Source organism: Anastrepha obliqua, chromosome 2 (assembly GCF_027943255.1).
Source record: "Anastrepha obliqua isolate idAnaObli1 chromosome 2, idAnaObli1_1.0, whole genome shotgun sequence".
Classification (NCBI taxonomy): domain Eukaryota; kingdom Metazoa; phylum Arthropoda; class Insecta; order Diptera; family Tephritidae; genus Anastrepha; species Anastrepha obliqua.
Genome location: NC_072893.1, coordinates 50101941 through 50390298, shown reverse-complemented (window position 1 = coordinate 50390298; position 288358 = coordinate 50101941). Strand labels below are relative to the sequence as shown.

At 36.6% G+C, this 288358-nt stretch overlaps 1 long non-coding RNA gene across 1 annotated transcript; it reads left to right on the top strand.

Annotated features, from left to right (window-relative positions):
* Window positions 1–65815: 65815 nt before the first annotated feature.
* Window positions 65816–220288, top strand: LOC129236894 (uncharacterized). The gene is made up of 3 exons (XR_008581725.1): window positions 65816–66369; window positions 120590–121936; window positions 220210–220288. It is a non-coding gene; the product is annotated as an uncharacterized LOC129236894 (long non-coding RNA).
* The last annotated feature ends 68070 nt before the right edge of the window (window positions 220289–288358 follow it).

The following is a 288358-nucleotide window of genomic DNA, read 5'->3' as shown; positions in this document are numbered from 1 at the left end:
GTGCAAATAAAACACTTAATAATAGAAAACGCACACAAATTGAGTACCACTCAATCGATCATAATTTTTTGATAAAAAAAGCAATGAATACTAAATCAAAATCAAACAAACCGAGCATTGAATTATTTGCCAGCAGTGAGGCCATGCATCACCTATGCCTTGAATGCTGTATTTATATTTTCTTTTATTACATTGCTGTTGTGCATTTACACATACATGCAGACGGAGGCTGGCACGTGCCGCCGACCGGGTTGAGTGCTGACCTTGATGGGTACTCATTGCTGCTGCTTGCTTTGGACAGGGTTCAAGCACTCGACCTGGCATAACTGCCGCAAAGGTATACAAAATGTTTGCTTGTATGTATAAGTAGTTATTACATGCACGCATACAAACGCAGATGCACGCATTTTTCATAGCCAAAACACCGTCGTCGAAAGGCATACGACGACACATCTCCAAACCGAAAACCCGTAATTGTTGTCTTGCAAATATGCAAACACTGCCTTGTCCTTGCCCTTTTCTGTGCTACTCCTCTCACATTCAGCTAGGAACCTTTCTCATGCTTTCCTGGCCTCTTCTATCATTTTAGTATTCTTTCCCTTTTCATTTCATTGCATTTTACTTTTACTCTTATATAACGCAGCACTTTCATGCCACTGATGGTTTGTTTATATGCAGTCGTCGACGAGTGTCCTTTTTGCCCGCGGCGTTACTTTAGTGGCCTTTAAAGTATCATAAATTTACACAGCCTGCCATGGCCGCATTGCTCTGAGTACTCATTTGCTGGCCTAGTCGCTAAAGGTCCCAGCCGGCGAACGATTGCGAACCACAGCTATTGTGGGAGTTGTAAACGAGAAGGAATAGCAAAAGAAATGTGGCGCGTCCGAGGCTGTGTAAGTGGCAGAAACAGTTCCTTTTGTGTGCTTCATGGCCATAATATGCCTTATTTTTTTTCAACCCTGCAAGTAAAGTGTGAATGTATGACCGCTTTTATGTTTATAGCCGCCGTTTATATGGCATGCGAATTTGTGTGACAGTCGCGTTTACAGCGACAGCCAGTACTTTACTGGTTTGCCCGAAATGCTGTAAATGCTCCGACGGTTCTTCGGGGGTTTAAAGCGTCCCAGGCCGTTAATGCGTTGCAGCAACAACAATATCGTCAGAGAAATATGGGCAGAAAATGAAAAAATATTACAACAACGAAAATTTTGCTCTCAGCGTATTATGTAAGTAAGAGCCCCTAAAAGCACACTACATGTGTAAAAAGCGCCGCCGTTCACTTTGCGCCAAGCAGAAGTCAACTAGGGAATCTCTGCCATCGCCACACGTCTATTATACCTTAAAGCTACACACTCTACCCCTTCCGCCCCCTTTCGGGAGCTGCTCTCATGTGCGGCCGGAGCGGCTGTACATTTTGTAGTATTATCATAATCATAATTGTGCATAATACAATATGAAAATATGATTTATTGGTTATAATAAAAAGGTAAAAGGTGTAGGGAAAAAAATTCTATGAACAGCAACAGCTAAAGACCCAACCGCAGAAACCAGCAACGCCACCACTACACACCACATACAAACACTTCAAGTAGCGGCAAGCGTTGTAGCCACAATGTCTACGCTTTAGTAAGGAAATGCCATATCAATGACGAAAGCCGAAAGCCAAAAAGGAACAGGAAAAATGCATGAATGAAAATAAAATTTCCTATTTCCGTGCGAAGTAGGTATGGAATTTCCCAAAGGATATCAAATTTGCTTGTTGCAAGCAACGGAAAGCTCGATTGCCACTCCACTAATATGGAAGTGTGTATGTGTATGTATGCATGCGTGTTATGTATGTATTGTGTGTTATGTATTGTGTGTGCGTATGTTTCTGCACCTCAATATATTTTAGTTTATGCCAGTTCTTTGTCGAACAAAAGTAAATATTGGATATTCTATAGATGTGGCTGTAGTGGGGCGATGTGCAGTGCTAACTGTCTGGCGGCGGTAAATACCGTTCGCCTGTTTGGTTATTCCGAGAAAATATGAAGGTGGTGCGAAAAGGTGAAACGACCGAAAAGGTTTTTATTTTTAGTCATAAACATAAGCCCAACCCATACTTTTTTCCACATTTATGTGTGAAATTTCTATATTTCATTTGCAAACCAAAAGACAGCTGCAATTTAGAGCGATGATAAAGTGCGCAAAATAGTGAGGTACGCACAGATTAGAGATGCCATTCCCGTGATAGCGGTATTCTTAGGGTCACAGAAATTCCAGAAATACCCCGTATTGATTTCGGCGTCCCGAAATTTTCTAGATAAAAAATTCAGAGTGGGAAAAACTTGTTTATTACAAAATTTAAAAAAATTTAACACAAAAAAATATTTTAATTAATAAATAAAAATAAAAATAAATTTTAAAAAACTTACAATACACAAAAAGAGAAATTTATTTGTAGGAAATTAATTTGCAATGAGAATTAATATTAATGAGGGAAAAAAGAAATCCATTTTTTCTCCGTAGATGGTTCGATATCTCGTAAAGTAGTCGATCACACAAAATAAAGTTTGTGCTCGTTTTCAAGGTTACATTTCACACTAAAAAATTCTTTTGATGTTTATTGTTTTTTCCATTCAGTTTTGAGCAAGTCGAATCTATTAAAGGTGATATCGGTAAATCAGCTGATTTGTTTTTTTTTTTTCTTTCACTGTGTCCATGCGGCTGTCAGCCCAGAATGAAACAAGCCGAATTTATTTTCTTCTTTGCCACTACTTTGCTTTGAGTAACAAAACATTGTTGTTGGTCTAGTGACACAACCTTTAATGAATGCGACTTGGTTGTGAGTTACTGGGTGTTAACAATGGAAGTCAACAGAGTGAAATTTCAATAAGTCTTACGGTTTTTCTTTGGTAAAGGCGAAAAGGCGAATATTCAAGCCAGACCGCTGAAATTGTAAATGGTGTTTGTGGTTTCGGACAGCCAGGCGCCATCAAATCAATAGAGGCAGTTCTACTAAGATCAAAGGTTGCAGAGGAGTGTCCGGCAGCTCTGAATGATATTAGGACCGTCTTTAAGGTCAGCCTTATATGGGTTTCGGGACATAGAGATATTGAAGGAAATTGGAAGGCTGATGAACTAACCAGAAAGGGTACTAATATTCCACTGCTTGAAAACAGAGTCAATAATGGAATTCCTATAGCAACTTGCAAATTAACGATGGAAAAGAGGTTCTTCAGGAGGCCAATAGGTCATGGAGAGAAGAAAATAATTGTCTCTCCACCAGGCTAATTTGGACGCAAATATATAAGAAAAGATCTGGAGAATAGCTTGACATCTCAAGAGAGAACGTCTCGAAGGCCGTGGCTTATGTCACCGCTCATTTGAAAGTTAGGTAGGCACTCTTCTAGGCTACGAATATTTTCGCATGAATACTGCAGAAGTTATAGAGACGAGGAAGAAGAAGAAACAGTAGAATATTTCCACTGTAATTGTCAAGCCTTAGCAAGGAGCAGAGCAAGGCTGTTAGGAAAATACCGTTCTGGCTCTCTTACGTAACTATCTGGTGTTGGGAAAAAACCTATCCTGTTCTTCATAAGAGAGTCTAACTGGTTCCATGAAAAAAAAATGAACAATAAGGTTCCCGGGTTACATAGTGGTACTATAACGGTCCCACATAGTCTAAGTGAGTTGGCAACTCTAAGCCGACTGCCTCAAAAACATAAGCAAAACATGTTGCCGATACTGTAACAACAGCACTTTTGATGTTGAAGAAAATGTCGGTAATGTCGATAAAATCGGAAAAATAATCGAAGTTGTCGGACCATTTAGTTGTCGTAGCATCGCTCAGGAGCTAAGAATCGATCACTAAACCGTTTTAAATCGTTTGCGAGAAACTGAATTCAAAAAGAAGCTCGGTGTTTGGGTGCCAGACCAATTTAAACCAAAATATATTTTGGATCGAATTTCCATCTACGAAGCCTTGGCCACACGGAATGCAAGCGACCAAGTCTTTAAGCGATTGGTGATTGTAATGAGAAATTCATCACCAACGTCAATATTGTGCAAACATGATCGTGGTCAAGGCGCGATGAAGCAGCTCAAGCGGTGGGTAAACCAGGACTAACTTTGAGGAAGATACAACTGTGTATTTGGTGTGACGTGAAAGGAATCAGATCTCTACTATAAACAACTGCACAACATTTGAAGCTAGCAATCGACCAGGAATGGCCAGAATTGGCCAACAGTAGAGGTCTTGTGTTCCATCAGGACAACGCAAGGCCACACACGTCTTTAGTGGCTCGCCAAAAACTCCAGGAGCTTGGTTTGGAAGTTTTAATACATCCACCATTTGGTCTGGACCTCACACCAAGCGACTACCACCCTTTTCTCTCATTGCAAGACTTGCTGAGTGATAAGGAATTGGTATCAAGAAAAGATTGTGAAAATCGATATCTAAAGTTTCTCGCCAATATGGACCAAGACTTCTATGAGAGTGGAATTATGAAGCTACGTTTAAAATGATAACAACAACGATGCATATTTGAATCAAATCAGACAATCCGAAATAATATTTACAAATACATTAACTTTTACTTCTTGATTGGCGCGATAACCGCTTACGCGATTTTGGTAGTTATTTCTTGCTCGTGTGAACCGGACACATCAAGTGAAGCCAAGTCCCACCTGATCTTTGTAATGTAGTAGAGGCCTTCCTCTTCCTCTGCCGCCACCAGGGTAGCAGGCAGTGCCTGAGTGATTAAGTTCTGCGGCTCGGGCAATCTTTTCCAACATCAGGTTTAAGAAGTCACACGACAGCGAGTCGCCCTGAAACCTCGTTTGGTATCAGACGGCTCGGAGAGGCTCTTCTCTATTCTGATGGCGCTGCTGGTATTGAGCAACGTCATTTTTTTTTTTTTTTATTTTTTATTTTATTAAATTTACATAACAAAACTAATTTTATTACATAAATATCAAAACGCAGCACTGGCTACGAGGCCTTCAGCCGCCACTTTAATTAAAGTTACATATGAGTAAAAACTATTTGCTAAGTGTTAGTATCTTAAATATATTTTAACAAGTCATTGTTTTTCAAGAAGTTATATATTGCCATTATATTTTCATCCGAGGGTGTTTTAAGCAGTTTTATAATATCAACGTTGTCATAGCTGACTGATGAATTGTGCAGGATCGGGCAGAGAGTAAGTAAATGTTTGATAGTGACGGTGTGGTTACAAAAAGGACATTTGGAAGGACTATCACCTGACAGTAAGTGGGCATGTGTTATGATAGTGTGTCCAATTCTTAATCTGGTAAAAGCCCTCATGGCACTTGTGGGTAAAGATGATGTATAAGTAATTCGCTTTTTGTCTTCATTAATTTCTGTGTAATGGTGTTTGTATGTCTTCCAATCGCTTGCATCTTCTTGGTACCTTATATGTTTGACTAGGTTGAGTATGTCGGATTTGGTTACAATGTCGTAGACTAAAGTAGGTGTCCTTATAACATTTTTTGCAGCAGCATCTGCATAGTCGTTTCCTTTTATTCCAGCGTGACCCGGAATCCAAGTAAGCTTAATCTTTCGAGGAGCGCCGATGACCATGTCTCTAATTGATTCAATTATTGGATTGTGGTTGGACGGAGACGTTATTGCTGACATACAAGATTTACTATCCGTGCATATTAGAAACTTTCCTTTAGTTTTCCTAGCGTAGTGGACTGCATTTAGAATTGCAGACGCTTCAGCGGTAAAGATAGAACACATTGTAGGAAGAAGCCAGTTACAGATTAATTCGCCAGTGTCAGTAACAACAGCAAACGAGGTAGATTCTGCAGACTTGGAGCCGTCCGTGAACAGTAACTTCCAGCCATTACTTAGGTATTTGGATTTTATTTCAGTAAAGGTTTGTTGAAAAACTTCGTTTGGTGTGTTTTGTTTGGATAACATCAACAGTTTGTTGGGAGGAAGTATGTCATTGATCTTCCAAGGTGGATGGCTTTTTATAGTCTTCAACTTTATGTTGGATAAAATATTGTTTTTTGTAGCAAAATCTAAGCACCTCATAATAGCTGAATTTATTCTAGGTATTTTCGTTTTGCGTATGGCACGTTTGAAAGTTTTGTGAAGTAGTGGATTAGTGTTGTCTACCGCTTTCGCAAACAGTTGGCGCGTGAGATCAATAATTCTATTTGGAATGCTGGGTAGTCCTGATTCAGCAAGAATGGTGTTGGTAGGTGAGGTTGGAAATGCCCTGAGACTTCGTCGTATTGCGCAATGGTATGGTGCATTCAACATTTTGATATTCGATTTTGAGCAGTTTCCATAAATAGGGAGCCCGTAATCAATTTTCGAAAGAAGCAGAGCTCTGACAACATTGATGAGTGTATTCGGATGAATATGTGATTGCTTAGATGAAATATATTTTACAATGCTTAGCCTAGTCATTAAAGAACTTCTAATGTATTTACAATGTGAGTTGAAATTGTACTTAGAGTCAAAGATTAAACCTAGTATTTTTAACTGTGTTTCACATTTGATGTTAGTGTTGTTATGTGTTAGAGTTATCCCAGTGCATTTGTGTTTCCTACAAATATGAAGCACATGGGTTTTTTCTAAAGAAAGTGAGGCACCAGACTCCAGCGACCATGTATCAATATCGGCAAGAATATTTGAAAATAGAGATTGAACTAAAGGAACGTCGGAAACTTTCGAGTACATTAAAACATCATCTGCATAGATCTGGTGCTCAATTCCTTTATATTTTTCTATTATTCGACTGATATCATCAAAGGCGATAATAAACAAAAGTGCGGAGAGAGGTGAGCCTTGCGGCGTACCATTGTATAGTGGAAGTGTTGGTGAAAGAAAGCCGTTTACGTTAACTTTGAGTTTGCGATTTGTGAGAAAGTTTGCGACGAAACGTAGCACTTTTGGACCTATTTTCCATTTCATAAGCTGCCGTACTATAATATGAGCTCCTATTCTGTCGAAAGCTCTGTGAAAATCAAGGGATAGTACGGATATGTGATTTTTGCTCGATAGAGCGTTGCATATAAAATCATCGAGATTAATTAAAGCGTCTGTTGTACTTTGTCCTTTTTTATAGGCAACTTGGTTCGATGATATGTATTTGTTTCTCTGAGCGTACCACATTAGACGATTGGCAATAATCTTTTCCAATATTTTGCCCATACATGGGAGAAGAGAAATCGGTCTATAGTTAGCAACTTCATCGGATGACTTGTTTGGTTTAAGAAGAGGTATGACACAAGAAGTTTTCCAAAATTGGGGGTAGACACCTGTATCGAATATTTTGTTATACAGATTAACCAATCGTAGCTTGAGACTTTTGGGCATATTTCTGATCATTGGGTAAGAAATTTTGTCTAAACCCGGTGATTTTCCTTTAACAGTGGACGCAACAAACTCAAGTTCAGTGTAAGATATACATGATTCTATTTGTTTAGCAGAAGAAGTAAGATAATGAGAAGGATGGTCGTGGTTTGACAAGATTTGGGTTTTAGCAGTTTGAAATTGTAAACTAAAGGAATCGTCTGAACTGGTTACAGAGTAGTATCTTGCGAATAACTCAGCAATTTCTTTTGGGTCGATAATGGAACCTGTTGCCCCCTTCATACAACGGATGGTTTGGTTTCTAGGTGTTCCAGAAAGTTTATTTAAAGCATTCCAAATTATTTTTGGACTAGAGGATGGATTAATATTGCTTGTGAAATCCTCAAAGCACTTACGTTTTGACTGTTTTGCACTTCGTCGGAAGAGAGCATTTGCTTTTTTGAAGGAGATAAGGTTGGCTAGTGACCGTGAACGTTTGTATTGATACCAAGCTACTTGTTTTCTTTCCCGAAGCTTAGCAATTTCTTTATTCCACCAGGGAACAATCTTTGTGTTTCTTACTGGCTTTGTTTTTGGTATGCTCGCGTTAGCTGAAGCTCGAATAATTTTTGTTAAACGTGCATTTTCTTGGTTTGGGTTATCAGCGATTGCGCTACAGTTATTATTTGTTTCGCATAGAGACTGAAACTTCTGCCAATCGGCATGATCAGTTATGAATTTCATATTAAATTTAACATTTTTGGAAATTGTACCAAAAGACAGTTTTAAAATAATTGGAAAATGATCACTGCCATGAAGATGGTTGAGTACGTTCCATTCGCATTTTGTAGCAAGTGAATCAGTACACATTGTGAGGTCTATATGTGAAAAGGAGGAATGGGTTGAGAAGTGTGTTTCGGCACCATTATTTAAACATATTAAGTTTGAAGATAGTAAAGCATCTTCGATACTTTTTCCCCTAGCGTTGGCTTTTGGGGAGCCCCAGAGTGGACTCCATGCATTAAAGTCTCCGCCAAGAATTATTGGAGGATGGACTTGGTGAATAATATGCAATATATCTGAGCTAGTGAATTGTTGATCAGGTGAAAGGTACGTGCAAATAATATTTATTTTTCCTACTAGGTTAATTTCAATAGAGAGAATCGGTAAGCTGGATTGAATGGAGTTTATTTTGTAAGGAATGCCTCTTCTTATGAGTATCCCAATACCTTTTTTGCTTGTATTTATGTGTGGTAGATTGTGAAAAAGACCAGTGTATTGTTTTGGAGTGAAAACCGAAGCGTTGTAAGGGAGATGAGTTTCATTGAGAAGTATTATAGTTGGTGTGTGTTCGTGTATTAATAGTTGGAGCTCATTGTAGTTATTAGAGTAACCGTTTAGATTCCATTGCAAAATTGAGATCATATGAAATGAGATTGAGAGAAAGTAAAATGGAGAGATAGAAAGTTAGAGAATCAACTTGTGTGAGCAGTCAGTTGAGCTGAGTGTCACCAGTTGAGAACTATGTTAAAGGAGAATGAGAGTAAGCTGTGGTTTTAGAGGAAAGTTGATTTGTGGTAAATTTGGCATCATTTTCGTTAAGCTTAGTAGAATTATATGCGATATTAGAGCTTGGGGAGTAAGAAGGGAACTTGTATTCATTAGTATTTATTGCTGAGGGAACATTTATGAGTGATGAGGGATTTGTTGTTGGGGAGTTTGCAAAGTTAGTACGATCAGTAAGAGAGGAAATGTTAGAAGAGTTATTGGAATTTTCAGAGGTTTTTGAAGAGTTATTGGAATTTTCAGTTGTTTTTGCTAAGTTATTGGATGTATTGTATGTAGTAAGTAAGTTATTAGATGTGTCATTGTTATTGTTATTTTGAGTTAGAGTGAAGGCAGCATTATTGCCGTTATTTGAAACCGTTGATATTGTATTTTTATTGCTTTCATTTGAATTGAAAGCTATGGCAGCGTATGAGCTGTTAGGAGAATTTATAGGGGTTTGCTGTTGTTTATGAAGTTTGATGGCTTCGCGCATTGAACATTTATTTATAGTTTTAATTTTTACGATTTCTTTAGCCTGTAAGAATTTAGTACATTCTTTGAAGGAAGAGGGATGTTCTTGGGAGCAATTAGCACAAAAAATGCGACTACAATCAGATGGTGAATGGGGGGGAAGGGCGCAATTATCGCAAAGGGGGGTACGATTACAGTGTTTCGTTGTGTGCCCTAAAAGTTGGCACGATTTGCAGCGCATGGGGAGTGGAATATATTGCCGGACTAACACCTTGCACCAAGCAACGTCAATTTTAGTGGGCAAATTATATAAATTGAAAGTTAGCAATAGAACTCCGGAGGGCCGAAAATTTCCGTCTATTTTTTTTTGAAATTTATAGGCTGCTACAACTCCTTGAGAGCTAAGTTCACTAACAATTTCCTCTTCCGGGACGTTATTTAGAAATGGAGCGAATATTGTGCCTTTGGTTTCGGGAAGAAAAGGGAAATCTGTTAACGGCACACTTATAGAAGGCTTACGTCTCTTTTTTTTCTGGGTCCGGTATCGAGTAGTGCGAAGCGGTTAGCCTCGAAGTTTACTGGCCTCGGGGCCATGGTTCACTTTTGCGTTTACGAAAACTAAAACTTTGCTTCAACACGAACACGCGAGAAGAAAGAGAAAAAACAACAAAACTCGAAAGGCGAAGTGAGAATACTAAAATTATCAAGCGAAACTCCGTATGCGAAAAACAAACGTCTTATCGGCGCGAGAGTTAGTCGATGACTGCAACGTCATTTTACATAGCTGTATTAGCTGCATACAGGCAACTCCCTTTCGTACTGTCCAATGCAGCGTTGAAATGGGTATTTTCCAAGACTTGGCGTGCCATTGTCTGTTTAAATGCCTTCAGTCATTGAATTTTTACTCAAATTAATAAGAAAAATCATGGTACAAAGTGAATCCCGTGACGAATCCCAAAATATCGAGATTATTTAAAAAATATACCGAAATATCGAGACTACTTACTTACCGCTAATATTGCCATTCTTAGTACAAATAGGTGCGATGGCGAGTGTGTGTGTTACGCTATAAGAGGATTGGCTGAAAGGTAAATGGATTTGTGAACATATTCTTCTCCTTGATTGGTGTAGTGACTGCCTAGGCGTTGTAGCCGCGTACTAGTTTGCACAAAGTTGAGATGCCAATGCAGCGCTGGCTTTCCCATCCAAACGGAATTTTCACTTCTATAGAGTTTTATATTTTGGCGAAGCTGCATAAACAGCTTGAGCAACAGCCTCTAAATGTACTCATTGTACAAAAAAGCCATTTAAATAGGAAATTTAAACACTAAAATCTTTCTTTCTTTCTTACCAAAACCCGCTTACTTCTGTTTTTTTGGCGTATTTTTGCCGAGCTTAACAAAGCGCGCCAGTCGTTTCTTTCTCGTGATAACCGGCACCAGTTGGACAAGCGAAGGCCCTGTGTTCAGAACTGAAAATGTGTAAGAGTTAAATTCACTAATTTGCTTGATAAAAAGTCCATGTGGCGTAGTACACATAACAGAAGTGAAACTTTCAAGGCAGACAAAGAAAGAGGAAGAGACCCGAGAGAGAATGAAAGAGAGAGAGAGAGAGAGAGAAATAATATATATATATTTAAATAACTTCACAACATTTGCAGAGAATACAAATAAACAAAATTTACAAAAAACGGAGAAGGATCGACCGGTGCAGGTACACGCCGGACACAAACCGTGGCAACAACGCGCACTGCTCCGAGCGTTTATCACTCGCACAAATGTAGCGATTTCAGGACCGCAGCAACTGCTCAAATTATCGCAATACCAATACATCCGACACCGGAATGGATAGCACTTTATAGTTAGTACGCACAAGCACTAGCCAGGAAATGGAAATAAGTGCCAAAAAGAAGGCTACAAAAAAACGCCAAAAAATTGGGGGGAAAAAACGCCCCAAACAGTAGGCACCAATGCATATAACTCAAAAAGTAGGCACCAAAAATATATTTCCAGCAAGTTTGCCCCAAAAAACAAGCGCCAAAAAGTAGGCAGTGTTATTTCTCACTAGAAATTAGCAACCACAAGGAAAAACTCAGGAAAAATAGCTTAAAGTGTATCCAAGATATATATAAGGTATAGCTCTCTCTCCTTTTCCTCTACTTTATATCTTTTTTCTCTCTCGCGGAACGAAAATATCCAAAACGTTGCATGGCCTTGAAATTTTACTCTCCATTCTCGCTCGTCCATCGACGCCTAAGAAGTTTCACGTCAAAAATTCAATATATTAAGTTTCCGCACACATTTTCCTTTTTGACTTGTTTCTGGCATTCACGTTCAATTTTGAACTTTGGTGTATTAAGAGACTTACAGTAGAATTTGACGACAAATATTTTTGTAGTAAGTTTTGACCCACAATGTCTCCGTGTTATAAGTATTTTCGGCCCATTTCCATGAAACAGAAAAAAGACCCGGCAATTGGAGGACTTAAAGGTTTTAAACTTTCGACAAAAATTGTCCACGTTGTCGATTTTGTTTTTTGTTTTTTTTTTTTTTACATAGAACTGCTGAACACATCATATATCGAAAATGTAAGCATCAAATTATTTCCCTTACCGATTTACAATAAGAATATCCAAAAGGTGAAACCTTCTTTTTGGCAGAAAAATACCGACTAATTCTTTTAAGTGTTCCGAAAGCAAAGGTCCGCTAGAGCAGGAATAAAAAAGGTAAGCTCAGCTGCTACAAGCGGGATCACAGGCAGCCAGGTGGAGAAGCAGTGATAAAGAATACTGAGCAGTCGTGACCTTGGATGTGAAAAATGCCTACAACTCGGCAGACTGGGTTCATCTCCTTAGTACAATTAAAAAGCTATTTGTTCCAGCTTATTTGCATTTACAATATTGTCAGAAGCTATCTGAGCAATCGAGTTTTAGAATATGACATATCAGATGGAAGAAAAAAGTACGAGGTTACAGCTATGCTTGCAGACATGACACCCGGACACATAGATATATTGGCAGAAGAACGAGCGAGGGTGCACGGGAAAAAAGAGCAGCGCCACACTAACATATCAGGGATAGATGAAGTGAAGGCTGTATCCTTACTAAAATGGCTATGGTCGGGAAAACTTTGCGAAAGAGGTGGGCCTATACGCTAATCTCAAATATCGGAAGATGATTAAGTCGAAGCTATGGTGAGCTTAACTTCCAGCTAGTACAATTCCTGACAGGTCATGGTTGCTACCAGAAGCTCCTAAATCGTCTTAGTCCAGTATGTCATGAAGAGGAAGATGCGAAGCATGAGTTTTTTGTATATCCTCGATTTGCGCCTAGCAGACAGGATTTAGCCACCAGAATGAGCAGTTCTCATACGAGGCTTTGTTTTGGATTTTTACGTGGCGGGTCCCAAACCCAGCTCACAACCAGATATCCCCACTTTGATTCGCCGTCTCACATTAGCTCGCTCTCAAACGGACGTTCGTGAGCTACCCGGACGATATTTGGGAAGTTGTGAGCTGCTTGGACCGCATGAAAAGGAATCGTTCTGGCCATTGTCAAGTGAATGGCAATCAGGTAGTTTCCCCACTTGCGTGGTCTTCTACAAACGAAACCATTATACACGAAACGATGACAGCATTCGATGATGCGTGCCTTGGAGTGTTTGAAAGAAAGATTCTGCGGAAGATTTTTGGTCATTTTCACGTTAGCAGCGCCGAGTAATGCAGGCGATAGAACGATAAGCTGTATGAGCTCTACGACAACATATCTGGTATGGGAATAAGTTTCCGCTGTCGCTGCTGCTACTTTTTTTGTGTTCGCTTTAGTAACTACGGGTGATTTGAAGGTGTATGTATATGTGAGGTCTCGATCGCAATAGTTGACATTCGTTTGAAGCGTAAAGATCCTCTTTTATCTGACGTCAAAAAGAGAGAAATCAAGCTTCATTATTACTTTTTAAAGCAAAGTGCTGCTGAAACCTGTCGACGCTCACAAAGAGGCAATTTCGACGTGAGTGATAAAGGTCGCGAAGGGGCAGCGAAAACATTCGGAGATACTCAACTACAACAATTATTGGATGAAGACGATTGATGATATGTCTAGAGAGTTGGATGTTGACAGATCGACCGTCGGTAAATGCTTGCATGCGACGGGAATGGTCCAGAAAGCAGGTAACTGGGTGACACATCAATTGAAGGAGAGGAATATCGAGAGACATTTGCTGACGTGTGAGATGCGTCTTGGACGGCAAAAAAGAAAAGGTTTTCTGCATCATATCTTCACTGGCGATGAAAAATGGATCTGTTATGATAACTCTATGCGTCGAAAACGTTGGAGCCTGCCAGGTGAGCCAGATTCTTCGACAGCGAAAAAAATATTCTTGCTTCAAAGGTTATGTTGTGCATCTGGTGGGATCAGAAGGGTTTCATCTATTATGCACTTCTTTAACCATCTGAAACCATTACTGGCCATCATTGCCGACAGCAGCTAATGCGTTTGAATCGAGGCCTTAAAGAAAAGCGGCCGGAATAGGACGGTAGACATGACAAACTAATTTTGCTGCATGACAACGCCAGGCCACACGTTGCTAAATCGGTCCAGAAATATTTAGAGGAACTAAATTAGGATGTCTTGCCTCATATTGGTATTGGACCTTCGGATTACCATCTGTTCCGATCAATGCAGTCAGCCCTTATTGGAGAGCGGTTCACTTCCTACGAGAGCATCGCAAACTGGTTCAGTGAATGTATGAAGTCAAAAGAACTCGTATTTTTCGTCCGCAAAATCCGTATGCTGCCTGAAAGATGGAGTAAAATAGTAGCTTCCAATGGTATTCATGGTATTGTTCAAATATTATTTAATTATTTAAATAATTCGTAACTTTGGTTAAGAAAGGACGCAAACTTATTCCCATACCCAATACATAGTGCAGCGGCTTTACAGACTGGGTCATATCGTCCGAATGGTTACAAAAGCTCCGTCTCTGAAATTATTCGATGCAGTACAAGCTGGGGGAAGCAGAGGAAGAGGAAGGCCTCCTCTGCGTTGAAAAACTCAGGTGGAGAAGGCCTTGACTTCACTTAGTGTTTCCAACTGGCGCCGGTTAGCGCCAGAAAGAAACGACTGGCGCGCTTTGTTAAACTCGGCCAAACTGGTGCATGCGGCTATTGCGCCAATCAAGAAGGAGAAGGGACGTGATTTAGCCGCATTATTAAAAGTCATACATGCACCTTTTGGTGAACTGCATGAGAATAGTAACTATCGTAGAGTCTGGTGTTCATCCGCTTTCTGATGATTTACTTAACGGTGGTATCAGAAGGGGATCGGTACATTGACGGTAGGAGGTTAAGTTCGGGTTGAAATTCCACACTGACGGGGTACAGGTTTTCGTAAGCAAGCAAAAAAATAATAAAAGAAATAAATTGAAAAAGGTTCTTTCACAATGAGTTGATATATAGGAATTTTTTTTTCGCTAGTAGTTTCTAGGCAACCCACTTAAATATGGCAAAAAATAAGTCTGGTGCTTGAAATATTTGATGAATATTAACAACAAACTGCAATAAGTTCAACTGCTTATTGCCTACCCTCGAAGCGTCATTATTGAACAGCCTGGGTCACATCCAATTCAGGAAAATTTTAGAAAACCGGGTGGTGTTTTTGTACCATAAACAAATCAAAAAAAAAATTTTAATTAATTTAAAATTATATCAAATTGTCCAATCAATATTGCTCCATTCCATTTTTTTGAATTTTAAAATGTTTTCATTATTTCTTACCGTAGAAGCATAAATTCATCCATTTCTTAAATCGGGGATATGGTATTGAGTGTCTGCCACTTCTATGAGCGAGAAATAGTTTTGAGTGTCAAAATAATATGCAATATGTGACAAAGAAATTAGAGGAACCGCATCAGCTAACATGACCGATGACTGATGAGTGATGGGTGATGAGTGCTGAGTGATGAGGATGAGTGATGAGTGATGAATGATGAGTGATGAGTGATGAGTGATGAGTGATGAGTGATGAGTGATGAGTGATGAGTTATGAGTGATGAGTGATGAGGGATGAGTGAAGAGTGATAAGCGATGAGTGATGAGTGATGAGCTACTTACATGACCAACAAACCTATATCTTTAATAGATAAATAACATGGCCCAGGGACTTATCGACAACTTATTTACTACTTATTACATACAAACATTTTAATTTTTATTTTATTATTTTGTTACAGTTTTTAATTTTCGTTTTTGCTATTTTATTATACAATATTTTTCAATTATTATTTTATTATATTTTTTAATTATTATTATTTTTTTTTTTTATTATTTTTTTCATTATTTTATATTACTATTTTTTTATTATTTTATTATATTTTTTAATTATTATTTTTGTCATATTTTTTAATTATTATTTTTATTATTTTATTAAATTTTTTATTATGTATTACATTTTTGAATTTTATTATATTTTTTGTTTGGTTTTTTGGTTCATTTTGCTTCATAAATTATATAAATTCATTTTGCTTTCAATTAAAAAAAGCATAGCAAATTTTCATAAAAAATTTCAAAATTCTTAATCAGAACCATGGAAAAACTATAGTATTATAGATCATTGAATTTCGATTGCACGTTTGAGGTGACGCAAAAATCACGCCCTTTTTTGATTTTTTTTTTTGCTAGCGTCCTTAACAAGGCATGTAATGAATGCCATTTTGCCCATATAATGAATGCTCAACATTTTTCGTACGTGAAAGGGAACCCCCAACATGTATGCATGTGCCCAGACTGCGCCTGAAAGCCTCTTTTCAGCAATACTTAAAATTTAATATGGCTACCACAGTTAACATAACATTTGCTGTTAGGCTGGATGAACTTCATTCTGAAAGAGATTTTACAAACGCTGATATAATAAAAATTGCATGGGATATTGGGAATTTAAATTAGTTATATGTGTTATATGAGGTAATACTCGGCTTTATATCAATAAATTGATATAATTTATATAGCGCCACCACCAGATCCCTTGAAAATTGAGTCAGCACTCCTCAAACCATCTAGAAATCAATGTACATGCATAAAGCACACAAAATCTATAGTCAATATATGATTTAGAAGAAATTTTAAAAGCAAAAAAGTGTAATTTTTATACCATCTAATATGCGCGCTGTTGCTATTTCTCCTGCGTGCGGCGATAGACACCTATCACATTGCACCTGAAATGTCTTTTCGTGCATTTCACACAATCAGCTGGAAGTGCACAACACTCGCGCAACGCCTTTGAGACTATGCGACAGCAGCAACAACAAAAATAGTTTTAGTAATAGTGGCAATGACAGCAGCGGCATCAACGCCAGCATTAGAGCAACAGATATAACAGAAATAACAGAACCTACGCCCTCAAGCCCACCCAGCGGCATGTTGGCGCCACCACATCGCAACGCACCACATTTTGGCCACCGTTCGACTTGTAACTATTTGCGCTATTGTCACACATTTTTTGGTTGGCAGTTTTGTTGTTGCTAGCGCACCTATGTATGTGTTGCGCACAGTTGCCGCGGGAAGGGGTGTGAGCGCGGTCACACGAATTTCCATCTAAATGCAAATTTGTGCAAGTGCTACCCATGAAATAGCTTCCTCGAATTCATCTAGCCCTCCACATATTCTAATCCGTATTGTTTTTACTATTTTCCTATTTATTTTACCTTCACAATTCGCTTATTTTGTCACTTCCGCAGAGGAATCCAACATTTTTTGCCCCAACTAACTACTCCGCCGTAAATAACCGAATGCAATGGGTACGTGCAATAGATATGCACTTGAATAGTTTTTGGTGAATTTACACGATAAAGAGAACACAACTTGGAGCATTACACAAACACACACGAGTGTGTGTTTCGTGGAGAGGCGGTGTGTGTGTGTGTGTGTATGAATGCACATTTCTGTAGGTTTTTGGTTGTCAGGTGAATGTAATGGTGGTGACATAAATGGATCACGTATGACACGACGTCTGAGTTGGCAGATCATCCACTCTTACACATACCAACGCACATATGCACTCGCATTGGGCAAAGTGTTTGCATATTTTCTCAATGTCTGTTGCTGTTTGTGTGCCACTTTGTCTATTTTCCCCTGCAAGTGGAAATGCATATTGCATTTGTTTTTTTTTTTTGCTGTTGTTAAAATTTGTTCGGGTTTGTTGTTTTTGCAGTTTCTTATATGTTTTCGATTACAATTTACATAAACACATTTTGTTTTTTTTTGTCGGTTCTATTTACTTTGAAAATCTTTTTATTTTCATATTTAACAGGAGGCGGTGCTTTGGTACTTTCCTTCGTGTCTGAAGTTGCATATATTATATTATTCTATTTTTTTGGAGATAGAATAAAAGCGTACTTTTTACTTTTAAGTTATACACTTTCTTGGTAAAAAAAGTATTGGGTAAAATGTATAAAAAGGCAGTGCTTTATTGTGAATGATTTATTTAAAAATTTTAATGGGTAAAAACTATTAGATATTGAAATATTGTCAAAAATTTATAAAATTTATGTAGAGCGATTTATAAATTCTAAAAAAAATTACAACATTTTAATGGGTAAAGCTATTAAATGGTACTCATACATTGTTGCAAATGGCCATTGTTATCGAAAATGTTCTCTTGTATATGACAGCAAGAAGCGCATATTAATGTGATTCTTCTGCCCCAGGCACTTATTAACACCTACTTTTTCGAAAATATGCCACATTTGATGCGCTCGTTGATTTTTCATGCTTAGTAGTCTTGTTTTTTTAGACATAGGAATGAAAAAGTATAAAATTTCGCCTATTGAAGAGAAAAAACTTCGTAATTTTCCGCAACATAGCTCTGGCTGCGGTGTATGTGAAAGAATTAAGAAGAGACCGTTCAAATACATAGTTCTCTTCTATAAAGAAAATTAAGTCAATGTAAGCCGCCGTAAATTATGCCAATAACATTCGTTCCCACGACAATCCGTTTTGCGTAACCGGAACGGCCCGTACTTATATCCGGCCAAGGACTGTCACTTCAGCAGCATTCCCCTTGTACGTATGGGGAAAGTTTGTGCTGCTACAACAGCAACAACTTTAAATAAGCAGTGCGGCTATTAAATAGCAATACTGCTGTTGTTATAGAATAGATCTGCCTGCGTCTACATCCGTAAGCTGCTTCGAATCCAATATCTCTCTCTCTCTTCCAAACACATTTGCCAGCCATAGCTTTTGAGCGAAGTAGAATAGAGTTTTTTTTATTCCTCTGGAAAAATGTTATTGATACAAAAATGTTTGTAGTGGGTTGTCAAATAAAATTAAAAACGAACATAGCTTACGGAAATGATAAAAACCTCTATGACATAGTAGTTTTTAGTAAAGATCCTGAGGTTGAGATCCATTGCTTTGAAAATAACAAAAATAACAGAAGTAGCATCAGTCTTAGCACAATAACTCACGAACTAATGAATAGAATATCATGAAATCTTAACAGGTGTCTTTTCAAGGTTAGTAATAACTGAAAAAGAGGTGAGTGCAATAAAACTAGTCCCAAATCTATGTGTTAGGCTCGGGACTTTTCAGCCAATGTATATATTAGTGCTTTGAGCGATCTAAAAGCTTTTCGAAAGAGTGTTTCAGGTCGTTGACCGGAATGTTCTTCAGGATGACGGGACAAGCCTTTTAGATGGCACCTATGGACGAAAAACGTTTTCCTTTCATGGCTAAATGCAATTTTCCGAATAGGTAGAAGTCACGGGGAGCCATATCAGGCGAATACGGTGAGCGATTGCTGGTTAAAATGCGATGTCAAAAAATCAGTCACAAGAGTGGATCGATGAGATGGTGCATTTTCGTGCAATAAGCACCAGCTTCCTCCTTCGCGATATTCAGGGCGAATTTGACGAATGCGATGCAACAAATGCTTCAAAACGCCAAGATAGAAAATTGCATGGACGGTTTGGCCCATTGGCATGAACTCCTTGTGGACAATTCCCTTCGAATCGTAAAAACAAGTGAGTATCGATTTGATTTCTCCAAACGCGATTTTTGGGTGGTGGCTCGTCTGGGGCCTTCCATTCGGCACTTTGACGCTTAGTTTCAGGTTTATTGTTAGAAACATCATCTTTCATCACCAGTTACAATTTTGTAAAGGAAGTTCTCGTCTTTTCTCGCCCCTTTAATGAGGTCTTTCGAATGTTGAATTCTGAGCAATTTTTGGTCCTCAGTTAGGTTGTGTGGAATGAAACGTGCACAGACCTTTCGTAAGCCCAAATGATCAGGTGAAATGCGATAAACCGATGTTTTGGAGATATTCCACTCCGTTTCAATGAATTTCAACGATGATTTCGGTTCATTTTTGATAAATTTACGAACAATTTCGATGGAGTTTTCGGTGATTACTGATTTTAGGCGGCCCGTATGTTCATTGACATTTATGTCCTCACAACCATCTCTGAAACGTGTAAACCACTCATGAACTCTGCCACGAGATATGTAGACAATCATCGCCATAAATTTTTTTCATCAATTCAAATGCTTCGGTACACTTCCACTGAACCGATTGTCACCAAGCATTCAGTGGAAGTCAGTTAGGGATGTAACTTCCTACGCACTAAGTTATTAAAAAGATGGTGCCATCACCTTGTAAGTAGAATAGTCCGAATCACCTATATTCTACTTGTTTCGAAATAGGGAATCTTTCTAGGAAGTGTGCTATGTTTTCTTATTTGTTTAAATTTTAAAGAGAGTAGTTCAAATTTTTGTGGCCCCCGAAGTAGATACTTGTATGCTCGCATCTGGCCGTCAAAATCCAAGAGAACTTTTCGTTTCGCTTAAACAGCTTTTATCAATAGAACCTGGATCATTCTTGTATATCCGGATACTTTTCACAGCTCTTTTCCACAATCTCTGTTTGTGCGTCGAGTTCACAGTTGAAAGACGTACACCTATGTTGGTATTCCCTGCCTCAAATCGGATATCTCGTAAGTAAGATTTAGATTTATTTTTCTTGCTAAGTTCTGAACTACTTTTGCTCAAAAAATGTCTCTTTCAAGCATAATTTTTGAGAACCTGAGTGACAGTCCATTAGCGTCAGGGTATAAATAAGGTCTTATAAATGTATCTTAGTGAAGTTGTAATCTATGCAAATTACAATTTTGAAAGCTAGTTTCTGAAAGAACACAATAAGATGGTGTATTTGTAGGCAAATGCAAAATTCTTTTTGAAAAATACAACAGAGTTTTATTTACTTCATCAAACAAGACAAAACCTCAAATTTGAGCGGCGTAACTTTGTACTGCTCCTTCCGCCTGGAGGAGATAAAATCTCTTGAGTGTGCAGGTAACATTTCTCTGATCTGGGTTCCAGGACATGGGAACAGAGATGGTAATGAAATTGCTAATGCGCTTGCCAAGAAGGGTACTGAATTGATCTGAGGACCTCTTACCCTGTCAGTAGCATCCTCCTGACTATTGTTAAAGGGGAACTGCGCAACTTATTTCTCAGGAAAGCGCAGATAAGATGGAGCTCTATTTCTTCATGTGCTATTCCGAAAACCCTGTGGCCACAGTACAAAACACGGCGAACTCAGAAAGTCCTGGGAACTCCACGCCATTCAATTTCCAAATTTGTACAGGCTGGGCCATATAGCGTTTGCTTTTTGGACCACCTATTTTTTGAGAATGGTAGCACAAATGACATGTCAAAAGTGTTCATAATTTACTTAAAGATTTGACATTTACGAAATGGGACGCTATACGCTTGAACAAAATTGGAAAATATTGAAAACCTATTTCCGAAATGGAGAGTCTTCTTCTTCTTTTCTGATTTTCACATCGGTGGCTATGTCAATAAACAAAATTGTCGCATTTGGGGCTCAGAAAATCCACACGTTACTGTAGAGAAGCAAATGCATCCACAACGAGTCACTGTTTGGTGCGGTTTTTGGTCTGGGGGCATCATCGGGCCATTTTTTTTCGAAAATGAGCGAGGAGCCGCGGTTACAGTAAATGGCGATCGTTACCGTGACATGCTCAACGAGTTGTTTCCAAAAATTGAAAAGGATGACATGGACGACATTTGGTTTCAACAGGACGGTGCAACTTGTCACACTGCCAAAGTTCCACTCGAACTTTTGGCTCCCGTTTTTGAAAACCGAATAATCAGCCGAAATTCTTATATCAATTGGCCGCCTCGGAGCTGTGATTTAAGCCCGTTGGACTATTTTTTGTGGGAAGCCGTTAAGGACAAATGCTATGCGAACCATCCAGAGATGATTGATGCTTTAAAACACGAAATCGAAGTTGCCATTCATGAAATTGGAGCCCAAACAATCGAAAATGTGCTTAAAAATTGGGTTGATCGAATGACCTACTGTAAAGCCAGTCATGGCTGTCATTTGAACGATATTATTTTTCATTCATAAATGACAATGTTCCATCTTTAAAATAAAAAAAAAGTTTGAAAAAATATTGATTAGTTTTTTTTTATAGCCGATTCAAAAAGCATGGTTAAACACATATTGATTAAACGGCGTTACAATTTTTTTTCTATTGCTCTGCATTGCTCGCCTTTAAATTCTACCTTTGAGTTTTTTTTTCTCTTAAAAAAATTTAAGCTAAAATTTTACGCATTTTTCACTTCCTGTTTCACGTACATTTGACAATTTAAGCTTAACAGCTTTGAAGTGGAGACAAAAAAATTCATTTAATAAAAAATGAATCCCGTTATGCCAAAAATATTAAAAAACTATATGTTCAACAAAAATCAATTTGCAGCGCCCTGTGTTTTTTTTTTTACAATTTATTTATCAAAAAATGCTTCATCAGCATCCCCACGGACAAGTATTTGGAGTCATTATTCATCCAAAATTTTGTACAAAAGCGTTTGACCTACAGAAATTGTCTTCTACTTTCAATTCAAATACTTAATTAAAAATGCTAAACAATCAATCATTTTTGTGTATGTAGATATGCGTGCATACATAAATAAAAACGAAGTTTATTTATATTATATTTTTCCTATCGCATGCATATAGCAGTTTGGCCCCCTGTCAAGTGACCAATTCATTAATTATTAAATTCAAAATAGAATAAAGCTGCCTGCTAATTAATTATCTAGAAACTCAAAAGTTAGCAAGTGAATCACTTCCTACTCACTTCATGCATCAGCTATCGAGGGACGAGAGAAACTAATGAAATTTAAAAAAAATTCTGTACTACTAAATTGCATTTTATCAAACTGCTTAGAATCATGCAAGGTCATGCAGAAAATAACTCGATTCATTTTCAATAAATGAATTATATTTACTTTACAATATCAAAGAAATAAATTTCACTCAAATTTGCGTTAAGATGCTCTTAACATGCATAGACAGCATAAACAGCGTACGATTAGCTGTTTATGAAATTACACCAACAGAAGTATTAACAGCTACAGAACTAAATATTAACAGCAACAGCAAGCTGTTACAGCGAAATAAACACCAACGAAAAAACTATTCAACTGTTAAACATGTTGCTCCTAACGAGAGAGAGAGGTAGAGAAATGTTGCGCAACATTTAAAAAGTGTTGCTTTAGCTGCAATGTTGCGTGATATTTTATAGGAAAGTGGAGCCACAAAGAGCAACGTTCAACAAAGCTGAAGAGAGCGCTATTGCATCGGAGACTAATTGCATTGCCTCCACGCTCTTTACTTTGCTCACTAGCATGCAGCGTATAGCTGCTGATAACATTTGCCTGATATGCTCACCCACCCACTGTAACTTTCGGAATTTTTTGTTTGTTTGTTTGTTTACAGTGGTTTACTATGGTTTTTGTTTTCTCTTGCTTAATTTACATTACAAACTTGTTTCGCTTCACTGCGCATGTCTGATGTGGGCACTACTACCAGAGAACATTGATTTTATAGAGAACAAGTTTCAGTTGACTTACCATTTTGGAGAAGCGGCGGCTTTGCAGGTCCAAAATGTAATGTCAAAAAGCGCTGCCAAGCAAAGTGTCAAAAACGTGATTTGACAGTTAAATCGAGCAAACAGCTGAGTGAAGCGGCGTATTTACCACACAAAAGTTGCCTTTCTATTTTGAGTAAATAAAAGTGAAAGAAGTTAGTTTTAGTGAAATAATTACTGTTATTAAGCCCAAGTGCTGATGGCAACGTAAATTCCTAATTCGGTTGTGTAAAAGTGGAAGTTCTTTCGTGAATTATTGACGGCCAAAGCTTGGAAAAGTTGTGTGTTGTTCCTATAAAATCGTATACGTAAAAGTTATTTAGATAAGCGAGCGAATTTTTAAAAGCCATTTAGAAAGTAATTATGAAAAGTGATTTGTGCAGTTCTTCTTACCTTTTTGCTATTTGGTTTGATTGTGATGCGTCATAAACAAAAAAATCAATGCAAAGTCAACAACCATTAATAACATTTCCCGCTATTCATAAGCGCCAGCAATCTGCAGCATTTGCTGTACAGTGTGCGTGGATGGAATTCGTGTGCTTTAAAATTTATTCACACCTGGGTATTTGATTAAGGTTGGACATTTTGAAAAATATATTTATAACTTACAATTTTAAATATAATAAATAACTTTTTTTCAATTTTTTAATTAATTTGTTAATTTTAGGGTATTTTCAGGCCTTTTTTTTAATAAAAAAATGAAAAAATGATATTTAGTTTTTTTACGGTTTGATGTTTAATTTTAATAATTCTAAAAATGGCGCTGAAGTTGGACCTCCCGAAAAATTGAACCTGTACGGTGTTGTCCATTTTGGCTCTTCTATTTATCTGAAATACAAAAACCAAAAAAAATATTAATCAGTATGACTGTAGCTATGTCGCGTACTGGAATAAAGAAAAATTGACAAAATTGCGCGGTTTTGAATTTGAAACGATCACTAAAAATCGGGGTTTTTCAGGTTTTTAATAAAAAAAAAGAAATAATTGTTGTTGTGAATAACATATTAAAATTTCAGCCGATTCGGTTGAATAGTTTTTTTTTTTTTGTGACTGCACCAGGCAGAGATAAATGAGTTTAAAATTTGAGGTACAGGAGCGCGCGGACCGCTCTCTACCTAGTTAATGGGCTATAGAGCTATAATATTGGGAATTTCCGCATGAAAATTTCTCACCATGCTCTTAGGATACTATATTTTCTGGCAGTGCAAAAGTGTCTTTGGGAAAACGTGGCGTCTTTCTTCAAGCAAGGTCCCATGGATCTACACGGCTATGATAAGACCTATTATCACCTATGCATTAGTGGTCTGGATGAGTAGACTTTCTCTCGTGGGAGTCAGGAGAATCTTATCGAGACTACAACGCACTGTGACCATTTGTTGCACCGCAGCTTTTCCGACTACTTCAGGCCAGGCATTAGATGTTCTGATTGGTTTACACCGCTTGATGCTTTCATCCAAGGAGAGCCCTTAAAGGTCATCTGGAGACTGAAATACAATGGGAACTGGTATAACCCCTGTCCGACATTGGAAAACAGAGAAGGCATGGATTTCAATCCAACGATTCTCTCCATGCCGTACTTGAAAAGAGATACAGTGTAGTGCTGTCAGAGGCTCAGATGTGGTCAAACTCTGAAAATGAGCCCGGCAAACACTGTTTTCGCATTTTCACGGATGGCTCCAGAACCGAGCATGGCTCCGGCTCTGGGGTCTACGTGGAATCCAGCAGGAAAAAACTGCACTTTGCTCTTGGAATGCGATGAACTTTGTTATGGAAAACCGATGGAGAGGCAGATCTATATGTGCCTTAACAACCGCGCTGTTAGTTCTACCTTCTCCAAACTGGATAAAGAGCCAAAGCGAATGGGTTTGGTGGTGAACGAGTACAAAACGAAGTACCTCCTGTCATGAAACAAACAGTCGGCGCATTCGCGAATCGGCACCCAAGTCACTGTTGACAGTTACAATTTCGAGATTGTAAAGAACTTCGTGTATTTAGGAACCAGCATTAACACCGATAACAATGTCAGCCTTGAAATCCAACGTAGAATCTCTCTTGCCAACAAGTGCTACTTTGGACTAAGTAGGCAACTGAGCAGTAAAGTCCTCTCTCGACGAACAAAACTAACACTCTACAAGACTCTCATCATGCCCGTCCTAACGTATGGAGCAGAAGCTTGGACGATGACAACATTCAATGAAGCGACGCTTGGAGTGTTTGAGAGAAAGATTCTGCGTAAGATGTTTGGGCCTTTGCACGTTGGCAACGGCGAATATCGCAGCCGCAACGATGAACTGTATGAGCTTTACGATGACATAGACATAGCGCAGCGAATAAAGATCCAGTGGCTATGTTGGCTGGGTCATGTCGCCCGAAGGGATACAAACGCTCCGGCTCTGAAAGTATTTGATGCGGTACCAGCTGGTGGTAGCTGAGGAAGAAGAAGGCCTCCTCTTCCTCTCCTTAAGAAGAAGAAGAATTTATTATGGGACAAGTTGTGTGGAATAACGATTTTTAAAGCCTCTATGAGGGCTAAACGTTTTGAGAAACTTTTAAGACGGGTAAAGATGGGAATCAAAGGGCTGTTGGTCTTGCCAAAAAGTTGTTGAGGAGCTATGCGAACCTTACCATGGTACTAACCGTAATGTAACTATGGACAATTACGTCACAAGTAAAGAATTAGCTGGGGGTCTATTGAGTAAAGCCTTAACATTGGTGGGGACGATAAGAAAAAACAAAACATGTATTCCTCCAGAATTTTTGCCGAACAAGAGATATTAACTGAACAATCTTGGGGTTTCAAAAACATATAACTATTACTTCTCATGTTCTCAAAGCAAGAAAATCAGTTATTTTCATGTCAACTATGCAATATGATGATAACATCTTTGAAGAAAAAAGAAAACAAATTTCAGAGTTCAATACATTTTATAATAAAACCAAAGGGGGCGTAGACACCAACTAATTTACGAATTTCTGATCAAGCGCAAGTGCAATAGATGGCCTCTTGCTTTTTTTATAAATTTAATTAATGCTGCTGGTATTGCTTCTTACATTATTTGAATAAAAACTCATCGTGAGTGGCACGACTAAAAGAAAAACAAAAGATATTGGTTTTTGCGGGAATGAGAAGAAAGCCTTGTGGAGTCACAAACACAGAAAAGACAGTCTGCATATATTTTGCGAACAGAAACACAATCAGCTAAAAAAAGCAGTATTACTACCATCTGTTGATTCGCAACCCTGTACTTCTGCCACCCTGAAACGAAAACGCCATCATCTTTGTCCGACGAAAATATCTAAAATGCAGAAGCAAATTTGTAACAAATTTGCAAAAAAAAAAAATATCTGTAACCAGCATTCTAAAACTAAGAAAATGTCTGAAAAATGTACTGAATAATTTGTCCTTAATTACTTTATAAACAAAAATTTTTTAATGCTATGTATTTAAAAAAACAAAATGAAATAAATATGACTGGAAACGTTTTGGAATTCGTTAATATAAAATAAATTACCAAAATTATGTTTTTCAGCACTTTTCTCTACATGAGCTTCGGAGTCTCACTTTAGGATCAGTGTAACTTTTTAAAATTAGGATATTAGGGTTAATTTGTTTCACTGTGGTTTAGTTTTTTTTCATTTATTATCTTCCCATAAATTCCATATATTTGAAAAAAACCAAAAAAAATATATATATTACATTTATATATTTTTGTAATTTGTTCCACTGTGCTTCAGTTGCGCGGCTACTAGGCTTCCTGCTTAACGCAGATAAACTGGTTTGTTCACCGATTTCCAATACTCTAAGCACTTTTTGGCCAATTTTTTTGGTTATTTCTTATTTCTTTGTTTGTTCCTCATCAAATCGGCGAATATCGTACAAGCAGCTAAAGATAGGTGGACAAACAAACATACGCATAAAAGTGCGATTTAGAAGTGGTTTGAAATGTTAATGAAATCGAAAGTAAAACCGCCTAACTGCTGACTCGGTTTAAATTATAGCATTTCCTTAAATCAAAAAAAAACTCGAATTCATAAATAAATGCAAATCGAAATCATAAAAATATCTGGTCTTCAATTCGATCAAACTGAAAAGCATAAAATTGAATAAAAGAAAATTAAAGCAAAAAGTTCGGCAGTGAAGCCACTGCAAAAAATTTCCATTTTGCCCAAAATTCGTTAAGTGCTCTCAGCCAGCAGATATTATATATTTTTAACTGTTATAAGTAAAATGTAAATTTTCGTATGTGAGTGTGTGTGTGTGTGTGTGTATTACGAACAATATATGTAGTAAATACACGCGTATGTGTGTATATTCAATATGCAAATGTATTTATATATATTCAAATGTGGCCGTCGCCGTCGCCGTAGCCGTTTCAGTCAAACAGGTTTCCTTATTGCTGCTGACGTAAAAGGCCATGCCAAATTGGTAGCGCCAAAGCGATTGCCGGTAAGTCACGTTTCTGGCATGTATAAACGTACACAGGTCTATCTATGTGTCTGTGTATGTGTGTGTGTGTAGGTGGACTTGAGGGCGTGTGTGCCTTATAATATATTTTTGGCAATACTCACCACATGTTGGATATTCGCTAAGTGGCCCGTGTGGCCGGCCGTCTGTTTGGCGGCGACAATTGCACACAACAACAGCTGACAGTGCAACTGGAATTAACGCATTTTCTGCGTTTTTGCATCCTCTGCTGCTTGTTTACTTACTTTTATTTTTATTTTTGCTTTTGCTGCCGTTTGAGAAAAGCTGAGAATGTGTATTTAACCCTCTGGTGTGGCGGCGACAAGAGGCCCAGCTGACCTCCATGGCCATGCATATTTCATGCTATTTACACTCGGCTCTGTTTACGTTCATGCGTCCGAGAATAGCAAAGAAATCAACAAACAAACAAACAAACCAAAAAAACTCCATAAATATGTTTATATGTGCGCGTGTATGTGCACCTTATAAAAACTCGCATTGCAGAAAAATTACGACTTATTGACTTAACGTTTCGCTTCGTTTCGTTTGTTTTTGCACTTGTTCTTGTGGTTTGCACATTTGGCTTTTGGCCAAATATTGCCGCATGACTTGTGTGCCGTTTATGTACCCACACAAAAGGACATGCAGAAAACCAAAAAAAAGAAGATTTTTTTCCTGAGCACTACAAACGCGCACAGGTCATGGCTGGTGCGTGTCAGGTAGACAGTGCGGTTTTTGGACTCCTTTAACTTTATGTAACGAAGCTGGAAATCGTAATTCCATGTGCAGAATTCGCGAGTAGGCTCCTTTAAAGACTTGGCTTATTGAAATATTTACCATATAATAATAATCCGTTCTTTTCGAAAGAAGCTCTATCAATGATTTTCAAGGTTAGACAATTCTAAGTTAACAAATATGAGCTTAAAAGCTAAGAGTGAGTGTCAAAATGCAAATAGTTGTTGTTGTTATGTAACAAAGAGAAAGAGATTGGTTCAGATAATGACATTAAAGAAACGATCAGTTAGTAAGGGAGCAAATAAAGAAACGCGAAGAAGAGATCTGAGAATATAAGTAGAAGAGGTAAGGATAGAATGAGTAAGGAAGTGTCTGTTGTTGGTAGTGGGAGTATGGGTATTAGGGCGGGTCGATTTAAAAGTCGCTCATTGCTCTGTGAAAATCGTATTCTCGGGATCAAAATAAGAAACTTTGCCGAACCATACTTCTAAAACGAATTCTGATGTCCCTCAATTTGGGTCGAACGACCCACTTTGACCCATTTAGAGTGCTCCAATCGAATCCAAATGTATGACCGACCCCCACTAACTTTGGACGGCCGATCCACCCATGCCAGTGGCACACCCCCTGGAACTCCCCTGGAGGGTTCCCCATACAATCATTTCAAAATACCACCATTTTTGTCCTTTACATGAGAAAAGAAACTAAAAAGTTCGACCCAAATTGGGGAACATCAGAATTCGTTTTAGAGGTATGGTTCCTTCGGCAAAGTTTCTTATTTTGATCCCTAGAATAGGATTTTTACAGAGCAATGGGCGATTTTTTCGCCTCCCCACAAATCGACCCGGCCTAATGGGTATGCTACTAAAGGGTGGTTAAATGTCAAGGGCCGATATTGAATGTGAACCACACCTAAACGTCAAGTTCTTTTTTCCGCATTTCATTTGACATTTTTCAATTTCAGACTAACTCAATCTAAACCATGGAAAGACATACAATCGGGCAACGCGTTAAAGTTATTCAGGCTTATTATGAAAACGGGCGTTCAAATCAAAATGCATATCGCGCACTTCGTGATATTTCGGTCAATTTAATCGTCCAAATGTGCGTACAATCGGAAAAGTTGCGCAAGAGTTTAAGCAAACCGGGTCTGTAGGAGATGTGAAAACACCAGTGCATGCTCGTACAGGTCGTCCTGCAGAAAATATTGCTGCTGTTTGCGATAGTGTGGTTGAAGAGCCGTCCACCTCAACTCGTCGTCGTGCCCAACAATTGGACCTCTCACGCTCGTCGTTGATGAACATTATGCATAAAGACTTGCATTTACACGCTTACAAGGTGCAATTGACTCAAGAACTAAAGCCTCTTGACCATTTCAAGCGTCGTCAATAGTCCGGATGGTAGCAGGAAATGGTAACAGTTAATTACCAATTTTCGATGAATTTCGAAGAAAATCATCTTCAGTGATGAAGCACATTTTCACCTCAGTGGATTCGTCAATAAGCAGGATTGCCTCATTTGGGCGAATGATAATCCAAGGGTGATTGCCGAAAAACGAATGCACCCACACAGAGTGACTGTTTGGTGCGGTTTATGGGCCGGCGGCATCATTGGGCCGTATTTTTTCCAAAATGAGGCCGGCCAGGCAGTTACTGTGAATAGTGTTCGCTATCGTGAGATGATAAAGAACTTTTTGTGGCCCGAATTGGAAGATATGGACGTGGACGATATGTGGTTTCAACAGGACGGTGCCACTTGTCACACAGCTAACGTAGCAATGGCTCTTTTGATGGCCGAATAATCTCACGTCGCGGCGATGTCAATTGGCCGCCAAGATCATGTGATTGGACACCATTGGACTTCATTCTCTGGAGTTATTTGAAAGAAAAGGTGTACGTCGGTGAGCCAGCAACAATTTAAGAGCTAAAGGATATGATAATTCGGCACATTAACGGCATAGTACCTCAATTATGCCTCAGCGTTATCGAAAATTTGGACCATCGGATGGAGGTGTGCCGCCGAGGCCGCGGCGGCCATTTGGCCGAAATTTGGTTCCATACGTAATTCAGCCATACCATAATAAAGAGAAATGACAATAGTCTCCTAAAAAATTGTATTTTATTCAAAATCAACACCGGCCCTTTAAACTTACCCACCCTTCATATACCAAGAATGATAGACACAAGATTGCAGCCATCAGAGAGTGAGTGAAGTCACACCACCTGAGTTGTGCAGTGTGGCCCACTCTTTGCTCTTCGCAACAAATTTAGTACTTTTTTATACCAAAAATGGGAATATTTTGCTTGTTTCTTTCTTTAATTTGAAGCTACCGAAACTGTAAGTTAAAAAGAAGGTTAAACAAAGTGTACTCTGAGAAGATTTTAGTGCTAATGCAAATTTGTTGATTCTTATAAAATTTGCTATTTTGAAAGTGCAAATTTAATTTTTTTCTTCCTTTGAGGTTATGCAAGAATATTAAATTTCTTCTCTCAATTCTTTTTAACATTGAAACCCTTTTTACACATTTTAAAAAGCGTTTGAATTTACTGAATGTGAATTGAAACCAAAGAGGTGTAGTCGTTTCTTCCGGTTCTCAATCTATAGTGGGATATCGGGCAGCAAGAGGTGTATTCATAGTAAAATTAACAAAAAGATACCAGAAAATACTGAAGAAACCATAAAGATATTCTTACAAAAATGAGTACCTTATCTTGTTGCATAGCCTCAAATATAGCAAAGAAGTCGTTCACTTAACAAAAGAGTTTCTCTTAACAAAAACTCGTAAATTAAATTGTACATAACCATAAAAAATTTATTTATAAACCACGCATATTTTAAAGACAATTTGTCGCGCATACAAAGTTCTTCAAGTAATTCAATAAAAATTTTCTATTTTACTTTCTTTGAATGGGTATTTTAGTGCGTTTTTATATCCAAAGCTAGGCAGCACTGCGGTAGCGAGAGAGAGATTTGACTGCTGGAAGGAGAAGAACATAAACAACAACTGCAGTCGCGGGCAATGTGACCAGATGTTAAAAAACGTAAAGCAAAATAAAACTGAGTAAATTTTTTAACTAATTATTAAAAAATGTATATTTTACAAAATTATAAACATTACATTTCAATTAGAACAGGCTACAAAAATTTCATGAAGAAAGAACTAAAGCTAAGAGACTAAATAACAAAAAAAAAAAACAAAATGATAAATCAATAAACGAAAATGGTAATCTGGCCATACTGGTCACCAATTGAGCTCATATGACGTCACTCATTGTCAAATTCGTTGGGAGCAAAGTAACAAATCCTCTTTAATCCACTCACATTCCTCTCTCTCACTCTCCCGTGTAGCTTGGCCTTTTACTCTCTCTAGGCTGCCAAAAAACTCTCTGACAACTGTGACAACATGTGACTATGCACGAGGTGTGTTAAAAAAATAACGTGAATTTTCATTTTTCTCAAAAAATATTTATTTATACATCAATTTCTATTCTATCTCCTTCCCGTCAGATAGAATACACTTGTGCCAGCGTTCTTTCCAATCCTCGAAGCAGCTCTGATATGCACTTTTTAGTATGCCCTTGAGCTCTCTCAGCGATTCGGTTTTTATCTCCTCAATCGTCGCAAAACGCAGCCCTTTCATGGGTTTTTTCAATCTTGGGAACAGAAAAAAGTCGCAAGGGGCCAAACCTGGTGTATACGGTGGCTGGGGCAAGAAAAGGGAGTTGTTTTTCGCCAAATAATCTCTCACAAGCAAAGATAAGTGAGCATGTGCATTATCATGATGCAAAAGCCATGCATTTTTTCAACAATTCCGGGGTTTTTCTCGTATTGCCTCACGCATAACTTCAAGGTAATACTCCTTATTTACCGTACGACTTTGTGGTAAGGCGTTCTGATGTTTTACGTCACGGTAATCGATAAAAACAGTGAGCAAAACCTTAACATTTGATCGAACTTGGCGTGCTTTTTTTGGTCTTGGCTCTCCTGGACTCTTTCATTAGGACGACTGGGCTTTGGTTTCGTTGTCATAACCAAATAGCAATGATTCGTCACCAGTTTTGACCCTTTTAAGCAAATCTGGATCATCGTTGGCGCCATCCCACAATTCTTGAGCGTTACGTTGTTTCTGGTCAAAATTCAGCAATTTCGGAACGAACTTCGCTGCCACACGCTTCATGCCCAAAATTTCCGAAAAGATTGCATGGCATGAGCCAACCGATATGCCGACATCATCAGCAATTTCACTAATTGTGAATCGACGATTCTTCATAACAATTTTCTTCACTTTCTTCACATTTTCATCGGTTGTTGATGTGCTGGGCCGTTCAGAGCGAGCGTCGTCATTGACATCTTCTCGACTTTCTGTGAAAATCGTGTACCACTTGTCAAAATTTTTTGACTCAAAGTACTTCCATCGTATGCCACTGCCAATATTTCAAGTTTTTTTGAGCACTTAATTCCAGTTTTTAAACAAAATTTGATGCAACTTCTTTGATCCTTTTCTTTTCGATAGCAGAAAATCGCCGAGCATGCAAAACACTTCTCTTATTTATGCCTCTCACAAACATACTAAAAATCTTCGAGACGAGTGTACCAATTTAAAAAAAGGTAATAATGGAAATCGAATATACTTAGCCCGCACAATTTAAAAATTCACTTTATTTTTTTAACACACCTCGTATACTTTCTGGATACTCAGATTGTGTGAAATGATTAATTCATTTTCCAACGACTTTAGGAACTAAATAAATAAAACGGTTTCACTGGAAAAAAATTGGGTTCAATAGAACTTTTCACTCTAATTAAAACGGTCGTGAAGCGGAGGAGATATTGTGGGTCAAAGGCAAATTTTATATAAATTTTTAATTTAGAATTTGGCCACGCCAGATACCTATGAAATGAGACTTTCAGCTATTTGTCCATAGATGTCGCTAGGAGTATTTTTAAACCTTTCCAAATGTCTTGTTTTTTTTCGTCTATCATCTGTCAACAATATTCAGTTCATTGTTTGTTACGTTTCATACAACAATGCATTTTTGTCGCTCTTAAAAATGTCGAATTTCGTACCTTCAAACTACGATTTGCGAACATCGTTGATTTTCTGTTATCAATTGAGGAAAAACGCTGCTCAAGCTCATCAAATGCTTATAGAAGCTTATGGTGGGCATGCTCTTAGTAGAGCACAGTGCTTCAGGTGGTTTGAAAAATTCCGAAGTGGCGATTTTAGCATGGAGAACGAGGACCGTGGGCGGCCACCGAAAAAGTTTGAGGACGCCGAATTGCAAGCATTGTTGGATGAAGATGATGGTTCAACGCAAGAAATGATGGCAGAACAGTTGGGAGTGACCCAAAAAACCATTTCCAAACTTTTGAAAGACATAGGCATGATTGTAAAGGTCGGCCGCATGAACTGACAATGTGACAATCCGCCGCCACATCGAACAAGAGCGACCCGGGCATTGGTGGAGACGTACGAATGGGAACCGCTGGTGCATCCGGCTTACTCACCAGACTTGGCGCCTTCCGATTAGCATTTGTTTGCATCGAAGAAGACAAAAAGTGGCTCGATGATTGGTTTGCGGCCAAAGACGGCATCCACAAATTGCCTGAGAGATGGGAAAAATGTGTCGCTAGCGATGACTATTATTTTGTAGATTAAATGTTTAACCATTTTTTGTTAATAAACGTTTTAAATTGAAAAAAGTATCATTTCATAGGTATCTACCTGGAAAAGTTTTTCAGGGATACCTCTTCTCCTCAACGCAGCCCAGGTGGTATCCCGCTCGACATAGTCAATAAACAGTAGATGTAGGTTAGACTTAAATTCACCACGTTACTCGATGACAACTCTGTGGGTATCTATTTGGTCGACATAGGAGGAGCCACTGCAAAAACGGGCTTGGCAGGAGCTAATAGTTGCTTCCAGGTAGTGTTTTAGCTGGTTGAGAATTATACGTGCAATAAGTTTAGCTACTGGGAGAAGCACGCAAATGCCCCTCCAATTGTTGCAGTTTTTAAGGTCGCCTATTTTTGCTAGCTTTACCATAATTCCCTCTTTCCATTCCCACGTAAAATAATCTTGTTCCCAGAAGGGAAGATGAAATGGGAGATAGAATTTCTGCGTAGAAGGTGATCTCATTTTTGTAGAGTTCACCATCAGTTCGGCCATCTATGCCAACAGTCTTTCTATGCGGCCGAAAACTTATAATTACTTAAAAAACCAAAAAAGCCGTCTATTTCTAAATCAGAGGCAGGCACTTAAATATTGTATTCATTACGTTTATATGTAAAGATTAATGCAGCTACTTCATCATCAGTATCATTTAAGTGTGGCAACATATTCTTAACCTTTCTCTATATGTAGCAATCTTTACTTCTTAGCATACGAAGCTTTTCCTCTAACCAAGTCTTTCATACTCTACTCGTGCGCGTATTACATAACACAGCTCGTTTTCCTCTAACTGTATTAAAGCAAAATTGTACTACAACTCGGAGTTTTGTCAATGCCCTCCATATCAGTTTGTATCAACCTCATCAAATCGATGGCGCTTAAATCCATGAACCCCAAATTGATTTGTTGCTCAGTAACCGGCTTTAAAACTTGAAATTGAAACGCCTGCCGAGACATAAGTAAGGATAATCCTAAATTCAATCCACTACAACAAAACAACGCCTTTTCAAATATTTAAACACAAATACAGCAAAAAAGTTACATTCAAAGACATACATATGCATGTGTGTATGTATTTGTGTACATTTTATTTAAATGCTGATTGTTGCACTGGTATAACAAATAATCCGGATACAAACTAAAGTACTCTGTACCACTTAAACGGCTCGAATTTCAACGAATACCTGCCATACTCGGACGACGAGAGGCTAACAATGGGCGGTCTTTACATAAAGCGTTTTTCAATAGGTGCGCTTCAACTTTTTTCCGATAGGGAGGGCGAACGACGCAATATTTTTTATGTTTCGCTTGTCATTTGTAAACTTCATTAGTATACATTTCATCATGGAACGCTACACACTTGAGCAACGATTGCAAATCGTGCAAATTTTTTATGAAAATAATCGTTCTGTTGCTGTTGCTGTTTTTCCAAAAAATCATCTTCAGTGATGAAGCACACTTTTGGCTCAATGGCTTTGTCAACAAGCAAAATATGCATTACTGGGCAGAAAGCAATCCACACGTGATTCATGAGGCACCGTTGCATCCCGAAAAAATCACTGTTTGGTGCGGTTTACATGCCGGTGGCGTAATTGGCCCATATTTTTTCGTTTTCGAGAACGATCGCCACATTACTGTGAATGGAAATCGATACCGCGACATGATAAACGATTATTTTTGGTCGCAATTGAATGGTATGGACTTAGACGACATGTGGTTTCAACAGGACGGGGCCACAAGCCACACAGCACACGCTACAATTGATTTGTTGAAGAGTAAGTTCATTGAGCGCATTATTTCTAGAAATTGACCGGTCGAATGGCCGCCGCGTTCGTGTGATTTGACGCCTCTAGACTATTTTCTTTGGGGTTATGTGAAGTCATTGGTCTACAGTAACAAGCCGGCGACGATTTGTGAGCTCAGAGCCAATATTGAACGCGAAATTGCTGGAATTTCGGCCGATTTATGCAAAAGAGTGGTTGAAAATTGGGTTCAACGATTGGACTTCGTAAAACGTGCACGCGGCGGTCATGCAAAAGAAATCGAATTACATACTTAAATGTATATGTTCAAACTCGATAATAAAAAAGAAACTAGTTAAAAAAGTCAAACCATTTGTGTTTTATTCAAAAAAAAGTTGAAGCGCTCTTACTGAAAAACGCTTTACATACATATGCTGATAAACACTAGGCGACTAAACGCGAAATAAAGGGTGGGGAAAACGGCATCTGGAAGAGTTCGCAGACAAATTAAAAAAAATGCATCATATGTTAAAAAAAAATTAGAAAAAATTTCACGCACATTTTTAATTTAAAAACATTACCAACCTAAATTCAAGGGTGCAGTTTTATAGGTCCGGTTAAATGGTTGTCTATGCGAAGGTTAATTTCGTCGAGAAATCCAAATTTCAGCTTCCTGATTTTGTCCACTGTGCAGTATTTCGTGTTACTCAGAGGGAACTTTCTTTATAATTGTCGAGTAAGAGCAATCGGTTCTGGCAAAGGGATTCCCTTGTATATCAATAACCGACGGCAGGTACCCGATAATTGCATTCTTTTGGCGAGAGTTTTTTAATTGACAATCCCTGCAAATCGCCGATTGTCTGCCGGTATTCTGTCCTGCATATATACGACTTATTTGTATTTCGACTTTCTAAATAAGGTAAGAGCACAGGACCACTCAATCTAGCAAATCACAAGAATGACATGACAGAAACATGACAAAAATATGACAAAGACATGACAGCAATACTTTCGCCTCTTAGTTTAACCAAATGGCTCCGGATGTATCTAGGAGGAGGCCAAGTCTTTGGCAAGTGCCTGCTCGGGCGGTGCGACATTATAGATAGTCTTGCATTAGCTTACATCGCAGCAGTGTGGAGAAGAGTGGAAATGGTGTTCATACCAAAAATTGGAAAAACAGACTACTCACTAGCCACGTCCTTCATACCGATTAGTCTTACCTCCCTGGTATTGAAGGCATTGGAGACGATTATTGACCATGGAAACAGTCCAAACTGTCCACTCTGCGAGCAGCAGCTCTCCATTCAAATCAAAATGCATGCAGAGCAGGAAGATCTACGAACACGGCGATGCATCAGTTGTTTTCTTGTTTTTGACTACGCGGAAACAGTACTCTGTGCCTTCCTCGACATCGAGATAGCTTTCGACAAAATTTTTTACCCGAAAGTAGGTCGACTAGAGAAAAGGCGCAAATACCTAAGTGAAAAAGATGGATTGCCTACTAAAGGCAAGAATAGCTGAAACCTCAGTGTTGCACAGTACGATCCAGCTTCAAGCAAGTAGGGGATGGTCGCAGGGGGAATGGAAGGTCGTATCAACGCAGCGGCAGCGCTAGTTGAGAGAGAGGAATACGCACGAGCCCTATAGCTACTATGGAGCTGATGCTCGAGCTAGCACCGCTTCACATAGTTATTGGCAAACAGCCAAGCGCACCCTGTTGAATATAACTAAAGAAAGTCTTGGTAAAGAAAAGTGAAAAGACTGACCCTGCAACTCTCACTTGTCTGGCTACCCAGGGATGATGTCACTAATGCAATTAAATTTGAAAAGAAATACGGGATCGATTGGATGATAAAGTACACTGAAGTACACCTGCGCTGGAAAGGAAACGCCAAGAGTGCATCGTAGACTAGTTTACAGATACAGCAGGAGAATACCTGAAGGCATATGCGCTGGAATATATATCCCAAGATGAAGCATTCTATCCCAATGGGTAGTTTTATCACCATCTTTCAAGCGGAAGTGTCTATCCGTCTATGTGCAGGGGCCAACTTAGATAGACACCTCCGGAATAGTCCAAAGAGATTCAGGTAACTCATGACCCTCTTTGAGGGAAAACTGAAAATGCTACCGGACATTTCCACTGGTCAGTAGCAAGTACAACACTCAGACAACAGTAAGTCCACCGTACTGCACTCGGATTTCCTTTTAATTTTTTTTAAATCTACCCGACCTCCGAAGAAATGTGAGTAGATCTTGTGGTGCCAAGGAGCCAAGGTGGTCGCTTCTCAACACAGCAGTGCCAAAGACCTCAAGCCTGATTTGAGCGAAGACGGGACAGACGCACAGGAAGTGGTCCGCCGTCTGATCCTCCTCTTCACAAGCTGGGCAGAGTACACTGTCTGAGATGCCTACCTTTTCCATGTGCCTCGCCCACAGAAAGTGGCCCGTCATTAGACCAACCAGCGGCCTGCAATTCGTTCTGCGTAATGACAGGAGGACTTGCGACAGTCAATCGGGCATGACAGGTAACATCAGTTTAGTCCATGTGCAGCCTCTCTCAGCCTGCCAAGCTCGCTTGTGTAACCTATTTGCTAACCTTGGATTTGAGGGCTGTAGAAGGTAGTGGCAGAATGGATTCCGGGCCTCCACTGACTCCTGTTGTTGCTTTGACTAGTCCCGCAGACTGCAGCTTACTTTCTTGTCTAAGTTAATGCTATAGCACAAAGAAGTTTAAGATATCTCTGCGCCGTATACAGCCGGAAGAAAGGCGCATATGATCAGCAACACGCAGCTCTTTCTTAGCTGGGCTCTTTCTTAAGATAAATGGGCTGGGATGAGCAACGGCTATGAGTAGAGGGCACAAAAGGCCGTGAAGTCGAAGTGCAAACCTCAATGCCATTCATACATTCAGTCCTTCATTAATTCATTCATTCATTTATTCATTTATTCACCAATCGAACGAGATAGGGAATAAATTTACCCGGAGAGACAGCAGCTTCTAACCTAATAGGACTTGTGCCCTTCTTAGCTGCAGGCTGCGAAGCTGTCAAACGCGGGATATGATCTAACGACCAAAGCATCTGCTGCTCGAATGCGAAACCATCTTGAGAAGAAGAAAACTTTTAGGTCTGATATGGTTGAAATACACACACACACACACACACACACATCCAGCTCAACTCGCTATCCTATCCTCTAAGATTTCCTAAGATAATAGGTGTTGGATGAAGAAAAGTGAAGAAAGAAAGCAATGCCTCGGCTGCCTGCCCTTCCTATTTACCTCGCCTTATCTGAACGTAGAGTTCTAATGAGCATCATTTTTTATCTCTCAGCGTGAGCCAAACTGCTATCCTTCAGGAAAAAGACCGATAATGAAATGTAAGATTGTATTTCACCCTAAAAAAGCCTGCCCTGAGCTTCAGCGTATTTTTCTTAATATGATTTCATTGTAAAATACATTTTACTGCCAAATAATTCCACCAGTCTGACACTGAATATTTCAGGAAATATATTTTTGAGTTACATAATTTCTGCACTTGAGTGTAACTAAATGCCTGCCTTGACTTTGTTTTCTTCAATACAATAAAATATCAAATGTCTAAGTGCAATTTTTTTTAAACACAACCAACTTTCGTTTCTCACTGCCTCGGGAGCCTATTTAAATTTCTTTTCAAAAGGTAACACTTGCGCCCGATGTTAATACTTGGGCTTGCACCAGCCGACACGCTTAATCATAACTCAAGTGTTGTTGCGTATGGATGTATGTATGTATGTGTGTGTATGTGTATGATTTGAGCCCTGCTTTTCTTTCACAGAACAATGCAGGAGTTACATGGTATGTTTATTTATTTTATTTCCATTTTGTCTACTCAGTTTGATACTTTGTTGCAATAAATTTTAAATCTGCTGCCCTACTTCTTCCTGCTTTCACGCATTCGGCACACAGTTACCTGCATATTTTCCTATTTACTATACGAGTATGAACCCTGTAGGAAAAATTGGAAGTAGAGAAAGTGATTGCTGATAAAGAACGAGTACGATTACCCCATCAGCATTACGCCGATCATAAGATGTTAACCACGTTGTTGTTGTTGTTTTAGCAGCGAAATGTACGGGAAGTGCTGCTGGGGCGACAGTCTTTGCCTGGATATATAGTAAATTCAGGTCATTCGGTAGAACCGACTGTCGGAGGAACAAGGTTAACCAGGTCGCCACCTTCGCCCCAAACAGTGGCATCTGTAGCTTAGGAGCGTGGCACTGTAAGAATGCCAAGTGCAAAAAAAATGAACTACTACATAAATATCGTCAAAAAGTTTAGTAAAATTACACCAAACTGCTTAATTAAGCAGAAAGCTTTGCTGGACAATGTGAAATCAAATTCAATAAATTGCGAGATCTCATTGAATTCATGAAGAGAGCGAGCAATAGGAGTTTTTCAAACAAAATTTATTCTGAACCTATTCAAATGGAATGGATTTTTTATTACGTGAAGTCCTGGTAGAGACAGAAAAATCTTAAATTAGTCCTTTCTAAAAGAGACGAACAAAACATTTCACCCCAGATTAGTCTATCTTCGACTTTCTACTTGTTTAAAATTAATTGAAAGTAAGCGAAATTTATAGGATGGGACAGAGTCAAAGAAATTCAAGAAAAAGAGAGCACACTTAAGGAAAATTGTGTTCGATTAGGTTAGGTTGACCTGGCTAGCTGAAAGCCATCACATAGACCTATTGGTCCTTAGTGATACGAGATGAAGCTTACGTTTACCCACACGTTTCCTTGTAGTAGGCTTCTTGTACGAGTAATATGCCTGCGTCTTTTGTGAATCTAAATTAGCTCTGAAGCTCTAACCCTGACAGACATTCTAAGCTCTCATATTGTAGAGCTCCTAAATATTTCATTCGGGTTCGAACTAATGCAGGGCAAGAACAAGGTGTTCAAGAGTTTCCCTCTCTTTTAGTTCATTGCAAAATCTGCAGCTATTGCTGTTTGCAATTCCCATCTTGCATGCGTGTGCGGCTAACAAATTGTGACCTCTCAGTATACCTACGATAGTTCTGCTTTCTTTTCCTACTCGGGGCTAGTACGAATCTGGCGCATTTGTCGGCATTGTCAGAAAACAGATTTTGTGTACTCGTTCAATTCAGTCAATAGAGGCATGGCTTATGTGCCGTGCAGATCAATAGTAACAATAACAAAAGGAGTAAAAAGCAACTCAGGAGAGTAAAGGTCTGCAGAGGAAGGCAACAGTCTCCTTATATGGATGAAGGGTCACTATGGGCAAAAGTTGGCGCCTCCCGTCTAAAGTTACTTTTTGGCTACATAACACATATATAAAGCCAATTTTGTTGTACGAAGCACTTGTCTTGTGGACATCGCTTGAAAGGACGACATCAATTAAGAAGCTGCATAGGGTCCAAAGATCTGCACTCACTGGATACAGCGGGATGTTTCGGACCACACCTACTCTAGCGCTTAACGCTACGCCACAGGTACCACGTGGGCAACGCAGGGAACACTGCCGCTGCATGCGCCGCAATCAGTTTGCAGTGTTCAGGCCTCAAGCTAGACATACTAGACATTCTGGTATTCTTAAAAACTTTGAATGGGTTCGAGCGGTACTTTTTCCATTCTTATTACCTCATGGAAGGAGTGGGCGGTGTGCCACATTTGGAAAAGGGGAATTGACAATATTATATGTTTACGAATAGCTCGAAGTTGGACGGAAGAGTTGATTGAGGAGTATTCTGCGTGGAGCTCACCATCAAGCTCAAATTTAGGCTTCTGAAACACTGTAGTATTTTCCAAGCAGAGGTAGCCGTAATTAAGGAAGCAGTAGATTGGTTGCTTACTTCTGTAATAACTGTAAAAGACATGAATATCTTCTCTGACAGCCAAGCGGCTATTACGGCCTTGGGGTCGTTGTTAGTGCTTGTTCCAACTTTGTCGGGGAATGCCTGAATTCTCTCTCGATTGCATCCGAATACTTCAATATTAGGCTCAAAGCGGCATAGAAAGTAATTGCTGGGCTGATGAGCTGGCTGAAGCGGGGACCCTAGAGATGTTTTCATCGCAAAACGGGAGGACTTAGATTCCCTTGAAAACCTGTAGTCTACTCTTGGGCCTAGCGTCAACTCAGCGAGTGTTAGGCTCTGCGCAAACGTGCAAAGTCGCAACATTCTTTTGGCCACGGGTAGATCGGGTGCATTCGAACACACCCGGAGCGTCTGAGGCTAACAAAGCCGCATCTCTCAAATTTGGTAGGGAGCCTTACCGGACATTGTCTGTTGGGTGTCCATGCAGTGAGAGCTGGTATTGCTTCAAGTCCTTTCTGCAGAAGCTGTCTGGAGGATGTGCTGGAATCATCTCAAAACCTCCTTCTCGTCAGGTAAAGGTTTGGACATCTGAGCTCTCACTTTTTCGCTAAACAGGCGGATATTGCGGGTTTAATTATCACACATCTGGCGAAATTCATCAGGAGCTGGAAGCGGTTAATACGAACGCAATTAGCCACTGCTGGTTCTCATCCTCTAACCCAAATCCCCTTTTCCACCTGTTTGGCTCTTTTCATGCCTATGGAAGCTTTTAGGATTTTTTAGAAATGTGTTTATTTTGAGGATAGCTTTGGGTTGAAGTGAGAATGTTGTTGTTGTAGCAGCATAAATATTCCCCATACACCTGCGGGGAATGCTGCTGAAGTGACATTCCTTGGCCGGTTATAAATCCGGAACGTTCCGCTAACGTAGAATCGACTGTCGTGGGATACATTTAGTTGTCGCTGATACATTTAGGGGTTTTTCTTTTGAAGTCGAGCTGGACGGTAATTCTGTTTGCCAAATAATAGTAATATTTTCCACGTATGTATATAAAAAGAAATCCGAATTCAGCACTCGTTGGAAATAAAAAATATAAAATGTCAATGCAGATCATCTATTCAATTTAGTACCAGTTCGGAGTCCGCCGTTTATAACTACCGCGAAACTCGGTCATACGATGCTGAAACGATCCGTATCTATGCACATATGGCCAAGGACCGTCACTTAACACTATTACAACAACAACAGGGGGAAAAAACAATACTTCACAGTCTTGACACTAATTTCATCGGATATGAACCAGTTCTGTACTAGTGGATTTTCCTGCAGGGTTCATTCATATACTCATACATGCATACAAAGATATCTTTAACGCCTTCATCTTTAAATCCACAACAAAAACAATCATACCGTCAACCCACATCATACTCAAAGGTATCAATGACGCCGCAACAACAACAGCAGAAGTGTTGTAAATTGGGAAGAGCAAGGCAATAACACACAATATTGTTATCGTCATCGATATCTTTTATAATCCAATTACTGTTGTGCGTATATGCAAATTAGATGTGGAACTATGGGGTAATGTGCAATAGAGACAAATAGGGAAGTAGGCGGCGAGTGTGTAGGGGGAAATGTAGGGAAGTGAGGCAAATTGTGGAAGCGTATAATATGGCAGAGGTGCGCTTGCCTTTGCTAGGTGCTCCAATGATTACTCCGTAGTTTGATTTGGAGGGAAAATTGGTTAGTGGCTAGGAAGTGGTAATGAAAATTGATAGGATTTCAGTCATACACTTTCATATGTTGCGAGTGTATTTGTTCCGGTTCAGAATAGATTCACCACTGGTTACTTTAGCTACGCTGTATTATTACCTATATGTAGACCAAGTCGAATTGAATACTGAAGGTGGCGTTTTCCCAAATGAGTTACTTTATTTCTCGCGATTTTGACAAGTCTGACGTCAGGTTCATTTCGAATACAAAACAAACAACAGGAACAAAAATTACCAGTTCAGTGAATGACTTGATAATATTGTGATTTGTGAGATTTAAACTAAACAAACTAATGAAACAAACTAAACGAAGCGCCATATGTTAAATTGTGAAAGCATAAATGCATATAAAGTCTCCAAATCCAGTTTTTTTTCGTTCTTATGCGGAAAACGCCGTAGCAAGAATGTGCGTGTGTGTATATGTAGTTTTTGTCTTTGGTTGTTGTTGTAGTAGCTTACTAAACCCTGTCAGTGCGATGTAGTAACCAATCATGCTCGTCTAACTCATCTAACGGTTGGCCCAGAAAACGTGCTGCTTCGACAAGGTTGGGTTCAAAGAGAGAGGGTTGTTCGGTGAGTATGTTTGTTGGGGCATTAAAAAATGTGGTTAGTACCGTTCGATGTGTCCTCACACGGTGAACATATGTTGGGTACGTCGGTGTCGATTCTGGATAGATAGAAGTTTAGTCTGCTACTGAAGCTGAAGCTCTTCATCTGCAATATGTGGTGTTTGAACGCCGATGACGGCATTCAGAGGTCGGGAGTTTAGGAAGGTGGTAAGTGTCTCCTGATGCATGTCATTTAGCGTGTCAAGTAGTTGTAAGCTCATTTTGTCCTGAATTCCGTCAGAATAGTTAAAGAGTTGTTGTTCCTGACGTGCCTGGGAGGCGGCTCAGGTCCTAGCAAGGGTCTGCATGGATGAAATCTTCGCTAGCACTCAAGCACAAACTGCTTGCTGAGCATTTTATTGTACTGACTCTGATGAATCATTGTGTAGGTGTGTTGTAGGGGGGACATCAGGAGGTCTACCGTGGCTGTCCTGATTGCAGTACAGGGTTGCCCATATTTGACGAACCCAACGGCTTTCGATGACTCTTTGGGCCCATTCCAATCGACGAGGCAAGCAACAATCTTTGCGTCAATTGAATCTTATACGGGAATAAATGTAAATCAATGAGGATAATTCGTTGTAAAAATTTTCGACCACTCTTTTGCATAAATCGGCCGAAATTCCAGCAATTTCGCGTTCAATATTGGCTCTGAGCTCACAAATCGTCGGATAACCCCAAATAAAATAGTCTAGAGGAGCAAATCACACGAGCGCGGCGGCCATTCGACCGGTCCATTTCTGGAAATAATGCGCTCATCGAACTTACTCTTCAACAAATCAATTGTAGCGTGTGCTGTGTGGCTTATGGCCCCGTCCTGTTGAAACCACATGTCGTCTAAGTCCATACCATTCAATTGCGGCCAAAAATTATCGTTTATCATGTCGCGGTATTGATTTCCATTCACAGTAACGTGGCGATCGTTCTCGTCAACGAAAAAATATGGGCCAATTACGCCGCCGGCATGTAAACCGCACCAAACAGTGATTTTTTCGGGATGCAACGGTGCCTCATTAATCACGTGTGGATTGCTTTCTGCCCAGTAACGTATATTTTGCTTGTTGACAAAGCCATTGAGCCAAAAGTGAGCTTCATCACTGAAGATGATTTTTTGGAAAAAATCTAGATTTAAGAAGCAGCAGCAGAACGATTATTTTCATAAAAAATTTGCACAATTTGCAATCGTTGCTCAAGTGTGTGGCGTTCCATGATGAAATGTATACTAATGAAGTTTACAAATGACAAGCGAAAAATAAAAAATATTGCGTCGTTCGCCCTCCCTATCGGAAAAAAGTTGAAGCGCACCTATTGAAAAACGCTTTAAATTAGAATTGAATAAAGAAAAAATCCCGAAAAATTTTAGAACAATTGGTCGATAACTTTTTAAGCTAGAATGCCCACCAGTTGAAAAAAAGTAGTTTCGAGAAAAACGTCGTTCTAACTAACTCGCGCTACGGTGCGGAACCGAAGGGCAGTAACTTAAGTTCTCATAGAATCGGGAATAATGCGAATTTTGCTTTAAAATTTTTACCATATATTCTTGAGTAGTTATACTAACGATTTATGCAATAAAAAAATCGATTTTTTGATCGATCTAAGTCGGTTTACCCCCTTAAATCGACTCGCATTAGAAATTGAAGTTGTCATCGATATTTCATTCTTGAATTCTAAAGGATCACAATACTGTAGCGCGGAAAAATGTGCATGTGGCGAGGTTTTTTTTCACGCAAGCCCTTTCTGACAGCGGAACACAAGTAGCCAAAGAAATCTCTTTACTATCTTCGCTGCGCCAACTCAATCTCCACCCGCAACCAAGAGCAGACAACAGGTAGTCAAACTAATTCCGACATTACTTTTGCACAGATAAATCGGCCCCAAGGCTTCCCTGGCTAGCAGGGCTCATCAGCCATACATTTTATTGCAATGCACCCCTGTGATCTGGTACCAATATAAGCTGAAGAGCGAAGTATTCAGATGCAACTGCAAGAAAAGGCAGTCAAACACAAAAAATTGCCAAGGATTTCGCTTTTTTATGTTGCATCATAAACATATCTTCATTTTTCGTGCTATTCTTTATGAAAGAGAGAAAACTCATTTTCTTACACATTTTTAATCGAGTTCCCAAATAAGTGCGAATAAATATGAATGTGCAAAAATCTGCTTCTCAACACACAAAAGGGAGAGTTGTAACTCTCCGGCAGCAGATTGTAAATACAAATAACTCCTCATATGCTCCAGTAAAGAGTAACATCTACTCTCTGGTTCAGGCAAGGTCACTCCCTCTCGTTCTCATACAAATTTGACATTTCCGACGCATGCGCCGATACACAGCGCCACACACTGCCCAACAATGTCATATGCGAATCAACAGTGATGCACAACACCCACTTTACGTGTAACTGTTAAGAACACAACAAACCGATTTGACAAACCCATAACAGAGTGTTAAAAGTCAATCCGTGAAGAGAGCAATGAATTGCGTAGGAGGTGAAAAATATGAAATCAAGCGAATGCAAAAATTAAAAAAAGAACAAAACCAAACAAATGAAAATGCAGAGGCGCATGCAAAATGTAGAAGCAGTTGGGAGGTACGGGAACATAAAGAGAACTAAAAGTAAAAGCAAATGTAATAATAACAGAAAATACTCAATGCATTTTCGCTGTCAAGGATGCAGCTGATATGTGGGTATTTGGGTGTAAATCAAATAAGGAAAGGTTTATGTAAATGAATGTTTTTATGTATGTGCATAAGTAGTAGCGGGTGGGCAGACATAAAATATGCGTAGCGTAAAATTTTTGCAATTTTAGTTGAAATTCGTCATGGCATTTGATGCCGCATACATTTGCCAATTTATATATGCACTCATGCGTGTATGTATGTAAGTATGTACGTATGCACTTATTAACACCTTCATAAGGCGAACAGTCGAAAGTAAATGACGCAAATAAAATATGGGGCGACACTTGAATTGTGATTTTACGCTTGTTGGGGGGGAAAAACATGAGAGTAGATTGGTAGATTGGAGTAGAGAAATGAGGGGAGAGGTAGAGAGTGGTTAAGTTTCAAGGGCCGGTGCTGATTTTGAACAAAACACAATTTTTTAAGAGATTATTGTCCTTTCTCTTTATTATGACAATATTCGTATGGCCCAATTACGTATGGAACAAAATATCGGCCAAATGACCGCCGCGGCCTCGGCGACACACCTCCATCCGATGGTCCAAATTTTCGATGACGCTGAGTCATAATTGAGGTTCTATGCCGTTAAAGTGCCGAATTATCTCATCCTTTAGTTCTTGAATTGTTGCTGGCTTATCGACGTACACCTCTTCTTTCAAATAACCTCAAAGAAAGAAATCCAACGGTGTCAAATCACATGATCTTGGCGGCCAATTGACATCGCCGCGACGTGAGATTATTCGGCCATCAAATTTTTCGCGCAAAAGCGCCATTGTTTCGTTAGCTGTGTGACAAGTGGCACCGTCCTGTTGAAACCACATATCGTTCACATCCATATCTTCCAATTCGGGCCATAAAAAGTGTGTTATCATCTCACGATAGCGAACACCATTCCCAGGAACTGCCTGACCGGCCTCATTTTGGGAAAAATACGGCCCAATGATGCCGCCGGCCCATAAACCGCACCAAACAGTCACTCTTTGTGAGTGCATTGGTTTTTCGGCAATCACTTTGGATCTTGGATTATCATTCGCCCAAATGCGGGTATTCTGCTTATTGACGAATCCACTGAGGTGAAAAAGTGGTTCATCACTGATGATGATTTTCTTCGAAAATTGGTCATTCACTCTTGCCATTTCTTGCCACCGTTCTCACCATTGACGACGCTCGAAATGGTCAAGAGGCTTTAGTTTAGAAAGCCTGAATGAGATAAGACAAATAGAAGCGAACCAAGATCAAAAAATCTGGAGATGATGTACTAGATGAGCTGACCTCAAGTGAAATGGGATATTAGCAAAGCGAAGTAGCCGGCACCAGTGGGTGGTTATCAACCAGTATTTCAGGTGGAGGTCCAGGGTATAGAAATTTGCGGTAAAGAATGCCTACGAAGAGGTACTACTTCACAGCACACCTGTATTTTGTGCGATAGCTAGGCAACGTTAGTTCCCCTAAGGTGGAGGGAAGTCTCGGTGGTTTTCATACCAAAGGCTGGTAGGAGCTCGCATACGGAACCTAACGACTTCAGACCTATTAGCCTCTCCTCATGTCTATTAAAGACGTTAGAGTGATTAATAGACGCCTTTATAAGGGAAAACTTGACACCGTCGCTACTCGCGAGATCACAACAGGCATACTCTAAAGGTAGATCCACAGAGACAGCATTAAATTCACTAGTTTCGGAGATAGAGAAATCCATAGAGAATAAAGAGTATTCTCTGGTAGCCATCCTAGACATAGAGGGCGCTTTCAACAACATCCTACCGGAGGCCATAACAAGCGCACTGACTGATTCGGGTATACCCGAGCGCCTTGTGAAACTTACAGAACAGTTGCTACTGGGCAGGTTCGTAACTTCGACGTTGGGCACCTCGACGATACACAGATCCGTCAAGAGGAGCACCCCTCAGGGCGGTGTACTTTCTCCCCTGCTGTGAATTTCGGCAATGAGTCAGTTGTTGAAGAATCTAGAGGAAAGGAGGATACACGCAGTGACCTACGCAGACGATGTTGCGATATTAATAAGAGGGAAATTCCCAGATACCCTGTGCAACATAATGCAAAATGCCTTGAACGATGTAAGCCGGTGGGCTGCATCGAGTGGTCTTGGGATAAGCCCCAACCAAACAGAACTATTCATATTCACCAGAAAATACAGGATACCCGTTCTAAACCCCCCTACCCTTGAGGGAATCACACTGTCAATTAGAGAAGCTAGCTACCTAGGACTAGTATTAGATAGGAAGCTCTCATGGAAAGATACGATTAATGATAGAGTAAAAAAAGCAGCCACAGCACTCTATACATGCAAAAGAATTCTGGGGGAAAAAATGAAGCCTAACCCCAAAACTAGTACACTGGCTATATACAGCAGTGGTACGGCCTATCATGACATACGGTGTCTTAGTCTGGTGGCCAACACTCGAAAAAAGAACAACAGTAAAATGCCTAGAAAGTATTCAAAGGGGTGCTAGTCTCGGCATAAGCGGGACACTATTAACTAGGCAGACTACGGCAGTGATGAATGTCATGCTGCACTTATCACCGATTGAGGCCTACAGAAACCAGTTGGCGGTAATCGGCGCTTAGGTTAAGAGAATCTTCTAACTTAGCCACTAACAGAAGAGGTCACGCAAGAATACTAGACGAATACCCTTTCCTACATCAAACGACAGACTTCTGTAGCTCAGTGGAGTTGCATTTAAACACATCCTTTACCACAACTTTCCCAACGAGAGAAGATTGGGACAATGGGGTAATGGACAATAGAAGCGGAATCAGCATCTATACTGATAGTTCCAAGCTAAATGATCAAGTAGGCGGAGGCCTTCATTCTGAAGGAATGAATGCCAACATCTCATTCCGGTTAGCGGATCACTGCAGTGTATTTTAAGCTGAAATATTGGCTATCAGGGAAGGCCTGCTAGCCCTAAATAAAGGTGTTCTCGCAACAAGAGACATAAACATATATTCAGATAGTCAATCGGCCCTGAAAGCTTTAAAATCGCCTAATATCACATTAACTCGAAGAGAGTCAAAAAATGTGTCGACGTTTTGACAGAACTATCACAGTACTTTGTAATAAATTTGCTCTGGTTGCCGGGTCATAGAGACATAGAAGGCAACTGCAAAGCGAATGAACTGGCGAGATTGGGTACCACATTACCGATCCGACCAGACAAAGCGAACATACCTATACCTTTAGCAACTTGCAAGATGCTTATAGATAAACACACTATCAGTGTGGTCAACAGGCTATGGTATCAGTCCCTGACCTGTGCAACTAGTAGAATGACGGGGCCGGAGTGGGCCGCACATGGGCAGCACAAACCGACTGTTGAAACTAAGCAGGAAAAACATGAGAAATCTTCTCGGGGTCCTGACAGGGCATTGTCTAATTGGAAAGCATGCCAGCAGACTGACATCGGCCAAGAGCTGGGCATGAGTCATCAAGCCGTTATAAACCATTTGAAGAAGCTTGGATTCAAAAAGAAGCTCGATGTATGGGTGCCACACGACTTGACGCAAAAAAACATTTTTGCCCTTATGGATGCATGCGAATCGCTTCTGAATCGCAACAAAATCGACCCGTTTTTGAAGCGGATGGTGACTGGCGATGAAAAGTGGGTCCCTTACGACAACGTGAAGCGCAAACGGTCGTGGTCGAAAAGCGGTGAAGCTGCCCAGACGGTGGCCAAGCCTGGATTGACGGCCAGGAAGGTTCTTCTGTGTGTTTGGTGGGATTGGCAGGGAATCGTCCGCTATGAGCTGCTCCCCTATGGCCAAACGCTCAATTCGGACCTGTACTGCCAACAACTGGACCGCTTGAATGCAGCAGTCATGCAGAAGAGGCCATCTTTGATCAACAGAGGCCGAATTGTCTTCCATCAGGACAACGCCAGGCCACACACATCTTTGGTGACGCGCCAGAAGCTCCGAGAACTCGGATGGGAGGTTATTTTGCATCCACCGTATAGTCCGGATCTCGCACCAAGTGATTACCACCTATTTCTGTCCATGGCGAACGAGCTTGGTAGTCGGAAGTTATCCACAAGAAAGTCCTGTGAAAATTGGATCTCCGAGTTTTTTGACAATAGGGAAGCGAGCTTCTATAAGAGGGGCATTATGAAGTTGGCATCTTGTTAGGAACTCGTCATCGAACAAAACGGCGCATATTTGACTTAAATCGCATTATTATAACCAATTTTATGAACAATTGAAAATTCAATAAAAATACCGCAAGACTTTTTTGACAACCTTATATTTAAATGAAAAAATTTGAGAAGACTGTTGAATTATATAACAATAAAACCAGAAAGTTTCGTTTCAATCCAATATTTCTTTCCTTCCCAAAAAAATCCACGAAAAAATCGATTTTTTGAAGCCTCTAAAGCAGCCTCCCCCCTTAACAATCACGATGAATTTGTGTATTTGTGATATAATAACGGGTATTTTAGATGGTTCTGAGGCTTTTTGACTTGAATCTTTGAAGTATTTCGATGGTTGAGTTAGTGCCCCAGAGTTGGATGCCCATGCCCATATAGGTTTCAAGATAGCTGAGTAAAGTGAGAGCTTACTTTCGACAGAAACATGAAAATATCGTTGTAGTAACCAATATAGGCTTCTGAGTTTTATTCCTAGAGCCTTTCGTTTGGTGAAAATATGGGTTTTCCATGTAAGTTTGATATCAAAATGCATGCCGAGATATTTTTTGACGTTCATTTGGGGGACGATTTTATTAAAGATTTTGTCTCATTTGTCTTAATGCGCCACCCTTTCAACCAGTGAGTTTTTTTAACAAGTCCCTGCTGTAGTTTTTGGGAGGCCACATGAAGGTGAGAGCCAATTGCGGGTACGGCAGCGTCATCCGCATATAAAAATGACCAATGCTTCAGTTTTGTAGCCATTACTTCATATTCACATTCGCTTTGGAAGGTACTCCTTGTGCAATTCGAGACAGATAATCGTTATTCTGGCTCTAAAAAAAAAACGTCCAATCACCCCAGTCATCCTGTTAAGCTACATTTTTGAGAAATTCTGTAGAAGCTGGTGCATTAAAAACCACTCATTGTACACATATCAAAAGGCTTAATCGGCTGCCATCAACATTTTTACAAGCCTTTCCCTTCTCAGCTACTGACCGGTGACCGATCATTAGGCACAACTGCCTTTGACATGCTGTGGTCACATAATTGCATCAAGCTGAATATTTATAAATGATGTAACTAAATTATGACCAAGTAACGCACACACACACACTTGCACACATACACAAATACACCAATTCCTGAAATACCATTGACCCGAATATCAAATGGCGAATCTCGTCAGAAATGTGTACTTGCCAGTGCTGAAAAGCTGGAGGGGGCAAATAAAAGCTTCCACAACTTTGTACATCAGCACAGCACAGCAAAGCTCGAGAATGGAAATTAAAGCGCTGCACTAAAGTAAATATTCCGAGTGATGAAAAAAGTGAGCACATTTTTATCATCGAGTAAGTTTTCTGAATGAGTGGGCGAGTGCATGAAAATGTTCAGTTTGCATGGGTTGAATTGCTGGTAATGCAAGCACAAAAACGAAAAAAAAAAAAATGGCTTTGTGTCTGATGTACGAGTGCGTGAAGTTCGTAGTTTTATCCGCTATGCTTCATATGGACCGAAGACAAGTGCATAATGCCATTATCAGGCTGCCTGCGTTCAACCAACTTCAAGCGAAAATAATAATGAGGAACGACAGGTCGTATGAGTAATGGCTGGGTATGGCGGCATATGTTGGTTGCGTGGTGAATTTTCGCTGCAGCAGGTGGCCGACAATGTACTGCTGTGTGTGTATTTCTATATCCATCTGCCAGCTAACGTTCAACAAGATGTCATATTGTAGCTGATTTTTATTTTGCATTATTTTCGTGCTTCTCTGCTTGGCGCTGAGAAGATCCGTCAATTTTTACTATAGCATAGTTAGATTTTGTTGGCTTGTGGGTGAAATTTCGAATGCAGTGATATTGCGTAAACACACATACTCACATACATTTACCGTTTAGCAGCTATTCTGCAGCTTGATTTAAACCGAAAGTGATGCAAATTTGACCCAATTTCAGATGATTTGCAAGTGCGAGTGCGAAGTTCTTTATGCTTTGGCTGCTGCATACATATGCAATAATCACACGTATATTTTTCAATTTTATGCATGTACAGGGTGGTCCATATAGTGTCTTATTTTCTTATCATATTAGGCACTTTATTTCGGCACCAACAGCTCTTTTCCACTGCAAATCTTGACAGAAATTTAGTATCATGCGAAATGAAATAAGTCGCTTTTTACAGAGTTGAGAAATATTGCACACTTATTTCGAAACTAAAGGCAGTTTATCATAGAGAGAGAGCAATTATCGCAAAGAACTAAAAATCATCTTTTGTAACAAATCACATTTTTGTGATGCATCGGGTATGTTAATAAAACTGCCGCATCTTCTTCTTCTTCTTTCATAGCGTTACAACGTGGGGTGCGTCAAAACTTCCTTCAAAATGCTCCTCCAAAGCGGTCTATCTTGAGCTTTTGCTTCGTAGTTACGTATTCCCAGCTTCTTAAGATCGTGTTCCTCTGCGTCTATCCAACGGTTCCTCGGTCTGCCTTTTGCCTTCACGCCTATTAGCTGTCCTGCCCAGGCTTTCTTCACGGTACAGTCAACTGGCATACGGATCACATGACCTAGCCATCTTATGCGCTGCGCTTTAACAAAACGCACAGCTGTCTCGTTCTGAGTTAGATCGTTCAGTTCAGAGTTCAATCGGATACTATTCGGCCAAAGAACTTTCTTACAATTTTTCTTTCCATGCGAGCAACCGGAGCACAATCATCAACCTTAAGAGTCCATAACTCACAACCATATGTTAGGATTGGTCGAATAAGGGTCTTGTAGCTTTAGACAAAAGTCGGGACTTGAACAAGTTCGTAATATGCTTTGTTTGCGGCGTTCATGCGATCCCCGACGGGGGAAGTTGAATCACCGCTAAATGCGAACATAACTCCTAGGTACTTAAAATGCTGCACTGCTTCAAAAGTATAGGCTCCCACATGGAAATTTGGCATCTGTGCAGGCCGCCTCGATTTCAACAGATATTTGGTTTTGCCCTCGTTTACAAAAAGGCCAATATCGTTCGCATTTTTGTTAATTTTTAAGAAAATTTCTGCCGCATCTGGGCATCAGAAAGCCCGCATGTGATCCACAAAGAGCTACTGTTTGAGACAGATTTTCGAACTGTGGCATCTTTGACCCATTTTTCTTTGAAAATTCTACCAGTAACTTTATTTCAGTCAACGGTGAATGCTACAGCGGCATGACAAAAATGAAAATTGAAGACATCGACAAGGAAAGATCCTTGGTTTCATTAGGATGGCATGCCATGCCACACAGTTGAAGAACCGAACAAACCATTATCGATTCATTTCTTGAAGGTTATTATCGCATAAGCCAATCGTGAGAGAGAACCAGAAACATTCGTCAAGGTCTTGGAACACTAGGCTAACTGGATGTGCACTGCGAAGTTAGCCGAGGCAGCCACAGCGATGAAATAGTCTTCAATAAATAATGGAAATGTTTGCGCTTTAAGCAACAAAAAAAAATAAATAAAATAAAAAATTTATTTTTGTTAATTTTTCGCATATTTATAAATAAATCACTATATGAACCAGCCTGTCTCTACGCTTAATACCAGTCACGCTGACTTGTGTGTGCGTGCATGTTTTTCTATTTCAGTTCCCAGTTCTCACTTCTCGCTTCAATTTCCATTCCGTTTGTTTCCATTACACCTACGGGTCCATCGGCTACTCCCTCTTGCACCCAAGGATGGCTGCCATCAACGCCGCCTGCAGTCATTCTTCTGTGCAAGTATGTACTTAGTATATTCATACGTATGTATGCGTGTATTTGTGCAAACGTCAGCTTTACTGTTGCTGGCTGGCCTTTGGCGTTGATGGATGGAGCCAGTGTCCACCTTCCGACTGGCCATTGCTCTTGCAACTCAGCTTGTTGTTGGCATTGGCGAGACTACACAGCACCTTCGGCCTGCTCTTATTACAGTTACTATGGGTTGGTGTTATTGTAGTTTTGTAGTTGTTGCTGTTTTTTGTTTTTTGTTTTTTTTTTTATCTTTGTTTTGTCTTTGCCGTGGTGTTGACGTTAGTCTTAGTAGTTTTAGCTGCCACTCACACACTCTTTGCTTTTCTCTCCTCTCTTTTCTTTTTATAAGCTCAAAAGTGTGTAAACATTCGTTATTTAACGGCTGGTTGTTATTACCAACGCATCCTTCGACGGCTGCCCGTATGTTTGCGTGTATGTGCACATGCATTCATGTTGTTGTAGTTGGACACATTGCATGCATGTAGGGTCTGGAGAAATTCAAAAATCTTCTTTTTTAATTTAACCTTCACATAATATTTGTTTTGCGACAAAAGGGGGGCAGAAGCCGTACTAATCGGCATCCAGTGGTTAACAAAGCAAGCAGTATTCATGTGATGTCTTTCGTATCAAGTGCATATACGAGGGTGGTATATATATCTGAGAGTGGTATACAGGGTTTGATTGAAAAGTAATGAGCAAAAAGAGGTAACCTGATATCTCTAGAAACATCAAATTCGAAACGGATTTCATAATTGAACTGTACGTCAAGGCAAATTGGAGTACACCTGCGTTTGAAAGTAAACTCCGGGAGTGTACCCTGTACCTGTACACAGATGGCTTGAATACAGGACCAGGAGCTTGAAGGAGCAGATAATAACTTGGAAATAAACTTCCGGAATGAACGAGTTGACATTCTTAGAAACAGTGAGGGGACACTCAAAGCTTTGTCATCCTGTGAGAAACTGAATATAGTAGGTACGCCCCATCGAATCCGGTGGTCATAGTGACATTGCAGGAAACTGCGAAGCAGACGAGCTGACCAGACAAGGGACTTGTCAGGTAGTTTCCCTACGAAAGGAGACGATCGGGATTCCCTTGAAAACCTCCGCTCTAATCCTAGAATAATAAGCCTCGTCTAAACTCAGCGTTGGGGTAGTACACAAACTTGTAAGGTCGCGAAATCTTTCTGGTCGCGTGTAGTTTCGAGGCGATCGACGGAGATTCTGAGGATGACAAAACCTCAGCTCTCAAACTTCCTATGACACTTGAAATTACTTAGATCCCTGTATGGAGGATGAGGGGGAATACTCTCAGCATTTTCTTTTTAGCTGTCCCGCTCACACGAGGCTAAGATTTAAGCATCTTGGTTCTCACTTCTTTCCTACGCCTGTTGATTAGCAGGCCTTGATATCAAAACTTCATTAACAGCATAAAGCGGCTGACATAACCGGAAATTAGTCACCGTTCGTAATCCACAAATACTCATTCCTTTCTCTTCATGAACTCTTTTTTTCTTCGCGCAGTTACGAGGATGGCTTCTGTTTTTGTGCGGCCAACTTTAGCCCCGCTGCAGAAAGCCATAGTTGGACCCTAGCTGCTGCATCATTACACCTTTCCTGCAGGTGGTCTAGCTTCTAGAGCCCTATACATATTTACAGCTAACCGACTCCCTTTTGCAGTTCGAAAAAAAAATTTGTAGGTAAGATCCTCGCAAAAAGTATGTGCGCGAGAGCAAGTATTTGCAGACGCCCACACAGTCATCAACACTTAAGTAGTGTTGGTGTCCACGTAAATACGCACATGCATACATTCATTCATACATACATACATACACACATTTATTCATACATACATACAACCAAATATAAATTTCACCAAAGCCTATTAACATTGGTTACAGTGCTTTCCTGCTGCTACCTCGTCCCAAGCACTAATTGTGGATTAAATCAGCAAAAACATCTTCTCGCTCAAACATGCACTTATATCTACATATGTACATAGATGAGCACATACTTACATAGTTATTATCGAACATCTTCCTGCTTGCTGCAGCAGCCACATATCCCATCATTCTTGCGTTTGCGTCCAGTCGGTGTACAGCATCATTTATGAGCTGATTGCTAGCGAGTTGTTGAAGCATTCATCAGCTGTGCAAAACTACTTGCAATTACACATACGCACACATGCGGATATGCATGAACACACACATATACACACACTTAAGCGCAGCTCATATTAGATACTTGTAATACTTACACTTTTAACGCCACTTTTTTGCACACCGTAACCTCCTTTCAAGTCTTCTCTCCTTTCGGGTCCTTTTCTCCTCTTCTCCTTCGATACCTTATTTTTCATTCTCCTTCATTTGCTGCATTTATGTACCACTATGTTGCAACAGCTGCCTAAGCAGCATCGCCAATCGGAATAGCAACATCAGCTAGCACAGTTTTCTGTGGCGGGAGTCGAGGCACGGCAGGTTAGGAAGCATCGTCAGTGACAGCCGGGCGTTTGTAATCTATTAGCGCAAAGGATTTGTTAGAGCGTCGCCAACTGACGCTTTTTACAATAAATTGGGTCATTGTCGCATAGGCAAACATGAAAGTGTGTGCTTGTGTGTGTACGTGTGCATGTATACGTGTGTATGTGCGTGTATTTATAGCCAGCTTGTGTGTTGGTTTTTGAGCTTTCGATGCTTTTGGAATTTTGCACACTTTCACAAATTGTTCTAAATTTTTAAAGCTATCAAAAGGTTGTTGATAAGCATTTGGCAGGAATGAAGAAAATTATGAAAAGGAAAAATAGCCACTGAGCGATGTACAAAAGAGGAAAACTTACTGCTGCCATTTATTTATGTCCAGACATTAGAGAAATATTTGGGACTATTTTTTTGCATGTGTATGTGTGCTGTGCTGCAGGCGCATATTTCTACTATATACACACACACATTACTATATATATATTTACACATACAACCATACATGCGCTCATAAATGTTTCAGGAAAAATAATAATAAAAAGGCGTGCTAAAGAAGTATGCATTTGTGTGAGTGAAAGAATGCGGGCATAATTTATATCAACTTTCAGGCAAATTTCATCGAAAGGGTTTTCTATTAGCTAATATTTTGTTTCGGTATGCGGCGCAAAATGTTATTATTGGGTGTCTTTAGTTACTTCGGTTAATTTGCTGATCTTACTTGGCAAAGGTGGCTCAATAAGGCACTGGCTGTCTTCGCCTTGGGACTAAATCAATTTCCTTTCCAATCCCTAAGCGCTGAGCTAGGAATGCAGTTGGCATAAGAATTTATTTATTTGTTGTGATCCAGAAGATACAAATTTTCCTACAGGCTTGCATTTAAAATCAGATTTAGTAAAATGGAATTCAGCAGCTGAAATAAAGGGTGGTTAAGTTTAAAGGGCCGGTGTTCATTTTGAATAAAATACAATTTTTTTAAGAACTTATTGTCATTTCTCTTTATTATGATAATACTGGTATGACTTAATTACGTATAGAACAAAATATTGGCCAAATGGCCGCCTCGGTGGCACACCTCCATCCTTAAGTCCAAATTCTCGATAACGCTGAGGCATAATTGAGATTCTATGCCATTAATGTGCCGAATTATCTCATCCTTTTGCTCTTGAATTGTTGTTGGCTTATCGACGTACACCTTTTCTTTCAAATAACCCCAAAGAAAGAAGTCCAACGGTGTCGTTGACGTTTAGGTGTGGTTCACATTCAACATCGGCCCTTGAAATTTAACCACCCTTTATTTGAAAGATTTCAAAGCCCCGTGAATTCTTTCAAGGTTATGGCTATACTTAGGAGCTTTGAAATGAAAGGAGGGGAAGGGGAAGAGTCCACTTCTTAGCAGTTTTACAAAAATATTTACTTTAAGTGCACACAAATTTATTCTCTACGCTTCTGTGCGGAATATTGAAGCCAATGCTGTCGAAGCTTTAAATATTTGAAAAAATTATTTTACTAATCGGAATGATTATGCATATGAATGTACCTATATGTTTTTTAATTAAAAAGCGAATAGTTACTTCTCAATGCAAATTGTTTGCAATTTTATTTTGAATGAAAACATTTACAGTTTTAATCAAAACCTAAAAAGAAGTAAAAAATTCATAAATAAACTAAATGATTATTAAATTCTTTCGTAACCAAGCAATGAAAGATAATGAAAAAATTATAATTTACTTATTGAAAAATTGATTATGGAAATTATCAAACGACTATATATTTTTTGAAGTGACACTTCTTAGGTGTCGATGGACGAGCGAGAATAGAGAGTAAAATTTCAAGGCCATGCAACGTTTTGGATATTTTCGTTCCGCGAGAGAGAAAAAAGATGTAACGTAGAGGAAAATGAGAGAGAGAACAATACCCTATATATATCTTAGATACACATTTGGCTATTTTTCCTGAGTTTTTCCTTGTGGTTGCTAATTTCTAGTGAGAAATAACACTGACTCCTTTTTGGCGCTTGTTTGTTGGTGCAAACTTGAAGGAAATATATTTTTGGTGCCTACTTTTTGGCGTTATATTTCCTTGGTGCCTATTGTTTGGGGCGTTTTTGGTCCCAATTTTTTTGGCTATTTATTTATTTTTTTTTACTTTTGTATATGAAATTATTAAAGATACTCAAAAACCAAAAAAATTAAAAATTAATTAATAAATGGTATGATTATTAGTCATTATCATAATAAAAAATAATAATTTAGTTATTGAACAAATATGGAAATAACCAAAAAAAAATTTTTTTTCAACTTTTTTGTGAATCCATTAAAGATAATAAAAAAACTATAAAAGAAAACTATAAAAAAATAAACAAATTATATGATTATTAATTATTATCATAATCAAGTAATGAAACATGATCTGAAGATACAACAGGAAGCAACAAAAGGAATGGGTAGACTCTATAAACGCAGCAGTATCCACTGTTTTCGGCACCTAAAGACGGCCTGATACCCACAGTTTCATTTGTAAGGAAATTTGATGTCAGATTTTCATTGCGTGAGTAACGGAGCAACCCAGAATGCATGCAGGAAGGTTTGACGGATAATTTCTTTACCGATGGGTCCAAGAATGAAATAGGGTCTGGAGCCGGATGGTACTTAAACGATAGTAATAAGTATCACTATGCTATGGGGGAAATGGCAACTGTTTTCCCAACGGAAGTTTTTGCCATCCTGAAAGTAGCTGAATGGATAATCGGGAGGAGATGAAGCGGGAAACAGGTTGGAGTTTTCAGTGACAGTGAAGGCCATGGAGAACGCTAAGCAAACCCCAAAGATTGTTCAAGAATGTGAGAAGAAGCTTAATTCTGTCTCAAGACAAAACAGGCTTGTACTTATATGGGTTCCAGGACACTCCGGTGTTCAAGGAAACGAAATTGCCGACGAACTGGCCAACCGTGGATCAGCGGTGCCCCCACAGGGGCCAGAGCTAATAATCGGAATCAGTCCTGCAGGAATCATGAATTGGATCAGCGATTATGTATGCAATCTACACTAAGAGCGATGGTCCGGTCTAGAACGCTGCACAACTGCAAAGTCTTTTATGACAAGCCCGAACAGAAAACTGTCAAACTTTCTACTAAAACTTAGAAACGTGTGTTTCCCCCCATCTATGTAAATATACCCAATGCGCAAATATTTGCTTAGACCCTTCACGTTTTTCGCCTTCGGTGGCCACTATGTAGTATAATCGTAAGATTAAAATCTCTGTAGAACAATTTTACTCAGCACCAGATACCTATAAAATGAGACTTTTTTCAATTTCAAACAAAAACTGGTTACAAATTTAATCTTCAAAATAATAGCCATCGCTAGCGACACATTATTCCCATCTCTCAGGCAATTTGTGGATGCCGTGCCAAAAAAATTGGCCATCTTTGGCCGCAAACCAGTCATCGAGCCATTTTTTGGCTTCTTCGTGAGAATTGAAGCGCAGCTCGGAAAGTGCGTGGCCCATCGATGCAAACAAATGATAATCGGAAGGCGCCAAGTCTGCTGGCCGCATGCACCAGCGGTTCCCAATCGTCGCACAGTGCGGCCGATTCGCAAAAAGCTGGCCAAAAGTCGAAAAAAAAAGTTTCTAGATAGAGTTTTTTTGTCTTTGGGTTGGCTACAGTAATGCCTTGAGTAGTGAAAACCGTTCATAGCAACGTCCTGTACTCTAAGTATCCTCTGTATTTTCAGTCGCAACGTGACCTTCGTTTGAGCATCGTATTACTGTCGATGAATAGTGAAAGTTGTACACATTTGAAAGATTTTGCAATGGAGTAAATTGAACAAAACCAAATGGAATCATCTTCGGAAGGTTAGTAAAATACGAGAAATCTTTAGTACATATCAATACCTCGACACAAAATTTTTAGCTGCAGCAATACGTAGATACATTTTTTGCAATTTTTTTTATAAAATTTGAGTTTTCAAACTGTAAAGTAATACAACGCCGTCATATGCTGCTTTGAAACCTATTAAAGGTTACTCAAAAAAGTAATGGTTACTGAATAAAACAAGATTCAGCTGCTACCACTTGCTACCTTGCGACCCCGAAAACATATAATTTTACATGCATCTTGATTATGTTCTTGAATATACGCTATTTCACGTGAGGGGGTGGCCAATAGGGGTGGAAGGGGGTGGATTTTCAAAATTTTAAGATCAAATTCGTGATCAGCGACCCTGAAAACATAAATTAACATGCATCTTGATTATGTTTTAGAATATACGCTATTTCACGTGAGGGGGTGGCCAATAGGGGTGGAGGGGGTGGATTTTCAAAATTTTAAGATCAAATTCGTAATCAGCGACCCCGCTGAATCAATTACTTAATTTTTTGAGTTTTGGCCAGCTTTTCGGGAATCGGCCGCACTGTGCGTCGTCTCCACCAATTCCCGAGTGGCTTTTGTTCGATGTGGCGGTGCATTGCCATAAAGAAAAATTAGTTTGTGACGCCGATCGGCATATTCTGGGCATTTTCGGTGTATAGCGCTGTTCAAATCGACCAATTGTCGTTGGTAGCATGCACCGTCAACTCTTTCACCTGGTTTTAATAACTCGTACCAAATCATATCTATCACGCTAATCCCAGAAAACACACAGCATTGCCTTGCGGCCGAAGCGTTTTGGTTTGGCCGTTGCTTGTGGCTTGTGGCCGGACGGACCATATGATCGTTTACGCTTGGGATTGGAGAAATACACCCATTTTTTATCATCCGTAACGATTCGATGCAAATAAGACATCCTTTTTAACCGGAAGAGCAGCATTTCACAAGTAGTTTTTCGGTTCTCTTGCTGCCTTTCAGTCAGTTCATGCGGCACCCATCTTTCGACCTTTAAAATCATGCCTATGTCTTTCAAACATTTGTAAATGGGTCACTCCCAACTGCTCTGCCATCATTTCTTGCGTTTGACCATCATCTTCCTCCAACAATGCTTGCAATTCGGCGTCCTGGCCGGCCACTGTCCTCGTTTTCCACGCTAAACTCTCCACCTCGGAATTTTTCAAACCGCCTGAAGCGCTGTGCTCTACTTAGAGCATATCCACCATAAGCTTCTATAAGTATTTGATGAGCTTGAGAAGCGTTTTTCTTCAATTGATAATAGAAAATCAACGATGTCCGCAAATCGTAGTTTGAAGGCACGAAATTCGACATTTTTAAGAGCGACAAAAATGCATTGTTGTATGAAACGTAACAAACAATGAACTGAATATTGTTGACAGATGACAGACGAAAAAAACCAGACACTTGGGAAGGTCTAAAAATACACCTAGCGACATCTATGGACTAATAGCTGAAAGTCTCATTTCATAGGTATCTGTAATGTGTTTTTTTTTTAACTTGTACCATTACTGTTCTGAGAAAGGATCAAAAATGCGCATTTAGGTAGAAGGTGGAGGGTTAGAGAAATGGAGAAATGAAAAAAATGCTTCATAAAATCTTTAACTTAAATCGGAACTTTTTAACGTTTTTCAACTTATTTCGATTATTTATTTGTAAGTTCAATTTTATGCTTAGATTTATTGTCAACTGGAACGCACCTTGTTTTTAAAGAGGGACTTTCTTCCTAACTGTAAATATATGGACAGCTTTTTTTAAGCAGTACTAAACACTACTGCGTACGCAGGAGTGGCTGCTATTAGAAAAAAAAAGTTTTCACCAGTTTGATAGCTCATGTCTGCTGTTCGCTTCCTCCGGGGCCCTGGGTGTCAGTTCCGGTCATAGAGGGGTGTGCGGTTCGGGCCTGCACATCCGATGCCCAAGCCCTCGATTGCTCGACGAGAGGATTTCCCGAAAGTGGGTTACCGCGTGCAAAACCATCCATCGTTGACCTCTACATTGTACAAAAATGCATTTTATACCTCCTGCCAGGTTGTCGGTACGGTACTCTCCACATAGTACTTGGGTGGCCGGGTCGATTTGTGGGGAGGCAAAAAAGTCGCCCATTGCTCTGTGAAAATCGTATTCCAGGGATCAAAATAAGAAACTTTGCCGAAGAAACCATACCTCTAAAACGAATTCTGATGTCCCCCAATTTGGGTCGAACTTTTTAGTTTCTTTTCTCATGGAAAGGCCAAAAATGGTGATATTTTGAAATGATTGTATGGGGAACCCCCCAGGCGAGTTCCAAGGGTGTACCACTGGCATGGGTGGATCGGCCGTCCAAAGTTAGTGGAGGTCGGTCATACATTTGGACTCGATGGGAGCACTTTAAATGGATCAAAGTGGGATTTTTCGTTCGACCCAAATTGGGGGACATCAGAATTCGTTTTAGAGGTATAGTTCCTTCGGCAAAGTTTCTTATTTTGATCCCTGGAATACGATTTTCACAGAACAATGAGCGATTTTTAAATCGACCCGCCCTAGTGGATACCCAATTCCTATATGGAGCTGCCCTCTTATTTCGTGGTAAGTTAATCTCCATAGCATGGGGTTAAATCACCACTTAAGCCTCATCCCCGCGGCAAGGAGACGGACATGACAAGGCGAGTAACTCTCAGCTTATTTGAATCTTCTAACTACTTAGTTTTCCACGCTAGAGACTTTTCTCTCAAATATTTAAATATTTTCGTTTAATTTTTATTATTATTATTTACATGAGAACTAATTATAAATAATCAATCCACTGAAGTTAAGCGCTGGCTACTAGAGTCTTCCTTAAAACAAAGTTTCATTAACAGAATACATTTGGATGTACGCATACTAACACATATTCAAATAAAGCAATCGATTTTATTTATACTTCAAAAACTCGATATATTTCTGCAAACAAATATTTCCCACCATTCAATTTCACCTCGTCAAATGACTCAATCTCTTTGAAGGCAAATTACTTAACCTTTCTTAACATTTTCCATCACGTACAGCGAAAAAAAAAATGTTGTTTTTTTTTGCAGCATAAATGCTTGTTGCATCTATTCAACAAACTTTTTTTTCAATTCAAAATTATTTCATGCACCTCTCTATTGCTTAGTCACCTACTCTTCTCTTAACAAAAGAGAGTCGAGAGTGCGAACATTTCGTTTACCAATTATTCCAGTTTCACATTGATATCACATTCACACAACAACAACAACAACCTAGTGCCATAGTTCATAAACGTTAGTCGCAGCAATACATGAAAACATAAAGCCGGAAGTGTTAACTTTTCTTTCCGGCATCAAAACGTGTTTAGCAACATTTGTTGCAGCGTGAGCATCAGCAACGTAACAGCGGAAGTAAAAGTGGTGTGAGTGTTACAGGTTAACAGCGAGTTTGCATGCGAATGAAATGCTGTTGAAAATTCGGCTCTAACGCGACGAAGACGTTAGTTAAGAGTTAAGTTATGGAGGCAGATGTGCTCCGTTATTGCTAAAATGTTGCTATAATTTTGTGAAGTGCATGAACACAGCAGCTAAAACTTCTCGGGTGCTTAACAGTGTACGTCAATAGTGAGCACATTAGCAGACCTGTTGGAGTGATAATAGAGTTGTGTTTTGCACTTAACTTCAAACACTCGCTGTTAACACTGTTGAATGCTGTTAAATGTTGTCAATACATCGGCGGTAATTTCGAGGGCTCGATTTTTCACTATATTGGTACTAAAAGCGAAATTGTTACTGTTAGCTTTCGGTTGGTGAGAGCAGTCATCGCTGCAAGAAATTGTTGTTTACTAATGCAAACTATAGCATATTTAATACTGTTATATTCGGCGACAGCGGAACAGCGAGATGAGAGTCATTTGTTGGTGATTTTACAATTTGTTTTCTTGTTTTTAGTGTTTTTATTCAATTTTTTGTATATTCTGTGGTATCTGGAAATTTCGAATGCAAAGCGAAGTAAGAAATCTCAATTTAAATTGTTTTGCAATTTTGTGCCTTAAAAGCTATTTTTAATGCAAAGCGAAGGGTAGAAATCTCAATTTAAATTGTTTTGCAATTTTGTGCCTGAAAAGCTATTTTCAATGCAAAGCGAAGTGTGAAATCTCAATTTACATGGCGTTACAATTTTGTACCTGAAAAGCTATCATTTAACGTCTTCTAGCTCTCACAATATTTGCTAGGCTCATCAATATTACAACTCAAATCTCAACCAAACTTATTAGCACCTACATTTGTACATATGTATATCGATATGCATATGCAGAACCAACGGCTTGCATGCATGCATAGCGTACGACAGCAATCGTCGTGCACTCATCATCTGCCTTGTATAGTATTTCATATTTCGCTGCTCATTGTTGCTTTTTTACTTCACAAATCTCGTACAACACCGGCCACACACATAACATTACCGACAAAGTCACGAATGTTAGTCGCTGCACAGATGTGTCGGTGTGTTTGTGTGCACTACCATTTCAACAACGTTGGAGCCGGCGAGGTCGTCGTGACTTTGCTAATACACAAATCTTCGTCGTCGCGCCGTTAGCGCTGCGTTGATTGCTGTTACCGACTATGACTTCGGCGTCTCGCGTTGTTACTCACCACCACTCACTCTGCAACCATTCGCGTGAGCATCGTTGATTGTATGTTGGTGAAAATGTGCCGTATCGTCGTAGCTATTGGAGCAGTTGATAGTTGATGGAGCGCTCGCTACCCAAGTTATTGGAGTCATTCGTTGGTCTGTTCAGTTTCAGTTGGAGCGTGTTTACGAACGGTTCGTTTGTTGACGATTTCGCGTGTAGTCCGTGTTGTCGTCCATACGCATTCGCAAGTCGCACGCTAACCTCGCCTTCGGTGTGTTCGGCGGTATTCGTTACGTACAGAGTTACGAAAATTACAAATATTTGCTAGTAATTAAAAATAAAAAATAAAAAAGTGTTTGCAAAATAAGTAATTTGTGGAAAAAAGTGTAAAAGTTAAATACTTAGTGCGCGTTTATTTCGCCATTTGAAACCTTAATCGGTGCAGAGCAGTCGGATTTTTGGTGACTTCGTCTTTTAACGTAACGAAAAGTTTTTGTTTCTATATTTTTTTTTTGTTGCACATTTCGTGGCGGTCCACAGTCAACGCAAATCCATTTGTAAGCCATCATTCGCCAAACCGAGCGTAGTGTAGTTTGCAAATTTCTCGTATCCGTCTACTCTGATTGCATCGGCATCGTCATTTGGTCGTATCGTCATTTCGTCACTTGAACGCTGTCGTTTTCGTTTCTGCCCAAATTTTTTCGTGTGCTAGTGCGTGCCAATAATTGTGTTTGTGTATGTATTACAGTTACCAAAGTATATAAGAAACCTGGTATATGCTTTAAAAAGAATTTAATTATATATTCAGTATTAACAAACAACCGACCAACCTACCCACTTTACTACCTATCCCAACACGACCGAAAGTCAGCTTAAAAATTTAAGTATTTACCAGCGATTTGATGATGCTCCCCCTTGCAAGGTTACACGCAGAAAGAAATTGACGAATCAGTTTTTTTTTGCAGGAAACTTTTCTATATATTCCATGTTATATGTGCTCACATGTATGTATGTATGTATTAAATAACAAAGTTATCGTCATTAAAATCGTGGAATTTACGTGAAACCAGAAATTAAGTAACCCAATACAAGTAACCACATTTTAACATCAATTTGAGTCGCAACTCTGCTCCGCTTTATGTCTGTCCCTCGCATCATAACTTTCGATTAAGTTAATTTTGTGCGAAAATGGAGCAAAAAGCAAATGCGAAAGGAGAATTAAAAATATGTATATAAAAACTAATAGCGAAAGCAAAAAAAAAAATGTATTCAAACAAAAAATTTGTTGGTGTGTTATTTATAGCGAAAATATCATAAATATGTATACCGAATTGAAGTGCAAATTCTGCAGTAAGCCACCAAACTTTGCTTGGGTTTCTAACGAAAAAGGCAGCTTTGTGTTGCCCCAACAAGCGATCCACGAAAAATGTTAGCAAAGAAGCAAACGTAGAAATAATCAACGCCACAGAGCTCAATACTTGCGTAATTTTTTAACCAAACCAATTAAATTAAAGTACATACATACATACATACAGGAATACCTATGTATGTATGTAAGTATGTGCACATGGGCAAGAGCTCAGCGAGCCGCAACGAACGAACGGATTCGAAGTTTTCTTTTCATCTAACAAAATTTATTACAAATTTATTGTTAAACTATAAAATATGCATTTCGAAACAATTATTCTCCTCTTCTGTTTGTTTATGTTGGCTCTCCAATTTATCTACACTGTGGGATTTTTTGGAGTTAACGGATTTTTGCAACTACGATTTATGACTGTGGGTAAGGCCAGCAGTCAATAGGTTAGGTTAGGTTAGGTTTGGCAGCCGCATCGCACATAGAGACAACGATGCCACTTAGACCACGAAATGGGTCCGTTGTGAGCCGCGGAGGCTGGGCTACATTTCCCTTTCCATATTGAACCATCCTGAGCTTTTGACAAAGCGTAAAAGGTTGTTGATACCCAAAGTGTATAGATTATATATATTCTTTAAGAAGTAGGATTTTAAATATCGGTTCCTGCTTCTGGCTAGAGCCGGGCATGTGCAAAAAAGGTGTGGAATTGTTTCCAACTCCTCCTCATTTCTGCAGCTACGACAGAAATCATGCATGTAAACGCCTAATCTCTTTGCATGATTTCCTATGACAGACAATGTCTTGTGAGGGCCCCTACTAAGGTCCTGAATTGAAGTCTACTCAATTTTATAATGCTCTTGGACAGACGTAAGTTTAGCCTTGGCCATGTTTGCCTAGCAATTTCGCAGGTGTTAGCGCTAATCCATCTTTGATTTGCAGAATTGATTAGTGCATCCTTAATGAGAAGCTTACAAGTTGCGAGAAGAATCTCCCTAAAATTACTTATGTTTGACATACAGGTACCTTCCCTTGCAAGTTGGTTTGCCCTACAGTTCCCTGGTATATCTCTGTGGCCTGGAACCCAGTATAAGATTATACGATATTGTTTGGCCATCTCATTTAGAGATTATCGACAACGTAAAACACTCCTTGATGTTGTTTGGAATGCATCCAGGGCTCGTAGGGCAGTCAATAGGTTAGTTAGCTCTGAATTTGCTATGCACTTACAGCTGAACCATTCACATTTCCACATGCAATCAATAACGCAGCTTGAGAAAGGTTATGTGTTGCATTTTCTAATGAAATAAATGCATTTTTGTGCATGGAAATATAGAGGAAATGTGAAAAAGTTTAAAGGTAAACACTTCGAAAAAGCGCAGCTTATCGCTTCTTACAAATATATGTTTGTTTTCCTTCACTAACCCTAAAGTAATGAGGATGTGGCAACAAAATGGTGCGGTAGCGCTATTTGGATTCTGGACGAATCACCACTTAAACCAACCCACCAACCCTAAAGCTCCTACTCATTAAAGTATTGCAATATCTTTGTTTTTTTTTTTTTTGCTCGCCAGCCGTTAAGTTTTGCTCGAGCTGAAATTACGTTTGTCAATTTTTTTCATATTCAAAATAGAATTTTCTTTCCTCGCTTTGCTAAATATTTGCATATATTTATAAATACACTCATATAAAATTTCAAAAGAACTCGAGACGTTTCGTCTTCAAGTTGAACAGTGAAAAATAAGTGCGTGCTAAAAATTGATTCGATTGAGTACTGAAAATCCAAATAGGATTTTCAAAACAATCAATGCAAATGCAAATATTTCGTAGAATACCATCCCGCGTGTTGTTGAAAGATGTAGCAAATGTCTGACTGTCAAAAGCGAAAGCGATGAAATGGCAAAGCAAAAGGTGTTAAAAACGCTCCGGAAGAAGATCAAGGCGCTTTTTAGGAAAAATTCTGATTTATTGAGTAGAACGATAGCTGAAAATTTAAAATGCTCTAAAAGAAAGGGCTTAAATTATACAAAGTTTAGGCAGCTACAGACAAAAATTAAAAAAAAAAAAAACAAAAACAAAAAAAAAAAAAACAACATGGCAAAAGACTGAATCAACCAATTCATCCGGAGTTAAATATTTAAGAGTTTTAACTGCTGAATTATGGATGGTGATCAATTATTAGTATTGGGACTTTTCTCAACGCTCACAACGGACCCATTTCGTAATCGAAGTAGCATCGTTGTTCCTATGTGCGAAGCGGCTGCCAAACCTTTCTCAACTTCCAAGTGTGAATTTTTATGTTACAGATAGAAGAAATGTAGCAGAGGAAATGTCCAAACGAAGTTTAAAATCCTTAGTAAGTTTTTAGCTTGGCAAGTAATTTCTGACTGTGGTAAAAAAACAGCCCAATTAATGTTGAACTAACGATCCTGTAAATCCATGCTTAACTATGTCGGTAGTCATAATATTAGGTGCGCAACTAAGTTATCGCTGTTTGCCAATAGATGTTGCCAGCAGTGTGTGCTAGTCGATTCTAACATAACCTAAACGTCATAAACCAAGCTTAGACATATGGTAAACAAACTGCTTCGCCACATTAGTGATTTTGTTTTGGTATCAAATACTTTTGGTTTTGTGAAAATGTCTGATTTTGTGCCGAATAATCGTCATTTGCGGGAAGTGTTGATTCCTCTTTTATTCGAAATAAACGGCGACGTTATACGAGATCTACCAGAAAGATGGGAAAAAGTAGTAGCCAGCGATGGACAATACTTTTAATGATTCCCTTGTAACCATTGTTTCAGAATAAAGTTGTTTTTTCATCAAAAAAACAGCGAAAACTTAGTTGCGCACCTAATAGCCTGATGCTAACATGAGTCCCGGGACACGTGGGTGTCGTGGGTAACGAGACCTCTGACACCTTAGCTAGGATGAGCTTTGAGACCAATTTCTTTGCCTGGAGCCCGTTCTGCCACTCTTCCCTTCTGCAGCCATCAAAGCCACGGTTAGCAAATGGGTTACTACAGCCCACAAGCGAGCTTGGCAGACTGAGAGAGGCTGCTGATGGACTAAACTGATGTTAACTGTCACGTCCGATCGACTGTCGCAAATCCTTCTGTCATTAACCAGATATGACTGCAGGCAGCTGATTGGACTGAGGACGGGCCACTTTCTGTGGGGGCGAAGCATATGAAGAAGGTCGGCATCTCGGACAGTGTACTTTGCCCAGCTTCTGAAGAGGAGAATCAGACGCCGGACCACTTTTTGTGCGTCTGCCTAGTCTTCGTTCGAATTAGGTTTGAGGTCTGTGGCACTGATGTGTTACCTTGGCTCCTTGGCACCACAAGATCTACTCAGATTTCTTGAGAGAGAGAAAATTAAAAGGCAATCCGAGTGTTTGAGTGCTGTACTTGCTAGTTGTTCCAACAGAAAAAAGTTGAGCTAAATATCCGACTTTCTCAGGCGTACAACTTTGTTACAGCTTTACCGTTCCTTAGAGTCCCGGGTTCGCAACCCACTACAAGCAATGAAATACCAGATGATAGTAACGTTTTTTCTAAAGTTGCCATCCCCTTTTAATCAGGCATTTTTGATGTTAAAGAATATGTCGGCTATGTGGAGAATGTGGATAACAACGCATAGATAATCGAAGTTGACCGGCATTTTAGTTATCGTAGCATCGCCGAGAAGCTAAAGATCGACCATAAAAAAGTTTTAAATCATTTGCGCAAAAATTTCACGCAGAAGTAATGGATTTCCTTTCCGCCAATCTAATATTTCTACCGCGGCCGCCGTAGCCGAATGCGTTGGTGCATGACTACCATTCGGAGTACGTAGGTTCGAGTCTATGTGCATGAATTCCCAAAAATGAAGAAACAGTTTTTTCTAACAGCGTCGCTCCTCGGCAAGCAGTGGCAAGCCATTGAGTGTATTTATGTATTTCTACCACGAGAAAGCCGCTCACTAAAAACCATCTGTTGTTCAGAGGTGGCATTGAACAGTAAGTCCCTCCATTTATGGAACAACATCAATAAGCAACCAATTGAGGTCGACGGTTTTTATAATAACTTGGCTGTTTTTATGTGTGTCTTTTTTGTATTTCCTCCACTAGGAATAAAAGAAAAATTACAAAGATGCCTAAAAATGACTTCTGGCTGTGCATATAATTGCATTACTGAGCGCCGTCTTCTACAGCCTTTTGCTGCTATTCTCAGCACGATGAAGATTTTTATTTTTTCTATACGATATTGACAACCACATCCAATTTACAGAAACAAAAGTGTTTTTTCACCTCTCTGTTTTTTTCTTTTTTGTGAAATAGCATTTTAATCTGCTTGAAATATGAAAATATTTTACTCGTATATGTTTACCGTAAGTTAATTAATTGCACTTGAACCGAGAATCTCAATTCTGAAATTGATTGCGATTACCATAAATACTGTTTTAATCATAATCAAATGCATATGCAAGCAAAAATGTTTTCTACCCAAAGTGCGGTCATTCAATTCTGATTAAAATTGCGAGAAAGAAATAAAAAAACAAACTTGTAAACATTTCCATGGAACTGCAAAGTGATGAAACACAATTAAAACTTTTTATTTATTTATAAAAAACAAATTAAAAGTAAAAATAATACGAGCAAAATAATAAAATGTCTACAAATTGACACGACATGAAGCTGAAATAATTCAACGCTAAAATGTATGACACAACTGCCAATAATACTGGCACGAAATCCAGTTCAAACTTTGTATTTAAAAAAATTTCATACGTTTTTAACAACACCAAAATTGGTGATCCTTTAGTGGCTGTGGAAAGCTTATGCATTGCCATACCCACCCTTCCGTACCACAGCTGAAATTAGAGCCGCCTTTGCACCAAAATTACATGAATATTTAGTTGATGGCTTTGATGTTTGTGCTGCTGATGTTTTGGTCTTGGCCAACTCGGTTGGCTGCGGAGGCTGGCATCCGAGCAAAAAAGAAAGTTTTGGTTTTAAAATAGAATGCCGCACAGCCTCCACCTTTGGAGAGTTATGGGCAGAGTTAAAGACTTTAAATGTTGTTCATTAGACGCATGAGGAAAAAGTTATTAGGTTCGCCGTCAACCTGAAAGTGCTTAAGGGGTCGGGTTGGTCTAGAGCTCGAAAATGTAGGGTATTTTCAGGAACCTTTTTTATAATAAAAGAAATGAAAAAGAATATTTAAATTTTTTAGGGTTTTCATTTAACTTGTTTAACATACAAAAATTGAAATTTTTTTTTTTTAATTTTAATAATTTAAAAAATGACGCTGATGTTGACCTCCTGAAGAATTGAACCTGGACGTCGTTGTCCATTTTGGCTCTTCAATTTAACTGAAACACAAAAGCCAAAAAAATGATTAATCAGTATGACTGTTACTATGTCCCGTACTAAAATAAAACAAAAAAAAAAGTGTTTCACAAAATGACGCCGTTTTGAATTTGACACTTTAAAAATCAGTTTTTTTTTAGTTTTTTATTCAAAAAAATACGAAATAATTTAAATAATAATATGATTCTAGTATGGAAGATATCCCCAATAGCCATTGTGAACAACATATTAGAATTTTAGAGGATTCGGTTGAAAAGTTGTGTTTTTTTTAACAACACCAGGCCGAAAAAAGTAGTTTCGAGTTTTATATTTGACCCTTTATTCCTTTATGGAACAAAGGGCCTCAACAAACAGTTTCCACTGGTCCCGATTTTGCGCCAGTAATTTATTTCGTTCCATGTTTTATTCGTCTTCGCCATATCCATCTCCATGTGTTTGACGGTCTTTCTCTGCGGCGACTGCCCTGCGGGTTCCACTCAATTGAATGTCTGGTGATGTCGTTGTTTAAGTCTTTGACGTAATTGAATTTAAAGGTTTGATAGTGCACACGTGAAAAATATGACTCTATCTGCTAAAACGGCTGTAAAATCGAAAATACTTTGAATATCCTTCCAGAAATTTGACAGTATATGCTTAAAAGCCTGTACTTTCGAAATGTAATAAAAAATTAAATGAATGTTTTGAAAATTCTAGTCCACCGGTACCCCTTAAAACGCAATTATTCCAACATTCGCTGTGTCGCTCTGTTTTCCGTGAAGCTCCCGCGAAGTTTGTATTCTTAAATGCTCATGTCGTGTGGCCTCCGGGTCATTCTGGTATACCGATTAAGGAAGAGGCAAATTAAATTGCAAAAGAAGTAGCAGATAATACTGTCTTCGTCTTCTTCAAATTCACCGGGAGAAATCCATTGTTTCGATTGTTGCTTAGTTTCTGGTATGTAATGATGAATGTAGGTTTCATCAACGGTGACAATCTCGTTTGAATTGCTCTAAGCATTGCTTCGAGGTTAAAAGCCGCATCCGCTTGTTGTCCACAAATGACAATTTTTTCATCGTCAAGTTATCAGTTTTGGCCCGAGCGCTTTGCAGACCCTGCAGTTAGTAGTCAGATACCATCTTCTATTGGTTTCCGCGGTTACACCCAAGTGAATCGCATTCTATAGTTCGTTTAGAGGAATGCTTATGGTCTTTACCACTCACTGAAAGTCAAACTCGAAGCCTTTTAGGTAAAAAGTGTACTTTAAATAAAAAGTATCCTTTAGATAAAAAACAATATTAACAGTTAAAGAAATATTTCTTTTTATTTTATTTATTAAATCCTTAAGTTTACTTCGGCTGCCAAAATAATCTATATTTTCCGCTTTCGATATTACTTTAATAATAGGTACTTCAAGATTTATATACAACAAATTTTCAATATAACCACCGAAGTTGATACTAACTTTAAAATTTAACGATGACATTTAAATTACGCCTGGCACAAAGACTGAACATAACTCAGACGTCTCTCTGTAAACTAGTTTTTTATGCTACTTCTTTGAAGGCAACAAATATATGTAGGAACTTTTACTTTTTATACTACAATTATCTGCTAGCTATGTATTCTTCGTTTGCTTTTATGTATTTTCTGCTAACCAGTATTTCTTATCTATGAATCGTCATCATTTCTAGCCACTTCTAGTCAGTAGTTGCCATGAACGGTGGACATCAGACGCAACTGCATGCATACCTTCTTACTATTGTATATTTGTATGTACCACTGCTCATCTGACCAACTACATATATACGTGTATATGTGTATGTATGTATGTATGTATGGATGTGAGACTAACTGACTGACGACTAAATGACAGGCTGATTGCCGTTGCGTTCTTCTTTGCCATCATTACTCTTCGTTAAAGTTGCTGATGCAGCTTCTGCTTTGCAGTTAAACATTTTTTTTTGTGAATATCTTTATCTGTTGGCTTTTATGCATTATTTTTCTTTTTTACTAAAACTGGTATATATTTCTATTTTAATATGGTTTTTTTGTTAATTTATTTCACACTTTCGCTTTGTATTCTGCATTCTTGTCTAGTGTTGCCGGAGCTAATATTTTTGTTTGACCCAAAAAGTTATTCAAATTTTCTACGAATAATAAAATCTATTTAAAAATTAGAAAATTTAGTGCTGAGTTTTGAAATAAGTTTAAGAAGCACTAATATTAATTTCTCTTCTTCGATACCAAAAAGAGATTCCATGGTGAAAACTCCATCTTTTGGTTTGATTTCAATTCAAGAACTCATCGTCTCAGATCAATTTATTTTTACAAGAATAATTTTGAAAGAACAAGTAAGAGTGGCTAAATTCGCTAAGGGCCGAACTTTAAAGTATACCAGCGCATATTTCAGAAAAATTTAATTTGGACTGGCTGTTAATTTTTGACAACAAATAAACTCAAACGCAATGAGAGTTACAGCTTTCAACATCAGAGAATCACGTCGACAATAACCGACCACCAACCTTTGGGAGGCCACGCAAGGAAGATGGGCTGGTCATGCAATCACGAAGAGTCTAAGGCAACAGTCTTTCACTATCTGTGTGAGTGCCCAAATGTGGGTGCGCTACGTCGTAGAATGTTGAGAGAATTCTCGATGGCTAACATGAAAGAAATTGCAGAGAAGAAAATAGACAACATGGGCGGACTCATAGTCAAATTAAGATGGCTCGACTAATAAAAAGCAGTGGTTGCTCAAATGGTGTATCTAAATGGCATATTTTGTGCTAATTGGGACTGGGCTGTGTCACTCAGAAAACACTTCCCCCACCACCTCCACCAGTATCAGAGAAACGGACTGACATTCTTCTTCTTCTTGACCCGATAACCGCTTACGCGATTTTGGCCGAGTATAACAAAGCACACCAGTCGTTCCTTTCTCGTGCTAACCGGCACCAGTTCGGCCCACCAAGTGAAGCTAAGTCCTTCCCCGCCTGGTCCTTCCACCGCAAAGGAGGCTTTTTTTGGGATATCATCATCCAAGCTTCTGCACCATACGTTAGGAGGGGCATGATGAGAGCCTTATAGAGTGTTAGTTTCGTTCGCCGAGAGAGGACTTTACTACTCAGTGGCCCACTAAGGCCAAAGTAGCACTTGTTGCCAAGAGAGAAACTAAACAAAGCTTCGGAGGACATTTAATCTTAACATATAAAAATTGGGAGTGATTTTTGAGTGAGTTTGATAAGCTCTTATCGAATTATACACATTTATATAAAGGTGGGCGAGGCATTTTTCATTTCTCAAAATTCCACCTGCGATGTATTGATTTCCATGGGTTCTTAATTTTTAGCAGATTTTAGTAAATTTACTTCGTTTACAATAGATATATCAGGATTTTTTTGCTGTTTTGGAAATTACCGTTATGTTGCGGGTGTTAGTAAATCAATAAACAAGCAATGAAACTATAGAAGAAAGGCACATAGGCTCAATCCAACCCAGCTCTATCCTGAGTTTAATAAAGCAACTGGGTCTAGATGACGTACTGTGATGAATAATGGGCATAATAGACCATACGGTCGAAGTGCAAACCTCGTAGATAATCTAATCTAATCAGGAAGTATCAGTATTGCGACGAGCGTAGCCTTCAGTGTTTTTATTTTCCAATAACAGATGTTATTTTGGAATGGATTGCGCTCTCGAGAGATGATTAACGATTTTTTATGGCCGGAATTGGGTGGTAGTGATTTGGACAATGTTTATTTTCCACAAGACGGTAAAGTTTCTGAGCTGTGTTATCTCTCGAAGAGGTGATCAGAATTGGCCACCGAGATCTTGTGATGGAATTCGTGAGGCTATGGAGGGCATAGGGCAGCCACTTTGCCAGCCAATTCAAGACTCTCGAACAGGGTTAACATTCTGTTCTTCCATAGGGTAGGGCATTCGCAGAGGAAATGGAAGATTGTTTCCTTCTTCTCCGGTTGTTTGCAACTGTGACAGTATGTGTTGTGAGGAATGCCCATTTCAGCTGCTTGTTCTCCCACAGACCAAAAGCCAGTTCTGACTGCCGTTAGTCTCCAGGCGTCCCATCGTTTCATGTTTATCAATGTTGGTGATTGTTTAAGGTTGTAGGTGAGCCATAACGTTCTGCTAATTTTGCATTTCGTCTGGTCTCTCCACCTACAATCCGCGATTCGGAGGGAAATTGCATTCTTGATTGCACCTGATTGTGTGAATACCGATTCTGCAAGACCGTTATTCATGGCAAATCCCCTTCTTGCCAGTTCATCTGCTTTTCGTTATCTTCAATGTTCCGGTGTCCTGGGACCCAGATTAAGGTAACTTTTTGGTTTTCGCTCAAGGTGGTGAGGCTAGTCCTGCTTTGTTCCTCCTGTTTAGAGGTTGATATCGCCGAATCCAGCTTGGCTATCGCAGCTTGGCTATCCGAAAAATGGCGATATTGCCCTTAAGACACGGCTGGTATTAGGGAGACGCACAGGGAAAAAAATAATTAAACGAGAGTTATGAGCGACCTGAGATTTGCACTTTGCTGTTTTTTTGCCCTTGTTCACTATACTCAGGAGTACAGGGCTTCGACAAGACTTGTCTTGCGTTGGTTTTGTTAATCGATTTGATTTCTACCAGGGTAGGTGATTAGCCTGCCGCTACCAGTCCTAAGTGGTGGAAATGGAAATTACTACCTGTCCTTGTTTAAGAACAACGCCTTCTTACTGCTTGGGGCGCCATCTGTGTTTCACATTTTTCGGGCAGAAGGATCGCACAGATGGTTGAGGACTTTGCTAAATTTGGTAGTGGAAATGAGACACTGCAAATTCTCTTTTGATGTTTCATTCGCGGCTGTACGGGTATAATTGTTTTCGGCAAGATTCGTTGCATTTGACGTTTACTTCTTTAAATTTGACAACACGAATAAGAAGCACAAAGCGTGTCGCCTGTACGGGAAACAAAAATCCCTCTCTTTTTTCCATTCGCCCTTCGCTCACAAATAAAATGCTTCCCTTCCAAATGCTTCCCTGTGTAAATCGGGACTTATACTGAAATTTTATCAACTGTAAACCGTATATCCAGATTTTCTTTTTTAATTTTGATTAAAAATTTTGAAATTTTGTTGAAAGTTTTTCGAGTTTTTATAAATTTTGACAAAGTTTGAGAGTGTTAATATTAAGGCCTTTGTTACACTTAGTTTCAACCATATTTTTATAAAACTAGAATTAAAACTAAAAAATAAATAACTAAGCAGCCAAAACTTGTCAATATGCGGAGCCTTTAAAGCAATTTTCAGAGCTTTAACATTAGCAGTGTTTCGAATATCTAATCACAGGTCAAAGTGCGTGTATAAAAAAAAAAATTTTTTTATTCCTCTTTAGTTTTGTAACATATTTTCTTAGTGTAAAGGAACTTATGAAACGAAAAAAATGCTTGCAATAGTAAGCTCGTGCACTCTGCCCAGCATGTGGAGAGGAAGATGAGACGGTGAACCACTTTTTGTGCGTCTGCCCGGCCTGCGCTCCAATCAGGATTGAGGTCTTTGGCACTGATGTGTTAAGAAGCGACCACCTTGGTTCCTCGGTGCTACAAGACCTACTCAGATTTTAAATTAAAAAGGGAACCTGAGTACAGTACAATGGACTTAATTATGTCTGAGTGCTGTACTTGCTGGTCTGTCCCAAAAAAAAAGGCCGTCGGGTTATCTGTATAGAAGAGTTTTCTTTTACAAGTAAATTATTGACATTCTTACACTACACTAACTTCCTTTCCATCAAATATTTAGCCGAATTGTGCCCAATTCTAACGATTTCTTCATTTTATATAGTTTTACTTTTTCCCTAAAATGCATTTTCCATTTTGCGAAGTTCGTTTTCTTAAACAGGAAAGGGGAAAAAACTTGTCTAGGGACTTTTATTCATAATCGGACCAATGAGGAGAAAAAATTCTCCGTGAATTTGTATTAAGCCAAGAGCTGTCGAATAATTTTGAAGGAACTAATACGAAGTAACTAAAAAATAAAAAATTAATTTCTATTAACACTAATTTTGATACATTTTTGTTAATTAAAATTTTTCAGAAAAAAATAAAACAAAAAAATCCCAAAACACAAAAAATAGCTGCGTGGACGTATAAAAGTCACAATAAAAAAAAAAAAATAAAAAATACAACTACTCGCGCATAACATCATTATAATAATTAGTTAAAGTTATTTAAAAAAATTTGTTCACAGTTAGTATTAAAAAATGGCAACACTATTTTTGCATTCCTTTACTTTATCGTTACAAGCGTTTTTTATTTTTTTATTTGCATTCCCAACGTACTTATGAAATGTTTATTCGTTGTTGCTGCTGTTGATTACGATTATTTGTGCTGTCTTTAATACGAACGCAAGTTTTCTCAGCTCAGTTTGTCTCTTCATTTTCTCCTTCTGCATTTATTCTTCATTTGTAGTGCGGCGTCTGCTCTATTGCGCCGCTCCATGGTCGCCATGGCTTTTGCCATTTACTTCACTTTACATACATCACCCAAAAAACTTTGCTGTTGCTATTATTGCATGCTTAAGTTTGTTGCTATTGTTGTTCTTCTTATTGTGGCTGTAATCAGCAACTACAATATACATATACACACATACATACATATGTACGTGCATAGCAAGCGAGTGGCATAGCAACTCCTTCATGTTTCAATGTAACCAGTTATGCCGGCTGTTTCCTCTTCTAAGAGTTACAACTTCAAGTTGGAGCACTGAGCATCACAATAACTATGATGAGTGCACCCATCTTCCCCTCTGCGTCAACAGCTACTACATACCACTTCCTTTGTGCTAACAACACCAATAATATCACCACTTATGTGCCAAGCACTTTTACTTTCATTTCAATTGGAGCGTCGGTTTGTTGACGAGTTGTGGCGGCGTCATGGAGTTTGTATGTAATTGGGTCTTCTCATTAATATTTACTTATCTATAGCGTATTCCACTCTTTGATTGCACACTTGAATACGTGCATACTTACAGACGCACGTATTTACTTATTTGCATTTCCGTAAATATTAAAATTTGTAAAGCACTAAGTGTTTCAGTTTTGTTCTGTGTGCAAGTAGTGCCCTTGTAATGAAATATTTTTTGCTGTATATATGTAAGTGCTTACATCTATACGTAATATATATGTATATATATATATTTATTTAATATACAGTTTTTTATAATATGCTTCTGTTTGGCCTCATTACTATCATTTGCAAGCAAACATATATACATACGTACATACTAGGGTGGACAAGCTTTTTTTTCTTTTTCCGGAAATACCAGTTAAATTTACGAGTACATGTTAATTTTAATTGTTCCGCGGGGGGCGGCGTAGGGCCACCACAATGCTCCTCCATTTTTTTCTGTCAAGCGCCAACATCTGGATCAGCTATGCCGGTTCAAGTCATGTCTGATTCCAGGCTCCTTCTGCAGGTTTGCGCGGGTCTACCCTTTCGCCTGCGTCCTTGCGAATTCCAATCGATTGCGGCACGAGTAATGTCATTAGCTTTCGATGCGGCTTGTCGGTGAATCCTCTTAAAACGGAGCTCGTCCTATTCAGGAGGAACTATAAAATACCCAGAGCTCAACTCTCCTCTTTAGGGAACACTCCGTTGGTGCTTTCTGACAAGGTGAATTACCAAGACTTAATCCTTGGCAGTAAGCCAACGTGGAAGCCTAATATTGAGGAGTAAGAAATGTAACAATAGCGAAGTATGGATGCAAGGGCGCTATTGGCAAAAGATGGAGCCTCTCGGCTAGAGTTGTATTTTGGCTCAATAATACCATTTGTTTTCCTTGTTCACTCGTCTCGGGGGCATAGATCTTCGACAAGACTCTTCCATCGTACACGGTTCTGTGCTGTTGTTTTTGCAACGTCCCGTGAGATGTCCGCATCTGCTAGTTCGCGCAACATTGACCTTCTTCAACTGTTTTTTGATCGGCCACGACTTCTGCTCCCTTGCGGGTTCCAGTCGAGTGCCATTTTCGTAATGCTTCCATTTAAAAGCCAATTTTGTTATATGGAGTCATTGTCTGGTGGAACTCGCTGGAAGGGACGACATCAATTAAGAAGATGGAGGGGGTCCAAAGGTCTGGAGTTAGTGGGGTGCTTCGAACTACTCCTACTCTAGCACAATCAGGCTGAGAGGTTCGGGCTTCAGGCTCGACCTTACTTAAGACACTCAAGTATCCTTAAAAACTTAGGGTTCATACGCCTGATAATAGGTCAGTGTATATCCTTGCTTAGTCCAAGCGGAACTTTCTTCAGCCATATTCCATAAAGAAAGGAGGGAACTGGGTGCATCACTTGGACGCAGGGCTTGGTGAACCTGTTCACGGATGGCTCGAAGTTGGACAGACTCAGACTCAAATTCAGGTTACCGGATCACTGGAGTTTACTCCTGGTAGATTCGCAATCAAAGAAGCAGTTAATTGACTGTCAAGAGCAGTTAATTGACTGCGTAATAACTGTCAAGAGAGTAAATATTTACTCCGAAAGCCAAGCGGCAATCATGGTGCATTCGAAACTGGTCAGGGAATGCCTGGTGTAACTTTCGATTGCATCAGACCGGGCTGGGTAACCGGTCATAGAGACATTGCGGGAAACTGCGAGGTGGACAAGCTGGCCGGACAAGGGAACTGTGAAGTAGTTTTCGCGCAAAAGGAGAGAATCGGAATCCCTTTGACAATCTGGGATTCGTATCAACTCAGCGCGCGCTGGGGAAGTACACAAGCTTGTGAGGTTGCGAAATCCTTCTGGCTAAGTGTGGATCCGAAGTGTTCGAGGCATATTCTGAAGATAACAAAATTTCAGCTCTCAAACTTTGTGGGGGCCTCACGGGGCACTATTCGCGAGGTATGCATGCCGTAAGCCTTCAAATTACTTAGAGTCCTGTATGGAGGACGAGGTGAAATCAGCTCAGCATCTTCTCTTTAATTGCCTTGCTCTCGGGGCACTAAGATTTAAGCATTTTGGTTGTCACTTCTTTGCTACACAGTAGCCTAAAGCGGCTAACATTACTGCAAATTAGTCACCGTTCATAATCCACAAATACTCAACACCCTCCTCTTTCCCCCATCGTGGCTTTTATGCGTCCACTCAGTTTTTGTACAAAATGCGGCAGCAATGCTGCTGTAAGCTCAATATATTTTGATGGTACACCCATATAAGCCAAAGCATCCCAAATTGACTGATGATGAAGTGTATCGAATGCCTTATGGAAACCGATAAAGGTAAGATAGAGGGGGTAGCGCCATTCTACCATTTGTTGACTCAAAGACTACGAGTTGTAGGACTCCCACAACTGAGATTACGAGTTACAACGCACTTTTAGAAAACCAAAATCGCAAAAAAATGGTTATTTTCTCACGTATGGAGCATTTTGTACGCGCTTGCCAAGGGATCGAACTTTGTTACGAATTTCGCGAATACCGCGACTTTGAACTTACTGAGCTGTCGAGTTATCGCTTTCCAATGTGTATGAAATTTATTTGATATTGTAATGGGAAAAGTGTACTTTTTTTATATGCAAATCAAATTAAAACTTGCAAAAAACCAAACACAAATAAATTTTACAATATTTTCAAAATTTCTTTTTAACATAATTTGTTAGAGCATAGCACCAAATGACTTTTGTCTTATAGTCGCACGATGTCGAAAAAAATCGTTCCACACAAATCGTACCGCCCTAACATATGAATTCATACATATTCATATACATTTTTTGCTACACGCACATCGGCGGTAAGCGCTTGTAAAGATTGCTGCTTCTGCTATTTGCTAACCTAAGCGTGAGAGATCAGCAGTAGCAGCAGCAGCGTTACTGATAACTTTACGATCCCATTTTTATAAGTACTATTATTACTCTTCAGCTGTGTGTGTAGTAACTATGTACAAGTATGTATATGAAGATATGTATATCAAAATGAGGAAATCAGATTTCGTGCTTAAGCTAAAAAATTTCGAATTGCGCTTGATTAGATACTGAAAACTACTGAAAACTTAAGCGCAAATGCAGTGATAACCCCGGGCTCCAGTAGTCACGCATTCGGTCACAACTAATCGCTAATCGCTACACTGACCAATCGGCAAGTCGACTGAATTTCACTTTACGACTATCATCAACTCCGTGAGAAAATGCGGCCTAGAAGAAAATTCCGGGGTTTTGTGATAGTAACTATTAAATAAAGTGCATACAAGCAAAAGAAAAATGGTAATAATTTTTGTGACTTGCGATTGCCAGTACAGTCAAACTCCTATAACTCGAATCACGATTATCCAATAAAAATGTTCGACTTTGAGTTGTAGAATATTATTATTTTTGTAGGAAACTAACGGTATGTAAGCTACAGCTTAAATAATGAACACATTTATTAATTCGAACTGAAGTTCATTCTTTAAAAATATGTAAGAGTTATAACGAATTAAAACAATCACAAATTCGTGACTAAGAAACTGCTGCCTTTTTCGAGTTTTGAGTAAACAGACATTCTAATTTGTTTAAAGGCGTAAAGGTGGCGCAAAATTAATCACCCTATCGAAAGATTTTTTAAATGTCTGCAATGGCCGTCGTACGTCAATCAAATTTGACACTTGGGAATTAGACAGCTGCAGTACACAAACAGGCGAGCAATGCAGAGCGTAAAGCTCAAATTAAATTTCCATCATTCAAAGTCATTTTATTTTTTATTTAGTAAGAAAGTTGGCTACCATTCGAGAGTGCGCAGATGTGAATCTCTGTGCAAATAATAGAACAAAAATTTTCTAATAGCACTCGCCCCTCGGTAGGCAGGCAATGACAAACTTCCGAGAGTATCTCTGCCATCAAAAACCTCCTCATAAAAAATCGTTTGCCATTCGGACTCGGCTTAAAACTGTGGATCGCTCCATTTGTGGAGCACCACAAATAGGAGAAGGAGCTCGGCCAAACACCTGACAGAAGTGTACGCGCCAAAAATTTATTTTTTAAGAAAGTTATGCGAAACTAACTAACTTTTATTAATTCGTAGCTCTACGATTTCGTTTCATATATACCTCGTTGCGAAATTATAAGCACACCACATTTTTTTTTATAAAAACATAGTTTACTGTAGTGTAAAAAATCTATAATGTAAAGTTTTAAATTCGCACATCATTTTTGATTTTTTTTTTAAAAGCGTTCTACTTTTTAACCAGAAGCTCTAGAACCTCTTCCGGGTATGCAGTTTTATAGCCCATTTAATTTTAGTATAACAAAATTCAGCTTTTAAGCGATTGCAAAAGCCGTTGATTTTTGAGAATTTTTTTTGTTGACGGTGCTAAGCTTTTTTTACACACAAAAAATTGGAGCATGAACTTTGTTAGAGGATAGTTGAAAGAATGACTCTAAAAATGTATAAGTTGCATAGTTTATTTATTTATTTATTTATTTAGTCTATGATATTACAATCTTACAGACTAGCGTACAAAATATGGCGACGGTAGGGGCTAAGAAATATTTATTATTGTCAACTGAACCGACTGTTAAAGAAGGCAGGAGTCGCTGTCGCTCATCCAGAACACAACAAGAATCTTCGTTGGGTTTCCGGCCCCACTGGAGTGGAGGTAAATGAAAGAGCGGATAGGTTGTGAGCTGGGCTTTCAGCGAGTGGTAGAGGACATAAGCATTTCTTTCAACGAGCTATAAACTGCGATTGACCTGAGCGTAGTCGCGGAAACCAATGGAAGGTGGTCACTGACTACTAACAGTAGGGTTTCCAAAGCGGTCTGGCTAAAACTGAATCTTAAAAGGGCAAAATATCTGGCAGTAGAACGGTCATACATTGTGTAAGCATCTGGATGGCATCACAAGAGTTGCGTTGGATTAGCATCCCCAATGAAGTCGCAGACGCGGGAGACCAGCCAACACCTGGAGGCGACAGGTGAATGCAGAAGCGAAATTCTATTCGTGGAGAGAAATAAAATTTCTAGCTTCAAATAAATCTAATTGTCTGTTTGTTGAAGGCCTATGTTCCACCTAGGAACTACGGGAACGTATATATATATACTTCCATAGCCAAAAGTGTGTACACAAAAGTATTCACATTGTTTATTAGAAAGCCTTAGCCGCTTATTCTACAACACCCTTAAAACCTTAATCTCACATTGCGTGCACCAAATAAAACAATTAACGAAAATTTTAAAATCTTAAAACAATCTTTATGAATCGCTCCCAGGGCTTGGAAAAAAATGGCATTTTATTTCAGGAATTTGTATACATGGTTCAATTGAAATTGTATAAAATCAACTACTAGCAGTGAGAATTGTTATTGGTCGAATAGCGGACACTATTGTACTAGTATCGTAAGATGGACTGCAAATAAATGCAATAAACAAATTTGCAAGAGTTTTGCAAGACTAAGAAAATACCCCTCATATTTGGCAGCCTGACTCGTACTCATCGTGAAAAGATTTGAAAGATGATCTCTCTATCAGACCATTATTCGGTTCTGAGCGAATTTTACAAAGTCAGGTGATGGACTGTCGTCACTTGAAGTGTGTTTATTAAAAAACTGAGATTGTGTTGGTAACATACGAAAAAAACAGTGCGTGTAGCATAGTACACATAACAGGCGTGAAACTTTCAAAGCAGACAAAGAAAGAAGAAGAGACCCGAGAGAGAATGACAGAGATAGAGAGAGAGAAAGAATATATATCTAAATAAATTCACAACATTTGCAGAGAATACAAATAGACAAAATTTACAAAAAACGGTGAAGGGTCGACCGGTGTAGGTAAACGCCGGACACAAACCAAGGCAACAACGCGCACTACTCCGAGAGTTTATCACCCGCACAAACGCAGCGTTTCCAGGACCGCAACAATGCGACAAAATACCGCAAGGCAATACTAATAAATCTGACGTTGAGGACGGAAATGAGCTTCAAAAAGTAGTCACAAAAAAAAAAAAAAACGCCAAAAAAATTGGGACCAAAAAACGCCCAAAGAGTAGGCACCAAACATATATTTCCTACAAGTTTGCACCAACAAACAAGTGCCAAAAAGTAGTCAGTGTTATTTCTAACTAGAAATTAGTACTACGGGGAAGTCGCTGCTTAAGGTATGAATAGCGAAACGATTTGCAATTGGCAAAATGGCAGCATTTCTTAACCAGATATTTGTTTCACTAGTTCAGGTTTCTGTCACCGGTGCGAGAATATAGTAAGTTGCGCCAAGGAGGACAGATACCAGGTTTGTTCGTTAGGTATGGTGAAAAAGCAAATTTTTTTGGGGGAACTTTTGATTCTACGTCATTCGTTTTGTGTTTCACTATGCTAAAACTAAATTTTGTGAAACACAAAATGAATCACGTCGACATATCTGTCAAATTACTAAGAGCCGAATAACGTTCTGCTGGGTAGTATATGTATATAATTGGCGCGTACACCCTTTCTGGTGGTTTGGCCGAGTTCCTCCTTCTATTTGTGGCGTGCATCTTGATGTTGTTCCACAAATGGAGCGACCTACAGTTTCAAACCGATTCCGATATTCCAGATATCTTTATGAGGAGCTTTTTATATTTTTTTTATATTTTTATGAGGAGCTTTTTCATGGCAGAAATACACTCGGAGGGCAAACATTACCTGCCGAGGGGCGACCGCTATTAGAAAAAACTGTTCCTGCATTTTGGTCTTTCACCGAGATTCGAACCAAGGTTCTCTCTCTGAAATCCGAATGGTAGTCACGCACCAACCCATTTGGCTATGGCGGCTGCTAGGTAGTACATCTCTAAAAATCTTTTCACCATGAGGTTGCCAACATCGCAGCACCGCTACTCGGCTCTCAGTGAACTTGTTGAAGCAGCTGTTGAGCTGGCGTAATTGTAGAATTTTTTTTTTGCAAATAACTTTTTTCTTTCTATTATCTTTCTGTCTACTTTAACTTAACCCAGCTTTTAATTTTTGTTTACAAATGCTGACTTTCTTAGCATTTTTATATTCGTTTTTTCAAACGCCTCACTTACAATTTCGTGATGGCAAAGTTACGCTAATTTTTCCACTTCGATCTAAGCATTCTAGCATTTTATCAAACTTGGACTTCCCCTCTAGTGTCATATGAGGTTTGTGTGTTGTGTGAATGTGAGTGTGCATCTGCTGGAATTGCACAGGGTTCTTTTTTTAATATTATATTTCATGAGATTCTGTATAAAAATGTACATTTATGTATGCGAGTTTTGCGCCGCCAGCTGATTGTGCGCTTGCACTCACAGGCGAGTTGTTATCTTCTGTGCTGTTGTAGTTATTATTCTTGTTGTAAACAAATAGTTGTTCTTGTTGTGGTTTGTTTTCATTGCCGTTGAATTGTGTTTCTACTGAAAATCGGTCTCTCGCAAATATTCATACCATTTTGCCTCTTAGTTGTTGCTATTTATTTTTGTATTTTTGTATTTTTTTAATTTCCATTCGTAATAGAAAAGGTTAGACAATTTTTCTATTTATTTATTTATGGCTTGTATTATTCTAACATCTTTTATGCGCAACATGTATCTCTTGATCTCGTATGCCAAGTTGTACTATTTGGGAAATTTTATACGAAGTTTTTGTTCTCTATATCTGCTCATTTCCTTTTCTTTTAGCTTCCTCGTCATTTTTTTCTTCCCCACTTTTTCACCAACACATTCATATTTATTTTTACTTTGAACTCATTAATCATTTAATTAATCATTATCATTATATTATCATTGCGGTCTCGTTTTTAATTTAATGCGACCCTTTTTTTATCAACCAGCTGTTTATTTTTCCAAAATTTTCCTTCTTGACTCTTTGAAATGTGGCAGCCAGCTTTCTTTCAATGCGTTGGTTGTTGTTTGCGCTGTGTTGTTTGTTGTTGTTATTGTGCGCACTATGTTAATGTTGTTTACAACTGTTTAGTCATTTGGCTGGGGACTTTTGGGTAGTCATTATTTTGTGCTTTTCTTTAACTTGTAATTTTCAGTAGAATTCTGGCATCTGTTTGCTGGTGCTTCCCTCTAATTATAAGGCAGCATAACACGAGTTTTCACTTAGTAACTTGAAGTTAAGGATACTAATAAATAAATCAAACGAAAAAATCAACAAAGAGACTAAGGGAAAAACAAAACGTAGCTTATGACAAAAATCTGAGAAAAAATAATTTGCCTTTTTATGTAGGCAATCGATCAATAATTATTTTCAAAACTTTGCTTTCAATGGCTAAAAATGAAAAGAAGTTGGGAATTATACAGAAAGTTCTTTAAATATGCGCTTGATTTTTTCGTGAAAACTTAATTAGCATTTTTTCAGGTAACTGTACGGGTACGTCAAGAAAAATGCACCAACTATTTAGGGAGATCTGCAGCAGTGGCGAAAGGCCAAAAACTGGTGTTGAAGGAACAAACTTTGAAGCATTGCTTACTGATGATGACAGTAAAGTGATCAATACTAACCGTTATTGGAACGATGAACTGAGAGTTGGGCAGAAGAGTCGAGATGCTGATTTGGCGGCAGAAGAAAAAAAAAACACACTAGCTTACGAATCCGTCAAAGCCTTTTTGGCGACCGAATGCATGGATAAATTGTCTTGTGAGGTTCAGTGAGTGTTCAGGGCTAGTTTACTGGGTCGGCAGCCCTTGGTCGGGAAAAAACCCAAGTCATTCCGGTACGTGCCATGACGAGATCCAGAACAAAAAACGTCTGCAACTACTGGACCGGACAGTACATAGACAGACAGAAAGACGTTTAATGAGTTCCATCAGGAGACTCTTACCACCTGCCTAAATTCCCGATTCGCGAATGCTGTTATCGGGGGCCAACCACCACCAATTGTAGACGAAGAGTTTCAGATGCCTTGCGAGAAACGCGTAACTTTGGCATATGTCCGGCATGCGAAGGCACACTGCACAATACTAACCGCTTATTCATATGCGCTCTAAAACTCACTCACCTAACATGCCTTTGCTTCTGGACCCAACCTGTCGAAACAGCACCCTTCTTTCGCCTACCAATCGTCGTCGTCTAACTTATCTAGGCGATAGTCTACGAATCTGTCTCCTGAAGAGTCTCCTGACGATGGTCTAGATAAGTTAGACGACGACGATCGGTGACTAGGGCTAAGCAAATTGCTCCAACAACAACAACAACATAATTTCTTTTCTGTTCAAGCAAATAGCAAGAAGCCCTGAAGCTTGCAGCAACCTTCTATACCACTGGCCGCCAGGCTTATGTCCACATGAAGGCCCGCACTGCAAAATCTTTGGTTATTATATTGAACCAAAGATAAAGGTAAAAGCTTCAAGACACTATTGATACCTAATAAACGTTGATCAAAATGGTCAAGGATGAACGATGATCCGTACATGCGACGCTTCAGCTTAGGCTATACTAATTTTAAACAATGACTTACATATCAACTCCGATTCTATTAAAATTTGTATAAATATAAATATTTCTGAGTTTTATTTTCAAGCTTAAGACTATGAGTCAACCTCAACAACAACCTACATTTTTTTAATTATCAGATACCCTTAACTCCATTTGACTCCTGGAACACAAAACTTCACCGCAGTTAAACGAGCACTGGAAAACTGGCCCTTAGAAGAACGGCCCAATATTGCACGTTCTTTGCTGAATTTTTTGCATTCAAAAGGGAAGCCAGCGCGTCTACAATTTCTGCTTTAATTATTTGTATTTGTAATTTGATCACTTCAAAAGAGAAGTATAGGACAGCGAACTTGTAGTGCCGATGGGTTCCGCTATCTAAGCTTCTAAGCTTAATAAGCAGATTTCATCACAAAAAAAAATTAAAAATAATAATTTGTCCATAATAGAATTAAAGAACAGCACAAAGGCATTTCAATCGCCGATTAAGATAATCAATCGTTCGCAATGCAATTACTTAACTCTCCTTCACTCTCACCTCTGTCGTAAAACACGAACAAGCAGAAATCAGTTAATGTATACGTACATAAGTAAAAAATCGATCAACAGCAACAATACCTTGTAAGTATTTACTTTGCAAGCAGCAAATACAAAGAGTAAAAAGTACCCGGAACTTGGCTTGGCGCGCTGCGGTGCTTACTGATTTTCAAACAGTGCACTTGTAGGCAATTATACTCGAGTATTTTCATAGGAAACTTTCATCCGGTTAGGATGCGGTCAAATATTCTGCCTTTTTTTTGCATACAATAAAGACACGGAATATGAATAATAGAATGCAAGGTTTGACCATCCGTACACAAGTATTTCTTTCTTCCAAGCAGTTCAAGGATGATAGATTACCAGGTTTGGCCTGCAGCTATGGTGAACAACGGAATTGAGCGACCTTTAACCGGCTCTCAGCAGATTTGAAAGAATCAACTGATTGGTTTACGCATATACTGAGATTGTGTTGGTGACATAGGAAAAAAATTAACACAGTATCCACTCGTGTAACTTCGTTGCCGTCTGCACAGCGACGATTGGAAGAGTGGGTGAATGCGTGTGAAAGGAACGCGCAGGATTCTGCTGCCGAGTACCCGGTGACGTGGCAGCCAAAGTTACTCTAACAATTTTGCTTGGAATGGCCAAACCTGGTAATCTATCATCCTTGGTTTGATAGGGAGTCAGCACTCACACCGATAATAATGGAAGGCTTGAAATCTAACGAACTTATTTGAACTAAGTAGGCAATTTACTAGTAAAGTCATCTCTCGACGAATAAAAATAACACTTTACACCTACACTTGCCATTACAGCGTTTACGACCCTCCTTTTCACTGATTTTCACTGATAGCCATGCGGCGATAAAATCCCTCACAAAACAGTCGACAATCTCCAAGGTACCGCACATCTCTTAACGAGATGGCTCAGCCATTTCACCCAAAGGTAAGATGGGTTCCTGGTCATCGCGACATTGAGGGTAACTGTAGAGCCGATTAACCAATGAGACCAATGAGTACAAAGACAATGACATAGGGTTACCCTTACAAATATGCAAGCCACTTATACTTGAAGAAATCGTAAGAGCAGCGAACGAAAGATTGAGTAATGAAACCACCTGCAAAATCGCCCGTCAACTGTGGCCGACTCTCAATGCTAAACGCACAGAATCTCTGCTAAGCCAAAATAAACACAGTCTTACCACACTGATTTCAGTCATAACGTGGCACTGGCTAATAGGTAGACACGCCCAAAGGATAGGTGCGCAAACACATGACTTCTGTAGAAGTTGTCTAGATGAGCATGAGGAAGAGACAATCTCGCACCTACTGTGCCACTGTCCTGCTCTATCCAGACGTAGGTTTACTATTCTAGGCAAACAATTTTTTAATGAGTTGGAAGATCTCAGTTCTGCAGAAATTCCAAGATATTCCAAGATTTCTGAAAAGCAAACACTGATTTTAGGAGAGATAGGGACAAGCTTCCCACGCGGCACCACAATGGACTATGAGCTTGAGTGTGTCCCACAAGACAACTGCTTCAACCTAACCTAACCTAAGACTCTCACCATGCTGTTCCTTTTGTATGACGCAGAAACTTGGACGATGGAGTGTTCGAGAGAAAAAAAAGCTGCGGAAAACTATCGAGCTTTGCTCGTTGGTAATGACAAAGAAGTCGATAGAATCAGTCGACTGTATGAACTTTGCCGCGAAAAGACATAATGCAGCGAAATATCCAGTGGCTCCGCTGGATAGGTCATATCGTCAGAATAGGTACACCCGTTCTGGTTGTGAAACTATAATAACGTAAATCTATTTCACCAATTTACAGCAGCATTCACCTGTAGAACAAGTTTTTCTATTACTATATTGTCTTAACTTTATTTCATTCTACTTATCGGAGAAAGAAAAAAACATTTGTCACTTTTGGTTCATCATTTCTCTGCTCACTAGAGAATTCCGCTGCTCGCTAGGCGAAATAGATTTGTATGCTAAAGCAACAGCAATTTAGCGATGTTCAAGCGGCAGTGTTTATGGCCGCTAAGCTGTCATGGGAAATGCTTAGGCCAGTGGTTCCAAGTATAAGTATACATATTTTATTTAGTTATATTCTATACTTCCAGGTGGGATGCTTTGAACATCAGTGGAATTACATAACATTTTGAGCGCCATCTGATGAGAAATCGGACGCTTGCCTTTCGACTGTTCAAACTATTTTGCGTACTTTCGCGCGGGATGAAATTAGTGGAATTACATATCAGTTCGGCAAAATGAAAATAATGCAGTGCTGCCAAATCATGTGCAATGTTGGATTCGTTTTGTTTGATTCACTACCCGCTAGATGGTTCATGAATCGGAAGCAGCTCTTTTTTTGTCATGAAACTAACATAGATTCCGAATGTGAACGTATTTTGTATGTACAATATGTCAAGAATGACACCTGTTATTGGAAAACCCTTTACTTACCGTCTTCCCTTGGACCCATTAGAGGTGGAGAAGATGGGCATTTGAATTTAACTGCTTAAATTAATATAAAGATAATTGAAAGTCCGGAAATTTGACGGTAAAAAACTGAATAAGATGAGCAGCTACAAATCAAAAGCTCGTCTAACAACTCCATAAAATGTAAGCATGTAGCGTAAGCAACTCACGTAGCCTCTCTCTCTCTCTCCTCTTTCTCTCTCTCTGTCTCTCTCTATCTTTGTCTCTCTCTGTATCTCTTTATCCGTCTCTCTCTCTTTCTCTCTCTCTATCTGTCTTTCTTTCGCTACCTCGCCATTCTGCATCGTTCACCAGCACGCGCCCAAATTTTACAAATTTACTAGTGAAAATACCCTTCCTGTCCTGTGTTTTGGCGGAAGGGTTTTTACTTTTTGTTTATGTTTATTACCAGTGTTGCTGTGTCAAATTAGAATTTTTATGGTCGCGTTGAAAACAAAGGAGTATCAACAAAAAATACAAAATAATATCTTTACAATAAACCAATTGCAATAACAAATATTTTTAATATATTTCTTATCTATTTAAATGTTTTATCTTTATTGCGAATATATCTAAATTTGACATTTTTCCGACTTTTTGTTACGATTTTCTAAGAAATCGAATCCTTTTTTTAATGCAACTAGAGCGAGTGGAATCAGTGAATCTCAGTTGATGACCAGCTGAGAGTGTTTTTACTTAAAGATCTGTACAGTGGTCGCCCCAAACTAGGCACAAGGCACTAATTGTACTTCATTTCATTCTTCTAAATAAATATAATTGCACAACTTCTGCTTATCTTTAAGTTTCTTAAATTCTCATTTTCAAAAAAAAAATTTTATTTGTATTCGAATGCATGTGAAACAGTTGTATTCTTTGTTAGTTATTTCATTGTCATTCTAATCAGTAGTATGCACATTAACTTTTCCGCTGCACTCAACCACAATCGCTAGGCTAATCTTTAGCGCAATTAACGCTTTAATGGAATATCTTCCAACTCATACTTGCATTGCCGCATGAGTGCTAAAGCGCAGTAATAAATCTTGCATTGTAATAGTTTATCTGCCTTTCGTTCAAGTTGAAAAATACTGCAATGATAAGACAATTTTAGAAACCTAATGAATTTCCGCCGCTTACAGCAGTAGACTATGGCTGCTATTCCATCTATCGGCGAGCGACGTTGTGCAGCTAAAGCAAAATATTTTCATAGTAAATGCCTATAGAGTATTAGCAGAGCCTTAGATGGAATTGACTTCCAGTGTCATCCAATGTGTTCGTAATTTCTGAAATATATTTGGGGACTCAAGAGAATTCTCCTGTTCGGTGAGCGCAAACTTTCTGGAAGCAACAACAATTTAGCAATATTTAAGCGACATTTTATTACGTTTGGCCGCTTAGAATAAAATGTTTACCCCTAAATGTGTGCAATACCCATTCTAAAGGCCCTTATAGACTGCGGTCTACTCTGAGTTCCCCATTGCGTAGTGCCTCAGCTGACTAAAAGCTGATCAGTCGAAAATTAGAATTCTAAAAATTCTTTACTGCTCTTCGATCGGTATATTGCTGAGATATTCTGCTGGAATACCAGTAACAGCAGCTCCTTCACCAAGTGTAACCACAGTTTCGTCCAATAGGCTTTGCAAATACTTGATAGTCCATTATCTATTGCAGAAACGCAGGAAATCGGTGTGCTTCCTTAATATCTTTTGCCTGCGCAAACCATGAGGTAGACACATAAAAAGTTCCATCTTTGGCGCACTGCTTTGAGAAAGGCTTGAGATCACCAATATTTACGCTTCCCGTCTAGGCTACTTAAAGTAAAATTCTTCTAGTTCGCAAATACTAATTGTTCTCATTATTCAGCTCAGCAAAACGAAAACGGGCTTATTGGCGTATTGGCAATAAAGCGGATTTGATTTGTTTATACAGTTAATATAAATCAGGCTTTACAATTTTCCGAATATGCGTTAAATTATGACTTTAGAGTTAAAAGTTCTTTACACAGCAAGACTTTTGATCTCGCATTTGATTATATCTCCAATCGGCGATGCCGTTATTTTTGTTTTTCTGGTAGGCTAAATATTCCCCGTAAGTGTTTGGAAAACGTTGTGGGAGTGACAGTTCTTAGAACCGACTGTCTTCATAATGCATGGTGAAACGTTTTTAAAGGACAGTTATTCGACTCTGAGCGTATTTGACAGAATCAGCTGATAGGCTGATGTCACTTGTGTTAGTGATATCCACATACAAAAAGCAAAGACACGTCGTTGCCGTCTGAACAACGACTGATGGGACGAGTGTGTGAATACTTGTGAAATCATCGTGCAGAATTCAGCTGAATGGTGCAGACACTCACCAACGTAAGCGTAAGCCCGTACGCCCGTATCAGCTGATGCGATGAAACCACGATCTACGATACTACGGTACGAAACGGTGGTCAGAATTCATTTACGTGAGACTCTCATAAGTTTCATCGTGTCAGCTGATACGTTTATGTTGGGGAGTATGAGCCCCAGAATCTCCCGAGTGACGTAGCAGTCGAAGTTCCCCTCACAGTTTTTCGTTCACCATAGTTAAAGAGCAAACCTGTTAAATCTATCATACTTCTTCATAATATTTAGCTACTAATTTAAAACAAAAATATTTGTAACGCAGACAGATCCCTTAATCCGCCTTTAAATTTCATTGTGGTATCCTTTATTTATTTTTTTCTTTTTCCCACTCGAACAGACAGAGCAGTAGCAATAACTTGAGAGCTTTTTAGGACCTGAAAATATATAATATACTTACTTAATACTAATATACTTTAACTGTATCTATTAAAGAAAAATGGAAAAAATATCTGAAAATATGAATTTTTATAAAATATTATTTTGCAAAAAAAAAAATTACTGAATCCAATAAGATTTAACAGTTTACCGTCTTTACTTTAATTTAAGTTAGTTCTCATATATTTTTGATTATTAATGCCAATTAAAGTTCGAGCAGAGTGGACGAAAAACTAGGCTAAACTTTATTTCGACATCTTAAGTACTTACAAATACGTCCATATGCTTGTATGTATATATGTAGGTGCGTACCTCAAATTCAAGCATACACAAAAACGCATCGATTAAATAATTCAATTACTTGAGTAATATAACTAAAAGACAAAAAAACAAAAACAACAAACCAGTTAGAATGAATCTGGACGAACTTGACCAACATCTTTGAAGAGACATTGCACTCATAGATATTAATAAAATAATCTGTGCCGAGTTGAACTTCAACCGCAACAATAGCAACACAGAAAAGAACCAAAAAAAAATCATATAAATAAAGCTCTGACGAACAAACTGGGCCACAAAGCAATAAAGAAAGGTTGTGCAATAAGAATGCCACAGCTCAAGAGTGTCGGTGAGCGAATTTGAAAACTCTAAGCGTATTTTTCTTTACTATCTATGCACTTAAAATAATGGCAGTTTCGTTTTACTCATAGGTAAGTGGCTGAACAGCTACTAGTCGGGTTTCAATTAAATTGTCTTAAATAGTTTACAACTTAGTCTTTAAATTGTGCTGCAAATTGATTCGCTAGCAGGCAATAGAACCGAGATAAATAAAAAAAAATACAAAAAATTCTGTACTACAGTTTGTAGAAACAGTTTATTGACAGTGTCGAAATTGTGTGTTATTTATTTTTGTTGCTTTGGTTGTTATTTTTCCAAAGAATCTCAAGCTAAATTAATTTTTTTTTAATTTCCTTTAAATGCTGTGAATAACTATGAATTGGTAAAGAAAATAAGTCAAAGATAAATAAAGGGTGCTATTTTTTCTATGGAAATCGAAAAATTGAATTTATTTTCAAGGGATATGGAAGACGAATCTCCTACCCGTCTTAAAATTCATAGATTAATAAAGCCAATAAAATAGTAAACCTGATAAACCTTCGGTGTGAAAAAGGATCACGAATCAGTTAACGTTTCTCCTAGGAACCACGAGAAATATATATATAAAGTACAGAGTTTATTTTGTAAAAAAAGTTTTAGACGAGTTTATTTTTTATTTTTGTTTATTTATTTATTCTGCTGAAAAACATCGTAAAATTCACAGGTTTGTGGCGCCACTACAGATCAAGTGTTAATTTTTTTCTCCTTCCAGTGGTGTAGTTCTAATTATTGCCACCTGCAGTTTTTCAACAACGCATCCGCATCTAAAGTCATTTTTGGCGACTGAAATACGGCCTGAAATAAGAGGATAAATGAAGTCAAGTTATATAAATACTCCTTCTGCGCTTTAAGTTGTGTGGTTTTTTTAACAACTCTCGACTTTTATTATTGCCACATTAAACCGCACCTCAATTAGCAATGCAATTAATTTTGCGAACACAGATTTTAATACGATTATATAAACAAACGGAGTATCGCTTCAATTTGGTACATAATTAAAACTGAATCTGAATTAAAATTTAATGTATTATCTCTGTGCGCAAACGGTTATTTTTAATCATCGCATATTGATAAACTTGAGCATTATTTTTAATTTGTTTTCGCCAGACAATTAAAACAAAGTTTACGCATTTTTTAGCATTCAATTCATTCATGCGCTGGACTTTTTTTTTTCTTATTATTATTTTTTATTATTTAAATTTTTTTTTAATTTTTATTCATTTTGTTATTTTTTTTTTACCTTTTTTATACTTTTTTTATTTTGCTCTATTGCCTACTGATCGTCCATCCCGCACCATCGCTCTTAAGGCAAATTTATTGCGACACTTTGCTCAAATTTGATTAACATGCGAAACATTTTCCCTAAATTTCACAGCGAAATTGCCATTTAAGTGAGTCAGTAAACAAATGTCAATGAGCTTACAGCAGTTGCCGGTGGCGGCGCTGACACACACGCACGCACGCACACCTACCCTGTAGTCAATTTTACTGATTGTAAGTTATTCCACAATTTATACGAGTAGTACGAGTCGCAAGCCCAACTAGTCAGGCAACTATCTTTTTTCCATACAAGCAACTGGTGAAATTAACAAGGCGATGTCCTTCGAGAGGTCACTTGTCAGATTTCGATCGCAAATATACCACTCTCGTACTAGCTGAAAGTGGATAAAAAAAGTACTAGTCCAATTATGGACCAAAACCACTAATTTCAGATTAAAATGAATTATTTAATACAAAAAGATTATTTTTAATTAATAAAATAAATTCATGAATACACAATCAACACTTTTTATTTATTAAGTATAATTTAAAATATTACATATTTTTATTTAGCAGCTTTAGATGGGCTAATAATATAAGCTTCACATTTTCAAAGTTGGCGATCCGTGAAGCCTTTTCTATGACTTTTTTATGTGAACGTATTTAAAATACTTGCACTTTCGATGTCCTTTATTTGACATTGAATTGACTAGAATAAATTTAATACAGAAACACAAAGCTAAGACACTTATAATTTATTAGAAACTCGATAATTTCGACGCTAAATTGCGATTACTGAAGCTGCGACGGTGAATTATCGCAGTAATAAGAAGCGTCAACACTAAATATTGATTGAGAAAAATAAAACGAATAAATAAATCGCAATTGGTGCATTTTAAAGGTTAAATAAATGATGTGTTATAAAAAAGGTTTCATGTACAATAAATATTTTTTTTTCTTTTTTAATAATATTTAATACATTTTTGTGGGCCAAGCGTCTATATAATCAATTGCGTTCATAATATACAGATACGGTCATTAAGATAAATGCTGCCGTTATCTATTGATTTCCTTAAAATTCGCATTAAAAAATCGCAATTTTCCGTGGACTCTAAAATATGTACTTTGCGGATAAATCTTGCATTTTAGTGGTGGGGAAAAAAAAACAACTTACACTATTGATAATTTAGTTGGGACTCTAGCCAGAAGCAATTCTTTTTTAAGTCATCACAGGTCAATGCAGTTCAAATCAACTACGTAGTATCAGCGAAAACTATACGGCGACGATTGTACAACATGAACCTACGAGGCAGAACAGCTCGTAAAGTTCCTCTGTTGAAAAAAGGAAAGGTATAGGAAGAGTTTTCACCAAGAGCGCAATTCATGACGTATGCCAGAGGTATGAGAAAATGGTAGAACATACTTTTGAGCGAAGAAACAAAAATAAATTTATTTCGAAATCGTGCTGGGTGAAATCTCAGACGAACTAAGAGAGAAGAGTTCTCTCCGCGGTTCGCAAAAGAAAAACTTTTAAGCACGGAGGTACCAACATAATGATTTGGGGATGGTCATCTTGGTGTGGAGTTAGAACCTATTTACCTCCTTACCACCCCCCAGCGCTGCAGGGATTAGAATATGCCCGAGATAAGGTATGCCTGTCGTAAAAGGCGACTAAAATCTAGGCCCACCAGTGCCTGAGCAGTATGGGTGCTCAACTGGCAGTGTCTTTGGGTACGATGTTTCACCGAAGACCATAACTCGGTACCATGGGGAACAGGAGCCCTCAGAGTTCGCTTTGACCTGTTCTTTGGGAACGGCCCTTCGGGGAGGAGTTCGTGGTGGTTGTGGTTAAGACCTAAAGCGCGGGTAGGTTTTAGGCCGATGTGGAGTTGCATTGCCACCGGGTGCCGGCACCCATAGAACGGCAGTGGTATGAGCAGGCCTCGAGCCCTACCAAGGCGGTTAGTGTGCCAATCCTGATCATTGATTATTGATTTTGATCCGTGTGCCTTTGGGTACCGTAGGTTTAAGCTGTCACCAGCAGGTACTCACGTAAAAAACAGTGGATATTACCTCCTTACCAGTAAAGTGGACCAATTTATTTACAAGGATATACTCAAGAAGTGGACCAATTTATTTACAAAGATATACTCAAGAAGTAACGCTACGATTTTCTGTGGAAAATATGCTTCTTCGGTGGCATTTTATGCATGATAATGACAAAAAGGCTCCTCGATGCTAGTACGTGAATGGATTTTACAAAATAATGTTGAAATTATGGATTGTCCCAGCCAGTTACCCGACCTAAACCCCATCGAAAACCTTTGGGGAGACTTAAAGCAGCGAATCGGAAGGAAACATTCAATAATAAAAAGGATTTATGGCAAAAAATCAAAGAACTATGAGGTTCCACTGCCACAGAAACCTGCCGCAAGGTTACCAATTCTATGCTAAATCGAATACAAAAAGTTATGGACAATCACATTGATTAAACTTCAATATTTTAAACAGCATTTTTAATAAAATCACTAAGTTCTTTTTTTATCGTTTCTATTTCAATTTCGTACGTATTTTAAAGACCACATCAAAATTTCCATTTTGCTCCTTTTGTAATTAGCTTACATTTAAAAAATCTTCGAACTATTATTTATATTTGTTATATTAATCTATGGAATAAAAATAGCATACAATTGAATATCTGTTACTATTAATTTAAAAAGCTTGCATTTTCCGTATGAACGTGCAACCTTTTTAATGACCATATATGTATCATTGAATATGTATTCGTTTTATAAAAGTTGTTTAAAAGGCTGAAACCAATTAAAATAGGCATAAATAAATCGTTTTGTAACCGGTACACATTTCATCTTTTTTGGACTAGTCCGATTTCATTCAGAAAGTTCTAGTTGCAAACTAGTATTTTTGAGACTAGTTTGACATTTCACTGCATTGCAATTTAGTTCAATAAATAAATAAATAAAATTTTCGGACTAATTGAATTTCAGTCGGCAAATACTAGGTGCAAACTAGTACTTTTCGGATCAGTTTGTCGTTTCTCTGCAGTCTTCTTACTTTCCGCCAGCAATTGTGTGTTGGTGGCTGTGTTCATCATTTGAGTGTGTTTGTGTGTGCGTGCTCGCCAATCGATGTGCATTTATTTTGATGGCTATCAGCACTTTTTGCTCTTTCAAATTATTGTTGCTGCTCATTTTGGCATACTTACATACATACGCACACTTTCGAGTGTTTCAAGAAATTTTTTGTGCGTGTGTACATAAGCACGTTTTTGTGTGTTGTTTGTTTGTTTGTGTATTTGTGCGCGTGTATATGTATGCTTGTTTTGGAGTAAATGCTTGGAGCTTTTATTGCCGCGAGCGTCTGTTGCCAATAATCATTGCTAATTTTTATGCAATCAACGCTATAATCAAATCATTTCATTATGAATATATTTCTGGTTGATTTTACTTGAATCCGAGTTGAATTTATTTTTGATTATTATATTCTTTTTTTTCATTCTTTTCACAAATGAATATTCCTTTCTCCATTAGTGATATTTTTGGCCTCAAGTAAAAGTTAATTTTGTGCATTTGCTGTAGTTTTTATTAAATGTTGAAGTATACCGAAATAATCAGCCGTCAGACGTCTGAGTCCGCATTCAAGCTAAAATCTCGCTTGCAATTCATACATGGTAAAATTTCGATCATTTTCGGGAACTGATGAGTGTTAACCATCAAAATATATGCCTTGCATAAGAGCTGATTGCCCTCATATGAGATTTATTGGGTTTTATCATTCATTCTGTCGTTCTGAGAAATTAGTTCTTCGCCTTTCGATACAGTTTTTTACATAACTTTTGTAATTTTAATATTCTTAATAAAGATGAAAGAGCTGCGACTAACTACTTATAATCTCGTTACGCGCCAGTAGTGCCATCTCTCCGACTTTGCACGGACTTTTCAAACGAACCTCATATTAACACTTCCGTGATTTTTTTTGTTGTTAGCGTTAACGACTACATTTTTTACGCGCCCACGACAGTCGGTTCTACGTTATCGGCACGACCCGTATTTATATCCGGTCAAGAACTGTCAGCTGTTATAATACGTTTATGTTGCTACAACAACAACAACCACAACTACCTTTGTTAAGTTTTTCCGCATTAAGCGAAGTGACTCTCTATTTTCTTCAACTTTGTGCGCAAGGTCAATTAAATAATTTTCTTATAGTTTTTCTTAGCTAGTATTCTGCCCAGTCTACAGTCAAAATTTAACTGCAACTTTTTTATTGGTTTCTACTAACTGCCTGTGCTACCTTGGGGCTTGTACCCAGACTGCTGATTTTGCCCAATACGGTATTGCATTGCTGTAGCTAAATGTGTTTGCTTACTTTTTTGTTTTTTTAGTTTTTTTTATGTTTTTTTGATTCTTTATTTTTTATTTTTGACTAAAATGTAATCGCAGTTATCATGGCCAGTTACGCGACATGTGTTTCGCCCATAGAAATGAACCTATAATTTCTTCAGTGGTGATTCTCATACTGAAAAGCTCCGAAAATCCTCTACAATCGATTTGAAATCAGTAAACTGAGACAATCAATATAAAGTCCGGTTCATTTTTTCGACCAAACACAAAGAATGCTTAAAACACCGATCCCTTTTCACAGCTTTAAGGCGCAAAATATTGTAGCCAAACTGAGTGTCTCTTTTCAAGTGAACCAAGAAATCAAGCACAGTATTACAGTTGTTGAAGTGTTGCTGCAACGAAATACTATTGAATGAAATAATATTTTACTGCAAAGTACAGTCTCCGCTTGTATTACTAGAAACCATTGTGCTATTTGATCAAATACGGTTGCTTTAATAATCATTTTCTTCCATAAAAAGGATTGCCTCTAAACAATTTAATCGGACTCTCAGCCTTCACTCTACTTTAGATAAATATTTGCTATATAAGTAAAAAAAACCCAATTTTTAGTATTCTACTATATTTTGAATCTATAAAATTTTACTTTAGTTCTAAGGAAGGTATAATATAAGTATAATATATAACAGAGGGGCAAACTTGCGGTTTGCGAGCCACATGCGGCCCTTAGATGGATTACTTGTGGCTCCCGATAAATGTGCCCGTGTTCCCTTTTCATTCGCTCTTGTTTTTTCTCAACCCATTTGAAATTTACATAATTCAAAGTGAGTTTTAAATTTCTAATATTGTATAATCATGACCCAAAAAGCAACTGGAGAATTAGAACTAATAGAGATGCAAGAAGATCGAGCTCTAAAATTAAAATATAAGTGAATTTTGAAAATTCGTACCAAAATCGAAGTATCCTGAATTGAAAAAGTGTGCTTGTCGAATTATTTCAGTATTCGAAGCAAATTATGTATGTAAATTATTTTATTCCACTTTACAATTCGTGAAATGCAAACACCGATTAACTAACCATCATCTCAAAGAATAACTGAGAGGTGCTGCCACCAATCATGCACCAAATTTTAAGGAGTTCTCAAGAGAAGTAAAAAAAATATGTTTAGTTTTTAATATCCGAACTCAATGCTATCTATTTTATTATTGATTCTTTACTTTCTTAGTATTAATCTTTAATGGTGCGTTAAAAGAAAACAATAGTCACACTTATACATACATACGCACACATATTAAAGTTTAATTTTATAGTAGACACGCAATAAATGTTAATTATTTTGCAAATAACATACATATGTATGTACACTTATGTTCGAAATATATTAAAAGCAACGTGACTTACTGCAAAGTTGTGACTATTTATGTTTTATTACATTTTTTTGTAAAATTTGTTTATAATTTTTTTTTATAAAATTTTTTTATAAATTTTTTTATAGATTTTTTTTTAACATTTTTTTATAAAATTTTTTTATTAAATTTTTTAATAATTTTTTTTTTACTTATTTTTTTTGTTTTTTATAAAAACATAGTTTTAGCAGAACAAAACCCACACAACTTAAAGTTTCAGACTTGGCGCATACTCGTAAACAACGCAAAACTTTTTATTAAGAATTTTTAGAAAAATTTGGGAATGTAGTTTTATAGTCCATTGAATTTTGGGATAATAAAGTGCAAGTCCGCAGTTGTAAAATTTGGTAGGTACCCTTACCGGACATTGTCCGTTAGGTGTCCATACGGTAAGACCTGGGATTGCTTCAAGTCCTTTTTACCATTTTTATATATTTTTAGGACAAATAATACTTTTTAAAAATAGTTTTTAGAAAAAAAAAATTTCAGGTCAAATATCTTCAGTCCCTTTTAAGATTTTCATATAGTTTTTTATATTTTTTAGGATAAATAATACTTTTTAAAAATATTTTTTAGAAAAAAAAAGTTTAGGTCAAATATCTTCAGTCCTTCTTAACATTTTTATACATTTTTTTAAATTTTTTAGGATAAATAATACTTTTTAAAAAATATTTTTTAGAAAAAAAAATTTCAGGTCAAATATCTTCAGTCCCTTTCAACATTTTTATGCATTTTTTGTATTTTTTAGGATAAATAATACTTTTTAAAAAATATATTTTAGAAAAAACAAATTTCATTCCAAATATCTTCAGTCCCTTTTAATATTTTCATACATTTTTTTATATTGTTTAGGACAAATAATACTTTTTAAAAATAGTTTTTAGAAAAAAAAAAATTTCAGGTCAAATATCTTCAGCCCCTTTTAAGATTTTTATATATTTTTTAGGATAAATAATACTTTTTAAAAATATTTTTTAGAAAACAAAAAGTTCAGGTCAAATATCTTCAGTCCTTCTTAACATTTTTATACATTTTTTTATATTTTTTAGGATAAATAATACTTTTTAAAAAATATAAAACAAAAAAATTCAGGTCAAATATCTTCAGTCCCTTTTAACATGTATATTATTTATATTTTTTAGGTAAATAACACTTTAGCTTTATTGAAAAAAACTTTTAAGTCAAATATTTTTTACATTTTTATACTTCGGTAAGTAGTACCTTCAAAAAAATATATTTTAATGGTTTTTTGCTAAAATTTTTTTAGAACAAAATGAGTCTGTCATTTGACAAAATTTCGCAATAAATGAATAAAACTCAAAACTATTAAATTTTTTCTTAATAATTCTCATACAGAAACTCTTTATTTGAAACAGAGGCTCTAACACTAAAACCCTTTATTGCTTTGCTATTTAGTAAGCCTTTTATTTCACATTCATTTAATTGTTATTACTATTGTCTGGAGGATGAGGTGGAATCATCTCAGCACCTTCTTCTCAGCTGCCCTTCTCTCGTCGGTCAAAAATTTTGATGTCTGGGCTGTCACTGTTTCGCTATAGGTACATGCGGATATTGCGGGTTTAATTATCACACATCTGGTGAAATTCATCAGTCGCTTAAAGCAGTTGATAGGAACGTAATTAGCCACTGTTGGTCGTCATTCTCTAATCCAAAGCCCCATTTTCCTTTTTTACACCTGTCTGGTTCTTTTCCTTCTTCTTTCCCTCCCTCCCCCTGTATGGTATCACAACGGACGAATTTTGAATATTTGCCCGAGTGGACCCTTCGCAAGGGCAGCGATTTATCCTAGCTTAACCTAATGAAAAGTGCAAGTTTCAGGTGGGTCAGAAATCTTGTGGATTTTTGTTAATTTGTTTTTTGCTAGAAGTCTTGAGCATTTCCTCTATAACTCTAACCAAAAAATGTCGAGCATTTGTTATGTGGAAGAAATGTTATTCATCCACAAAAAATATTCTCAAATATCAATGCAAATTTTGCGCTACTTTAAACCCACACAATATTATTGCAATATTGAATAAGCTACAAAACTACATACACAGAATTTTTCTATTATTGTGCACGCTAGTGTAGGTACGTATGAATTGCCATGTAGGCTTAGTACTCGTATCAACTTCAACGAATTCAACGAATTTCAGCTTTTGAATAATTTATATTATATTAAAAGAGTTCTATGTCAATGAAATGCATAAAAGTCTTGTGTTTAAAATTAAATGGGCGTTTTAAATGCGCTTTGAAAGGATTTTTCAAACTTTTCTTCGAATTCATTAGTGCCATTTGAAATTGTAAAGAATATCTTAAGAAAAGAATTAATCAATTAAAAGACAAAAACTAAAAGAGGATTATAAATATATTCGTCTGCATGTTGCAAATGTATACAAAAAGGATAGTAACAACAATTTAATGAATGTGAAATAAAAGGCTTACTAAATAGCAAAGAAATAAAGGGTTTTAGTGTTAGAGCCTCTGTTTCAAATAAAGAGTTTCTGCATGAGAATTATTAAGAAAAAATTTAATAGTTTTGAGTTTTATTCATTTATCGTGTAATTTTCTCAAATGGCAAAGACTCATTTTTTTCTAAAATGTATTTTTTGAGGAAATATTTTTAAAAAAAGTATAAAAATTTTAAAAATATTTGACTTAAAGTTTTTTTCATATTTAAAAAGTTTTATTTATCCTAAATGTATAAGAATATGAAAATTTTTTTTTCTATAAAATATTTTTTTTAAGTATAATTTACCCTAACAAATATAAAAAATGTATAAAAGTGCTAAAAAGATCTGAAGATATTTGATATGAAATTTTTTTTTAAATTATTACATATTCTAAAATATATAAAAAAAGTATAAAAGTGTTAAACGGGACCGAAGATATTTGACTTCAAAAGTTTTTTTCCTCAAAAAGATTTTTTATAAAGTGTTATTTATCCTAAAAAATATATAAAAATCTTAAAAGGGACCGAAGATATCTCACTTCAGAAATTTTGTTTCTAAAAAATATTTTTTTAAAAGGTATTATTTAATCTAAAAAGTATAAAAAAATATGAAAATGATGAAAAGGACCGAAGATATTCGACGTGAAATTTTTTTTTCTAAAAAATATTTTTTAAAAAGGTTTATTTATCCTAAAAAATATAAAAAAATGTACAGGGTTGGCCATATTAAACTGACCCATGTGATTATTAAAAAAATATGGAAAAAGAAACATTTTTTTGTGTTTCATTGTGAAAAACATTTAATTTAGTTCAAGGAGATTCGTTTACATCACTTTTTGAATATGATATCGCGCAAGTGGTCGCCCTTAGCACGTATTTGGATATGTATGTATAAAAAATGTTAAAAGGGACTGAAGATATTTGAACAGAATTTTTTTTTTCTAAAAGATATTTTTTAAAATTATTATTTATCCTAAAAAATATAAAAAAATATATAAAAATCTTAAAAGGGACTGAAGATATTTGACCCGAAATTTTGTTTTCTACAAAATATTTTTTAAAAAGTATTATTTATCCTAAAGAATATAAAAAATGTATAAAAATGTTTTTTTTTTTAATTTTTAACTAAAGTTTTTAGTATTTTTTCAAAAATATATAAAAATTTTAAACTTGAAAAAAAATTATTTATTTATTTAAAAAATATTAAATTATTTTCTTATAAATAAAAATTTTAATATTTTTTTTCAAAAATAAATAAAAATTTTAATAATATTGTTAAAAAAACTTAAATAAAAGTAACAAAAAATTTTATTATAATTTTAAATTGAAAGAAATTAAAAATTTTAATAAAATTTTTTACTTATTCTATTAAAAGTTGAATAAGATTTTTTATATATTTTTGTTTTAAATTTTTTAATATTTTAAATAAATGTTTTTAACAAATTGAAATAAAATTTTTTAACAAAATTTTTTTAATCGTAAAGTGTGGAACAAATCCTATGGAAAATTATGAAAAAAATTTTAATATTTTTTAAAAAATAAATAAAAGTTTTAACAAGGATATTAAAAAAATTTAAAACAAAAATGAATAAAAAATTTTCTAAGCACTTGAGATTGAAATAAAAAAAAGTTATTAAATGTTTAATAAACATTTTTTTCATAATTTTCGGGATTTTTTCCGCACTTTACGATTAAAAAAAATGTTTGTTAAAAAAGTTTTGTTAAAAAATTTTATTTAAATTTGTTAACAATATTTATTTAAAATATTCAAAACTTTAAAACAAAAATAAATAAAAAATCTTATTAAACTTTTAATAAAATTTTTTATTTATTTAAATTTAAAATTTTAATAAAGTTATTTATTTATTTTTGGTTTAATTTTCTTTAATATTTTTGTTAAAATTTTTATTTATTTTTGAAAAAAATATTAAAAACTTAAGTTAAAATTTTTTGAAATATTTTTTTAGATTTTGTTTTTGAAATTGTTGTAATTTCGTCATAGTATTTATCTAAATTTAAATAAAAATTTTTAACAAAAATTTTTTTATTCGTATTGTTCAGAAAAGATCATATGCAAGACAATTATTTTATTTTCTCTTAGACCGACAATTATTTCACTTACAATTTAAAAAAATATTAGAACAAAAACAAAAAAAAAATCCCATGTACACATCTTCGACTATAGAACTGAAGCTGAATGGAGCATAAATTATTATTTTTGTTACTTACAAATTAATTGCAACAGCCACAAACTTAGCTCACGTTAATCGCTCTGCTCATAGTTAATGAACTGCTGAAATTCAAGAAATCTGCTATGTTTCCTATACCGCTCGCTGCTTACATAAGTTTGGCCTATCTCTTCGTTCTTCTGCCATCATATTTCATGTCTTGTGCCTCGGTATTTATTCTTTCGAAGAGTTACTAGGCAGCTACTTATACAACAATTTTTAGATTAATGACTCAAGTCACTTAAATTTTCCTTGCTTTCACACTTTACCGATGATAATTGCTTCAAGCGAAAAATTATCATCTTCATTTATTTTCTATTAAAACCTTACTTATTATAAAATATTTTTCTAAAAAAAAAAACGTTAAAAACATTTACTTTGCCTGAAGTAGAAATTTTATTAGCGTTTGCTCAGCTATTAGCAAAGGTATTTTAATTGAGTGAGAAGTAAAAATAAATATGCATCACCGTATATGTAAATAAATATGTATGTATGTATGCATGTAGGCACGACTACATATTATGGAAACCAATATTAGCAGATTTTAAATTTAATGATATAATTTTAAAGTAATCCCCGGACTCTGGGATTCACCTTGAAACATAGCTTTGTTTTTAAATGAGTAAAACTCTCAATAAAACCATAAAGTAAAACCATTTCGAGTTTAAACAAATCGCCATAAACCGCATTTACGATTGGACAAAGAAATGGCAAATTCGACTTTATGATACAAAGACTGTATATGTAAACTTTACATACAACAAAATACAATACCTTCCCATATATAAGTACATAGTAAAGGGACACAAATTCCGTGCTCAAATACAGCAAAGTACACTTAGGCACGACATTGAAAGAAAACAAAACGAAGGGATTGAACTTAAATATAGAAATATAAGCATTCACGACTATTTACCCGAAAGAAGATGTTTTAGTACAAGCAAATACTAAAACCTGTGTGGATTTATATCGCTCAGATATGGAGTTGTTCCAGCCAAGTCAATGTTGAACTAATTCAAAGTATCAGAAGAAAATGCTAAAATGTACCGTGGCGCTCTTTGGTATATCCGTAGCTCTGATCTCGAATGTGAGCTCGCTCTTGACGCAGTTCCAGACATAATGAACAAGATAGACAATTCTCATAAAGAGAAACAGACTGAATAAATAAAAATACTCGTGGGCCTCCAGCTTTGGTGCTAAAAATAAATGAAGAAGAAGGCTTAAGCGCAAAAAGCCACAAGACCTGGTTAATAAAAAAAAAAAACTCGTTCATTAGGAATTGATTATTCTTAAATGGTTCTGAAGAAGGTGTTATATTTTTTTGTTATTTTTCTTAATATTGTTCAAAAAAAAAAAATTAAGCAGTTTAGAAAAATTCAAAAAATTTTCTTATAAATTTTAATTAGTCCCTTTGATCACAGGCCACTGTCTTCTAGATCAGCATGCTCAAAACTTGAATGTACCTCATTTCGATTATTGCAGAAGCTGCAAGAATGAGGAGCAGGAAGAATCTGTCAGACATCTTCTCTGTTACTGTTCTGCGTGACATGCCACTAAGTTTAGGTGCTTAACCTTATCGTTTTTAAATTATCACTGATGACCTTAGAGACATAAGTGTCAGCCAGATCAATGAGTTTGCACTTAAAACTAAATGGTTCAACGGGTATCTGCTGCTCCTCTGGTATCACAATGGATCGACAACGATCTAAGTAAATTGTTTTGAAGACTTCCGATTGCTACTAGGCAGGGCACGACTCCGCTCCTTCGGTACAAACAAAACAAAAAAAGACATGACCACACTAGACAGTGCTAATAAAACGGTGCTGGTCACTAATTAGGAGTATTTCGGTGGAAATATTCAACCACCTCAACAACAACAACAACTGCTACTTCTACCTACCTACCTACCTACCTACCTACCCACCTAAACACCCACCTTTCATATTGCAAGAGCAACTTATAATAACGGGAGTTATTCTTGTTACTTTTTTCTTTGGCAGAGGGTCTTGCGCATTTTTTCCACCAGAAACTAATTTTCATGTGGCATCAAGTGCAAAGAGCCTTTAGACACGAAATTATTAAAAACCCGAGCAATTTTTTAGCTGCATCGAACTTTCATTTGATTCACAAAAATTTTGATTTTCGAATTTTTCGGGATCACGGTATTAATGCAAACTAGTCCAGGGCTTCTCGGGACCTGGAAAACAAATTCCTATTGTTTTACTAAAACTTTGATTTTCGAATTTTCGAGAGCCCGGTATTAATGAAAACTAGTACCGGGATTTTCGGGATCTGAAAAACAAATTTCTATTGTTTTACTAAAACTTTGATTTTCGAATTTTTTGGGATTCTGGTATTAATGACAACTAGTACTGGACTTTTCGGGATCTGAAAAGACACATCCATGCACGTCTAAGCAATGTAGTAGCACCTTAAACTAACATGTGATTTTTAAGTGATAGACATAAACATTCATATTATATATACGGTGGCGCAAAATTAATCATCCGATTTGGTTTTTGAATAACTTTTTTACTAAATAAAAAAAGTTTAATTTTGAGTGCAGAAATTCTCTATTTTGACCTTTACCCGGTCTATTTAAGCAAAGCAAGGGCGGCATTCGGGCGAATGCACACAGTATGGCGGAGTTCGCAAATCTCCAGCTGCACTAAACTACGAATATTCGGCTCATTCGTAAAGGCAGTACTGTTGTAGGGAAGCGAAACATGACTTGTCTCTAACACCATCACGCAGAGGCTATAATCCTTCATCAACAAATGCCTCCGTATCATCTGCAGAATATTCTGGCCAAACACCATCAGTAACAACGAACTGTGGAGATTAACGAACGAGGAACCCATTTTAAGGCAAATCAAAAGCAGAAAGTGGCGATGGATAGGTCACACATTGAGAAAACCACCAGATAGCATCACGAGAACGGCACTGGACAGGAACCCGCAAGAAAGCAAAGAACGCAGTCGACCAAAAAACACTTGGAGAAGGCCGATGTTGCGCGAACTAGCAGATGCCGACATCTCATGGGACAGTGCAAAAATAACAGCACAGAACCGTGTGCGATGGAAAAGTCTTTTCGAGGCCCTATGCTCCCGAGAGAAGTGAACAAGGAAAAAAACCCGGTCTATTATTTCTTGCCTGTTTATATACTGCAGCTGTCCACTTCACAAGGGTCAAAAATGATTGAGGTACGGCGCCATATGCAAAAATTCTACATCTTGCCCTAGAGTGCTTAATTTTGTGCCACCTCATACTACACATTCATTAGACGCTGAAATATTGTGCGTTCAATTAAGACCACATTTCGCTTAACTCACCAACTTTCAAATTCTATTTAAATACTTTTGAAGATTTTTGCAAAAAAACTGCAAATTTTAGACTTCAAGTGAAATTTATTAAGCAGAGCAGAGAGAAATGCCCAAATTCAAGGTCCTTTTTATGTAGAATTTACTTATTTACGTGCATAATTACATATTTGTGCGTATAGACGACGTATATATGTATGCGCGTGTGTGTGTGTGTGTTGAGTTTCTAATAGTTCGTTGTAGAAGTTTTAAAGTGGCTAAGATTTTCAATACAAACGCCAAACTTTTAACATAAAATTTTGGACTAAAGCAGAAAGAAATTCCAATTACAAAAGTTTTTAGTTTAACAGCCAAAAATAACAACAAACAATTTGCCGTAAGTGCGGGAAGGCAAAATACGAAAGCAAAAATGAGGCAGCTCACATAAATAATGTATGTGTGTATGTGTATTACAGATGGGCGGGGGGGAAAGAAGTGACTATGACGTTTTAGTTGCTGCTGCGGTCGAAAAGTAAGTAAAACTAAATGAAATAAGAAAAGTGAAAAAAAGAACGCTTTATATACAACACTACAACAATAGCGATAAAAGCGAAGTGTAGAAAATGCAAAAGCTACAACAATAATCGCTATGAATGCAGTAATGTCTGTGCATGACAATCACGACGACGACAACAACAACAACACCATCATCAGCTACAACAAGTACGATAATGTACAGCAACAGCGCTGGTGATGATGAGGACAACAACAGTGCTGATAGCTGCAACAGACATTTAGACATTGGCGACAGCCAAAGCTGCAGCCAACAAACGCAATAACAACAACAGCAACACAACTAACATTGTTTAGCAAGATTATATTGTTGGCTTGTTGCTGATGTTGCAGCAAGGCAAGAACGCTGTAGCACACACAAAACAACTACTAAATACATTGTCCATGCAAGAAAGTGAAGCAAACAGTTTAGTTATGCGCAAACACACAACTATGTACAATAATATACTCGTGCTGCACAAACACACACTCATTCGCACACATACTTTACATAGTTTACATGTAATTCTCCTTAGCGCCTCTGTTCGGGCTGTCATTGCTTTTCTAGACGCTGTTGCTGCTGCTGCTCCTACGGCTGCTTTGTTGCCACATTAACACACAAAACTACTGCAGCAATCGCTTTAGTATTGGCTGGCTTCTCTTTACTTGTTGTTTGTCGATTACAATGACAACAACACAAACCTGATTACTAAGAGACAATAGTCGTTAAGTTGGCTTGTTGGCTTGTTGCTGCTGCTGTAAATTACCTTTCAATTTCGTTTGCATTTTGTTGCTATGAATAGGTGTTGCAAGACAATGAAAATTTATTAGAACAATAGCTAAAATGGCTGAAGAGAAGTTCGGGGGAGGGGGCATTATTTGAAGGTACGGAGTCTTAAATTGAGTGGAACTGTTATGGTGAATGGCGATCGATGTAGGAGAGGAGTTTTCTACACACATAAAATACAATCAGCAAGCTTTAATTGATATTAATTCAAAGCCACTGGCACCGGCAAGCCTTAATCGATATTGATCGAAAGCCTATTATTACTGGTTCCGATAGACCTTAACTCGCTTGTTTAATTGCTTAGACGGCACTAAGTTTTAATTTTTATTTTTTTATTTTATTTTTTTATTTAAATGTTTGTTTGTTTTTTTTTTTTCTAGTTAACTTTAATTTGCTGTGCTTTATTTTATTAAATCTCATTGAGTTTAATTTGTTTTATTACTTGTTTTTTAATTAATTTAATTTCTTAAATTTAATTTTATAGTTAAATTTCTATTTTTTTATCTTACTTTTTTCTTGTTAATTTTAATTTATTGTGCTTTATTTCATTTAAAATTTATTTCATATATATTCTATTTGATTTTACTTTATTGCCCATTATTTTAGTTTTTAAATTATTAAATAATCTTCTCGCATTTTGCTTAATTTAATTTTTTAATTTTAATTTTTATTTTTAAATTTTTTTCTAGTTAATTTTAATTTGCTGTATTTTATTTTATTACATTTTTTTTTGCATTTGAAGTAATATTCTTTTATTCTGTTTTAATTATTGTATACTATAATTTTTATGTTTACAATTTCGTTTCAATTTTTTTTTTTTAATTTTATAATTCAAATTTCTATTTTTTCATCTTATTTTATTTTCTAGTTAACTTTCATGTATTGCGTTTTTTTCGTTTAAATTTATTTCTTGTCATTTCTATTTAAGTCTACTTTATTGTCCGTTATTTAATTTTTTTATCATTTAATATAATAAAATTTAATATAATTTAATTAATTACATTTTTTTTCAATTAGTAAAATCCATGGTTTTAATTACTCTTAGTATCAATCACATCGCCACGGCGTTTTCTAATTACATTAAGTTAAACGCAGCAGCAGCAAAAACAAAAAAAAATTAAATAATAAATAAAAGAAAATAAGAGTCACTGCGTATTACTCCCTTCTCAGCCTTTTCAGCCTTCCGAGGGCTGGGAACATTGCTTTTCGCACACTCTCACTTATTTCACTTTTCAATTTTATGCTTCAATTATCGCACAACTTTTCCAGTGAACAGCAAATGCGCGAACAGCAACACACACAAGCGAGCAGGCTTCGTATTCGCATTACATAAATTTCGTTAACGGATGACTTAACAAACACATTGCACAAGCGGCAAACAGTCTTCGATTATTTAATTTAAAATGTTTTTACATTTCTTTTTCTGAAAATTTTGTTGTTATGTTTGCCAGCAGCTGCTGCTTTTGACCGTACTAAATTATTTGCTTGCCTCTTTACAGCTTTAAGATGTTCGTACATTAAAATGTACAGTAAAAAACACAACAAAAGCAAAAACTTTTACTCCATCAAATAGTTTACTTTTCAAGTCTGAGCAATGCTTTAAAAATGTTTAATACTTTAGGTCTACTTTGTTAGGTCAAAATGTTGTTTGATTTTCATCAAAACAAAAAAAAAGTGAAAATGCATTAAAGAAAATCAAAGGCAACTGTGGCAAAATAATTGGGAAAGAATGAATGGAAAAAGCAGTGTACGATGTAGATAAAGAAGCAGGAAAAGTCTTAGCTAACAACCGGTTTGCTTGTGTGGCTTTAAAAACTGCTGATGGTATAGCAAACGCTCGAAATGTTTTGTATATCTGTGCACATGTAAACACATACATGCACACATATGTACACACATGACAAGCTATTCAAACGTTCACCATTATGACTTATAACAATCGTATAGTTAAGTTGCTGGGATAGTTCAATTGCTATTTTTTGGCAAGACATTTTTTGTTGTATACCGTATTTAAATGGAGAAACTATCATATAATTCTATAGAAAGGTATAAAAAAAATGAATAATTGGCACGGGATTGGCCGAGCTCCTACTCCTATTTATGGATGATTTACGGTGCTATGCTGCCTCCGAAAGCTAAATGCTTCTTTCTCTTTTCCATGGCAGAAATATACTCGGACGTTTCTCATTGTCTGCCAAGAAACGATCGCTATTAGAAAAAACGTTTTCTATCGTTTAGAGTTTTTATACTAAATGACCGTCACGCACCAACCCATTGGGCTACGGTGAATCGGTTTTGGATCAAAGCTAATTTGGATCCATGATTCGATACCACAACTTGGCCACATAAAATACTTTATATTCGCCTTTAGATATTCGTGGAAGAAAATTGTTTTCCGTTAAGATGCCGTCCTACTATGCAGGCTGCTGCAGAACGCATGGTAATAGGCTCCTGAATGAGTCTGTGTGGAGTAAGTGGCAGTGACCGTTGAAACAATAGTCTAAAAGGCCCTGTGGCTTATAAGTACATACGGGATGTTTCATTTGTCGGGAAAAGTCCAAAATCCGGACTTAGACCTTAGCCTGAGCTTCCTCCTTAGAGGACAAGGGCCTCTTACTGCGTTTTTACATGAGAGGCAGCTGTCTGAAAGTGAGGAATGTGCTTGTGGGTCGACAAGAGACGACTGGGTGCATGCCTTCTGCGAATGCCCGATGTACTCAGATATTAGGGATCTTACGGGTGTGGGAATTAGTCCGATGGACGGTATGCTGTGAGTGGTGTAATCTCCACTCGTCGGAATATCGAATTGTTAAGTCAGTATGCGCGTCGAGTATTTAAAAGGTGAAGTATTTTTTAGGCGTTCAGTTGATTAGTTTTAGCTTCTGTGTGCTGTTGTGGGATTTGGGGTGTGGCCACCAGTCCAAAGCTGTATGGAAGCTCAACTGGCAGTAATATTGACTACGAAGTCAGACCGGAGACTTAAATCTGGTAGCAGGGTGCTGGTTGTGCTTTAACATCCTAGAACCTCTTTGGTTCGATGTGGGAGGTTTAGATAGGCTTCGAACTCCACCAAGATTGTTAGCGTGTCCTGTGTTAAATGGTTTTGCGTTTTTGGGGCGCTGACCAACGCATCGCATTGGGCCCCGTGGTATCCAGGCTAATGTTTTACGATTGTGTTCCAGCTCTAAGCGCGACTTTACTTCCGTTAATCTCCGAGATCGGTAGTCTGCCTTATTAATTCTGACAGAGACCGATTTTCGTATAAACTTTCCAAACATTTTATAGCCCCAGTGTAGGCTAAAAAGACAAACCAGATTTTTGAATAATTTAGTGAATAGTTTCTATACAAGAATTATTGTTTTTAACCCTTTACGGCAAATGAGGCATGAAGTGCGAGTGCTTCATTAAATAAAAAAGATAGTAGATTAAAGCTTTTTACGTTCTTGATAAACAAATGCATTTTCACGGAGTCGATAAAGTCGTCTTACTCGCCGGATAATAATTTTTCCGTTTTTCAACTGTTTTCTTTATTTTCAACTAGTGTTTGTGGCGCGTACACCCTTTTTGGGTGTTTGGCCGAGCTCCTCCTCTTATTTGTGCTGTGCGCCTTGATGCTGTTCCGCAAATGGAGGGACCTACAGTTTCAATCCGTCTCCAAACGGCAGATATTTTTTTATGAGGAGCTTTTTCATGGCAGAAATACACTCGGACGTTTGCCATTGCCTGCTGAGGGGCGACGGCTATTAGAAAAAACGTTTTCTTTATTTTGGTGTTTCACCGAGATTTCAACCTACATTCTCTCAGAATTCCGAATGGTAGTGACGCCCCAACTTATTCGGCTACGGCGAAAAAAAAGAAGATATATATATATAACATTTTTCATTATTTTTCTTTAATTATGTCTTATTGATAATTAAATAAAATTATTTCCACCGTGAAATCATTGTTTTTCAATGTTTTATTAATTCATGCAGTAAAGGGTTAATGATGTGATGAGGGAAACACTGAGTGAAAAAGTGTAAGTTGACGGCCCAGAAAAACTTGGGCCTTGAAATAATATTAAAAAAAAGGACGAACAAAAAAATATTTTTTTTTGTTAAATAATCTTTAAAATCCAAACGGTCATGTCGTATAACCAACTGAATCATAAACGAGGTAAAAAATAATGTCTTTAAGCATCAAGGACGACTTTTGCGCCAACCCTGTAACTTTTCCTTGCTATAAATGCTAATACTTTCCCTACTTTGCTCACACATGAAAATGAAAGTCAAAATGACTCAATTATTTGCCCATTTAAGTCCTGACGTCGTAGCAATGAACGGCCAATTGTGTGCCCTAAGCCTAGACTAATTCACACATACATACATATTCTCGTATCTAACTTTTTATTTAGTAATCGTAAAGCGAATTACGATTTCAACGCAATTCTCCTAAGATTAGTAATCGCAATTGCGTGCAATAAATTATTGAAGTTCTTTAAAATTCCAGCAGAAAAATGCGCTTTATTATGACAAAAGTTTCCTCACAAAAAAAAAAAAAATTCAAACAATAGCAAAAAAACAATCAAAAATTCAGTCAGTCTAGACTTTGAAGTTGGCTTTTGATTTGTGGTGGACAATTTTTGTCTTCAAGGTCAATTTTACAAAAGTCGAGTGTGCCTGTGGGCGGCCTCGCGGTTGAGTGTGTTTGCGCGTGACATATTGGTTGTCTGGTTCGAAAACCTCTGGCTAAACGTTAATTGCAACGAATGAATATAAATAAAATGGAAACAAGAGACGATTAATATTGTTAAGAAAAAAGGAAAGAAAAACGTCATTTTGAGCTTTGCGCTTTTTGCGGCGGGATAAGGCCTGTCATATCGCTTATAAGGTTTCTGGCGCCTATCAGCGTGAGTTCAGATCTGTCATGCCCAACAAAACATTAAATCTTGAGAAGGGCTCTTCACAACTAATCAAGATGTGCCACTTGCCTAAATTTGGTATTCCTGGCGAAACACCTTGGAAACCCTGGAATGACGTCGAGTAGGAGCCACGGCTGAAAACCAAATTTTGTATAAAGTTATAGATTTTTGGGTCAATATTCTAATTAGTTCTTAGAAAGAGTATAAAGTTCACCAAATATTATCGCCTGGCCACCAGATGCTTTCTGCAAAATACTTTGGGCCAGTGGTGAACCAGAACAAACCAACGCCCTAGCAATTCTAAAAGAGTTTCAGCGTAGTAGAATCCACATCCAGAGCTAAACAACTCCGAAAATTTCAGTTTTGATATAAAAATGCAGAGACCTTCTGGGCTTGGTCATGCCCTACGTCTGCATTATGCAACTTCGGGGGAAAGGTCGCTTAATTCCGCGACCATAGGTGGGCAAAGAAAGACAGAATGCAACCGAATTGAATGGTTCTGAAAGTTCTGTCTGCACCAAACAACCTCGCTACGGAAAGAGACATATAAGGTGGCGCAAAATTAATCACCCTATGGGAAGGTATACATAATTTTTGAAAATAGCATCGGTCACCATATCTCAAAAGGGTTGAAAACATACTTAGAAATACTCAAATGGAAGGTCCTATCTATCTGAAGGCAAACTCACTGAAGGTCTCCATCGCTAGAGCAACAACAACATTTACAGGTATTTTACTTTCGCAATTTGATGATTTGATTGTTTGGCATACTCGCCAGACGTTGTTCTTCCGATTGTTATTTATTTCGGTTGATGGCAGATGTTCTGGTCGATATGAAGAAGTCCAAAATTTATCGCTTTATGGATCGCTTAGAAAGACAAAGATATCGAGCGATGAGGCTTGCATGCGCTATCTGAAAGGTGGTACAAAGTATGTGCCGTTGTTCGAAATCTGAAAATATTGTTGCGAGCAATGAAACTTCGTGAACCGATTGGGAGCGAGTGAGATGCCGAAACAAAACACGAATTCGCCGTGATGGTGACAGCAGATAGCGAGAGGTGCATGCACCTAGGGCATTCAGTCGTAAGTTAAGAGCGTGAACGAGTGAATAAAAAGTAATGAGTAATTCAGTATCCTCAAGCAGTTAAGTGGTAGAAATAAAGAAAAGCAAGTTGTGTTGCTATTAATTTCTGACTTTCATTTGACAATCTAGCCAATCTAGCGAACTCTGATAAATTATTGTGAGAGATTTATTTGGACTTTAACCTAATGAAATTCGTATGAATATATATAGTAATTTTTTTAGATCTCACAGGTCCGTTGTGATACTACTATGCGACACGGGAACCTTGTTTATTTACTTTTATGAAACCATTTTGAGGCTCTTATGAAGCGCAGGATTGGTCTAATCCACGCGCCAGATAGTTCTGTAAGAGAATTGAAAAGGTGTTTACATAGACAACCTGCTCTGATTTTAGCTAAGGCTGGACAATTGCAAAGGAAGTGCTCTACTGTTTCTCCTCCTCCTCATCTCTACAGCTTCTGGAATATTTATGAGAAAATACTCCTAGTCCCAAAGAATGCCTTCCATATAGCCAGTGGCCGCTGACACAAGTACGACCTTCGAGATATCTTCTCTTGAGAGGCTAAGCAATTCCTTTGTCCTGTCAAATGTCTGTGTAGTTCTTCATTATATTTTTTTCCGAATTGGTGGTGCGTGACTTCAACTCAGAATTACACAGGTGCGAATCTCCGTGCATGAAATACTAAATTATAGAAAAAGTTGTTTCTAATAGCAGTCGTTCCTCGGCAGGCAATAGCAAATATCTGAGTGTATTTGGGAAGAGCAGCTCGGTGCCAATAAAGGGTGCAAGCGTTAATTATATTACTTAGTCCTGACAAAAGTTCTGTTACCAGTTAAATCCATTATATTTTATTTAAATATAAAAAAAATTAAAATTTTCGTTTCAAATGGTCCAATGTCCATGGACATTGATGACGCTGCTCGAACCTAAGATTGCGTGAGACTATCCAAATTTCTGTGAGGTGTTCGATAGGCCATGTTCTCCAATTCTGACCATACATTCTCACAAATGGATTCAAATCTGAACTTTCGGACGGCCAGTCTTCTATGGCTAGGAGCCCAGTAATCTTGTTTTTAGCCTTTTTTAGATGGGTGGTTTTTGCTTTGAGCTAGAAAGGAATTTCGCTGGAAGATCTAACGATCTCCATTGAAGAGACTACTGCTTTTCCACGCCTTCTAAGACATCCTCCTGGTACACTTTCGCTCACGTCTTAACCCATTTTTTGCAGAAATACAGAGATGTAACCCCTTTACAAGACACTCCCCACCAAACCATTACAAAGACGGGATAGTTGCTACGCTGAACCCTTGGAGCCCTTGGAATAACATTTTTCTCGTCTTTAGAAGTTTTAGCATAAATTTTGTCGTTTTGCTTATTAAAAACTTCTTCAACAGTGAAAGTGTTCTCATCTGTGAAAAGAATATTTTCATGGCTGCTTGCGTCTGGAGGGTCTAATTTTCTTCAAGCGCGTTGTCAAAAGACGACCAGTTGAGCGGCGAAAGGCTGTCATGTGGAGTCATCTCCATTTAGTCTTGACATGGATCTGTTGGATACATTCATTTCCCTGGACATGATTTTCTGCTTTCTAAGAGGATTTCTGCGAATTCTTTCTCGAACGGCTTTTATGGCTACACTGGTTCGAACCATGCAAGGGTGACCACTTCTTTTTGTGTCTGCCACTTCAGACGTGTGGGCAAAACGATTCATCGTGCAGTAAGCAAACATTCTCAAAATATTAAGTTTTTTCAGTAATTCATATAAAGTGTACATACCTACTAAATTTCTCTCCTTGGTGCTCACCTTGGGTAAATATCCTGACCTTTTATCCCTTACATATCATACAACAACTCTTTTTTATCAGTTAACATTAAGGGGGCTCAAAAAATAGTTTTACGTGATGCTTCCACCTAAATTTGTTGTAGGTATAACAAGAAAAATGAGGGAATTTTTTTTTGTTTCTTGTGAGCTAAAATTTTTGTTTTTTATATTTGATTTTTTTTAAATTTTTTTTTTTTTTTTTTTTTGTTAGTTTTGTGTTTTTTTTTTTTGTTTTTTTTTTTTTATTGTGTATGAATAAAATTTACCCGTCCCGCCAACACTTTAATAATCTTTGAACTAAAAAAAAAAACGTGAGGCAATTTTTTTTTTTGATTCTTGGTTTTCCTAAAATTTTTGTGTTTTATTTTTGAATTTTTTTTTATTTTTTTTTTGTTAGTTTTGTGTTTTTTTTTTGAGGTTTTTTTGTTTTTTTTTGTTAGTTTTGTGTTTTTTTTTTGTTTATTGTGTACGAATAAAATTTACTCCTCCCGCCAAACTTTAATAATCTTTGAATTCGCACAAAAAAACGAGGCAATTTTTTTTGTTTCCTGTTTGCTAAATTTGTTTTTATTTATTTATTTTTTTTAATTTTTTGTTTTTTTGTTAGTTTTGTGTTTTTTATTTTTTTTTTTGCTTATTGTGTATGAACAAAATTTACCCGTCCCGCCAACGCTTTAATAATCTTTGAACTTGATAAAAAAAAATGAGGCATTTTTTTTTGTTTCTTGTTTACTAAATTTTTTTTATTTATTTATTTTTTTTAATATTTTTTGTTGTTAGTTTTGTGTTTGTTTTTTTTTTTTTGTTTATTGTGTATGAATAAAATTTACCCGTCCCGCCAACACTTTAATAAACTTTGAATTTGCACAGGAAAAAAGATTTCTGGTAAATTTGGTACAAAATATTTACAGGTCGTTATTATTTAATCTCCTCTTTCAACTTCGTTTCACAAACGTGCAAAATATGGCATCCTATGCTTTACCAAAAAAATAAAAAAAGTAAAAAAAATAAAAAAAATAAAAAAATAAAAATTAAAAATAAAAAATAAAAAAAATTAAAAAATACAAAAAAGAAATATTTAACTATTTTTATAGTGCTTCTGAAACCACCTCAAAATTTAAAAAAATAAAAAATAAACAGAAAACTATTTATCCGTTTTTTTTTTTTATTTATGGAAAACAATTGCCATTTGTACCATCCTAGTCAATTTTTTTTTATTAAAATATTTTTATTTTATTTAAATACATGCAAATCTGTCACCATCTGTAAATAATTTATTTTATATTTTTCTTTGCAGAATTTCAATATCAACATCCGCATAAGCGCTACCAGAAAACGAACTTCTGCTTTCAAATGCATTAAGTAATCGAGTCTCGAGGCATCGTAATCGAACAATTGCTTTTGTAAGAAGAAAGCAAAACAAGCCCAAAAATATAAATTAAACAAACAGCAAACCAAAATTCTCAGTGTTCAAAAACAAAAAGTTTCAAAAGTAAATAAATAAATAAACAGCAAAGAAAATTTCCACACACAAAACTTTTGTCGCCTGTCAATCGTATAAGAAAAATACTAATGAAACAAACAACAAAGTGAGAAAGTAAAAAAATAAAAAAAAAAGCAGCTGCACAAGCAAGCAAAAACACAAACCTCAGGCCTTGTGCAGAACAGAAGTTTGATAACAACAACAATTGCCGGTAATAGTGTACGAGTACATGCAGAAATTGCAAGACAATAAGTGAAAAAGCGGAAGTAAACTCCGCAGCTCAATCAATTTTTTTCGTGGCTTTTTTGTTTATTTCTTTTTTTGTTTTCGTATTTTATTGGCTGCTGCCATTTCGCTGCCAATCAGCCTACTTGCGTAGAGACACCCATATATCCACACAAAGAAGCCAGCGTGTGACTCCTGCGTGCGCCTAAACTTCAATTGTGTGCCAACTGCAGCGGACTCAATAAAATCAACAACGTGACTTCAAAAGTGAAAAAAAATTAGATCGAAATATGTTCGCGAAATGTCAAAGTATGAAACTTGCGCGATAATAGAGAAATAAATAAGCGTCGCAAAACAAACACACAAATTTTCTGCGATTTGCTGTGCTATATATTTTAACAACAACAACAAAGCGCGTTGAATTCAATATTTGTGCTTGATTAGCGTCAAATCGGCTGGGCATAGAACAAAAAGAAAAAAACAGCAAAAGCAAGCGTAAAATAAGCAAAAGCAAAACCAAATGCGAAAAGGCAAAAGCAAGCAAAGAAAAATTGTAAAAAATCATTAAAAAGTGTTTTAGAAAGCGCTTTCACGTGCTCGTGCCCTACCATTGCACGTGCACCGGCACCTGCAACTACTCTAAATCGGTCGTTCGCTAGTTTTTTTTCTCAAAAATTGTATTTTTTTGCTTTCTGCGTCCGTTCACCACCGCTCTTGTGCTCCAACAACAACAACAGCTAGCCAAAATTCGCTACACCTTTTACGCATAAATTGTTGTCGCTGTTTTTTTTTGCATTTTTTCTACTCTGCATTGCTAATAAACTTTTCCTGCATCGAATTGGCTTTTGCATGCCACATACATACTAAATACCTATTTGCTGCAGCAGTGAGTGAGACAGCTCAGCTACGCGCTTGAACATTTCAACATTTAACCAGGTAAGTGGTCACTTCGCTCGCTATACTACATACAACCACTTTAACTGTGCCATCCTGCCACTACTCCGCTACTCCGCTGCTCCTCTGCTCAGCTCCGCTGTCGCCATGGGTTTAGTCAGTTGTGTAAACGTTTTAAGTTCACAACTTTTTAATTACATTTCCATCGAGACTTTCTCAACGCTCATCTGCCACTCACCCGCAATCTCCCCCGCCGCTCTCCATCGCAGCTCTGCTCTTCCTTTAATTACGTGATTATTCATTGCATAATTGAAAGCAATCAGCTTTGCTTGTACTTTCGTCTCTCCCACTTACTTACGCGTATATACATGTATGTGTGTGTGTGTAGGTGTGTAAGTGTATATAGATTTTTAATTTTTTCTTCCTTCATTTTCTTCAGCACTGCTGTGGTTGATTTGGCGCATACACTTAGTGGCGGTTGCCTGCCGCGAGCATTCACTGCGTGCGCTATTACCATTTGACTGCATAGTGTTTTTAATTAATGCTTCGTGTGAATTGAGCAAATTTGGTATTTTCGCAATGTAGTATAGAGTTGTAAAGGGAAATTGAACTAATTATATAGCGCTAGTTTTGCAAATGTATGTATATGTGTGTGTGTAAGTAAATATTACCGTAGGGAGTTCACAAAATATTTAGGGCTGCTTTCTCAACGTTGTAGCTCGGACATTTTAGTTTTATCAAAAGTCTATTAAGCTTTTAACGGTTCTGAAGATTACAACGCTTTTTTTTTGTTTATTTTTATATAAAACTAGCCGGGTAGCGTTGCTACGCGAACAACTAAAATAAATTTAAGAAAAGTGACTTAAAAAAAAAATCAGTACACAAATATTCAATTCATTCTAAACCATTTCATTGATTTGGTTTATTTCGAAAAAATTGTGACATTACAAAGTTTAATTTGAATTCGATGTTTATTGAAGGGTTGTGGGATACAAAATATTACTCTGCAGCGCCACCTGGCGGCAAGTGGTATCAATGTGCATATTCTAGAAACCTTCTCCGTGAAAAAATACATATATATACAAATTTTTATAATAATTGGTCCAGAAGTTTTTTAGTTCATCGATGTCATACAGACAAACATTCATTTTTATATATAAGATTACAGCGCCGGACCCTGTACAACAATATCCAAAAACGATAAGCTTCAAACTTTGCACCAAATTGAACAAAAGAAAAATTGAATTTTAATGAAATTTAAAAAAATTTCACCAGAATTTTCTTAAAAATTCTATGTAAGCAGTTTCGTAACCCATTTTATTTTGCCCATTTGAAGTGCAAGTTTGAAGTAACACAGAAATCGCGTTCATTTTTGACAATTTTTTTATGGTTGACGGTCTTCTATATTTTTGCCATATAAAAAAAAAATATTGTAAATTCGAGCATTCGTTTTATGGAAGAACCTGCATAACAACGACAGTGAAAAAATTATCAAAAATCAACGCAAACTTTGGGCAACTTTAAGTTGGCCCAAAATTATGCTCAAAGTGAAAGAACTGCACGCCCAGAATTGTCCTAAAGAGTTTGAAATTTTTGACGAGTATTTGTTGATTTTTTAGTTTGTGCAAGGTATGGAACTTTGTGCTATATGTTTCAAAATTCATTTATAATCTGAGATAATTCTAACGTCTTTTCAGCAAAATCCTTTAAACAAAAATGTTTATAAATTGTGCAGATGCCCATGACGTGTTGGATGTTTTTAGGGACACCCCAGTTACAAAATATACATGCGGTCATACATTTTTTTCCCATTAATGACCTTTGTCTATTAATTTACCTCCAGATCCATGAGGTGTCTTTTTCTACTTTTCATCTTAATAGCCATAATTTTCTCATTATTTTCTTTCTTTTCTTTCTTTCAAAAATTTCGTTGCTCGAAATTGACTTTAGTGCTAAGCTTCAATGGACTTTTTTCTTAGAATTTCATGTAGTTTTCCAATCTGCGAGGAACGTTGTCGAAAAAATTCGTTCCACACAAATTGACTCGCCCTAACGCGCATACAATTATTTGTCTTAGGGGCCTTATTGTTTTTCTCACAAGCACTCTGCAATTTCTGTTTACATTCCTTATGACCTTTTTTTCATTTCCAAATCATATTTAATAGTCATTTAATATATGTCGTAATTCAATGGAGCATTCAGCGAAATTTCTGCTACCTTGGCAACTTTTCTGCAGCAGGCACAGCTCGCAAAATAATACGCTTAGCATATGTATGTAGAATTTTTTAATCTAATATTATGACATTTATGACTTTTTCGCAATTTTATTGTTTCCTTATTTTGCTACATTTTTTATCTCTGGACCATTCACTACTTAGAGGGTTCAGAAAAAGTATTTTCAGATGTGTTTTATTGCCCGTTGGCAGTTGGCAAACGAATTAAGTATTAATATTTTTTCATTTGTACCCACAGAAAAAGCAGCATCAACGATTTTTCAATTAAATCATATTTGTAAATCAGCAAAATGGAAATTTAGTGCTTGTTCACAGATGGTTGGAAATAAGTTAATTACGAAAAATGAATGAAGGCAAAACAAAAGAAAATAAATGAAATTCGTGCAATAAATTGCATATTGACTATTGAAAATAAAACCATTAAAGCAGTACCGCCATAAGTAAGGCATTATAGTCCAGAAAATAGCAATGGGTCACAATGAAACAATGACATTAGTGGGCTTATGTGGTCGCCAAAACTGGATTGAGTTGAACATAGAAATTATGCTGACGGCTGTTTTCTAGTGGGACGCATTAAAAATTTGAGAGCTGTCAGAATCAGTGACCACTTATGCGATCAGAAAACCTTCAATTACCTTCAAACGCTTGCGCTATGTGTAGTAAAGGTTGATAACTTCACCTAATTTCTCAAATAAAAAAAAAAGTTTTGCTTATGTTTGATCAGCCCAGCTAACTTAACTTAACCTTATCTCTGAAACTAAAATCAAAAATTTGCTTATGTTGTTCAGTTCAGCTAACCTAATTTCAAATTTGTTTTCTTCTATTTCTTTATGAACTTTTTATGAAGATTATCCAAGATCAAAATTACAAATTAAGGCGGAACCTACCTTTATTATAGTGAGCTTTTAGGAGTAAAACTATTAATTACAGGCCTTTCAAAAACAAAAAAAGAGATAATTTAGAAGTAAAAAACTTTAAATAAAATACACTGAATAGCTTTAAAAACCCCACCTTTTCCTATTCTTATGGTAGGTAGGCAGGTAAAATGGCAAGAGTGCCCCACGCATACTTCAAGTAGCATTTACGTGCCGTTTTTATACCATAATGTGGACCACTACCTGTGTAAAGAAAAATACGATACGAATTTCTTCAAGTCACCCCCAAAGAGCACGCTAAGGAATCTAAAGCTCCTAGCCGCCAGAGCCGGACATTTGCAGAGAAAATGTTCAACAGTCTCTTTCCCTGTTGGATCCCCACAGCTTCTGCAATAGGGGTTGTACGGAATTCCAAGCTTCTCCGCATGAGTATCGATAACCCAGTGACCAGTGAACACCGCAATGAGTTTTGAAGTTTAATGGCGGCGGATTCCCATCACTTTAAGCGTTCTGTTTCTATCGCATTGAGGCCATAGAGTTTAAGAAATAGCACACGATGAGACAGACCTCCATGTGTCTTGCGCTTTTCTTAGAAAGAAATTGTGTAGTTTCCCTTTAACAACGGAGAAAGGGATACCGATGTTTGAGAAGGGGACAGCTGAAATCGGTTCTCTCGACCCCTTCCTGGCAAGCTCAGCAGCAATTTCATTTCCCTCTATATTCCTGTACCCAGGAACCCAGATAAGGGAAATGCTTCCTGCACGTTCGAGGCGCTTGAGTTCCTCCTTACAGAAGTTCACCAGAAGAGAGCTGCAGTACGGCGACGACAGTGCCTTGATCGCAGCTTGGCTATCGGAAAAAATATTAATGTCTCCCTCCCAATAGCGGTCCCGAAGCATTTTGCATGCCTGCACGATCGCGAAGACCTCTGCTTGAAAATCGCTGCTCGTTTAAAGGAGACAGAAATGCTGGCTGATTTAGAGAAAGCCCCGCTCCCACTCCAGATTCCATCTTGGATCCGTCAGTGAAAACAGAGGTACCTATATCCGTACCGACTCTCCCCTCCTTCCAGTCTTGCCTGCTCGGAAAGATAGCCCTAGAACAACCCTCAAAACCCAATTTGCGAAGAACAGATAAGGAAGGGGAGACCTGCTTCAGGATGCTACTATGTCCTACAGGAAATTGTCTCCAATTCTTATAATTCAAAATATTCAAACGTTAATAATCTAGTAGTGTGTGCCAAAGTCCTAATTCTTCTAAAAGCTCCCCATAAATTAATCGACATATTTAAAAAAAAAAAAATAAAAAAAAGATCTTTAGACTCCAAAAAAAATGTTAAAACGAAACAATAAACCTAAAACTTAAATTAAAAAAGTTAATATCTAAAATTAGAAAAAAAAGTTCTGAAATATTGGTGTAACTTCTAAATTTTTTGCAACATATTTTACTAAAAATCAAAACACAATTTTTGAAAAATTGCGAACAAACCTGACAAAATTTTTTGAAATTTGATACATTTTTTTATTTTAATGAAATTTGAATTTTTTTAATTTTATCCAAGGAATTGTATGGAGTGCATAGAGAGATTAAATTTTGTAGCGGCTCGCAGAGACTAAAGCTTCATCCACTCTAAAGTGTGGCGCCTTTTTAAAATTATGAGCCTGTTGAGCGACCGCGACCTGCATTCCATAAAACATAGTACTAACATACCAAGCCACGTTTTCCTCATGTATCGCTTTTGCCGGTAGCAATTAGTATATGACAAATCGCTTGTCTGTATGTGTAAGTAAAACTTTACATCTACCGTTTAATTAAATTACACAAAACGTATCAACCTGGACAAGTTGTAAAAATTTCCATTCATTCGCATCGATATTCTGCTGAAACAAGTTTTACAACTCGCTGTGTGTGACAGCAACAACAAGAAGGAATGTAAAACTTCACACGAGATGTTTTAATGATGACACTTTGAAAAATATTTTTGTAATACCTTAACCTCCCCACCTTGTATTATTACTGAATATTCACCTTCTACTCCTAGCTTCTTCCGACGACTTTCTCACGCTCTCTGGCTGGTTTGTGGCTTGCGGGTTGCCTTTAATGTTTATTTGTCTTATTTTCTAATTACAGAATGGCATAATTTGAATTATAGCAGCAGCTAGAGGAAGCATAAAAAAGCAACAATAAAACTCCAATAAAATGACAGAAAAGTCAGCCACAAACACAAATATGATTTTTGAGTTGTAAAACACGTGAACTTTCGTGCCCTCCGTCATCTCTAACACAGTGCAAAGGAAGGCTGTTGGTTTGACGTAACAACAAAAGATACCGTTAAAGTACGAAATTTAAAAGTCCACAAAAACGAACATAAACCACAGTGCGCTGACGATAGTCGCGCGATTAAATGCAGGCTGTGACCGCGAATTATGGACTTTGCGAAATATTAAATTACTACGCGGACATTAGAATACATTTTCTTGAGCGAAAAGTTAAAAAAAATACTTTATATATTACTTTATATGCAATATAATTCTTCCTCTTCTCTTCTGGATTGGCGCAATAACCACTTAAGCGATTTTGGCTCAGCTTAACAAAGCGCGCCAGCTGGACAATCCAAGTGAAGCCTAGTCCTTCACCACCTGATCTTTCCAATGCAGAGGATTCCTTCCATAATTCTGGGATATATATTTTGCGTGACTGCCTCACCTCTTAGTATTCTTCTTTTCATACATTTTGTAAAATTTTCTTTCAATAAAACTCGGCTCAGAAGGTAGGCATCCCACTATCTTCTGTTAAGTTCCTACTTAAATCGATCGCCAATTTCGAAAAGCATCTGAATTTTGTCAGATAGCCAGGTAGTTTTATGTGCACCGCAGTTAACAAGGCTTTTAACATCTAAACTCGTTGGAGGAATACTTCACATAAAGGACATGACGACAACAAATATGCAGACTGGTTAAAGAAATAAGGCACTGCATCAAAATTCCATGAACTAAACCCCTTTTGCAGGCTTAGCAAAGCCCGCCTAAAGCAAGATATTAATCAGTGGAAGTCACAGCACTCATACAACACCGGCTGAAGCCTTCAGGACAGAGACAAAAAAAAACAGTTTATACCTCCATCTAGAAGATCATCAAAGCAAAGACCAAAAAGCTAACCTGTAAAGGGAGAACTTACGCACTTTCATTGAATACCCCAATGGAAATTGTAGTCCTCGTTATCATTTAAGGAGCTGGCATTTGTAGAAACAAACGTCTGCCACTTTTGCGAGCTGGATGATGCACGACAAAGCAAATCCTCTGTGATGCTGTAGCGCTCGCAAAATGAAGGCTCGCTTATAGAGTGGTATGACTCTAAGTCTATTGTTAATATAGAACAAAAGTTTGAGAAAGTTCTTAAATATATCAGAAGTCTCCAATTTTAGGATCGTGGGGCCCCTTTACCCGATAATAATAATAATAGTCGATAGATTTTTATGCTAGGAGTAAATATCTGATGGTCCATGGAGCTCACCTGTCAGATAACCAAACGAATCTGACTTATGATTGATGAATAAAAGTCTAGGAAGTCATTATAATGTCAACTAAGTAATCGACGACACCATCTGGTGCGTATTCGTACCTCAGAGAAATAAATAATGAAGCAGTGTTTTAAGAAATCAAAATTCGTACTTCCTTTGGTTTTTTGGAATTCTAATGTACAGTAAAAGGGAAGCAAAAGGCAAGGTAATGAGGACAATCTCATAAAAATTTATTTTATTATATTTCCTAAGTGAAACATAAACAAACAATATATCCATGCAAAGCTAATAGTGTAACAAATACTTGTAATGTTTATAAACAAAAAACGAAATTAATAAGTTATGCTGCCCCCATTCTTCGAAATAAATTCATTTAAACGATCGAGCACTGATGAAATGAGCTTTCGGAGATACGTAACTTCAATTTTGTCCCATTCTTCCATAATTGTACTGCCTACACTAAGTACTTGGCTGCCAGTTGTGGTCTCAGAGTCAACTCTGACAAAACGGAGTTGATGCTATTCACCAAAAAATGCAAGCCTCCACCTTTTAAGCTTCCAAAACCAAACAACCAGTGCCGTACACTCTCATCGGAAGTCAAGTATCTTGGTGTAATACACCCCAAGCTCCACTGGAAGCTGCACATAGAAAATCGAGTTAAGAAGGCCAGTATAACCTTCTACGCCTGGAATTCTATGTGCTGCAAAAAATGAGTTCTCAAGCCACGTGTCGTACTTTGGATGTATAACTTACTGGTTCTGCCAATTTTGACATATGGTTGCCTAGTTTGGTGGGTAGCTCTTCAGGGCTTCAGCACCACTAAAGTGGAGAGAGTGCAGAAAACTGCATCTGTAGGCATCACTGGTGCTCGTAGAACATGTCCCACCGCTGCCCTCAACGTCATTCTGCAGTTACTTGCTGTGGATCTGCAGGTTAAATCCATTGCTGCTCAGAACGCTATTAGGTTGAGGGATATTGGGCTTTGGAGACAACTTCCTGTAGGACATGGTAGCATCTTGAATCAGATCTCCCTTTCCTTCTCTGTTCTTCGCACTGATCTCTCCATCCGCAAGCTGGGTTTTGAGGGTTGTGCTAGGGCTATCTTTCCGAGCAGGCAAGACTGGAAGGAGGGGAGAGTCGGCACGGAAATAGGGACCCCTGTTTTCACTGACGGATCCAAAATGGAATTTGGAGTGGGAGCGGGGGTTTTCTCTAAATCAATCAGCATTTCCGTCTCCTTTAAACTGCCGAAAACAAGCAGCGTTTTTCAAGCACAGGTCTTCGCGATCGTGCAGGCATGCAAAATGCTTCGGGACCGCTGTTGGGAGGGAGACATTAATATTTTTTCCGATAGTCAAGCTGCGATCAAGACCCTGTCGTCGCCGTATTGCTGCTCTCTTCTGGTGAACTCCTGTAAGGAGGAACTCAAGCGCCTCGAACGTGCGGGAAACATTTCCCTTATCTGGGTTCCTGGGCACAGGAATATAGAAGGAAATCAAATTGCCAATGAGCTTGAAGGAAGGGGTGGACAGAACCGGTTTCAGCTGTCCCCTTCTCAGACATCGGTGTCCCTTTGTCCGTTGTCAATGGGAAACTGCACAATTTCTTTCTAAGAAAAGCGCAGGACAGATGGAGGTCTGTCTCATCGTGTGCTATTTCGAAACCACTATGGCCTCAATACGATAGAAATAGGACGCTTAAGGTGATGGGAATCCCCCGCCATTAAATTTGCAAACTCATTGCGGTCTTCATTGGTTAGTTTGGTTAATTGGTTAATTTTCTCCCCCAATTCGATTCTCCTAAATTCGAGTAAAACATTCTCAAGAAGCGATGGGAACATTTGCGAGTTCATGCGATTTAAAATGAAACAAATACGTCACTTCCCATGATGCCCAAAAGCTACCCAAACCATCAAGGAGCCGCCGCCAAAACTTCGAGCAGAGCGAGTTGACCTTTCGCGGCGTGTGCCTCTCCAATACTTTATGTTTCCATCTGGCCCGCTCAAGTTGAACTTTTTCTCACCATTAAAAATGACGTTCAGACTTGTAGAATAATAAGTTGAATATCTTGAGATTCCCCCTCACGGCCTTTTTTGTTTTCAATTTAGTTATGCCGATATATAATATTTGTGTGTGTCTATGATTAGATATTTCTAGTTATAACAGTAAAAAATCACAATTAAGATCTACTATCTACTTCTTGTTTGGAAGGTTTTGAAATCAAAGTTTTTGTAATAAGAAAATGAAATGTGCGCCTTTCTCTTAAAACATAAGATACAGTCTGACTAATAGCAGCGTGCTCGCCATAACAAAGAAACTATTTGACTAATTCGATTCTAACAAACTGCATTGTAATTGCTTATAATGTTTATAAAACGCTTTATATTCAATAAAAGCCATAAGCCACGATTGCTTCACATCCTCGAGTCATACTTAGTGTTACTTTCTGCCTAAGTTGTGGAGGTAATCGGCTCCCAATTAGCTCAATTTGCCTTGATGACTGTTTGGCCGTCCATATTTGTTTTCCTTTTAGTTTTTACTTAACTCTTGCCCAAAAATTTTCAATAGGGTTGAGGTCAGGCGACTGTGAAGACCAATCCGACATTTCCATCCCATTTTGCTGTTTCCACTCTATGCATCTTCGGCTTTGATCATTCTAATTGTGGCCTTCTTGTAAAATTCAAGGCTGGTTAGTTATTCAAAACATCTGCCCTGCTGACGGCAATACTCCTTGGTAAATTTTACACATCAAAACTACATTTAAATTGCCGTTAAATTCAAATGAGTGACCAAATCCTTTTTCGGAGAAGCAGCCCGCAGTATGAACCTTAGCTGGAAGCTTAGCAGTTCCTTGAAGTTGTCCATCATCAACAGAATACCAGTACCGGAGTATGCAATTTTTCGTTCAAAAGAAAGATTCACCTATGAATATTGTGTCTGTCCAATTCCGGTCCAAATTCGCCTTAGTTCACGCAAGTCTTTTTTCAATGTGTTACGATGAGACCAGCGGTCTTTTCGTTGAGCTCCAAAGTTCGAGGTCTCCTGCACCTAATCGTCATCGAATCGTGTTTTTGGATACATTAACACCAATTTTCCTTGAAACTGCGTCAGCTTTACGCAACGATAAGTTCGGCTTTGTCATAAACAAACCAATGATCTTTTGATCTTGCTTTGGAGAGGTAGTATCTTTTAGGCCTCATCCGTAGAAGCCATCTACGTTTTCAAGTTCGGCATATCGTTGGTACTATTTATTATGAACCCTGTTCGATTTCTTCAAATATTTTGCTGCATTTTTGGACCTTTAGGGTGCGTACATAGGAACACTTTCTATTAGACGGACGGTATATTTATGAAAACAACGGCGGATAACTGGATGTCGACATGATTCAAATATTTTAAAATTGTTTTAACGGGCCCATTTTACGGGCCCATTAATCCTTTCTTAGCGTGAACCCTCTTTCGATACGATTTTACTATTACTTCAAAATAAGAGCCATCGCTAGCGACACATTTTTCCCATCTCTCAGGCAATTTGTGGATGCCGTGCCAAAAAATTAGCCATCTTTGGCCGCAAACCAGTCATCGAGCCATTTTTTGGCTTCTTCGTGAGAATTGAAGCGCTGCTCGGAAAGTGCGTGGCCCATCGATGCAAACAAATGATAAACGGAGGGCGCCAAATCTGGTGAGTAAGCCGCATGCACCAGCGGTTCCCAATCGTACGTCTCCACCAATTCCCGGGTCGCTCTTGTTCGATGTGGCGGTGCATTGTCATCAAGAAAAATTACTTTGTGACGCCGATCGGCATATTCTGGGCGTTTTCGGTGTATAGCGCTGTTCAAATCGGCCAATTGTCGTTGGTAGCGTGCACTGTCAACTGTTTCACCTGGTTTTAATAACTCGTACCAAATCATATCACGTTGATCCCAGAAAACACACAGCAATGCCTTGCAGCCGGAGCGATTTGGTTTGGCCGTTGTTTTTGGCTTGTGGCCGGGTGGACCATATTTCATCTCCCGTAACGATTCGATGCAAAAAAGAATTCCTTTTGAACCGTTCTCTTGCTGCCTTTCAGTCAGTTCAAGCGGCACCCATCTTCCGACCTTTAAAATCATGCCCATCTCTTTCAAACGTTTTTAAATGGTTTTTTGGGTCACTCCCAACTGCTCTGCCATCATTTCTTGCGTTTGACCATCATCTTCATCCAACAATGCTTGCAATTCGGCGTCCTCAAACTTTTTCGGTCGCCTGCTAAAATCACCACTTCGGAATTTTTAAAACCACCTGAAGCACTGTGCTCTACTTAGAGCATGTCCACCATAAGCTTCTATAAGCATTTCATGAGCTTGAGAAGCGTTTTTCTTCAATTGATAATAGAAAATCAACGATGTCCGCAAATCGTAGTTTGAAGGCACGAAGTTCGACATTTTTAAGAGTGACAAAAATGCATTGTTGTATGAAACGTCACAAACAATGAACTGAATATTGTTGACAGATGACAGACGAAAAAATCAGACATTTGGGAAGGTTTAAAAATACTCCTAGCGACATCTATGGACTAATAGCTGAAAGTCTCATTTCATAGGTATACACCTATCATACTGCTATACTGCTATCAGACTTTATCTAAAATAGAAATGGAAAAATCTTTTTTTATGAATAATATTAATTAAAAGGAAATATTTTTTCAAAGAATTAAGGAATCAGGATTGGAAAAAAAATTTTAATATTTTTCGGAAATGTTGTGGCGGAAGTCTTAGAATATAGTAACTTTTATAATTCCCAAGGAAAACAGCACCTAGGCTTCTTATATGGAGAATGATGTACCCTAATATCATATTTACATGCATACATACACACATACACGCCTACATATGAACATGCCCGCTTATTTAATAGTACAGCGTCATAAAACCGGGGGAACTCCTACGCCGATCTAAAAATATCCCCATATGTACGTAGGTGTGCATGTGAGGAAAACAGTTTGTTTACTCACACTTATCCATTTATAACAGTTAAATTCTATATTTATGTGTACATATGCGCTCCCCAACAAGGCAAATAAAACCGATTGGAAAAGCTAGCAGACAGCAAATACGGAAATAGGAATGCGAAACGAAATACTAAACTTTGTTTTCAATAACTGCCAAAAAAGTAACAACACGCAAGTGAAAAGGATAGTCAGTTGGTGGAAAAGGCGAAATCCGTAGGCGGCACAAAGGCAGCATTAGCAATGAAAGACTGTACAAACAACAACCTGAATGCTTTGTTGGCTGATTTGTGTTATTATTGTTGTTGTTTCTATATTCTTCTTCTTCTTCTTAAGTTATGTAGTATTACCGCGGCGCCCACACGCGTAATGTGAGATTTGTACTATGAAAAGAGATGGAGGAGTTGGAAAGTAGGTGTTCTGAATGTGAATTAGGGATAAGGTAATATTCATTTTCCTTTGATAAGCTTCAGAGGTGGCTGGCTTTTGATGAAAGCTTTGTATTACAAAGCGCGTATGACGTCATATTCTACGAAGACCTCATTTCCACTCTAATTTGTTTATTATTTCCAACCAAATCGCGAAGCAATTTACTAATGAAAAACTAACAAATAAATATCTGTTGCTACTGTTGTTGTTTAGCAGCATAAACATTCCTCCTACATATTTTGGGGATGCTGCTGGAGTGCCAGTACTTGGCCGACTATAACTCAGGGTCGTTCTGGTAACTTAGAACCAACTGGCGTGCGAGCTATTGTTGCGTAGTGAATTAAAGCTTCCAAAAAAACACATCACCATTTTGTTGCGCCATTGAAGCAAGCGTTTTAGGTTAAATACGATTTTTAGCAATATATCGACCACAGCGTCACCTAGGGGATATAAAGGAAAAATTCTCATTTAATTTTCATTCTCAAAAGTATTTTTTGTATTTAATAAAAAGAGTATTAAAAAAATTAAGCTGACACCATAGACTACCCTGATGATTTTGCAATCGTAGACACGTTGTTGTTGTTGTTGTTGAAGTGGTTGAATATTTCCACTGAAATATTCCTAATTAGTGACCAGCACCGTTTTACTACCGCCGTCCTCGTATGATGATGTTTTGTTTTTGTTTTAAGTCAGATCTATTTAGTGAGGTCCAAGTATAGAAGCAAATTCTATATCTCGAAGTCTGAGATCTCACTAATTTGCTGCAAGAAAGGCTTACCAAAGGAGCGGAGTCGTGCCCTAGCTAGCCCTGCACATTCACATAAGTAGTGGGAAAGACTTTCCTTCGCGCCTTTCGCTTGACAGCTTCTGCAGATGGAATTGAAGGGTAGATTAAGTCTAGCTGGTACTTTTCAATGGCCTGTAAGGGTTGCAGTGATGTGAGAGATGTTTGGCCTAGAGCATCCTAAAAGATCATTCGTCCTTTAGATTTCGTACGACGGCCATGTGTTTTTTGTTGTAATACATGTAGTTAGTTGCTTCCATCTTCTTCCGGCTAAAGCATGATAGTGTGAAGCAATGGGTGCTTTTAATGTGTTGAGTGGGGGGAGACTGCCACCGCCTCCGCTAAGTCTAGTGTCGAACCTTCTCTTCCTAGCTCATCCGCTATCTCATAACCCCGTATGTTCCTATGACCGGGAACCCATACCAGAGTGATTTCAATCCAATGGCCAAGCATTTCCAGCTCCTCTCTACACTGTAAGACTAGTTTGGATGAAATGGAGTTGGAGTCTAAGACCTTTATAGCTGCTTGACTGTCTGAGAAGATAGCTACTCTTGCACCAACTTTCTTATAGAGCTTTAGTGATTTGCATGCTTCTCTGATCGCTAAAATTTCTGCCTGGAACAAGCTGGCATAGTCGGGAAGACGAATTGACTGAGATAGGTTGATAGGCTCCGAATGGAAGCCAGCTCCCACACCACAGTTCATCTTAGAACTATCGGTATGGATTTCGGTATCGTGTCTTCCAATCACCTCTCCTTTGCTCCAATCGGCTCTCGGTGGAAAACGTACCGTAAAGCGTTTCTTGAAGTTGAGGTCGGGGATTGTGTAGTTTGATCCGTTTTTGAGCAGCAAGGGGCATTTGAGGGCTTTGTTTATCTATTCTTCCGTAGTGCCAAGTGATAATTTCGAACGAAATTCCGAAATAAAAATCTTTTTTGCCGATGTAAATGCTTTGATTTAAAAATATAAAGAATAAATAAAAAAATAAAGAATAAATACTCTTTCGAAAGAAACAAATTAATTCCAGACACTCCACATAAAAAGGGCAATTTCACTACCACCAGAGCCCTACAAATAATTACCTGTAGTTATGAATAATCAGCGTCTAAGTTCACTTAAGAAATGGCAGAATAAAATTTTGATTGTGGCTGAAGGCCTCGTAGCCAGTGCTGCAGTTTTATAAATTTGTATGAATCAATAAATATTGGGTATGGGAATAAGTTTTGGTCCTCGTAAAAGAGGTGTCACTGCTGATACTATTTTTGTGTTCGCTCTAGTAATATACTGGTGATTGGAAGGTGTATATGTGAGGTCTTAACCGCAGTAGTTGACATTTGTTTGAAGCGTAAAAATCCTTTTTTATCTGACGTCAAAAATCCGAGCGTTTATCGCCAGGAAACGGAAATAACCGCCAAAAAGTAGGCACTGAAAAAAACGCCAAAAAACTTGGGACCAAAAAACGCCCCAAACAATAGGCAACAAGGTAATATAACGCCAAAAAGTAGGCACCAAAAATATATTTCCTACAAGTTCACACCAACAAACAAGAGCCAAAAAGTAGGCATTATTATTTCTCACTAGAAATTAGCAACCACAAGGAAAAACTCAGGAAAAATAGCCTAAAGTCTAAATCTATCTAAGATATATATAAGGTATAGCTCTCTCTCTCCTTTTCCTCTACATTATATCTTTTTTCTCTCTCGCGGAACGAAAATGACCGAAACGTTGCATGGCCTTGATATTTTACTCTCCATTCTCGCTCGTCCATCGACGCCTAAGAAGTTTCATTTGAAAAAACAACAACAAAAAAACCTAAGAAAACAATTCAACAAAAAAGTTCTTATTCGAAAAACATTGTAAATGTTGCACAAAGCAAAAAAAAAATATCATCATGCACTCAGTTGTGCTCGTTACTGTATATAAATATAAATAGTGCTGTTTCGCCAAAGCTTGACTTTCGACTTAGTGGCTTTTTGACCGCGGATATGTAACTCAACCCAATGACCCAAATCCTTATGATTCCCCAAAGCCAAATTTACATTAATATTTAAGAGTTAATGTATGCCATTAAAAAATGCTTAATACGCACCCACACATACATACATACATACATATGTATATTAGCTCTTCCCCGCACAAAGCGGGAACAAATAGAAACTCACGAGAGCCGTTAGGGCCACGAAGGCAGCAAACATGACAAGCGGACACAAACAGATCTCAACCCACGTTTGCGACATAAAACTGAAAATTAAAATTTAAAATTTCAGGCTAACAACAAAAAACAAAAGCGAAGAGTAAAGAACAAATACAAATTGATACTAACACGAAGATGCGCGAATTGAGTGGCAGCATTGAATCGTTTTTCGACTCACAGCCATGTTAAAGTCGGGCGCTTGTAAATGAGGTTTGCTCGAGAGGAGGATACAGTGTGCTTGTAAATACACAAAAACACACACATACATGCACATAAGTAAAATACATGTAAATTTAATTTTGCATCAACAATAGCTAGATAAAAACAGTACAGACATGACGCAAAAAGCCAAAATAAAAAGAGATAATAACAAGCGTAGCCAATGCGTCCTCTACAACGCTGAAGTAAATTTATTTGTAAATAAGCAACAAAGTAGCTAAGATAATGCGCGACTGTGCAAAATGACGACAAGCAGGCGGAAAGACCGCCAAAACGGCAGCGGAGAAATACAAACAAGAATTAACAGCAGGCGTAGCGAGGAGGCGACACGACACGCGACCCACAAGGACAAGCAGACGCGCAGACTAGCAGGCCAAACGCGGTCGCCAAGCGAACATGCTCTGCTGTTGTACTAAAGGATAGATAGTCAGTTGTACAAGTGGAATGAAGGGCAGAACTGTAGCAGGAAGCGGCGTCCACTGATAATGCCCCAGCAGTGCGCTCCGAAATGCTTCGAAAAGCTTTGCTGGGGCTGTACTAAGTTGACGAGAGCGGATAGCGGGAAGTGTGCACAGTATCTGATATGGCTCAACCACATAGCTGACAGTCACATTAAATGTGGCAATCGTAATGCTTAGTGCATGAATAAAACAAGAACGAAAAGAAAAACAAACGAAAAAAAAAGTTGCATGTTGTCAAATTAGGTCGAAATGGTAACAGGAATTAGCAGTAGCCACATTTTGCGCCATCGAATGCATTTTGTATGAAAATTTTTGTAGAAGTTGCTTGCCTTTGGAGTGGTTTAGAACCAATTTGCAACCAAACATAGTAGTTATTTTTCATATCTCTCTCTCTCTCGTCCGCTGTACTCGTATCTGTGAGTCTGCGTGTGTGAGCGTGTGCGCGTGTAGCTCAACCACTGGCTGCGATTATGGCCACCAAGGATGCATGAAAACCACAAAAGCAACAAAATCACCAACTACCAAACGAGTGCAGTTACGTTGAATGTCATACTGCTCGACTGTCGCACAGACTCCTGCTTATGCAAGTGTGTGTGTGTGTGTGAGAATTTTTGGTATACTCTGTTTTGGGCTGGCTGATGGTAAATGGCAGGTTGGCGTTTTACAGAAAATGTTGTGAAAATAAATTAGCGGTTTTCGGGTAGAAAGTTGTGCGACGTAAACATATTTCTAAAAGGCGGTTACAAATCTTTAAATTAAAATCGCCAAAACTGTTGACAGAGCGGAGAAAATGATTTAAAATTAAATCAAAATAACAAAAGCAAAAATTAATTAAATGCCTTCAGATTGTGTCCATATGGAAGGTCAAAACTCTTTTATTGTAGATACTTTCCTCTACCCCACTTCCTTCAATGCCAATTGTTAAAAGGAAGTTCGACCGAGTTTTTTGTTGTTTGGAAAATTATTTAAAATTACCATAATTTAAAAAATAAATATAAAACTAAAAATTATATAAATGGACTTACATTGTGTCCATACGGAACGACTTTTTTATTGTATTCCTCTACTCCACTTCCTTCAATACCAATCCTTAAAAAAATGTTCGACTGAGTTTTTTGGTATTTGGAAAACTATTTAAAATTACAATAATTTAAGAAATAAATATAAAAATAAAAATTATATAAATGGGCTCACATTGTGTCCATATGGAAGGACTTCTTTTATCTAGGTACTTTCCTCTACTCCACTTACTTCAATGCCAATTATTAAAAAAAGTTCGACCGAGTCTTGTGTTTTTATGTATTTCAGATGAAGCAAAGAGTTCTGATCATCTTGTCGCTTAAGTTTGGTGATGAAATTAATAATATTTTATTGTTTTCGCTTAACTCCCGTTCTTGGTCAATGAAATAAACGCCCTCAAGCTAACTCGGCCTCACAATTTCCTTGATTTTATCGCTTCTTTGGACGATTGTCCTATGAAAATGAGGTTCTGCTGTGGTGTTCATAATACCAGATCGCTGATATCACCCCTCTGCTGAAGCATTCGATATGGTAGCGGACCCTTAACCCTAGACAGCACAATTTCGTATAATCAACGAAATAATTTTCGTGGGTTTAAGTTGACCGAAATCTAAAAAAAAAGGTTGGAATTTATTGATATAGTTTATTTAATCTATAAATTAAAAAAATTATTGAAAAACTAAAAAATCAAATAATAAAAATTCGGAATTTATTTTGTTCACAAGCAGTGACCATCAAATTAGAAAAGATGTCATCCATTCACCAAAGTTGAGCTTTGTCGTATAAAAAAAAGAAGTGCCATTTAGAGTTAAGTGGCACATATTTTTTGGATGACTGCTTCCTTTTTTCTTCTCCAGCCATGATGGTACTGAAAAGTGTATACAATTTTTTCCTTTTCACATTCATTTAATAGCGCGGCCCTAACGCACAACTGGCTACTCTAAACACAAACATGTCAAAAAACCATTTTTGATGTGAAAAGTCGTCTTTAATTTGCCACTTATTTAATAATAAATGACTGAAGCAATGCAAACATCGCGAGATATTGGTCACTGGAGATATTTAGGCGAAAAAATTTAATACCTTTTTCAGCACTAATACAACTCATCATAATAACCTAACGTGGTCCCAGATCAAGGCAAAAGCAAATAATCGACAATCTTTTGTGTCGGAACTATGCGCCACTAAACGGCGCGACAGCAACAAATAATAATAATAATAACAAATATTATACTATAATACAACTCCGACCTGCGTTAAGCTGCAGCACTACAAAATCCTCGTTTTGAGTTCATCCTCAGTCGATTGGAGTACTTGAACATCATGAACTCTTATATTTTTTTTTATTTCAAAAGCTTAGAGACGCATTTTCTGTGTATCAGTGTTGGCTCTGGAGGAACGCTTCATTCGATTTGATTTTTCTTTATACTGTGGAGGCTTTGCACTTCCTTTAAAGGCACCAAGTGAAGTGTTTGTATACATCCCGAGAAAAAACCGTACACAGTGTCTCAACATTTTAACCCATTTTGACTATTTTTTTGCATTTCTTTTTTTGAAGGTTCATTATTTTAAAGTATAGCTTATTGTCTAACAAAATCCCCATAAATCCAAATTTCAAACTCTATGCAAAAATTATAAAAACTCATGAAACTCAGAGCAAAACTTTTACGATTTTAAAAAATACTAAGAAAAAATTCGGTACGCAGTTTAATACTCCATTGAATGCACGGCAAATTTTTTATTTGGAGAAAATGCGCAATACCCTCAGGAAAATATTATTATCATACAAAATCAACGAAAATTATGAGCCACGCCAAACGTGCACTTTATTGGAATAGAAATTCATGGTCTCTAAACTTGCGTACCGAATTTAAAAAGTTAAAATTTTGGTTGAAAAGCTTGAAATTTTTGTGAATAGTCACCAAATTTTTATAAATTTTTCCCGAGAATTAATGAAAATTAAAAACAGATATACGAAAAAACTAGTCAAATCTGGTCAAAATATTGAGGTGATGTACCTTTTTCGCCACGGCGTAGATTGGGTGCTAGTGAATTGGATTCGTTCGATGCTGGCCCAAAGAATCGTCTCGGGGCGAGCAGAGGAAGATCTGCTGGTGTCATCTTAATAGAGGTTGCCCCCAAGGCGGTGTGCTATCTCCATTGCTCTGGTGCATGGTGATCGATCCACTGCTCACCACCTGAAACGACTCGGGAGTCTACGCACAAGCATATGCGGACCATGTTGCATGTTTAGTAACAGGCTCTTCGCTTATGAACATCTGCAGGAATGTGCAGAAAACTCTGGATATGACTACCACTTGGTGCTGTGCGAATGGGCTATCGGCAAATCTGACCAAGACTGGTATTGTCCTCTTCACCAGAAGGAGGAAGCTTGATGGACTCATTCTGCCTAAGCTAAAAGGGGTCACAATCCAGCTACACAAAGAAATCAAATATCTTGAAGTAATCCTTGATAGTAAACTGCTTTGGAAGTCACACTTTGAAACAAAGACATCCAAAGCACTAACAGTCTTCTGGCAGTGCAAGGGCGTTTTTGGTGGGGTCTTTCTCCTAGCAAGGTTCGATAGATATACACGGCTATGATAAGACCTATTATCACCTATGCATCAGTGGTGCGGATGAGTAGACTCTCTCACGTGGGAGTCAGGAGGACCTTATCGAGACTACAACGCACTGTGGTCATCTGTTGCGTCGGAGCTTTTCCAACTACTTCAGGCCCGGTAAAAGGTGCTCTGATTAGTCTATCGCCACTCGATTTTTTGACACAATGGAAATTGGTACGGCCCCTGTACGGCTTTGGACATCCGAGTAGGCATGGACTTCGGTCCAACGATCCTTGCCATGCCCCTTAACTCCATGCCATCCAGAGTCGTGCTTGACAAGTGATACAGTGTGGTGCTGCCAGAGGCTCAACTGCGGTCAAACCAAGAAAATGAGCGCGGCAAACACTGTTTTCGTATTTTCACGGATGGCTTCAGATCCGAGCACGGTGGGTTCTAGGTAGAATTCAGCGGTGTTTCAAGCGGAGGTGTATGCTGTTCAAGAAGCGATGAACTTTGTTGTGGAAAACCGACGGAGAGGCAGATCTATATGTGTCTGCTGCGACAACCAAGCTGCGCTCATGGCCTTAGACAGCCCCCAAACCGCTTCAAGGGTGGTCGAGTCCTGCAAATCCAGGCTGAACTATGTCGGTAGACATAACAGCCTGATGCTAACATGGGTCGCGGGATACGTGGGTATCGCGGGTAACGAGATCTCTGACTCCTTAGCCAGAATAGACTCTGTTCTGCCACTGCCTTCTGCAGCCATCAAAGCCACGGTTAGCAAACGGGTTAATCTAACTCACAACTCTAACCCAGTTAGACAAAACTGATATTACCTGCCTTGTTCGACCGACTGTTACTAAGCAGAGGGGACTGTAGGAGACTGGTTGGACTGATGACGGGCCACTTTCTATGGAAAAGGTGGGCATCTCAGACAGTGCACTTTGCTTAGCACGTGGAGAGGAGGATGAGACGGCGGATCACTTTCTCACTTTCTGTGCGTCTGCCCCGCCTTCGCTCGAATCAGGCTTGAGGTCTTTGGCACTGATATGTTAAGAAGCGACCACCTTGGCTCCTTGGCACCACAATATCTACTCAGAGTTCTTCGGAAATCGGAAATCGAGCAGGGAATCTGAGTGCCGTACAATGGACTTCATTGTGTTTGAGTGCTGCACTTGCTTTCGCGGGCAGTATTTCGTACGGCAGCGCTCAGGCAACTTGATGAGAGATCTTTCGTATTTCGATGAGCTTCTAATATCGCAGCTTGTGGCATCTCTGTAGAACCCTTCGTCACTTTAAAGTTTCAAATATGAAGCAAAGCAGTAATGTGTTTTATTGTCTCTGCGAGCAGTACCATTTTGCAGTCTAAGCCGCATAGGTTCATGCATTTATTCATTTATTAACCAAACACACAACCAAAAGTTATTTTACTGTGCTTGAGTTTAATACTAACAGCTTAAAAATAACTTCAAAAACAAAGTTGTTTTAAGGGAAAAAGATTTGGCAAAGGGGGAAAATAGGTAAAAAATAAAAAAAAGTAATAATAATAAACAGTAATAAAAACAAAACCTGTGGCTAGTACCAACTCCCACTCTTATCGAGCCCCAAAACTTAATGAACAACCTAGTAATCAAATGTGGTCCCAGTATTAAGGTGATATACTTTTTCGCGAGCTGTATTTCCCAGCAAGTTTGCCGATAGATCTTTAGTTAGCACTAGAGCCTCATTAGAATCTCATGCTAAACAAAGATCCAAGGGCAAACTGGCTGGGTATCGCAATTTGTGGCACTCAGAGCCTCGGTATTCTTTGTCACTTTTAAGCTTGAAACAAGAAAAAAAACTACAATGTGTTTCATCCCCGGCAAGTTGGCCCGTTTTTTCTGCGGGAACAGTACCATTTTGCAATCTTAGCTGGATAGGCTTAGGAATATAATAAAGCAATGAAGTATATAGAGCGATGTAGATATCAGTGAATACCATTTAGCATAAATTATGTAAATCAATTAGGTGTGAATATTTAAGATTACTCGCAAGTGAGCTTAACGGTCATAATCGATTACTTTGAATAAGTTTATCAATAGAGGTATAATGTCGGCTATGCTTGTCTCAACACATTTCAGGTGAATGTGCGATCTTAGCTGGATCTAAAAATTCTTAAGGTAATAACTTGTAGAGCCACTTCTATGATTGCTGCTAGGTGTGTGACTTGCAAAGACGTCATCTTAGTACTTGGTACCGATACTGAAAGTGCTTTGGAGAACTGGCGCTAGTAATCTGATAACCGGTTGCAAGATATCTTCTTGTTCGCAGTGCTTCTTCGCTCTTGGGTAATTAAATATTTTATTCCATTCTTAAATTTCTAACCCAGCTCCTCGATACAATTTAGAGTATCTTTGTGTGGCTGACGGTGAGCTGTGAACGCCATCTTATGTCAAACTGCACGGAACAGTAGTCGACTCTTTCTTCTACGAAAACCTGATATAAAAATTCCAAATTTTATGTTTAAAAATTGGCGAAGTACAATACTAAACTCCCCATTAATATCTTCTTCGTTAGCTTCTAGCGTTCTGGCTCGAAAACAAAATCTGGATGACCCATCCGATCCATCTATTTTCACCGCTTCACTAAATTTTGCATTTTTGCTGAAACTTTAAAAAGCTTTTCAATTATAGTTAAAGCAAACGGATTACCATTATGCTTGTCTCGAGAATCCTTGAGCTTAATAAGTTAGCATTCAGTCAACATCAATGCCAACGAAAGTCACAGAATCGGCAGCAGCCGTGACGGTGTAAACAATACAAGTAAAGAGAAAGAGAAGCGCAACAACAATAGCATTGTAACCAACAAGCTACCAGCAGCAACTATACAAGTACAACAATGATGACAGCATTCTTTAGATCGCCTAATGCATTCACTTTTAATGACGACTTTGTGGAAAGTTGGAATGTGGGTACCTCTACTCCGACCTTCGCGCTGCTCGAGTAGTTATTTCTCTTGGTCTATTTTTTTTTTTTTTTATGTAGTCTGACTGGCCGAAAACCCACTACCCTGACAATGTGTTGCGGTTGGTTGCTACCGTAACGGTACCCAGTTTGTTTGGTTGTTTTGAGATTTTCTCTTTTTTCTCGCCCACATCCTTGCTTTTCTGTGTAAGGAGATGAGTAAGAACGTGACTGGCTATTTGGCCAAACTATGGACGAGCACTAAAATGCCACAATAGAACACCAAGGATAATAATGATGCTAGCGCTGAAAATTGCTCAAAGAGGCAGTGCAACGCAAGAAGGAAATAAAAAAAGAGATTTTGTAAAGCCGAAAATAAAGAAGAGAAAAGTGAAAAAAGAAAGAAAATTGGTAGAAAAGTGCTGGAGCGGTTAAGTGCAGCTAGAGCGGCGGTCAGTTTTGAATGGAATACAAAATCCTTTATGCTTCCACAGCATCTCTGCCCTTTTGCCCCTTTGTGTGACTCTATATGTATGTACGTATGTATGTGTGTGCTACGTTGAGTGACAGAAATGTTTTCCACTTTCTCTATCTTGCCTCCAAAGTTTGGTTACAGATACATTAATATATATGTGTGCGGGCTCCTTCCTTGCTTGTGGTTTAGTTATAGCCAAAACCACCGAGTGACAGCACGCTGACAGCACTACCAACGCCGTGCCAAGCGGCGAGCAAAGTGAACAAAGCCAATGACAGCTACAAAGACAGCAAAACAACCAGACATGGCAAGGACAACGGAATTTTATTATGCTCATAAAATTTAAAAGGTTGCATACAACATAGACATCCACACATTTACGTATGCACATACATACGAATATACGTACAACAACTAAATATTCTTAAATACACGCCCGTCACGTATATGCAATATTTCATGAGCTCTTAATTTAGTTGACTGCTACGTGTATTGTGTCACATCACCGTTGCTAAAACAACAGAAAAAAATTCTGATATGGCGTCGCAAAGAGATCTTAATGAGCAAAGGTCTTGTCAGACGGCGCAAAATGAGCACGCACGCACACACTTAAAGCCTAACTAGCTTTATTTCAGGCAAATTTTAGAGTTTAATTTTCAATTTCGAGATTTCACAGGAAGATATTTTCATTTGAGCGGCACTAAGCCATATTCTGGAGATTTTTCGTAGGCACTCATCTACAGGGAGACGTTTGCTTTCTAGCCGATGCGCGATTGAAGACGCAAGCCGCTGGTTTTCGTAAATTCTTAAAGCGAATATAAAACAGCACTACTGCCAAATTTCGCATACACAAAAGGTCAGCTCTCAGGGAGCGGTCTAGCTTGTGTATGTGGTCGGAATTCGGATTTTCTTCTTCCCACTCCTGATAATAACGCTGAAATCCCTCCAACAACGAATGGTGCAGTAAATAAAGATATTAAAAAGCTTAATTTAAAAAGGTCGCCTGGATTGGATCTAATCACCTGCGAAATCCTAAAGCAACTCCCTCTAAATACTTTATCAAGGATAGCAAAAATTATGAACGCCATTTTCAAAAAAAAAAAAATGTATTCCCATCTACTAGAAAACAGCTGAGTTCATCATATTGAACAAGCCAGGAAAACCATTACACGTCGTAAAATCATACCGGCCCATATCTCTCTTGCCTATGATATCAAAATTTATAATCAAATTTCTTGCCCAGCGTCTGAAAAACGTAATTGAACAGAGAAATATAATTCCTACGCAGCAATTTATTTTTCGGGCAAAGAATTCAAACAGTGACCAAGTCCATAGATTAATTCGAGTTATTGAAGACGCCTTTGAAGAAAAACAGGTATGCTCCGCTGTCTTTCTTGACGTGTTCAAAGTCTTTGACAAAGTTGGCCACGCAGGTCTCTCTCAACCTACTAAAATCATATATAACAGATCGCTTTTTTCAATACAAGTACAGCGATCCACACTTCGCACTCAAATATATTTACAGCCGGCGTTCCACTGAACAGTGCATTAGGGCCTATCCTTTACCTAATTTTTACTTCCGACTTATTCATCATTCAGAAATATACCACAGCCAGTCCGAGTAAATTGAAAAACTGTAACAATATCTCAGCAACATCTTTTAATGGGAAACAAGATGGAGCATAAATGAAACAAATATATCGACTTTACCTACAACGAAATCAGACATAAACGGAGTACAAATCCCATATCATAACACCGCTAAATAATATATCTGGGTATGATCTTAGATACTGAACTCAAATGGAACGGATTGTTATAAAGAGAAAAGAGGAGTTGGCTTATGGGCAAGCGATCTGCTTTAGCCACATACTATATAACCAGATACTCAAACCAATATGGACGTATGGCATCCAACTATGGGGTTGCTCTAGCACCAGCAATACTGTGGAAATACAAAGGTTTCAAAACAAAGTCTTTAGTTGAGCTGTTTCGCAATAGCGATCCAAAAATATGCCATTTCGCACATGAAGCGGTTCTCCCACCATGTCAACAGCGAGCTTCAGCTCTCACCGATCTGAATGAGTGCAAAGAAAGACTGAAGCGTGAGAAGTCGCATCACCTCACATAGCACCTAACTACTCTGCAAGGAGGGTACAGAGCATCATAACTCATTTGTATAACGCAAAAGCCTACACAAATTCTTCGTTAGGGACTTATATTGAATAGTTACATAAAAAAATATGAAAAAAAAATAATAAAGTGTGCTGTATAAGTCCAATTAAAACGTTTTTGTAGCTTCAGCGTGGAATAAGCGTTCACACAGCCTATATTGCAGTACAATCAATGTATGTCGCACTTTTAAGTAGAGTTGGCAAATATCCCGAAGGGATTCCACATGTATTCGATCAAAAAAAAGCTCTCATATATTTCGAAAGCCACTTATACATTTCAATTTATTTGTTTCTCTATGATCAAGTTTCTGAGAATTTTCACATTTTTATATAGGTACAATTTTTTATTGACGCGAAGTAGTATACCTTGATTCCTTATCTGTCGTCAAGATAGATCTTTACCGGTATCTGCCCTGTTTAATGAAAAGTGATCTCTCCAAAATACATTGTTGGGCTTTACTTCTTCACAGTTATGAGTTAAGATAAATTAAGTTTAAGTACAATTGAGTTGAGTTAGGTTAAATGAGGTCAAGTTAATGGGTGGTCTATAATTATCAAAAAATCGATTTTTTTTTTAATTTTTCGAAAGTATAGACTTCCCAGTATTTTTGATTCTACAGTCGTTTTAGTAGGTAAAGTCAGATTGGTCACGCGCCGCCATCGATGGTAGAATTATCCACTGTTAAAACTTTAAACTCAATTTTCTCGAAACCTTTTTTTCGGTCGGGTGTTGTCAACAAAAAACAAAACCAATTCAACCGAATCGCCTGAAATTTTAATACGCCCGTACTAGAATCATATTATTATTTCATTTATTTCGTATTTTTTCTTATTAAAAAACTGAAAACAAAACCCGATTTTTAGAGTGTCAAATTCGAAACCGCGTCACTTGTCAGTTTTTTTTTATTCTAGAACGGGTCATAGCTAAAGGCAAAAATTATGAATCAAATTTTTTTTGGATTTTGTGTTTCAAATAAATAGAAGAGCCAAAATGGACAACACCGTCCAGGTCGAATTTTTTGGGAAAGTAAACTTCAGAGCCATTTTTAAAATTACTAAAATTAAAAAAAAACATTTATTTTCAATTTTTTTATGTAAAAAAATTAAATGAAAAGCCTAAAAAAATTAACTATGGTTTTTCATTTTTTTTATTTAAAAAAAAAAATTCCCGAAAATACTCTAAATTTTCGAACTCTAAACCACCGGGGCGCCTTAAGTAAGTTTAATAAGGTTAAATTATGTTAAGTTCAAATAGTTTAAGAAAATTTAGTTGAATAAGTTACGTTAGCTTAGTTAAGTTAAATTTAGTTGAGCTAAGTTAAATTAAGTTAATTTAAGTTACGTTAGGATTAGTTAAGTGTTAAGTTAAGTTACGTTAGGATTAGTTAAGCGTTAAGTTAAGTTACGTTTGGATTAGTTAAGCGTTAAGTTAACTTACGTTAGGATTACTTAAGCGTTAAGTTAAGTTACGTTACGTTAAGTTAAGTTAAGTTAAGTTAAGTTAAGTTAAGTTAAGTTAGGTTAAGTTAAAATAGTTTAACTAAAATTAAGTTCAGTTAGGTCCAGTTAAGTTAAATTAAGGTGAGATAAAATATTTTAAATAAAGTTAAGTTACGTTAAGTTGAGCTAAATTGGGCTGAGTTGGGTTAAATGTGGTCAAGCTAAGTTAAGTCGAATTGCATTAAATTAGGTAAACTTCAAACAATTTATGAAAAGTTAAGTTTAGTTACGCTCAGTTAAGTTAATTTAAGTTAAGTTAAGTTAGGTTGAAATAATTTAACTAAAAATAAGTTGAGTTAGGCCCAGATAAGTTAAATTAAGGTGAGATAAAATATTTTAAATAAAGTTAAGTTACGTTAAGTTGAGCTAAATAGAATTGAGTTGGGTTAAATGTGGTCAAGCTAAGTTAAGTCAAATTGCGTTAAATTAAGTAAACTTCAAACAATTTATGAAAAGTTGAGTTGATTTACGTTTAGTTAAGTTAAATTAAGTTAAGTTAAGTTAAGTTAAGTTAAGTTAAATGAAGTTAAGTTAAGTTTACTTAAGCAAAGATAAGTTGAGTTAAGTTTTGTCATGCTCAGTTAAGTCAAGTCAAATTAAGTCGATCAGAGATAAGTTAGGTAAAGTTATGTTAAGTTAAGTAAAGTTCTGAATTGAAAGTGAATAATTTAATGAAATGATTTAGTGTTTGCTCGTTAATTATTCGCCGCCAACCCTTTAATTGCTACTTGTTTCCTTGTTTCGCTGTTCTTTGGCCTTCCTTTCCTTCCATTCCTTAAACGTTCCTGGCACTTTTGAAAGCCTTTCCGCTTGCGAAATCCCTATTATGAATCATGAAATGCCTGTGTAAAGTCTTAATATCAAACATATGCATATTAACTGAACATTTGTGTGTCAACCTGTCGCAAAAAAAAACACAAAAGCAACATGTAAAGACATGTGTATACACACACATGCACGTGATTGCCTGCTCTCGCTATCGCCCTTGGCAAAATCTGCTGGTCTCTAATTTGTAGTTGGAAAACAATTAGCTTGCCACAAGACAAAAACGTAATTACATACACCACCACCTCGCATGAATGACTCAGTAATATAATAAATAAACTGTACTGTGTAAAAAGGTTCAACGCCTGTAGAGCTGCAACAAAATTTTCACACTTTTGTAATAGGCTCCCCCTTTGTTTGTTTTATCTTTATTGCATGACAGTTTTTGACAACGTAACATTAAATTAACATATTTATCTTTATGTGGTTTTTGCTTTCGCTTAAAATAATTTTATTAATATTAATAAACAGTACCGTTAAGATGGCCACTTTTTACAGCGGACATCCCCTGAGGTGAATTTGGCGTTTGTTAATAGACATTACATTTTGTGTGTGTGTCTGTGTGTGTAAATTTCGTGTTTATGACCTTCAGCTAGCAACTTTGCTGTGTTTCAGTGTATGTGTGCGCTTTTCTTGTGAAAACTTGTAATATTTTCAAAGCGTTTATTAAGCTATGCTGTGGCAGCGCAAACTGCTAATTAACAAAACAGCTGGACCAAGCAGCTGTGGAAAAAGCATTGCGCCATTCACATAGTGATTTTTCGTGCGCTAAGGATGCGGTTTTTCGTGAAATAAGCGGCTGGTCAATGCAGAGTTCACTGATTGGCTATATGGAAATCTCTAACGGGCTATTAAATCATCATTAATTTGGTTATTATTTTTTCTTTTTTTAGATTAATTTTTAATATTTCACAAATTTACTTTGAACTTTGATTAAAATACCTGTATTGAAATTAGTTGGCAACTGTGCTCAGATCAGAAGTGGACGCTATTTGTTTGACATTTTTTTTGTACTACAGAAAATTGACACTCGAGCAAATTAATCAAAATTGATTAAGAAAGATTTGACTTAATCGAATTGTTAGTATTTAAAAAAAAGTTGGCAATTCTGCTCAGAACTATTCTGGGGACTTAGCTTCAAGGTTGACAAGGTTTAACTAAATTTTTTTTTATTTATATTTTAAATACATATTTTTTGCTTTAAATATATTCGACTCTAAAACAATGACCAACTAAATATAAATTTTAATTTTGTTCAAGATTTAAAAAATTGTATAATTTCCATCAAATTTTTAATATAATATTTTTAATCATTTTCTATGGAGTTTTATCGTCCATTAAATTCTATCTATTAAAGTCACTGTAATTTTATCTATTACGATTAAAGCATTAAAGCCAAACAAAACACCGGCATACGATATCATAACGAGGAAAATACAGAAGGAACTGCCTAATTGTGGTTTTAAGTTCGCTGCGTATAAATTTAATGCGTTGATTCGAACAGAGTATTTTCCAGTGCAATGGAAAGTATCGGACTTTATCCTAATAACTAAGCTAGAAAAAACTTAGGTACGGCGTCCTCTTATAGACCTCCTTTGCTTTCCTATTATATCGAAAGTCTTCGAAAAACTTTTACTAATTAATTCGGCGCAACACTATAATTGCACAAAGAAATCTTGACCCTATGGCTCAATTCGGATTGAGGAAACATCATTTCATCATCGAGCAGAGCAACTCTGTGTACAATTTTGCCAGAGAAGCATTCGAAAAAAGCGAATACTGTGTTGCCGTCTTCATAGACATATCACAAGCATTTAACAAGGTATGGCACGGGGGCCAGCTAAACAAACTAAAAATTAATCTTCCTCATAATTTTTTATGCTGCTAAAATCATACTTACAAAGCAGACATTTTCGAGTTCAAATATCTGAAGAAGTTACAAATATCTATGAAATAAATGCAGGGGTACCCCAGGGTAATTTATGCGCTTTTCACTGCCGACCTACCTTTATCAGTTAGCACACATAGGTACAACAGCTATACATATGCAGATGACACTGTAGTAATGACTAGAAATAGTCTCGCTACTACTGCTCCTAATCAACTTCAGCAAAACCTCGAAGCCTTAGCACATGGCTGAACAAAAGGAGCATATAAAAGCCAATGAAGCAAAACTAGCGCAAATAACTTTTACGCTTCGCAATTAGTCCCCCAGTGCAACGTAACAACTGCGAGATACCCAGTTTATTTAGTGTGGTCCATATTAAATACTTAGGCATTCATTTTGATTGACGACCTGGTTATATCAAATATTTTCCAATCGGAAGCAGCTAGGAAGAAAAATTCGTTCTTTCATTAGGTAATTTTCCTTAACTCAGAGTTCTCGCTGGACAATAAGCTGCTCATATATTTATAAAGCAATACTGAAACCAATATGGACATAAAAATAAAAATAAAAAAATATGTAATTGGCGCGTACACTTCTGTTAGGTGTTTGGCCGAGCTCCTCCTCCTATTTGTGGTGTGCGTCTTGATGTTGTTCCACAAATGGAGGGACCTACAGTTTCAAGCCGACTCCGAATGGCAGATATTTTTATGAGGAGCTTTTTCATGGCAGAAATGCACTCGGAGGTTTGCCGTTGCCTGCCGAGGGGCGACCGCTATTAGAAAAATGTTTTTATTAATTTTGCTTTCACCGAGATTCGAAACAACGACCTCTCTGTGAATTCCGAATGGTGATCACGCACCAACCCATTCGGCTACGGCGGCCGCCCAATATGGACATTCGGAGGGTAAATTTGGCGCTCAGCTTCAAAATAAAATCTTGGCATCAAATAGAGATCTTGAAGTGCTATCTGTACATGAAGAAATTGGTAACATCAGCTTAAAATGTAACAACCGGCTTGCTAACCATCCAAATCCTCGTGTGTCGAACCTATCACACCAAACCAACGTTCCACGCAGACTTAAAACTTTTATGCTTTTATGCCATCTTTTTAATTCTAATTTTAATGAAGTATAACAATGAATGTTATGCAAGATAGATTGTATTCAATAAATGGAGTTAAAAAAAAAAGATTAAAGTGCACATTTGGAATATCTCAAAAATCTCGTTGATTTCATTTGCTCCCTACTTGGTCTGCAAAAAAAAAAAAATTTTTGAAACTCAACCCCACTTTTGAGCCACTTCGAATTTGCACTTTCTTGCACCGAAAATCAATGCGCTATAAAGCTGCATACCCATTTTTTGTTTAATTCGTATTAAAGCTTTTAAAATTTTGGTGGAATTTTTCACGAAATACCGATGAAAAGTTTAAGATTTTTATGAAAATGTGACGTATTTTTAAAAATATTGTACAAAGTTAAAAAAGTTTCTAATCAAATTTTCTTTGCTGTAGAATTAACTATATCTTTTTAAATGAATAAATTAAATTAAAAAATAAATAAGTAAGTATACAAAACGGTAGACGAAAGGGTTGGTGCATCACTACCATTCTGGAGTGTGTAGGTTCGAATTTCATTGCATGAAATAGCAAAATGATAGAAAAATGTTTTTCTGATAGCGATCGCTCTTCGGCAGGCAATGGGAAAACTCGGAGTGTATTTCTGCCACGAAAAAAGCTCGTAATAAAAAAACCTTTTGCCGTTCGGAGTCGGCTTGAAACTGTAGGTTCCCCCATTTGTGGAACAACATCAAGACGCACGCCACAAATCAGGCCAAACACAATGGTACGTAATGCCATCAAGTACAAACCAAGTGGCAAAAAGCGTGGAAGAAAGCTAGCAATGTTGGCAAAAGAAGTTAAGTGTATCGTCAGATACTCGAAGCAGTTTCCGTTTGCGGCTGCTACTGAAATAAAAGTCTTCGATCATTGCGACTGTTCGTCGGTGTTTGCGTGAGCCCGACCTGGGTGCCCACAGTCCAAGAAAAGTACCGTTGTTGACAAAAACGCATGTAGAAAAGGGACTTCGATTCGCTAAAAAACATATAAATTGACCTTCGACCAAATGGCGCAACATTTTATGGTCGGACGAGTCGAAGATTGTCTTGTATGGTCCACCATATATGTAAGACGACCACTTAACACCGAATACCAGCCAAAGTTTACAACTAAAGCAATAAGGCATGGTGGTTCTAGCATTATGGACTGGCCAAGCTTTTCTTGGCTAGGCGTGGGACCCATTCATTGGATTAAGGGAATAATGACTCGCGTTTCAAATGTTGATATACTCAAGGACATGCCATATGCCAGAGACAAAATGCCGCTTGCTTGGATGTTCCAGCAAGACAGCGACCCCAAACACACGTGCAAAGTTGCTAAAAGATGATTTGTGGAGAGTCAGATCAACGTAATGGAATGGCCGCCACACTCACCACACATAAACGCCATTGAAAGTTTGTGGGTTGATGTCAAGGAGGCAGTAGCCCAACGCAAGCCAACATCTAATACGCAACTATGGGAAACTGCGAAAAGCGCATGGGAGTCGATTTCGATTGAAAGATGTCAAAAACTTCTTGACTCAATGCAACGCCGTTGTGCTGCAATCCTAAAGAATAAGGGTCATGCAACAAAATACTAATTTAAATACTAAACAAAAGCCCATGTAAAAGTAAAAATAAAATCACCATCATATAAAAGTGTTGTCAAAATTTTTCTCATAATTTGTTACACTACTCAGGTTTTGACCGCTCAAAATTCGCTGCAGTTTTTCCAAATAAAGGGTGGTTAAATTTCAAGGGCCGATGTTGAATGTGAACCACACCTAAACGTCAAGACACCGTTGGACTTCTTTCTTTGCGATTATTTGAAAGAAAAGGTGTACATCGATAAGCCAGCAACAATTCAAAAGCTAAAGGTTGAGATAATTTGGCACATTCACGGCATAGAACCTCAATTATGCCTCAGCGTCATCGAAAATTTGGACTAACGGATGGAGGTGTCCCGCCGAGGCCGCGGCGGTCATTTAGCCGATATTTTATTCCATACGTAAGTGAGCCATACCAATATTATCATAATAAAGAGAAATGGTAATAATTTCCTAAAAAAATTGTATTTGATTCAAAATCAACACCGGCCCTTAAAACTTACCCACCCTTTATTATCAATACTTCATGCTACAAGGATGCCCTTTATTGGAACACTACTGCGTGTATGTATGTATGTTCGCTCAAGGTACTCACATTATTTTACTTCAGTTCATCCTACACTTCTGACTTTGCGCTCGCGTTAGGCTCTCATAAAAGTTAAGCTGTGATATTAATTTAAATTAATCGAATTTTCGGTGACGCATAATTTGCAATTTCGTGGGTCTCCATTGGAGGTCACACTTAAATTGAGTTTTTATGTTTATGCTCCTTTATGATTTCGTTTAAATGACTTTTCTTTGCGGCGGTTACGGTATTAGAAGAAGGCTGAAGTGCAAAAAAATTTAGAATTCCATATGTAAGCAGGTCATATTCTTGTTGCTTTATTTTTTTATTATTTTTATAATCAAGTGAAACGTAAATTACTACTACCGTTACGCAGAAAAAAAGGTTAGTAATTATGTGCCTACGCTTTTCTTTTTCACGCACACATTTGAAGCGTTTAATCACACGCCATACTGCAATCATGGCATCTCATTTTTAAAATACGGGTTAATAAAAAAATTAAGTAAACAAAAGAAATAAAAAATAAATAAACTAACAAAAAAAAAAAATAAAAAAAAATACAAAAAAGTTTCACCACAATTGCCATATAAATTGTGTCAATAAGCCAGGATAACTGCACGGTCAGTAATCAAGAGGAAAAAAGAGGTTAACAGCACAAAAGCGAAGCACGAAATGGGGCACATATTTACGCGTATAAGCCAACACTTGCACTTGCCAACAAATAAGCGAATTAAGTGAAAATATATATAATTTAGATATATAAATATATGTATGTATGTATGCATGTACGATGAAACCACAAATTCTATTGCTACCATGAAATTTCATTTGATTGCCGTTTGAATGCGTGCAGAATATTTTAATGAGCTCCATGCGAAAGCAGCCAGTGGCAGGGCGCTGTGAAAATCACACTTGCCGCATGCCACATGCCATTTGCTACATACCATGCATGCATATCTTTCATACAAATAAACAATCGCTAACACAACAAATACTCAGCTCACGCAAGCGAGCAAATGAAGACTGCCGAGTGCAAGAAGAAGGTATTTCGTGAGTTCGATTCACATACATTTGTGGAGAGTTTTTTGTTTGAGTGCGTATGTGTGTATGTGTGTGTGATTTTGTGGCAATCAGGTGCGCATGCATTGCATACATATAGGCGCCTCACCTTTTCATTACAGCTGTTTGTGGTTGAATGTTGGCTAGGCGACGTCCAAGTTGCTGGGTAATAATAGTGGCAATGGCGTGAATTTCCTGTTGATTTGCCACTCCACCATTTCCTTTGTGCCTTTTGTTCCATTTTTGTGGTTTTCCATTTGATTTGATTGCTATTTAATATCTTGATTAAAAAGTTGCAATGTTTGCGGTTTTCGTTTCTTTTTCTTTAAAAAATTTGAGTATATGCAATTTAAGTATTGTGTCCAGGATAGTCACTGCAAAAAACCAAAACTTCATATTTTAAGTTATTAGCTTTTAAATAAATATATAAAATAAATTTATGCAACATTTTTCTAAAAATATTATTTCTTTCTTTTCAGGTAAATATTTATTAACTCAGTCATTGAAGAAGGAACTCGTAAGTACGAAGAAAATAGTTAAAAAAATTACTATAAATATAAAATGTATATCGACGTAAGTTAAAGTACTGAAGAGAATCAGCAAACCGCAAAAACAAAACATAAAAAATTATATGAGCTTCAAGTAAATACACATGCGAAGAAACGCAAAGGAATTGGAAATAATCGGAATAAGAATTACCGATTAAAAACCTTTTATGTGGTTATTTTACATTAGATTACCTCCGATATTGAATTGAAAAAGAAGAAAATTAATTTTGTCATTACAATTTTTTACGATTTCCATATTTTTGCTGAACGAGTTAAATAAGTGAGAAAAGGTTGCATTTCGTAGTGAGAACTATTATTACTATTATAATTGATGTTATGCGATGTGTTATTCGCGATCCTACAAGTTTTAAATGAATCTTTGTCCAGCCTAATATTTTCCGCATCCGGCGATTCACATTTTACGGAACCAGCTATAAGGCAAACTTAAAAATGCCACCGAAACATCCAAGGATAATAAAGTAACAGCTCTGGATGAGCTTCCTTCTGAAATTTTCACTACCATCAGCTTTCTGTTAGTTGGCTAAATGCCCGTCCAGAGTTCAGAGTATTATTTGCAAGCGCGCGGAAGCATTTTGCCGAGAGTAAACGAGAAAAATGGAATTGGATTTGGAGAAATGGATTTCGAACGTAATGGTGATTGCATTATATTTGGCTGGAAAATCGCAACCAGCGCTTATTCGTGAGCTCGAGCATCTTAAACTAAATAAAGTTTTTGTTTATCGCACCATTACTCCTTACAATGAGGCTGGTTGCATCGCGAAAAGTCATGGAGGTGGTCATCAAAAGACTGCACCGTTACGTAAAATGGTTCAAAAAACGAAGAAGCGACTTGAGCGAAAGCCACGACGAAGTGCCAATCAAATGGCGAAAGAATTGAAAATATCTGACCGAAGCATCCGCCGCTTACTGAAAAATGATCTCAAAATCAAGCCTTACAAGATCCAAAAGGCGCATGATCTCACACCAAAGCGGCAAAAACTTAGACTTGAGAAAGCGAAGGAGTTGCTTCCCTTGACCGAAAGCGGTAAATTTACAAATATTGTGTTTTCTGACGAGAAAATTTTTCAAATCGAGTAATTCGTAAACTCCCAAAGCGATAATATTTATTTGACCGACCGTTCATACGAGAATTTGAGGCATCGATTGGCCTCCAGGAGACAGCATTCGCCACAGGTAATGGTTTGAGCCACTGTAACCGCAGATGGGCACTCTCCAATCGTTTTCATCGAGCCTGGCGTCACGATAAATGCGAAATATAACGGGGAAAGTATTCTGTAGGTTGCTTTGAAGTCGTGGGCAGACAAACATTTCGGTGGCAAACCATGGGCGTTTCAACAGGACTCCGCACCGTCTCACAAGGCTCGAGTGAAGCAAAAACAACGTTCCGAACTTCATAACGTCCACATAATGGCTCTCAAATTCACCAGACGCGAATCCGATGGATTTTTCTCTTTGAGCCATTTTGGAGAGCAAAGTCCAAACTAGAAGATTCGCCAGTCTCGAGGCGCTGAAAAAAGCCATTGTCCACCAGTGGGCCAAAAACTTATAAGCTTCATAAGTTATTCCTTATAAATATTTTTATATATTTTGTTGTACCATCAACACTCTTAGCAGGCAGTCTAAGTTCTTAAAGGAACTAGTCAAGGCTGTTACTCTTTGCAGTAAAAAGTTCAGTTTTAAAATAAGCTTTAATAAAACGAAATTTCTAGTCTTCAGCAGAAGAAAAATCTATTCTGGCAAGAACTTAGCAGTAATTGACATTTCCAGAGGAAAACTGCTGAATTTCAAATACTTAGGCAGTTGGATTAATGAAAAGATTGAAAAATTACTGAAAGATCTCAATTCAAAAGAAATACAAGTCGGAATAGAATCTTCTAGGGCAGCATTACTGAGGTGAGAAGTATTGCGTATAATTCAACCTGTTAGTGATTTACTTACTATAAGTAAAAGAAGAAAAACTGCGTATTTGTGTCATATTATGAGAGATGAGATCTAATCTGCCTAAGCAAATTCAACCCCTTTTATCTACCCACCCAATAGTGTGAGGCATTTTGGTCCAGTTTAAAATTGTGTGGCCCTTGTTAAAGACATTGAAAATGGAGCCATTAGTTAGGGCATATATTCGTCTGGGTCAAACTAGTCCAATGGCAATGAAAGCGATAACAGGAACTGTCTATAGTAGTTGAAATTTTTTTGAAATTTGAAAAGGTCGAGCCAAGGAACACCAGGAGATTTGGTGGCTCCTAAAACACTCAGGCTAAAAAGCCCATTGTATTTAGACCTCTGTAAAGAGGGTAGATAGTCAAGGAGGGAAGGAGAAAAGTGTAAGAGAAAGAAATAGGAAAGCATAGAGACAGAGATAGAGATTGTTAGTTCTGTGAGAATTTTCCAGATTCTTTGGCAAATCTCTAAATATCCTCCAGTAGTTGGCCATCCTATAGTATATAGTTGGTCATCCACAAACTTATGCAGACAGGCTTTGCGTTTATGAGGTAAATAAGGTAATGCGAAAATACTCTCGCCCACTGTAAGCAAAGTCACTTGTTAGTGATAACGGACTGGATAAGATTAATATTTAATACTGCAGCGCCGAATGAATTGGTGCGTGACTACTATTCGGAATTCAGAGAGAACGTAGATTCGAATCTCGGTGAAAGACCAAAATGAAGAAAAAGTTTTTTCTAATAGCGCTCGCTCCTCGGCATACAATGGCAAACCTCCGAGTGTATTTCTGCCATTAAAAGCTCCTCATAAAAAAATATCTGCCGTCCGGAGTCGACCTAAAACTGTGGGTCCCCAAATTTGTAAGGCAACATTAAGACGCACGCCGCAAATAGAAAGAGGAGCCTGGCCAAACACCCACAGAGGGTGGCGCGTACACGTATATATATATAATCTCTAATTAATATATATGAAATTTAGTGCTAAATATAATAATAAAATACTCCTTCTTTCAAATTCGTTACGAGCCTGAAAATGAGTGTGAATTCAATAGGAGTATGAACTTTCTGAAGCATTCAGAACTAGTAGTTGGACGCGACCTATGACTTATGCAATAAATTTAACTACTTTTTGCTGCATTTAAATCACAAAAATTTAGCTAAGAATTTACGTGTATGTGTATGGAATGAAAAATATCCTCATTAGAGCTTCACTCTCCATATGTAGCCTATACACACACACACACACATATGCAGCCTTTAATTTCTTCCCTCTAAAAAGTACTTTGTATGCCAAACACAACCGTCAATTACGACGCCTTACAATCGCCACACCTTTGTTGGATTGGCTGTTGGTTGATCGGTTTGTTGGTTTCTCAGCACAGTTCCACATACTTTGCTATGGGATTATGGCATGTGTCGCTTATGAAATTTACTGCTAGCGTGTTTTCTTTTTCATTAGGCAATTTTGTATTTTCTTTTCATTTGCTTCCCTTTGTACTAAGCAATTATTTGAGACACTTTGCGTTCTTTAGATATTTCTCTTTTATTCTTTCTATGTTTTTATATTTTTTGTATGCTTTTGAAAGGTTGCGTTTTGTTTTGACGCCGGCATGACGCCAGTCTTCGCATACAAATCAAGTACTATTATGTGGCTGAAGACAAACTGACTGATGTACACACATACACATATGCATTTAGGTATATACATATGTATGTGTTTGTGCATACGGGTATAAGCTAGTTACGGTTGTGTAAGTTATGCTAACAATTTCGTCGCTTTTAAAACACTTTTTTTATTCTTGGTTTAGTTTTCTCATTTTACTGGTCGATACTCTCAAAAAAAGTACCAAATTTCAAGCCATATTTAATTCAAGTAATTTTTATAGAATTTGTTTTTTTTTTGGTTGCTCTCTGCTGCTGCTCAGGTTTTTAACCTTCTCTAATTTGTATGCAGACGTGTGTGCCTTGATTATCTTTTTAAGCTTTAAAGTTCTGTTTCATAGAATATTAAGAAAGTGCTGGACTCGTATTTCTTAGCCAAATGCGCATTCCATTCCAAAACAAAACAAAAAAGCAACTGAACTTTTTACAAATAGAAGCATTGCGCGTACTTATATGGGGTTTTTATTTAAGAGTTTGAGAACTTAAACTAATAATACAAAACTGAAATATCGCTGAATGATTTTTTTTTATTAAAATCTGCTAGATGATTTCATGGCATTTATTTTTTGAATATGAAATCCGCCATATGTTCGTCGCAGCTACGAGTTAAATGCGGTCAGTCCAATTTTTAACAATTTTTTTCAAGTAAATCTGAATAAAAAGTCTGGCTCATCCAAAAGGCTCAACTCATGAGGTGGCGCTTGCAGTTAAACGCAGTTGGGTTGCTTTACTTCCAATTTTTATTCATACAATTAAAGAAAAGGCACCAAACGAAAACAACAATGCATTACAATTAAATTCTTCCAGTCCTGAAGAACTATCAGAAAAGTGATTTTGAGCTAACCAGCGTACAAGACGATATATAAAATCACAAAAAAACTTTAACTTGAAAAAAACTCAATAAAAAATTGTAAAAGAAATAAAGAGAAATAAAAATAAGAAAACACACAAAAATTAAAAAAATCATTAAAATTTATGAAAAAAATTTAAGGTTTATAAAAACTATACTGTTGTAAAATAATAAACTAAATACAAAAATTGTAACAAAAACTAAAAAAAAATAGTACTGCAATCATTTTGTGAAACGCAAAAAAAAAATAAAAACTAAAAAGATTAAAAAAATTGTATAAATTAAATTTAGAAATATGAAAAAAATTATAAAATAAATAAAAAAATAGTAATGAAATTTTTTCAAAAAAATGCTTTGAAAAAATTATATAGATTAAAATATTTAATTAAGGTATATGAGAATAAAACTATAAAAATTAAATTAATGAAATTAAGAAATATGAAAAAAATTATAAAATATATTAAAAAATAATAATGAAATGTTTTCAAAAATAGTATTGCAATCGCCTCGTGGAAAACACCAAAATTAAAAACTTAAAAGATTAAAAAACATTATAAAAATTAAAAACATTTAATTAAAATATATTAAAAAAAAAATTATAAAAATTATACTAATTAAATAAAGAAATATGAAAAAATTATAAAATAAATTAAAAAAATGATAATGAAATTTTATCAAAAATAGTCCTGCAATCGCCTCGTGGAGAACTCAAAAATTTAAAACTTAAAACATTAAAAAAAAATTATAAAAATTATACTAATTAAATAAAGAAATAAAGAAATATCAAAAAATTATAAAATAAATTAAAAAAATGATAATGAAATTTTTTTTTTTTTTAAATATTTTTATTAAAAATATTTAATTAAAAAATATAAAAAAAATTAAAAAAATTATATTAATTGAACTAAGAAATATTAAAAAAAATTATAAAATAAATTAAAAAGTAGTAGTGAAATTTTTCCAGAAATAGTCTTGCAATCGCCTCGTGGAAAACACAAAAATTAAAAAGATTACAAAAGAAATATAAAAATTAAAAATATTAAATTAAGAAATATGAAAAAAAATTATAAAAATTAGAAAACTAATATAAAAAATAGTGGTAAACATTGTTTTAAAATAGTATTACAAACACTTCGCGGAAAACACGAAAATTCAATATTAAAATTTTTTTTAAATTGCACAAATTCAAAAATACAACTAAGATATATGGAAAAAAGTAAAAAACGGTATAAAAATTAAAAAAAAATAAAAATAAAAAAAATTGTCCAAAAACAGTACTGTAATCACATCGTGGTAGCATTCTAAACTACAAATATTGTACATGGTGCGCCATCTTTTATGTCAGTATGAAAACATAGAATAACTTTGCAAAAGATAACTGATTTGCATAAGTGAGGTATTTTTGTTTGGTTTGGTTATTTACAATTTATTAAAACTATTTTTTTCATACAATATCAATCAAGTGGCCTTCACAAACTGCGATCTGTTTTCTGTGTTTGTCATCACCGCCGATTTCGGCACGGATGTTTGCCTTAAACTGGTGAATAGTCTGCCGATTGTTGGTGTAAGCCTTACTTTTAAGATAACCCCACAAAAACAAGTCCGGGGCGGGTTGAGTCAGGTGATCTCTGGTAACTAGTCGATGTCGCCTCTTTTTGACACTAGGCGTCCCGGGAATTTTCGTTGCAGAAATTCAATTGTTGCATTCGCAGTGTGGCATGGCGCACCGTCTTGTTGAAACCAGTAACTGTCTAAACCTTTCTCACGCATTTGCGGGCAGACATAATCGACGGTTTCGTTTTCTCGGTACAAATATGGGCCAATGGTTGTTTTGACGCAAATGCCAGCCCAAACAGTTACTTTTCATTCATGCAATGGCGTTTCATGGAACTCGTGTGGATTCCTGTTCCCCAAATGCGACAATTTTGTTCATTCACGCTACCAGAGAGGTTAAAATGTGCCTCGTCAGTCATTAAAATTTGCTTCCAAAAATTGGGTTCAGTGTCAACCAATCGAGCGACTGTTTGGCCATATTCCAAACGACGTGAATGGTCTGTCGGCAATCCGCATTGTGGTTTCACTGACGCCAAAATGCTGAGCGCGACGACTATACGACACTGTTGGGTCCTGGGCAACGCTCTCCCTCACTGCTTCAACAAGTTCATTGGAACGTCTTGGTCGTTGATGATCGGCATGTTGACGATCTCCTACTATCCCATGCTCAAACAAATTCGACACCAAACGACGAATAGTATTGTCAGACGGTGCCTGTTGAGTTAGCACAATAGAACGACTATTTTCGATGTATAGCGTCACTATTTCAGCGCGTTGTTTCGGTACAAAGCGATCTATGTTTGAAATTGTACTGAATTCACGTATCGAAAACATGTATGTTGAAGTCGGTCGGTTGGTAAATGACAAAGTTATTCAGCGTTTACATACCGACTTAAAATATGGATGTATGTATACGAACTGCAGGCGTTACAAAAGAAGCAAAATTGACAACAGATTTAGGCTAATTAGGCTTTTTAAGGCAATTTTGCATATGAAGCTAAAAAGTTTATTAAAAGAGTCATAAATACCTTATAGTACACACTTTAGGGAACACCGCGACCACAAAGTCATTTCCAATACCTCTGTTAATGGAGGTTAGTGGCCATTTAGTAGTCAAATAAAAACAAATTCTAAGAACAATTAGTTTCACTTCACTTCATGAAAGAATAGGAATCAGTTGAAGATTAAGATAATTTTAAAGAAAAAGACTCGTCACTGACTACGAAATTTTCAGGTATTACTGAGCACAGTCTCAGCTATTAATGAAAAGAAAAATAGAAAAAAACCAAACAAAACTCTTTTTAATCACACAAAGTGAATTATATAAGGGTTTTCTAATAAGAGGTATTATTTTGATAAAAGATCTATGGTTTCGTTGCTTGTGTGGCACGTAGCGCCGTCTTGTTGAAAACAAACGTTGTTCAGATCAATACCCAACATTTCCGGCCATACAAAATCGTCAATCATCTCTCGATAGCGCAATCCATTTACCTGTAATTTTTGCTCCAGCTTCATTTGCAAAAAAGTAAGATCCAATGACTCCGCCGGACCATAAACCGCACCAAACAGTCTCACGTTGAGGATAGAGAAGCTATTCAACAATAACTCTTGGATTTTCTGAGTTCCATATCCGACCATTTTACTTTTTGACGATGCCATCACTCAAGATGATTTTTCGATAAAATTCCGGATCATTTTCTAAATGTTTTCTAATTTTCTAACTATATATTTTTAATATGACCGAAAAAATTTCATTTTAAGAGCTCTGTACCAAAATTTTCAGCATTGAATAAATCTTAAAATTAAAAAATTTTTTTTTGAAAATTTTGCCAGTTTACTTTTTATTATACACAAATTTACGCCAATTTCCTTCTGGATCTCTTGACATGGAATTGTTCATACAATAAAATAGTCTAGTTCATTTAATTCTCAGAGCTTTATGATGATCAACAATTTTCAGTCAAACCGTGTCACTTCGTAGTCAAATCTTGTATGCCTACAAAGAACACTATGCCACTCGGACACCACAAGACCATAATTTATGCGTACGGCCTGATTTCTTTATCATCTCTTCAGCTATTTGTCGGCTTGCGTAGAGCTCAAAAAAACTCGCCAGTTGCGAAGTTGCACTAGCTATTCATACCGAGGGCAGACAGTTCCTTCGGATGACCGAGCTGGCATTTTCTTTTTAGTTGTCCCCACAGCGCAGCCGCCTTTGCTTTCGTTTACCGTTCATGAATACCGAGTGTAATGATATTTTATATGAAAATTATCGGTCATTCCTTACATTTTATAAGTTTTATGATGTGTTTGACATTTGAAACATGAAAAGTCCATTGTTGAGTCAGTCAAACTGGCAGGTGTAGAATAGGACTCTCGAATATTTCTAGTGCATCCTCAGCTTTTTCGGACATCATTGCCCATGAAGAAGAACGGGCATGACAGAGGATTTTCTTAGTTCCTTTTTTTCTTTTTTTTTTTTTTTGCCCCTTATATCTCGAACTCTGTTTGCACTCTGCTTGTTAGACAAAATATTTAGTCTGATTCCATTTCTTCTTCTACGAAAACATTTGCGGATACTGTTTTCAATTTCGAAATACTCTGGCTGAAGTATGACGGGGGTATCGCCAGTTGTTAACACAAATAAGAGTCTTTCACTTTTGGGGCATTTATCAATTACATATAACAACTAAACAAAATATATGAATTACTGTATGTAATATCGTGAAAAGTTCGTTACAGTCCAAAGTGAAACCTTCTTAGTTGCTTTATTCGCTTTTTTGACCTTTGTGCTTAATTTGAACAAAAATAATTGCAGCTAAAGTGGTGCTAATTAATTTCATTAGTATTTACTTTTAAGTAATACGACACGGTTTGAGGCTAAGAAAAGGAAACAATTAGCCATAATTGCGGACAAAAAATGTAAAAAACCAACTGCTAAAAGTTATATCAAAAACTACATACGAGACAGTGGTGCATGTATGTATTTATATAGAACAATTTTTTTTTTTTTTTGGCAATTTGGTGTTGGGAAATGAAGAAAATTAAACACATTCAATTTAAAAGGCAATAAAAGTTAATATAAATATGTCATAAATCGAAGTCCCAGTAGTAAATAAAAATTCAAGTAAATAAAAATACTGGCATACATTGCCTTTTTTACAATTTATTTTAAACTATTTTTTAATATCATAAATGAATTCGGAATTTCTAAAATATTTAAGATGGATAACTCTGTCCTGAAATAAAAAAAAATTGAATTTTAGTTCGGCTATTTCCTGTGATACCTTAGAACACTGTCCTCCTGGCGTTGGCAGAGTAACTCATGAATAACTCAAGAATGAGTCATGAAAATCTCATGAATATCCTATAAATAACACATGAATAACTCGTGAATATCTAATACATAACTCATTTATCTGAATTCGAAAAAACAAAAAATTTTCGGTTAGTAGATATAAAATACGTATGTTCACTTGGCGTTGTCAGAATAACTCATGAATAACTTAGAAATAACTCATAAATAACTCACAAATTACTCAAGAATAGCTCATGAAGAGCCCATGAATAGCTCATGAAAAACTCATGAATGACCCATGAATACCTCACTTATTTGAAATTGAAAAAAAAAAAACATTTCGGTTAGTAGGTTTAAATTCGTATACCTCTTGTGTTAACGAAGAAAATAATCAAATAAGATTTTAATCTGCGAATCTTACGATTTTTTGTTCAATTTCCACCACCAATCGTCTGCCAAAAACAGATCAGATAAAAACCAATCTTCAAGCAATAGTCAATCTTAGTTTGAAGAAGTGTGCAAAATCTAAAACAAACTTTGTTAATTATTTTTGTGAAATCCTGGAAACCGGGTTCAAAAATAAATTTTGCTAAACAAATTTTTTTAATAGGCCAACCTGGTTTAATGAACGGAACATCGCAAGGCTCTTCTGAAAATTTACGCCAATTGAAATTTGTAGCAGAATATTCTAGACAAATTGTGCTTTTCAATAAAATAGTAAAAAAAGTAGTTTTTTTGAAACTGAAAATTTCAAATACATGCAAACCATACGACCAACGGATTAAAAGAAATATTTAAGGGACGAAAGAAAATTAACTTTTAAGGTCGAGCCAACATTTTCAAGGGCCCAATAGCTTATACCTATATAGTTTTTGAGGCAACACATTTTTTAAGAATTATTCTGCATTTTTTGCCGAAGCTGAACTATTAGGTGCGCAACTTTTCTGATGAAAATGCAACTTTATTCTGAAAAAAATGGTTACAAGTGAATCATTGAAAGCATTGCCCATCGCTGGCTACTACTTTTTCCCATCTTTCTGGTAGATCTCGTATACCGTCGCGGTAAAACTGTTCATCTTTTGAGGCTATCCACGAATCAAGCCATTTTTTGATGTCTTCATATGAATGGACCTGCGGGTCAGCTAGACTATGTGTCATCGATCGGAACAAATGGTAATCGGATGGCGCAATATCTGGAGAGTATGGCGGGTGGGGCAGGGGGTAGGATTTCCCATTTCAGTGTTTCCAGGTAGGTTTTACCGGGTTTGGCAACGTGAGGTCGAGCATTGTCATGCTGTAGAATCACTTTTTCATGCCTCTCCGCGTATTGCGGCCGCTTCTCACGCAGTTTCGTTTGGTTTTGACAGTTCATAATAAATAACATCAACTTGGACCCACCAAATACATAGCATAACCTTCGCATCGTGAATTGACCGGGTAGTCCTTTTCTTTGGATTACTGTAACGAATCCATTTTCTATCACCCGTCACAATGCGATGAAGAAAACGCTTCCTTTATTGCCGCTGGAGCATTTGTTCACAAGCGAAAAAACGACGTTCAACATCCCTTGGTTTTAATTCATAGGGAACCCAAGTCCCCTGTTTCTGAATCATTCCCAAAGCGTGCAATCGCTTGGAAATGGATTGGCGGGTAACTCCTAATACTGAATCAAGCTCTTCTTGCGTTTGACACGGATCCTCATTGAGCAATGCCTCCAATTCAGCGTCTTCCTTCACGCGGACGGTCGTCAACATTAATATCACCGTCTTTGAAGCGACGGAACTAATCTCGGCCCGTTGTTTCATTTAAAGCAGCATCTCCATAAACTTTTTGTAGCTCTCGATGCGCTTCAGCCACCGTTTTTTCGAATGAAAGAGAAAAATCAACACTTCCCGCAAATGACGATTATTCGGCACAAAATCAGTCATTTTCTTAACACCAAAATTATCTGATACCAAAACAAAATCACTAATGTGTCAAAACAGTTTGTTTACCATAAGTCTGAGCTTGACGTTTAGGTTATGTTAGAATCGACTAGCACACACTGCAGGCGGCATCTATTGACAAACAGCGGGAACTTAGTTGCGTACCTAATAAAACCAAACTGAACTACTGCGGCCGAACATGCCCGTAGTCAGAGCCAAGGATCTGTTGTTCTCTAAAAATAATCATGCCAAGGCACTTAGGAAAAGTAATAATGTCGTATTAAATAGATTGTCGATTTTTCATTTTCTGGAAAAAGTTGGTATATTCTATTTGACATCGAGTAGTTTCTGAAATTTCGTAGTTTAGCCGAACTTCTTCAAATGCCAAATTGAGCTTGATAACCCTGTGGAAAGTGTATTTTAGATAAGAAGAATAAGAATTCATGTGCTTGTTACAATGAAATAAATTAAGTGATTTTGAACGAATATGTCCCACTGTATATTTGCTTGTACGTTTAACCTCGTACGTAACTCGGCCGCCGACCATTGCAACCAAAAATCAACAAATCCGGCAGCTGCGTAACCAAAGTTAGAAACCTCGCATTGCCTTGGCATCGCTGGCTCGTTGAGTCGAATTTTTTGTAAATGCATAATGACACACACAAGCGCATATATATATGTATTTTATATTATTTTGGATCTGCATGTTTTTATAAACCATGTAAACCATAATTACTGCTCGGCTCCCTTATTTTGCCTACGAGCAAATGGTGATTATTTCGTAGTAACAGTTCAAGAAGACTCAGTAGATTCTCCGCTGCATTCACTTGTCCATGGTTTGAGAGTAGGTTGCTGGCCATATGTTTCATTTATTTCAAATTTTGAGTTTTTAAGAAAATAAATGCAAAACAAGGTTCTTTTCAGCAGTTTTATTTCAATCCATTCACAGAGTTTAATGAATGAGCAACTCAAGGCGTAAGGTGGAGCGTGCACAAAAGTGATCAATATAATTACAAATGCAATGTATTCCTCCCCTTAATTTGAGGAGGAAAGGGAAGTATTGGGGTGGCCAATAATTCCCTAACAACAAAAGAAGAAAGTATTACCATTTCAGCTACAAAGTTTTGCTGATCAGTAAGTCAAAATACCGAAGCCATGACGACAGTTAGGGTAAGGTAGGGTTCAAAATGCCTTCGCACTTACAGCAACCGTCGTCTGCTGCATCGAGTGGTCACACACTAAAACCCTCCTCCTTTGCTGGGGAGACTTCCTTCCCGTGACTATTTTCTGCATTACTTCTGGAGGGTCCAGAGCAACGTCCACAAAAAAAGACCAATTCGCCAACGTTTGGGTCCAGTATGCTTGTAGCCAGTTTCATGCTATAGGCTCTTCTTCTTATGTCTCTGTCTGCGAGGGTTCATTTTGTTGTACTGCAACGAGGTGTATCCTTTCTCTCCGTACTCTTTAACGTATCTTTTAACCGCATTCCAGGTATCCTCATGTTCAAGTAACTTTCCGATCACATTTTCCTCCCTCAGAGCATCTCTTTCTGTCGCAACTAAAGAACACATCGAACAGAACGATTCCAAGCACGTCGATTTGGCTCAAAAATGAGCAAATTTATCGAAAAATTATTTTTGCACCAGAGCTGCAGAACAAACGCCAATTTGGCTGCGACCTTAGCAAAATGGCGTGAATTAGCCCTCATTTAGCGCATTCTTCAAATTTAGCTCCTGCGACAATTTCCTGCTTATATACAGGAACAAATGCCTTGAGCACAAAATTTGCTCGAACTTTGGTGAAGTATTTAGCGAAAGTTTGTTGAGAAATAATATCTCTGCCTTACTTAAATTTTTAGGTACATGACATAAAGTCCAGTTCTCTCGATTAGAGGCAGCCACTAAATCCACTATTCCAAGGACTATTCTAAAAAAGCTACATCTGAAGCATAAACAATTTAAAAAAAAACGCCCTTGAATAAATTTCGCAAAGAATGCCACCTCGTTTTGCAAGGACTACATGGCTTGAAGTTTTGTTACAAATAATGATCCTGGTGAATGAAAAAAGTACCATTTCGTGACGAAACCAGGTTCAATCTCGATAAACCGGATGGATACAAATACTTTTTCCATGACTTAAGAAATGAGGAAAGCAACATATCATGCTATGGAGCATTCGAATTGAAAATTCTAGGCTTCAAAATGACCGGGAACAGCTTTAGAGCTCTGTAGAAATAATCTTTCCCCGAGATACGTGAAACATTTGAACCTAATCATTGGATCTTTCAACAGGATTATGCCCCAAAGCGTAGAAACTTTAGCATGGCCACCGTATTTCCCAGATCTGATCTAAAATTTCAAATCTCTAGTTCATAGGAAAGTTAGTTGAAAATCGATTGCAAACATTTGTATCAGATGTGTAACAGAGACAGCGATTTAATAAAAATGTTTTCGGGTACTCCATTCAGCCGCGGAAGTTTTAATTTAAGATTTTGCAGCTACAGTAGAAACTCGTTTCTTGCCTATAATGAAAATCGGGCTCGGTGTTAGTTTCGCGGTTGTCGATACTGAGGTTTTTTTTCCATACAAATTAAAATTGTTTTGTTTTTTTACTGTTAACAATCAAAGTTTATTTGTTTTTATTGTACTAATTAAATACACCTTAAAGCGATACGTTTCATGTGAAGTTAAAGAAATTATCGAGTGTGGTTTATTTTGTACAGACTCACTTGTTCGCGCTGTTTCTGAGCCTCTGCAGCGTCATAACAGAGTTTAAGCAAACATTGTTTGGTCTGCCCAATCCAGGCATATATTGAATGCTGATGACTTCTCCTCTGATGTAATTTTCTTCTGTATTTAGCATCACGTGGTTAGTTCCTTCACCGACTGTTTCTTCGTCTTCATTTAAAGCTGTGAGTCCCGAATGAGGTTCAACAATTCATTATTCAGTTTCAGAATGATTTGTTGCAATGGTTCTATTTCCTAAAGTCAAGTATATAAGTCCGAAAGAGGAATAAAAAAGTACAGCTCTAGTCACACGATTTTTCAAACAGTTTTTAAAACGATGACTGAATTGGAAAGTTGCATAAAGATCAGCTCATACACTAGCTAAAGAATATATTGCATTTTTTTCGCAGTGACTCGTCGATAGTCTCTTCACAAGCAACAATGTGACTTAAGAGGGAATTTTTTGTAATTCAATTTAGTAAGTATTTTAGCTGTTCGCTCCATGGCATAGACAATAGGCATATCAGTAAAACTTTTCCATTTTTGGAAACTCGAAAAACTTAGGAGTTTTCATTTTACTTGGACCGCCAGCCAGAAGAAAGACACATACGGTCTATGCTGAGTTCAATAAGAGCACTAGGTCTGGATGAGGCACTGTGGGGTGTACAGGGCATAAAAGGCATTGAGGTGGAGCTGGAAACCTCAAACCATTCTAATCTTATCTGAAAAAAGCTGTAAGTGCATTACTATAATTATTACGTCGCAAGCGAAAACTTTTCATCCACACTGTATCGTATCTTTTATTGCCCTCGCTTATTTGTCTGCCTTATTTATGTTTTTCCTGCAGGGCTTGCTATATAACCTTGGTCGGCATATTATTTGAATAATTTGCCGTAGCTAACAATGATGTGCCAATGGCTGGCTTACATTCATTTAAATTTAAAATAAAATAATTAAAAACGTATTAAAAGAGTTGAGAAAAAAATAATCAAACTCGCACATTTATTGTCTGGGTCTATGTGAAAAGTACATTGCACATTTAATAAATTAGCCTTTCAGCTGCTGCCGCACTGAACTCTCCATTGGCCATTTAACCAGTTACCAGTCACAGTGAGCAGCTGTCATAGTCGTTGGTCGGACAGTCAGTCAGTGAGTCACTAATTTTTTCATGAAGCAAATTTGTGTTTTTTGTTGTTTGCTTTTTTTAATACTTAAAATGCCCGACACGAGTTTTTAATCATGTGCAACACACGCTTTACGACACGCAAAGGTGTTACCGCTTTGACATGAACGCGTGCACCAGCGCACACAAACACGTGCACGCATACAAAGCAAACGTGTAAGCTGTAAAAAGTCATAAATATACATACGCACACACATACGTGCTTACGAATACATACATGCAGACACAACGCAACAAAGTATGGCATGAACTTGCCACATCACGCAATAAACGGTGCTGACCATTTTGTCTTTTTATAACTGCGTGTTTTTTGGTTTTTTAATTCTTTTTTACTGCCACTACGTGTACCACTACTCTGCTCTTGCTGCTCTCATTCTCCTTTAGCGTTATTAATTAAGCGTTGGCCTGATGCGTTGGCTGTTTTGTTGCTGCGCGGATACGTTTATGGCTTTTTGCCACGCATAAAATTCCCATTAAACGAGCAAATTCTATGTTGCAAGCAGCAATTTTAACTCACGTGCATTTATAAATATAGGCTTATGTGTGTGTGACTGTGTGTATGTGTTGGCCGTAATAATCACAAAGCTCACATACACTCATACACACACACACGTGAGGGTACATAGTAATTAACGGTGCTGTTTGAGGGGCGTTTATTGACAGTTCCATTAAAAATGACAAATTTCGCTTATATTGACTCACAATGTCGCTACTACGGATTTGTTGAAAGACATAAAATGCAATGCGTAAAATGTGGTAAGCTTGTTAGGTAACGAAAATGCCTTTTGTGGCATTGTTGTTTTTGTTTTTTATTTATAGGTGGCAATTACCTGTTTCTGCGGAAGCTAGAATGTGCTTTAAAAGATTTGGTGTTAATTAACTAATTAAAATTTGATAATAACTGACACTTAAAGGAAGTCATTGAAGTTTTCAAAAACTACAGAAAATTCAAAAAAGGCTTTTGAGAAAATTCAAATTAAATTCCCATTTAAGGCGAATCTATTAAAGGTGGAGTTGGTAAATCAGCTGATTTGTTTTTTTCTTTCGCCGTGTCCATGTGGCTGTCAGCTGAGAATGAAGTAAGGCGAATTTATTATTTCCTTTCTAGTTTGCCAATACTTTGCTTTGACAACCAAAAGTACAAAACATTGTTGCTGTTCTAGTGACACCACCTTTAATAAGAAAAGAGCTTTTGTCGATAGCAGATATTCCGGGACTCACTTCGCTGACTTTTGTTTATCAACTAATATCAAATTAATTCACTTAAAAGCAATTTGTATTAGGAAATTGCGAAGTGAGCGCATAAACATGGGAGCTGGCAAAGTATAATTGGATTTGTCTCTTCTGCGCAAGCCTTTCCCATCATTACCCCACGAGCTAATTGACAAATAATAACTTATAAAAGTCCGGCCCCAAGAAGGACTTCATGTCAAGTGAGCCAAGTGCTGTGAACGGGGTCTTAAATTTTTCTGGAAATTGGCTTTTATTTGTAGGCCAATGTGAAATGAACTTTTTTTTTCTCGTTATTGAAACGTTATAAAATTTGTATACATTTCATGGTATTACGCCTTTTTTACATTATTCTATGCTTAAGATTGAAATTAAGAAGCAATTATAAATATTTTACAAGCAATTATCAGTATTGGCGACTAAATCTCGTGGCTTAGTTCTTCGAAGTCTTCTTGTGCAAACTGTATTGGTAAGCTCTGTGGCCTCGGGGTTTGTGTGCTCTTTCAGCCTGGTTTCATGCTTATTTGCAAGTATTGGGATTATGTCAGCGACTTCTTTCACCGACTGATCATTGTGCAGGTCGTGATTTCGCACATACCAAGGTGCGTTGACCATGTCTCTGAGAATCTTATTCTGCAGGCGTTGTACAGCTTGAATTTGAAATGAACTGAAAATGGTTTGATAAAATATTATAATTTTAAAATTTATTCAATGTTGAAAATTTGGGTAGGGAGTTTATTTAGGTAAAACTTTTTCAGTTCTTTTAAGATTTTTATTAATGCTTTCCTTTCAATTTTTGAAATCAAACATACTTAAAAAAATTTTAATAAATATAAAAAAATTTAATCAAACAAATTGAATAAACATTTTTTGGGAATCTTTTGTTTTCAAATAGGTATGTTTTCAGATATATACTTACAAAAAAAATTAAAAAAGTTTAATTTAAAAAAAAACATTAAGAAAAAAATTTAAATTAAAAACAAAAAATTATTTAAAAACAAGAAAATTATATTAAAAAAATTTGGATAAAAAAATTTAAAAAAAAATTGAAGTTATAAAATTCATGACACATTAACACGTGTTGAGCTATAGCAGAAACCTCAGAAAATAATTATTTCTGACATGGTTTTAATTTTTGCTGAAAATTATTTTATTTGTTGCCTTGAGTGTAATGAGAAGTAAATTGGGAACAAAGTTTGAACAAAATTTCATAATTTCATAAATTATTTGATGTTGAGAATCTTGATGAAGAAATTTTTAAAGTCAAATATCTTCAGTCCTTTCTAATGTTTTAATAAATTTGTTCGATAAAATAAAAAAATAAATTAAAAAAAAAAACTTAAAAAAAAATTATTAAAAAAACACTGTACTAATTTTTGGTTAATTTGTCCACTTATGGGAGGTGTCTGCTTATGAGAAAAGTGTAAAAAAAGAAAATAGTATACTTCGGACAAGTTAGCCGCTCAAGAGACAAAAATGCTTAAGGATTTGCGGTATGTACTGAAAAATGTATCCGCTTATGGGGATGTTCGCTTTAGAGCGGTGCCCGTTAGGAGGGAGTACAATGTGACTCTAAAAACTATGTTAGCTTGAAGTTTATTTGATTTTAAAAAGTTTAAGAGGAAAATATTTATAAAAAAAATCTGAGATGGGTGTTTTTCACTAATGAGAAAAAAAAAATTTTCTTCTTCACTTCAATTCACTTCTAATATATATTTTCTAAAAAATATTCACTAATGAGAAAAAAAAAATTTTCTAAAAAATATTAACGCAAAAAAAAGTTTTTATATATTATTTTAAAATTTTTTTTTTATTTTTATAATTTTTTTATATTTTTTAAATTTTTTTATATTTTTAAAATTTTTTTATATTTTTAAAATTTTTTTGTATATTTTTAAACCTTTTTTTGTTTATTCCTAACGACTCATGTAGGGACTAACTATGCGTGAAAATGTATATTATTAGCATGACTAGTTATTGGCGCCAAAATGCTTGCCCTCACTGTCTTTCATTTATACGCAGCCTGTGACCCGTCCGGTTGCCTACAACTCGGCATTTGCGAAATATCCCTAATTCCGAGATCCGGAAATCATGGAACGTACTAAAATTGCTAGCCAAAACAAGGGGCACATGAAAATGCCTTATTGAGGCCCTATGCCACAATAGAAGATAAAGGGCTTGGTGATGATGATGTCAGAAATATTTGCACATACTTGACATACTCGGAGAATCGCTCAAAAGCCTTGCTGTGATTTTGACCCGACTGCAACGTACACTGATTTCCTAGAGCACTGAAATCTACTTAGCGAACAATGAATTTTCAATTTTTAGCATTTGCCTATCTTAAAAAGTTGGCAGTCCTTTGGGCTCTCTGCAATCTTATGGGACTATGCACCATAGCATGTCGTCAATGAACAGGTAGATCCTATAACAAAACGCGGCCCTACATCGGTATTTCTTAGTGTGAACTCCTTCTGTATGTTTACTAAAGCAATAACAAAAGAGCTCAAAAACAACTGGGAAGATAGAAAGTTTAAAGTCCGCGAATCATTTTCTCGCTCTCAGTGGGTGTAATAGTATCAGATATTGTGCTGACATAACAGGAGGGTATTTGTTTTTGAATTAATTTTATTGTTGTATTGATGTTATTGTTTTTTACCAGAGAATTTATCGCTCTATGCCATTCTCTTTTTTATTTCTTTGCTTGTTATATTTTGATTCTTTCCACGTCCTATAGGGCCCACCATAGCGGCAGGCTAATCACCTACCCTTTCAGAGATTAACGAAACCAACGCAACACAAGTCTTGTCGAGGGGGAAAAAGGGCCTACCAAACTCTAGGTTAGGTTAGGTTATACCTATATTTGATTTCCATCGCCTAGCTAAGTTGCTTAAACAACTTGGATCGTTTTAAGGAGAACCCTGCATTCCCTTCAGTGAGATATTTTGCAAATTTCCCAGGGCTTCAAAGAAATAATCGTCAAGATATTTCGCGCGGTTTGTGTAGAGTGCGAGACATTCACAGAAGAGTTGGTGAGCCAACTTAATTTCTTCTTCATCCCCACAATTTCTGCAGAAGTCATTGTGAGATACACCCATTCACTGACTCCAGTACCAATAGTGCAGTAACTCGTTATAACACCTGTGAGGTCAAAGTAGACATTTTGTCCTTTTAAGATTCAGTTTTGGTCAGAGCGCTTAGGAGATCCTGCAGTTAGTAGTCAGAGCACACCTTCTATTGGTTTCCGCGATTACGCTCAAGTGAATCGTAAAACCGACAAAGGTTTCTCAGTATCTTTGAGTGCAGCTGGACAGTCACTTATTCGTTAAAGCTTCAGTGTATCTCTGTGGTTTTGTCAGCTTCAACTTTTTTAGTGAACAACCAGGAAACAGTTCTCAGAATTTTTTGCTTTGCTTCGATTATGAAATCTTCAAAATTACACTATTTTATTTGAATAGATAACATTTTGTGTTCTCTTTTGTTCAATAGTTTTCCCCCAATTTGAAGGCAATTTCATAATTTCTCAAGTTTTCATTCCCAATGGCAAATTCACTAACCCAATTTCACAAGCTTCTCTTTTGAGATCAGTTTTGCACTATCAAGAAAATTTTGAAATTCTTTGAAAAGTTAATAATCGCTTGGTGATAAATGTTGGCTATACCGCAGGCGCGCTAATACCTATTATCTAAGCTCTCGGAGCTCTTTCGCGTCACAAGACATGAGACACATTCTTACAATTTCCCACTTTCGATCCATTGCATGCTTTAATCTGGTCAGTTGTTGACAATTTTAGTCGGAATTGACTGTTCGTTTCGATGTTTTAACACATAGTAGAAGATTCCTCCCTATTTGTACCAAACACAGTGTAAAGCCTTGTGGAACCTCGATTCCTGCTTGATTTCCCGCGCGCTCTGATTTGGCCACTATTTAACACGATTATTTTTACTCTTATTTTGACTCGGCTTTCCAACGCCAAATACCATACGACTCAAAAATGGGTCGACCTCATTTCATTTCAACAAAAATTCGGTGGTGTTAATTAGGTATAAAAGGTTCCTTAGATTGACACCATCTGATGTGATATCTAAACGAATGGCTTCTTCTTGAAACGAGTTTCATGGAAATGAATTCAAATGGTTTTCTAGCTAACTTTCGATTACTGGCAAATAAAGTATGTGCGCACATACCGGTCCGACTCGACGATTTTCACGATTTTTTTTTTTCAACGCATTGTCTCCCAGCGAGATCTTCATCTTTAACATCCATATTACAGGAACTGAATAATTGTAGTCACCATTTGCTGTTTTATTCCACACTTTATTGGGTACTTACACAGACATTTTCATGGCGACCTGTTAGGACTTTTCAAAGTAGTCGTAGTGGTACGGAAAAATATGCAGTTTTTACATTTAGGGTTTAGGTTGGCTAGAAACGGGCATGACATTTTTTGTTTTTTGAGACGAAAAAGCCGAATTTAATATTATTTTCGAAATAAAGTGAAATTTCGACCAACCTCTCATCTAAAAAAAATATCCAAAAATAACAAAGTTTTTATGTTCATACAACAGGAAATAATTTATTCTGTGTAATGTTTTTGGGCAAATAAACCGAGGGACTTATAATTACATACCACCTCCGCAGGGCAAATGGCTTTTGTGAGAAGTTTTTAAGGCAAAAACAGACACGAAAATTTGTCATTACCTGTCGTTATTAGAAAAACGCTTTCAGACATTTGATGTTTTTTGTCGGCTGATAGCCACACACGATGTTGACCCTCCACTAATACTAAATAAAATTACTGAAATGTAAGCAACAAAGCCAAATGAAAGCATTTTCATGTCACACGCATACTTGCGAAGGCACAATAATGATTAATCAGAGTAACTCTCTTTCACAAAAAAAAAAAAAACAAAATATATATAAAAAAAAAAAAAAATTAAGTGCATCCAAATTCTTCAAATATTCCAAATACCATTGCACATACCCTCAAAAGTATTTCTATGTTGATTTCTATTTGTTAATGTGTTGGAGGTGCACGTCTGTTGGCGCGAAATTTTTACGACACCATGTCAGTTGCCATTATGCCGCTAAATATTGTTGCTTTATAATGCCGCGCAAGAAACTCAACAAATTATTCGTAGTTGCTGAGACATAAAGTAGACATCAACGCGGTTCCTATAAAAGAAAAGCCGCAAAAAAATAACAATAAAAATAGATGAAACATAAAAGAAGGAGGAAATTCCTAGGCAAACACGTAAACTGCAGAGGCTTACTGCACGCACACACGCGCACATACAGCTACTTTGCACTATTTTACATACAAATGTGTTTCTTTTTCGCACGAAAATGCCAAGAAAAGAGAGGCAACATTAGCAGCGACAATGGCAAGCTTTATGACAAATTCTATCAGCCTGAGTGTGTACAAAGTAGCTTTTGTTGTAAATCGTACGTAGCGCTAGGTGCTTATGTGTTTATGCGGTTGTTGTAAGTTTCCCACTGGTAGTCTGCGTATTTTGTTTATACACAGAGGAAAATGTGGTTTGGAAAATGCCTTTAGAAATGGCACAATGCAAGGTTTCTTGGCCACGACGACCTTTTCATAAATATTTGTGCAACTTGCAAAAATACTATAGTACGACAAGATTTGCACCAGTTTTGAATACTTTTCTTCTGCTTTTTAATTTCCATACATTATTTTTAAAAACATAGTTCTTTTTACAACAAATACTACAACAATGACGTGTATGAGTCCAAGTTTCAAACTGCGTACAAAATTTATCAAAATTCAACAAATTTTCACCAAAATTTCAAACCTTTAGGTATTATAAATTATAATATTTTTTTTAGAAAAAAAATTTTAAGAAAAATTTCGAATAGCAGTTTTATAGTCCATTGAATTTTGATCTAAAAAAATGCAAGCTTCAAGCGGCTCAAAAATCGTGTTGATTTTCGACAATTTTTTTTTGCTGGCGGTTCTATTCATTTTCTCCATACAAAAGATGTTTTGAGCATTCATTATTTGGAACAATACGTATAACACCGCCAACAAAAAAATCATCAATGCCAATGGTGGCACAATATTACACCAGAGGGCTGCAAAACTTGCCAACACAGAATTTTTCTAAAATAATTCTCTAAAAACTTGGAAATTTTAATGAACATTTGTTGACTTTTTTTTAAATTTTGGTTCGGTGTGGTTTTTTAGTTTAGTACTTTTATATTTGGTTACAAAAAAAAATTAATAAAAAATAAATAAATAGTCAAAACTTTGTAATATGTCGCATTGCTGTTATTGTTAACACATGTGTATAGCAATCCCTTTGCTCTAAAACGGATTCCCGACTGCAACTGCATCTATCGAAAAATATGCGCTGTAGACCGTGCTGAACTTTTAAGTCTGCTGTGGCAAACCTTCTTAACTTTAAAATTGATTTGGTCAGGCCACATCCGTTTATATGGTTAGTCTGCCTAGACCATACGGGAAAGAATGCAATATTTTGGATGATAATATCGCGCTCATCATCGCTATCCTCTCGCGCTATTACTTCGACGGCCAATACCTGATATTTCACGTTCTAATCTGGTGTCTGAATCCTTTTCACCTTCAGTTTCTCCAAAAAAATTCATGACTTTATTATTATATTTATTTTGCTTTAAAAAACTAAAGTTCGCTATTTGGCCTGCGCGACTCTGGGGCATCTTTTCTTATTTCATTTTACGTCGAAGTTCGTGGTCTTTGTTCTTGGTAAACGATGGAACGATGTGCGAGCTTTATAATAGCAAATGTATTATAGAATATACAAAAATATATGAAGTTGTAGTACAAAAACTGGCGAAGTGTCTTCGTCTTCACCCAAATCAACAAACGGTTGTAGCCACATAAGAAAAATAAAATAAAAATTAAATAAAAACAAAACGCTCAAATTAAATATGCTTTTTATGATTTATTTGTAAAAATAGAAAATCTGAGGAGATATTCTGAAAAAATGTGAAAATGTCAACACGTTCAAGGTAATTGCCAGGAAATTTCAATAAAATTCACTTGGAAGTGTATGACAGAATCTGCCTGACTAAGGCATCTATTTTAATGAACTTCTAATTGTGTATGGCAGAGTTTGCCTGACTAAGGCATTTATTTTAACGAGTTTCGAATTGTTTATGTTATCAATTTTATTGAAAGAAATCCTACTTGAAGTAAAAAGTTTGTCTTCAATAAAACCCCACCTACTTTTTCCATACTTTCTTTCAATTCCACTATTCAAGTTTTGGCTCAGTGTAGTTACATAGTTGTATGCATTGGCGAATATCCTTTCTGTTCTCCCTGCTGTGTCACTCTTAATGCATAAAGAAGATTTTCCGAAATTATATTTGTGGTTCGTACATGATTTTATTTTCTAACTGTTTTCGTATTTTTCTACTAGAGTATAGTACAAGTACAGTATGCGTACAACACATTAGATACGGTATTAGTAGATACGGTAAAAGATAAAGATACCGATACAGATACAGATATAGATACAGATACAGATACAGGTACAGATATAGATGCAGATACAGATACAGATACAGCTACTGCTACAGATACAGATACAGATATAGATGCAGATACAGATAGAGATACAGATACAGATACAGATACAGATACAGATACAGATACAGATACAGATACAGATACAGATACAGATACAGATACAGATACAGATACAGATACAGATACAGATACAGATACAGATACAGATACAGATACAGATACAGGTACAGATACGTACACAGATAAATGTACAGATACAGATACAGATAAAGATCAAATACCAAGAGGTAGAGGAGAAATATATATAAAGAGACAAATACAGGTTAGGTTAGCCAGTTGCTTGTCTAAGACAAGAGACTCAGTGACCCTAAAGCCAAATTTGATATCTGCATTTGATTTTCAACCTCCAACTAAGTTGCTTAAACCACTTAGATTTTTTGAAGAAGCTAACTAGTCCCTCCCGTGAGACATTTTGCAAATTTCCCAGGTCTTCAAAGAAATAATTGCCAAAAGATTTGGCACGGCTGCTTTGAAGTGCGGGGCATTCACAGAGGGGATGTTGCACTGACTCAATATCTTCTTCATCCTCACAACTCCTGCAGAAGTCATTCCCATTCTACTGGGAGGGATGCCAATAGTGCAGTGACACGTTAATACTCGTAACCCCTGTGAGGAGGCCGATAGTTGAGCTCTTGGATCCAAACAAAATTTTTGTGTTTTTAAGGTTTAGTTTTGGCTAGAGAGCTTTAAAGACCCTGTAATTAGTAGTTAGAGGCCACATTCTGTTGGTTTCCGCGAGTACGTTCGAGTCAATTGCTGTGTACAGTTGCTTATGTTCTCTACTATTCGCTGAAGGACACGCTCAGAGCCTTTCTTTGCACATTTTTCCGCGCTTTCACTTCCCTCCACTCCAGAGTTGCCGGGTTCCCAACAAAGTATGGTGTTGTGTTGTTGGATAACCCAGAGCGACCTACTACATTCTTTAGCACAACTTAAATTGATGCCCGCTGAAGCCAGTGCGTTGATCGTTGCTTGACTATCAACAATATTTGAAAGGTTTCTCGAACTAATGGACTTGGACTTTGTATAGAGCGTAGATCTCAGCTTGCAAGACGCTGTACCGGTCTGGTAGTTTAAAGGAGCAATTTACGGATAATTATTTCCGATCAAGTGCCAGTGTTGATCTTTGAGCTGTCAGTATAAATATGGTGGCCACAACCATCTGATATGACTCTGGGTTGCCAATCCCTTCAGTCGAGTATACTTATTTTATAGGTTTTGTTCACTTCTATCTTGGGAACCAAATAGTTTGGAGGAATTACAACCACTGGGCGAAATTTCTTCTTCTTCTTAATTGGCGCGATAACCGCTTACGCGATTTTGGCCGAGTTTAACAAAGCGCGCCAGTCGTTTCTTTCTCGTGCTAACCGGCGCCAATTGGAAACACCAAGTGAAGCCAAGTCCTTCTCCACCTGATCTTTCCAACGCAGAGGAGGCCTTCCTCTTCATCTACTACCACCAGCTGGTACCGCATCGATTACTTTCAGTGCCGGAGCGTTTGTATCCATTCGGACGACATGACCCAGCCAACGTAGCCGCTGGATCTTTATTCGCTGCGCTATGCCTATGTCGTCGTAAAGCTCATACAGCTCATCGTTCTGGGCGAAAATTAGTAAGGAATAAATAGTACTAATTCAATTTTCACTAGATTCGGTCGATGTTTTCTCTATTGGAAAGCAAGCTTAAAAAAAAATGATTTATTAGCAGAGATGATTTTACGCTAAACACACAATACTTATCAGCCGAAACTTCTGTTAGAGTTTAAAATTTTTTTTGTATTATTATCGTTCATAATAAGTTGCACATACACTGTATATAGCATGTTCTATACATTTTGATAGTTTTTATGTATGCATGTTGGTTATTTTTGCCTACGCACGTACCAGCTGTTGGATATTTAAGTGCCCTGAGCCGACACTTCTGACTTAAGCCAAGATTTGTTACTTTTTTATGTGCTACCCGACTATTTTTCGTATTTATTTTTGTTTACTGAGGTTTTGGTTGTGCTGATTATATTTGATGTCAAATTATTGCCTTGGTGGCACATTAGCATGCAGTTAATAAAGTCTTTACCTTGAGCTATAGGGTGTTGATTTTGCGTAGTATTGGCTCAATAAAGTTTTCAATATAAATGTTTTTAGGGGTAGTTTTCTAAGGTTTAAGGATATTGAAACTATCTTGCATAATAAAAAATATGATTATAAATGTTGCATTCTCATCGCAGGTCCTTAAATTTTGTTCACGATAAATAGATGTTGTATAACAAATCTGGCATCTTTCATTCCAACTTTTTTGATATAAAGACAAATTTGTTTTTATCTCAGGTGGAAGTTCGTGCATGAAAGTCGTACAAAATCTGAATATTTTCCGCTACAATTCCTTAGTAAGCACTTATTGGGCTTCAAAAATAGGAACGTTTTAAACAAAGTTCTTCAACAGTTTTCTATTTAGTAAGTCAGTTCTGTGGTATTCCAAAAAGGAGGTAAAGAAGCGAAATTTCGATACATTCTTCTGTATCACCACGACCTTGGTCGTAAAGTCGAGGTAGGCGACCTGAAAAGTTTGTCGAGTTCATCTGCTTTATCCAACAGAAAAGCAGCGATTTCAACAATTCCGTTCTTATAGGCCAATCGTCGAAAATGTGGATAAAATTATGACAGTCGTCGGGACTTACTGGCCTGAGCACTTACTCAATTCTTATGTACGAATATAGTCGGCTACTGAATCCGGGTAGGTAGGTAGGTAGGTGAAATAGTTGAAGTGCACCTGGCACTCCTCCTGTAGCACTAAAGCGCCGTTTTGATACCATTATGAGACCTCGAACAGGCAGATATCTACAGCCAGCCAGAGTTGTTGATGTAATGGAGAAGATTCATGGGATTTAGGTGGGCGCACTGCCCTGGGGAATCTACATAATTTGGTTTTTGTCATGCAGTTTTGGATATATCGCCAAGTAACTGCGAAAAAATTCAAATCATAAACATGTTAAATATCTGAGAATACTTTAACCGATCAGAAAAAGGTATACACCAAATTTGTGGAATGAAATTTACAAAATTCTTCACTGAATTTAAAAGTTTCATGCCATTTAAAAATAAAAAAAGTAGTTTTTGTTTTTCAAAATATATAAATATTTCGATTTTTTTTTATACAAGGTGGCGCAAAATTACTCACTCCATCAGATTTAATTTTAATATCAAATTTTAATTTATAATAATTTTTGCAAATGGCGTTGTTCCTAGATCTTTTGCACAACTTGTCTGGCTGAAAGTCCAGAAGACATTATTTTACTGCGAGAATACGAGCAGTTACCAAAATTGTAAACAGCCCATCAAAAAAAAAAATTTTTATTTCGGATTTCGGTAAAATTTCTTTGAAAATTGGGTACTTCTGAATGAAATAAAATCAATAACACACATTATTCTTTGGTGCAGAACTGTTTTTTTTTTTTAGATTCTAGTCTTTTATGGCATAAAATTTCATTCATATGCTAATTTCAAGACCTCGTTGACGTATTTCTGACCCAATATAATGAATGTCTCATGCGTTGTTCGCCCTAAAATTCTGAATTTTACGCATATAATCGATCTTCCACGACACCTCACAACCAAATGCGAACAACCTTACCGCTTAGAACTGAAATTATTATTAAATTTTCTTTTCACTTTTGTATCCTTACAGCATTACTTTCACATTAAAGAAGTCTCGGCGCTGTGCCCCGTTTTTACAATCACCCTCAAAATGATCTGTTAATGTGCACCTAAATTGTCTCTTCAATGTGGCGTTTGACTTTCTACTTAGCACATACATATATGTATGTGTGTTTGTATGTATGAGTATGTACTCGTTCTTTTGTTTAAATATAAATGGTGGGCACTTAAATACGTTTTAACACACAATTTTCAAAGTTCTCCCCTGAGATGACACGCCACTCAAAATGCCATTCGGAAGCAGTCTCAACACACAGGCGATCAACTATCTTGTTTTTTATTATTGTTGTTGTCATTGTTGTAAGAAGGCAGTTGGGCTCGTTGTTTATAACTTCTTTACTTTTCTGCCTTTACTTTTGTAACTTTTTAACGGTATTTATTTGTATGTATCAACTTGGTATGGCGCCCGCTCAAAAACTCCTACACTCACTTATTTGCTCACAAATTCATTTGTAGATATACATATAAATAGAACGGGGTCTCCAATAAGTGCGCTCAGAATGTGAAACAGGGTATAGCGGTTGTTTTGGTAATACTACAACCCACAAATTTGATGGGAAGTTATTTAGTTTTGGGATTTAATCAAAAAAGGCTACCTCAAGGCAAGTAGGCTTTGAATTAAAAAAAAAAAAAAATATTGAAATTAGTTTCCGGCTGTTAGTCAGGCGTTGAATGGGCGACAAAATCCACTACAGCCTATTTCACGCCACGCGTAGTTTTTTTATACATCTGTTTGCCAATTTATATGACGACTTGGACCGCACAAAATTTAATTAACTCAAGAATGAAAACCCAAACACAGAGGATCGCCATGCGTCCGCTGATTAGACTCTGACACAACTGTCGTTATAGCTTGTAACATTTGTCAAACGGATCGAAATTTAATCTTGACATATACAAAAGTGGGCGTGGTTTTGTACGGCGTCAATAATGTTTGTGTCAGATCTGTGCTAGAATCTAAGTGAGAAGCAATACATGTGCCAAGTTTGTGTGAGTTTTATTGAGTCGTTATCGGGATATACGAATTTATACCAAAGCGGGCGGAGCATCACCAATTTTTTTAAACTTTACTTGCGTTGTGTATGGCGGTGGTGTTTGAGGTGTTGCCTGAGTGACACATACCGAGACCAACTAGCACAAAAGATGTTATTTTGATACATTTTGATACTCCACTTGTAGAACCATCGTATTTTATTAGTCGAACCATCTTGTCATGACTACGAATATGTTTATGTTGTCTATTTTCTTTTCTGCAATTTCTTTCAAGTTAACCATCAAGAACTCCGCCAGCATTCCATGTGATAGGGCACCCAGGCTTGGGCACTCTCACACAGATAGTGAAATACTGTTTCCTTGTATTTTTCTTGATTTCAGCTTGTACATCTATCGTTGTGCGGCCATTCCATCTTCCTTGCGTGGTCTCCCAAAGGTCAGTCGCCGGTTATTGTTGACGTAGTTCTGAATATGTCTGCGCGTGGCGTTCTCAGCAACTCATCAGTTTGATGGATTTTTGAAAATTGGGCCACGTTTCTTTAGTTATTTTGCGTGTTAGCTCATCTGTCAACGGCCTGCTTCTGGAATAGCGAGAAGATCTCCCTTTTGCACACTCCTTGGGGACAGCCTATCCCTACCGCTACGGATTCGTTAAAGGACGCCCCGTGTTTTGCCAGTTCATCGGCTTTCTCATTTCCTTCTATGTTCCTAAGGTCAAGTACCCAGATAAGAGTGATTTCTGTGATGGTTTTGTGGACATTTTCTAATTGTCCTGCAAGCTTTCAATAATTCTAAGAACTTGTACTTGAAAAGCTATATTCCAATTCCCCTAGTAAGACTTTGGTTGTCTGTGTTATTATGACCAAAAAACGTAGCATTCCGAAAATCACCTTCTTTTATTCTGAAGCCGTTATTTGTTGCTGTTAGTCATAGTTGTAGGTCTATTGGTAACAGGTAGAGCATGGCTTTGGGTGCCCCTGCTGGACACAATTTCATAGCTCCAGTGTTTTTCTGCGCAGCCTGCTTGTTTTACGCTTGTTAGCTGGCTAACGTTGTACTGTTTGCTTAGTGCAGACCACCGTACTAATGCTCCGTATGACCTAATCGGTCTTACTATGGCGGTATATATCCAAGGTACGAGCTTAGGCTTTAAACCCAAGTCTGTACTGATAATACTTTTGCAATTGTAAAAAGCTACATAAGATTTCTCTTCCCGCTTTTCTACCTGCATTTTGCCTCCAGTTAAGCTTCGGATCTAGCACTACTCCTAGATATGCTGATATGTACTCCAAGCTGGGGAATTTCGCTTTTAGTTGTAAACAACATTAGTTCCGTTTTGTTTGGACTAGTATTTAGGCCACTGCTCGCAGCTCAACTAAAACTGAGTAGCTCCAGAGCTCCTTTCTGTATTTCGCTAATAGTAGAAGTAAGTGAACCTGTTGTTAGATGAACGACGTGATCTGCGTACGCTACTACGTTCACGTCTCCTCTGTTGAGTCGCAGTAAAATACTGTTTAACGCTGGGACCCATAAAAGTGGATACCAGGACCTCACCTCGTAGTGCATATTTTCTTGGAATCGTATAACGGTGATATCTCGTTTGACTTTTTTGTTTTTGAAAACAACCTTTATATGATTTTAATCGATTTATAACACATTTTCAATACCATCGTGCGCATGGACGGATAGACGTATGGACGGACAAACATGACCAAATCGACTGCTCTCATCATTCGGCACATTTTGGTATTTCTTTATGTCTATTTTTTTCTAGATTCCTTTATGCTGTTACAAACAACCGTTATGAGAACAAAATTATAATCCTCGTGGATAGAAGTGCGCAGATAAAAAAAATTTGCAATATCACTTAACTTAACCTGCCTGTTTGGTTTAACTACAAAGTTCGGGCGCCCTTAATGCAGACCCTGCACCATTTTTGATGTTTTTGTTTACTATTCTGTGCTGTATTTGCAACCAGTACTTCGACTGTTATTTGCTCACTTGTATTTCTATTGCTATTATTCTTATTTTTGCCCCATGTATGTATGTGTATGTGTATATGTATATATATATGTTTATATATCTATATATTTACTCGTACATACCTTTGCATTAAGTACGTAAGACATTTTTCTTTTGTATTTATGCCACGTTTTCAACAACTTCTGTCTCTCGGTTGTCTCCGTTAGTTGATTTTTGTGTTCCTTATTTTTCTTGCCTTTAATGGTTTGGCTTTTCAACGCACAATGCTCGTTTGCTGGCAAAAAAAGGATTTGATAATGTTGCCAATATTTTGTTTTGGCAATCTCTGACGGCTCCCTCGAATTTTTTGTATTACTTACATATACATACACACAATGCTCGCCTAATGGGGGTAGTGTTGTAATGTGTTTACTTTCTCGTACTTGTCTACTCCTTTCTTTGTGCCTCTAGTCTCGTCTCTACTTTCAATGACATTGTTTTATTGTTATTCGTAAGCGGCTTTTTATGCTCCAACTCTACCACCCAGTTTTTCATTTTTGCGCAATTTGCAACATTTTTGATATTCGATATGCTTGTTGTCAGCTCTGTTGTTACGCCACCAATATTTTTGCATTGCTGTCCTGATAAAAGCAACTTTCTAATAATAGGCACAACAACAACAACGCTGCATGCTATTTTCTACTTACCAACTAATATCGTTACTTATATTATGTAATAGTAGCCTCTGCTTCAGCAGATTTCGTTGTTCGCTGCTTCAGTTGTGCGTTATTATTATGACATTTTGTGCTTCCTAACATCAAACTAAAAATAATAGTTGTTCTAGTGGTTTTCCTCTGCGCGGGTATACGAATGGATACTTTCGGTAGATGCTGCCTTTTTCATGTTAGAATCTGTTGATAGTCAACTTAGAGGGCATTCTATTCGCGTCTATTCTTCTTCACTTTCTTCAGTCTCAAGCAACGTATACCTATGCAAGAAAGTTTTTTTCCTATATCCAGTAAGCTTAACTCAAAATGTTTTGCGTGCGGTTTACTCCCAGTTTGATGGTGGGGTTTTTTAGATTTCAAGGCCTTATTTGATATACAGAGACCTACCTCTCTTTTTCTAATCTGATAATACCCAGCGATGTTTCCATATTTAAGTGAAGAATGTCGAATAACTCCTTGAGCTGTTCTAGCCAAAAGATTTTGGCATATTCTTCGCCCACATTTCGTTACTCGTTACGGTGACTTACAAATGCAAGGAAACGTACTACCATTAAAGTATATGATGGCACTTGATTGGATAGATGTATGAATTTGAGTAGGCCTGGAGGCGCTTAATGAAGATCTAAGCACTCAGACATGGATGACAATTGTGCTTAAGGGGTAAGACAACCCTGATGGCATGAAAATAACATCATCACGACTAGATGCCAGTAGTGAATAATTCTTAAACGGTACTTTTTTTATGTAATTTTTGACATTTTTCAATCAGGCTTATGTACAACTTAACACGATAGAGCAACGCGTTTAAATTATTGCAAGCTATTATGAAAATAGTCGATCTTTAAGAACAGAATATTGCGAAATTTGTGATCTTTTTGGTGGAAATAATAGTCCGCATGAGTCGACAATTCAAAAGTGGGTGAAAAAGCTTGAAGAAACTGGTTCTGTCGGGGATAGAAAAGGTCTGGCCGACCAACTAGATGACGGAACGTTCTGTTGAGAATTTTGCTGCTCTGGCGTTGAGTGTTGCTGAACAACCTTGAACATCGATCTATCGACATTATCAACAATTAGGCGTCCAACAATCTACATCAAAATGATATCATTTTTCATATATAATTGTTAAGAGCCGTAGTTTTCTAAGTTATCGATCTATATTTTTTACTCTAAAGAGCTCTTGGTTTGCTAAAAAAGTTGGTTAAACAATTTAGGAAATTTATCAAATCTCTTTCTTCTTTCAAAAAATTTGTCTAGGATGCCTACGAAGAATGGAGCGGTGCTCAAATTTTCTCTACACGAATCACCTCAATGCAACGTAAATACATATGTTCGGCTGGCGTAGCTTAATACGAGTAGATTGGTGCGTGACTACAATTTCTGTAGTGTGTGAAAAGTGTGGTTTCGAGAAATGCTCCCATGCAGCGTTGTCCTAAAATAATCGTAACTTCTCTAAGTACACAGAAGGCAGCCAAAAAAGACAAGGGAGAGCTGTAGCCGTTTTCCCCTTAGGTTCGGTTAGGTTGGACTTGATTGATCCTGTGGACTGCATATAGACCACAAATTGATTATAGAGATACTAAGTGTTTATATGGAGAGTTTAAGAACTTTATAATTTGCCTTTAATACACAGTTTAGATAATATAAGTAGGCTGCAAATTTTCTGATTTGCCACACTTTTTAAGGTTGAAAATGATGTACATTTTCCAATAACACGTGTTACAGGTGAATGGATTGCGCTATCGAGAGATGATTAACAATTTTTTATGGCCGAAATTGGATGACATTGATCTGGACGACGTTTATTTTCAACAGGACGGCGCTACGTGCCACACAAGCAACGAAATCATTGATCTCTTACGGGAAAAGTTTCCGGACCGTGTTATCTCTCGAAGAAATGATCACAATTGGCCACCGAGATCTTGTGATTTACCACCTTGCGACTTTTTTTGAAAGAGAAGATCTACGCCAACAGCCCAAGATCGATTCAAGACCTCAAAGATGGAATTCGTAAGGCTATCGAGGACATAGGGCAACCACTTTGCAATTCGGTTATGGAAAATTTGAAGTATATGTCCTGTAAGCCTGGCCGTGGTGGTCATTCGCCTGATGTTATTTTCTACTATTAACGGCAAACCTTCCTCTTTATAATGAAATGAAGATCCGATCATTTATATTAAAAAATATTATAACATTTTTCTTTGAAAAATAACAGCTCTTATTAGATAACCCTTAGAACCTAAGCAGTTTATCTGTGCTGGGCTAAGTGCAGGGCAGTGATAGAGTAGATGTTCCAGAGTTCCTCTTGCATTGACTTTGTTCCATATTGTGCATGTATCGTTCGGCACTAGTTGCAGTTTGGGCGCGAACGATTTAGTGAGGCAGTGTCCCGTCAATATCTCCACTGCAAGCTTACACTCTTTCCTGAGAAGAAATAAAATATAGTTTGTAGACTTGAGATTGTGCCTGAGTAGCATGATTAACGCGATCTTTCTTGAGCTGGTTCTTTCCCATCTTGAATTCGCTTCTCGAATCATTGCTGCATCTATTTTCAGTCGTTGTTTTGAGAGAGGTGGTTGTATACCGGCCATGTTAGCTACAGGAAGATTTGCGCCAGCTTTGGCTTGTATATCCACCAGCTTGTTTCCTTCAATTCCCTTGTATTGTTCACCTGAACTTTCGAATTTTTTTTTACAGTGTATGAAGCATGGTATTCCTATCTCCCTTGTTAATAAGTGCTCTTTTGGACTAAGTAGGTAATTGAGTAGTAAAGTCCTCTCTCGATGAATAAAACTAACATTCTATAAGGTTCTCGCATACCTATCCTAACGTATGGCGCACAACCTTGGACGATAACAACATCCGACGAGGCGTCACTTGGAGTGTTTAAACGAAAGTTTTTCGACCTTTGCACGTTGTTGACGGCGAGTATCGAAGGCGATGGAGCACTGCGCTGTACGAGCTTTACGGTGACATAGACATAACGCAATGAATAAAGATCCAGCGGTTTCGATGGCTGGGTCATGTCATCCGAGTGAATACAAATGTTCCGACTCTGAAAGTATTCGATGTGATACCAGCTGGTGGTAGCCGAGGATGAGAAAGGTTTACACTGTGTTGTGAAGATCAGGTAGAGAAAAACGTGGTTACACTTTTAGATTCCAATTGGCGCTGGTTAGCACGAGAAAGTAACGACTGGTAAGCCAATCAAGAAAACGAAGAAGATAGTGAATGAAGCAATTCACAAAGCATAGTTTTTTTTTTAAACTTGAATAAAAGCGCCAAGGATATGCAAAGATAAAAACTTTAAAGGACATTTTTGACTGTGTTTTCTCACAAAATAACTGCGATAAGAAATTCTCAAGATGAGTTTGTTATCTTCTTTCATATGATACCCACATATTTTCATCCTCTTTAACCTGAACAATTTGCTCCATTTAATCAGTAGCTGCCCCACAGAGTCCACTTGTGAAATAACACGACAGGTTTGGCTTAGAAGGAGTGAGCAAAGTAATAGGTCCGTCATTAATCTATAGCGGCCTTCCATTACTACTATGGTTGGCATCTTCATCGGGTATTGCCTAATTGGAACACATGGGAAACGTATAGGGTTTCCCTCAAATGACTTTTGGCGCCTCCACAAGAACGAGGAGGAGGGGCAACGAGTTGATCACTTCCTCTGCCACTACCCCACTATTGCCAAAACGCGATCTTTGCTCTGACTTCTTTGAATGTCTAGCAAACTTGGTATCGGCTAGTATTTTATCGTTTTTCCAACAGACAAAGTGATTTCACCGTATTGGAAATTACAAGTGAACTTGAGCCGAAATTTGTGGTATTCCAAGGGTTCCGTGGGCTCCTTCTACCCACTCATGGAGAACGGCAATCACCGTAACCTAACCTAACCTACATTTCTGGATAGTTCTTGAAGAGGCACTAGTATTTTGCAGTGCTGTTAGGGCAGTCCAATAATCATTGCAGGCTCAGTTGCTATTTCTATGGGCTGATTTAGGATTTGGCCTTAATAAATTTGCTATTATAGCAATTTTGTTCCTAAACTCTCATTTTCATGTGAAACTATTAGCAAGGCATTTGGTCCAGTGGAACAAAGTTACTAATATGCAGTATTGAAGTTCGCTTCGTAAATCGGTTTTGTTAACTACCAAAATTAACAAATTTTGACAACAAAAAAAAAAAAATTTTTTTATGTAATAATGCAATTTTTGCACCACATTTTGTTATTATTTTATTATTATTATAACTTTATTTTTCTCGTTTGAGCTATGAAAAGTTTGAGTGTCGAATTTATTGCTATCATAAAATAAGTTACGATTGACAGAGTTTTAATGACATTTTGTCATGAATGTCTCGACTTTTCGAGCTCTAACCATCGATATTTAATTGAATTGTTTACTCAATAGCTGCGCACATTAGTACACCTATACATATGCACCTTCGAATCGAAACTATCATTTTATATTTGCATACAAATAAAAATAAAACCACAAAAAGTGGCATAAATGAGTATTCCGATGAGTGATTTACCTTTTCTAAGTAAAAAAATTAACACAACATAAATATTAGTTGACACACATTTTTTATTCATATTTTATTTGCTATAAATACCTACACACAAACGAATGTATTGATCATTTTTGGTAATATAGATTCTTATTGCCTTCCACTGCCATTTCTACCATCAAATGTGCTTGCTCTTGTGTTATTTTATATACAGGATTACATTAAGGGATTTCAGGGGTTCTAACCCGCTCTAAATTGTATCACCTGCACTTGCTACATATACAAATGGAGGCATCCACAGTTTCATCCCACCTCCGTACAGTAGATAGTTTTTATGTGAAACTTTTTTGTGACAGAGTTTGCACTGTTGCTGAGCGTCTACCGCTTTCTGAAAAACCCTTTTTTATATTTCTCTGTATAACTAAGACGTAGTTGGATAAAATATATAAATTAAGTTATTAGTTGCGCTGCCACATCCATTTTTAATACTCCTAGTAAAACGTACTTACGGCTTTTTCATTGTTCGCAACGCCGATGCTTTGGGTCTGATGCAAAATAATCTGTTAAAAATTTGAAGTGAAAATTGCCCTGTAAATGCTGTGTTCAACATTATAAGTTATTAACACAAAAAAAAAAAAAACAAAAAACAATAAAAAGTTTTTTCTTATGCTATCCTAGTACATTTTTTGAATGGTCAAACAAACGAGACATATATTTTTTATTTAATTTGAACCAATGCTACCAACGCTTTGAAAATTACTATTGTATTCCTGCATGAAAAATGTATTTTCCCATAAATTTGTTATAAAATATATTTTAACAGATTAACATTTTTCTTTTTTCTACCATGTTTTTGTTTAGTTTGAAGAGTTTTCAGTTTCAAAAGACACGATTCGAATCCGACCGGAGTAAATTACGGGGTTTTCAGATTCTATAACATGACTTTAAGTAAAGTCTTAGTACACAAAAGGTCAAAATTCAATTAAAACCCCACAACATAAGTCGAAAAAACCTAAAAAATGTGTGCGGTAATTTATAGTAAATATTGAAAGTTTACCAAAATAATTTCTTTTAGTTCACACTAACGAAATTAACTCATACACATTTTCCGTTTCCGCTTATTCCCGGTGGTTAAGGTGAATTATGAACTTTGGTGTATTAGGCGGCTTATAATAAAATATTTTCGCAAATATTTTTGTAGTACATTTTAACCCGCTAATTCCCCTATTATCAGTGTTTTTGGCCCACTCTAGCAAAAAGATCTTCAAAGGTCCATCTATTGAAGAGTTAGAGGGCTAAAATATTCCACAAAAATGTTTCGCGGTGATTTTTTATATATAAATTCAATACTTTATAAAAGAATGTAAGGATTACATAGATTTCTGTGCTGGCTTGCCATAAGAATTTGAAAAAGGGGGGAAACCTTGACTCCCACTAAAATAAAATTTATACGTAAATTTTAAAATGATGCATTTTTTTATACCAATAAAATAAACACAGTGAGTAAATATTATAGTTACAGTTACACTCAAAGCAACACTAGAGTTTCCACGGAAAGTTGGGACCCATTGCTCATATATTTCTGCTCCTCAAAACTCCTAGACGAAACTCTTACGTTATGGGAGCAATCTCTCAATTCCAGAAAGTTATTACCACTCTGGTCCGAAATATACCAATTCCACACGACTCGTTCCGAAGTGATCGCATAGCTCAGCACATATAAGCCGAATAAACCAAAGCCTCCTCAAGCCAGCATCCCTCCACGAACACCAGCAGTTGCTCCTCAAAAATTCAATTTCAGCAGCAAAATCTATACTTTTCTCACTGAACCAAAACGATCAGTTTCGTGCAAATTATGCAACAGCAATCACTCAATGATGAACTGGGTAAGATTTAGAGAGTTATTCGTGTACGATCGGCATAAGTTCAACAAGGAACAAAATTATTGTAAAAACTGTTTGGCATTCTCACACTCAAAGGCTGAATGTCGCAGCAATTTCACTTGAGTATATTGCCAAAGTCGACACCATTCTCTTCTTCATTACCCATCCAGAGCCGCGAGGCCTCAAAGCACGCCGCAGCCATCGAGGGCGCAAACGCCAACAAACTCGAAGTCTGCAAAAAACTAAGTCACGTCTCAAGTGAACAAGGACGTGCACCTCAAAATAGGCCAGAGGAACAAATGCATCTCAAAACGACAATAATAAGGTGCTCTCACAATTCTCAATGAGTACAGAAAGAGCTTTATTCCTACAGCAAATATTTCAATTCTTGATAAAGGAAAAACAACCGACGTTGGCGCGCTTATAGACTAGGGATCCCAAAAAATTGTTGTAACTTCTTCTGTACAAAGATTACTCGGTCTACCCAAAATAAAAGCGAGTTATAAAATTCTAAGAATTGGTGGACAAACAGTTGACCGCCAAGAATACTCCGTACTGCCTCTAGCAGATCCCAACTGCTTTGCTCCCGGCAGAATAGATATGGGGATAAGCAGTTACATTCTCCCCAAAATGCCAATTCCAAGTCTCAAAAGTAACTTAGTTTAATGCCCAATTTTAATGCCAAAATTTCATTTAAGGTGGTTGAAAGATACCCAAAGACACCCTATAAAGAGTGTAAGCGCCAATTATATACATGTATATATACACATATATATAGCGTTTTTCAATAGGTGCGCTTCAACTTTTTTCCGATAGGGAGGGCGAACGACGCAATATTTTTTATTTTTCGCTTGTCATTTGTAAACTTCATTAGCATACATTTCATCATGGAATGCTACACACTTGAGCAACGATTGCAAATCGTGCAAATTTTTTATGAAAATAATCGTTCTGTTGCTGCTACTTTAAGAGCATTACGGCCATCTTCATCATCTTCAGTGATGAAGCTCACTTTTGGCTCAATGGCTTTGTCAACAAGCAAAATATGCGTTACTGGGCAGAAAGCAATCCACACGTGATTCATGAGGCACCGTTGCATCCCGAAAAAATCACTGTTTGGTGCGGTTTACATGCCGGCGGCGTAATTGGCCCATATTTTTTCGTTGAAGAGAACGATCGCCACGTTACTGTGAATGGAAATCGATACCGCGACATGATAAACGATTATTTTTGGCCGCAATTGAATGGTATGGACTTAGACGACATGAGGTTTCAACAGGACGGGGCCACAAGCCACACAGCACACGCTACAATTGATTTGTTGACGAGTAAGTTCGATGAGCGCATTATTTCCAGAAATGGACCGGTCGAATGGCCGCCGCGCTCGTGTGAAAGCTCACGAAGCTCTCCGGAGAAGAAAAATATGCTTGACATCATAATAAAGTCATCTGTAATGTCAGAGGTTGGTTTGAGAATGAAGGTCTAAATTTTGAGTACTAAATTTATGATTCTCTTCACCTTTTTTGTGTAAAGAAAAATTTTACTCTTTCAGTTTTTCATGAAAAAATGTTAAAACGAAATTGAAAAACAAATGTTTAATTATTACAAATTTACGCTCCCCAACAAATTCTTGACTACGACCCGGTGTGTCTGCCTAAAATTGTCTGACAAAACTGTCATCAGATTAAACTTAATCATTTCACATACTGACATTTTTCCTACTAAATACGAGTACAAGTAATATAATATTAAAATATACAAATAAAACTGAAATATTGCAAGGCCTTTTTCTGCTAGCCATATTTTTATTATTACTATTCACTCTGAGCTCGAATTAGTCATTAATTACACAATGGCTGGCAGTGAGTAGTCGGCCAATCGTGGTATTCACGCATAGTGACTCCTCTAATTACGGCGGCTTTGTATAGAGTGGCGGGAGGGTTTAATAATGTTTAAAGATTGTTAGTGATTTTATGTTTGCAACGTTTTTTATTTCAATATATTTTTGTTCAAAAAGGTTAACCATTTTTTATGTTCTACCTAGGAACTTCGGGAAAATGTAGGGTTTTTAAATAAGCTGTGTTAATTTGATTTTCATATAAATGAAAATATAAATGATTGGATGTTTATTTCATTATAAAGAGGAAGCTATACCGTTAATAGTGAAAAATAATATCAGGCGAATGACCACCACGACCACGCTTACAGGACAATATCCTTTTCGTGAAATTTTCCATAACCGAATTGCAAAGTGGCTGCCCTATGTCCTTGATAGCCTCACGAATTCCATCTTTGAGGTCTTGAATCGACCCTGGGCTGTTGACGCAGACCTTCTCTTTCACGTGGCCTCAAAGACAAAAGTCACAAGGTGTTAAATCACAAGATCTCGGTGGCCAATTGTGATCACCTCTTCGAGAGATAACACGGTCCGGAAACTTTTCCCGTAAGAGATCAATGGCTTCGGAGCTTGTATGGCATGTAGCGCCATCTTGTTGAAAATAAACGTCGTCCAGATCAATACCATCCAATTCCGGTCATAAAAAATCGTTAATCATCTCTTGTGGATCTCAGAATCGTGTTCAGCGCATAGAGATATAAGGTGACACAAAACTATTCTTCCAAATGATGTTTTTGAAGAGCTGGTTTTTACTAAATTAAAAAATGACTTTGAGTGGTGGAAATCTTTCTTTGCTTGTTTGGTTGTATTCGGCAGCTTTCTGCTTTACAAGTTTCAAATATGATTGAGATACGAGGACATTTGCAAAAATTATAAATCAATTAAGTTATAAAAAATAAACAAATAATAATCGCGAATAACACTGTTGTTAGGTATTTGGTCGAGCTCCTTCTCCTATTTGTGGCGTGCGTCTGAAGTTGTTCCACAAATGGAGGGACCTACAGTTTTACGCCGACTCCAAACGGCAAATGATATTTTTATGAGGAGATTTTTCATGGCAGAATTCATTCGGAGATTTGCCATTGCCTGTCGAGGGGCAACCCCTATTACTAAAAGCTGTTTCATGCACAGAGCTTCGAACCTGTGCAATCCAAAATGGTAATCATGCGCAAACCATCCTACGACGTCCTTCTTCTTCTCTCTATAGGGAACTTAATTTTTCGCCACTGTGCCCAATTAGGCTCTGATGTTACTTATATAATTACTCACTTACTTATGTGGCCCAACAACCCTGAGTAGGTTTTGGCCGAATCCATATTAGCGCACCAGCTCTTTCTGTACTTCCTTCCTTGGTTCTTCCTTTTTGTGATACCGCGCCGTGGATTTACATTGCGGGAGCGTCTTCGCTCAGACGGGTGACATATCCAAGCCACTCTTAACTATGTCCATATCCCTATCTAGCACATATAACTTCCTTTTTCACCGTATTTCTTCAACTTGGATGGAATCAAAGGTCTTACGGTGATTTTTCTTTGGTCTAAGGCTCCCAAAACTTTTTCATCTGCTGTTGACATCGTCCATGCCTCTGCGCCACATAGCAAGCAAGAATGATGAGCGTGTTGTAGAGTGACAGTTTGGATCTCTACTTCAACAGAAAGAGAGAGCTCTCCTTCTTAATTGCCTACTGAGCCCAATCTAAGAGCTGTTGAGTTGCTCTCCGTAGATCTCCAGGCTGACGTAAGTTTTTTGTTGATGTTGCTCTCAATATAGACAAAGTCCTTTGCAACTTCAAATTGACATATCCTGCACGACGAGAAGACTTCTTATTTGCTGACAGCAGGTACTTTGTCTGACCCCCATTCAACAGCAAAGACCCACATTGCTCGTCTCTCTCTGTAAACTGGAATATGTCGAATATACAGCGCGCTTGGTATTGCCAATAATGTCGGTGTCATCGGCAAAGTACTCTTGTGGAAGATAGTACTAATCTAGGTCGGTTCCGCGAAAACAATTCCAGTAAGAGGTTCAAAAATGCGCAGATAGGGAATCCCCTTGCCTGAAACGTCATTTGGAATCGAACGGCTCGGAAAGGTTACTTCCGATTCTGACAATCTGAGCTTGAGGAAGGTAGCGTTTAACGTCATCTTACACAGCCGTATTACATTTGAGGGGATACAAAACTCAGACTAAGCGGCATAGAGGCAATTTCTATCTGTGCTACCAAAGGCAGCCTTAAAATCGACCAAGAGATGATGTGTTTCGAGTTGTTTTTCTTGGGTGTTCTCCAGGGTTTGGCGTATTGTGAAGATGTGGTCTACGATTGACTTAGGGTATAATTCTTAGCATATTCGGATTTTATTGAAGTTAAATTGCTTTTTCATTATTGCTTTAAAGTGGAAAAATATTTATTCTCTTTAGCCAATTTTCCCATTTTCAATAATATTTTTACTCAGTTTTTTTGTTTCGGTTGTGTTTTGTTTAATTTGTCCTTGCTGTCATCATGCTGCGCATTGTAAGCCCTTTATTGCCATTACTACAACATGTGCCACAATATCTGAACGTAAATAATAAATGTAAATATTTATTTATAATTCATGACACTCGCAAGCGTTGAAACGCACAAAAAGAGCCGTCAGTAACACTGTCAGAAAACAAAAAAAAAAAGGAAAACAGAAAAAAACCAAAAAAAAAAGAAAAGCGAAAAACACACACACCCACGCAAGTATAAACAATTCTTGATATAGGGTCTTTCATGCTTGAATTTCTTTTTTAGCAAGTAAAAATTCTAAAATTTACAAAACTGAGTTACATTGCGATTAACACAAAAATCGACTATGAAGTTGGTAGATTTATTTAAAATTCACCAACTTGAGGATATTTTGAGATGAGGCTTGCGATACCAAGGATGATAAATCAGCAGGTTTGCTATTTAGCTATGATGAAAAAGAAAATGGTGAGGGGAACTTTTGCTGCCACGTCACTTGGGAATTCAATGGCCGAAAAATGCGCGATAATTTCACACAAATTCAAACACTCGTCCAATCAGCAGCTGATTCTGTTAAGTTCGCTCAGACCCGAATAACGGTTTGTTAAAGAGCCCACCAGTATGCGTTCATCTCGGCTATTCAATTCAAAATATTGCTGCTGTAAGAGAAATCATTAAAGACGATCAAAATTTGTTTTGCTAATCGAATAGCGTTTATAAAATACATAATTTATTATGCAAGCATTAACAGGGTGTTTTGTTACCGACTACAGAGCGTTAAAAATTACCTTCCGTGGCTAACTTCATCACAAAAGAAACTTGAAGGTTGGAGTCCTACTTAATCAAGCTACGAGGAATGGCAGATATTTTTATTACTACGAAGGTGATTCTAAAAAAGTATATATTTTGACACAGAATACCTATGCTTAGATTAACTCTAAAGCCAATAAAATTATCTAATAGATCTGATAGTCCGGGCCCAACGAGGAAAACACGTTTTTTTTTTGTTCAAGATTAGCTTCATTCATCATCGTAAATTCCATCATTCCAACATCGCTCTAATATTCCAATAACACTTTTGTAGAACGATTTATCTTTTGCCTCAAAATAGGTCTCAGTCTCAGCGATAACTTCTTCGTTCGAGTGAAATTTCTTACCGGCGATCATTTGTTTTTTGGTTCTGCGAACAGACAGAGGTCACTAGGAGCCAAATGTGTTGAATACTTAATGAATCAAAACTGTGAGCAAACGCGGCACCCACTTTGAACAGAGCTTTCTCATATTCAAATCCTCATGCAATATAAAGCCAACATTTCTTTTGATATCTTTAGGATATCAGTTAACTCACGCAAATTCTCTTCTCGATCTTTCGCTCGCATTTGTGGATTTCTTTGATGTTTTCTGTTGTTATCGCCGCTATGTCCACTGCGTAGTGCAGTATCTTGGTGTCGCTACGACCACGATTGAAGTCAGCAAACCATCGTTTTATTGTTGTTAAGCTTAGATTCATCCAAAAGCCAATAAAATTTCTTTCTACATCACATCTACAGAGAAAGATAAAATAAAGTAAAAAATAATTTTCGCTGTTACACTAAATTAGATTTGTGGAGGGTTGGACAAGTCCAAGCACTCAGTCTGAAAGACCTTTGTACTACACCTGGATACATTACACTGGAAGAAATATGGATGGGAAAATTGGTTTGAACTCTCTCATCTGCGAATACTTCGGATTCATTGAAGAATCTTAAGAGATCCGGAAAAGGAAAAGTATAAATTGGATCCAAACTCAGTAAATCGCATCCCAGCAACCTAAGTCTGATTCCAGAAAAAGTTGTACAGCTATAATGAAACTTTTCTGCTTTGCTTCATTCTCACGGCAAGATAGGTATATTGGTTTTTCAATGGTTTCAAGGTAGACATACGCTGAAGACTGACGTTGTGTCCTTACTCTCAGTACCAGTACTCTCAGGTCCTCCCTGCTAAGTTTTAGGAGAAAGGTGACTAATTTGCTGTTTGGTTCTTTCACAAAGCACTTCGCTATGCTGTAGGAGCCCAACTCAGACCGACGTCTTCTATGGCTAAACCTCAAACCGCTTATTAAAAAAACTTACGTTTTAATCTGCAACTATTATGACTTTATCGACAGCCAGTTATCTAATTTAATAAAAGCATCCAATTTTGAACTTAAAACAAAAACGCTTGGTAACACAGGACCCTGTGTAAATAAATAAAAATTAATTTATTGTAAAAGAACAAAAATATTCAAAATCATTAAAGTATATAACTAAAAAAAACATGTGGAAAGATACACATAAAATGTAAACAAATAAGCGCAGAGCGCTCTTAATGAAAAAATCGTGTAAAAAATATTGGTTATATAAAATTAAAATTAAATGAAAATTGCAAAATTTATGTGTTGCGTATACTCACATGCATACACACATCCATAAATACGTATAATACCGGGAATAATGTGGTACTATTTGTCCTTATAATAATTTAATGCATTCACTTGTATGTGTATGTGATTGCCTGCGAGTAGGTGTGTAGGCATTTGTATATTCGTGTGCGTGCATATTTTATGGACAAATGTTAAACAGCGGACACTTTGTTGTTATAAGCATTAATAAATACAATTATAATTAATTGCTACGTAATTAAAATATACTTTCGTGGACATTGTTGTTGCTACTTATACGGAATTGCCTGGAACTGAGGCTGCTGCTGATTCGCTGAATTAACAACTAAGTAGTTGTGCTCATGAACGCAGCTCAAAATGTTGTATGCATGTATATGTGAGTGTATGTATATAGGGTAAATACTTTGAGATTTGTTGCAGAAGGTGACCCCTCGAGTCGTTCAACACAAAAGTCATTGTGGCTAAAATGATTAATGTGGAGTTTGTCTTGTAAATGAGACCAAGCCAAGAAGTGGTTCAAGAATTCAAATATTCCAAGGCAGTGATCATTGGATATATTTTTTCAAATGGATGATTCGTTTAGAGAACGAAAAAAATTACACTAATGAAAATAAAACTATAACAATTGCATAATTCGGATTGGGTTCCAGACGTCCAACACTCGTGTCAACGCTTTGGTGGTCTTCCTGGAGGTCATGGTGTAGTTGAACTGTCATCACAATCTTTGTCAACCGATCGTCTCCCATTCTCTACAGATGCTGGTTCCATTCTTTTATTCTCTTGAAGTTTCATTTCACTGCATCAGTGATTTCGCATATCTCTCGTAACTCTTAAGTTTTGTGGATATTAGACACTCTATTGTAGTTGTATCAGCTCGAGTTTAGATTACGTATGCCATAATTGGCCTTACATATACTCGTATCTTATATATGCGAACTTTGCTGTTGATGCTCATTGATTAGTTTTTCCATATAAAATCACATAATCACCCGGACACCTGTGCGGCTTTTTCGGACTGATTTCGCACTTCATCAACGACATTTTTGGAAGATATTATTTTTGCGCTCTGGTAATTAAATTCGTTGACCTCCTTGATGCTTTTGCCATATGCGGCTAACTTGAATCTTAATGAGTCCTTTGAAATTGTCCTCAATTGTAGTTATTAAAACATTCGCATCCCTGCGCTGCTGAGTTTACACTTTCCATTCTATTTGTATTTTTATGTGGCGGCACGGCAGTTTAATACTTATCCCATATTGAGGAAGTTGTATTTAAAGAACAAGAACGGCTTTCAGATATTTGACATTAGAATTTTGAAGGGCTCTCAAGCATAATATCCCAAAGTGGTGCTTGCCTGCTCGCAGTGTGTCATCGTCCGTTTGGGTCTACACATTTCCTAATAGGACTTCGTAATTTACTAAATGTACTTTAGAAAAAATTAGATATGTATGTAATTATATAATATGTATGTACATTAGGGCGGGCCAGTTTGTTTCGAACATTTATTCCCGACAGCGTTCCTAACAGGTTGAAATTCTACACTGTACTACAACAGTAAGAAAAAATTCCATTGCAGCATAACTTTAAAGTTAATTTCAAAATCGCCAAATTTTAATTAATAAGAAAATAAGAAAGCAGTTATGAAATTAAAAGCATCTAAAAATAAAATAATTGGAAATTTGGTGTTAATTGTAAAATAAACGGTAAAAATAAAAAATTTTTTGTAAAAAATTAAATTAATGGTAAAAAATATTTTGTTTTGTAAAAAATTATATTAATGGTAACGAATATTTTTTTTGTAAAAAATTAAATTAATGTGAAAAATATGCTTTTCTAAATTTTTTTTAAATAAGCGGTAAAAGAAAAATTTATATAAAGTAAAATTAATGGTAAAAAAATTTTGTTTTGTAAAAAATGAAACTTATGGTACACGATTTTTGTTATAAAAACAAAATTAATGGTAAAATTTTTTTTTGGAAAAAATTAAATTAGTGATAAAAAAAAGATTGTAAAAAATTAAATCAATGGTAAAAAAATTTTGTTTTGTACAAAATTAAATTAATGGTAAGCAAACATTTTTTTTTTTAACTTTTATAAAATAAACGGTGAAAAGAAATTTTTTTTTGTAAAAAATTAAATTAATTTTAAAAAAATTGTATTTTGTGATAAATGAAATTAATGGTAAACATAAATTTTGTTTTGCAAAAAATTAAACTTATGGTGAAAAAATTGTTTTTGTAAAATTTTTTTAAAATAAACAGAAGAAAACAAATTTTTTTGCAAAAATTTAAATTAATGTTAAAAATGTTTTGTTCTGTAAGAAATTAAATTAATGGCAAACAAAAAATTATGATTTTAAAAAATTAAATGATGGTAAAAAAAATTGGTTTTGTAAACTTTTTTTTTTAAATAAGCGATAAAAAGAAACATTTTTTTTTTGTAAAAAATTAAATTAATGGAGAAAAAATTTTTGTTTTGTAAAAAATAAATTAGTGATAAACAACAATTTTTTGTAAAAAATGAATGTTACAAAATTTTTTTTTTGTCAAAAATTAAATTTATGAAAAATTTTTTTTTTAACATTAAAATAATGGTAAACGAGTTTGTTTTTTGTAAAAATGAAATTAGTAGTTAAAGTTTTTTTTGGAAAATATTAAATTATTGAAAAAAAAAAATTTTGTAAAAAATTATATAAATGGTAAAACCTATTTTTTTTTGGAAAAAATTAAATTAGTGGTAAGAAATTTTTTGTAAAAACTTAAATTAATGAAAAAAAAATGTTTTGTAAAAAATTAAATTGATTGGAAGAAAATTTGTTTTTGGAAAAAATCAAATTAATCTTAAACAAAAAATTTTTGTTTGTAAGAAATTAAATTAATGGTAAACAATTTTTTTTTGTAAAATATGAAACTATTGGTAAAATGTTTTTTGAATGAATTTTTAAAATATTTTCAAATTTAATTTACTTGATAATAGATTTACATTAAAACAGTGAGAATCACATTGTATATTAAACTATAAAAGAATTGCAACAATTTGCATTGCAGGTCCGTCATGGGATCCTTTGAAAAACAAATTGACATCAAAAGTAAATTCTTTATCCCAAATATTCGCCAGTACAAGTTCGAACAAAGACAAAAAAAAGTGCATTCACAATATTTCCTTTAAGATTAATTTTCTCATTTATTTCGCATTAATTAAAATAGGTTCGGAGCACTTGAAACTGACTTTAGAACTCTGCCTAGTGGAATTCTTTTCCTAGACCTTTATCTAGAATTCAAATCTACTAGGGATGATGTCGAAAAAAATTGACCCCTCCTAATGTACATACATATATCAAAAAAATTCAATTTTTATACGAAAGAGTCAAATGTATTTCAAATGGTTAGGTTCATTTCTAGAAAATGTTGCTTATGCCTCCAAGTAGTGAATTGCGCTTTAGATTCCAAAAGGACCTCAGTATCTGATACGAGCTTTTCACTTTTGGCCAGAAAAAGTCGACACGTACGACACGTGATTATGTTGCGCATTTTTCCCAAATAACGAATGAGTAAACATTTTTTAAATTTATTGACCAAAATCAATGCGATCTTTGAGTCACTTCGAACTTGCACTTTATTATACCAAAATTTGGTGAGCTATAAAACTTTCTAAAAAATACTGATTAAAAAATGTGAAATTTTGAAAAAATTTGCTGAATTTTTAATTTGAAAAAATTTCAAACTTGGATTTATAAGATTTTTATAGGAGAATGAACTATATTTTCATAAAAAAATATGAGAAATAAATAAAAAACAATTAGAATGCATTCAAGTCCATCTGCTGTAGTGAGTAAATGCAGTGTAGTTTATCATGCGAGTAAACCTGCAAATGTTCCCTTAAAGACTGTAATAATCCTACTGCCCATGTGGATACTCTGCCAGTGCTAAAAACTGCATTTATACGTTTAAATATATACTATAATTTTCATTCATATACTGCATGTTATGCTGCACATTAAATATTTAAGTGCTTTGCGCATATTATTTAAATAATAAATGGGAACAGTGACCGTTGAAATGCCCGTCGGCCAGCGAACTGCATTCAAGCGCATCCATTGCGAGTAAAAGACTTCGCGAAACGACCTCGCAACATACAGAATAAAACAAAGAATGGTTTCCTAAAAAATATATTAAAAATAATATTCAACTCATGTGCAGACCTGAAATGAAGGACGGCAGGGTAAGCAGGAAACAGAAAGGATTACCGTGAACAAGAATACTGAAATTGCTTCGCGGCCACCACCTGCAGAACCACACAACAGCGCGCTTCATGCGCAAAAGTCAGCGTTGGTGTCACTAGCAGCTGCGAGCGCGCCTGGTGCTATATCCCTCCACGGCTGGCGTGCCCGATGCACTGCTGGAAAGAGTGTTGCTGTCGCCAGCAGCGTATGCCCTTCTGCGCATTGTGTACAACCCGAAGCTGCGTTCATGCTGGCTGTTGCTGTTGATTAGCAAATGTTGCTCCATACTAACTGCATAGTTTATTCAAGCGGATACATATGGGGAAATACAATATATACGTATGTATGTGTGGGTGTGTATGTAAATTCACAGCAGCGTTGAGAAAAATGCAGTCAAAGCGAAAACTGAGACGCTTAGGACAATGGGAATATTGTATATTTTTGCTGTTGCAGATATTAAGGGAGTGAAAAAACAAAAATCTTGAAAACAAAAGCTAACAATGGGTAAAAAATGTTTAAGCAAGGTAAGTCAAAAGAGAGGGAACGTATGAATTGTTGTCGGAAAATAACAATGGCATATTGTCGGGTATAAATGAAGGAACTAGTTGGCATAATAGCAGCAGCTAGAAGAAGAAAAAAAAACGGAAAATAATGGCGAAAGGCAATGGCACTAGTAAAAGGAACATTAGCTAATAGTAACGCTCACCGAGACAATAAAAACTACAATGGGGAGAAAAAGAAGCACAATGAAATAAAAAGGTAATACCAACATGCAACAGTGCGAACTCATGCAAAAAATTCATACTACAAACAACTGTAATAGTTAAGTATAAAACAAACAAAAGAGGCGACAACAACGAAATGGAAATAAAAGTTGTCAACGAGTGAAAAACGAGTTTGTGAATGCAGGAAACTGACGCCTTTTGCTATTAGAAGCATTGCCGGTGACAGCGCAAGCTTAGGCTGCTATTGAGGTGCCCCCCATAAAAGACACATAATATTGAAGACGAAAACAAACATTTGCGGCTTGCAACAAATGTGGGAAAAACTACGCAACTCAGCTGAAAAATTGCCCAAACATGATTTACAGTGCGGCTAAGAAGACTAAAAATTATCAGCAAATTAATTCATCTATGTTTGAAGAATTTTTGTTTGTTCAATCCTCAACTTTGAACTCCCATAATTTAAAAAAAATTTTTTTTTTTATATATTTTTAATTTTTTTTAATTCTTTATATTTTTTTATTTTTTTATTACGACTTAAATAATAAATAAATATTTACAAACGACTAACAAACAACTTAAATTTGACAACGTTATACAATTTTTACTCTAAATAACATAAAGCATTTTTATAGATGTATGAGATCGCCAGATTTAGTGAGTCTCAGCCGTCGGTTTCAACTAAATTATGTGCTTTCTCATTGATGTGTTTTGTTGCTCGTTCTCTATGCGCTACTGCAATCTTTGCAACTTTAGTGTTGACGGAGTTTATTTTAAGGTCGCGCTCAATGTCGGAACTTCTGCAGTATCATGGTGCTTTGACCATGCATCTAAGAGCCTTATTTAGGAACTGTTGATTTTTGGTTTTTCTACGTTTTTCATAAGTGATTTGAAAATAAAAGTCTAACGTGTAGATAACTAAGTTTTCTAGCCGAACTGCCAACTAAACTCACCAGCCTCTGAATGATACACGAATAATTCCAGAGTGGAAATTTTTGATTTGCTTTAAAGTATCCTCTCTTTAACCCTCCGATGTTCATATGGGTCTGGCCAGACCCATTCGATCTTTAAATGTATGTAGATCTTTTATTTTGAATATCTGAGGCTTCTTAGTCCATGACTTCCTAAAATGTAGTGTGCTAAACACAATGAAGTAGCAAAATTAAGATTTTTGCTATATTTGTTGTAAAAATAATAATTTTAAACTAATTTCGTTAATTAAGCTCACATGGGTCTGTGCAGACCCATATAAGCTTCTCATGTAAATTGGTTAACCGTCAGGTGTAAACAACTAAACTGTTAGCGGAGGCAGCGGCAGAGATAATTTTTTAGTTGACATTTGAAAATTAAAGTGAACACGGAAGTGTTTTTTTAAATAAAATGGAACAAGTAAATATGGATGAAGTTGTTTGCTTCGTAAGCTAAGTGTAGCAAATGTGAGTCCGGAAGAACGTCAGCGACTTCAGGCACAAATTGAAGAAATTATGGGACAGGACTCCGATCCATTTGAAACAAGTGGCGACGTAGAAGATGATGATTATTTTCCAGATGAAGATAACTTCGGTGAAGCATCAGATATAGAACAAGAAATCGAGTTAGAGGCTGTTCTGTATTAAAACCATGATGATATTGAGGATTTGTATAGAGAAGCTATCGCCCTTCAGGCTTCAACCACAATGGAATCATGCAGCACATTTATTACCCAGGGCCTTATATACAGGTCGAAAGATGGTAAGATGTAGAATTCAAATCCTCCACCACCTGGAAGGCCTCGTTGTCACAATGTTACAACTTTTACTCGTAAAGGGCCACTACGAGGAGCGTCACCGAGTCATAAAGCTCTTTTCAAGCTATTGCTGTCTCCTGAAATCGTAAGTATCATTGTGTGGGAAACCAACAGAAAAACCGTTGAAGCGTTTCCTCTATGGAATGAAAAGCATCCCAGTAATAAACAGCGTTCTTGGGTAATGACTAACGAAGACGAAATGTATGCTTTTTTTAGAATGCTACTTATTGCTGGTGTATTCCACTCGAATTCTCAGCCAGCGAAAGAATTGTGGGCCAGTTACAATATGCCAATTTATAAGGCCACTATGTCATTGAATCGGTTCAAGAGCTTAACTACTTTCATCCGTTTCGATACCAGTGGTGCTCGTGCTGAGAGGTTGAAGCGAAGCAAATCTGCTGCCCTGGACGATGTATGGCTCATGCTGATGGCCAATTTAGAGAAAGCATACACTCCGGATTGTCATGTAACCGTCGGTGAACAGTTATTTCCATATCGTGGGCGCACTCGATTCACCCAATATATTCCGAATAAGCCGGCAAAATATGGCATGAAAGTGTGGTGGATTTGTGACTCTGTTTCAAACTACCCTTTGAAAGGTATAATTTATACCGGAAAACCACCAAGTGGTCAGCGAGAAACGAATCAAGGTGAACGGGTCGTCATGAAATTAATGAAAATTATATGGACAGCGGTAGGACTATTTATGCTGACAATTTTTTTTCAACATACAACTTGGCAGAAATGTTCATGGATCGTAGAGTGGCTTTCGTCGGTACCATAAGAAAAAATAAGACCTTCATTCCGCATGAATTGCTTAACCGAAGCGTGATGTTAAAAGCACTTTATTTTGTTATCACAATATCATATCACTCTGTGCTCGTATGTATATGGCAAAGCCGATAAAGCCAGTAATTATGTTATCCACTGCCCATTATCGTCAAAGCACCGATCCATTGAAAGGATTCAAGCCAGATCAAATTTTGGACTACAATAAATTTAAAGCGGGGGTAGATACAATGGATCAAATGTTGACTGGCTATTCGTGCAAACGCTCGACAAACCATTGGCAGTGGCCATCATCTATGACGAGCTGAATCCGGCAAAGCAGAGTGATAAGAGGCGCTCATTTATCATTGAATTGGCACGGCAGCTAGTTATCCCACAAAAGACGAAACGGGCGCCTAACCCATTAGTATGGAGGTTTGCTCATATAAGACAAGCAATGAATCTTTTCAATATCAAGGTGAGTATGAATTATATACACAACTACATATATCTCCGCGTATAAAGATATGTGTATGCATGTATTCATATTTACTAATTTAAAATAAATTATTTCGCTACTTTAAGGTACCGGAATCTTGTCCATCGACATCAGATGCAGTACAGCAACAACCATATGCTCAAGTTGCTTCAACACGGTCATCGTGCTACCATTGTGCTGCTTCTTCTTCGAAAAAGCGACGTAAAACTCGTTATAACTGCAGCAAATGTAATCGTCCCATATGTCTTAATGAACATTCCATGCAACTATATAGTTGTAAACCCAATTGCTCTTCGTAATTAATACTAATCCGTTCAAATAAATAAATAAAATTATTTTTAAAACCGTATTTCTTACATTATTTGTATGGGTCTGGGCAGACCCTTATGATGCACTTACCGCATCATAAGGCACCGAACATCGGAGGGTTAAAAAGTATCCTCTCTTCTTTGGAAAATCTTGCCAGATGTGGCCTTTCTCTCTAGAGTAACAGGTTATGAAGTTATGCTATAGAAAGTTTTTGCTGATAGACTTAAACTTTTAGGCCGTAAGCTACCGAGCCAAGGGATTCAACCCCTCTTTGTTGTTTTTTTTCAAGCCAATTATTTGATTTTATATTAAATGAAAATCTTCTACTGTATCAAAGTTCAAAACCTTCCACAACATTAAAAAGGAAATTATATTGTAAATATTAAAAAATTAACACTTTCAAGTTTTTATTCAGAATTTCTAAAAAACTTGAAGGTAGGCAGTTTTATATATAGAGGATCCGGCACTCGAAGTGTAACCAATTAAAAAGGCCATAAATTTAGTTTGGAAATTTACTTTTATTCAATTCAAAGTAAAAAAAGTGTGAAAATAATGCAAATTTAAGAATCAATTTACTTTCGCTCGATATAACCACCTTTTGCCTTGACTTTTGCTTTGACTTGAGACGGTATTGATACGAATCGCTAGCTGCCCGAATGCGACTTGCAGGTAGCCTGGCTCACTCGCGCACAATGACTTTTTCGGCGCCTTGAAACTGGTGAACGTATGAGACTAGTTCGGACCTTGCTTTCCAAAATACCACAAAAGGCAGTTTTGTAGCCCATCCAATTTCAGGAATATATGGTGAAGTTTAAAGTCGGTAAAAAAAAACTATTTTTATGAATTATACAATATTTAATGTTTAAGTATATTTTTTTTCGGTGTATAAAGAAAGTCTTCTATAGGAAAGCAAATACTCAACAACTCAGCAAAAAATGGCTAAAAATCAGCGACATTTTTGTGCCTCTTGGACTTGCGCCTAATTTCAGCTATTATGTCGATAGATGTCGCTAGGAGTATTTTTAAACCTTCCCAAATGTGTTATTTTTTTCGTCTGTCTTCTGTCAACAATATTCAGTTGATTGTTTGCAACGTTTCATACAACAATGCATTTCTGTCGCTCTTTAAAATGTCGAATTTCGTGCCTTCAAACTACGATTTGCGGAAGTCGTTGATTTTCTGTTATCAATTGAAGAAAAACGCTTCTCAAGCTCATCAAATGTTTATAGAAGCTTATGGTGGACATGCTCTAAGTAGAGCATAGTGCTTCAGGTGGTTTGAAAAATTCCGAAGTGGTGATTTTAGCGTGGAGAACGAGGACCGTGACCGGCCACCGAAAAAGTTTGAGGACGCCGAATTGCAAGCATCGCTGGATGAAGATGATGGTCAAACGCAAGAAATAATGGCAGAGCCATTGTGAGTGACCCAAAAAACCATTTCCAAACGTTTGAAACACATGGGCGTGATTTTAAAGGTCGGAAGATGGGTGTCGCATGAACTGACAGTGTGCCAATGCACCGCCACATCGAACAAGAGCGACCCCGGAATTGGTGGAGACGTACGATTGGGAACTGCTGGAGCATGCGGCCTACTTACCAGACTTGGCGCCTTCCGATTATCATTTGTTTTCATCGCACGCACTTTTCTTCTTCTCTTCATTCTCACGAAGAAGCCAAAAATGTGGCTCGATGATTGGTTTGCGGCCAAAGACGGCCAATTTTTTTGGAGCGGCATCCAAAAATTGCCTGAGAGATGGGAAAAATGTGTCGCTAGCAATGGCTATTATTTTGAAGATTAAATTTCTAACCATTTTTTGTTAATAAACGTTTGAAATGAAAAACGCTTCATTGGTCTCTACCATATATATGTATGCCAGTTCTTATACAGTGAACTATAAAGTGAACTAAATTAGAGGTAACAGACATTGTAGTCATTATTTTTATTGGCACTCTTAAACAGGGGACTAATAGAAGTAATTTTACAATCCTCAAGTATAAGTATTATTAAAAACCCATTAAAATAATAAAAACCCCCAAAAATTAAAAATTATATGAGACATCACCGTATGACAAAAATTGGCAAGCGAGCTTATTGAAGAATCGTCACCTAGAACACCTAAATGATTATCTCCTACCTTATGACCTAGGAAAATGGCATTATTAGCATGCGAGCAGTACAGTTTATCACAGCTATTGGGCGGAACGTAAAAAACTACAAAAAACAGTGATGCAGTAGACGGAGATCCACTCAACCAGATGCACAGTTGGTCCAAAAGAATGTTACTATTTTCAATCATAAGGAAGTAAAAGCGTAGCTTGACTTGCACTGCGCTGAAAATATCTCCACCTATTAGAAGAATTCACCTCAAAGAGTTCACTATCGAAGAAATCATCGTTAGGCTCAACAAATATACAATAACAGCATAGTCCAAATATTGACTAAAAGTTCGAGCTGCTTCTGCTTTCGAACGAAGCCCTGAAACATTGTGAAAGTAGAACTTTAATTCAGTTGAACTGCTTATAGTTTTCGAAAAAGGCGAAAGCGTTAGAAACGCCAAGAATAAAATTAGTCGTTCCAGCAACTGATTACCTCTTTGCTCATTTTGCTCATATAAAAATCACTAGGTGTGTCTCCAAAACTGATGGCCATGTGGTCAGTTGTCTAATGCGCTGTAAATACTCAAATGAAAAAAATCTAGGTATTTGTTCTTTAGAGCCTCAGTCAACTGCGTTTTCTGCGTTCATCGAGTTATGGCTAAGTTAAATGCCATACTTTGCAGGTATCTCGATTAGTAATCGTATATAATCGTGTAATCGTGTATCTCCCCGTCCACTCTTCCCTTTATGGAATATGAGTGGAGAAAGTTCCGGTTGAACTAAGCGAGGGTATACATTAATCGGTTGACAAGAGGATGAACTCGAAGCTTCTAAGAATGCTTGAGTGCCTATAAGTGAGATTGAGCCTATAGCCCGAACCTTTAGTCTGATTGCGCTACGTGCAGCACCAAATCTGCCTGCGTTATCTAGGGATACTACATTTAACATTGCGTTGAGCGCCAGCGTAGGAATCTTTCGAAGCGTCCCACTGATTCCAATGAGTGCCGAACTGTGAACTCTCTCCAACTTCTTCAGGTATCCCTGCCACGATCCGCGTAGGCAATTCCCCTGCAGCACCCTTTCACCAGCTCCTCCAGCACGTCATTTACAACAACAACCTAGAGAAATGGTACGAGAACATCACTTTGCGAAGTGCCCCTCCTCACCTGCCGGCGGATGGACGAACACTTATTTGATTTCTCATTTTCTGGGTGAAGCTGAAGCTATGTTTCGCAGGTATTATAGGGATTCTCGACGCACACGAACACATTTCCAGTTGGTCACTACCGGCTATCATGGACCATAGATCACGATGAGACTATCTACAATTTAAACGAGCTTTGAAAAATCGTGGTCTATCTTGGTCTGTCTTGGTGTCGTGCCAACTTTATAGATCCAGGCTTGTAAAAACTCTATGGTAGTCTAAATGTCTGTAAGTATTTCTAAGTGAGAGTTGATGGGAGAAGAAGCTAGATCTTATTTCACTGTAAATTGTTGGCATCACTTTTAAGTTTGGAATCTTAACCTCACTGAGAACGACAACAAATTTAGAGTTGCAAGTGTTGAATCGGAGTTATGAAAAATGTCAGCCTCTGTGTTCTGGTAAACCCAGTTTTTATAGCCTATTCCTGTACTGTGTTAGGGGGAAGCATAATCTGTGTTCATCAATCGCAACCTGTTAGATGTCCCAAACCTTTTTTTTTTGGTGGCTGAGGTATGGTTCAAAATGCTTTCGCCTTTACATCGACCGTCGTCTACTGCGTCGTGTGGGGTGGCCACAAAAACGATCACTCCTCTCCTTCTGGGGTGGCACAGTTCCTTGCCAGAACTACTTTCTATATTACTTCGGTACTGCCCAGAACGGCATCCATAGAGGACCAATTCTATTCATCCATGTCTGGGTCTACCATATTTGTAGCCAGCTTTCATACTATAGGCTCGTCTTCTTGTGTCTCTATCTATGCGGCTTCGTTTTGTTGCACTGTGTCGAGGTCCATTTTTTTTCCTAGTACATACGTTATTGATGTATTTCTTTTACGCGTTCCAGCTGTCCTCGCATTCGAGCATTTTATTAATTATGTTGCACGGCGCGATGTCGCCAATGTGCTCCCTCAGGGCATTTCTTTGCGCGAGCCATCTGTCACTACTAAAAAACGTCTGTTAAGCGTCATCGCATCAAATCGGTTACCTTGCTCATGCGGAATAGGTATCTCCCGAGAGGAACTGAGTTAAGAAGTAGTTCACTTTCCCGAAGTTCCTTTGGAAGCATTGGTCAATTGATGAAATAAGTTTCGCCGTCCATCTGCCACTCGGTTCAGTGTCCCATCGGCTTTGGCCCCACAGCATCGTTTGGCATCTCTGCTCATAGAAGCTAGTGATGCCGTGTTTTTTCTTGGAGTCCCACGCATCCATTCGTTCCCGGACCATGAGGTCGACGGGTATCTGCCCGCTGATCACGAAAATTGCTGCATCTGAGACAGGGCGGTAGGATGTCCTAAGCCTTAGGATACGTTTAGCTGTGAAAACTTTCAAAATTTTGTGGAATGTAGTGGACTCGAAATATCTCTTAGGTGGCATAAGACACAGACCAGATGCCTGCAATATTTAGTATACTTTTTTTTTATTTTTGAATATTTTAGAGATTTAAATCAAAAATGTCTGCTAAATAAAAGTACGCGAAAAGTTTGCTGCGTTCAGAAATCGAAAAATTGGCAATCAGAATGTTTGTTGAATACTCGCAAAGAAACAAAATTAAAAAATTAATTAAATAGCGCAAAAGTGTGGAAATGTGTTCAGTTATAGTCTATTGGAACTTAGTGAAGGACTTTCTAGGAAGGCAAAATTAGACAAAATATTCATATTGAGTAGAAAAGGAAAAAAATTGTCAATAAAGTCAATTTTATATTTATTTAGAAATGTTCCCATAGCGTTTGAACAAATGTGTCCGCATATGAAGAAACACAAAATCCGCTTAGGAACATTGCATGTGTCTACAAAAGTATGAATTTTAAAAAGCTACTCTTGGTGTTTGCTATGTTTTCTTACTTTTATTGCGCGTTAGATGTTGTTGCCATTCCCTTTGCAGAAGTCTGCTGTTTGCGGAGTGGCTCAGTTTCAAGCTCAGCTCAATGACTTCATAATGGAAGTGTGCGTATGAAATACGCCAAGCGCCTCTAATACCAGTCTGACTGACTTAGTTGGCAGGGTGATGAAGACTGGATTAAAGCCATAAATACTTTTGTGTGAAAATGCGAAAAAATACAAAAAAATAATAAAAACAAAAGCACAAAAAAAAAAACGCAAAAAAATGCTAACTCTTTGCTTGAGAAGCGCGAAAGAGGCTATAAAAGAAGGTTGTAAACAAAATATTAAACTGCGAATGTGTTTCTGTGCTTTTGACTTATAAACGCTGAGTGCTCTAGACAGGGAGCTGCTGTTACAGATGGCTCAAATGCATACATATCAACTCCTTATTTTAGTTTGTGAAAAAGTGAAGACAGGCAACAACAGTACAGGCGCAAATAAAGCCAACAAAAGTTCCGTAAACACAAAAGTGGGCGGCCAGCATTATGCAAGCGAAAATGTGCAGCAAAAAAAACTGAAAAAAACGACAAAAAAGAAATAAAAATTATGTAAACAGACTGTGTCTTTGTATGTGCATATATTCGTACTTGCATGAAAAAGTAGTTGCTACAAGAAAGTGAAGCGCGCGGAAAACTTGCCTCAATGCGAGGCAGCTGATTGTGATAGCAATTGCAAAAACAAAAGCTCCTATATGTGTATATGTGTGCGCGTATTTTTAATATGGAAATTTCATATGTTTGTATTACAAAATATCTGCACAATGTGCAACATGGATTTTATTTTGGCAATAGTAGCATGGCTTATGTGTATATATATACATCTGTGTGTGAATAGTAATTCCATACACATGAAGTTAAGTCTATAGAAAGAGGGTGGTAATCTGGAGTAGGTGCCGTCGGTGCAAGTTGGCTACCAGGCGTATGCATTAATTTGATCAGGTCAGCCTTTGACTATTAGGCCCTTGAAGAGTTTGTATATATATGTAATATCTACTTTCTAGAACAATTTTAGGGTAAAACTGGTTGAGATACCATTTTTTTTTGTCTTTTTTTTGGTTTTTTCCTGAGCATCTTGTCGATTACATTTTCAGTGGTTATGTGGTCGACTGCGTTCTCCAGCGTTCGACGTTCGCATACACTGGAAAAAGGTGCATTCAGCGTCATCTTCGGCTGCGTTATCGTATATGCATTTCCCTATTTTGAACAGATATTTCTGGAAATACCCGTGCTCGAAAGCATTTGGGTTGAATAAAAATTGACTTCACCGAAGTTCCTGCTGTATCAGGTACTGACGTTTTTTATTAGCCTAGTCGTCCCTCTGCCGCGTGTTGCGTTTCTCCAGCGGTCTTGCATAGCCTAATCGTTTCTTCCTTTAGTTAGCGCGCTGCAATTTGCTTACTCTTTCTTCCATCCTTTCGTCCTTCTATGCCCACAGTTGATTGCTCTCTAAGGCTAGTAAATCTATCGGAATTGAACCACTTATTAAATTGAACATCTGACCCTAAAACTATGCAGTAGGCAGACACAAGTATCAGAGCTGCCGTTCGTTGTACCGATGCTAGGAGTTTACACCGGTGATTGGCCTTTAGCGCATTTGCTCACAGTTCACCTCTGTATAAATGAACGGAAAGCTACCCCCACCATTATATCCCGCTTCCCTTGGGTTGATCTCTCTATTTTTGCCTGCAGTCTACTAAGTAGAGATGCCATCTATCATTAGTAGGGATCCCCTTAGCCATTTATTTGGTGCTCGGTACTTACATAAAATATTCTGATAAAACTGTATTATGTTTACTTTCAAATAAAGACTAAAAGGTGGTGGCAGGGGCATGTTACCAGGTCCATAAATATACCCTCATGTGTTTCTGACGACACGTAAAATAGCAGATTTGCAAAGAGGCTCCCTTCCATTTGGTTACCTCATAATTCGCTGCGACCTTCAAAGCCACTTGCGCTTGCTGATGAATCTACTCGAGCCATTAAGAAATACTGGACAATACCTATTTCTCAAGTTATGCATCAAAACTCAGCCAAGTACCTTATGCCTGTTGGGCGACAGAGTTTGATATTCAGATAGATGGCTATTGCAGTACTTGGTTTTAATCAGGCTGTCGCATTGTTGTTTGCGCTGAGCCGCATGCTCGTTAAAAGATCACCACCTCGCAAAATTGGTTGTCAATCTGAAGAATTTGCTTCTTTGGCCACTTGACCGCTGCTAAAGGAAGAGACAAAATTAACCAATTAGTTGCGTTTGTTTTCTTAGAACTTCTTAGGTACCACGTATACCAAATATATGTGTCGATTTTAGTCGAATTTAATTGATTAATTATCTATAGATTTATTAATAGTATTCACGATTCATTTCCATTATTATCGTTTTTTGATTATTGCTTGATATTTAGTGTTATCGATTTACTTGTATTCCTATCGATTTATTTTTATTGCTATTTAGTTCTTGTAACTTTTTGGGAAATAGGTTTATTATTTTGTTTATCAACTAATTAATTATTTTGCCAATAGAATAATTTTTATCAATAATTTATTACCACTATCAATTAATCTTTTTATCGATTGAATCTTATTATTAAATTTTTTTTACATTATTTTGGATTCATTTTAATACTTATATTTTTACTACTGTTACTATGCATTTTTTAGTATTGATTATATTTATTATTATTATCGATTAAATTTTAGGAACTCTATGGGGAAGCTTTTTAAAGCGAGTTATCCATTTACTTACAGGTTCAATATGCTTTTTATTATCGATAGATTCTTAATATCACAAATTTTTATTCTAATAGATCTGTTTCTATAGATTTTCTTTCAGTTATCGAAAATAATAAGAATTTAGCTTCATCAGAATCCACTTTGAGTAACAATCACTTTCTATATCGTTAAAATGGATCTTTATGCATTTATTTGCACGCCTGATTTACTTTTTATTATCGATAAATTCTTAATATCACAAACTTTTATTCTATGCGATTCCCTTTTATGGATTTTTTTATCATTTATCGATAAAAAAATAGTTTTTCTTCTTAAAAATTCGTTTTTGGTAACTCTGCAATCATTCCCTATAACCGTTTAAATCGATTTTTATCGATTAATTAACAAAATATGTATTTAATTATAAGCGCTTAATTTTCCTTTTTATCGGTTTTTTTCAATTTTATTGATTTAGTTTAGTTTGTAAGTACTTTTTTTATTATTATCGATGTGTGTTTAGTAGTGCCAATTTATTTTAAATTTTTTCGATTTATTTTTGTTATTGGTAAGCTTTTGGGAACTTTTTGGCAAATAGATTTATTCCTTCGTTTATCGACTAGTTATTTATATTCTAAAACAAATAATTTTTTTCGATAAATTTTTATTATTATCGATGAATTAGTACTATTATCGATCAAGTCTTATTATTTAGTACTTATTTCGATAATTTCCGATTCATTTTTATTATTTTATTTTTATTACTTTTACTATCCACTTTTTATCGGTTATCTCTTCATTAGCAACCACTTTAGTTTCTTCAACAATCATTTTCTATAACTCGTGGAAGTAAAAGCATGAAAAATTCAAAAATGTTAATTTTCAGAACCGTTAACTTTTAAGAAGACTCGGTCGGAAGTACCCAAATTATACTAAAATATGTGGCAATGCCGCGAAATGGATTATATGAAAACACAAATGCCTTAGATAGCCACTACAACAAATGTTTACTGATTTTAGGAATCGGGCCGCGCAAACTATTAAATTTTCTATAGGTTTTTTCGTACTTTACGGGCCCTTTTAAATGTGTCGTAAGAGGCTGTTTGAGAGAAACCGGAGACAAAGTAGTTACAGATGAAGAAAGGCAGAGGGTAAGCGAGGCAAAGGCAAAAGCAGGTACAGGGAATATTCCGCTCAGTGCTTACTCTATATCGATGCAGTCTCTCGGCAAATAAAACTATTCCTTACTGATTTTATCTGTTGCCTATCAGATACATTCTTAAAGCAACTAAGTAATTTGTGTTACGTTGAGGAAAATAATTCTAATGGAGTTCTTAAACTTTTTGCTTCTTACTTTTGCTTATTATTTAATATTACTTATTGATTTCTTTAAAGAATAAGCCGCCCTTTAACACAAAGTGTTCAGAGTTTCTCTTCATAATTTTTTTGATTTATTGAAGGTAAAACTCCACAGCTCTCCTCCTCCTCCTCCTCCTCCGCCTTACTCGCAAAGAATGATAAAAAGCTTATTGTACCCCATAAGTAAAATACGTTTTTAAGAGCGAATACAAAGAAACTCATTTTCCTGCCAACTGTTCAGCTGCAAAGAATTCACTTGTAAATGCCCTTCTACTAATTAATCTCTTTAAACGCGAATATTTTCCATAATTAAGTAATTCCAAGAAATCTGCTTAAAGTACAAAATTCAGCCAGTCTATTACTGCAATGTTGCTCTAGCAACATTTGTTCTAAGCTTAAAATCCTAGCGCTGTAGGAACAGGAATTTAATTGGGATTCATATTCAAGATGATGAATTTCTTTTGCTCCATTTAGAGCCTTCTAAGGTTGTATAAGCTATTAGAAATGTACGTGCATAAGTGTGTATGCGTACTTTTCTATTACTGAGATATATGTATGTATATATGTACTTTAATATCTGCTATTACATACCCACATACATTTACTCGGCCCATTTACATATTGGCTGCACATAAAAATTGCGTATACGCAATGTGTTACTAACTGCGCAAACGATTAAAAGGGGGTATTTTAGAATTTGTATTCAATACATGTGTGCGTGTGTAAATAAACCTATAAGCGTTATTTATCTTATAATCGATATATGTATGTATGTAGTATACCACACTCCTATTGATGTTTTATTAAACTTTGGATATTTTTCGATGTCGTTAATTATCGTAAAAATATTGTACTCTTCAGCTTAAGTTAAATCACACATTCGTATGTATTCATGAATATGTGCTTTTAATAGCATCAGCAACATGAGTTCATGCATATACGTGTTTCCTATATGAGTGCATACCCTGCCGGAAATTTCATTGCTTTCGAATTGGTCTTGGACATTCTCTATACCTCAGTTAGCGCTAGAGACTTGCAGAATATTCCATCTATAGATATACAATTGGAGCGCTTTCTGACAAAAATCCCGTGTAGTTGTGGAAGTCAGAGAGGTTGCGGGGGACGGAAAAGATCGTGCTGCCATCTTAAGAACAGAAATGCAACATAGAAGTTGTGCCCATCAGATCACGGAGTTTGACTCTTTTACAACTTTGAGGTCTACTTCATTAATAGCAGTCACGTAGATTCTAAAAACATTCTAAGCAATGACAGTATTTCAATTTTCTCATGATGAAAGAAAAAAATTTGGCGCTTTCGCACAACATTTCTCACTGAAGAAATTTGATTACCTCCGGATTAGTGTAGAAGTTTGAAAATCGAAATTTGTGCTCTTGGCATGACGAAAAGGTTGGTAGGCATTATGGAGCACGTAACTTTAAAATTCTTCTTTTTGCAGGCAGTCACTGCGTAATTATAGACCAGAAGACTGTAATAACGAACTCAAAATATGCTTAAAAAAGTCCAGGGTCTATATAATCTTTTCGATCTCTATGATCACTTGAACAAAGCGTTAATCTGTACTGGAACCTAGAAATGGTGGTGTCTCTTAAAGTGAGGCAGCACGAGGAAAAGGCATGGAAAAGTACTTTGCAAATAAAGTTGCTCTGTGCTCGCGCTTTTGTCAAAAATCAACGCGCTAGGGAAGCAGTTGAAAATTAGCGCCATATCGTTAATTCCAAAGGAGAATTTTTTTTCAGGTTTGCTCTGCAGGGTGTATGCTGTGCATATACTTAGGCACTTATAGGTATACGTGTATTTATTATAGGTGTATTGCTTAACTTTCCAATTCGGTTGCTTGTCTCTTCTTATTTTTGACTTTTAATTGGCTTACAGTTTGTGGTTTAAGTCAAATCTAAAATTTACCTCAAATATTCTGTGGCAGTTGCCATGTTTACTGCAATACACAAACTACACATATACATAAAATATACGTATGTAGCCATGCACATATGAAGATTAGAATAAAAAAAAACGAGTTTACTAGTATTGTAGCTTATGGTTTAATCTTTGTTGCCTTGCCACAAAATACCAACTTTAAATTCTTCTTTGAGTGCTTTTTCTCAGCATAAAGCAAAGGCCAAATATTCAGTAGCTTAATTTCTTCAATAAAAAAAAAAAACAGTTTTCAATGATTTGATAAAAATGTATTTTCTCTTTTCTTTGCAGGTGGGCTCTCAGAATGCGCCATGAATATTTAATCGGTTTTGCTTATGAATGCAGTTATTAGTTTATTTCAATTGAGGTAAAAATATTTGAATAACTCATAATTTAGAGTTCAATTGGAAAATATGTGAATATCCAAAAAATATAAATAAATTAAGATTTAAGTGCACCACTGTAGCATATCTACATACGCGTGTACGTATGTGTGTGTGCATAAAATGAACTGAAGAGAAATCAAGCGGTGAAAATTCATATTTATGTGAAACTCAAAATTTCATGACTTAATCCAACAGTTAAAAAATAAAGCTTTTGCATAACAAATTGTTCAGAATACGCAGTAAAACGCAGAGCCTTAATTCAACGAGTTCTCGTTTGTTAATATTCAAGAGGAAGTAAAAAAGTGTAACACAATGAATAGACATTTAGTCTTTATACTCTAGGCGATGCCAGATTTGTGATACATTATTTACAAGGTGAAGTCCAAAATAAACAAGACTGGCCTCATAAAAATGTTTTGAAGCGTTTGTGGCATCGCATTCGTCGTATTCACACTAAATACCGCGAAGGATGAAGCTGGCGCTTATTGCATGGTAATGCACCATCTCGTCGATCCACTCTTGGGACTCATTTTTTGACTAGAAATCGCATTTTAACCATAAATCGCTCCCCATATTTGCCTGATATGGCTCCCTGTGACTTCTACCTATTCGAAAAATTGAATTTGGCAATGAAACGGGAAAACGATTTGCGTCCGTAGAGGCCTTTCAAAAGGCTTGTTCCGACATCCTGGAGGACATTCCGGTCAATGACCTGAAACACTCTTTCGAAAAGGTTTTACAGGTAGATCGCGCAAAACAGTTTATCGAAGACAGAGGGGACTATTTTCGATAAATAAACAGAGAAGTTATCAGAACAAAGCTCCTGTCGTTTCTATTTTAGCTCAGTCTTGTTTATTTTGGACTTTATCTTGCATTTCAACAATTTCCTTCAAATTTGGCAGCGCATACAAATCTATGCTACATACTTGTACATAGGAACTATATTAAAAAAAAATTTAAAAAAAAAAAAATCTCGAAAAATTTTGTTTAAAAAGGGTGAAAAAATCACTTACATTTTCAATTATGTTTTTCATTTTTACAACGTTTGAAACTCTGAGTTAAATGATTTCAAAAAAAACTAAATGTTATATAAAAATTAAAATGTTTGAAAAAATTCTGATTAAAAAGTGTGAAAGTTTGATGAAAATCCTTTAAATAAACTTTTTTTTTTATTTTTCAAAGTTTACTACTTTGAGTTTGACGATTTTTGTTCCAGAAAAAAACGTTATTTCTTATAAAAATTAAGAAAAACCATGACAAAAAGTTCTGTTTCAAAAGTGTGAAATGTTGATGAAAGCTACTTAAATTTTTAATTTATTTTATTTTTACAAAGTTTGAAACTCTGAGTTAGATGATTTTTGTTGCAAAAATAATAATATTTTTATAAGAAAATTAAAGGAAATTTCTGAAAAAATTCTGATTAAAAACTGTGAAATTATAGAGCTTTGAGATTGACGATTTTCGTTGCAGAAAAATATATATTTCTTACGAAAAAAAAAATTCCGAAAAATTCTGTTTAAAAAACGTAAAACTTTGATCAAAGTACTGAAATTCTAAATTTGATTTTTTTATTTCATCACTAAAATTTTTATTTTTTTTTGTATTTTTTTTTTTCAAAATTTGAAGCTTTGAGTTAGATGATTTTTGTTGCAAAAAAACTATATCTTTATAAAAAAATTAAAAAAGTCATAAAAAATTCTGAAATTTTGATGAAAATCAGTTAAATTACATTTTTTTTTCATTTTTACAAAATTTGAAGTTAGATAATTTTCGTTGAACTTTTTCGTGAATCTTTGATGCAAATCGCTCAAATTTTTAAATTTAAATTTCTCACCAAATTCTTTTTTTAAATGCGTGAAACTTCAACAAAGCTTCAAAGTTTCGGGTGGAAGATTTTCGTTGCAGAAGAACTATATTTTCATAAAAAATTTAAAAAAAGATTAAAAAAAACTGTAAAAACATTTCACCATTTTCGCGCGGGTATTGTTTTCAGCAACACTGTACATATTTTTCTCGAAAAATATTTATTTATGCATGGGCATCAATGCAGTACCTTCAAACTACTGTTCAAGCATCCATTCAGACATAATACTTTAGTGCTAGCAGCTTTTCTAATACTGGAACCAACTCCAATCATAAAAAAAAAATTCTCAAAAATCCATGCAAATTTAATATTTTGCAAAATTAATTTCCAGTTTATTTTTCCTTACTTCTGTTTTCCCCAAAAGAAGTTTCTTCCAATTTGTTTAAAGAAAAAAAATTTCATCAGCTGCTTGCCATCCGTGTCGATGAGACTGCCGTTGAGATAGCATTCCGAGACTGGTATAGACAGTTGAAATGAAGTAATTGTTTTTCCACTCTTCTCCGCTTGGAATTTGTGTGTCAAAATTGCTTTCGAAAGCTAACTTTAGATGAAAGCAGTCTGTGCTGCTCGAAAGAAGTCTATGTTGTTTGACAGCTTAACTACGTTGAAAATAAAAACAACCAAAAAGCTGCTCCAAGTCATTTGATTGCAGTTACATTAAAAAAAAATCTCCAAAAACAAACGTCGTAGATACCTGTAGGTAGTTTTGTGGTTATGCTCAAGCCCCGCAGTTGTGTGGAGTCCATTTCAATTATCTACCGCTGTGCAAATTGACGCCTTCAGTCGAGAACGAGTATCTCTAGGCGAGGGGATGTGCCCAGGAGAAATTCAAGCGTATTCTCGAACCATGAAGGCCCGCGTATACTGGGCTGACTCTGAAAGAAGTATAAAGGGCTTTTAACAAACGAGATAATAGATTCTTCTACTTCAAAAATCGCTCCAGGAGCTTCTCTTACCCACTCTTAGAGCACTTTTGTAGGCGCATAGCATCTGCGTACACTCTGCAAGTAAAGTTCAAGGTCAGACCTTACTGATTATTACATTATTAAAATTTTCTTATAAAATAGTAAACTGTGAAAATGGTTTTATGAAATACTAAACTTTAATACTTTTTTATTAATTAAACTTAAATGTACGTGTTTATGAATTAGTGCTATTATTTTCTTAAAATTTTTAATCATTTTCTACCAGAGAATCAGCACATCTGTCAAGAATTTACTTCAGACAAGTCGGATAGCCAAAAACTACAAAAATTAAAGTGAACGCCTCGTCTAGTTTCAACAAAGAAAAAAAAACGCTACCAAATTTTGTTGTCAGTCAGAAAATGTTGACTCAATGCTCCATTTTCTACGACCTACTAATCCGGCGCTACTCACTGATCCCTTTCTTGGCATATCCCTTTCGGGTTTAAAATTTGGGGTACACATGTGTTGCTGAAACAGGCATATACTCATACACACACGCACAAATACACACACATACGCGACACTGAAACTGACATGCAACTGTTTGTGACAAAAAGTGACAAATTACAACTTGGCAGAATAATCAGAGAAAGGCAAGCAGCGCATTGCTGAATATACTAGTACACATAAACTGAGGCGCATTGCTGGTGTACTTCCAAAGTTGATTAAAAATGCAAATACTCTTTCCATGGCTTAAATGATACATATATATGAGTAGCTGCCATGAAGTGTGCAATATGAATATGTAGTTTAGAAAGTTGCATAAATATCAGTTTGTCGCAAACTGCTCAAGACTAGGAGAATGTTTATCTCATCAGAAAAGGCGGTATTTGATAGTTGCTTCTGCGCTCAATCGAGACTAGATTTTTTCCATTGCTAAGACTTCGACCTTTTATATTGCGTGCTACCGCTGAGTAGTGCTTATAACATTGTACTATTTCTTCCAAAAATGCTGCTTATTTTGAGCCCCCAGAGTAGCGATTTATCTGATGCCATAGCTAAGCTTATTTGGATGTGACTATCATTCCATTGACCACGGAACAATTGGGACATATATACAAATTCTAAGAAAGGCTACTCATAAAAAGATAAGCCGCCTGCATTTCTCTACCGGCTCTTAGGTACTTGAACATAAAGTGGTAAGTCAGACACGGAAGCATGGAAGAAGAATGCGCAGAATAAATATGGTCCTTGACCTTCGCAAAACGCAACTTTTTGAAAATGATGGCCCCAGGGCTCTGCGCATTCACTAGCATAAATAGGGAAGATCCTTTATATCGATCGGTTTTGGTGATGGGTTAATGCAGGAAAATTTATCACCCACCCTTTATGTACATAAGTTAGCGAATGCGATGCAGGAAGATACTATACAGGCATTATTTGCTGTGCGCTCGACTCTTGATTCATTGAGCACTACTACAGGTTAGTACAGGCCAGAACCCTATCAGAGGCAGAGAAAATTTACCCAAATTCAGTTCTGAAAGCAGTTTTACGTTAGACTATCTAACACTTAAACTATTACGACTTTCTTGTTATATAAAGCCTAAGTTTCAAATAAATTGATAAAGCATTTCATTGTTGGCAGATACTCAAACCCCGCATGTTTTTTTTTCATTTCCTATTTTCCCATTTTTTTAATTTTTTCTTCATTTTAAAAGGTACGCCAATTATTAAAATTGAAGTGCTTGTACCCTCGAGCTTCCTCTGCTTTCATGAATCTATGTGAAACTTATAACTCTTAAAATTTTCTGCACTTGACGTTCTACTAAATTGCCATTGACTGCCATTGAGCCCGAATGACCAAATGACCTTGCGTTATTTTGTTGCCTAAACTGTAACTATAAGGAATTTATGGCATTCTTTTACATTTTTTAGACTCTTCTCGAAAATTTTATTTTCGTCGGGTCTAATTGAAAATCAGAATGAAAGTCAGTTTTATTTGAAAGGTAATGCCTGTAGAAAAGTAGTTTTCAGGTCCACTACGAGAAGGTTGAAGTGCTGTTTTTTGACTCCTTTTTATTTCAGTTTTTTCTCCAATTTCTATTTCTTAATTTTTTTTTTAGTTTTTATTTTATATTTCTATTTTAATGTTTTTAATTTTTTTTCTAGTTTTCATAGAATTTCTTTTACGTATATAATTTTGTTTTCTGTTCATTTTTTAATTTTTTTTTTAAACTGTGTAAAGAAATGAAGCCACAAGAAAGTTGTAGTACTATTTTCGGACCCCTTTTCGTTTAAAGTTTTTCCCACAATTTCTATTCCTTCATGTTTTTTAGTTTATATTTAAAATATCTTTATTTAATCTCCTTCTTCACTATGCGATAAAAAACGAAGTGAAGTTTGGAAACCTTTTTAGTCGCACAGGAATAACAATCGCGTAGGCGGATGATATCGCAGTAGTAGATATCTCATTGAAACCTTCTGTAATAACGAATTTCGTTTCAGCAGGCCTTAGAATAAATGAAGGCAAAACTAAATATCTGAAGGTCTCCCGCAGCGAAGAAAGGCGAAGACCTGAAAACATCCAAATCGGGACATTAACCTTTGAAGGTGTTCAAGACTTCAAATATTTGGGAGTGTTAAGAAAAAATGACAACAGTAGTTACGACACAATACACGGCAGAATATTGCCAATTGCAAAAACAAAGCATATTACACCCACACAAAATTGCTGAAGTCCAAACTGCTCACACGTGAATGTAAAGTCCGCCTCTACCAGTCAATAATACTACCGGTGCTGTCCTACGGCTGCGAGTGCTGGACATTGACAAGCAAAGACGAAAGTAATATAGCTTAAGAGTTTTCGAACGAAAAGTACTCCGAAGGGTGTTTGGCCCCATATGCTACAACGATGAGTTGCTAAACTTATGCCAGGGAGAAGACGTCGTGAAATAGGTACATCAAATCCCAAAGGCTTCGATGGTTAGGGCACACTGTGCGCGTGGAAGACAGCCGCCCCCAAAAATCTTTTTTATCAACGAATTGTCTAATGACCCGAGCCCGATAACGTCCAAGGTTAACCTGACTTGACCAAGCCATAGCCGACCTGAAAAAGCTACGAGTTAGGAGCTGGAGATCTATTGCTATGAACTGTGCAGATTTGAAGAGGATTGTGGATGAAGCTAAAGCTCACCCTGAGCTGTAATCGCTACCTGATGATGATGATGGTGATAATTTAAAACTTTTATTTTAATGTTTATAAATATTTTTATTTTTTAGTTTTTTTTTAATTTCTTTTATTTTTAGAATTTTTTTTCTATTTAATTTTAATTTTTTAAAAAAATTGTGTGAAGAAATTTAGCTTCCAGGTTTACCACAAGAAGGTTGCAGTTACATTTTCGGACCCCTTTTTGTTTCGATTTTTTCCAGAATTTCTGTTTCTTAATTTGTTTAGTTTTTATTTAAAATTTTTATTTTAACGTTTTTATTTACAATTTTTATTTTAATGTTTTTATTTACTTTTATTTGTTAGTCTTTTTGTAATTTCTTTATTTTTATAATTTTTTTTCTGTCTAATTTTTATTTATTTAAAAATTGTGTAAAGAAATGTAGTTTTTTGAACTGCTTGAGACTATTTTTGGACTCCTTTTTATTTCTGTCGTGTTTTAATTCTATTTTATATTTTTGTTTTAATGTATTGAATTTTTAAGCACTTATTTTTAAATTTATATAATTTTTTTTTATTTTCATCTAATTTTTATTATTTTAATTTCCAAAAAAAAAAAATAGAATGAAAGTTGAATGAAAGCTGGAAAGTTGCAGTATTATTTTTTGATCTACCCTTATTTATATTTTTGGTTTATTGATTTTTATATATAAAATTTTTGTTTCTTTTAAATTAAGGTTTTATTTTAAAATTTAAATTTTTTTATTTGTTTAGTTTTATTTGCGTTTATTGGTGTGATTTTCATTTTTTTACTTTATTTTAGTTTTTATAATTTTTATAAAATTTGTTTAGTTCATGTTTTTGTTTTTTTTTTTCATTTAAGTTTTCATTTTCTTTTAATTTAATTACTATATTTTTAATTTCAAAAAATTTCGTTTTACTTTTTTCTATTTACTTTTCATTTGCTTTAATTTATATTTTTTTCAATTAATATAAATTTTTTTAATTTTTACAATGTTTACAATTTTTGTGAAATTTTCAATAGCATTTAATTGAAGGCATACGCTTGCCTGAGCTATACTTACTAAGACTTCCATTTAGCCATAGCCGCCTGTTCTATATGAAATTTAATTAAAATGGGATCATTATTTTTGAAAGTTGTCCGTCTTATTAGATCCAGTATTTTAAAACCTGAAAAAAGCTTGAAATTCGTCATCAGCAACTCCAAAAATTGTCCTCTACGAAGATAAATCAAAAATGAGTGATTATTTCCAAAAAAACGTTCGCCATATCAGATCTGCCATTTTGTATTTTGAAAAACACACTCCAGATTAGTATTCAACGTCCTCAAAAACCCTTTTATGCGAATTTGTTTAAAATCGCCAATTGGCTGGATATTTTCACCACTTTTGAGGGTCTTCGAGGGTCTATAGACATTCACCCGTAAATTCACATTATATGATTTTACCTGGATAAATCTCTTCTATAATATTTTTAGAATTTTTCCCTTCTGCTCGTTCTAGCAGTCTATGCTGATCACTATGGATTTTACGAGTTCCCGAAAAGCAAGCATCAAATTTTGAAGCGCTTACTTGTGACTATGTAAATGCATCCCTTAAATCAACAAACCATTTGCACTGTTGTTAACACAAGTAGTAAAATTTGAAGTGAAAAAGTTAACGAAAAATTTAAATTTAATGAAGTCAAGCTTCTTTACATTTTTGCTTTGAAAAATATTCTTTCCATTTTCCAATAGTGAAGCATTCCCAGAAACTGAAGTTTTCTTTAGAAGTTACTTTTACACATACACACACACAGACAGACATCCCGCTACCACATTTTGCCGGCAATCAACATAAAACTCGACAGCAAAGTGCGCGCAAATAGTAACTCAATTAGTAGCTATTTAGTTACTTTCGCTGTTTACTCAGCAGCGCAGTGCTGCCACTTTTTCGCTTGCTCCTCGAAGGAGTCGGCGGCATTTCTTTAACTGCAATTGCATAAATAAAATAAGTGGGTATAGTATGTATGTACATAAGTATATTGATACACGCGAACTTGCTGCTTACAAGCCTTAGTATTTACGAGTATGCTGAGCTTTCTGCTGAACACAGGCGACTGACAAGCGCAATAAGTTGTAAAGGAACGGAAGTAAGTAAGGTAGTTGACGTGTATTTGTACATACATACGTATAAGCATACATAGGTTTGTATAAAGGAGTGCTGAGGAGTCAGTGCTGAGAGAGACCTAGCGGCATAAAAGTTTAACTCAAGTTTCCCGGAACTGTATGCATACATTAAAATTTTACACTTGACAGCACAACTGCCAGTTTCAGTAGCAACAACTTGTAAAAACTAGGTCTATGCAAAATGCGATATAAAAGCGGCAGGCTGCAACTAAAAGGCACCCTGAGGCATTTTTTTTACCAGAACAAAAATAAAACGCGAAAACTACAGAAAATTCTTGACTACTTTGGTTGTGAGTAAAAGTTTTCCAGAACTGCCAGGTATTCTGGCAAACTAACTATTCAACTGCTGTAAAGGAATACAAGCATGAAAATGATGCATGAAATTTGTAAGTAGACAAATGTAATATTAAAGCTAAGTAGGTGCGAGAGTGTATGAGTGGCGTACTAAAGAGATAAGTCAAAAATTCTTTTCGTGAAAAATTTTTGTTGAACAATGTCGAATGAGATTTATTCTGGTAGGTTTTTCAGTTAAGTTGAAGTGATAATTAACCAATTTGCGACTCCAATTGATCATGAATGGATCTTCGGAGATTAGAAATGAATAGAAATTCCGAAAATTTATTTTTTATTGTTTTTGCTAGAAGGTGCTTTAAATTCATTAAAAATAATTTGAAAAAATAAACAAATAAATAATTGGTGCGTACACTTCTGCTAGCTGTTTGGCTGAGCTCCTCCCCTATTTGTGTCGTGCGTCTTGATGTTGTTCCACAAATGGAGGGACCTACAGTTTTGAGCCGACTCCGAACAACAGTTGCCGTTGCTCTTTATGAGGAGTTTTTTCATGGCATAAATACACTCGAAGATTCGCCATTGCCTGCCGAGGGGCGACCGCTATTTGAAAACACTTTTTCCATCATTTTGCTAGTTTATGCATGGAGATTCGAACCTTCGCCGAAGGTAGTTGATGTACCCGAATTGTAGTCACGCATCAACCAATTCGACTACGGCGGCTGCCTTACTCAAAGGCTTAAGATGGGTAACATTTTCAAATACTTTAATTTCAAATTTTGAAAACTCTACATTTTGAGTACTGAAAACTTTAAACGTGGAAGTGTGAACTTTGTTTTGTATTACCAAGTTTTCTTATTAAACATTTTGTGAACGATTTTTGCGGAAGTTTTTTCCTTTTTTATGTAAACTGAGGCGTGTTTGAGGGAAAAGCTATTTCAAAAAACAAAAAAAAGAGGTTGTCTGTAAAGTCGGTTTACTGACGATAGTTTAACGTGACAACGTCATAAGAAAATACTGATGGAATAGTTGCATTTTTCAAAAGAAAATTTAAATTTTATTTGTTTGATAGATATTTTGTATGGATATAGAGAAGGAGGTGAATGGAATCGCTATGCAATTGATCAAGTTACATTTACACAAACGTGGAAAATGACGAAACATTTATCAAATTCATAAAAGATATGTTCAATTTCGATTGTACATCAGACGTTAATAAGTCAATAACACCAAGGACACCATCATCGACTTGACCTTTTCAAGACACATTACACTCGAAACACCCCCTTTCATTTCCTACTTTTCCTATCATTGTCCTATTCTCAACAGAGAAATGGTTCATTACCATACACACAGGAGGAAGGCATATGCAAATACAAATATGTGAATTTATATACATATGCGCATATACATACATATATATGCTCAATCAAGTAGGAGAGAGCCAGATGTCGAACGGGCCGATTGTGCCTCTTTGTCGTTCGTTCCGCACTCTCGCTTGCTGTTTAAGCAAGGTAACGCCACATGAGCAAGATAACGCCGCATTTTTTTGATGCGTGCAGCCGGCTACATCGAATTATAAGTATATAAAAAGTAATTAAAGTAAACAAATTAAAATTTTAATAATAAAATATTTAAAAAAAAAAATGTGTGTATACATTATTTGAAAAAAAAAAAAATCCATTCGAAATAGTTTCTTAATCAAATAGTAGGCAAACAGAAACAAATAATTTTTCAACGCAATAATTTTCTATAAACTGATTTTCAAAAACAAATAAAATCATATTCTACAAAAAATTAAAAGCAAAAGTTTTTTTGTAATAAAAGCTTAAGAATTACAAATTTCTGGTAAAGTTACTGTTTGATTAAAAAATATTTCGTTATTAATTTGAAAAAAAAAAAACAAAAATTACGAATAAAAAAAAACAAAAAATTAAATTAATAATGTCTGAAACAGACAAAAACCCTTATAAGTCTTTCGAAACACGAACTAAGGCATATAACATCTCTTATCACCGGCCACTGCCTTTCGCGCACTCACGCACGTCGGCTCGGGGTTCCTCAAAACGACCTGTGCAGATACTGCAAGGACGAAGATGAGGAAGTATCGAGCAGACATTTGCTGTGCAGTTGTCCGGGTCTAGCCAGAAGTCGACTCGCTCTTCTAGGCTCTCCAACAATTGACAATCTTTCAGTACTCTCGGACCTGAAAATCGAATCTCTCATCAAATTTTCGAAACGAATTAATATCTTTGACCAAAATCTACAATAAAAATGTGGGTTAGGTGGGGAAATCATATAATATAATGAGCTCTAGGGCAACACAACGGACCCAACTTGCGGTCTATGTGGCACTCCGATGCGGGGTCACCCTTAAACCAACCAACCAAATTAATAAGGGAAAAAATAAAATATTCCTAATGAAATTTCTAATAAAAGCTTAAGAATTACAAATTTCTGGTAAAGTTGCTGTTAGGTGAAAATATTTCGTTATTAATTTGATTACAAAAAAATTAAAAAAAAAAAGTTCATAAGGGAAAAAAATAAAATTTTCATGATGAAATTTGTTATAAATGTTTAAGAATTGCAAATTTCTGGTAAAGTTTTTTTTAGGTAAAAATATTTCGTTATTAATGTGAAAAAAAAAATTCAAAGAAAAAAACAAAAAATGAAGTTAATCAGGGGAAAAAAATAAAATTTTCCTAAAGAAATATTTATAAGCAAATAAGTGTTATTAAAAAAATAATTATGTTTTATATAAATTCTTAATAGAATATGCAAAAAATTATTTTTTCAAATAAAAAAAAAAACGAATAAAAAATTATTTTCCAAAGATATAACAATTTTCCATAAAATAATTTCCCAGAAAAAAAGTGTTGTTTAATAATAAATTAAGATTCTATAATAAATAAAAAGCAACAATTAAAAAAAAATAACAAAAAAAAATTTAATTCAAATTTATTAAATTATTAAGTAATTTAAAAAGTGAAACAATAAAATAGAAGAAAACTTTCTTTTGTAATAAAATATTTTTTTTCTTTTATTTTTTTATTTACCACATGTTGAAACATTAGCAAATTTCATCAGTTACATATTATAATAGGTCTATGAATAAGTTCGTGCGGTTTTTTTTCGAAATTTGAATTTCGGATCATTCCCATGGCTTTTAAACGTTTGGAAATGGTTGATTGATCAACTCCCAAAGTTTTTGCAACCTCTTCTTGCGTTTGAGCCGGATCTTGATCGAGCAATTCCTCCAATTCGGTATCCATGAACTTTGGCGGCGCGGCCAAAATCACCACTTTTAAAGCGTGCAAACCACTTCTGGCACGTTCGCTCAGCTAGAGCATGCTCACCATAAACTTCCACCAAGATACGATGACTTTCGGCTGCTTTTTTCTTCATATTAAAATAATGAAGAAGAATTCCCCGCAAAAACACATTATTTGGCACGAAATTCGACATTTTCAAGTGTGGTAAAAATATTGTTGTTTACGCTTCAAATAAAAAACTTATACTGACGTTTGTGCCTTACGACAGTAGCTCTCCAATGAATGTTTGGAAATGTGGATCGATGGATATATAATTATATATAATATTATAATTTTTCCTTAAACACGCTTCAGCGATTACTTGTAAACCACTTTTTATGAAGTAATTTACACGTTTTTTTTTTCTTAGAAAAAAATTGTTTACCTTTTCTGCTCAATATCTATAATTAATTGAAGAAGCGGCAATAAACTAGCAACTATCTGACTAAATGCTCATGAATATTTATAAATATTTAAAGTACATCATACGTGCACAAATACATACACATGAACGTACGTACATATGCAGAAAAATTTGCGGAAGTTGTCAATTACATTTAGCAAAATATTACAAACAAAAATATGAACAATCGAAAAAATGCGCATTGCATTTAAATTATCAGCATTTGCGTGCAAAAACGCAGTAAATCACATTAAAAATTGTAGTTGTGTATTGCTAACATTAATTGCTGCTGCTGCTAGGCATACCCTGCAGGAAAAAAAGAACTAGTTCCCAACTGGTGGTCCTTGTCATGGGAATATTCTTTTCTTTTCCATACATAAAAGAGCTGGTCAATTTTATACGCGAAGTGGAGAAGAGAGACACCAAAGGCCACAAAGATGATTAAATTTCGAAATTTAAACTTTCTATTTATTGTTTGTTTTATATGTAGAATAGTTGAAGCATTACAATATATAATCCTTTGACACGGAGTTACAAAATATAGTTCATGACAACTTAATTCTTTGCTGTATGTATTTATTTAAATTTATGAAATTAAATACAAAATTTTGGTTTCGTTTCTTGTTTGATTTAATTTTAAAAGTTTCCCCTCTTGTCTTCAAAGTACTCTACTCTAGAATTGCGTGTCTAAGGTGGATAAAACGTAAATGTCTGTCTACATAGAATTCATAGAATTCTAGAATCTTAAACTCCTCTGTACATAGATTTAATCATGTGAAAAGTAGAAATATTTCTATACCTATGTTCATTTTGATGTCCCCTATAATAATTTCCATTTAAGTTAAAGTTTGAGTTCAGTTAAAAAATCTCTAAAAATGTCCAATTAAGTTAAAGTTGAAATTCAGTTAAAAAATCTCTAAAAATGTCCAATTAAATGAAAGCTGGAATGCAGTTAAAAAATCTCTAAAAATGTCCAATTAAGTTAAAGTTGGAATTCTGTCATAAAATCTCTACTCACTCTTAGTTATTGAATCGAAAGGCGAAGATCTGACGCTTTCAACGTTCTCGCCTTTGTTATGTGTTTGGTGATATGATGCTTAATGGGTGCATGGCCGTTGGCCACGACGGCACTCATCTCAACCTATGCACTGTAACGCAGGGTTACTGTCGCTACTGTGTGTGGTCGTTTGAACCGCGCACGCATACAGCTACCTACACACATTCGCATTTCTGTATATGCAAGTGATCTGAAAATGGCTACATAATTTCACCAAATCTAGTAATTTCTGTCGAGTGATTGCCATATATTACATCCCCTTTACAATCTTTCAATGCTTATCACACTTTTGTTGCTATTATTGAATTTTTTTTACTTGTTATTTTGTGAGCAGTCATGACACTGCATTATTTGCCCTATTTAATTGTTTTGAAATGCTTTCAAACTCTAAAAATGTTTAAACATAATGCATAGAACTCCTACTGTAGTAGTAATGCCTCAATTCATGCGTGAAATATTACCAACCCACACATATGGAAGCACTTCAAAGAAAACGAAAACAAGAAAAAATCGAAAAAACATCTGATACTCAAATTGACATGAAGGTTTGGGCCATTATGAAATTGATGGATATGTAATTTGACGCTGATGATACTTCATACGATAAGGCCTTGAATTTATTAAGTATTTTTCAGGCAAAATATGTAAGCATCTAAGTGCTTACTTAAATAAGCAGCATACAATCATCGAAATGAGCACAAACTTGTAAACTTTGCCAAATTTTACATGGTAACTGTTGTTGCAAATGCTGGCAAATCGATTTTTCTGGTATATTCCGTTGCTTTGTGTTTTACTTTTAGACGCCTTTTTATTTAGAAAAGGTTTTACTGTAAAGATGTGGTGAATGAAACGGTTAGAAAAGTATGCATGGCTGCGCACAGGCTTGAAGTGCTTAGCTTAAGCAAAAGTAAATGAACGCGTTTTTGTTTGCCATTTGAAGGTGTTTTGTCTATCTTTTGCATCAAAATTATTTTACGTAGCAGCGAGCAGTATTTATGACATACATATATATATATATATATATATATATATTTATATATATACATATATATTAACCCACATATTGATTTCTTTCTTATCGATTTTGATTCCTTAGAAGAAGAAAACTGAATATTAGCACTAGCAAGACGCGTAAGCGAAATCTGAACCAGGTTAGGTAGTGCTGGCTCATCTGTAAAAGAAACTTAGAGGACTAGAGCCCATAACTGGACCAGTGTCTGATACCTGGCCCAATTCACACCTAGTTTCTTTACTATTTATTTTTTATAAATCAAAAATCGCATTGCTTTTTTTTTAATTTTTTTGTAGTGGGTGCTGAGTGTTTTCTTCCATACAAAAAAATGTGCAGGCATTCTTTATAGAACGAACACAGTTTTTTAAAAATCAACACGATTTTTTAGCTGCTTGAGACTTGCATTTTATTATACCAGTTATAAAATTACATATCCGGAATCTAAAGATTCCGATTCAAATATGCGAAATTTTGATGAAAATTTGTTGATGAATGAATGAGGTTGAATTTATATGGCCTTTGTGGTGGAATGAACTTTGTTTTCATAAAAAAAAATAACTAAATTAAATAAGAAACAAAAAAATTGTCGAAACCTGCAAATAAGTCGTACTGCTATAGTTTAAGTAGAGTATGAAAGTATTAGGAGCTGACTTTTAAGCAGCTTCGCTGTAGACATGAAAAGTTAAATCGAATTGGTGGTTAATTTTGCATCGAAAGTAGGACTGCGGATAAACGTTGACAAAACTAGCAAAACTCTCCGAATTAACACCGAATGTAACAAGTCCTTTTTCAGCTACAAAGAGTCGCTGAAAAATGTAGATCGCGGCTCTTCGGCAGATGTCGTTAATCGGCTTCCAAAAGCTAGTCAAGCTTTCGACGCTCTAGACCCAGTGTGGAACTCACGCGTCATTTCTTGCCGTGCAAGACTAAAAATTCTTAAGTCGAACGTAAAATCAAACTATTGTACGGATGCGAAACGTGCGAGATACAGCACCAAAAGACATACAGAAAGTACAAGTGTGTGTCAATAAGTGCCTTCGCCAAATCATCAAAATCTTCATGCGCCATACAATTACAAATGATAATCTGTGACACTTGACACAACAGCAATCGATCAACACTGAAATTGTTAAACATAAGTGGAATTAAATTGGCCATACGCTACGCAAACCACCCGACGAAATCGCTAGGTGAACCATTACATGGAACCCACAAGGCAGCAGCCGTAGAAGTAGACCAGCCCATACCTGGAGAAGGCAGCTCGAAATTGAGATTGGGAATCTCCATCTAAAAGGGGACGATGCAAAAACTCATGCAAACGACAAAACAGCTTGGCAAAACTAGTTACGACCTTTTGCTCTTTAACGTGACGATATGAATAGCCGCTTTTTTCCAGTTTGGCAGCCGAAATGACAAAGAAGTTTGGTTTATGTTTTGAAATTTATAAAATGGGCCACTTTTCGGTTGAACAGAGTCGAACAATGGCGTCTATAGCAAATCGATAATCGAATAGTCAGCTGTAACGATGATGTCAACTGACCGCCAGGAAGATACACTTTGACTAATTTAGACTACTTTTTTAGAACACGGCTAAAGATAAAAGTTATGCCAAACACCCGAAATAGATTCATTAGTTCGAACATGAATTCCAGTTTGCTGAAAGTGTGTTTATTTTTAGACTTGAGTATAACAAGAAGGAAACTGAAGAAGTTCTGAAAAAAAATTTAGAACTTAAAAAAAATCTAATAATTAAAAATCGTTTGATCATTAAAAAAAATAAATTATAGTTAAAAAAATTAATAATAAAAAAAATTAATAATTTTGAAAATAATAAAAAAAAATTGAAATAAAAAAAAGTTGTAATAATTAAAAAAAAAATTTATAATGAAAAAAAAAAATTATTATTTTGAAAACTTCTCAACTTTTACGATAAAATATAGTTTCCAAGAGATTTTTTTGGAAAAAAAATTAATTTTTTTTATATTGAATTAAATTTTTTTTTGCTTCTTTCCAAACCAAAAAAAAATCGCGATTATTCATGAAGTATGAAAGAAATATATTTAAAATTTTTTTACATGAAAGTATTTACAAAACTACGAGTCGCAATTACTCAATAAACCGTGTATGTAATATCCATCGTTGTCGAGTATAGCCTGGCATCTTCTTCACGCTTTGAACCAGCTTTTCTGTGTAGCTCGTCGACAAACAAGACGAGATTTTGCGAATTTGATGCACGAGTAGCTTTAAATCATGGACTAGCCTTCCAGCAAGATGCGTTTTCATAATTCCCCACACATTTACAATGGGGTTGGCGTCTGGGCACTGGGAAGGTCAGCCCATTACTGTGACGCCATTTTCTTGTTTTGTTGTTTCTCAATGTGTTTTTCTGACTGTAGTGGTTTTGATGATGTGGAACGATAGGATACGTTCGCCTCCTTCAGTCGACGTTCGATGGTGTTGATACTCACATCTATTCCCATTTTAGCAAGAACTGATCGTGCTTGGCGTAGCCACAAAGAAGGGTCCCGCTTAAAAAGTTCGACGATCACTTTATCCTGCTTTTTTGTCGTCACTCGCTTCAAGCCGCGCTCGGAAAAGTCATCAACATTTTTGTACACCTTATGCCGCTGATTCCTTATCACAACAAACCTTAAGATAATTAAGATAATTTCGTCCCTTTCGAATGCGCGCATAAAAATACCGCTTCGAAATGCTTCGCGTACTTCTTACTCATTTTTGTTTTTTCGCGTTCACGAGAAAGTTTCGAACGACACTAACCTGAGTTAGCACTGGCGTCGTAGCCCTTGAGTAGGACTATTACGCAGCAAAAAGCAGAAAGAAATTTATCTTGAAATTACAAGAAAAAAACCCGTTCTTTTCTTCTGACACAGACTGCAATTTGGCAAAAAGAATCTGGACTCCAGAGAGACGGCTCCAACGCATAAGGTTATAAATGCTCAGGTTATAAATGGTGGATTGAGATGAACAATCCATGAACTCATCACTAATTGAGAAATACTGTTCAAAATTTTAACTGTATAGCTGACATGGATTCTCACTCCAAGGGTTACATCGGTGCAAATATCAAGTCGGAAAACAACTCTGAAGAATGAAATAATTAAAACAATAAATATAAAATAAAAATGTTTGTTCTGCTGTCTGGATCTATTTTAAATATTTCCGTCTATTACCAGTTCGTGGCTAGAATATCTATTGATTAGTAAAATTTTTCACGGCAAAGTGTGAACGCGCACACTTCCTACTTCATCTATTGGATTGACGACACTGCAGTGCATTTTCTCTGTAGCTGCCTGTAGCTTTTATAGAATCTGACTTAGACTATTGGCGCGCGATATACTTAGTATGGATAAAGTGCACACTCTTTCTCTTCCGGATCTTTTGAGATTGAATGAATCAATCAATCCAAAAGATTCGCGGATGACTGACCTCAAACCGACTTTCCCGTCTTACCATACTTACCATACTGTATCCACCCTGTCTCTCTATTCCTTTCACTCTAATCTATGCAAGTGTAGTACAATGGTCTTCTTTACTAAGTGCTTGAAGTGGGGGGTTACAAATCTCATCTCATCTAATCTATGGGATTACCAGAGTTTTTAAATTTCCATTTGAGTTTGAAATGCCTTCCCACAAGTTTTGGTAGCACTTTTTTTGAGTAAAATTAAAAAGTGAAAGAAGCTTTGCATTTCTCCATTTCGTATTAACGACAGGTTTCAGAGCATAGATCTAATATCTGTTATTTTATAATTAAAATATTATATTATACCATACATTTGAGCTTGAAGAAAAAAAAGACGCTAATGAAAATTTAAAACAAAAGACAACTGTGAACTGTGTGAATACGAGTATCCAAATATTCAGCATCCGGCTGGAAAGTGTCATAAAAAGGAAAATAAAGTAAAAAGTTATAACGAAAAAATATTCTTCAGCACGCTAAAATGCGTTTTTTTTTTGTTCAAAGCAGACACAATTTTTCGTTTCTTTTATTTTCCAACTGGCTGTATTGCTTTGCTGTTGTTTTTTACTAATCTCTCGCCAAAATTTCATATTTTTGACCATATTTCATTCTCACCAGTTCGCTTACCACGCTTTCTCTTCTTTTCGCTCAACTCATTTTGTTTTGTTTTTTTTGTCTTTTTTGTCAAACTCGTTTGTGGCTTCCTGCCGTTGCAGCAGCACTGCAACGTCGCAAGTCTTGTGACAAAGTAATCTTTTGGCTAACGGCGTAAATGTTGCGTAAAATATAGCACAAAAGCGGAATAAGTGCGCTGGAAATACGCACCAATGCACAGAAGGCACACGCGTGCACACTTAGAAGACATCTCTGTATGTGTGAGAGTTTGTATGCGTGCGTGTATGCATGTGTGAATATTTGTGCAAATGTAAATGTGCCTGCTGGCTGGCATGCTGGCGTGATACGTTTTTGTTTCTTTCGGTTTTTTTTGTTTGAAGTTGTGGTTATGATTTCTCTGAGTGCATCGTTAAAAGCTGCACTAAAAATATGATACACTATGTTGCAACATTTATGGCTCATCAAAAAATGTTGTAAACTCATATGATTTTTAACTTATCTTCATAAATCAGGCGTGAAATTTTTGTCTCAATTCTTTGAGTAAGCGCGTGTGTGTATGCGTGCGTGCGCGATTGTGATTATTAGATGGAGCAAGTATTTGTACTTGATAGCAGGAAAAATTAATTGAAAATGGGTTATTGGTTACGTTACACTAGTATATGCACAGTGGCGTGCATAATTGGTAGCATTATTTTGGTTTTTTTTTTAATAAAGGGTGGTTAAATTTCAAGGGCCGATGTTAAATGTGAACCACACCTAAACGTCAACGACACCGTTGGACTTCTTTCTTTGGGGTTATTTGAAAGAAAAGGTGTACGTCGATAAGCCAACAACAATTCAAGAGCAAAAGGATGAGATAATTCGGCACATAAATGGCATAGAACCTCAATTATGCCCCAGCGTCATCGAAAATTTGTACTATCGGATGAAGGTGTGCCGCCGACGCCACGGTGGCCATTTGGCCGATATTTTACTCCATACGTAATTGAGCCATACCAATATTATCATAATAAAGAGAAATGACAAAAATTTCCTAAAAAATTTTATTTTATTCAAAATCAACACCGGCTCTTGAAACTTAATCACCCTTTATAAAGTAAAATATCGCCTCGCATTTGTTTGAAACAAATTAGATTAAAATTTAGCAACTTAAGGCTAGACTTAAGCGTACGGCTAAGCGATCCAATAAATAAAACCATGTATTAAATTGTATTAAACCATGGTAATTAAAATTATACAGTTTGCTATTAAATACTCTATTTTTTGCCAAATAATTTCTCTGTTAATTACTTTCAACGCGAACATTCTTCCTGCGATATTTCCTTCCAAAACAACAAATGAGAACTTTAATGAGCTGATTAGCTTACCTACATCTACAGCTGTGTATACACGCACACGCACACACACAGTCACACTCGCCCTTTATATGCTCATCCTTCTGTTTAAATTATCTACATTTGCCACCAGCAAGCGAGGAAATTAAATAAAAACGAACAACAGAAATAGGAAAGCTGCCAAGCTGCCAATTAAATTCTCATTTTCTTCGCTGATGTGAAGCGATAACCCAAAGCACCTTGACCTCGTTTCCATTTTACTTAGCAATTATTATTTAGCAAAAGTTCGCTTTCAATATTTTTTGCAAAATTTTTTCCATCCTTCCCTCTTTCTATGGCAAATTTCCATTCAAACTTTCTCCAGCTTTGTTTCAGGTAAACCCACCCAAACATAGATAGCGTGAGTGGTGTTATAAAAAATGCAGTATCTGGAAATTTTTTTGTGCTGGTCACCGAATTTAGGTCACATTGCAAACCGAAAAAAAAATTACAAAAAAAAAGCTCCCTTGTTTTTTTTTCGATAACCACCTCTGAATTAATAGTATGAAATTTTTACTCATTTACAGTTGCTCTTAATAATTCCCCATTTACGTTGTTGCATTTTTATGCGCGTTTGCACCTTTTATTTTTATTTTTTGCCCATAATCAACTTTATAACTTTATTAAGTAATCAGTATTGTGAAAAATGCGCACATAAAGTGCTAAGTGAAGTGGGAGTTCAGGAGGGAGGAGGGAATGTAAAAATGCAAGCAAAAGTTGGAAGTAAAATGAAAAATGTAAAGAGAAAATTTCTCTCCAGCTCTTACAGTTCACTTGCTGACCTATTTTTTTTTATGTTTTTGTTCTTATTTTCTGCCACTCATTCCATAGATTTTTGCAACACCCCTCAACTAGCCAACAGCTGCTTATTTACGCATTCACTTAGTTGGTGTACTTTGTTTCCCATCATTGCTGCTGTGGCTGTTACTGCCGGCCTGCAATCGGTGAAGCGGAAATCCCACTGCCACTGCCAACTCCCACACAGTCATGCTGCGTCAGTCAGCCAGTCAGTGAATTACGGCCAACAGTGGTGGCAGTGGTTGGTGATGATGGTAACAAATAAAAAAAGCAACATCTCTGCTGGTCAGTTTCTTGTTGGCCAGCAAGCGACCACAAAATACTTTAGGGCGTTTCAATATGGGCGAATCGATGTTGACCGGCTGTATTATTACTATTTCCAAATGGTTTCAGGCACTGACAAAGGGCTACAACAACTTCTATTCAGTTTTGTTCTGCGCCAGTCTCTTAGCTTCATTCCAGGTTAAGTTCACAGCTCGCGTTTTCAAACGTCTCTAAGTGTTCGTTGGTCTTACTCGTCTACGGCCAACTCTCAGCGTCTCTCCACTCAATATCGTCTTTTGTTAAATCGTGAAATTGTTTACGAAGGAAGCGGCTAATCCAATCCCATTTCCTTCTGCAGATCTCAAGAAGTATTGGGGCTGGCGCAGATTGGCATTCGATCCACAGATCAGTATGCAAGATTGTGTTTGGCCAGAAAATTTTCAGGATTTTACGAAGGCATCGATTAGTGAAAACTTGCAGTGCATTTATATCGCCCGCTGTTATATTCCACGTTTCACAGGTATCGAGTAAAGATTATTTGCCATTAGAATCAAAGATCCTCAGCTTTGTGCGTTGCGAAGTAAGTGTTGCTTTCCAGACTCGACTTGCTAGAGCTTACCTAATGCAGTGTTTTTGCTGTCTTCACTCCAGCCACCTGACATTTGACTTCCGGATAGCAAGAAGATTGTACTTCCTCCAGCAGGGTACCATCGATCAGAAACCGGCGCGTATTCCACGTGCTAGTACGCATCACTTTAGGCTTAGAGATGTTCAAAACTAGCCCAGCTTTTGCGGTGACTTACTGTACCGATTGGAGTTGCGTTGGCAAGTCGGAAAAAATATGTGATAGTTGGCGAATATCGTCTGCATAGTTCATGTCAGCAAGCCGGCCCTGCAGGCCCCAAAAAATCCCACTTCCAGTTCTTGTGACATTCTCCAAAACGATGTTAGAGAGCAATGGTGATAGAATGCACCCTTGGCGTACGCCTACTAAGATCTTTATGGCCTACTTGGCCTTTATTGTTTTGGCGTCATCCATTAGATTTGTTCTTCGGTTTCTGCTCAGTAATGCGAAATTTTCATTGCAATTCGTTCGGTTGAGTAGCAGATGTGAATGATTCAACTTTACTATGCACTCTCCCTAAGGATTTAGAGGGGCTCACTTGGGCTTAGAGACACATTGGTATTCCACTTGATTGGGCTCAGGTCTCCCTCTCTACTTGCTGATATGATGAAATACATATTGTGGGTGGTTTCAGATTCCTGTTCTGCCAGACTTTCAGAGAAGTAAAGGATTAAACAGCGATATCGCATTCTGGCAAGAGCTTTTCTGCAGCTGCGACATTGGATTCATTTGAGGGAAATTCCTTACCCATCCAATGCGTTTCCAATAGGCAGCAGCCAGTGATAAGGCTCAATCACGGTAATAATGGAAGGAGAGGCTAAGGAAAATTGTTCTTGGCTCATTTCTACTAAGCCAAATCTGTCTAATAACCTGGCAAGGCCGCTACGTGGTCTAACAACTGTTGGCTTGTGCCTTGTAGACCAGGCTGATTTAGAGTTTCGGGAGGGTTTGGTTATCTCTCAAGGAAGTGTTGTGTATCGACTACCAAAATCTTGGGGTTTGAACTGTTTAGACTTTTTCTATGAAATTTTCTGAAGTTGCCTAGTAATAATAAGTCTTTTCGCTATATGCCCGACTGAAGCCACTATAGGCGATAAAACTCAGACTATAATAAAAAAGAGCCCTTATTGAAAATGCCTTTTTTATACACAAATACAGAGATTAATTAATTTTAAGAATATTCGATGCGAATACTTTTTGTTTCCGTTTATTTGTGAAATACTTGGAAAAACAATTTTAGTATTGTGGTCCAATTTTGGCTTCATTGATGCGCCAACAAGCATTATTGTGCGTTTTTAATCATCTGATTCATAGGTTGGCAACTCTGTTTCACCACAGCTGTTTTTACTCATTCATGCATTTGCTGAAAAGCAATTTTCCGATAGCATTTCGAACTTTACTTCCTTTATAATTTATATTAAATTTTTATTGCGCTAGACTTTTTATTCCATATAAAAAATTCGAGCTTGGTACTTTGTATGGAAGTAACGGCGAGAAAAAATAGTCAAAAATCACAGCATTTTGCAGTCGCTTAAAATTGTACTTTGTGTGTTAAGTGTGTAAAGGGCCATAAAACTGCATACCTAAAAAAATTCTGAAAATTTTGCCCAAAAAAGGATTTATGAAATTTAAAATTTTTTTTAACGAAGTTTGAAACTTTGCGTTGCATGTTTTTTGTTGTAGTTTGTACTATATTTTATAAAAATAGTGATTTGAGATGTATATGAGATGATGATGGGATGTATCTGAGAAGAAATCGGAGGGGTTTTCAAAACTGAGAAACAATTTTTTCCCGAAAATTAAAAAAAAAATTTATAAAATATTTAAGAAAAAATAAAACAAAATATTTTAACCAAAGATATTCACCTTTAAAAAATCGACACCAAAATTTCCAACATTTAAAAAATATTCAATATTATCAGTTTTTTTCGAATTACTTTTTATTATACTCAAGTCTACAAATAAACAATTTTTGAGAAAAATTTAAGACAATATCCAAAATACTTGAATCACTTGCCATTGAATGGTTTATTTCAAAAAAAGGATGGGAGAATTTAGGCGCAGAGGTTCAGAGCTCTAACTTTTCTTTAAAAAGTTGCATCAAGTGCTTGATGAAATGCCTTCTCTTCGTTTTCTTAATTGGCGCGATAACCGCTTACGCGATTTTGGCCGAGTTTAGCAAAGCGCGCCAGTCGTTTCTTTCTCGTGCTAACCGGCGGCAATTGGACACACCCAGTCAAGCAAGTCCTTCTCCACCTTATTTTTTCAACGCAGAGGAGGCCTTCCTCTTCCTCTACTACCACCAGCTGGTACCGCATCGAATACTTTCAGAGTCGGAGCATTTGCATCCATTCGGACGACATGACCCAGCCAACGTAGCCGCTGGATCTTTTTTCGCTGCGCTATGTCTATGTCGTCGTAAAGCTCATACAGCTCATTGTTTCATCGCCTGCGATATACGCCTTTACCAACGTGCAAAGGTCCGCAGAATCTTTCTCTCAAACACTACAAGCGTCGCTTCATCGGATGTTGTCATCGTCCAAGCTTCTGCGCCATACGTTAGGACCGGCATAATGAGAGTCTTGTAAAGTGTTAGTTTTGTTCGTCGAGAGAGGATTTTACTGCTCAGTTGCCTACTTAGTCCAAAGTAGCACTTGTTGGCAAGAGAGATTCTTCGTTGGATTCCAAGGCTGACATTGTAATCGGTGTTCATGCTGGTTCCTAAATACACGAAGTCTTTTACAACCTCAAAATTATAACTGTCAACATTGACGTGGGTGCCGATACGCGAGTGCGCCGACTGTTTGTTTGAAGACAGGAGGTACTTCGTTTTGTCCTCGTTCACCTTTGCCTCTTTATCCAGCTCGTCCACCTATACTTCTTTATATTTGCTTTGCTCCTTTATCCAGTTTGGAGAAGGCAGAACTAACAGCGCGGATGTTAAGGCCGATGATGTCGATATCATCTCCATACGCCAACAATTGCACGCTCTTGTGAAAAATTGTGCCTGTGCCATTAAGCTCTGTGGCTCGAACGATCCTCTCCAACATCAGGTTAAAGAAGTTACACGACAGCGAGCCACCCTGTCTGAAACCTCGTTTGGCATCAAACGGCTCGGAGAGATCCTTCCCTATTCCGACGGCGCTGCTGGTGTTGAGCAACATCAAAGGCGTTTTAGTTTTGCGTGTATACCAAATTCAGACATCGCGGCATACAGGTACTGTCGAATGCAACTTTGAAGTCGATGAAAAGATGGTGTATGCCGATTGTCTTTTCCTGGGCCTTTTCCAAGATTTTAAAGAAGATAAAATGCCTACTTTGCTGTAATTCAGGATGACGGTGACAGCCCCATTGCGGGTAATTACCTGTATTATTTTTTTTTGTATATCCTAAAAGTACTTGAAGTGTAGCTGTGGTACTCTTGCCATCTAACCTACCTACATATTCCAAAAGTAACCAGCAAACAATGAAACTTTGATAAGAGCAAATAATTCTGTAAATTTATTCTATGTTTCTGTTAACTAAAAATGTTTAAATGATCCGCAAGACCCTGTATTTTGTGACTTTGAGCAGCAAGCGCCACCACAGTTACTAAAAACAATAGCGAAAATTATCGATAACACTGCAAATGAGTCAAACAATTAACGCTTTATTTTCGCTGCCAAATACCAAAGCATTAAATTTTGTGATTTTACCAGCCACTTACCAGCCACACCATTCACCTATTTTATGAAACCGCATGCGTGTTGCATAGTTTGCCGGCTTTTCATGAAGCTACTAATACGCGCTTACGGCTGATAAGCCAATGATTAATTAAATTCAACTGCATGCTAATGTTCCTGTTTCTGTTGACAAGCAATGCAATAACTTAGCGAGTATTTACATATACACACAGAGGGTTTCACAGACGCACACACAAACACGTGACATATCATGCAGCGCATAACGATTAGCTGCTTTGGGCTGGAGCCGCTGCGTTGTTATGGTAATTGCATATAAAGCTTTTTGCTCATGTATTTATTGACTTGAATGCATTCGTACACACATACATAGATATATGATACAAAAAGCAACCCACATTCACCCACACTAGCGCACTTACAAAGCATATTACATCAGCTTTGCTGGTGCATAACTTTCATGTGAAAGAAGCGTGGCCAATTTTAATTATATTTGAGTAGAAATATTTGTGTGTGTGCATGGAAAGCGTTAAAATGTAAAGCATAGCTCAGCAGGCGCTTTTGTTCAGCACAATTGTTTACAAATGAAAAAGTAATTAATTGCAGTTATATCTTTTTTTTTTGCTTTTTGCAACTATTGGTTTTCTGATGAAGTAATTTTTAAGCCATTCGCACACAATTATAGCCGGTAAGTATGCTCATACACACATACCTACATAAATATATATAAAAATACAGTATAATTTTTCATATTTGGCCATGCAAAAGCATTATGAGGATACTTTGAAGCGAAAAAATTGTATTACAAATAAGCTTTTTAATTTGCTACGAATATTTTCTGATATGATTTTTATTTACTTAATTAATTTAATACTTTTTCCCCAATAACTTCAGTCGCCAATGATTAAAGATTTCCTGGTTAGGGTTGAACAGCCTTCAAAGTTAGTTTGACATCAAGCAGTCAAAATGTTCAGTAAAAATTTCACGCTTGCCGAGTGTACGAAAATCGTTAAAAAGTATTATCGAAATTCAAGCTCGGCTGTAAATACGGAGATCTTGATTTTGGCCAAAAAATCAGTTTCCCAGAAGAGGCAAATTTTTGGTTCTGAAAATTATGCGTATCCAACTCTGCAAATTTTAGGGACTAATGAGGATAGTTTCAGCTACTAGTGAAGAAAAACGAACAAAAATCTGAGAGAGATATTTCTAAAAAAAGTCAAAAAAATGTTTTGCCTAAAAATTAAAAAAAGAAGAAAGCTGAGCGAGATATTAAAAACAAAAAAAAAATTATAAAACATATATTTTCCCAAAAATAAAAACAAAAAAAATAAGAAAAATTCAAAGGAAGATATTAAAAAAAATTTGACGTAAAAAGAATTGTTCCCAGAAAATGAAAAAAGTATAAGAGAAAGTCTGCGGAGACATTTAACAAAAAATAAAAAAAAAATGTGTTGCCAAGAATGAAAAAAATAAGAAAAAATTTGAAGAAGATATTTTTCGAAATGCAAAAAAAAACATTTTGTTTCAAAAAATGAAAAAAAAATTTAAGCGAGATATTTAAAAAAATGATTAAAAAACGTATTTTCCCAAAATTAAAAATATAAGGTACATATATCAAAGGGAGATATTTAAAAAAATTACGAAAAAAATGTTTCCCAAAAAATGAAGAAAAAAGAAAAATTGCAAGGAAGATACGAGTATTTTAAAAATATGAAAAAATAAGAACAGGTCTGAAGTCATAACCAAAAATTTCCAAAAATTAAAAAAAAAGAAAAAACTGAAGTTTTTTTTTTAAATATTATAAAACAAACGTTTTTTCCCAAAAATTAAAAACAAGATAAGAAAAAATCTGAGAAGAATATTTTTAAACAATGACGAAAGAAGTATTTTCCCAAAAATAGAAAAAATAAGAAAAAATCTGAGGAAGATATTAAAAAAGATGACAAAAAAACCAAATGTTTTCCAAAAGTAAAAAATTGAGGGCGATATTTAAAAAAATTACAAAAAAAAAATTCTTCCCACAAAATGAAAAAAAAAAGAAATATTTCAAGGAAGATATTTAGAAAATATGAAAAAATAAGAAGAGGTCTGAAGTCATAAAAAAAAATTTCCAAAATTTAAAAAAAAGAAAAAACTGAAGGTATTTTTTAAAAAAATTATAAAACAAAAGTTTTTTCCCAAAAATTAAAAACAAGATAAGAAAAAAACTAGGCGAGGTATTTTTAAAAAATGATAAAAACACTGTTTCCCAAAAATGAAAAAAAAATAAAATGTCTTAGGTATTTAAAAAATTTTTTTTTCCAAAAATGAAAAAAATAAGAACAAATCTGAGAATACTTTTGATACTTTTAACAATGACAAAAAAAGTTTTTCCCAAAATAGGAAAAAGAGAAAAAATCTCAGGGAAATATTAAAAAAAAATTACCAAAAAAACCAAATGTTTTCTGAAAAGCAAAAAATTGAGGGGGTTTCTTAAAAAAATGACGAAAACAAATTCTCCCCAAAAATTAAAAAAACAAAAATTTCAAGCAAGATATTTTTAAAATATGCAAAATAAGAAGAGGTCTGAAGTCATAAAAAAAATTTCGAAAAATTTGAAAAAAGGAAAAAACATAAAGTATATCTTAAAAAAATTATACAAAAAAGTTTGTTCCCAAAAATTAAAAACAAGGTAAAAAATCTAGGGGAGGTATTTTTAAAAAATTACAAAAAAATTGTTTCCCAAAAATGAAAAAAAATAAGAAAAAGTCTTAGGCATTTAAAAAAAAAAAAAATCCAAAAATGCAAAAATTAGAACAAATCTGATGGTAATATTTTTAAACAATGACAAAAAAAGATTTTTCCAAAAAAGGAAAAAAAGAAAAAATCTCAGGGAGATATTAAAAAAAAATGACAAAAAAACCAAATTTTTTCCAAAAATCAAAAAATTGAGGAAGAAATTTAGAAAAAAATAGCAAAAAAACATTGAACCAAAGTTTAGAATCAAAAATTAAGTAAAAAAATTATTTTAAAAAGTATATCTTAACCAAAAAAAATATAGAAACAAATGAAATGTATGAAAATGTTATAAATAATTGGTTTAAAAAAATTGTTTAGCAAAATATTCTACATAGGTACTCTGGAAAAATCATAATATTATAATACTTTTTTCAAAATTTATTTTAAAAATTTTTCCAGATTACTTCTTATATGCAACCTTACAAATAAACGAATTTTCAGAAAAATTTCCGGCAATATCGAAAATACTTGTATCGCTCGGCTTGAAAACGCTCAACACTCTGCCTATACTAAGCGGCTTATAATATAATTTTACCTGAAAAATCATAGATATAAGCGATAATATCGAATTAACGGGAATAGCCTAAAGTGTATCTAAGATATATATAAGGTATAGCTCTCTCTCTCTCCTTTTCCTCTACGTTATATCTTTTTTCTCTCTCGCGGAACGAAAATGCCCAAAACGTTGCATGGCCTTGAAATTTTACTCTCCATTCTCGCTCGTCCATCGACGCCTAAGAAGTTTCACTTCAATAATCTACAGCACACTCATAAGAAGTTAACACCGTATTTCTCTGAACTTCGAACAAATCTCTTTATCCGCAAACTGAAGTTTGACGGACCTGCCAGGACAATCTCTCCAAGTAGGCAGGACTGGAATGAGGGAAAAATCTGCACCGAAGCTGGTACCTCTGTCTTAACTGACGGTTCCAAGATGAAATCGGGAGTTGGAGCAGGGGTTTTCTTTAAATCAGCCAATTAAACTACTTCCTTAGAATTGCCGAATACTGCTAGTGTTTTTTAGGAATAAGTCTTTGTGATCCTACAGGCATGAAAAATGTTCTCTGATTTGGAAGGAAACTGAATTAGTCTGAGAAACCTCCAACTGGGTTGTTGATATCCCCAGACTGTTGTTAAAGGGCAATTGCACAACTTAGCGCAGCAGAGATGGAAGTCCATTTCTCCATGTAGTATTTCGAAAACCCTTTAGCCTCAGTACAATAGATGGAGAACTCAGGAAATCCTTGGGACTCTACGCCATTTAATTTCCAAACTCGTAGATGTGTTTACCGGTCACTGGACGATCAGAACACACGCGGAAAAGCTAGGTTTATTATTTAACTCCCATTGCGGAAGCTTTGGTGACCTTTGACAGAAACAGAATGTTGAGCACTTTCTCTGTAAATGTCCGGGACCGCAAAATAGTCGAGAGCCTGGGACAGTGCTCCAACCTAATATACACCCCATCACTTCTCTCAATTACATCAACAGCTCTGACTGGGTATTGATATCTGCCTGTTGGAGCTTTCAAAATGGTATCAAAGCGCCGCTATAGTGCTACTTGGGGAGTGCTAGAGTGATACTTCAGCCAATTCACCTACCTACTTTTAAGAAGAGCCTCCTTTTCTTGTTTCATTAACAAATACAAGTATATATTCATATTTTACCTCAACTGTGCATTTTAAGTAATACTTTTCTATGAACATTCAACTTTACCACATTGGGGACATGGAGTGCTACTCAATATTTTAAGCAATTGCGCTCATCTATGTTTATTCAAAATATACAGACGGTAAAAGTAAATTAGAGGTGTCAATCCCGAGGTGCCAGTTCTGGGATATCGGGTTTTTTTAGTTTCGAAATTTCCGGTACTAGTCGCTTAAAAGCATGGATTGTTGAGTATTTTAATATATGTACTTCAGAAACACAAACTCAGCGATACTTCTACAAATTTCGGGGCCATCCCGGGATGTCGGGATCACAAAACAAAATCCCAAAATATTTTGATTGGTAATAATGCACTTCAAAACACAAATTCTATGGTACTTCATTAAATTTCGCCACAGTCCGGAAATGCCGAAAATTTCGGGATTAGTAAAATTCAAAAAAAGTAAAAGTAACATGCACACATTTACTAAAATACATTTAATTAATTAACTTGAATATGAAATGTTCAAAAAAATATCCCGAAAATCCCGAGATCAGTAAAATTCTGAAAAGTAACGCTCCTGCTTCTAAATCATCAGCATCTAAACACATATAATTTATTGGAATATAAAATGTGCATGAATCATTTGTAGCTGTTCCCGTATATGCAATCAATCATGCAACAAAAACGTGTGTGTGTGTGTGTGTGTGTAGCGCTCATTGTCAACAATAAGTAATTAACTATGTTGAAGCACTTCAAGTGCAAAAGTGTGCACTTCGAGTGCTTTAAGTGCAATTAATTGAAAATTTTCAGCATTTCCAAATGCCACAAAGCACCGGAGTAGCAATAACAACAATAATTATAGCAACAATAATATTGATTGTTCACCCACCATGGCTGAATGCCTGCTCGGTTGTGAGCTAAACTAAGGAAAATCGACAATATTGTTTAACAATTCAACGGCTTTAGAATATATAGTAATATAGCAACAACATGAATAGCAACAACAACAACCTGCATAACACACATAGTACCTGCATACATACCTATACATACCCATATGCACGCATAGGTACACTGAATACCAACTCATTGATCGTAGGAATTCATGGAAGGCAGTTAAAGGTAGTAGCAATAACACCAAAAGATAGTTGTGAGTATGCAATAAATGCGCACAATTAGCTACCTGTCTGCCTACCCAGTAGCTTTGCTGACAGCACCGCATGCTTACTCAAAGGCATAGTTGAGAAACTGAGCTACACGAGAAAGATTGTTTAGCTTACTGTAGAGCATTTCTGCCTGCTTTCCTTGTTTTACCCACTACAAGGCTATTGTGGAGCCAGTTGTGGCTTGTTGTTGTTCTTGCCTGATGTTCTTCTTACCTCAATGCGTTCTTAATTGAATTATGTGCTGCTTTTGCCATTCCAATTTTGTAGGTAAGACAGTGAATTTCGCTTAGCACAACACTCTACTAGATTTTCGATAAGTTGACAAACCACTTGGCTGGATTAACGAAAGTGTCTTCTTTCCTACTTTGTTATGTATTTGTTGTGTAAGCTATTTTGAATGAAAGTGTGACATTCTGTAGTGCCGAGCTTTAGTTTTTGTGCGTCTGTCTATAAATACATAAATTAATACTAATACTAATACAATTAAGTGCTAATGGGGCGCTTCGGCTGCTGATTAATTTCAAGCGCATGAGTGGTTGATTGTCGGCAGGTGATACTAAAATTGGTAATTTGGGTATTAGTGTCGCAAAATTTATTAAGCCCCAAAGGTTGGACATTTTTTTGAAGATAATTTCTCTTGCAACTCTCTCAACATGTTGCATACTTAGCGTGCCTTTGGCGAGCTGGGAGCTCGCCTGTAGAGGAGAAGCTGGTTGATGAATTAACTGGAGGTAATTTGGTGCTTTCCTTATGGATACTTCGCTTTCCAAATCGATTACCTCCCGTTTTTGAGTTTTACAAAATTTTAATATCAAAGCACTTCATTAGCTGCTAACTGTACATATCTGAAACAAATTTCTCTTATAATAAGTATTAACACCACTAAATGACGAACTCTTTTTAGTCATTGAATAATAAATAATTTATGTCGGAAGCCAATCTGATTAAGTCCACACCATAATGTAAAGGATAATCAATTTAGTGGTATCGAATTTTAAATTGAATTGAAACAATGAAAATTCAGATTGATTGGACAATCTTTATTATTTTCATGCTATTTATTTTTTGAAGATAATTCCCTTCAAATGTTGGCCGCAACTAAGCCGCTATTCAGTCGTCCGTTAACACCAATTTTGAAAGACTCGCTGGAGTGCTCGTGAATAATGTTGGCTTTCAATGCCTCAATAGAAGCTGATTTATCCAAAAAATATTTAGTCTTCACATACCCCCACAAACAAAGGTCGAAACACGTGATATCACACGATCTTGATGGTCCATCTACTGATCCGAGACGAGAGATAAAATCCTCACAGTAAATTTATTGTTTCACGGGTTGTATGGCAAGTAGCGCCGGGGTGTTAGAACCGAACATTGTGGGCTTCGCGAGCTTCAAGTTCCGTCATCAAGAAGTCATTTACCATGGCATGATAGCGTTCGCCATTCACTGTTACATTTTGAAGAAATATGGGCCAATCCTCCAGCTCATAGGCCACGTCAAACGTTTGTTTTCAATGGATTTAATGGCTTTGGGTTGCTTTTCAGCACAAATATGGTAATTTTGCTTATTGACGTAGTAATGAAGTCAAAACTGGGTCTTATCGCTGAACACAATAAGTTGGCCTGAACGCGCGTTGAGTACTCTTCACAGTGCCCCGATTTTCGTAATACAAATTTACGATTTGTAAATGTCGTTGAGGCGTAAGTTTTTCCATGATGGAATGTGAATGAAAGCTGCAGGAAATTATGTATTTGGTTTGACAGTAGTTACACGCAATTTGCCAAAAAACCCCTATTGACAAAGGTACCTCCAATTCGATCACCCTCTATTTATATCATAATAAAAATCTACTTAATCCGTTGCACTATTTTTCCTCTCATATGGAGACATCTGTAAGTTGTTCGCTTATTTTCGATACTCCCCTTATACGAGTGTTGTTATCGCTCACACGAACTAAGTACTCGAAAAATAAAACATAAATTAGTTGTATTCGAACTTATTTCGATCTATTTAAATATGGCCGTTGGCCAATTTATACAAAAGTACTTAAGAAATAAAAAACTTCAAATTAATTTTTGAAATCATTGACATATATTCCGCTTTAATAATGTTCTATTTCTTTCTCATTCCAGGTACGCATTGATAAGAATTCAATTATAGTATAAAACATGTAAGTAAAGTTCGTACTGGGCCGGCTCGTTAAATGTAATTATACAATTAACATTGCTTCCCTTCAACTTAAGTGCGCCAGCTTGGCAGCGGGTGACCAGACTAACACAGAGCCACCGCCGATTACTATAATATACATATGTACACGCACACACGCGCACTAAACCTCTTTAACGAAATTGTTGACATACCGCCGGCAATGCAGGCAGTAAGTAAGTTCATTAAACAAAAAGCCAAGCGGCTTGCTAGCTACCAGCTGCCAGCTGCCAAGCAGCTGCCAGAAGTAACGCCTAGAGCTCATAACGTCAATGTCGAAAATGAAAAAACCCACAAAAAAAAAGCAAATTTTAAAGTAGTCGATTAAAAAATGGAAAACAATCGACGAACGAAAAACGATGCACATTAATTCTTGGCTTATCCATTCACTCATCGCCTTTTCATATAGTTTCCGACTTCGCTCATTTCATCCTTTCTTGCTGAGGCTGTAAATTTCCCTGCGGTTGGGCGCTTAATTCATTAACCGTTAAATGCAATTAAAATTCGTTGCTATACTAGGGTTGTCGGAGTGCAGTCATATGCGTGGAATAGCAATGGTATGTGCTGAGTTCGGAACCCACCACGAACACGCTACGTCATTCAATATATTTCTAGCCTGTTACGTACCGCATACATACATTCCCCTAGTGGCACTAAAATGTGTTTATGATTTTAAAGTTTTATATTTCAAATGGTTACGCGAATTAATAACAAGTCGAATTATAGCCTTTGTTCTATAGCCGCTGATAGCAGAGGTGTTTTGGTAATCGAAAAGTTGGCAAAGCCTTAGTAATTTAATGTTGCCCATTAGATGATAATTTTTCATAGCATAAAACTTAGTTACTGAACTAAAATTTAATTTATCGCTATTATTCAAAGTATAGACAAAAAGCCGCAGAGTCGACTTAAACTTTCACTATTCTGTTGACCGAACAACAGTCGATTTTTAGATTAATTTCAAAATCGAAATTTTATTATGCAAATATTTGCTAGATATTTAAGGTGCATTTTTTCTTCTTGTTTCTGTTTCTTAATCCAATTAATTTAAGTACAACAAATTGCAAGTTTCAAGTGACTATATAAAATATTGTTGATTTTCGGAAATCGTACCATCCGAGCATCCAATATCAACTCGAATCGTTATCCTGATGCAGCCAAAATATGAACACGCCTTTGTGTTTCAAAAAAGGACATCTAATTACGCAAGTACATCGGAAAGCTGCAATCACAACAGATAGCCAGAGGATTCGCCACTTCATTCTGACTGATGCCCTAAGAGAGTATTGCCCAGCAAGCCGGCATGCAAGAGCAATGGAGTAGCATTTCTCGTTGTTTGCATATTGCGGAAAAAGAAGAAATCGGATTTGGGTGAGCTCGAAAAAAAAAACAACTGGTATGACAAGGAATTTCATGTTGTCGTGGAAAGAAAGATGCTGCCTATAGAGACACGCTGCAGTCGCTACCAGGAGCTGAAGAATAAAGAGGGACGTACTATCAGAATGCAGAAACGAATGGCCGATATATATGAGTGCGAGGAGCTTGAGTTTCAGGCCGATAGGGAAATCGCCTGAAAATGCTACCAGAAAGTTCGGCGGCTTACAGAAGGTTTCAATACTGGCGCATTTTCCTGTAAGAACAAAGACGGTGATCTGCTGTCTGAAATCCAGAGTATACTTAAATTATGGAGGGAACACTTCTCGAACTTGTTATTAGTGACAGCTGCGAATTTCGCAGAAGAAGAATATCTCGATGTCCCAAGTGTTAAGGTGACAATACGCAAAGTCTTAGAAAAGATCGACAAAAGGGCTCTGAGTGGGTATTCGATGTGATATCACCTGGTGGTAGTAGAGGAAGAGGAAGGCCTCCTCTGTGTTGGAAAGATCAGGTAGAGAAGGACTTGGCTTCACTTGGTGTGTCCAACTGGCGCCGATGAGCACGAGGAATAATCGACTTTTTTAAAATCGACCAAAATCGCTCAATCGGTTATTGCGCCAATCAAGAAGAAGAAGAAAAGTTTTATAAAACTGCTTACCAGGAAAAATACAAAAAAGTTTGGTTCGGATGTTTAAAGTTTTGTTTAAATTTTCAAACATTTTTTAAGAATTTGGAATCTTTGCCTTGCTTTGCGTTTTTGTTATATTTTTATATAAAATAGTACTGCGTTTATAATTTAGAAACGGCTTGTGGATGAAAAGAAATCCTATGGGCATGAACTAACAGTGGTTGGGGCAAGTATAAATCCAAGCAGTTGAAGTTAAAAATAATATGGAAGAAAAAATTTTTTTTTTAAATTAATTTAGGCAATTTGATTTCTTTTTAGATAATTGAAAATTATGTAATATTAATTATTTTGAATGCGACAATCCCTTGAAATGTGTTGAAAACCCCTTATTTAAATAAATATAAAAAAAATAAAAATATTTTTCCGGAATTCCATTTCCTTGGTCCTTTTTCACTAATTTTTGCAAGTGCTTCGATTCGATTTGGAAATAAAATGCCTTATGAGAGCTCAAACCATCCATTGTTTTTTAAATAGATAAACTTTGTTTATCAAAAAATTTGCACATAAAATTTAAAATATTATTTAAATATTAAATTTTTGTAAAACGAAAAAAAAATGATGACACAAACCTTGAATGCTATTGCTAATTTGTTTTTTTTTAATTTTGGATCCCTTTGCTTGGAAGCATCACTGTAACTTTTGTATGATAGACTTTCCATAAGCCCCTACTTCCAAGCGTCAACAAAAATCAAAATAATTTTTAAAAATTGTACTGCCATCCAGTTGTAAAACCGACTATAGTTTTATAATCAGCGACCTCCAAAATGTTCGCCATATTGGATCTGTTGGATTGATGAGAAAAGGTCTGGTTTAGAAATGAAAAAAAAAAAAAATATGTCAGCTCACCAAAATTTTTTGACAGTGACTAAATAGTAGGAAGCAAATTTTGCATTTCTCAAACATTGAACTAAATCAACAAATTTAGTTGCCTCCGACTACTGCCTTTTCACTAATACCTAAATATTTTTCTGTAGCCAGCGTTTTTCATCAAATGAAGAGCTGATAGCTGCCGATGATGCTGATACTCTTAAAGCCATACACTGCATAGTTGAGGTAAATGAAACGGAAAACCGCTGGAAAACAATTTGTTGGCATAAAAGAAGATTAGACTTAAAAAGAAAAGTAGATATATATTCGCTTTCTTCTATTATTAGATAAGAAATATATTATGCAAAAACGAAAAATTACTGATAATAGTCACCAATAGTGGCAAACTTAAAACTTCAATTCCCGCAGGAAGCAGCTTTTGCTAAGAACCAAAGCACGTAACATAAGTGATTAGTGACACATCCCCATTCAGTTAATCTTTCCGTGAAGTCCTTGCATTTCGTAGCGATGAACGAGATTGAATTCACTGTATATTTGGGCAACGTCAGGCAAGACCGGCGTCGGCAGATATCCACGTAAATCCCATAAAAATTTATAAAGCGTTTTTCAGTAAGAGCGCTTCAACTTTTGAACTTTTTTGAATAAAACACAAAAGGTTTGACTTTTTAAAAAAATTTTTTTTTTTATTATCCAGTTTGAACATATACATTTAAGTATGAAATTCGATTTCTTTTGCATGACCCCGCGTGCACGTTTTACGAAGTCCAATCGTTGAACCCAATTTTCGACCACTCTTTTAAATAAATCGGCCGAAATTCCAGCAATTTCGCGTTCAATATTGGCTCTGAGCTCACAAACCGTCGCCAGCTTGTTACTGTAGACCAATGACTTCACGTAACCTCAAAGAAAATAGTCTAAATCACACGACCGCGGTGGCCATTCGACCGGTCCATTTCTGGAAATAATGCGCTCATCGAACTTACTCTTCAACAAATCAATTGTAGCGTGTGCTGTGTGGCTTGTGGCCCCGTCCTGTTGAAACCACATGTCGTCTAAGTCCATACCATTTAATTGCGGCCAAAAATAATCGCTTATCATGTCGCGATATCGATTTCCATTCATAGTAACGTGGCGATCGTTCTCTTCAACGAAAAAATATGGGCCAATTACGCCGCCGGCATGTAAACCGCACCAAATATTGCGTCGTTCGCCCTCCCTATCGGAAAAAAGTTGAAGCGCACCTATTGAAAAACGCTATATATACAAATCCTAGCACAGTCGTCCTCAATTTCAACAGTGCTTATTTCAGTATTACTAAATCGGTCTAATCGGTTCAGTCCCTCCTACCAGCGAATGGCATCACCTCTTTCGCAATAACAGTTGAAGTAATTTCTTCCCAATTTGATCAACAAGCAGACACCATCCCAAAATGTACTAGTTCCGTTCTGAACCATGGACAGCCCGGTTTGCTGCACAACTAAAAATGTTAATACAAAATCCTCTTTTGAACATAAATACTCTTTTTACATCCTCTCGCCGTTTGCCACCAATAAAACTTCAATTTGAGTGACAACATTTACATTTCGGTAAAAAGCTCGTTGTGTTATTAAGGTAAAAAAATATAAAAAAGATGTGAAAGCTTTGGTTGCAAAAAACCAATATATTCAGTCTCGTGTAAAAAGTATGTGTACTCTGGAAAGCCAGCTTAATTTACTTTACTGATGTCATGTGCTCGGACTTCCTCAAGCCCCACAGTCTCACAGCCCAACAACTGAGGTGTCAATGAGTTTTTACATAATTGATTTTCATTCTTTCTTCTTTATTTTCTGTTGTTGGCTGCATGCCTGAAATGCCGTTGATTACTGATTAACATAATCATATTGAGTGTTTACCCAAAGGCTTGGCTCGTCTAGGCTGCTGCTCTTTTTTCCGATTCGGCACAACGCGGCGTATATGTGATGTGGAGTAATTTTGGTAAACCATTGAAACGGGTGGAGAGCAAATATGGCTGGGAAGCTCTTCTTCGAATGATATTACAGTGACTGGAAAGCATTTAAGTTTTTGTTGTTTTTTGAGTTTTTCTACTTAACGGAGTAAAGCAAATGAGCAAATTTTGCAATTGCGGTTGCCACAGCTAATTTAGCTTTATTTGTTCGTACCAGTTTTTTTAATAAATTACACTAGGCAAAAGAACCAGACATCCAATGTATGTAAAACCGGTCGCTGAGTGCGAAAATACACACTTCTTTGTGACATATACAGGGTGGCTGATGAATTTTGCTACATTAAGAAACTCAAATAACTTTTTTTTTAGTGTATGGAATTCATTTTTTTTTTTTTCAAGTTGAAGGTCATTAAATTTTATTAAATGTAGCTTAACTAGTTTTAAAAATAATTGAATTTAAATGCCCCCCATGCTCGTTGACACAAGGGCGGCATCTTAGTAAAAAGTTGTTCATTGCTGCTTTGAGAGTTGCGACAGGAATAGCCGCAATTGTTGCCCGAATGGATTGTTTTAGTTCATCCAAATTTGTTGGCTTTGTTTTATAAACTTCTTGTTTACATAAACCCCACAAGAAAAGGTCAGGTGCAGTAAGGTCAGGCGACCTGGGGGGCCAACGAAATTCGGAGTTTCTTGAAATCAGTTTATTGGGAAATTTTCGTCGCAACTCTGTCATAACAGGCTGGGCTATGTGAGACGTTGCCCCATCTTGTTGAAACCACACAGAGTTGACAGGAATTCTCTTTCGGCGTAGTTCTGGATAGAAAAATTCTTTCAGCATTTTCAAATAACGGGCTCCAGTAACCGTAACGGTGTGACCATTTTCTTCAAAAAAATAAGGCCCGACAATACAGCGTGAAGAAACCGCACACCACACTGTCACGCGAAGAGGATGCAATTCCGTCTCGTGGAGTATCTGTGGGTTAGAAGTACTCCATATTCGACAATTTTGTTTGTTCACATTGCCGTTTAAATCGAAATGGGCCTCATCAGACATGAAAAGGCAGTTTAACATGTTTTGGTCTTCTTCCACCATTTGCAGGATCTTCTGGCAAAATTCCAAGCGAATCGGCAAGTCTGCTGCATTCAGTTTGTTAACCATTTGAATTTTGTAGGGAAATAAGTCTAAATCTTTGTGCATTATTGTTTGCAAAGACTGTCGGCTGACACCAAGTTGAGCAGATAAGCTTCTTGTTGAAACCCTTGGATTGCTTTGTATAGCTGCAGCTACAGCAGCGATCGTTTCCTCCGTCCGAACTGGTGGGTTTCGATGATAAGGCCTTCTTGCGACTGTTCCTTGCTCAGCAAAATTATTCACCAGTCTCATTATGGTCCATCTGCTCGGGGGATCGCCGACAAACATCCGCCTGTACTTTCTCTGTACCAAAACTTCGGACTCCAGTGCGTGATAGCGGCGGACTATCCAAATTCTTGTTTGCGTGTCCCAGTTATCCATTTTAATAAATTTTAAAGATCAATCTGCAAATGAAAACAAAAATGGAACAGATAACTTAAAAAGAAAAAAAGTTATTAAATTTTTTTTTGGTAGCGGCTTTCATCAGCCACCCTGTAGTTTTCCAGATATATATAAGAATTGGTAGCCTGGTTACTGTGTAAACAATCATTAATTATTTGCAAACCTGCATTATTATTTTTTGTTTTTAATTTTTAATTTGAAAAAAATTTGTTTTTATTTTTGTTTTTATTTTTATTTTATTTATTTTTGTTACTAAACGTTTTCGTATGGAGTGCCAAAGCTAAGAGTTGCTACTTATTAATTTGCCAATTCATTACTTTAGATGGTCTTGTTAGATAGCAAAACAGGGTAGCATCTAGAAAATAAAATTAACATCAACAACACGTGTAATAATAATACAATTGCCAAAGTTTTCATTAAATGTAAGCAAATAAAACCAAACAATTGCCAGTTACATTAACCGCAATTACTTTGTTGCCGCCGCTTAAGAGCGCTGCAATTAGTAGTCGTAAACAATACAGAAAATGTGTCAAAAGTTATTAGCAACGTGAATGTGAGACATGCAAGAAAATAATTAAATGTTGTCCACAACTAACGAATGCCAGTACATATAAGCCAAAATATCGAAAACAAGATAATTTTAACTACATCAGCTTCAGCTCGGGGCGAGCTTCAATGGTTCGCTTTTTCAAACAAAAAAAAAAGCAACATAGTCCTAAAACTCAACATCCAAGGCCATAACATAGACATAAAAATATTTGGCAATGACAAAACTGATGCGAAATTCATTCCTTCAGATGTGCCGTACATTTCTTAATAATATAATTTTGGAATGTTGCGCTGGGGTAAAACGAAAAAAAAAACAAAATAGATTCAAACGAAAAGAAACTACATAAAAAATTCAAAACTTAAACAAAATTAATTAAAATAAACTGATTTAAGCAAAATTAAGTAAAACAAAATAAAACAAATTTCCGCACTAATTGAACAAAGAAATGGAAGGATAAAAATAAAAAATGAGAAAAAAATAAAGAAATAAGACAGGTAAGAAAAGTTAAAAAAATACAATAATATAAAATTAAATTAAATAAGTTTAAACTTGATGTCAATAATAAAAAATTTAAATTTTAAATTGTACTGGGGCAGATTTATTTCCACAGATCAAACACCAACTGGCAACAAACCTGACATTGTCTTGTTCGACAAGATAAATAAAACAATCGAAGTAATCGATATAGCGGTGCCTCTTAATCGCAACATCCAAAGCACATACTCCACCAAAGTATCGAAGTATGCTGCTTTGGCCATAGAAATGAAACAGATGTACAAAGCGAGGGAAGTGAATATAATTCCAATAATTATATCGTCCACTGGATTAGTGCCTAAGCATTTAATAAAAAACTTGAAGAAATATGACTGCCAACACCTTTTAGAAGACATGCAGAAGTCGACCATACTGGACACATGTGCAATAGTTCGTAGATTTTTAAATATTTAAGCAATAGCAATCGCATGGGCGTAGAACTTGGACTACGCTCCACCAGAGCACAATCTCTTGAAAATGTTATCCGGGATGTGTAATCTCCGGCAATAGCAGAGATGGATTAAGCTCAAATAAAATAAAATAAAATAAAATAAAATAAAATAAAATAAAATAAAATAAAATAAAATAAAATAAAATAAAATAAAATAAAATAAAATAAAATAAAATAAAATAAAATAAAATAAAATAAAATAAAATAAAATAATAAAATAAAATAAAATAAAATAAAATAAAATAAAATAAAATAAAATAAAATAAAATAAAATAAAATAAAATAAAATAAAATAAAATAAAATAAAATAAAATAAAATAAAATAAAATAAAATAAAATAAAATAAAATAAAATAAAATAAAATAAAATAAAATAAAATAAAATAAAATAAAATAAAATAAAATAAAATAAAATAAAATAAAATAAAATAAAATAAAATAAAATAAAATAAAATAAAATAAAATAAAATAAAATAAAATAAAATAAAATAAAATAAAATAAAATAAAATAAAATAAAATAAAATAAAATAAAATAAAATAAAATAAAATAAAATAAAATAAAATAAAATAAAATAAAATAAAATAAAATAAAATAAAATAAAATAAAATAAAAAAAAATAAAACAAAATAAAATAAAATAAGCTGTTGCCAAATAATGTAAATCACTCCTTTCTTGGGATGCAATAAAAACAAAAAATTAATAAAAAATAATATAATAAATAAACAAAATAAAAAAAAATAAATTTAATAAAATAAAATAAAATAAAATAAAATAAATGTTGAATTCTAAATACAACTTTGCAAACCAATCCTGGTCTCTTATAAAATTACAATTATACATTATATAGTAGGCGATGCCAAATATGTAAAACGGCACTGAGAACGTATATGACCTCTCCGTCCACACTTAAAGCACTTTATGTTGTTGTTGTACCTACTGGAAGTTGTGCTTTCGCTCTTCCATTTTCCTTTTGTCTTGTTCTGCTGCTGTTACCGCTGTCAGCGCCTCTGCCGCTACCGACACCAATCTCACTCCTTACGACTCTGCTATTGCTGCTGATTTCACCGTTTGTACCTCTGCCGCTGCTGATGTTTTTACTGCGAAAAATTCAAACGCGCCTTTTCGATCCGTTTGCCGAAAAAGCCGTTTCTGTGCTACTGCATTTGTCGCCGTATCTTTGCTCCTCTTCCAGAATCTTCGCGACGAGATTATCCAATTTAGGCAATGCGTCCCTGCTCTTGATTGTGACCACAAAATTCTCCATTTCGTCAGGTAATGAGCAAAGCAACAAAATTTATAAAAAGTCGTCCTCCATGGATATGCCAACTTCTTTTAAGTCATATACAATACAGCAGAACTCCTTCAATTGAGCTGAAAACTTCTCGCTGCTTCTGAATTGAAATCGGATCAGTTTTTTAAAAAGGTTAACTTTCCTACATGCTGTATCTGCCTTTTAGAGCACATTCAACGTGTCCCATGCTCTTTTTGCTGGTACATAAAATTATTTTAAATGAAATATTCTTTGAAAAAAATAGAATACAATAAAATAGATACGGCAGAAGTAATTGAAATCATCAGGCTAATCACCTACCCTGCCAGAAAGCAAAATAGATTAACGAAACCAACGCAAGACTGAGTCTTGTCTAGGCCCTAGGCTCCCGAGTGGAGTGAAAAAGGAAAAAAAAAAAATTCATGGAAGAGCGAAAGTGGAAAAAATAAAAAAAATGTATAAATAAAAATAAAGTAAAACATTTTTAAATAAGAAGAAATTTAAATAAGAAACTAGGTCAAAATTTAATATTATAATACTACATTAAATAAAATAAAGTGAAATAAAATTTTACTCAATTTAACTAAATTAGACTTTCCGTGTGCACTTTTAGGATTGACTAGTTCAGTTATGACATCAGCCGCATCCAGTTTTTCTAACTCATTGATTTAATAATATTCTAGGCACTAATTCATATAGTCCAAGGGACTCTCACCACAGATTTCAAGCAGATAATTAACTTCAACCGACTGAATTTTACATTTGATGTGGTCATTCGATTTTATAAGTTGAGATTATTATCGAGAGAAAACGCACTACTTTAGAAAGCATATCGACGAATGCGAATGTTTGCGAGCTGCTCTAAGCTCCACTTTGAGAGCAAAATCTAAGCAGATGGTTTTTTTTTTTTTTGTTGTTGAAGAAGTAGATAGTCATTTATCTAAGTTGCGAAGTCAGTAGGGCTACGCGAAATTTGTTTGGACTGCCTTGTTAATTTAAAATGTTTGAACTAATGGTGTGTCCCTCCATTGAGTTGAACACTCTCGATCTCGTCAGTTGAATTCTCATCGGCAAGAAGGCATGCGATGACCGGGAGCTGGTTAGTAGTGTCAGTAGTGGTGCCCGTAGTTTTACACAACAGATAACATAATTAAGAAAATTCATGCCGAAGGTTTGAAATAAGGTTTGAAATACGGAAATAAGGTTGAATAAGGTCCAGAAGAGAGGCCTAACGAAGCGAAAGTGCGCCAAACACTAAAAAAAATTGTAGTTTGTCCGAGCTCCTCCTCCTATTTGTGGTGTGCGCCTTGATGTTGTTTCTTTTGCCCTATTATATACCTATATATTTACCCTTCTGATTAAACTCATTCGGCTGAGTGAGATTTTTAAAAGTCCAGTGTCTTCTCTGCCCTTCGCTGCTGTCGGTCATGATTTTTCTAATGTGACGTAATCCAATTTTGTGTTTTATGCAGTTGATGAGAAAATAGCAGAAAATGGCAAGCAACTAAACGCAGTCACGGGCTTGATTGGTAATTGACTGTAGTTTACATATTTGATAGACTAATTGGCTGCCTGATGGACGCTAGCATTGTTGCGCTTAGACATGCTGAAACTTTTAACTTTTAAAAGTAACACATTTATAATTTCAGCACGGCGTAATAAGCAATTACGCATAGGCTGAGCAACGAATAAAAAATAAATAAAAATTTATGGTCCATAAAGAATACAAAAAAAAAAAAAATAAAATTGCTTTCATGGAAAGCAGTAAAGCTAGCGTTTTGTTAAAAAGAAATGTTTTCCACTAAGTCGAGAATAGAGCAGACTCTTTTAATAAACAGTGAGGCAGGCTTCTATGTATCTACGCACGTATGTAATCTAATGCTTTCATCACCATATCCCACACTGCTGCATAAATACATAAGTAACTTTCTTGAAGTTTATTAAAAAATTTCAGCTACTATCACCAAGAGCATATCTTCCATTTCTACGAACATTCTTCGCTCCATCGCTTCATCCCCCCCGTACCCAGATAATTGTCAGCTTTGGCGCGCCATGAAATTTATCATTTTGCTGAAATTTAATGAACTTGCGCTGCGGATATAGCCACATTTACTGTGCCGAGTGACGGCAAACGTAGAGTGGGCGGATGGAGTGAGTAAAGAGAAATAGGGTGAAAAGCATACTAAAGCAGTAAAGCCTGAAAATTGTGCGTAGCAATTTGTTTGGCTTAGTAATAGCGGAGCTATACTGGAATTTACAACTTGCCTTGAGTCTCTGCACAGTGGGTCGGTGCTGTTGAAGAAAATAAAAATTAAATTATAAATAAAATTTCAAATGTTCTACAGTTACAACAACAAAAAGAGAATAATAAAATTAAAATTTAGTGCGATACAAATAAATTGCAACGCTTGTTAAAAAGTCCCTGTGCAATAGTTATTTAACGGATATGTAAACACACCAATTTACAATCTATTATACAAATTTTATAGTCTTTCACTTTATTTCAACATTAAAATTTGAAAATATTTTGATAGATGGTTTTTCTAGATTTCTGTAAATTTTTGGGTAATTATGAAACTTTTTTTTTCTAGATTTTTTCCATTCGACCAATATTCTGTCCATAGTCAGCCTGTGAAATTAATAAAAAAACACTTTTTTCCACAAGCCGCTATGTCAAAGTCGTTTCACTTTGTAACCAAACTGGCGCCAGCTAGTGCAGTTCTAAGGCTTCCTCGTCTATTTCATCTTAAAGAAGGCACTCTTACAGCGCATGTAAGAATTCTGGATTGAATTCTGAACTCACCGTGCCCGACAGTCTTTGTTAAGATGGAAAGAAAACTCCGGATATTCTCCAAGTGATCATTCAGCGTGAAAAAATAATGAAAATCAGGCCAAACAGGTGTAGTGTACTGATGGACCCAAAATGGAAGACGGCAGTGCCAAGGCTGAAATTGTCGAACCACACTTCAAGAAGGCAACTGCAAAACGACTTCTATTTTTCAGGCGGAGGTCCATGACTTAGATTTATGTGCCAGAGTAAGTCTCCGTAGAAGCACGCATGGTGCCAATATCAGCATTCCCTCTGACAATCAAGCAGCTCTAAAATCGCTAGCTAGCCTCTCATTCCAATCTAGGCTGGTCTGGAAATGTTTCAAAATTCTCGAAACTCAAGCATCAAGAAACTTTGTTACTCTGATGTGGGCACCCGGACACGAGGAGCACGAATTGAATGAATTGAAAAAGGGCACAAACACTCCATTCAATGGTCCTAAGCCTTTCTGCGGGCTAAATAACACCTTCAAAGTTGCTCTTCTACGTGTGCGGCATTAACGAGACCAAATCGAGTTCTGAAAAGCCAAAACGGGCATGGGCCAATCGAAAAGATTCATTCGTATAGATTCCGTAAAGATTCCAGATCGTATAGAGGTAGGTGCAATCCTAAACCTCAGCATAAAAGACAAAAAGCTCTACACTGAACTGCCAACAGGATATTGTAAACTTAATTAACATATGAAAAAATTGGCATGGTAGAAAATGATTCTTGTAGATTTTGTAAAGAGGCACAAGAAACAAGGGAACTACGCAGCAGTGGCAAATTAGCTGGACGGTGAGGATGCAGTTCCAAACCTCCTGGTAGAAATTAAATCTGCAGCCGTTTTGGGTTTTATTATTAGGTTAAAACTGTTTGAGTAGGGTTTTTTTCTTTTTTTTCTATTTTCTACTTTAGATGTCACAGAATTTCCCATTCAGCGCTTCTGGCACGTTAAGTGATATGTTGTAAGTGAAATGTGGCTTGAAGTTGGCTTTATGTAACAGATTCGCCTTTTCTGTAGCATTTCCCATTTCTGACCACAACTGTTTGACTATTTCAGCGTGGCCAGTTGTTGACAGTAGAGGTCCGAATTGAGTGCTTTTACATCGCTTCTAGCACTTAGAAAAATCGTTTAGATCATTAATGCGGGCATGATATTTTTGGGTCTGGCTCATCGCAATTGAGCGTCTTTCCCGACTGAGGCTTTTGTATCGACTATGTAGTCGTATATATAAATAAATCATATGGTGCAGCGGTAGCTAAAAATCTAAAAAAAAATTATATTAGATAATTAATTTCCATAAAAGTCTGACAGTATATAATATTTGAAATAAATAGAAATATATAAATAAAAATAAAATCTTTATATTTTGCTCACTTTTTCAACGCTAACGAATCACTTTGTGTCTTCGTTCACCCGGGCGTATGCGTAACATTTTCAAACACGTTGGATACGCGAATGGTGTTATACCTACTATTGTGGGATATACTAAGCTTGAAAAATTCATATTTCCACACTTGCGCTTACTTCAGAATGGATCACAAGATATTGCCACTTGGGCGTAATTTAATTTTACTTTTTACTCGCATGCCTCAGATGTAGAATAGTTTTTTTGCGATTTATACTCGTGTATGTGTGTATATGTGCTTAGGCACAGCGCTAATTTTACAGCTGCTACTGCATGCAGTGCGTAACACAATTGTAGTGTGTGCAGCTATAACAACAATTAAATTGACAAGTTGAACTACATATACACTTGGGTATTATTTTTTTATCTTTTTACATACATACACATGGCATACATACATATGTACACTGCGCTGAATAACTATATCAATAGGACTTATTCACAAGTTTTTGCAATTTATTTCTGCCCAATTTAATTTTTATAGTTTTCTTTTGGAAATATTGTTCATTCTCCTACAAAACCCATATAAGTGAAAATTTAAAATTGGGTGCAAATTACAAACAAATTGAAGAAATTTTCCATTTAACCCTACAGTAGTCGCGCCCCTGAAACTGACGTAATTGGTCGCGCGGTCTACATATGTAATCCATTTTAAAATTAAAAATACAAGAGATAAATATTTAATTCTTCCATTGCTTTTGATTTGAGTATTCTTGTTATTGTTTAATTTATTAATATTAATCAAAAATAACATAAATTAACTTTCTGTTCTTATATAAAATAAATAAAAACCAAAACTTCATTTTTTAACAAAAAATTAAGATACTTCAGAAAAGTATAAAATATATATAAAATAACCAGAAGATAATTGAGATGTTTTAATTGTTTTCGAAACATGACGAATATACAGTCTTGGAATGATCAGGACAAATGAATTTATTGCAAGCGTTACACACTTTACGAGTGCTTTTATTACGGGCCTTTCCACAATCGCAGCAACGACCGACGTAGTTATTGTGCGTTGGACCTTGATGAGTTACAACTTGTGGAAGATCCAAGAAGTCTTTTATTTTAAATGTCAGTGTTCTAGGTAGCGTGGTAAGTGTTAATCTTTGGTGAGCCAGTGGTTTCATCCAAGACAAGGCTAAGTCTATGAGAAAATCCCGCCTTTTGACAGATTCATAGTTACTGTTTGCACTGTAAATGCATAATGCGTTGAGAGCATTGAGGTTTACAAGATTATAGAACTTAGTCAGCGGCCACCTTCTCGAATTCCTAGATACGTCATAAAGAGAACACATCTTGTCAACCAGATCAACGCCATTTTTAGTGCGATTATAGTATGTTATTATTTCCGGCTTTCGTTGATCTCCGGTATCAGAATCAATCGCTGCATTGTAGACATGACTATTACCACTTTGTTGGCTTTTGGTATATAAGAAACCAGAGTATATGGACAGTGAAATCCAAATTTTGAGGAGCATATTGGATTGCTTCTAGCTATTCTAAATTCTCGGGGAACTTCTTTTTTATCTTTTCGAACGGTAGCAACCATTGTAATACCATTATCAAATCATTGCTTTGCTATTTTCAGAGAGGAAAACCAATTGTCCATAGTAATATTGATATGTATATTCAAAATTGGTTGCACCATTCTCATCACGATATCAAATCTCTCGTTGCTTAACCGAAATGGACCTTCGGGTTGTTGGCCGGCGTAAATTTCTAAGTTATAGGTGTATGGGTAATAAACATCTACAAGTGCAAAAACTTTCAGTCCATACTTAGCAGGTTTATTTGGAATATACTGCCGAAAAGAACAACGCCCTCTGAAGGTCAAGAGTTGTTCGTCCAAAGTCATTTCAGCAGAGTAGCATACATATGTAAATATTATCAGAAAAGTTCCACAAAATTGTAAAATGAAAAAGTATGCCAAAAGTCCACTTTTATTTACAAAGTATAACTAGCTATTAGCATAAAACCTAATTTAAAATACTTACGTAATGGGTCGCGCGGCATACATACGTAGACCATGAATTTCACGAACCTCTAGCGACACTACTGCATGCGACAATTAACAGCGGAACACTGAGAGTGACTCTCTATTTGTTAGTTACAAGTAGCAAAAATCTCCAATGAAATCGATGCATGATTTTCAAGAAATTTAAAATTTAAAAATGGTGGATTACATATGTAGACCGCGCGACTACTGCAGGGTTAAATTTCAAACTTTTTGTTGAAATATATTTAAAATAGGATAAGCAAACATGTAATCATTTAATAGCAACAAACATACCTGCATTAAGAATATGAATTATGTAGACTTCAAACAAGAAAACGTATCAATTTATTTTCACTGCGAATACTTAGCACGCAATAGCTTTTTATTACTTTTTAATCAGAATTCTTGAAAGAAATTCTGGTATGCAGTCTTCTAGACTTTTAGTTTTTGTATAACAATATGAAAGTTTCAAGTAACTTGCACCAAAAAATGCGTCGTTATCTTGCTCATGCGGTCTTCCTTACTTGTTATGTTATGTTATGTTATGTTATGTTATGTTATGTTATGTTATGTTATGTTATGTTATGTTATGTTATGTTATGTTATGTTATGTTATGTTATGTTATGTTATGTTATGTTATGTTATGTTATGTTATGTTATGTTATGTTATGTTATGTTATGTTATGTTATGTTATGTTATGTTATGTTATGTTATGTTATGTTATGTTATGTTATGTTATGTTATGTTATGTTATGTTATGTTATGTTATGTTATGTTATGTTATGTTATGTTATGTTATGTTATGTTATGTTATGTTATGTTATGTTATGTTATGTTATGTTATGTTATGTTATGTTATGTTATGTTATGTTATGTTATGTTATGTTATGTTATGTTATGTTATGTTATGTTATGTTATGTTATGTTATGTTATGTTATGTTATGTTATGTTATGTTATGTTATGTTATGTTATGTTATGTTATGTTATGTTATGTTATGTTATGTTATGTTGTGTTATGTTATGTTATGTTATGTTATGTTATGTTATGTTATGTTATGTTATGTTATGTTATGTTATGTTATGTTATGTTATGTTATGTTATGTTATGTTATGTTATGTTATGTTATGTTATGTTATGTTATGTTATGTTATGTTATGTTATGTTATGTTATGTTATGTTATGTTATGTTATGTTATGTTATGTTATGTTATGTTATGTTATGTTATGTTATGTTATGTTATGTTATGTTATGTTATGTTATGTTATGTTTTGTTATGTTTATATATGTACATAACAATTATGTGTTTATATATATGTATATATATTATTGTTGTTATGTTTATATAAAAGTAAATAGTATAATGATGTTTACACGTTTGTGTAAATGTAACTTGACCTATTCCATTGCGATTCCATTTACCTCCTTTTCTATATGCATACAAAATATCTATCAAACAAATAAAATTAAAATTTTCTTTCGAAAAATGCAACCATTCCATCAGTATTTTCTTATGACGTTGTCACGTTAAACTAAAGGGTGTTTTTTTAAAGGTTAGGTTTTCAAGTTGGCACTACTTTTTTCATAGATGGTCTTTTTGACAGCTGTCACTTGATTTCTGCTCAGTTTGGTTTGCCATTTTATAATGAATAGACTTACACCTGAACAACGTTTGCAAATCGTGCAAATTTATTACGGAAATAATGGTTCGGTTCGCGCGGTTCGAAAATAATGGTTTTTGTTCAGTGATGAAGCTCACTTTTGGTTGAATGGGTATGTCAATAAGCGAAATTGTCGCATTTGGAGTGAACATAATCCACAAGCCATTGCTGAGACGCCGTTACATCCTCAAAAAGTCACTGTTTGGTGTGCTCTATGGGCAGAGGGAATCATTGGTCCATATTTCTTTAAAAATGAAGCCGGCCATAATGTTACAGTCAATGGAGAGCGCTATAGAGCCATGATTAATGACTTTTTCGTGCCTGAATTGGACGATGTTGATGTGGACGACCTTTGGTTCCAACAAGACGGCACTACATGCCATACAGCCAACGCAACAATCGATTTATTGAAGGAAACTTTTGGTGAGCGCATTATCTCGCGCCGTGGACCTGTGGCGTGGCCTCCAAGATCGTGCGATATAACACCGCTGGACTATTTCTTGTGGGGCTATGTGAAGTCGCTTGTCTACGCAGATAAGCCCGAGACGATTGACGTCTTGGAAGAGAATATTTGGCGCGTTATTGCTGATATACGGCCCCAATTGCTGCAAAATGTGGTCGAAAATTGGGCCTCTCGGCTGGAATTTATTCGAGCCAGCCGCGGCGGCCACTTTCCCGAAATCATTTTTAAAACATAATGGCAAACCCTTATCTTTATAATAAAGCTAAATTCTTGGCCATAACATTAAATTATATACGTTTTATTTCATCTTGAAAACCTAACCTCTAAAAAAACACCCTTTATCTTCAGTAAACCGACTTTACAGACAACCTCTTTTTTTCTTTTGCTGCCGGTCCTACGCATTTTCTCCATTTAAGGAATGCTCGACAATTTGTTTTTTTTTATGTGGAAGAAGAATTTATCAAAAATCAGCGCCAGTTTGATGTCCCTTCAATCTTGCACTTAATTACTCAATGAGCTCTAAGTCTGCATACCCGAAATGTGTGTAAAAGTTCTGATTACAAAGTGAGATATTTTGACGAAAATTTTTTGAATTTTCGAAACCTGGATTTATCTGGTTCTTGCAGTGGAATGAATTACCTTTCTATACGAAAATTCTTTGGATTAAATAAAAAGTAAGTAAATTATCAAAATTTGTCACTAAGACCCTATTCCATATAAGGTATGAAAGTGCAGAGAATTCTAGATAAAATCGATGAAAAGGTCTTTCCATCAATACGAACTGCTTTAGTCTTATTCAGAAGAAAACGGAAATTGGATGGGCTTACTCTTCAAGCATGGAAAGGTGAGACACTCAGGTTGGCTGGCGAATCTAAATATCTATATAATCTTTGATAAAAAGCAGACGAGTTTGGCTGAAGGTGGCTTGCGCAGTAAAGATTTTTGGTACTCATTGGTACAATCTCGGGTCTGAAACCAGCTGTGATCCTATAGATACACACAGCACTTATCAGACCAATCATGACTGACGCCACTGTGGTCTGGTGGCGACGGACCACGGTTAAGTCCCCACTCCGGGAACTATACAGGCTGCAAAGAAGTGTTTGTTTATGCATTATGGGTGCCATGAGCACAGCCTCCGGCGGTGCCCTAAATGCTATGCTTGAGTTGCTCCCCTTCGATCTTAAGATACAGCAGAAAGCAAGAAAAGCAGTGTGTAGACTCCATAAATATGGTTTCTGGCACGAAGACAGAAGTTCTAGACAAAGGAAATCTTTAAAATGGTATCTGGATTAGTGGCCACTTTTTTTTCTCCTAAGGGCGATCTTATGTCTCAGTTTCTTTTGGAAGAAAATTTTATATAAAATGAAGTAATTAAGTGTGCGTTCAAAGAAATTTGGCGGATATTTTCTTTACCGATTGGTCCAAGAATGAAAAAGGTTCCGATGGTACGATATTATTAAGTATCTTCGCGCTATGGGAGGAATGGCAAGTGCTTACCGAACGGAAATTTTTGCCATTCTGAAAACGAAAAGAAAATCTCAAAGGCTGTACAAGAATGTAAGAGGAAGCCTAATTCTGTTGCAAGACAGAATAAGCTCGTACTTATATGGGTTTCAGGACACTGCGGGGTTTAAGATAATGAAGTTGCCGATGAATTGGCCAACTGCAAATCAGTGGTTACCCCACAGGAACCAGAGCCATTAATCGGAATCAGTTGTACAGGAATGGTGAGCTGGATCAGCGATTATGCATGCCATTTACGTAAAAAGCGATGGTTCAGTCGAGAACGCTGCAAAGTGATTTGTAATAAACCCGAACACTAAACTGTCGGAATTTCTACTAAAACTTGGAAGTAAAGACGTTCGGTTGATGATTCGTATTCTTACAGGTCAACCCATGCGGTTAGCACATGACCACCACTGGAATCATTGAGTACCTGATTTGCCTGCCTTTCTTAAAGAAGACGAATATCATTGACCATTTAATCTGTGAGTGTCCTCCCGACGACATGAGAACGAGTCATATTTGTTCGCTCAAACTGGAACCCTGCAGATTTCAGATTTACCAAAAAATCTGGAAAACTCTTACTAGTTATCTGCCTCTGTTTCTATCTCTATTCTATCCTATCTCTTTCTCTCTGTCACTGCTCTCCTTTCCTTCTTGTCCATCTACCCCTTTACTTTTCAGTGTTTTGCATACAATGGGCTTTTTAGTCTGAGTCTTTTAGGTGTTACCATTCTCTCGGTGCTTCTTGGCTTGCCTGTCTCGAATTTCAATTTCTCTGTGCAATGGTTATTTAACGCATTGTATCTCTTGTATCTCTTCATCCCTTAGCTAAATTATTTTACAGTCTCGCTGCTAATTTTCTCAAGCATGCCACTCACACTTGTGTGCCTTTTACTGAAGATGTGGATGGTGTTGCACTTGTAGCATCTTTATATTAGCATTGTTGTTGGTTTTCAGAATTTTCATTAAGTCTAATTAGATTGCCGTGCCGCATACAAATTGGCGCGCTAATTATTTGTCACCATAATTAGGAATTAGACGTTGTCATCTTCGCGGTTGAATGGCAATGCTGTTGACAGTGCCACAGTGACGCAATATGTTGTTTGTTGTTATTGCTATTATACTTCTTGTCTTAGTTGTGAAACAATCAGCCATTCTAGTCAGGCCAATAATTATCGACCATTGTCGTTAGCTGCTGCTGCTGCTGTTGTTGCTGCTAATTACAGTGTCAGTGTGAAAAATGCTGTAACCGATTTTATGCTATTTATTTGCGTGGATTGCTTGGGGTTGTTAATTGCTGTTGTTGTTATTGCTTTTTACTAGTTCACTTATGACACGTTTTTCTTTCAACTGCTATTTCTATTTTTAATTACATCCTAATGCCATTAGTCACTTGTGCTGCGATTCTTGTTTGCTACGTTTTCAATATCTAGGCACGTACGTACAAGCAACACACACACACATGCACTCTTCTCTGCATACAAAGTTGGAATTGATTTCATTTTTCAATTATAAAATATTTTATATTTCCAACGTTTGTGCTCGCAGCTGTTGGAGTTCCCATTGTTGTATATTTTTCCCCTATTCGCTTTAATTATCTGGGGAGGAGTTCTGAGGATAATATAGGATAAATCACGTTTTCACTTTTGAAACCATAATTCGTTTATGAAATTAAATTTGTGTATATCAGAGGTTAATTCGTCGTAGAGGTTAACAAGTAATTGCATAATTAACTTAAAGTCTCTCCTCCTTACCTGGCCATACCCGAACTGATACGGTAAAGAAAATGTTTCAGCTCTACATTACAAATATTTTAATATTCTAGTGGGAGAGACCATTTCAAGTAATATATAATAATAAGAATAATTAGCCTAAATCGTTTTCATGAAACTGAACTTCAAAATAAATTCGTATGGCCATTTAAATACAAATGTTTTCCAGCCCTCTTAAAAGAACTATAATAATTCAAATGGGCGAGTATATCAAAGCCCCTTAAGGGTTCCTCCCACGAAGGTAAACATTTTTTCCTTTTGGTGGTCAAATTAAGTTTTCTTTTATATTGTATATCATGCGGTTGGTTTATTAAATTAAAATTAAAAGCTACGACAAAAACAATGTCCGAGCATATGAAATAACATTTCAATAGCAATTTTTTCGTCGTATATTTTTAACTCCTTATTGTGTCTCATAGTGGGTCAATCTCTTAACTCATATTGTGTCTCATAGTGGGTCAATCTTTTAACTCCTTATTGTGTCGCATAGTGGGTCAATCTTATAACTCCTTATTGTGTCTAATTATGGGTCTATCTTTTAATTCATTATTGTGTCTCATAGTGGGCCAATCTTTTAACTCCTTATTGGTTCTCATAGTGGGTCAATCTTTTAACACATTATTGTGTCTCATAGTGGGTCTCGTTCATCCTTTATATGATAAGCACTTAAAAAGCCCTGTTAAGGAATAGTTAGAGGATTAAATTGTTTTAAAAATATGTTCACTGAAAAAATTCGTATGCATCTTCTTGCACAAAAATCTCATGAGATCGACAAATGCTCCCAACAAATTAAGAAGCAAAAAAGTGTACTCTCTCTTACTCCCGAAATCTCGGGATCAAAATTTATCACTGATATTTTATCTTATAAAATTTCAATATGTTTCTTGAATTTCTCCTGAATTAAAAAAAAAATTATATTTCGGGACTAATTCCGAACTCTGGTATTTTACGCTAAATTTCCTGACCTAAAATGCCACGATCAACAAATGCCACTGATATTTTATTTTATAAAAATTCACTATGTTTACTCCTCAATGTAAAAAAATATGTGTCGGGATGACTACTGAAATTCCGGGATGAAAAATCACCGATATACTGGCATTCCTGCCAAATGCAACGAATCCAAAAATTTATTATATTATATTATTTTTAGCTCGCTTGAAATCTCGCGATTTTACCAAAAGCTTCCTGAAATCCCGAAATCAGCAAATACCGCTATTATTTTATTGCATAAAAACTCAGTATGCTGATTTTGAATTTGTTCTGAATTAAAAACAAGTGCGTGTAGCGTAGTACACATAACAGCAGTGAAACTTTCAAGGCAGTCAAAGAAATAGGGAGAGTCCCGAGAGAGAATGAGAGAGAGAGAGAGAATATATATGTATACTCCGAGCGTTTATCACCCACACAAACGCAACGATTTCAGGACCGTAGCAACGACACAAATTACCGCAAGGCAGTACCAATAAATCCGAGGCCGGAATGGATAGCACTTAATAGTACGCACAAGTACTAGCCAGGAAACGGGAACAAGGGCCAAAAAGTAGGCTCCACAAAAAACGCCAATAAAATTGGGACCAAAAACCGCCCCAAATAGTAGGCACCAAGGAAATATAACGCCAAAAAGTAGGCACCAGAAATGTATTTCCTGCAAGTTCGCACCAAAAAACCTGCGCCAAAAAGTAGGCAGTGTTATTTCTCATTACAAATTAGCAACCACAAAGAAAAACTCAGGAAAAATAGCCTAAAGCGTGTCTAAGATATATATAAGGTATAGCTCTCTCTCTCCTTTTCATCTATTTTATATCTTTTTTCTCTCTCGCGGAACGAAAATGCCCAAAACGTTGCATAGCCTTGAAATTTTACTCTCCATTCTCGCTCGTCCATCGACGCCTAAGAAGTTCCACTTAAAAAAAAATTTTTTTTTGTGACTACTCCCGAAATTCTGGAATTTTACTAAAAATATCGCATAATCCCGGAATCAACAATTTATGATATTTTGTCTAATAAAATAGACTAGGTCTGTTGAATTACTTAAAATTAAAATTAAAAAAAAAGTATATAATATTTAGGGACTACTTCCACAATCCCGCGAATATATTAAAAATATCCCGAAATCGCAGAATCGCCAACTACCGCAGATATTGGCATTCCTGGCAAGTCCAACAAATTCAAAAATTATTTTATAATAACAATAAATATTTATAGCTCGCGTGAGCTGGGAGTTGCCGTCAAGCCAGCTGCTGCTGCTTGGTAAGCTGATTGCCACACCTAGTCACTATTTGTAGTCAAAGAGCTCAAACTCATAAAATAATAGCGCATAATGGGACTAACTAAAACGAATTCAAAAATGTAATTCCTTGCACCTCGGGAACTCTGCGAAGTGGTCTGCTTTTGCCTCTTTGCACTCTTGCACGTTTGTTTGAATGCAAGCAATGTACGCTCGCAATTCAGATACCATTTCATTTGCCATTCCTCCTATTTATGTACGTCTTCACACGAAGCATATTACATTCACTGTAGATGTAGAAGCAGTCAACTTGTTGTGAACTACTGAGACAACTGGTTTGGTTATAGCTCCGTGTTGCTACTCTTTGCACCTTCCTCCTGTTCGCTGTCGTGTCAAGGTTTGTCAACACATAGACAATAAGTGACAGCTTAATCAAATGTTAAATTGAATAATCTCATTGGTAATGTCACATGTGACAAGGAGACTCAGTTCCGATAGCGAATTGAATGCGTAGACATACATACACATACTATACATACACGCATTGCATAGCTTTTGTGAATACACACAAGGCGCTTAATTTCAATCAAGGCAGCTATGCTGACAAACTATATGGCGCTGCTGTGTTTGCGCATCCATCTGCATATACAAATATGTAGGCATTTAATTGGATATGTATGTGTATGTATATGTGTAATCCACTGTTGTGACATAATCGCAGACGATGCGATATTTTGACGCTAATCGTGGGTTGTTACTTGAGTTTGGAGATGAGGCAACACGAGTGAAATTTCGTTAAATCTGATATTGGCATCGTGAAGTTTTATATTTGTAATTGTAATCCTTCCCTGCACGTTTTATCATACGAACGGTATTTGTGCTATTTTTCGGTACTTGAAATATACGTCATGGTCAAGAAATTAAATGAGGTTGCGTATATTTTCATGCAGTGATTTTCTTTGACTTTTCATGTGAGTCAAAACAATTGCAGTGTAGAGATTAACGTACTTCAACCTTCAGTCGTCTTAGCCCAACGTGTTTCGCTGGTTTTGTGAACCTAATCGTTGTCTCACTACGCGGCAGCATGAATTTCGTGAAGGCAAAATCATTGATTATAGAAAAAAATGTGCTGCATGAACTGATATTACAAGATCGGCATGCTTGACCTTAGTTCCACTTGCTTGTAGCCGCCAAAAAGATTTGCTATCATTCAGTAATTCATACCTTCTGCTCAAATATGAAGGAGACGGTATCAATAAAATGGTCCGCGGATGACATATGGCAAAAATAAATTTTTTGTTTTTTGGTAGGACTGTTGTAAGCTTACATGGCAAATTTCAGCGTGATATGTCACATAGTTTGTTTTCTGAGCTACTGTAAACAAATCAAGCTCGAGTGTGTTCTTCGAATTTTACGATGGAAATTCAAGTTGAACAAAGAATTTGTTTGAAATTTTGTTGTTCCAGCAAAATTTCGGCTTCATTCGCCTTAAAAATGTTGCAGACAACCTATGGGGACTCTGCTCTATCGCGTGCACGTGTTTTCCAGTGGTACAAATCGTTCAAAGAGGGCCGTACATCAACCCAAAAAACCACGCCAAAGTCGCTCAAAAATTAAGGTTATGCTGACTGTTTTTTTCGATTACGAAGGTGTGGTGCACTCGGAGTTCCTTCCGCAAGGCCGATCGGTTAACGCTGAATATTATTTAGACGTTTTAAAGCGTTTGCGCGAGCACATTCGTCTTAAAAGGAAGGAATTGTGGGACAACAAGTCATGGTTCTTGCATCACGATAATGCACCAGCTCACATATCACGTCTTGTTCGCGATTATTTGAACAAAAATAATGTTAATATCGTTCCACAAGCACCGTATTCGCCTGATATGGCTCCATGTGACTTTTTCCTGTTTCCCAAGCTCAAGTTGCCGCTCCGTGGAGAACATTTTGAGACAATTGAAGTCATAAAAGTGAATTTGAAGAACACACTCGAGCTTGACTTGTTTACAGTAGCACAGAAAACAAACTATGTGACATATCACGCTGAAATTTGCCATGTAAGCTTATAACAGTCTTACCAAAAAACAAAAAATTTATTTTTGCCATATGTCATCCGCCGACCATTTTATTGATACCGTCTCGTTCATATTTGAGTAGAAGGTATTTTCACAGCCATTCAAAAGAGGCTCCCGCCGAATGCTTCACAAATTGGTTCAAATATGCAAAATTGTGTTGATATGTGGAAAAGCAACAAACCCATTCTCGTTTCTAAATATTTACATTTACTTGGCTATCTCAAAGTTTCAGTAACAACCCTCGCAACTTGCGCTATTAAGTTGCATTGGGTTGAGGAACAGGAAATCCGGACGCTCATAAGCATTAACGACAACTGCACTGCGCTTTCTTGCTAATAAAATTCTATTACTAATTGAAATAATATCTGGATTCGCTCACTCGCAGTACTGTCTGCCTGTGCGTGTATGTATATGTATGTTCACAAATATACGCGCACATATATAAAATTATGAAGGGTGGTTAAATTTCAAGGGCCGATGTTGAATGTGAACCACACCAAAACGTCAACGACACCGTTGGACTTCTTTCTTTGGGGTTATTTGAAAGAAAACCTGTACGTCGATAAGTTAGCAACAAGTCAAGAGCTAAAGGATGAGATAATTCGGCACATTAACGGCATAGAACCTCAATTATGCCTCGGCTTCATCGAAAATTTGGACCATGCTGCCGTTGAGGCCACGGTGGCCGTTTGGCCGATATTTTGTTCCCCACGTAATTGAGCCATACCAGTATTATCATAATAAAGAGAAATGACAATAACTTCCTAAAAGAATTGTATTTTATTTAAAACCAACACCGGCCCTTGAAACTTAACCAGCCTTTATATACTTGCTTGTGTACTCAATGCACTCAGTGTACTTAATCAGTTATTAATGCCAAACGTGACCGTTGCTCTTGTAGCTTCTGCTATTTGCTATCAGCGTCAGCTTTGACGGTTGATGCCATAAATTGCGCGTGGCTGGAATTAATTGTGAAATCTCCGTGCAAAACAGAAATTGCTTATTAAAAACAAAATATGCAAGATAATCCCAACACAGTTCATTTATATTTATAAAATTAAAAAAAAATTCTTTTAATACTTTAGTCAATAAATTTTAATACAATGCACTATGAAATGTATTAAAATATTTCAATTAAAGTAACACATTTCTCTTATTTTATTTATACGCGATAATATTTTTTTTGTGCGCTTATCAGTGAGATTTAAAAAGAAATACGTTAAAAAAATATGCACCTTTTGCTCTTTTAATTAATAAAATTTTAAATTAAGTTTATATTGATTTACTTTGCATAAAACCAAAAAAAAAAAAGAATTAAATTAATTTGTGATCAAAAATACTTCATAAGCTTCGCATCCTGTATGCACCTTTTATCAGGGCGCAGAAGCGTGCACGAATGACAAAAGTTGCTAAGAAGCTTAATGCGCTAATCAAAAAAAAAAGTTATCTCTGTTTCTTGGGTTTTTCTCAAAGCAATTATTACTTTAAGCTTTCAATGATTTTTTTAAACTAAAATTGGCAATTTTTTGTTTTTTTTTTGGTTTGGTCGGGACAACTAGCAAGTGCAGCACCCAGACATTAACAACAGTGCAAGAGCCCTGGGTCATCTCACTGTGACGGGTCTTGAGCAATTCTGTTGCCAAGACTTGGTAGCGACTGAGGTGTGTTATAGAGGTAGGCGCGGATGGTCGAAGTTTGTGATTGCATGTGCTTATTTTTCTTACGATGCTTTGGAAAGGCCACCACCTGGGAAGGCCACTAGTGTCGTGAGGTTCTGTGAGTGGTGAGGAGATGATTGATCTCACCCTATGAAACTCAAAACTTAGGTTGTCAATCAAGAACTGGAGAGTCCGCGTTTATCCCTAGCCCTGCGCGAGATGTCCATTGGTGTACCGTTTTAAGTGTGTTATTCATCACATTACTGTTGGTGTCTAGGTACTTTCCTGTAACTACTATAGCTATGTCTCCTGCATATGCCACTAGTTTTGGTGCCCCTCCGTCAAATGTGGCCTGTATTCCTTCGAGTAGAGAGGGTTGCTTTTTCCAGCTTTTGGAATAAACACAACTCTCGCTTCTCTCCACAATACAGGAGCATAGCCGAACCTCAAGCATCCCGTGAATATCGTTCTTAACCATGGTACCACAAGATGGCTTACCTTTTGGAGCATGGCTGGGAAGATTCCATCCAGTCCTGGCAATTTATATGGGTCGAAACTTTGTGTAGCCCATTCTATCTTGTTGGTCGTAATTACGTTCGTCGGGATGTCGTGCACAATATCTCCTCTCGGTTCGAGATCTGTAGTGTCCGCACACCCTGGAGATGGTGTGCTGACTAGGTCTTCTAGAGAGTCCTCATAGCTGACAACCCACTCGCCGTTAATTTTTCGTATTGTTCTTGGCATATACAGATTCTTGGGTAACAGTTTCCTAAGTCTAGCCACTTCCTTAGTATCTTTCATACTGCTACAGAAGGCTTTCCCATAATCTCTCTTGGCTTTACGTATGTCTTTCTTGCATACTTTCAGTATAGATCCTTATACTCCTTCCAACAGAACTCATTGTCAGCAACTTTGGCTAACCTATAGAATTCATGTACCCTTCGCTTTTGTGCCCCTAATACCTTATTCCACCAAAGAGGCTTCACCTTGCGCCTATTACGTGCTGGGGGGGCCGGATCTTTTGAGGGCTTTGGCGAGAGTAGTTGCAAATAATTCAACCCCTTTCTCAAGTGCGTCGTGTGACCTGTATTTCCAGGGTATCATTGGTGTTTTTGATAGTATATCCAAAAACAAGTCCCAGTTCGAATTCTTAGGATTTCTAAAGGATATAAGTTTATTTTTTGAGCGTAATACAACGTAAAAGCTGAGAAGGGAATGAGTGCCTACTCAACACTTCCCATTCCTGTACCACAACATGCTTGCTTATGTAAAGGGTTAAATCAAGAACATTCTTCGAGGTTGGTCCAACATATGTTGGTTCATCACGTCTGTTACCTATATAGCTAAATATAGTTAAATAGTGACTCACCTCGGTCGTTTATGACTGCACTACCCCAAACCGTGTGATGTCTGTTTGCGTCCGTTCCTACCACCAGGGGGGCTTCTTTCTGGCAGCTGTTTCTACCAGCTTCCGAAGTTCTATCTGTGGGGCTTCTTCATCATGTGGCGCATAGCAAGACCCAAAGAGTAACGTCTCATCCTTGCAGCCCTCCAGCGCCACCACTGTCAGATCGTCTGAAGAGAGATGAAGATCAATATAACCATTATCGCTGTTCTTACCTTATTTATTCCAATCGGGATGTATGCGTTGTAGTTATGTGACTTTAGACCGGAGACTATGTTGCCCGATCCTATCCATGGTTCCTAAACATAGCCGACTCTCTCTAAGTTGAGCAGGAGCTTGGCTGAGGCGTTCTTACTTTTGTGGAGGTTTATCTGAAGGACCTTCATCATCTGGCCTCAGTACCTTCTCGGGGTTGGATACTTCCTCCAGCTCACCCTTCTCCACTTCCTGTATATTGAGGGAGTCTTCCAGGATCTCTTCTATACCGAGATCCTTTTCCACCTCCCCCGCAGCGAGCGTGTTGTGGTTGTCATCTGCCGGTTTGATGCGAATGTGCACGCTATCTGGGGAGTTGATAGCCATCCTCCCGAATCGCGCGTAAAGCAGGTAACATTGCCTAACAAAAGTCATAGAAAAATTTTCTGAAAACTTTTAGCCGAATTTCACGATTTTTAATTATACAGTAGACTTTCTTGAAAGATTTTTGGTACGCAGTTTTATAGCTCCTTTAATTTTACTACAATAATGTGCAAGTGTCAAGTTGCTGAAAAATCCAGTTTATTGAATTTTTTTTTTCTTTCTTGACAGTGTGGCGCATTTTCTCCATAAAACAAATGCAACACATTTTTTATTTGCTCCCTGCAGCCTGGTGGCCTGCTGTATATTTTATCTTCGATCTATGCCGATACTTACAAGAAAAATAGTAGGATTCCTAACCTTTGCGTATGTTGGCTAAACCTAAACAAATGAAGAATGATGGGAAATAATTTATAAATAATCTCCATTTACAATTTGAGTGTTTTAGTTGTTAGTGTAGAGCATAATTCATTATAGAGCAGTAAATATATGAAAATTCTTCGTTAAATTCCTGCCTATAACTCCTTCTAACTTTACTCTACTTCTTCCTCGTCTAATTATAGAAAAACCATTAAAAAAATAGTATATGAATATGCATTAAAAACGAATAAAATACTGCATAAAACAGTCCTCATAAAGAATCTTTTCCTTCGCCTGCTTTTGAAAGTGAAAGCTTTCCTTGCTTAACGCCCAACTGAGCACAGCAAAAAGGAAACACTTCTACCGCCTTTGATTTCTTAACTCTAAGCTGCCTTTGCCTTTTACATGCGGCTTTCTCCTACTCTATTCCTCTACTTTCTCATTACCGCAGAAATGTGCAAAAAATCTAATTAAATTTAGATGCGTAAAAGTAAAAAAGGAAAAGTGAAGAGCATACGTTAGTATTATTTTTTTTAACCTGCCGGCGGCCAACGCGGCGTATGAGCAACTAATTCCAGTTAAAGCAAACTTTACATTGAGGCAAGGCATGGCACAAAAGTAAATGAAAATATAAGTGACAAAGCGGCATTAAAGAGCTACGGAGGCGAAGGCAAAAATAAAGTATAACAAGTATGAGAATCTGCGGAAAAGGAAAAGCGCGTTATACATAGACGCAAAAGCCAGAATATGCCGACTGCTTCAAGGAGATGTAAACGTGGGTATGTAAGCTCAACTGGCTGTTATGTGTAACGTAATGTATGTATGTCTATTTAATATTGAAAGCGTAATACAATGAATAAGTGATTGAGAAAATGAAAAAAAAAACACAACGCGGAAATCTTTAACTTGAAGCGCGCAACACGAAAGGGAACACAATTTTTTCAACATTTAAAAAAAAATGTTCTTTCTTTTTTTTTCTTATTTCTTTTTTTATTTTTCACTTTCGCAGTGCCACATCGTACATCCACAACACGACATTGGCTATTAACACACAGCTGTCGCACTTTGTCGATGTCCTCTTCGTTGCGAGCGCATGGCCCGTTTGCTGTGTTCACTAAGCAGCAAAAAGCACACCTCAGTTCTTCTGTCAACCTGATGCTATCATAATAATCCCATTTCAATAATCTGATACGGCGCAGATGCCAGCCTGCAAATGTACCACAATCATTCGTCCATACTAACCAAATCTAAGTAGCTGTTCACTTTTCTTTCCTGGTTTGATGCGCTGCAGCCGGTGTCGTAGGCTACGCCCCAAGCGACTTTAACGATTCATGATTGCGTTTTTCCTAGTAGCTTGTAAAATACATAGGCACTTTAAGTCGAAGTGTTGCCTTCGGCTACAGCCAAAGCTCTGTTGCCGCTAAGTTATAGGGAGGTGGTTAAGTAGCAGCTGGAAGCATACCAGCTAAAATTAGCTGCACCAGGTGTTTAGGCTTGTTTGAGCAATGGGCGCGGGAGTATGCGGGTTAATGCACAGTAATCTGTCTGCGAATCAGTAATGTTTATGTAGAAAGAATATGGTGTGCGCTCCAAGTGAAGAAGAAGAAGACTGTTTCATTTTTTTGGCCGCGCTATATTTTGAACGCAGTCTGAAGTCATCTGCAGGATTTTAAATCTATGCTGAATCACAAAGGAGCACCTCTCTCCATATGAAACATAAAAATTGGGATTATTTTTGCCTTGAAATTATAAAATATATTCAATTATAAGACTTTTGAAAAAATAATGCGAATAGATGGACTTGCGTGAACAGTACCAAGTTTTGGGGGGATTAGATTAGATGAGATTAGATTAGATAAAATTTGTGGGTGGGTTGCACAAGTCCGAGCACTCAGTCTGGTAGACCATTGCACTACACCCGGAGAGATTACGGTGGGTTTGTTGAGAAAATTTTAAACATTTTTATACAGACATAAAATCTTCTGTCATGGGTCGTAATTCTTCAAAAAAAAATTTTTTTTCAATTAATTTTATCGACTTTTGAACGAATTTTCAAACAAATGTAGATCTAAATTTTTTTCTTAAATGTTTTATCGGAGACTTTACAATACTATAAGTTGTTTAATTTCACTAAGAAATCCACAACTTTTTTTATTTATTTATTTATAACAAAGGAATTAAGCGATAAATGGCCTAGCTAACATAGAAGCTCGAGTAACTAAGACCTTTTTCTACTGGTCACTAAGCGCTTGAAAATAAAATATAGAATATGCCGGGAAAAAATAATATAAAAAATTGAAAATATTTTAAAAAATTATACTTTTCTTTCATTATTTACCTAAGGCCAGGAACATATCAGGCAAACAAGGGAATATCAGGCAGTTGCCAAATCGACTAATGCGTTTTTTGTTTTTCATGAACATGGGTGGAACCGCTTACGAGGGCTTCAGAGTCACTTAATAAGAAAATTTCTTATGTACAACCCGCAACAAACGATAACACATCAGTTTTGACATTTTTTTTTATTAATTTTTTTTGGTTATTTTTTTATTAATTTTTTTTTTATATATTTTGTTTTTGTAAATGTATAGCCTTGCAGGTAAGGAATTGCATAGTAAAAGTAACATAAACGCACGTTTTAAACTTTAAACAAAAATTTAAAAATTTCGTAAACTTTCCATCACAGTTGCATGGACTTTAATTCGAACTACTAGAAAAGTTGCACAACATTTTTTTTGTATGTAGAAAATGAGTAACTCCATTAATGAAATAATTATAAAAAATCAACGTGATTTTTAGCACCTTCCAGTTAGTACTTTTTGACAATAAAGTCTAATACGAGTAATCTTTAAAACTGCATACCAAAAGTCTTTATAGAAATTGTAATTAACCCTCCGTTGGGCACCTGGTCTGCCCAGACCTTTATCGATTTTGTACGTAAATTAAACATATTTCTTTATAGCTTTTGACGTCAAGGAAGTTGGTGGGCTCAGAAAAAGTAATGTGAGACGAAATTATCGAACTCATTGGTCCATGCAAACATCAAAAATCATACTCGTATGAATAATCCAGTTGTTATATCTGAATTCACTACTAATATGGCTACGTAATCATTTTTGAATAAACCAATCACTATGCTTGCGAATATTTTAGTCAACCAACCAACCGAAGGCGATACACTCACAGCGAAGAGAGATTGCCGTCTTTGTAGAAAAGGAGGCGAAAAGCTTTGTCGAATCATCTTTTTTTCTTCAACCTATTTTGAAAATAGTCAAAATAAAGAACAAATGAAAAATCATTTTTTTCACAAACCAAAATTTTTTCAGCCACTGCTTTTGCTTCTTTCTGTAAGTAGCTCAATGCATGCCAAGACCAATGAAAATGGTAAGAAATTAAAAATACATAACTGTGATACTTAAAACTGAATAATAAATGTAGCGCATTTGCCACATATTCAGATGAAAATGCATGTAAATGCATAGGGGTCTGGCCAGGCGCGTGGGCCCAACCGAAGGTTTTAAAACAGATGTCCAACGGGAGATTAAAGTCGTGAGATCGGGTTATTAAATTGGTTGAATTTTTTTAGTTTCAATATAAAATTTGAAAATCGAAATTATGTAATTTTTGATACAAGATATACTTAAAAAACTAGAAATAATAATAAACATTTAAAAAAAAAAATTACAAAACTGGTCAAAAAGTCGCACACCCCACATTCTGTCAAAAAAGTATCAGCAATTGTCTAATAAAACGCCAAATAATTATTTAGTCATCCAAATTTATTTTGTCGCCTTCAAAATTGGCTCCATTCGTAGCAATACATATATGCCAACGATTACCCCAGTCGTCAAAGCACCTTTTAAACGTGTTTGAAGAGATCTTCTTCAGCTCCTACAGTGAAGTAATAGCCTCTATCTACCCAAAGCGGCATCTGCGGAGTGGCAGTTTAAGTTTTGAGAAATGAAAAAAGTCACAGGGGGGGGGGCTAAATCCGATGAACATGGAGAATACGGTGGTTGTGGGATGATATTTGTCGAGATTTTGGTCAAAAAAGTATTCACAATATGAGCCTTGTAAGATGGTGCGTTATCATGGTGCAAGATCCATGTTAAACTCATATAGGTACATACGTCTCATCACCTTTTATGATGCACTGATTAAACGTTGGGTCCGAATTCACTTACTTAACTTGCTCAAGCATGTCTTCAGGCACCTTATTCCGATGAATTTTTTGAACGAAACTCAACTCTCTTGGAACGAGGCAGCCATGCGTCTCATGCCCAATTGATGATGTAAAATGTTGCGAATTGATTCGTGATACCCGCTAAGGTGGCGAGTTACCTCCCTCAAACTTAAATCAAGGTTTTCTAGCACCACTTCCAGCACCAGGCAAAAGCCTTATACCACTCGTAGACCCGTGTTTTTGATAAAGCACATTCGCCATAGGTTTCCTGCAAGATTTTGAACGACTCAGCACACGAAATCCCGTTCAAAACACAAAATTAAAGACATTGTTTGTTCGGTATGTTTATCCATAGTGAAAATCGCAGTGCCCACCTACGGTTGACTGATATAATTAAATGCCAAAAACAAGCTAATTGACAGATCTCACTCGAACTCTGCGACAATATAGAGGACAGTTGTACCAACATTCCAGCAAACAAAAAATTTAGACACACTAGTATAGGGTTTTTCAATAAGAGCGCTTCAACTTTTGAACTTTTTTGAATAAAACACAAACGGTTTGACTTTTTTAACTAATTTTTTTTTATTATCGAGTTTGAACATATACATTTAAGTATGAAATTCGATTTTTTTTGCATGACCAATTTGACCATGAACCCAATTTTCCACCACTCTTTTGCATAAATCGGCCGAAATTCCAGCAATTTCGCGTTCAATATTGGCTCTGAGCTCACAAATCGTAGCCGGCTTGTTACTGTAGACCAATGACTTCACATAACCCCAAAACGGGACGGCTTGTTAAATGGACCGTAAAATGGCCGTAATGCTCTTAAAGTAAAATTTGCACGATTTGCAATCGTTGCTCAAGTGTGTAGCGTTCCATGATGAAATGTATACTAATGAAGTTTACAAATGACAAGCGAAAAATAAAAAATATTGCGTCGTTCGCCCACCCTATTGGAGAAAAGTTGAAGCGCACCTATTGAATAATTCTATATGTGTAACGCGCGTTTTTTAAATGAACAATTCCCGATATTTTTTTGACAGAATGTATGTATTAAATTTTGAAAGCTCCATTTCAGAAGTGCCTACTAAATCAGTATAAAAAGCATTCATTTCTCCTCATCCCATTCTGTATGCTTTGAAGTGAAGTGTCTGTGCAGGGACATATCATGCACCTGGCTGAACCAAAAAGTTCAAAAATGTAATTGCTAAAAAAATATTGCCACTCTGCAGGATTATGGATTTTTCACATATTTTTTCACGCTTACTTTCACATGGCAACTTCAAAACCTTCAGCCTGTTAACCATCACTCCGCTTTATTTCCCCTCCCTTCTTTTATACGCAACTGACATTTTTATGATTTAAGCCGGCAAATGTCAAATCGCTCACATGCCAAGCTTTAGATGGCATCTTCAAATAACACCAACAAAGGCATGTCACCAACGCCTATCATAATTTGCTTAATGGGAGCTGGCGGATATGAAAAATTAATTTTACATGACACAAGTACACGCAAACACAGCACACACACACACCACTCACACACACACACAGTAAAGCATTATTTGCATGCGTGAACAAGCTTTGGCTTTACATTCAGCTCTCTGATGTTGCGTCTTTGGTATAGTGTAACTTTAAGTATCGTCAACCACACAATAATTCATGTACAAACATACAAATACCCCTTCATATGTATCCTCGCCCGTCTACTCCTAAAATTGCGGGTATTGCTAGGAAAGGGGTGTGTTTTTATGCTTCAAAATTTCAGTCGAAAATTTTACAATAAATGTATACTCTTAGTAAGCGGTAATGTAAGCCGTTGCTAGACGCTGATAGCGATACATATATACACACGTATGTGGGCCATGTGTCTTCAAGCGCAAATTATTAGTAGCTGTTGAAAAGTGTTAAGCGAATTACGATGGATTAAAGCT